At 40.5% G+C, this 248,587-nt stretch overlaps 2 protein-coding genes across 2 annotated transcripts; both read left to right on the top strand.

Annotated features, from left to right (window-relative positions):
* Positions 1-85,935: 85,935 nt before the first annotated feature.
* DNAJC6 (DnaJ heat shock protein family (Hsp40) member C6) lies at positions 85,936-193,543 on the top strand. Its single transcript, XM_068965856.1, has 19 exons — positions 85,936-86,131; positions 136,991-137,141; positions 138,362-138,411; positions 138,519-138,667; positions 149,069-149,191; positions 154,652-154,785; positions 155,432-155,626; positions 156,527-156,644; positions 160,180-160,259; positions 161,097-161,290; positions 161,391-161,471; positions 169,506-169,940; positions 172,827-172,961; positions 178,927-178,995; positions 180,007-180,126; positions 187,032-187,295; positions 189,500-189,642; positions 191,616-191,792; positions 193,442-193,543. Exons 1-19 carry the CDS (start codon positions 85,936-85,938, stop codon positions 193,541-193,543), a joined length of 2,916 nt encoding a protein of 971 aa, XP_068821957.1.
* A 5,908-nt stretch (positions 193,544-199,451) lies between these two features.
* Positions 199,452-210,925, top strand: LEPROT (leptin receptor overlapping transcript). Its single transcript, XM_068964471.1, has 4 exons — positions 199,452-199,527; positions 204,648-204,723; positions 206,020-206,206; positions 208,783-210,925. Exons 1-4 carry the CDS (start codon positions 199,512-199,514, stop codon positions 208,897-208,899), a joined length of 396 nt encoding a protein of 131 aa, XP_068820572.1. The 5' UTR covers positions 199,452-199,511; the 3' UTR covers positions 208,900-210,925.
* The last annotated feature ends 37,662 nt before the right edge of the window (positions 210,926-248,587 follow it).

The following is a 248,587-nucleotide window of genomic DNA, read 5'->3' as shown; positions in this document are numbered from 1 at the left end:
CATTATTTCCCCAACTATTTGCCATGAAGTGATGGTACTGGATGCCATGATCTTCATTTTTTGAATGTTGAGTTTTAAGCCAGCTTTTTCACTCTCCTCTTTCACTTTCTATCAAGAGGCTCTAATTTAGTTCTTCGCTTTCTGCCATAAAGGTTGTGTCATCTGCATATCTGAAGTGATTGATATTTCTCCCAACAGTCTTAATTCCAGCTTGTGCTTCATCCAGCCTGGCATTTTGCATGATGTACTCTAATATAAGTTAAATAAACAGGGTGACAATATACAGCCTTGATGTACTCCTTTCCCAATTTAGAACCAGTCTATTGTTCCATGTCCAGTTCTAACTGTTGCTTCATGACCTGAATACAGATTTCTCAGAAGGCAGGTAAGGTGCTCTGGTATTACCGTCTCTTTCAGAATTTTCCACAGTTTGTTGTGATCCACACAGTCAAAGGCTTTGGCTTAGTCAATAAAGCAGAAGTAGATGTTTTCTGGAACTCTCTTGCTTTTCGATGCCAGTGGATGTTGGCAATTTGATCTCTGGTTCCTCTGCTTCTTCTAAAGACAGCTTGACCTGCCTTTTCTAAGACAGCTTGAACATCTGGAAATTCACAGTTCACATGCTGTTGAAGCCGGCTTGGAGAATTTTAAGCTTTACTTTATTAGTGTGTGAGATGATTGCAATTGTGCAGTAGTTTGAATATTCTTTGGCATTGCCTTCCTTTGGGATTGGGAGGAAAACTGATCTTTTCCAGTCCTGTGGCCACTGCTGAGTTTTAAATTTGCTGGCATATTGAGTGCAGCACTTTCACAGCATCATCTTTAGGATTTAGAAATAGCTCAACTGGAATTCCATCACCTCCACTAGTTTTATTCATAGTGATGCTTCCTAAGTTCCACTTGACTTCACATTCCAGGATGACTGACCCGTGGTGAGTGATCACACCATCATGGTAATCTGGTTCATGAAGATCTGTTTTGTATTGTTTTTCTGTGTATTCTTGCCACCTCTTCTTAATATCTTCTGCTTCTGTTAGGTCCATACAATTTCTGTCCTTTATTGTGCCCATCTTTGCATGAAATGTTCCCTTGGTATCTCTAATTTTCTTGAAGAGATCTTTAGTCTTTCCCATTCTCTTATTTTCTTCTATTTATTTGAATTTATTACTTATCTCTCCTTGCTATTCTTTGGAACTCTGCATTCAAATGGGTATATCTTTCCTTTTCTCTTTTGCCTTTAGCTTCTCTTTATTTCTCAACTATTTGTAAGGTCTCCTCAGACAACCATATTGCCTTTTTGCATTTCTTTTTCTTGGGGATGTTCTTTATCACTGCCTCTTATACAGTGTCACAAACCTCCATCCATAGTTCTTCAGGCACTCTGTCTATCCGGTCTAAGCCCTTGAATCTATTTGTCATGTCCACTGTATAATCGTAAGGGTTGATTTAGGTCATACTTGAATGATCTAGTGGTTTTCCCTACTTTATTCAATTGAAGTCTGAATTTAGTAATAAGAAGTTCATGGTCTGAGCTATAGTCAGCTCCTGGTCTTGTTTTCACTGACTGTATACAGCTTCTCTTTTTTTGGTTGCGAAGAATATGATCAGTCTGATTTTGGTATTGACCATCTGGTGAAGTCTATGTGTAGAGTCTTCTCTTGTGTTGTTGGAAGAGTGTTTGCTGTGACCAGTGTGTTCTTTTGGCAAAACACTGTTAGACTTTCCCCTACTTCATTTTGTACTCCAAGGCCAAATTTGCCTATCACTCCCGGTATCTCTTGACTTCCTACTTTTTTATTCCAGTCCTCTATAAAGAAAATGACATCTTTTTTCGGGTGTGAGTTCTAGAAGGTCTTGTAGGTCTTCATAGAACCATTCAATGTCAGCTTCTTCAGCATTACTGGTCAGAGGATAGACCTGGATTACTGAGATATTGAATGGTTTGCCTTGGAAAGGAACAGAGATCATTCTGCCATTTTTGAGATTGCATCCAGGTACTGCATTTTGGACTCTTCTGTTTACTGTGATGGCTACTCCATTTCTTCTAAAGAAGAAGAAATTATATCTACTGCCCACAGTAGTAGATATAACGATCATCTGAGTTAAAACCCATTCCAGTCCATTTTATTTCGCTGATTCCTAAATTGTCAATGTTCACTCTTGCCATCTCCTGTTTGACCACTTCCAATTTGCCTTGATTCATGGACCTGACATTCCAGGTTCCTATGCAACATTGCTCTTACAGCATCAGACTTTACTTCCATCACCAGTCACATCCACAACTGGGTGTTGTTTTTGCTTTGGGTCCATCTTTTTATACTTTCTGGAGTTAGTTCTCCACTGATCTCCAGTAGCATATTGGGCACCTACCGACCTGGGGAGTTCATCTTTCAGTGTCCTATCTTTTTGCCTTTTCATGCTATGCATGGGGTTCTCAAGGGAAGAATACTGAAATGTTTTGCCATTCCCTTCTCCAGTGGACCAGGTTTTGTCAGAATTCTCCACCATGACCCATCCATCTTGGGTGGCCCTCCATGCATGGCTCATAGTTTCATGGAGTTAGACAAGGCTGTATGATCAGTTTGGTTAGTTTTCTGTGATTATTGTTTTCATTCTGTCTGCCATTTGATGGATAAGGATAAGAGGCTTGTGGAAGCTTCTTGTTGGGAGACACTGACTGAGGGGGATACTGGGTCTTGTTCTGATGGGCCATGCTCAGTAAATCTTCAGTCCAATTTTCTGTTGATGGCTGGGGCTGTGTTCCCACCCTGTTGTTTGACCTGAGGCCAGACTATGGTGGAGGTAATGAAGATAATGAGGACCTCCTTCAAAAGGTCCCATGCAGACACTGCCACACCCAGAGCATCTCCCCCTGCAGCAGGTCACTGCTGGATGCATAAATAGAGGTAGATGAAGAAGATTTATATACATTAACAATTAACTGCAAGGGGAAAAGAACAGTAGGAAAAGCAAACAAAGGAGTAAATGTAGAGAAAATAACAATGTTTTAAAAATTAAGAAAAGAAAAGAAAAAGGAAAACTGCACAGAACTGCAAAAGCCCAACATAGAGGCAGAGGTTTATAAGAACAATAAAAATGTGACTGAGGGGAAAAAAAAGCTCAAAAGCTCAATTAGATTTCATAGTGCCAATAAAATCAAGAACTACAACAAAGCGGGGAAAAAAGGAAAAGAAAATCCAAAAGAGTGTACAGAACAAGTCAAAACAGAAGAATAATGAATGTTTTTCTTGAGTCACTGCTGTCAGAGTCCCTCTCCTCACTGGGAGTCACAGTCCACTTCATCACCCTAGGATGCTCTTCAACACTGTGCTGATCTCTGGACCTGCTATGAGGGCAGCTCAGATTCTAATCTGGTCCTGCTCCTGTGTGTTCTTGCCTCCAGTGTCCACAGCTATCAGAACTAGTGTGTTTTCTTTTATGGGAGCTCTCAATTATCATTTATATATTCCATAGACGCAGGGTCTGCCTAGTTGATCATGTGGATTTATTCTGCAGCTTGTACAGCTGGTGGGAAGATTTTGAGTCTTCTGCCTTACCCACACTGCCCCTGGGTTTCCATTGTGGTTTTATTTCCACCTCTGCATGTGGGTCGTCCACTGGGGTTTGCTCCTGAGGCCTCCTTAGGGGACTTGGGTTTGCCCCTGTGAGGGCCAGTGTGGAGGTGGTGCAGCTGCTTGGATTGCAGGGTTCTGGCAGCACCAGGTACTGAGGGGAGATGGCAGCTAGGGCAGCAGGAAATATAGTGCTCTAGAAGGGTATGGCAACCAGTATTGGCCAATATGCTCCAGTATTCTTGCCTGGAGAACCCCCCCCCCCACCTCCCTGACAGAGAAGCCTGGCAGGCCACAGTCTACAAGGTCGCAAAGAAAAGTGACCCTGCAAGTATAGAAGCAAGATTTTTTTGCCTGTGGGAGCTCTGCCCCAGTGAGAGTTGAGTGTGAAGGTGATGCCGCTGCTTGGCTTGCAGGGACCTTGGCGGCACCAAATGTTCAGGGAGAGGGACTGTCTCTACCACAGGAGTTATGGCTCTTAGCAGCGTCTTTTTCGAGCCTCTGGTAGCTGGCAATCAGAAGGCCTCTTTGGCCAGTCTTTCTCCATAGCTCTGCCCATTCAGGCACTTAGAGGGCTCCCTTGCCTGGGGTCCTTCTCTGTTCCGTGCAACAGGCACATAGAGGGGCCCCCCTGACTGGGGTCCTACTCTGTAGATCAGCGTGTCCGGCACTTAAAGGAGCACTCTGGGTGGGGTCCTACTCTAGTTCCCTAGGTCGGGCATTTGATGGCCCAGCCTCTCTATTGTTCAGCTGCCGATGCTGGCATGTGGGGAGAGGGAGGCTATGGGGATGGCTCCACCCCCTACACATGACTCAGCAGTATCACCTTGCTTCCATGGCTGCCCTGCTCTCCTCCACCGGCATTTCCCACCACGATCTCCTCCCTCACATTCCCTTGATCCATCTCTCCTCAGTCAACAGCAGCCCTCACTCTGGGATTGCTCCACAATCCCTAAACTCCAGCTCCTAGCTGCTTTGCCTTCCAGGGAACCTGCGTCCCTGTCTGGAGTATGTATGACTGTGGCAAGGACTGTCTGATTCTCATTCCACTTAGGCTGCCACAAATCAGCTGTTTCACTCTCAGCCTTAAATGTTTCTCCTCTGACTCAGACAATTGCCCCAACATGGGGATTGGACCCCTGCTTCAGTTCCCCCACCACTAAGGGCAGGTGCAGTCCTACTAACACTCCTCTTTTTCCCCCTAGTTCCTTCATCCTACCGAGTTTTGCGTGGTTCTATATATTCTTTTCCACTGGTCAGGTACTCCTGTCCGCTCTCAGCTGGTGTTCTGCATGCACTTCTGTGTCTGAAGATGTATTCCTGATGTATCCGTGGAGAGAGATGTACTCCACGTCCACCTACTCCTCCACCATCTTGTTCTCCCAAGTCCTATTGTGTCTTTTTGATTATATCTATTCTTACGGATGTGAAGTGGAATGTTATTGTGACTTTGATTTACATCTCCCTAATAAAGTCAACCATCTTTCATATTTCATTACTGGCCATTTGTACATCTTCTTTGGAAAAATGTCTATTTATCTATGTGTACCATTTTTCCACTTTAAAACTGGGTTATTTGTCTTATTGTTGAGTTGTAAGAGTACTTTTAATATTGCACACCAGACTTTAATCAGATATAAGATTTGTAAAATTTTCTCCCATTATATGGGTTGGTTTTTCCACTTTCTTTGATAATGTCCTTTGAAGCACAACAGTTTTTTATTTATTTTTTTAGTGTTTACTTTTTTGGCTGTGCTGGATCTTAGCTGTGGCACACAGGATCTTTTAGTTGTGGCACAGATCTTTTAGTTTCCTAACCAGGAATTGAACCCCAGGACCCCTGTGAAGTTTTAGCCACTGGACCACCAGGAATGTCCCAACAGTTTTTAATTTTGATGAAGTACAACCCTGAATATTTATTTGAAGAACTGATGCTGAAGCTGAAGCTCCAATACTTTGGCCACCAGATGTGAAGAGCCAACACATTGGAAAAGACCCAGATGCTGGGAAAGATTGAAGGTAAGGAGAAGAGGACAGCAGAGGATGAGATGGTTAAATAGCATCACCAGCTCAATAGATATGAATCTGAGCAAACTCCAGGAGATAATGAAGGACAGGCAAGCCTGGAGTGCTGCAGTTCATGGGGTCACAAAGAGTTGGACACGACTGAACGACTGAACAACAGTAACACTGAAGTACAATTTACCATTTTTTTTCTTGTGTTGTTTGTATTTTGGTGTCATATCTAAGAAACAATTACCTAATCCACAGTCGCAAAGATTTACCCCTATGCTTTCTTCTAAGGATTTTATAATCCTTCTTAGGTCTTTGGTCTATTTTGAGTTAATTTTTGTGTATGGCATAAGGTGGGGCTCCAACAATTCTTTTGCATGTGGACATGCAGTTGTGCAGCAACTTTTGTTAGAGTGGCTATTCTTTCTTAATTGAATTGTCTTGGTATTTTTGTGAAAATCAACTAAAAATAGACAAATGGTTTTATCCCTGGATTCTCAATTCTCTCCTATTGATCTATGTATCTCTCCTTATGTAGTGATCTATCCCATCACTACAATCTTGATTACACTGTCATGTAGTACATTTTGAAATAGAAAACACAAGTCTCCAAATTTGATCTTCTCTTTCAAGAAGAGACCTTTCTTAGATGCCTTTAATTTCCATATGAATTTTAAGGTCAACTGGTTAGTTTTGCAAAAAATGATGGCTGGGATTTTTTGCTAGAGATTGCATTTAATCTGTAGGTCAATTTTGGGTATATTGCCATTTTAACAATATTAAGTCTTCCCTCCTATGATCATGTGATGCCTTTCTATTTATTTAATTCTTTTCCAATTTCTCTCAATAAAGTTTTGTAGTTTATTGTGTACATATCTTTTGCTATGGTTTTTAGAAAATACTGTTGCTAAGTATTATATTCTTTTGATGTTATTGTAAATGAAATTTTTAAAATTTCATTTTCATATTGCATATTGCTAGTACAGATATGTAATTGATTTTTGTGTACAGATCTTGTAACCTCATGTCTTGCTAACTGCCTTTTTAGCTCTAACAATTATTTTCCCATTTTCAAATTGTCCCAAATTTGGCAAGTAGGATCCTCTTCAAGTTGTTCTTGTTTCTTTTTAATGAGGCTCCATCAGTGTTTGAATACTTACTTGATTGTTGCACAAGATTTCACCGTGTCATCTCAACTTCCCCTTCCCAAGACCTGGAATTAGTCAATTCTCCACAGAGTTCTGGTCTCTTTTAGTGGGATAATGGAGTATTTAGAAACCACCAGAATCCTGGCACCAAGTATGCTCACTGTCATTGTGGTGACATTAGATAGAATTAAGAAATGTACATATTTTAAGTTATAAGTTCATACTAATGTTTCTAGTTCAAATTTAAATATTGCAAGATTTTTCCATACCCTCTTTTATTTTATATTTTCTTCCCAAACTGAAAATCTTATTTCCTATTCACATTGATATATTTATCTGCTTTGTCCCAGTGCTACTCTCTGTATTATGTAAATCAATTCATTGTGTTCTTCAGGTACTAGGAAGTTTTTCTTCGTAAAAAATTGCCAGTCTAGTTCAGTAGTGTATTTAGTGGCCTAGCTGATTTACATCTGGTACTAGCTCCTTATTTTCTTGAAGACCAGTGGCAAGCAGTTGACTGACAGACAGTTGACTGTTAATTTCATTTGTCAGTTTTACATTCAGCTATATTAGGGAATTCTTTTATTATTTCTGTGTTGTAATACTGATTCTGTTCGTTCTTCCATGTTTAATATCTGTACATAGGAATAGTTTCACCTATTTTCCGCTTTCTTAGTTCTGATTGGTTTCTCTTTTGTTTCTAATTGTTTCTCTTTCTGCACTGGTTAATACTTCCAACAGTGTTACGTAGTAGTGGAGACAATAGCATCCTTTATCTTGTTTCTGGCCTTAGAAGGAATCTGTCTCATGTTTCTCCATAAATAAGACTTCTTTTTTTTTTTTAATTTTTTTTTAAAAATAAGACTTCTTAAATTCCCTCCATTTCAAAAGGTAGCTATGTTCCTTTCACTGATTCTTTCCTAAGATATTTTAATTATGTGTCTATGTCATATTCCATTGATTTATATTTTTCTCCTTATTATCTCCTTCCTTGGAATTCTTGATTCAGTTTGTTGATTTTTTCCCTAGCTGTTTAAGTTGAAAATTTAATTCATTTATGTTCATTTTATCATTTTTATGCATGTTTAAGAGTGTGAGTTTTCCTCCGATTATTTTTATAGCAGCATCTCACAAATTCTGACATGCAATGCTTTCATTATAGTACTTATAGAAATTTTTTGATTTTGTTTGTATATTCTCTTTATACAAAGGCTGTTTAATAGTTTTTCTTTCAAATTCTATGCAGAAGGGTTTTTGATTTTTTAATTTTGATATTAATTTGTAATATTATTGCATTGTGGTCAAAATTTTTTTAGTATGGGACTTCCCTGTTGGTCCAGTGGTTAAGATTCTGTGCTCTCAATGCAGGAGACATGGGTTCCATCCCTGGTCGGGGAACTAATCTCACATGCTGCACGATGGGGCCTAAAGTAAAGAAAAAAAATTTGGGGAGTATGATTTCTACCTTACTGTACTTTTGAATATTCTTTTGTCAAGCTTTGTGACTCTCCCTGAATGCTTGAAAAGAAGCTAAATTCTCTATTATTCCATATCTGCATTATTTATTAATAAGTTATGGACAACTATAAAAGAGTTTCATCATTAAATTTATTAAGTGTTGTATCTGAGAAAAATGAGATTGTTAATCAGGATTACATTATGATATATTTAAGTAAGATTCTACTAGAAATCTGGTTTGGTTAATCACTTGTTTCTTTTAGAAGTCTGTACTTTTTTTGGCCACACAGTGCAGGATATGGGATCTTAGTACCCCAACTGGAACCTGCACCTCCTGCATTGGAAGCATGGAGTCTTAACTGTTGAGCCACTGGGGAGATCCAAGAAATCCCTGCTTCTTAGTCTCTTAAAATGGGATATGCCAGTTGGCCAAAGCTGGAAAGAGGAGGAAAATTTCTTACTTTTCAATTACCCTGAAGTGAACAATGAAAAATACTTTTAACTATCAAACTCAAAAATTTAAAATACTAACAATATTCAAGACTGTGAGGTTATAACATAAAGGGAAATTTATACACTGTCACAGGATATACAAAGCAGTACAGTCACTATGGAAGGCAAATTGCTAGTATATATCTTATCAATATTAAAAATTCACATGTCTTTTGATCCTATATTCTATTTATTTCAAGGACTCCTTTCTACAGAAATACATATGTGCACAAAGTTATGTAGAATATATGTTGAAGTCTTGTTTGAAACAGCAAACACTTGAAACAACCTGAATATCTTACAGTAAGGGTATGGTTAAGTAGTAAATAATAAATCATAGTCTATCCATATATGGACCATTGTGCACTGGGTAATTTTCCAGATATATTGTTTGTTTGCGTATGTTTGGCTGCACTGAGTCTTTGCTGTTGCACGCGGGCTTTCTCTGGTTTCGGTGATCAGGGGCTCCTCTCTAGTTGTGGTGAGTGGGCTTCTTATCGTGGTGCTCCTCTTGTTGCGGGGCACAGGCTCCAGGGTGCGTGGGCTTCAGGGCTTGTGGCGTGTGGGCTCAGTTGCCCTGTGGCATGTGGAATCTTCTTATACCAAGAATCAAACTGTGTCCCCTGCATTGGCAGGGAGATTCCTAACCACTGGACCCCTAGGGAAGTCCATTAATAAAAAACATAAACTATTGTAGATTATACCGTTAATATAAAGAGTAGTATGTGTCTGTTTGTGTGTGTGATGGATAGTAAGTCCATTACTCAGGTATACAAGAAAAAGAACTTCTTTTATTTTTATAATTTGGTCTAATTTCTCTTTTGAGTCCTCACCATATCAACTCTGCAGATATACTCTCAATGAATTTGAAGTTTATCATTCCTTTTCTCCAGGGGTGCATCTGAGTTTCCAGGAACTGGGAGATGGCGGGGGCGCGATTGGTCCCTCTGATACTCAAGGTCCTCTGTCAACACAGGCACCTGCCAAGATATCCATCCTCCTGATGTGTGGTCATCAGTCCCCTAGGTGTTTGCATCCTGTCAGCCCAAGAATTTCTCCCTGCTGCTGCTCCATCTTGTTCCTGGGCACAGAAGTCATTTGTCAGGCCCAGGACTTGTTTTGCTGTTTCTATTCCCTGCCAGGGTACTGGACAGTCGATGAGCAACATCTCAGAATGCTGCCTCAGAGGCAATCTACCAAGACTGTCACTCCAGAACTGTCTGAAATCTATGTCCTCACTACTTTCTTTCAGACTCTCTGCTCCCCTCCTCCCAGGGAAATATCCAAGGGAGAAGAAATGATGAGTGAGCAACCCCTCTCTCCTTAATTTTCTTACTTAGCACTATAGAAACTAAGATTCATCCTCATTCCAAGGGTTTTAGACTTTGGAAAACCAAAGCCAAGGAAAGACCCTCACAAACCCCATACTTGTCTTTTATCATCCTCCCTCAATGAGCACAAAAAAGCCAAGCTGTTTAACTGGAGAGTTACAGCAAGAAAGGAAGAAGTAAACCAGAAAGAGAAAAATATTGTATATTCATGCATAGATGTGGAATCTAAAAAAAATTGGTATGACAATCTTATTTACAAAGCAGAAATAGAGACAGATGTAGAGAACAAACATGGATACCAAAGGGGAAAAGAGGTGATAGGATGAACTGGGAGATTGGAATTGACATATATAACTATTGATACTATTGTATCAATAGTATAAACTATTGATACTATGTATAAAATAGATAACTAATGAGAACCTATTGCAAAGCACAGGGAACTCTATCTGATGCTCTGTGGTGACCTAAAGGGGAAGGAAATCCAAAAAAGAGGGGATATATGTATACATTTAGCTGATCTACTTTAATGTACAGTAGAAACAAACACAACCTTGTAAAGCAACTGCTGCTGCTGCTGCTAAGTCACTTCAGTCGTGTCCGACTCTGTGCGACCCTATAGACGGCAGCCCACCAGGCTCCCCCATCTCTGGGATTCTCCAGGCAAGAACACTGGAGTGGGTTGCCATTTCCTTTTTCAATGCATGAAAGTGAAAAGTGAAAGTAAAGTCACTCAGTCGTGTCCGACTGTTTGCGACCCTATGGACTGCAGCCTACCAGGCTCCCCCGTCCATGGGATTTTCCAGGCAAGAGTACTGGAGTGGGGTGCCATTGCGTTCTCCGTGTAAAGCAACTATGCTCCAATAAAAAAAAATTATTTAAACCTTATCAGTTTTGAAAATAAGAAATAAAAAGAAAGGAATGTGATCGATATTTCTAAATATCTTATAGTGATATTTTTTACTCATATTTATTCATATGTGGAAATGTAGAAGAAATATCTTGAAAGGTATATGTCAAACAATTAAGAGTGACTGCCTCTGGGGAAGGCTGTGAAAAGTGGGGAGCTGCAACCCTGCTGTGTGCCTGGAAGGTGACAGAGAATGAAATTTGTGAACCCACTAATGACTCCACACACTCCAAACTAGAGGTTCAGAAAAAGTGATGTGTATGAAATACTCCTTTTAATCCCTCCTTGTTGGCTGACTTTTTACAAGCAGATCGGATGTCACCTCTCATTTATCCCCTCCTAATGGATACGATTAATAAATAAGGGTTCATCAAATGAGTTTCTGATCTATATTTAATTTACAATTGGAATCTTCGGAGAATCCTGAAACTCTATTTTATCTCTGCTGTTTCAAATTCTTGTGACAAATTTTGTTTTTGTCACCAAATCTGTTAAGGAGTAGTAAATGAATCACTTGCTGATTTATCATGCTTGATAGTCTTTTGGTTCAAATATAAAGAGGAAAACCTAGGGGACTTTCTTGGTGGTCCAGCGTGTAAGAATCTCCTTTCCAATGCAGGGTAGTGGGTTCGATCCCTGGTCAGGGAACTAAGATCCCGCACGCCACAGGGCAGCTAAGCCAGTGTACCACAACTACTGAGCTCACGTGCCACAACTAAAGAGAAGTCCACACACAATGAAAGATCCCACATGCCACAACTAAGGCCCGATGCAGCCAAATAAATAAACATTAAAAAAAAAAAAAAAGGAGACCCAGAATGGAGGAAGGGTGAAAGCGACAGGTTAAACACACAGTCCCAGGACAAGTCACCTGCAAAGATCAGTGGAAGCAGATCCCTGTGTCTGAAGCAAGGTCACATCTGTTTTATAGGCCTCTGCTTTTGGCCTTGATGCTGCAGTGATTTAGTGGAAGTAAAATTATATTTATTAGATTTATAGCTGGGAGGGATTGCCTTTTGGATAAAGCACTCAAGATTTTGAAAGACCTTGAAGTTAGGTCAAAACAACAAAATGCAGTTTAATGGAAATGAATGCCAAGTCCTACATTTAGGCTTAAAATATTCAGCAGTTGCAGAAGTATAGAATGGGAGGAACTTGGCTTAATAATTTTATGAAAAAAATTCTGAGATTTTAGGTAACTATACACTAGCCTAATCTACTGTTTAAAAAATCTTCCACCCTCTAAAAAGACAACTAACAGGATCTTCACTCATAATAGAAATATAGTTTTGTGTTCAGATTAATGGCGGCATCATATTGTACTTAGCATTGGAGATATTTCCAGATTTCTTGTTGATGAAAAATATGAACAAAACATAGACTATGATACCACTCATATAAAAAATGTGTGTGTGCATGTGTGTAGTGGATATGAACTGAGTCTTGTATTTAACTTTCAAAATTCAGTTATAGGAGTAAACCTTCATAAAGGATTTTTAAATGAATTTTTTAAATGTTAAAAAATTGTTAAATGAATTCCTCCTCATGGCACATATTTTGGTAGTCACTGAATATATAGTATTTGGGCAATACTTGAAGTACCTGGAGAGGTTCTGAGTTCTACTTTTTAGAAAAGCATTGTGAAAGAAGAAAATATTCAGAAATAAATGGCAAGAAGGAGTTGCAGAAGTGGGGTAGGTAGGTGAAGGACCCAGGGCTGAGTGTAGGGAGGGGATAAGCAGGCACAGTCTTCAGATATCTAATGAATAGTCCACAGCAGAGCTAAGTCTCATAAAGAGGGTAATCTGTGATCAATACAAAGAAGACCTATAACATTTATTACTATCCCAAATTGAATAAGGCTGAATTCCCTTCCCACTGTGTTGCCTGTCAACTTGGAAGAAGATGATGATGTGAACAATAACAGTTATTATTTACTGAATGTTTACTAAGTGTTTTTCATATATTTAATACCTTCATTTAATACCCGCAACAGTGCTATGAGGCTCAGAGAGCTTAAGTACTTTCCCAAGGGTTTGATTATCTACCTACAACCCCCTCCCCCCTGCCAAAATTGGGATAGTCCAGTGCATCCATATTTCAAACCCTTTTTGCTCTAGTCATCTAAGACTTTTTAACAGTGTGATAGTTCAGCCTTTTTCAGTATACAGTATAGAATCTGATAGCCGTAGATGTTCAGTCTACATTAGTGTGCATTAGTTGAATGAGGATGAATAATCTATGAATATGAATAAGGTATCATGTATTATGAATGGATTCTGGAATAAAATGCACTCTGCTATGGTTACAGATCTTAGGATGAACCCAAGAAGCATAAAGCATGTTTCTATATTGTCTAATAGAACTTTCCGCAACAGTAGAAACTTTAACTATGTTCTTTAACTATGCTGTCAATATAGTAGCCACAAGACACTTGTTATGACTGAATATTTTTAATCTGACAAGTTTGGACTTTCTTGGTGATCTTATGGTTAAAACTCCCTGCTTCCAATGCAGGTGGCATGGGTTCTATCCCTGGTCTGGGATCTAAGACCCCATATGCTGCATGGTGCAGCCAAAACTAAATGTAGCTAGTTCAACTGAGGAATTTTTAAATTATTCAATAATAGCTACATGTGTCTAGTGGATGCTGTAATGAACAACATAACTCTAGAAGCTTTGTTGTTGTTGTTTGCATTTCCTGTCTTGACTGCAAGAGGGGTGAATTGTGTGAGGAGGGTATACAAGGGTAATGATTGTACTGAGTTACATGAAGTCAGCTTGTCCTGGGCTCACCTGGGAGGTGTATCAGGCTGGCTGAGAAGTCACAGGCATCATGAGCAAAACACTAATTAAAGAACAGGTACATTGAACCCATGGGTAGGATGTCCTCATGGCCCCCAAGCCTATTATCCAGAAGAAAGAACTAAACTCCATAGGGAAGAATCATGGCTAATAGGATGTGCAAGCTGCTAATGGGGCAGGACCACCTCTCTGTACCCCAGGGTCATGACCGCCAAAGTTCATGGGTCACCAAGTTCACATGGACAAAATAAAGATCAAGATTGCTCAGAATTTTAGGGGACTTTATTGACCTCTTAGTGTATGCCAGGGAGGTGATTTAGTCATTAAATCATGTCTGACTCTTGCAACCCCATGGACTGTAGCCCACCCAGGCTCCTCTGTTTATGGATTTTCCCAGGCAAGGATACTGGATTGGGTTGCCATTTTCTTCTCCAGGGGATCTTCCCGACCCAGGGATCGAACCCACGTCTCCTGCATTGCAGGCAGATTCTTTATTGACTGAGCCACCAGGGAAGCCCTACCCTGAAATAATTCCCAAGTCCATCTCACTGTTTCACTTGTGCCATCTTCTCCTTTGCTCACCAAGTTTCAGTTATGCCCGTCTTCTCCGTTCCTGCCCAGAATCTACCAAATCTCAGCAGACTACTGTGACTAAGAGTACAAAATTCTGGAGCCAGTTAGTTGGAGTGAAAATTCTTCCCTTGCTGTTTATTAGCAACTTATTAACATTTCTATGCCTCAGTTTTTTCATTTGCAAAATGAAAATAATAATAGTACTTACCTTATAGGATTGCTGAAAGGATTAAATGTATGAACATATGTAAAGAACTTAGAGTATTACCTGAGCCATAATAAGTAGTATGAAACCATTAGTTAATATTATTAGTAATATTAATGTTAATTATATTAATGTAATTCTCCTACATTAAGATCTGCTTCCCATACCTTATATATTTTTCCCCTGGACAACTGGTCATCCTGCAGGTCTCAAAGTTCACATCATTTTCTCAGGGAGCTGTTTCCCTTTCAGTGAATTTAGCCACCACACACCCACCCCCACCATAATATGTTCTAATACTACTGGTACACTGGGCTTTTCCTTCATAGCACCTATTCCACTTGTGTGATTATCTGTTTGGGTAATTGGTTATTTAATGTCTTTCTTCTCCATTAGACCATAAGCTCCTTGAGTAAAAGAACCACAGTCGTTCAGTTTCTCAGAGTTATATCCCACTGTATCAGGGACTAGTGGGATATTTGTTCAGAGTAATCGTTTAATGAAAGAAAGAATTAATGGATGCCTGTTAGTATCACAGGATAAGGCAATGAAACATTTCAAGCCAAGCTCACAGAAGCACCCTCTGAAATATTCAAAAACCTTCTCCATTTTGTAACATCTTTTACTATCCACCCCGTTTAGGTCCCTCCATCATCATTAACAACCCACAGTTGAAAATAAGAAGCCGAGGTAATTATTCATGAAAGAGGAAAACATAAACCAGCAAATGTAACTGAGAGAAAATTATCCTTAGAGGTTACATCCAATGATCTGATTTGCTTTTTGTGGCCCCTTGGGAGATGGTGATATGCAGCTCCAGCTAATCTTCCTTGGAAGTGTCCATCTGGCACCATGTTGCCAGGGACACCACTCAGAGTTAGATATTTCTCCCCCGGTATGCCTCCTCTGTAGGGGTATTTATAAGAGTACTCTGCTGCTGTAACAAACAACTGCAGAATCTCAGTGCCAGACATAGCTAAGGTGTTCCTTGCTCACACTGCAGTTCAATGTGATTGAGAAAGAGCAGAAGGAATTTATTTCACGCAATCATTCAGGGACCCAGCTCCCTCCTTCTGAAAGCTCCACCATCCCTCTGGGCTTCAAAACTCAGTCAGTGGATCTTCAGCTTCCAGTCAGCTGATCTGTGAAGAAGAGCGTGGAGGGTTATGTGAGAACGGTCAGAGGCCAGGCTTCTGAGTGATGTACATCATTATTCCCTATTCCTTTGGCCAGACTTAGTCACTCGGCCATGACCGACTGCAAGTTAGGCTGGGAAAGTAGTCTAGCTGGGGCCCAGAAAGAAGAGGATATTGGTGAGCACCACCCATCTCTGTCACAAAAGCAAACTGATACTTTGATAACCAAGATTAACAGCAAGTAGAAGAGAAGTTAAGAACTCCAATTTTAACTATAATTATACATCAAACAAACAAAAAAAGGAGTATCTTCACATTCTAAGATTTAAAAGCATGCAGGCCTTCCCTGAGGGCATTATGCCACAATTCTAAGTATTGCAAAAGAACTCTCCAGGAGAACAAAAGATGTCAGGATTGCAGACCCAGCTGGTGAGACTGGTTTGAAACAGCCAGCACCATCCCATGTGGATAGAGCTGAATCCTCAATGGAACCCACCTTATTTCCATTTTCCTATTACCATGCATTTTTATTATTTATTTATTTAGGGCTTCTCTGGTGGCTCAGTGGTGAGGAATCCATCTGCCAATGCAGGAAACATGTGTTCGATCCCTAGATTGGGAAGATCCCCTTGAGAAGGAAATGACAACCCACCCCAATATTGTTGCCTGGAAAATCCCATGGACAGAGGACCCTGGCAGGTTACATACAGTTCATGGGGTGGCAAGAGAGTTAAACATGACTGAGCAACTAACCAGCAACTACAACACTTATTTATTTGGCCACATCATCTGGCATATGGGATCTTCTTTCCCCGACCAAGGATCAAATCTGTGTCCCCTGCAGTAGAAGCTCTGAGTCTTAACCACTGGACTGCCGGGGAAGTCCCCCATTCATTTTAAAGACTTGCCAATAGAGTCAGCTTGGTTAGTTGACCTAAAAATTGGTGCTTAATTTTTCTTTCTTATTATACAAGTAAGATCCACGCATAGAAAACTTGAAAAAAGAAAAATAGAAAGACGCGAGGAAAAAATAATTTACACAATTGGACTGTCATTTTCACCAAAGTCTCTGACAAGGAGATTGGAGAAAGAAGAGGAGGGACCCTCAAGTCACCCTCCCTCAACCCGTCAGCCATTCCCATGGCCCTTCCCTTCTCTACCTGGAAGGCTTTCCAACTACGCATCTATAGATAACCACTCACCCTATATTACCTATCCACCAAGGCATACAGTTACTCTGAGCCATGGCCAACATTCCAGAAAGATCCCTTGCCCTTTGACAGATTTTCTAGTCTCCACACAAAAGTTCTCTAATAGAAAGGGGTGGAATACAAAAGCCTTTTGTTATAGCATGTTCTGTGTCATTTAAAAAGGGAGGGTGAGGATTAGCATAATTTGAATGTTTGCTTTGTGCCAGACAAGCTTAGATGCTTTGTAAATGTAATCTCACATTTCTTCTTCAGCTTTTACCCCTTGAGATATGTATGAATTTCCCAATGTTACAGAGGAGAAAGCAAAGGCACACAGAAACTAGTTACCCAGAAGTGATCAATTCTGTGATTTTAATCACTCTTCTCCACTGCTCTGAAATCCCACATATCATAAGGGAGACAGAGAAGGAGGATTTCTGGAAAAACTCCTTGGAGGTGTGGGATGTCTGGGTTATGTGGGGCTGCACATTGTGTTATAGGTCAGGAAACATTTTCCTGAAATCTCTGCTGAGGCTGTTTCTTCTGGGCATCTCCTTGGTTCCAGTCTCTAGTGACTCCACCCCTGGGCTGCTGTAATGCCTTCTCCTTCTGTCAGTCCAGCCTAGAGTGGTAATGACTTTTTACTATGCCTGTTTTCTGGACTGTGTTCTTCCCTGGGCCTCAGCGGCAAAGAATCCACCTGTCATTGTAGGAGACCCAGTTTTGATCCCTGGTTGGGAAGATTCCCTGGAGAAGGAAATGGCAACCCACTTCAGTATTCTTGCCTGGGAAATCCTATGGACAGAGGAGCCTGGCAGGCAACGTTCCATGGGTTCACAAAGAGTCAGACACAACTTGGCAACTAAACAACAACATTCTCTGGACTACTTCAAGATCACTATTCCCCTGCAATAAAGTCGTTTGGTTCTGATGTAAACCAGGAACAGAATGAGTATACATTTGATGAGAACTTCTACTTTACCAAGTCTATGCTGGGGGCAGAGAATCTTGTGATTAATAAGTCAGGAGTCAGATGCAAAAATGAGAGCGCTAGTCTGTGGAGTGAGAAAGACTTTTAAGCATCTATTTTCAATATAATATGAACTTCAGAACTTCAAATTGAAAAATAAGTGTAAAGTGGAGACTGCTCTGAATTGTTTCCTGGGCTAATATCGGTCCTATTGGCATTGCCACTGGGGTGATGTGAAACAGTGCCCAGTGGTTCCAAAGGCACCTGAGGTGTATTTAGGTTATACAGTTTAGTTTACATTCTGGAACTTTCTGTAAGGAAGGGTAACAGGACACTTCAGACATAAAAGAAGATAGACATAGGGTTAAATTATGAAGTCTGAAGGATGTGATCCTCACCAAGAATCAACCTTTTTATTTCTCTCTTGAGACTCATGCACACAGACACAGACACAGACACACACACACACTTATTAATTGTGAAAGAAGATGTTATTCTTTTTAATCTGTTGTATCTCTAAATGGACATAGTATTATAATAAGCTCCTTTCTTGTCATTGAGCCTATTCAATTTTTTATATATGATAATAAAACATATCACAACCCTGTGAGTTGTGATATGGTACTATTTACTAAATCCATTTTACAGGTGGGGAAACTGAGACTTAGAGAAGTTAGACAATTTGGAGAAGGTGACATATATAGTAAGTGGCAGAGCCAGGATTCACACAGCTCTGCCTAGCTGGGAAGTGTAGGTCCTTTCTGTTAGCCCCATCTCCACACATACACACCTAGAATCTTGTTTCCTATCAACACTGAGCATTGCTGTTTTTAAATCTCTGGACTTAGCTTTGTAAATCCAATGACATGAGTGAAATTCAGGGTTTGGGGGGGTTCTTTTCTTTTTGTCCTATGCCCAACATTTGTTTCACACTTTTGAAAAGAATTTGAAAAGAAATTCTATGTTGCTAGTGCTCATGAATGTGCTCAGGGCGCTTGAGTGTTTCTAGTAGAGTGGAAGATCTTCTCTCAGACTAAATTCTTTCCCCATGGGCTCCAGGGACTGCAGATAAGGCTTCCCACTGGATTTGCCTGGAGCAGTCTGTGACTGTGGGAGCCAGGGACTTCTGACCTGGTTCCAGCTCCAAGCTGGAGGGGTGTCATGAAATCACATGGCATTTGGACTAAAAGGGCAAGCTGAAGAATGTCTCTCTCATGCTGTCCTGACCTGTGAATCTAAGCAGTGAGCAAACGTAGCCCTCCAAGGAGCAACTGTAATCCACTGGATATGCCAAAGAACAGAAGAAAAGGTAAGTCTCTAGGCCAGGCCAACTTGGGTTACTGATGCTTAGCAGTATTCCAAGACCAGTGGGACACGATGCAGGGAAGGATGGTGGGAAACCCTGGAAGGAAACTTCTAGGTTGTCTGGTTAAATTCCATTAATGAATGGGAGTGGATGTGGTGGTGGTGATTAAAATAGTAAGCCATGAGTGGTAGGACATAACTAGTATTTTGCAGATGGTTCGAGTATCCAGGATTAGATTTAAGTTTCCTTACCCCAAGTCCCAGGAGCAGAGGTAACCCTTCTCTAGGGTGTGAGTTGCTGGCACATGTCTGCTATTTCTAGGTAGCTTTGTTCATTGGATCGTTTCTTCTAAGGAATTATTTCTTTAGACTTTAAGTGCTATGAAGAATGAAGGCTGATGTACAAGAAAATGCAGCTCATTGCTAAGACAGAGGACACCTCTTGATTTCTACCCTCTTCCTGGTCTCTCCCACTCCCCTTCTTTATTTCATATTTATATCTTCCTACTCTTTTTGGATTCAAGAAAGAAGAGAATAGATCTGGCCCATAATTACTTTCACAGTGTCACTTACTTCCAATGGATTCATTTCAAAGAGGAGAGCAGGGACTTCCCTGGTGGTCCAGTGGTTAAGAATCTGCCTTCCAGTGATTCCAGGTCAGGGAAACTAAACCTATGCACCACAGCTACTGAGCCTGTGCTCTGGAGCCAGCGTGCCACAACTAGGAAGTAGCCTGAGCACCACCAGGAAAGATTCTGAGTTAACACAAGGAAGATCCCATGTGTCACAGCTAAGACTTGGCATAGCCAAATGAATATGCTAAAGAAAAACAAACCCAAGAGAGTAGTTCAGCACTCCCTGACTCACCTGGGTCTCCAGGCTCCTGTGACCTTTCCGAGTCCTCCTTCCCTCCTCCCTGGAACCTAGCAGTGGATCCTTGGCCTTTCGCAGTGAGCCAGCAGTCAAGAGAAAGCCTAGTGTGGCCACGAAGGTGTGGACCTTGGTGGAATCTTGGTTCAATCACGATTTAGACATTAGAGTGAACTATATGAATTGCAGACCTGTCATTTTTTAAAAAATGAAACTTTTAAGTTAAAAATAGTGTAGATTCACATGCACTTGTAAAAAATAATACAGAGATTCTATGTACAGCTTTATGCATTGCCCCTAGTGGGAACATTGTGCAAAACTGTGGTCTAATATCACAGCCAGTATAGACACTGATACAGACAAGATACAGAACAGTTCCATCACCACAGGTCTCTCTCTCCTGCTGTACTTAAAAAAAATTTTTTTTTAAATTTATTTAGCTGTGCTGGGTCTTAGTTGCAACACGCAAACTCTGAGTTGCAGCATGTGGGATCTAGCTCCCTGACCAGGGATTGAACTCAGGGTCCCTGCATTGGGAACCTGGAGTCTTAGCCACTGGACCACCAGGAAAGTCCCTCTTGTACTTTCATAGCCATACTCATCTCCCTCATCCCTGGCAACCATGATCTGTCTTTGATTTACATAATTTTTGCCATTTCAAGAATACTAAATAAATAGAATCATATAGTATGTCACTTTGGGGATTGGTTTTATCCACTCAGCATAATTCCCTGGAGATTAATTCAGTTTATTGCCTGTAGCAATAGCTTTGTTACTTTTTATTGCTTAGTATTCCATGGCAGGGGTATACCACAGTTTGTTTAACCATTTACCCATCAAAGGATATCTGATATCTGGGTTGTTTCTAGTTTGGGGCTATTACAAATAAAGCTACTATAAACATGGTTGTATGTTTTTGTGTGAACATAAGTTTTCACTTTTTTCGGGGATAAGTACCCAAGAGTGTAATTGTTGGGTCTTATGATAGTTTAGTTTTATTTGTTGCTGTTGTTCAGTTGCCAAGTCATGTCTCACGTTTTGCAACCACATGAACTGCAGTATGCCAGACTTCTCTGTCCTTCACTATTTCCCTGAGTTTGCTCAAACTCAAGTCCATTGAGTTGGTGATGCCATCCAACCATTTCATCCTCTGTTGCCTTCTTCTCCTCTTGCTCTCAATCTTTCCAAGCATCATGATCTTTTCCAATGAGTTGGCTCTTCACATCATGTGGCCAAAGTATTAGTCCTTCAGGATTAACTGGTTTGATCTCCTTGTTGTACAAGGAACTCTCAAGACTTGAATCTTCTTCAGCACACAGTTTGAAAGCATCAGTTCTTTGGTGCTTGGCCTTCTTTACAGTTCACCTCTCACATCTGTACATGACTTCTGGAAAAACCATAGCTTTGACTATGTGGACCTTTGTTGGCAAAGTGATGTCTCTGCTTTTTAATATGCTGTCCAGGTTTGTCGACTGAACTGAACTGAACTGAGGTTTGTCATAGTTTATCTTCCAAGGAGCAAGTGTCTTTTAACTTCATGGCTGCAGTCACTGTCTGCAGTGATTTTAGAGCCCAAGTTTAGTTTTATAAGAACTGCCAAATTCTTTCCTAAAGTGGCTGTGCCATTTATATTCCTACCAGCAATGTATATATGATCCAGTTTCTCCCTCTGCATCCTCACCAGCATTTGACGTTATCATTATTTTTCATTTTAGCCATTCTAATAGGTATGCACTAATATATCATTGTGGTTTTAATCTGTATTTCCTTAATAGCTAATGGTGCTGGGTAGCTTTTCATGTGCTTATTTGACATTTGTATGTCCATCCTCTCTACTGAAATATCTGCTCAAGTCTTTTGCACATTTCCAATTAAAATTTTTTAAAAATTTATTTATATTTGACTGTGCTGGATCTTCAGTGTTGCCCGGCCTTTCTGTAGTTGTAGCCAGCAGGGGTGTTTCTCAATGTGGTATGCAGGCTTCTCATTGTGGTGGCTTCTCCTGTTGCAGAGCATGGGCTCTAGAGTGCAAGTTCAGTAGTTATAGAACATGGACTTTGTTGCCCCATGACATGTGGGATCTTCCTGGACCGAGTATTAAACTGTGTCCCTGCTTTGGGAGGTGGATTGTTAACCTCTGAACCATGAGGGAAGTAAGTCCCTTTGCACGTTTTCTAATTGGATTTTTTTAATGCTGAGTTTTAAGATTCTTTATATATTATAAATACTAGTCCTTTGTTGGATAAGGATTTTTTTGTCCATTTTGTAGCTTATATTTTTATCCTCTTAAAAGGGTCTTTCACAGAGCAAAAGTATTTAATTTTTATAGAGTCCAATTTATCAGCCTTTTCTTGTATGGATCATGCATTTGGTGATACCTCTCTGTTGTATTCCAGATCACAGATGATTTATTCTTATTTTTCCCTAGAAGTTTTATAATTCTACATTTAAGTCTATAATCCATTTTCTAGACTTTCATATAAGGTGTGAGGTTACGTCAAGGTAATTTTTTTTTTTTTTTTGCCAACGCATGTCCATTTGCTTCAGCATTATTTGTTGAAACAGCTGTTTGTCCTCCACTGAACTGCTTTTGCATCCTTGTCAAAAATCTGTTGGGTATACATGTATAGCCCTGTTTTTCGAGTTATTTACTGATCTATGCATCTATCCCTCTGGCAAGACCACATTGTTCTGATAAACATAGCCTTATCGTAGGCCTTAATATCAGGTACAGTGAGTCTTCCCACTTTATTTTCTTTTTCTAGGAAACAAAGGTTGTTTTACCCTTTCACTCGGGAATAAATTGAAATTTTACAGAAAATTTGCAAGAATGAAGAGTAGTACAAAGCACACCCATATACTCTTTATACAGATTCATCTATTATTATGATTTTGCTGTATTTACCTTATCATTTGCTTCTCCCCTCTCTGTAAACATATATATGAAACTTCTTTGGTAAAGCACTTGAAGGAAAATTAAATGCATCATGACCATTTACTCCTAAATATCTTAGTATGTATTTTCTAAAACTTGGATATTTTCTTACCAATATAATGATCAACTTCAACAGTTTATCACTGACAAAGACTCTTAAACATATATGAAAAAAAAATGAAAGCGTTAGTTGCTTAGTCGTGTCTTACTCTTTGCAATCCCCATGGACTGTAGCCCATTAAGCCCCTTTGTCCATGGAATTCTCCAGGCAAGAATACTGGAGTAGGTTGCCATGCCCTTCTCCAGGGGATCCTCCCAACTCAGGGATCAAAGGTGGCCACCAGGAAGTCCTGAAACATATATATATATGTTATATATATATATACATTATATATATAAACATATAAATATATATATATTTCTCTGTGTATCATCTAGATGCATTATCAGTTACCTCCTTTGGTTATTTAAATTTTGATCATTTGGTGAAACTGTCCTATAATAAATTGGGCTTTTTGTTTGAACCTACAAAAATGGCAAGATTCAACCTAACTTAGAAACTTTATTAAGGCTTTATATATGTAACCTGGCCTCTCTGATGCTCAGTTTCCCCCATCAGTTAAGTGTATATATGGATATATGTGCTCATTCCTGTCCAGTTGTTTGCTACCGCATGGACTGTAGCCTGCCAGGCTCTTCTGCCCATGGAATTTTTGAGGCAAGAATACTGGTGTAGGTTGCCATTCCCTACTCCAGAGGATCTTCCCCACCCAGGGATCAAACACTGACTCTTGTGTCTCCAGCACTGGCAGGTGGATTCTTTACTGCTAGCTCCACCTGGGAAGCCCTCTGTTAAGCATGCTGCTGCTGCTGCTAAGTCGCTTCAGTCGTGTCCGACTCTGTGCGACCCCATAGACGGCAGCCCACCAGGCTCCGCCGTCCCTGGAATTCTCCAGGTAAGAACACTGGAGTGGGGTGACATTTCCTTCTCCAATGCATGAAAGTGAAAAGTGAAAATGAAGTCGCTCAGTCGTGTCCTACTCTTAGCGACCCCACAGACTGCAGCCCACCAGGCTCCTCCGTCCATGGGATTCTCCAGGCAAGAGTACCGGAGTGGGGTGAAATTGCCTTCTCCGCTGTTAAGCATAGATATTAATAATTTCTCTCCCATGAGTAACATTGGGAGAGTTGAATAATGTATGTAAAACCCGACACATGAAAGGCATTCTATACACATGAGCTGTTATTATTGCAGCTAGGCCCTGTTAAGGAGTCTTGGTTTTGCTCTTCTTCTCTTGGACTCTCCCAGCTACAAGCAAAATCGCTACAGAGACGAAGTGGTGAGAAGGCTGGGCTCCCTCAGCTCTGACATCTCAGTTTCCTCATCTGGCAAATGGGGAAATGCTTTCTACCCCACAGCGGTAGTATGAGGTTTAATGGCATATGTGTAAAAGTCCCTGGACATAGACTAGGTTCTTAAAAAAAGAGAAAAACAGGTGATTCTTAATCTGTTATATGAAGAAAACAGGAATATCTGTCACACTTAAAAAAATTCGAACATAACGTGGAATCATCCTGAGGAAGTAGAAGGGAATGAACAAATGCAGTTAGAGGCGAGGACTTAGGAATCTGCATGGTTTAGAGACTGTGATCTCCCGGTCAATTACCTGACCTTTCGGAGCTTCAATTTTCTCTTTTGTAATTTGGGGATAAAAATCAGCGCATATCCCAGGAGTTTTTGTGTTAATTAATGATGCCGAGCTGTAGTCGGGCAATCTGTCGACACCTCCGGAATCAAGGACGAATGACTAAAGCATTGAGCCGTGAGCTGCTGAGCGCTTCCCCCGGGCTGGCGCATCCCGGCAGCGCCCCCAGGCTCGGCGCGAGCGCGGTACCCACCCCCCCATCCCCCGCCCCGCACCCGACCGCAAGCTCCTCCCCCCGCGGCCGCGTCCTCCCCCGCGACGGCCGGGCACCTGGCAGACGCGCGGCGGCCGGGGAAGCTGGAGGCGACCCTCGGGCGGCGGCGGGCGGCGGGGGAGGGGTGCGGGCGCACAGATGGGAGCAACTGAGAAGAGCGGCAAGAAGAGCCGGAGGCTGTTTTCTTCGCTGCGGCCGTGGAAGGCGACCCGGCGGCTCTGGCGGACGCGCTCGGCTTCCAAGGCTGCGCAGGGTGAGTGTGGGCGCGGCCGCGGGACCTGTTACTGCGCGCCGCGGGCGCCGGCCTTCGACTGCTGGGGGCTGCGGTGGCCCCGAAGGCCGGAGGTGGCATCTCCCGCTGGGTTCTCGGCTCCCAACCCACCCCCGCAACTCCCCGGGACCCACGGGGGGGGGGCGGGGAGCGACGCCTCCTGGATGTCTGGCCCTGCCTGGGCGACCCTCCATCCTGACCCTTGGCCGCAGGGACTAGACCAGTACCGGAGCTCCCCCGGGGTCGCTCAAAGACAGTCCTCTTCCCGCCCCTCCATCCGCCTCCACCCTTGAGCATCTCCCCTTGGCCCGGGTGGTTGCAGCTTGTTTATTTCCCGGAGAAGTCCCAGTGTGTCCGTTTGGCTCTTAGCAGAGAGAATCCGGGGTGCCTCGGAGAAACAGTTTGCATCCCCCATCCCCAAACACCTGGCCGGCACCTGCAATGCAGTACCCGTTGGGGGAATTAATCCGATCCAGGTCTGCCTTTTGGGTCCTCCCGATCTGGACCCACCCCCTTTCCAACCTGTTATCATGTATGCTCTAGTCTCGATTACCTATTTCCCAAACACATTCCACCTTGTCCTCAGCTAGGCCTTCACTCACATGTATTCAATCACTGACTTACTGCTTTCATTCATTCCAAAATGTTTATTGAGCTCCCCAGTGTGTCAGGGTCGGGAGAGAGCCAAATAGACAAGGCCACAGCTCATGGAACTACTTCCAGGAGGGGAAACTACATTACACACGTCAGACCGATAAAAATCCCCATTACAAATTGCCGTGCGTATTTGGCAGGAATCAGATCATCTGCTGGGAGAGGCAAAAAGGTAGAGGGGCCCTGGCTCACGTGGAAGGTGGCCAGGGAGGGTCTCTGAGGTGATGCCATTGCAGTGGAGCCTGAAGACTGATCCGGAGTTACTCCAGCATGGAGCCAGGGTTAGAGCATCCTGCCAGAGGCAATAACAGGTGGATAGCATCCCAGTGCCTGAGCTTAGCAAGGGGAAAGTAAGGGAGACAGGGCCTGCTCAGGGTCTGAGTAGGGTGTAACAAGGAGTTGGGATTTTATTCCAAGTGAGCTGGGAAGACACTGCATGTTCCCGGCATGTTCTGAGCACAGGGCCTGATCCGATATGCTGGCTCACTGCTTTCTCTCTATCTGCAGTGGCCATGCGTTGGTCTCTCAGCCTGGCCAATTCCTACCCATCCCTCAGGACTAGCACAAATGCCGTCTCCTCTGTGAAGCCTTTCCGGGGCTTCATGCCACCTGTAGCCTCTCGGTATTCCGTCGTCCATAGGACGTTTGTCACTGTTCATCTGCTGTTACAGGTTCCATGTAGGCAAGTTCTCATCCACTTCATCTTTGCATCCCCCATCCAGCTAAGTCAGGATTTTGTACTTTTAAGATACCTGTTTGCCTGTGTGTGTGTGTGTGTGTGTGTGTGTCTCCTGTCTTGTCCTTTTCATCTGTTTCCATCATGTGAGCATTCTTATTCCGAGGCTAACATGCCTTGAGCTCTAAAATGGCCGACCGGGGCCAAAGGGAGACTGCACCAGGGCCCTGTCATTGGTGTTGGCGTCATCCCCACCTCCACCCCAGGGTTGTTTGGAAGACTAAATGAATTAATGAGTTAATAATTGTAAAGTGCTGGCACATAGTAAGCATTCTAAAGAGAAATTTGACAAAGGGCAAAAACAATTTTCAAATATTTATTGTGTTAGAAATAAGCTTTTCAATTATGGATAGTTAGGGAGACTCTGTGGCTTGGCACTGTCATCTTGCGAGCTTTCAAAGGATGTATTCTTACTTTTAGTCAGTGTGCCAATTAAATTCCTTTCTCCTTGCATCAAATGGTTGCTGAAACTTAGTAGGTCTGAAGGCTGACCACCCCCCCTTTTCTTTTCAGCTTGCCTGAGTAGTTGAATAGATTGGGAATTGCAACAAGTATTGCTTTAGTGATACTTACATGCATAATGTTACTCCGGGTGTTGTGTGAATGTTTTACAAAAGAGGAATAAATGGATATTCCTACTGCAGTGAATTGGGTTAGGATAAGTTTTCTAGTTTTACTGTTTTTAAACCCAGGTGTATACTGTGTACACAGCCATCCTCTCCTCTTCTCCGTTCCCATCCTAGACTTCACCCATGGATTCCCAGGGCCCACTGCCACGCCACACCTCTCTTTTCTTCAGTAGGATATTGGCTGATCACTATATTTCCCTATTTTCCCCCCACCCCCAACCTGGAGATGAGGCCCTTAAAATGTCTTATGTTATATGACACTTTACAGTTTACAGAATAGCTCAACTATGAGGTTTTCTTTAGATGTTAACAAACCTTGGAAAGAAGGATGACAGATGGTATTTATTTCCCGCATTTTAGAGATGAGGAAAGTGAAGCAAGAGATAGGTAGCTTGCCGAAGTTCACAGGACTGGTGTGTGGCTGATTTAGGCCTGGTTATCCACACAGCTTCCTTTCTTCCACGTCAGACAAAATAAACATGTTCCAATATCTATACTCATAGAAGGAAGAAGTAAAATGAGTGAATATTATGCAATGAGTGAAATCCATATTCCAAATTTTATTTAATTTTTCTTAAAGGTGGCCTGAATTTCTCATGATGTCAACATCACTTAGGGCATCTATAATTGTATGGTTTGGTGCCAGACAGACTGTGATTTAAAGCTGCCACTGATGAGTGGCACACTAATAAATGGTGTGATCTTGGGCAGGGTGCTGAATCTTTCTAAAACTCGTTTATCTATTATATGTAAGATAGGAATGATATTCCTCTCTTAGGTTACTGTGATGATTAAATGGGTTAATGTATATAAAGTGCTTGGTACATAGTAGCTCACAGGTGGTGGTTATTTTTATTAATTTTAGTCCAGATATTCAACCATATGATCACACCAGAAATATGGGAAGTTCAGTGGGTGGTGGGGTGAAACATGACTGGAAGCTCCTTAGGGGCAGCAGTCCCTTCTGGACCAACTGGAAGGCCTTCCATGTCTGTATCCTCTCCCCTTCCCCATCTTTTTTTCCACCAGGAGACTACAGGTGAGAAGTAGCATAGCTTCTGGGAATCCCTGGCATCTTTTCAGCTTAACATTGTATCCTGAATGTAGAAGATGAATGTAAATATGTTTATGTATTTATTGGATGATAATACATGAATGGACAAGTAATAATTGAATCCTCTAGGATATATATATTGATTCCTTACTTCCTTGCTAACACTCAGTGGTGTCTGCCTTTTTGAAGGGTATGAAGTGGTACTGCCTGGTTGTTTTATATTGAATTTCCCTGACAAATAATGAAGCTGAGGATTTTTTCATATGAATATTGACCATATGTGACGAAGACATGTGTGAATGCCTGTTTATGTCTTTTCCCATTTTTTTCTTGGGGGTTTGTTTTTTTCTTATCTACTTATAGGAGTTCTTGAAATATTCTAGATACTAATGAGTTAGTGGCTTATATGTCCAAGCAACTTTAAAAACTACAGTAACCATGCAAGCTGTTCTAAATGAACAAGCTGTGCTCCAGTAGAAATAACCCCCCCAAGTTGCGTTCATCTTTTATAGAGAATCACATTTTAGTCAAATATCAAAGCTTTTAGGTTATTGAGCAGGGAGCAAATAGTATGGTGGAAGTATTTTGTGAGCAGTAGCCTTTCCTAGTCCTTGAAATGATGGTAGAAAGTGGGTCATATGCTCTTCCCACCAGAAATTACCTCCCACAAACTGTGGTGGGCCGAAGTGCCCTTGCCTGAATTGAAGTTATTCTTTGTAAAGTCACAGGTTGGAAGTGGAGTCAGTCTCCCTCAGCAGGTAGTGCTTCCAGGACTAGTTACTTGGAGGAAAGAACAGAATACTTGTCAGGTAACCTGTGGTTTATGCTCTCACTGCCATTTTCTTAACCATATTTTCCTACAAACAAATCACAATGAATGGGGAGAATGATCACTACCTAGGGACGCTGGAAAGATCAGATGAGATCATAACTATCAAAGGACCATGTAAATGCAAAGTATGTTTGCTAGGCCCAGGGGAGTAATCAAGCCTTTGCCAGGGTGGGACCCATACCTTTGGGCCCCATCCCTTCTACTCTCTGTTCTGCATACAGGTGCCTGATTGTAGGCAATGCGGGCTCCAGACCAGCAGCAACAGTGTCTCCAGAACTTGTCAGAAATGCTAATCCCTGCCCCCCCACCACAGAGCTACCCAATCAGAAACTCTGGAGATAGGGCCCAGCAGCCTATGCTTAACCAAGCCCTGCAGTCATTCTGATGTACTCTAAAGCTTGAGAATAGGCCTAGTGGGATGTGCAAAGGCTTTAAAGACAGCGAATGTGGGATTTTCAATCTGAACTCTCCCGTTTGCCAGCTTGTGTGATGAGCAGGTTACTAAGCTCTCTGCCTTCCAGGCTCTCACTGATAGAAGAAAGAGGATGTCACTTCCTACCCAGGGTTTGTGAGAAGTCAATGACAGGCAGTATCCAGGTTCTGCCACCATGAAGCTGTGTGTCCTTCAGCAAATCTCCTTTCTTCTTTCTGCCTCAGTTTTCTCATCTGAAAAGATGGGCTGGGACTTCCCTGGTGGTCCCTTGGTTAAGGCTCCTTGCTTCCACTGCAGGAGGCACAGGTTCAATTCCTGGTCTGGGAACGAAAGTCCTGCAAGCCTTGCAGCATGGCCAGAAAAAAAAATATTAAAAAGATGGACCAGCAAGTGTTAACATGCATGCTGCACAGCTTATTGTGTGCCAGCCATTGTCCTAAACATGTGAATATTTTAATTTTGTTTAGTTCTTACAGTAACCCTGTTTTACAGTCTCTATTTTATGAGTGAGAAACCTGCAGCACAAAACGGGTAAGTAACGTTTTCAAAGTTACACAACTAGTAAGCTTGGATTCAAACCTAGGCAGTGTGCTGTGAAAGTCCTTGCTTTGAAGGCCATGCTTGGCAAATAAGTTCTCTTTAAATGTATGGTGCTGCTGATGAGAAGAGTGCCTGGCACAGAGTAGGCACTGCATGTGTGAATTCTCTTCCCCTTGCCTTGTGGCTTGGCTTCATCAGAGCCTACCCAGCTCTTCTGATAGTCATGCTGCCTTCCTCTGCGGTGCCCCTAATCACAAACCCCCCTCCCCCTGCCCACCCCCAGGCAGCAGTTTTCTCACTCCAGACAGCTCTCTCAAGGCTGAGCAAACCAAACAGAGGCTTGGCTGGGGGAGGACCAAATGTGGTGGTGCAGGTGAAGTCACCCTCCTGTCACCCTACCCTGGCATGTTTCGAAAATGAATGACTAAGCCAGAAGAGGGTCCAGGCAAGTTACCCAAAGATCATTGGGTTTGCCTCATTTGAGACAGAGCCTCCAAGTCTGTTTTGCTCTCAGATTTCCAAGGGAATGTGAAAGCTTTTTTTTTGTTGAGTTTTTCTTCTCAGTAAAATTTACAGCTGGGCAGTTGAACCCACAGTGTTAACAGCAGCGTGTTTTTTTTTTTTTTTTTTTCATTGTTATTTTGCTAGGACAATGAAAAGCCTTATTCTCTTTCAATTCAGGGTGTCGCTCATTGTTCTTGAAAATTCTTTTTGGTTTTGCTCTCAAGATGGCCTCCCTCGCTGGGCATGACTCACCAGTCTAATGACTCAGAAATGGCATCTGAGAAGACAAGGACTGGGCAGAGCTGTGAAGGGACTTGTGGCCAGTGGAGCCTGCCTGACGTGTTCCCTAAACTTGGTTATTGAGATGGAACATCATTTCCATTAATGGTTGTTGGTACCAGTTTAATAGGAGCGTAGGGTCTGCCAGAGACACTGCCTTGTTCTGGAAAGCTTCAAGGCTTGAGTTCATCCTTGTTCCTCAACGGGGTGTGGCCTTGATGTGGCCACATCCTTGTTTACTGCGGGCCAGACAAGACTTCTGAGAATTACCAAACACTGCTTAGAATGGCCACAGAATCAGACAATCTAAGGCTTATGTAAAATCTGTATCATGAGGGAAAGCATGTTCTTGGAAAATCTGCTTGATTAAAAGGGGCCTGGAGTGAGCCTGGCAGGGCTTAAGCTGATCCTGTGTGCCAGGGCTATATAGTTTTCCTGATATGTAATTCTCACAGTAGCCATATTATCTGTTTATTATTTTCTGTATTTTCTGAGGAAACTGAGGTGCAGAGGGGCATGCTTGATCCAGATCAGTAGGTGATAATACTAGTCTTAACAGCATTTATGGAGCCCTCCCTTTATGCGTCATGTTTTGGGCTGTGTACTTGACATGCACTTGAGCCTCATCCTGCCCTAGGAGGCAGGTGCCTTATTGTCTGCATCTTACAGATCAGGCAATAGAGACTAAGAAAGGCGCAGGAACATATCCCAGCTACCTCAGGAGCCAGGAAATGGCAGAGCTTATGTTTGGACCTGGCCTCTTCTGCTCTCCTATTCAAACGCAAGCCTTTCCTCAGCAGACCTTGTGGAAAGCTCTTGTTCTGAGACCACAGGCTCTTTAAGAACAGAATGTTCTGTTCAACACTGTGTTATTCTTTGTGTTCAGAGCAGTGTCTGGCATAATGAATATTTATTGGATGAAAGAGTACCTGGATGGTGGCTCTTAGCACTTCCTTCTTCACCCTATCTGCCCCTAAAGGAGCTCTGAACTGGGCACTTTTTGGCTGCCCTGGCCTTGGTCCTTGGAGATGGAGATGCCTTTTTCTTTGAAGTGATTTATGGGCCAGCCTGGCCCATTTGGTGGCCAGTGAGGAGTTCCAGTGAAGGCAGATTTTTCTCATTGGCCTTTTTTTCAAAGATGAGCATAAAGTTATTATGCACTGTCAAGGAAAGATGGAAAAATAGATAAAATTACCCCATACTTTGGAGGAGTCTTTCAATTGTGGCAGCTAGCAGTCAACTCCAGGACCCCTAGTGGCCGTGACATGCTTATGCTCCATAGCTGTGTTTAACTTGGGCTGCAGTAATGAGCAGGTAAACACTAGCAATTAGTTCTCTTAATGTGCCCAAGTATGTTGATAATTATACTTTACATTTATATAGAACTTGGTTTATAAAGTGGCATGTCTATTCTCTCTTTTGACCTCCTGAACAGCCTAGAATATACACAGGGCAGGAATGCTTAGCCCCACTTTACAAATGAGGAAACTGGTGACAGAGAGGTTAAATCACCTGCCCTACACAACTCAGGTAATAGTGGTAGAGAGAGGTCTTCACCTTTTTACCTCTCCTTCCTCCAGCAAAACTTCCATGTCAGTATTGTACTGGGGATGAAAGTAATAGGTTGGTTTATTTTTTTTAATACTTTTTTTATTGGGATATAGTTGATATACAGTGATGTGTTAGTTTCCGCTGTATGGCAAAGGATGTATTTCTTTTTGTTGTTCTTCTTCCAACTTAGTGTGGGCCTGGATTGGGTCAGTTAATCTTTCTGAATATCAGTTTACCAATCTGTATAATGGGGAACAAACACTGCCCATTAGTGAGTGCACTTGGAGCTAAGGAGGTTGTGAGAGTTCAGAACTTTTAAAACAGCTTCTGAGAGAAGATTTTTAGAAGGGACTGTGATAACTCTGATCCATTTCCCACAAAAGTATGCTAAATGGTACCGCCCCGGCCACGCTATCTAAAATAGCACCTCTTTTACGTTATTGTCATGCTTCAGTTTTATTCACAGCATTCACTGCCATTAATTATATGTTTGTATTTATTTGTTTATGGCCTGTGTGAAGCCTCCCACCCAGATGTGACAGCCACAAGAGCAGGTATTTGGTCTGTTTTCCTGCCCTCCTGAGTCACTAGCAGGTGGAGTTGTGCCTGGCACAGATAACCACTTGTTGAGTGAATGAATGAAGGAATGGATTGGAGCTATGCAATGATTGAAAGTAAGCTGGAACTGGATAATTGAAAGGTTTGCTTGAGTATTCCTGGCTGTCTAACAGAGGGGTCTTGGTCTGGCTTTCCACAGATCATTTCTGTCTCAGCCATCTAGGCTTTAAAGCCTTGAGTACCAACTTACGCCTGGGTGAAATGGGTTCAATAATCTAGGTCCATACAGCAGATACAGGTCATTGTATGGCACTGTATGATGCATTGTAACAGCTGGTGAGTGGCCTGAAGGCTGGGGCTGGTTCTGTCACTGTTTTATCCCAGTACTTAGCACAGAGCCTGGTTCACAGAAAGGTAAAGGAAATGTTTCCTGAATGAATGAAGATGTAAGAAGAAATGGCACAGGGCTCTTAGTCCACCTCCAAAATGAAGGTCTCCATTTGAGGATAAGCTTGGTGCACGGCACACACGTTCCCCTTTCAATTTGAATCAAATCTCTCTGGAGAGAAGGAGGCACTAAACAGTGCCCTAACCTACTGCAAGGAATGGCAAGCCTAGGCTCCAGATCCAGTTCCATGCCATGTTTTGGAATTTGTGTTTACGTCTGCCTTCATCTCCATCCTTTCCGCTTCAGCATAAGCAAAATTATAACCCAACACACTGACTTGCATGCAATTATCAGAGCCCTGGTGCTCCTCCGTTGAGGGACTTTGTCCCCGAGACTGCTGACTGTCTGAATGACAGATCTAAAGTCAGAGTTGCAGAATCAGCCGGACTTTCCTGCTCCTTTGCAGCAGAGGCAGGAGGGAGAGAATGAAAGATTCTGAAAATAAAGGTAAGAGGCTGACTGCAGAGGGAAGGCTAAAAGATGCTAGGGTTAAGATGTCACTCCATGGACATGCTGAGTGTATATTAAATGGCTGGTTTAAAGTTAGTGTGCATATATTATTTTAAAAGTCTAGTTATATAATAAACATGACTTTTAAAATTAACTGGTTTCTGGTTTCCAAATACTGTGTCATTCAGTTTTCCATTTTTGTGCTACTAAATATAACAACATTTTTGCATTCTTCATTTAATCCTGGCTGAGAACCACATATTTACATTTCAAAAATTTCCTAGTAATAGCTTGCTTTTATTTCAAGAGTGTTCACATTACTTAATATATAGGTCTTCAGTGCATTATTGGAATTGCAATATCTGAAATACTTCAGACTTTTTACAGTCTGGGTTCTTAAGAAAAATGTGGACCAAGAATCGTTTAATGAAGATTCACCTTTTCAGGAGGATCCAACAGGGAGCTGTCACTGACCTTCAGAAGTGTTTATCTTGCAGAGAAATTTTCAGATGCAAACTCTCCCCCCGCCCTAACCCTAGCCTCCCTCCCTAGATCCCTGGGCCCTCCCCCAGCACCTTCCCCCCACGTCCCCCAATTCTGTTGAGGCATGGGGGAAGACAGAACAGATTTAAAGGAAAATTCAGTAAAGCACAGAGGTCTCTAAAGGGAGCCAGACAAATATTTTAAGCTCAACAACGATTCTGGACCATACTGAGGTTTTGAATTCCGAGGCTCCGTACATTTTCTTCCGCAAACGGGAGGAGCTCTAGATCTCTAGGCTTGGGAGGCTACAGGGCGTACCCCAATCCTGTTCCCGGGAAGGAGCCCGTCCTTGGTGCTGCGTAGGTGCTGCTCCGGGTCGGATGCAGGAGGAAGGTGCAGGGTATTCAGGCAGCAAAGCTCCCGGGGAAAGCTCCTGGGCAGCTGCCATTCCATCATCGCACCACCTGGGCCAGCCCCAGCCCCCATAGCGCTAGTTTTAGGGTTTGCCTGCTGCATCGCGCTCCGCCCCCCAGCAGGCATTCGCTGATCTCACCCCAAGCCTCTGCGCCGCAATTTGCACTCCACTCTCTCCTCCCAGAGCGCTCTGCTTTAAGGACACTGCAGCACTTTGCCCCTGGGGACAGGGCTTGGATGCCCAGCTGATGCGTGACACGCAACTCCGGGCGGGTTACTTGTAACCATAGACCCTTCCCAACGCCCGAGACGAGATGTCGGCGTGATCAGTGAGACCCGCACAGGCCCCAAGCCTGCTGACTCTACTGTGCGCAGGACTGCTTGCTTGGCCTTCTTCAGCCCAGTCCTCGGCCACACTTTGTGGCGTGCAGTCTTACTTTAATGGACAGTGATGCTTGTTCCATATTAAAAATAAACAAAAACCGACTAACCAAACAAATCAAAAACACACAGCCTGATGCTGGTAGGGAGGCTGGTATTTTAATCTATCACGCTGTTTGTAAGGAAGGCTCTTAAACCATCTCTCTTTCTATAATTGAGGCTTTAAAAGGAGCCGGGATAGCTGGTGTTTGTAGATTTAGGTCTAATAGGCTCTGGATCATTCATGTCCACATATTGATCTCTGTGGTTTTGATGTTTAAACTTTAATTAAACAGCCTGAGCGGGGAGATTTGCATGGCCCTGGTAAATCAAAGAGGACCTGTCCACTGCTATTTGTAAGCCAGGCTCTCATGGACAAATAAAACATATGCATGTTTGTTTAAAATATTTTAAATGAACTCGGGGAGAATGTTGGCCTTTCTTGTGTTGTTTTCAGTAGCTGGAGAAAGGGTTTCTGGAAAGAAAAAAAATATGCTTATATGCCCTGTCATGCTAGGCCAGAGGCATGGTTTAGAAGAAATTGAGACTGAGCTGGAGGCTCAGGTTAGGTTAATATTCACCATCATTTGGAATGGAAACACTCTCACTTTCTCAAGTGTATCAGGATGATACAGTATGATATAGTATGTACAGGATGATACAGGATGATAAAGTGATCAATATTCAACCCCCCAGCTGCCTTTTTGAGGGGAGTTGGTATTTAGAATTTTGTTCCACTTCATTTTGGAAGGAGCCTTGGTCGGAAGTGAGAATGGTTAGGTTCCTTCTTGTTTTGTCACTTAACTCATTACTGACCTAGCACAAAACCCTTTGGATCTGTTTTCTTATATCGAAAATGGAGTAATCTTAGACCAGAGCACTGTGCTTAAGGTTGTGGGTCATAAGAAAGCAATTTAGTGAATCTCAAGCAACCTTGTAGAAAAATGAAATAGGATAGAAAATATCAGAAACCATTGTGTATGCTCAGTGTAAATAATTGTTTGCTGTAACTTCTGTTTTAGGTATTTATGTCTATTTATGTAGATATGGGCTGCGTCAATGTCAGATCTGTTTCTTATTGCAAATCCTACTCAAAAGAGTTTGAGAAACACGGCAATCAACCATAGCTTCCTGGTTTGTCAAGGAGTCTATGAAATGTGGTTTTATATGCATGTCCACTTTTGTTTGTGTATGCTGAGAATGTCAGTAGTTTTTCCTCAAAATTTTGAAGGGGTTTGAGATCCCAAATAGGTTATGAATCATTCTGTTTCTACTAAGGCCCTCACAAGCTAACTTCTTAGAGATCAAAGAATCCTTTCAGGGCTGGGAGATGGGTGTGTGTTGACAGGACCAGTTAAGTGTGAGATGTGAGATGGAGTGTGTGAGCATGTTAAAGAGAAAGTGTGCCCATGGTAACCAGACCATGAGAGCTATTTGTAGATTCCAAAGTGCCAGTTGGTGACCTAAATATGAAACATAAATATCTAAAAATTAGTCTTTGTGCTGAAAAGTACCACAGGAAACCCACCAAAATGTTGTGCTTTGTTTGGAAGTTACCTCTGCTTGAAAAGATTGAAAACAAGAACCAGGTAAAATCTCAAGAGACTGACAGGGACAAATAAATCATCAGAATGTTGGTGGGCAGAAACAGAATTTTTATAAGCTACCATCATATGACTAGTGTTCTCTAAAGAGCTGTGGTTTAATAAATGCCTTTCTTTTTCCTCTTTTCAGTACATCTTAAGACAATCTGATGAGGCTTTTAAACACAAACGGCATTGTATAGCATTTACCCAACATCTCAAAATGCTCTGCAAGCCAGAAAAAAACTTTGTATGGGGCAACTCAGGAGAAAATAGTTGAATGAGTTAATGACTAGGTATTGGCAAACATGACAGCTAATTATACTAATAACAACCATAGCTCCTATTTAATGATCGAGTAATATGTGAAAAGCTCTCTGCAAGGTGCTTTACACATTGTCACAACACTGCAAGGCTGGAGGTATTTTACGTGTAAAGAACTGAATTAAGAATTTGTACGGGGACACATAGCTAGTAAGTGGCAGACCCGGGGTTCAAACCTGGGTCATTTTATCTTCAAAACCATTCACATGGTGTGCAAGGGCTTGAGAGTAAGTAGCATGGGAAAACAGCAGTTTTTAAATAAAATTTTCAGCATTATTTATTGTTGGATTAATTTACTTATTATAAAAAGGGAAATGTGAACTGTAGAAAATGCTGGCTTTTGCATAATTTTCTAGACTGTGTTTATTTGGAAAACAGGCATTTTAATGATTAAGTTCAGCTGCAAATTTTTCTTTTGTTTTTAAGTTCTCTGAGTATTTTGTACAACAAGATTTTAGAAACAGAAATAAAAAAGAATAGTGCAGAGTTTGAAAATTTGAGTGGAAACTTTTTTTTCCTACAACAGTTTAGGGCAAATAGTTCTTCTTTCAATTTTTTCCTATGTTTTATTTCGAAATAACAAGCATGACATTTTGTGAGCAAATAAAATTATGTGTGACATTGTAACACAGTAAAACTAGGATTAGAGCACACTCTTTCCTGACAGATTTTGATTTTTTACTGAAAGTTATTACAGAATCTGATTGGGAGTTTGAATATTGTCAGATCCAGACTTCTAAACCCTAAATATTTAAAAGACTATGGTGCACACTCCCCAATCAGCAGTTCAAAATGAAATCAGTGCTGTGCTTGGTTGCTCAGTCGTGTCCGACTCTTTGTGACCCCATAGAAGGTAGCTCGCCAGGCTCCTCTGTCCATAGGGATTCTCCAGGCAAGAATACTGCAGTGGGTTGCCATGCCCTCCTCCAGGGGATCTTCCCAACCCAGGGACTGAACCCAGGTCTCCCACATTGTGGGCAGATTCTTTACCATCTGAGCCACCAGGAATGCCCAAGAATATTGGAGTGGGTGGCCTATCTCTTCTCCAGGGGAACTTCCTGACCCAGTAATCGAACCAGGATCTCCTACACTGCAGGTAGATTCTTTACCAGCTGAACTACCAGGGAAACCCCCTTAATGTGTGTGTGTGTGTGTTTTAACAACCATGACTACTTTTAGAAAAAGTGATACTTTTAGAGAAAACTCAATTCTTTCAAGACTTTTGTCCTTGCTGCTTGGGACTGTGTAGGTTAGGCAAGTGATGTATGTTGGTTGGGGTGATCTATACATGGTTGAGTGAGTTTTCAGCTTCCATGGTTAGCATGAGATAAAGCTGGGTTTAGAGCCTGAACTATGTCAGTGGTTTCTCAAATGCACATGATACTGCTTCCTGTTGCTATGTGCTTCCTGTGGAACATATTAGAAATATGCAAGGGGCTCTAACAGCGTTCACTGGGCAGAAACTGGAAATGCTTGATGGCCGGCAATGTTCCTGATTGTTCCATTTAATGATGAATTATTCCTGGGTCCTGTGCAATTTTCAGATGTTTTGCTGAAGAGGTAAGTTGAAAAACTCTCTATACTTTTCTGAGCCTAGAACATATTTATTGGTTTTATATATGCACTGAAATTTCCAGGATTAAAAATGCTGTGTAAAGCAAGGAAAGATTTTATTTAATACTTAATTGTGTTTAGGAAAATCACTTGCCCAAAGCACCAATTGGTTTGAGACATCAATACAACATACCTGTCTCATTCAGTGTATGTACCTGTACATGTATGAATATTATATCTTGCTTGAGTATTTGTATATTGAAATCCATATTGTTTTGGTATTTACTTCTCTTTTATGTTATTGTTGATATATACATATAGTTATTGTTTAATTGTGTTATGTAGATTATTTTATCTTTAAATTTCATCTTGAGATGCTAAACGAGGAAATACAGGATATTTTTATATTTGTATATATGTATGTTAGAGTGTAGGGCTTCCCTGGTGGCTCAGATGGTAAAGGATCTGCCTGCAATTCAGGAGACCCGGGTCTGATCCCTGGGTTAGGAGGATACCCTGGAAAAAGGGAATGGCTACTCACTCCAGTATTCTTGCCTGGAGAATCCCATGGACAGAGCAGCCTGGAGGACTCTAGTCCATGGGGTTGCAAAGAGTCGGACATGATTGAGCGACTGACACACACACACATGTTAGAGTACACAAATGACTTTATTTTTACCTCTTTAATAATTTAAAAGAATTTCAACAAACATTAAAACTTTTGGAGACTGTATATTCAATTTTACTTTTCTTATTCTTTAAAAAAAAGTTAGAGCAGTCTACAACGAGTTTGAGCTGAGCATTAACTGACCTCTTTAAGGGCAGAAATACTGAGATATAGGCATTATAAATCTTCCAAAAAATAATGCCACTGGTAATATATAGTTGTGTTACTGTAACTGGAATTTTAAATTTTTACTTTATAATTATTTGCTGTTAGGATGTAAAAATATAGTTGATTTTTATTTGTTGACTTTATTTCATTGACCATGCTAAATTCATTTATTAAATAGTTTTTAGATTTTTGTAGATAGTAGGTTTTCTATGAATAAAGACACTGTATTTCTTACTTTCCAGTCTTTATACTTTTTATCCCTTTAATAGCCAGTATTATTGCACTGGCTATACTCTCTCAAAATGTTTAATAGAAGTGGTGATGGTGAGCATCCTTATGTTGTTCCTATCTCAGAGAAAAAGCTGTCTTTTACCATTAAGTACATTATTTGATGTAGGATTTACATAGACATTTTTATATCAGATTAAGAAAGTTAACTTCTATTCTTAGTGTGCCAGGTTTTATCATGAATTGGTGCTGAGTTTTATCAAATGCTTTCCTGTTTTGAGGAGCCCAGCCTGGTGCTCTATGATGACCTAGAGGGGTGGGATGGGAGGAAGGAGGGAGACTTCAGAGGGAGGGGAAATTATATATATATATAAACTGATGACTGATTCCTGTTGTTGAACAGCAGAAACCAACACAACATTGTAAAGAAATTATCCTCCAATTTAAAAAAAAGGATAAAAATGCTTTCCTGTTTTGTGATGATCATATGACTGTTCTATATTTATTCTGTTAATATGATGAATTACATTGATTTTTTCTTTTTGAATGATCTTTTTAAAGTTTGAAGTATAGCTGGTTTACAGTATTATATGATAAAGATGTATAGCGTAGTGTTTCAAAATTTTTGTAGGGTATAGATTATACGCCATTTATAGTTGTTATAAAATGTTGGCTATATTCCCAGTGCTGTACAATGTAATACTTAGAGCTTATTTGGGAGAAGGCAGTGGCACCCTACTCCAGTACTCTTGCCTGGAAAATCCCATGGACAGAGGAGCCTGGTGGGCTGCAGTCCATGGGGTCGCTAAGAGTCTGGCACGACTGAGTGACTTCACTTTCACTTTTCACTTTCATGCATTGAAAAAGGAAATGGCAACCCACTCCAGTATTCTTGGCCTGAGAATCCCAGGGACGGGGGAGACTGGTGGGCTGCCGTCTACGGGGTTGCACAGAGTCGGACATGACTGAAGCGACTTAGCAGCAGCAGAGCTTATTTATTTTATACATAGTAGTTTGCACCTCTTCATTGGAAAAGACTCTGATGCTGGGAGGGATTGGGGGCAGGAGGAGAAGGGGACGACAGAGGATGAGATGGCTGGATGGCATCACTGACTGGATGGTCGTGAGTCTGAGTGAACTCCGAGAGTTGGTGATGGACAGGGAGGCCTGGCATGCTGCGATTCATGGGGTCACAAAGAGTCGGACACGACTGAGCGACTGAACTGAACTGAACTGAATTCCCCTACTCCTATCTTCATCCTCTCTTCTTCCCTCTCCCCACTGGTAACCGCTAGTTTGTTCTCTGTATCTGTGAATCTGTTTCTGTTTTGTTATATTTATTTGTTTTATTTTTACATTTATGTTTTGAGTGTTAAACTAACTTTGCATTACTTAATAAACTCACCTTAGTTGTGGCATATTATCCTTTGCATACATTTGCTGGATTTCACTTGCTAATGTTTTGTGGTGGAGTGTTTTCGTTCACAAGACAGATTAACCTGTAATTTTCTATTGTGGTGGTGTCCTTCCCTGGTTTGGACATGAAGGTTTTACTGAATTTATAAAACAATTCTTCAATCTGTTCTCCTGAAGAGTTCTGTGAGATTGCAGTTATTCTCTAAAAATTCACTGGTGGAAACTATTTGTGTCTGGAAATTTTGTTGTGGGAAAGTTTTAAAATATGGATTCATTTATTGTAATAGGTATAGAATAGATTTATTTAGATTTCTTATTTCTTTTTGTGTTTTAGTAAGTTTTTTTTAGTGTTTTTTTAGTAAGTATTTTTCTAAGAATTTGTCCATTTTACCTGAACTTTCAAATTTATTGGCATAAGGTTTTCTTTACATCCTTTTATGATCTTTCTAATATCTGTAGGTTGCCTGGTATTTTCCCTACTTTTATTCCTGGTATAGATTTTCTATTTTTTATACTGGTAGTTCTCAGTTTTTGCATGCATATTGCAAAGATTTTATAAATTGAATTAATCTTCGCAAAGAGCTAGCTGTTTTGGATGGGCCCCATGGCTTGCAGGATCTTAGTTTCCTGAGCAGGGATCGGACACTCTCCCCCTGCAGTGGAAGCAGGGAGTCCTAAACACTGGACTGCCAGGAAGGTCCCTTGCTCTTTGTTTCTAACTTACTTTTACTGTGGTCAGAGAATGCACTTTGCTAATTTATTATATTTTTATTATTTAAAAATTATAAATTTTATATTGGAGTATATTTGACTAACAGTGTTGTGTTAGCTGTACAGTGGAGTGATTGTTATACGTATTATGCATCTGTTCTTTTAAAAATTCTTTTTGCATTTAGGTTGTTACAGAGTATTGACCAGAGTGCCATGTGCTATACAGTAGGTCCATGTTGGTTTTCTATTTCAATTGTAACAGTGTGTACATGTTTGTCCCAAACTCCTAATCTATCCCTACCCCCACTCCTGCCCCGCCCCCATAATCATAAATTTCTTCTCTAAGTCTGTGAGTCTATTTCTGTTTTATAATAAGTTCATTTGTATCTCTTTTCTTTGATTCCGCATATAAGTGATATCATATGATATTTGTCTCTCTCAATCTGATTTTTGTCATTTACTATGATAATTCATGTTGCTGCATGGTCCATTCATGTTGCTGCAGTTGGCATTATTTCATTCTTTTTAATGACTGAGTACTATTTCATTGTGTATATGTAACACAGCTTCTTTGTCCACTCATCTGTCTGTGGACATTCAGGTTGCTTCTGGTTCTTGGCTATTGTGAATAGTGCTGCAGTGAACACTGGGGTGCATGTATTCTTTTGAACCACGTTTTTCTCTGACTGTATGCCCAGGAGTGGGATTGCTGAATCATACCTGTGTTCTGGTTTAGTTTCTTAAGGAACCTCCACACTGTTCTCTATAGTGGCTGTACCAACTTACATTCCCACCAACAGTGTAGAAGGGTTCCCTTTTCTCCACTTGCTTGCCAACATTTATTGTTTGTAGACTTTTGATGATGGCCACTCTGGTGTGAGGTGATATCTGATTGTACATTTGATTTGCATTTCCCTAATAATTAGTGACAATATACAGGCTTGACATACTCCTTTTCCTATTTGGAACCAGTCTGTTGTTCCATGTCCAGTTCTAACTGTTGCTTCCTGACCTGCATATAGGTTTCTCAAGAGGCAGGTCAGGTGGTCTGGTATTCCCATCTCTTTGGGAATTTTCCACAGTTTATTGTGATCCACACAGTCAAAGGCTTTGGCATAGTCAATAAAGCAGAAATAGATGTTTTTCTGGAACTCTCTTGCTTTTTCCATGATCCAGCGGATGTTGGCAATTTGATCTCTGGTTCCTCTGCCTTTTCTAAAACCAGCTTGAACATCAGGAAGTTCACGGTTCCTGTATTGCTGAAGCCTGGCTTGGAGAATTTTGAGCATTACTTTACTAGCATGTGAGATGAGTGCAGTTGTGCGGTAGTTGAAGCATTCTTTGGCATTGCCTTTCTTTGGGATTGGAATGAAAACTGACCTTTTCCAGTCCTGTGGCCACTGCTGAGTTTTCCACATTTGCTGGCATATTGAGTGCAGCACTTTCACAGCATCATCTTTCAGGATTTGAAATAGCTCAGCTGGAATTCCTTCACCTCCACTAGCTTTGTTTGTAGTGATGCTTTCTAAGGCCCACTTGACTTCACATTCCAGGATGTCTGGCTCTACGTGAGTGATCACACCATTGTGATCCTCTTGGTCATGAAGATCTTTTTTTGTACAGTTCTTCTGTGTATTCTTGCCACCTCTTCTTAATATCTTCTGCTTCTGTTAGGTCCATACCATTTCTGTCCTTTATCGAGCCCATCTTTGCATGAAATGTTCCCTTGGTGTCTCTAATTTTCTTGAAGAGATCTCTAGTCTTTCCCATTCTGTTCTTTTCCTCTATTTCTTTGCATTGATCACTGAGGAAGGCTTTCTTATCTCTTCTTGCTATTCTTTGGAACTCTGCATTCAGATGCTTATATCTTTCTTTTTCTCCTTTGCTTTTTGCTTCTCTTCTTTTCACAGCTATTTGTAAGGCCTCCCCAGACAGCCATTTTGCTTTTTTGCATTTCTTTTCCATGGGGATGGTCTTGATCCCTGTCTCCTGTACAATGTCATGAACCTCATTCCATAGTTCATCAGGCACTCTATCTATCAGATCTAGTCCCTTAAATCTATTTCTCACTTCCACTGTATAATCACAAGGGATTTGATTTAGACTGAATGGTCTAGTGGTTTTCCCTACTTTCTTCAATTTCAGTCTGAATTTGGCAATAAGGAGTTCATGATCTGAGCCACAGTCAGCTCCCGGCCTTGTTTTTGTTGACTGTATAGAGCTTCTCCATCTTTGGCTGTAAAGAATATAATCAATCTGATTTCGGTGTTGACCATCTGGTGATGTCCATGTGTAGAGTCTTCTCTTGTGTTGTTGGAAAAGAAGTGCCTTAAGGCAGAAAGTGAAGAGGAACTAAAAAGCCTCTTGATGAAAGTGAAAGTGGAGAGTGTAAAAGTTGGCCTAAAGCTCAACATTCACAAAACGAAGATCATGGTATCTGGTCCCATCACTTCATGGGAAATAGATGGGGAAACAGCGGAAACAGTGTCAGACTTTATTTTTTGGGGGCTCCAAAATCACTGCAGATAGTTGGCTGCAGCCAAGAAATTCAAAGATGCTTACTCCTTGGAAGAAAAGTTATGGCCAACCTAGATAGCATATTGAAAAGCAGAGACATTACTTTGCCAACAAAGGTCCGTCTCGTCAAGGCTGTGGTTTTTCCAGTGGTCATGTATGGATGTGAAAGTTGGACTGTGAAGAAAGCTGAGTGCCAAAGAATTGATGCTTTTGAACTGTGGTGTTGGAGAAGACTCTTGAGAGTCCCTTGGACTGCAAGGAGATTCATCCAGTCCATTCTGAAGGAGATCAGCCCTGGGATTTCTTTGGAAGAAATGATGCTAAAGCTGAAACTCCAGTACTTTGGCCACCTCATGCGAAGAGTTGACTCATTGGAAAAGACTCTGATGCTGGGAGGGATTGGGGGCAGAAGGAGAAGGGGACAACAGAGGACGAGATGGCTGCATGGCATCACTGACTTGATGGATGTGAGTCTGAGTAAACTCCGGGAGTTGGTGATGGACAGGGGGGCCTGGCATGCTGCAATTCATGGGGTCACAGAGTCAGACACGACTGAACTGAACTGAATAATTAGTGATGTTGAGCATCTTTTCATGTGCCTCTTGGCTGAAGAAATGTCTATTTAGGTCTTCTGCCCATTTTTTGTTTGGGTTGTTTGTTTTGATATTGAGCCACGTGAGCTGTTTGTAAATTTTGGAGATGAATGTGTTGTCGGTTGCATCGTTTGCAAATATTTTTTCCCGCTCTGAGTTGTCTTTTGTTTGTTTATGGTTTCCTTTGCTGTGAAAAACTTTTGAGCTTAATTAGGTCCCATTTGTTCATTTTTGTTTTTATTTCCATTATGCTAGGAGACATTAAAAAAGATATTGCTGAGATTTATGTTGAGTATTCTGCCTATGTTTTCCTCTAAGATCTTTGAATATCTGGTCTTACATTTAATTCTTTAATCCATTTTGAGTTAATTTTTGTGTATGGTGTTAAAGGGGGCTTCCCTGGTAGCTCCAATAGTAAAGAATCTGCCTGCAACCTGGGTTCGACCCCTGGGTGGGGAAGATCCCCTGAAGGAGGAAATGGTAACCTATTCCAGTATTCTTGCCTAGAGAATTCCATGGAGAGAGGAGCCTGGCAGGCTACAGTCTGTGGGGTCGCAAAAAGTTGGACACAACTGAGAAACTAACACACATACATGGTGTGTGTTACACATAACACCCCTTATGTGTGATATATATGATGTTACATACGATACATATAATGTCACATTATATGATCATATGATGTGATACATATGTGTGATATTATGTGTGATATACATAACATCCCTTAAAGAGTGTTCTAATTTTTTTTCACATGTAAATGTCCAGTTTTCCCAGTACCACTTGTTGAAGAGACTGTCTTTTCTCTATTGTATAGTCTTGCCTCCTCTTTCATAGATTAATTCACCATAAGTGTGTGTGTTTATTTCTGGGCTTTCCATCATGTTCTGTGGATTTAAATGTCTGTTTTTGTGCCAGTATCCTACATTTTTGATGACTGTATCTTTGTAGTATAGCCTAAAATCAGGGAGCCTGATTCCTCCAGCTCCATTTTTCTTTTTCAAATTTGCTTTGGATCTTCAGGATCTTTTGTGTCTCTATAGAAATTTTAAGATTTTTTTGTTTTAGTTCTGTGAAAAATGCCATTTTGCATTGAATCTGTAGATTGTTTTGGATGGTATAGTTATTTTAACAATATCAGTTCTTCAAATCCAAGAACATGGTATATCTTCCCATCTGTTTGTGTCATTTTTGATTTATTTCATCAGCATCTTATAGTTTTTGTAGTTCAGGTCTTTTGTCTCCTTAGGTAAGTTTATTCCTAGGTATTTTATTCTTTTTAATGTGATGGTAAATGGGATTGTCACATGGTCCACAGCCTCGTCTAACTCAACGAAACTGTGAGCCATGCTGTGTAGGGTCACCCAAGACAGACAGGTCATGGTGGAGAGTTCTGACAAAATGTGGTCCACTGGAGGAGGGAATGGCAAACCACTTCAGTGTTCTTGCCTAGAGAACCCCGTGAACAGTAAGAAAAGGCAAAAAGATAGGACACTGAAAGATGAACTCCCCAGGTTGGTAGGTGACCAATATGCTACTGGAGATCAGTAGAGAACTAACTCCAGAAAGAATGAAGAGATGGAGCCAAAGCAAAAACAACCCCCAGTTGTGGATGTGACTGGTGATGAAAGTAAAGTCCGATGCTGTAAAGAACAATATTGCATAGGAACCTGGAATGTTAGGTCCATGAATCAAGGCAAATTGGAAGTGGTCAAACAGGAGATGGCAAGAGTGAACATCGACAATTTAGGAATCAGTGAAATGGACTGGAATGGGTTTTCACTCAGAGGGCCATTATATCGATTACTGTGAGCAAGAATCCCTTAGAAGAAATGGAGTAGCCAGCATGGTCAACAAAGGAGTCCAAAATGCAGTACTTGGATGCAATCTCAAAAACGACAGAATGATCTCTGTTTGTTTCCAAGGCAAACCATTCAATATCACAGTAATCCAAGTCTATGCCCCAACCAGTACTGCTGAGGAAGCTGAAGTTGAACGGTTCTATGAAGACCTACAAGACCTTCTAGAACTCACACCCCAAAAAGATGTCCTTTTCATTATAGGGGATTCGAATGAAAAAGTAGGAACTCAAGAAATACCGGGAGTAAAAGGAAAAATAGGCCTTTGAATACAGAAAGAAGCAGGGCAAAGGCTAATTGAGCTTTGCCAAGAGAATACACTGGTCATAACAAACACCCTCTTCCAACAACACAAAAGAAGACTCTACACATGGACATCACCAGTTGGTCAACACCGAAATCAGATTGATTATATTGTTTGCAGCCAAAGAAGGAGAAGCTGTATACAGTCAGTGAAAACAAGACCAGGAGCTGACTGTGGCTCAGATCATGAACTCCTTATTGCCAAATTCAGACTTAAATTGAAGAAGTAGGGAAAACCACTAGGCCATTCAGGTATGACCTAAATCAAATCCCTTATGATTATACAGTGGAAGTGAAATAGATTTAAGGGATTAGATCTGATAGAGTGCCTGATGAACTATTGATGGAGATTTGTGACATTGTACAGGAGTCAGTGATCAAGACCATCCCAAAGAAAAAGAAATGCAAAAAGGCAAAATGGTTGTCTGAAGAGGTCTTAAAAACAGCTATGAAAGAAGCAAAAGACAAAGGAGAAAAGGAAAGATATATGGAGCATTCCAAAGAATGGCAAGGAGAGATAAGAAAGCCTTTCTCAGTGATCAATGCAAAGAAATAGAGGAAAACAATAGAATGGGAAAGACTAGAGATCTCTTCAAGAAAATTAGAGATACCGAGGGAAATTTTCATCCAAAGATGGGCTCAATAAAGGACAGAAATGGTATGAACCTAACAAAAGCACAGATATTAAGAAGAGGTGGCAAGAATACACAGAAGAACTATACAAAAAACATCTTCACAACCCTGATAATCACGATGGTGTGATGATTCACCTAGAGCCAGACATCCTGGAATGTGAAGTCAAGTGGGCCTTAGGAAGCATCACTACAAACAAAGCTAGTGGAGGTGATAGAATTCTACTTGAGCTAAATTCTAATTAGCTACTTGAGCTAATTCTACTTGAGCTATCTCAAATCCTAAAAGATGATGCTGTGAAAGTGCTGCACTCAATATGCCAGCAAATTTGGAAAACTCAGCAGTGGCCACAGGACTGGAAAAGGTCAGTATTCGTTCCTATCCCAAAGAAAGGCAATGCCAAAGAATGCTCAAACTACTGCACAATTGCACTCATCTCACAGACTAGAAAAGTAATGCTCAAAATTCTCCAAGCCAGGTTTCAAGTGAACTGCATGAGCCGTGAACTTCCAGATGTTCAGGCTGCATTTAGAGAAGGCAGAGGAACCAGAGATCAAATTGCCAGCATCTATTGGATCATCGAAAAAGCAAGAGAGTTCCAGAAAAACATCTACTTCTGCTTTATTGACTATGCCAAAGCCTTTGACTGTGTGGATCACAACAAACTGTGGAAAATTCTGAAAGAGATGGGAATACCAGATCACCTGACCTTCCTCCTGAGAAATCTGTATGCAGGTTAAGAAGCAACAGTTAGAACTGGATGTGGAACAACAGACTGGTTCCAAATTGGGAAAGGAGTATGTCAAGGCTATATATTTTCATCGTGCTTATTTAACATGTATGCAGAATACATCATGAGAAATGCTGGACTGGATGAAGCACAAGCTGGAATCAAGATTTCTGGGAAAAATATCAATAACCTCAGATATGCAGATGACACCACCTTTATGGCAGAAAGTGAAGAGGAACTGAAGAGCCTCTTGATGAAGGTGAAAGAGGAGAGTGAAAAAGCTGGCTTAAAACTCAACATTCAAAAAATGAAGATCATGGCATCCAGTCCCATCACTTCATGGCAAATAGATGGGGAAACAATGGAAACCATGAGAGATTTTATTTTGGGGGGCTCCAAAATCACTGCAGATGGTGACTGCAACCATGAAATTAAAAGACACTTCCTCCTTGGCAGAAGAGTTATGACCAACCTAGATGCTATTAAAAAGCAGAGACATTGTTGACAAAGGTCTGTCTAGTCAAGGCTATGGTTTTTGTAGTAGTCATGTATGGATGTGAGAGTTGGACTGTAAAGAAAGCTGAGCGCTGAAGAACTGATACTTTTGAACTGTGCTGTTGGAGAAGACTCTTGAATCCCTTGGAGTGCAAGGAGATCCAACCAGTTCATCCTAAAGGAAATCAGTCCTGAATATTCATTGAAAGGACTGATGTTGAAGCGGAAATTCCAATACTTTGGCCACCTGATGCAAAGCACTGACGTATTTGAATAACCCTGATGCTGGGAAAGATTGAGGGTGGGAGAAGGGGACGACAGAGGATGAGATGGTTGGATGGCATCACTGACTCAACATACATGAGTTTGAGTAAATTTTGGGAGTTGGTGATGGACAGGGAAGCCTGGCGTGCTGTAGTCCATGTGGTCACAAAGAGTGGGACACGACTGAGCGACTGAACTGAACTGAACTGAAAATGGGATTGGTTTTTCAATGTGTCTTTCTGATCTTTCACTGTAAGTGTGTAAAAATACAGCAGATTTTTGTGTATTTATTTTGTATCCTTCAACTTTACTGAATTTGTTGATGAATTCTTTAGTACTTTTCCGGTAGCATCTTTTCTGGTAGGATTTTCTATGTATAGTATCATATCATGTGCAAACAGTGACAGTTTTACTACTTTTCTAATTTGGATTCCCCTTATTTCTTTTTCCAGAGAATATACTTTGGATGATTTTAGTTCTTTAAAATGTGTTGCTAACTTACTTTAGGGTCCTGCATATTGTCAATTTATATGTTAAGACATGTGTGTTTTATGTATACTTTCAAAGAATGCACATTCTGAGGTTGTTTGGTTCCACATTCTATATATATGCCATCATGTCAGTTTTTAAAATCTTATACTGCAAGTCTTCTGTATCCCCACTTTTTTCTCATCTATTAGTTACTGAGAGAGGATTAAGCTTCCATTATGACTTTAGATTTCCTGTTTCTCTTTTTATATTTGCTAAGTTTTGCTTTTATTAACTTTGAGGCTGTTTTTAGGTGCCTGCCATATAAATTTAGAATTGATATATCTGTTCTGTGAAATGTTTCTTATTTTCTCAAGTAATGCTTCGTACTTAAAAGTCTACCTTTCTTATATGAATGGAACCATATCAGCTTTCTTTGGGCTAATATGTACATGGAATATCTTTTTTCATATTTATATTTAAGTTTTTCTATGCCCTTATGTTTTAATATGAATCTTCTTGAGAAACATATAAAGTTTTTAAAAATCCAGTCTGACAATTCTGGTCTTTAGTTTGAGTATTTAAAGCTTTTATTATAATCATTCACATTTGTTTCCTGTTTGTGTTGTTTTTTGTACCACTTTGTTCTTTTTTGCTGTTTTTTGGACTAATCAAGCATTATTTTTAACTTTCCCTTTTTTTCTCTACTAGCATGTTGCATATTTGTTCTCATTTTACTTTTCATTTTCTGTATATGTGATTACCCCAGTTATACTTATCACATTCAGACAACATTAGACTCTGGCAACACTTTTACTTTTTCCTGTGTCCTCCCCTTACCCATCCTCCCTCCCCCACCTTCTGCCTCTTGAGTCATTATTATTATTCATTTAAATTTTATTTGAGCCCCCATGAGATACTAGCATCATTGTTTCATTAAAGTTTTTTAAACTGGAGTATAAATACTTTCCAACGTTGTGTTGGTTTCTGCTTATAACAGCGTGAACCAGCTATAAATATCCACATATCCTCTCCCTCTTGAGCCTCCCTGTCACCACCACCCTCTCCCCCATGCAGCATCATTGTTTTTTACAATCAATTTTCACTTAGATGTACTCACATATTTTCCCTATCCATTGCTTTTTGCTATTTTCTGAATTTATATGTTTTTCCCTAGGGATCTTTCCTTTCTGAATTAAAAAAAAAGAAAAGACTTCCTTTGTATTACTCGTAATACATATTTTCTATGAAACAATATTCTGGTGTTTTTTTGGGGGGGGGCGATCTGGAAATGAATTATCTTTACCTTTGCTTTTGAAGATAATTTCATTGGATGAATGGAGGATGCAGTACACCCCCTTTCACCCCCCAACACACACTTTAAAGATGCCATTCCATTGTCTTTGGCTTTTATCTTTTATTGGCAATGTTGGCTGTCAGTCTTATTGCTATTTGATGTGATTTTTTTTTTTCTCTGCCTACTTTTAAGAGTTTACTTTATATATTTGATTTGTGGTAGCTTTTTTAGGCATGATTTTTTCCCTTCTGTTTATCCTGCTTGGGATTTTCAACCTTTCTTTAATTTGTGAAATGATGTTTTTTGTAATTCTCTGCCATTATATTTTCAAATATTATTTTTGTTCCTTTTTTTTTTCTCTCTTTTGGGTTCTTTTATGTTAGAAATTTTTACTCTCTTCAATGTATTCCTTACTTTATTATCTATATTCTTACTCTTTCTCTTTTTCAGTTTGATTATATTTTGCTGTTTTAAGGTTCACTAACTAGCTCTCTTTGTTGTGTCTAATGTATTATTATGCAATCTATTAATTTAATTTCATTTTATATTTTTCAGTTTTAGAGTTTTTGTTATTGAAAAGTAGGTTCACCATCTTGTAATCTATTTTCTCAAATATATAATCACAGTCATCTTAAAGACCATGTTTAATACAACTTTATTAAAGACCATCTTTAATACAACTCCAGTGTATGGGTCACTTGTATGTTTACCTTTTCTGTTTTTCCTTCTTGACTTCTTTCTTCATATGCCTGACAATGTTTTATTGAATGTTGAGCATTATGTATAAAGATGATCTGAATGATGTCTTCTGTTTTATGAGAGTATTTCTGCTACCCTTTTGTGGCTCAGATGGTAACGAATATGCCTACAATGCCGGAGACCTGGGTTTGATCCCTGGGTCGGAGGATCCCCTGGAGAAGGAAATGGCAACCCACTCCAATATTCTTATCTGACAGGATACAGTTCATGGGGTTGCAAAGTGTCAGACACCACTGGGTGACTAACACACTCGCATGCCCACAGTAGAAAGGAGATTGCCTCAGTCCAGTCAGGCACTCAGTTCAGTTAAGGATGTTTTGCAGACATTCAAAATTTGGTCTGTTTTGGGTTTACCCAGTTCTAGATCCCCAGGAATGCTGACTGAGAACCTGAGATGAGAAACTCAGCAGGTCCTAAACTCCAGTTTTTGTGTTCCTATACTGTGAGTCCATTGGAAACTCTACTCTGCAAAAATGTTCATTCTGCTTTTCATTTCCTTTCTCCTTGGCTCTGAGCCCCTAGCCTTTTACAGCTGAGTTGGCAATACTCCTGGGAAAAAGTTTATATCAGACTCACTTCTCTGGGCCCCTGCAGGATGTGCCTTTTCAGTTCTGAACTCCACTTGCTTTTTTACAGCCCCACAAGACTGGCTAAAATCCTGCAGCCTTCTCTGTCTCTTAGCATCTGCTCTCTTCCTGGCTTCTCAACTTCTTTCCCATGCCAAGAATCAGCAAATAACCCCTGAGGGAAAAATGAGCTTTCAGAAAGTTGGACTTACCTCAGTGAGCTTTCTATTTCTCCAGGATCTGGCTCCTCAAATCCTGACTACTCAGCAACTCTCCAGTTACGTTGACAGATGTTTTTGGATTTTATCTGGCTTTTCTAATTGCCCTCAGCAGACATATTGGTCTTCTACATTCTACTCTATTTTAGCTAGAAGTTGAACCAGATCTTTTCTTTTTTCTTTTTAGTGTAGATGATATTAAACATCTTATACAAAGTATAAAAGATATGTGCAGTTGATTTCTAGTTACTGTTTTTTATTCTAGTTATTCTGTTTCTTGCTTATTAAAAGCTTGTGTCTTCTTTCCTCATATTTCTCTGGAATGCTTACACATTTTTTGTTGTTGCTTGTTCCAGAGAAAATGTATTACTAAATGACTTTTTAATTTTCCTGGGTCTGGCCCTCCATCCAATTGTTTACTACTTTTGTGATTTTATGACTTGAAATTGTCAACTCTCACTTTCTAAGTTCAGATATGATTCTGAAATTTACAAAATAATTTGAATTATTGAGTTACAATAAATTTTAGAACACTTGATTCAAACCTTTATACTGTAGATGAGTACTTTTTTTCCCCCAACATTCTTCCCAGGATGCAGGTTACTTATAGTGTAGCTGCACCCATGATTTCATTTTGCTGTGTCCTTAGTCTCTCAAGGACAGTTCAGTTCATTTACTTGATAATCTCATACTTTTTGAGCACTTATGTGCTAGACTTTCCTATAGTTTTAGAAGTTAAGTAGGGCAATAAACTTTTTGGCTCTCCTCTTTCACTTTCATCAAGAGGCTTTTTAGCTCCTCTTCACTTTCTGCCATAAGGGTGGTGTCATCTGCATATCGGAGGTTATTGATATTTCTCCCAGCACACCACCCTTATGGCAGAAAGTGAAGAGGAGCTAAAAAGCCTCTTGATGAAAGTGAAAGAGGAGAGTGAAAAAGTTGGCTTAAAGCTCAACATTCAGAAAACGAAGATCATGGCATCCGGTCCCATCACTTCATGAGAAATAGAGGGGGAAACAGTAGAAACAGTGTCAGACTTTATTTTTTGGGGGCTCCAAACTCACTGCAGATGGTGACTGCAGCCATGAAATTAAAAGATGCTTACTCCTTGGAAGAAGAGTTATGACCAGCCTAGATAGTATATTCAAAAGCAGAGACATTACTTTGCTGACTAAGGTCCATCTAGTCAAGGCTATGGTTTTTCCTGTGGTCATGTATGGATGTGAGAGTTGGACTGTGAAGAAGGCTGAGCACTGAGGAGTTGATGCTTTTGAACTGTGGTGTTGGAGAAGACTCTTGAGAGTCCCTTGGACTGCAAGGAGATCCAACCAGTCCATTCTGAAGAAGACCAACCCTGGGATTTCTTTGGAAGGAATGATGCTAAAGCTGAAACTCCAGTACTTTGGCCACCTCATGCGAAGAGTTGACTCATTGGAAAAGACTCTGATGCTGGGAGGGATTGGGGGCAGGAGCAGAAGGGGACGACCGAGGATGAGTTGGCTGGATTGCATCATGGACTCGATGGACGTGAGTCTGAGTGAACTCCGGGAGTTGGTGATGGACAGGGAGGCCTGGCGTGCTGCAATTCCTGGGGTCGCAAAGAGTCGGACACGACTGAGCAACTGAACTGAACTGAGGGCAATAAATAATTCTACTCACATGTGACATAAAAGGAAAAGGTGACCAGATGATTGGTGCATTACTCACTTGTGGAAATGTTTTCTATGTGTTTTCAAATTTTCTTTTAAAATGAAACAAAATAGTGCTTATTTTCCTACTCAATTGCTGGTAGTGTTCTGTTACTAAATCTGGCTGCTGGTTTTTTAGATATATTCAGTTTGTAAAAATTCACTGGGCTCGACACATAATTTGATCAGTTTTTAGTATTATCATTTTTGTACTTCTGTAAAAATTTTAAAAAGAACTAACTGTGAAAGTGCTGCACTCAATATGTCAGCAAATCTGGAAAACTCAGCAGTGGCCACAGGACAGGAAAAGGTCAGTTTTCATTCCAATCCCAAAGAAAGGCAATGCCAAAGAACGCTCAAACTACTGCACAATTGAACTCATCTCACACGCTAATAATACTCAAAATTCTCCAAGCCAGGCTTCGGCAATATGTGAACCGTGAACTTCCAGATGTTCAAGCTGGTTTTAGAAAAGGCAGAGGAACCAGAAATAAAATTACCAACATCCATTGGATCATCAAAAAAACAAGAGAGTTCCAGAAAAACATCTATTTCTGCTTTATTGTTTATGCCAAAGCCTTTGACTGTGTGGATCACAATAAACTGTGGAAAATTCTGAAAGCAATAGGAATACCAGACCACCTGACCAGTCTCTTGAGAACTTGTATGCAGGTCAAGAATCAACAGTTAGAACTGGACATGGAACAATAGACTGGTTCCAAATAGGAAAAGGGGTACGTCAAGGCTATATATTGTCACCCTGCTTATTAACTTATATGCAGAGTACATCATGAGAAACGCTGGGCTGGAAGAAGCACAAGCTGGAATCAAGATTTCTGGGAGAAATATCAATAATGCAGATATGCAGATGACACCACCACCTCAGATATGTAGATGACACCACCCTTCTGGCAGAGAGTGAGGAAGAACTAAAGAGCCTCTTGATGAAAGTGAAAGAGGAGAGTGAAAAAGTTGGCTTAAAGCTCAACATTCAGGAAACTAAGATCATGGCATCTGGTCCCATCACTTCATGGGAAATAGATGGGGAAACAGTGGAAACAGTGGCTGACTTTCTTTTTGGGGGCTCCAAAATCATTGCAGATGGTGATTGCAGCCATGAAATTAAAAGACACTTACTCCTTGGAAGGAAAGTTATGACAACCCTAGAAAGCATATTAAAAAGCAGAGACATTACTTTGTCAACCAAGGTCCATCTAGTCAAGGCTATGGTTTTTCCAGTGGTCATGTATAGATGTGAGTTGGACTGTAAAGAAAGCTGAGTGCCGAAGATTTGATGCTTTTGAACTGTGATATTGGAGAAGACTCTTGAGAGTTCCTTGGACTGCAAGGAGATCCAACCAGTCCACGCTAAAGGAGATCAGTCCTGGAAGTTCATTGGAAGGACTGATGCTGAAGCTGAAACTCCAATACTGTGGCCACCCAATGAGAAGAACTGACTCATTTGAAAAGACTGTGATGCTGGGAAAGATTGAGGGCAGGAGAAGGGGACGACAGAGGATGAGATGGTTGGATGGCATCACTGACCCAATGGACATGAGTTTAGGTAAACTCCGGGAGTTAGTGATGGATGGGGAGGCCTGGCGTGCTGCTATTCATGGGGTCACATAGAGTTGGACGTGGCTGAGTGACTGAACTGAATACTATAATGTCAAATCTAAAGAAAGTGCCAAAGACAAGAAAGCTTGAAAACCATTGATCTAGTGTATCCTCCAATCCCTAGGGTGATCAGGGAAGAGAAGGCTGAAACTCAGCAAAGGGAGTGTCTCATGGAACAACGATGGACCCTCAGGCTCTCTGACTCCTAGTTCTGTCTTACTTTTCTAACTGGTTGGTTCAGGAAAAGCAGAAGGAGGAGAAACTCAGCATGCAGCAACACTGGAGCTTGAGGATGTTCTCAGAACCCAAAATGCAGCTTATGTGAGTCAGCACTTCCTACTCTTTTTCTACCCTCTTCTGCCTCTTCTCTGGTCATTTAAAAACAGATCTTTTTATCTCGGGCAAACTTGGAGATGGTTATTTTATCACCTAAAAATCATTTGACTATGTATGCTTAGGAAAGAGGGTAATTTGTGCCTGTGAAACCTAACAAGGGCCCAGCACAAGGTACATCTGTTCCCATTTCTAAGCCATTTTTAGTCTGGTGCTGTATAGTTTAAATTTAGAATACTTTTTTTTTTTTCAAACTGGGGGTGATGGTGCAGAGATTGAACCCAGCTGTGAGTTCTGCTGCTGTGAAATGAATGGGGGAAAATCTGGGAACTCGTGTTTAAAAAAGAGGACTCAAGAAAGAGGGTGGCAGGGCAGGGTACTTGCCTTAATTGGGGTTGGGTGGGCCGGTAAGAAGAAAGAAACAGTGGGAGATATCTCCATTTCCCCTTCTGCTTCTGTGAGACTTGGCCTACTGAGGATGTAGTGAGGGTATTTTATGTATAAACACACACACACAGGCATACATTCAGACACACACAGACACATACACCTTGGACTTGGTAGTGAATCATTAAGTCACGTTGGATGCATTTTACTTTCTTAAAGGCTAAATTTTGAGTTCCCAAAATGCTGTTCCTTCTTCTTGGAATCTACTTACCTTCCTCTTGCCCAGCCGTCAGTTCTTCTGCTCCTCTTTTAAGTAGTAGCTTCCTCAGGAAGAGTTTCTCTTACCCTAGGCCCCTCCCCATGCCCTGGCTTATAACATGCCCTCAGAGCGCCTGTTTTCCCTGTCATGTCACTTCCAATACTTTAAATTACTAGATTAAATTCAGGCAGATCACAGACCTTCAAAATATACTGTTAAAAGGAGCAAAGGAGAAGAAAAAAGGAAAGAAGAGAAGAAAGGAGGGACAGAGGTGAAAGAGAAGACAGCCATGTTTGGATCCCTCCTCTCAGAGACGGACAAGATGGGCAGTTGGGGTGTCTGAGTCTCAGTTTTCTCATTTTCAAAACTGAAAGAGTAATTCAGGTATGCTTCGTTTTATTGCACTTTGCAGATACTGTGTATTTTTTTTTTTTTTACAAGTTGAAATTTGGCAGCAACCCTGGGTTGAGCAGCATTTTCCCAGAAGCATTTGCTCACTTCCTGTTTTTGTGTCACATTTTGCAATATTTTGAACTCTTTTCATTTTTGTTATATTTGCTATGGTAATATGTGATCAATGATCTTTTATGTTGCTCTTGCAAAAGTATTACAACATGGTTAAGGCTCAGATGGTGGTTAACATTTTTTGTTTTAGCAATAAAGTACATTGTTTTTTAAGACCTACTGTTATTGTATACTTAATAGATTATGGAATAGTGCAAATATAACTTTTATGTGAAATTTGTATGACTTGCTTTATTTTGATATTCGTTTTATTGGAGTCATCCTGGAGCCACACCTGTGACATCTCTGAGGTGTGCGTATAGTCAACTCAAAGGGTTATTGTGAGATTAGAAATAGTGTGTACAAAGCACCTAGTATTGTGCCTGACACATAGAGGTACTCAGTACTGTGTAACTAAAAAGAATATATGCTCCCCCAAAGAAGTTAGGGAAAGCACAGTGGAAGCCTGTAAAATGTTCATTAACCCATGCTTTAGAGATACTTTTTCTTAAAATAATTGTATCCCCATAGAAAGTGGTATACACTTTCTATGTATGTATGTAGAGTGGTATGGGGATACCACTGTAATGGCAGAAAGAGAAGAAGAACTAAAGAGTCTCTTGATGAGGGTGAGGGAGGAGAGTGAAAGAGCTGGCTTGAAACTAAATATTAGAAAAACTAAGATCATGGCTTCTGGCCCCATTGAAAGTGAAGTGAAAGTGAAGTCGCTCAGTCATGTCCAACTCTTAGCGACCTCATGGACTGCAGCCTACCAGGCTCCTCTGCCCATGGGGTTCTCCAGGCAAGAGTACTGGAGTGGGGTGCCATTTCCTTCTCCATCTGTCCCCATTTCTTAATGGCAAATAGAAGGGGAAAAGGTGGAAGTAGTGACAGAGTTCCTCTTCTTGGGTTCTAAAATCACTGCAGATGGTGACTGCAGGCACGAAATCAGAAGACAATTGCTTCTTGGCAGGAAAGCTATGACAAACCTAGACAGTGTGTTGAAAAGCAGAGACATGTCTCTGCCAACAAAGGTCCATATAGTCAAGGCTTGGTCTTCCCTGTGATCATGTACAGTTATGAGAGCTGGACCATGAAGAAGGCAGAGCACCAAACAATTGATGCCTTCCAACTGTGGTGCTGGAGAAGACTCCTGAGAGTCCATTGGACAGTATGGAAAATTGTACTTTTCTAAGAATTTGTCCATTTCTTCCACGTTGTCCATTTTATTGGCATACAACTGCTGATAGTAGTCTCTTATGATCCTTTGTATTTCTGTGTTATCTGCTGTGATCTCTCCATTTTCATTTCTAATTTTATTGATTTGATTTTTCTCTCTTCGCTTCTTGATGAGTCTGGCTAGTGGTTTGTCAATTTTATTTATCCTTTCAAAGAACCAGCTTTTGGCTTTGTTGATTTTTGCTATGGTCTCTTTTGTTTCTTTAGCATTTATTTCTGCCCTAATTTTTAAGATTTCTTTCCTTCTACTAACTCTGGGGTTCTCCAATTCTTCCTTTTCTAGTTGCTTTAGTTGTAGAGTTAGGTTATTTATTTGACTTTTTTCTTGTTTCTTGAGGTATGCCTGTATTGCTATGAACTTTCCTCTTAGCACTGCTCTTATAGTGTCCCACAGGTTTTGGGTTGTTGTGTTTTCATTTTCATTAGTTTCTATGCATATTTTGATTTCTTTTTTGATTTCTTCTGTGATTTGTTGGTTATTCAGAAGTGTGTTGTTCAACCTCCATATGTTGGAATTTTTAGTAGTATGGAGATCAAACCAGTCAATCTTAAGGGAAATCAACCCTGAATATTCATTGGAAGGACTGAGGCTGAAGCTGAAGCTCCAGTATTTTGGTCATCTGATTCAAACAGACGACTCATTGGAAAAGTCCCTGATGCTGGGAAAGAGTGAGAGCAGAAGGAGAAGAGGGTGTCAGAGGATGAGATGGCTGGATGGCATCACCAATGCAATGGGCATGAACTTGGGTAAACTTCAGGAGATGGTGAGGGAGGGAGGCCTGATGTGCTGCTGTCCAGGGGGTCGCACTAAACGACTGGCTGGGCGACTAAATGACAATGACAACAGAAAGTATATTCCTTTTTTGTGTGTATCTTTATATTTCCATATATGTGCTTTACCTTGCTGAGATCATGTTTTCTTTTTCACATGTGACTGCCCACTTTCCATATTTTTTAGTGTTTGTGAAATACTGTTATAGTCATAATATTTCATAACAATAACCAGGCCTTCAGCTATTAAAAGATCTAGGGGAGTTCCCTGGTGATCTGGTAGTTAGGATACTGTGCTTTCACTGCTGTGATCTCGGTTCAGTCCCTGTTTGGGGGACTGAGATCTCACAAACCATGTGGTACAGCCCAAAAAAAAAAAAAAAAAAAGATCTAGAAACTGACACTTTAACAATTCCAACTTTACCTTTAACTGGGCAGTGTTTATGATTTAGGACAATAATTCAAATCCGAAGAAAATGAATAATATAGCGGCTAGGGTATAAACTGACTTTGTTTTTTAAAAACACCAAAATCCATCTGAGTAAATTTGAAGCTCTATTTGGCTTCATTCAGTGACTCATGAATCGGGCAGTACTCCATCTAACAATTGGAAAGGAGCTCGGAGGAGCTGTACAAAATGAAAGGCTTTTATAGGCAGAAGGGAATGGAAAAAGGAAGTTTCTAAAGAGCAGGTTATTTCAGGCAAGGTCACCTTTCTTTGGGGAAAAGTGGGGTCTGTCTGGCAGATTACCTCCCTAGTGCCAACCAGGTAATCCCAGATTGACTGGTTAAAGGTCACATTCCTGGGAGAGGCCGAAGCTGCCATTAGGTTAGATATTATCTTAGTTTGTTGACATGGGGCTTAGCATAAGTGATTCCATTTTGGGCATGATGTTTCTTTTTAACGATCTCATCTTTTTGTTCAGACTCTCAGCCTGAAAGATGGGATCAAAATTCAAAGCACCACTCTTAGTCACTGCTCTGTGGTTCTCATAGCTTTTATTGATCCTCTGGGTGATATTCACAGGTCATGCCTGTTTTTTGCTGAATTTCTGTGGTGGTCACAGGTCATGATTTCAGGTTTACATTTTTAAAGTCAGTCATTTTCTTTGTTCCTTTTCTGATGTTCTAGTCTTATGAAGACCATGTGCTTGGTGGTCAGCAACTCCTCGAGTGGTGGTGGTGGTACTCAGTCGTGTCTAACTCTTTGCGGCCCCATGGACTGTAGTCTGCCAGGCTCCTCTGCCTGTTGATCTTCCAGGCAAGAATACTGATCAGGTGGCCATTTCCTACTTGGAGTAGTCCGAGGGATCTTCCTGACCTGGGGATTGAACCAGTGTCTTATGCGCCTCCTGTATCGGCAGGTGGATTCTTTACCACTAGTGCCAGGCTGCAAACATGCCTTTAAAGCTTTTGAAAGAATACAACATACCAGGGGGACTGATACCACTATTATAAGCGGGGTACTTCCCAATGTCTGGATGCCCTTTGGAGCCATGGTCCCCAAGACATAAATCAATCAAAATTAAATAAGTTCTCATTAAAAAAGATCTCATCGGAGAAGTTACCTTTCTAAGCCAGATGGCTTGCTCAATGATCCTAAGTAATTGAGTTTCAGTTTCCACAGAAGTGTTAATCCAGGTACAACAGGTGGTGTTGACCATAGCACAGATCTCTCTTTGCTCAGCTAATATTCCCTTGTGTATATGTACCACAGCTTCTTTATCTGTTCGTCTGTTGATGGACATCGAGGTTGCTTCCATGTCCTAGCTGTTGTAAATAGAGCTACAACAAATGTTGTGGTACATGTGTCTTTTTCAATTTTGGTTTCCTTAGGGTATATGCCTAGTAGTGGGATTGTTGGATCATATGGTGGCTTTATTCCTAGTTTTTAAAGGAATCTCTACTGTTTTCCATAGTGGCTGTATTAATTTACATTCCCACCAACAGTACAAGAGGGTACCCTTTTCTCCATACCCTCTCCAGCATTTATTGTTTGTAGATTTTTTGATGATAGTCATTCTGACCAGTGTGAGGTGATATCTACTTGTAGTTTTGATTTGCATTTCTCTAATAATGAGTGATGTTGAGCATTAACCTGCATTGTTTTTAATGCTGATAATTCTGAATATATACTTATTTTAATTAATGCAACAGACAAACTAGTTTTTATTTAACCAAGATTATTCCAGATCATATGAACTTGAAAAACATTTTGGTTTGTTTCTGTATTTCTGAGAGTTTTGTAGTATTCAGTCCTTAAAAGTGCTTGACCTTCAATCCAATTAAGTAGAGCTCTTTAGCAGATCAATTTTGGTAATACCATTCAGAGGTAGAAAAATATCACACATCTATAAACATATTAACATATAGACCCAAATGCAAATAGTGACCATATAGCCTTTGTTTTAAAATTTTAGATATAAGACAGGTATGATAATACAAAACTTACAAAACAGTTTATAAAAGAATAGTTGGATCCAAATTATGTTTTGGCAGTTGGAATAAGTTAAGTTCACTTGCTCAGCGCTACAGCTTTCTACTAATATTTGTGGAGTAGAAATTAAAGATTTTTCTTTTGCCCAAATTCTAAATAACCTTCCCTCCTTTTTGTTTTTCTTCTGATAAGAATTACCTCCTTGAAGTTTGCATTTTAAACAAATGACAGATAGGAATATAAGAGTTTTCTGAGAATACCAAGTAGAACATTTGTATCTCAAAAGCTCAGGGAAAGAAAGCAGACTCTTTCAAGAAGGACTTTTATTCACTAAGACCAGAATTTTAACAATACTTACCACAATAACCTTTTGAGATATACAGGGGAAGGTTGAAGATTTTTCAGTTGTTTCTGGAATTCCATCTTGGGTCTTATAAAGACTTGATTCATAAGACAAGGATAGTTGCTTTTAATTTCTTAAAGAGATCTTTTGCAACTTGAAAGACATCATAGGTTGGTTCAGTCTTAAATCTTTTCACAAGGGCTTCAGAAAAAAAAAATTCCTCTCTGGGTACATAGTTTTATTTTAGCTTAAGGGAGAAGGCCTCATTTTTTTTTTTTAATATCAGACTCTGAATATAATCCATTTACAAAAACTTTTGAGTGTCCTCCTTGGGTTTTGGAAATTCTTTAACTATAGCCCTGAGTTTGGTCTTTGACTAAGGATTAAAAAGTAACTGTTTTACAGTCTCTTTAAAGTGAAAACACAATTCAGATAAAGGATTACTAGAATGAGTACTCAAAAAAGGATAGAGGGGAGCAGGAGGAGTTTATCTCAGTATTAGATTCTTTTACTTTGGGTATCTTTTATATCTTTAATTTTTCATTACCTTTTTGCAATGGACCTTTCAATGGGCTTCCCTTGTAGCTCACTCAGTGAAGAATCTGCCTGCAGTGCAGGAGACCAAGGTTCAATCTCTGGGTTGGGAAGATCCCCTGGAGAAGGAAATGGCAACCCACTCCAGTATCCTTACCTGGAAAATTTCACGGACAGAGGAGCCTGGTGGCCTGCAGTCCATGGGGTCTCAAAGAGTTGTGCACGACTGACTGACTAACACTTTCAATGAAGCTATTTTGAATTTTGGAGCGTTTTAGAATTTTTTACATACCAGATTAAACTAGGGATTCCATTCTTCTTGCTTGATATGGAAATCCTTACTGTCAAGTGCATATCGTGAATGAATGATCTTGTCTAAATGTAACAGTCCTCATAGTGGCTATTGTAATTCTAGGTTGTTTTAAGTAAGATTTTGCCATTTTTGTAGATATCCACAGTTTCTGAGACCATATAATTCTTAGAAATAAAATAAGCAGTTGTGCTGAAAGTTGGTATATTTAACTCTTTGGATTTTTAAGGATCCCTTATCTTTTAGCCAAATTTGGGTCTTTTGGAGCCAAATTAATATGTTAGAGGGATATGCCATGTGGTTGGGGCTTGTGTGGTATTTTACAGTGTACCTCATTGCACAGAAATCTCAAGTTGGAGGGTGACCTAGTGTCAGTCTAACCCATTCCATGACCAACTTATTCTAGAATGGGAGTCTTTGGGTTAGAGGGTGAGTGCCCTAACAGCTTCTAAATGCTCAATCTGTGCCCACCAATATTACAGCTTTTTGACCTGTGAGATCCCCATTAGCAATATCCTTTACCTCTTGGGCACATTAATATACTAGCAGTAATCAACAAACTAGGGTCTGCAAACTGATTTTCAAACAGAAAGGGAACAGCCACTGCAGAAATGGGAAGATAAGCAGCCTATCTGATAAAGAGTTCAAAATGATGATTATAACGATGCTCACCAACTTTGGGAGACAAATGGTTGAACACAGTGAGAACTTCAACGAAGAGATGGAAAATATAAGGAAGTATCAAACAGAAGTCATAACTGAACTAAAAAATACACTTTAAGTGTTGAACAGCAGACTGGATGAAGTGGAAGAAAGAATCAGTGAGACAAGTCAATGGAAATCACTCAGACAGAGCTGCAAAGTGAAAAAACAATTTAAAAAGGTGAAGACGCCTTAGGAGACCTCTGGAACAACATCAAGCAGAATAACATTTACATTATGGGAGTCCCAGAAGGAGAAGACAGAAAAAGGGAGAAAAATTAATTGAAGAAATAATGACTGTAAACTTCCTTAATTTGAGGAAAGAAACAGACATCCAGGTCCAGGAAACCCAGAAAGTTCCAAATAAGATGAACCCAAAGAGAACCACATCAAGACACTTTATAATTACAGTGATAAAAATTAAGGGTAAAGAGAAAAATTTAAAAACAGCAAGAGAAAAACAACGTATATACAAGGGAAACTCCATAAGGCTTATCAGATATTTTAGCAGAATCTTTGCAGGTCAGAAGGGAGTAGCATAACATATTCAAAGGGAAGAAAGGAAAAAAATTCCAACCAAGAATTTTTTACCTGGAAGGATTATCATTCAGAATTGAAGGAAAGATGAGTTACAGATAAGCAAAAGCCGAAGGAGTTCATTACCAATAAATTGGTCTTACATGACATTCCAGCTTCTCTAAGCTGAAAGAAAAAAAGGCACTAATAAGAAAACATAGAAAAGTAAAAATCTCATTAGAAAGGTAAATATAGAATAAAGGTATTGGATCAATCACTTATAAAGCAGGTATGAACATTAAAAGACAAAGTAGTAAGATTAACTAAAATTACAATATTAGGGGGCTCAGCAAGATGTACCATATATAAAAATATATGTACCCTACACAGAAGGACCAAAATATATAAAGCAAACATTAATGGACTTAAAGGGAGAAATTGAAAATAGCATAATATTGGTAGGGGAGTTTAAAACCTACTTACAGTAATGGATAGATCATCCTGACAGAAAATCAGTAAAGAAACATCAGCCTTAAATGTCACATTAGACTAGATTGACTTAATAGATATGAATAGAACCCTTCATCCAAAAGCATCAGAATACACATTCTTCTCAAGTGCACCTAGAATGTTCTCCAGGATAGATCACAGTTTCACCCAAAGAACAAATGACAATACATTCAAGAAAACTGAAGTCATTTCAAACATTTTTTCCTTCCAAAGTGGTATGAAACTAAAAATGAAATACCAGAAGAAAACTGGAAAACTCACAAAAATATGGAGATTAAAAGAGAAAAAATATCTAGGCATAGTGACAAATGACAACAGAAATATGACATACTCAAATATATAGGACACAGCAAGAGCAGTTCTGAGAGAGAAGTTCACAGCAATAAAGGCTTACCTCAAGGAACAAGAAAAATTTCAAATAAACAATTTGTACACCTGAAGGACCTAGAAGAACAAATGAAGCCCAAAGTTACTAATAGTAGAAGGGGGGATCCGAGTGGAAATAAAAGTCAGAGCAGAAATAAAATGGAGGCTAGAAAGACAATAGAAAAGATCAATGAACCTTAGAGCTGGTTCTTTGAAAAGAAAAGCAAAATAGACAAGGCTTTACCTAGGCTAACCAAGAAAAAAAAAAGAGAGAGTGCTCAGATAATAAAGTCGAAATGAAAGAGTGTAAGTTACAGCTGATACCACAGAAATATAAAGGATCATAAGAGTACTGTGAACAATTACACACCAACAAATTGGACAAAAAGAAATGAACAAATTCCTAGAAACTTGTAGTCTACCAAAACTGAAATAAGGAAATAGAAAACCTGAATAGACCAATTACTAGTAAGGAGTAAGGAATTTGAATCAGTAATCAAAAACCTCCCCAAAAGCAGAAATCTGTCACCAGACAGCTTCAGCAGTAATTCTTTGAAACATTCAAAGAATTTAACAACTATCCTTCTCAAACTCTGAAAAAAAATTGGAGAGAAGGGAATGCTTCAAAACACATTTTACGAGGCCAGCATTATCCTGATATCAAAACTGGACCAAGGACACCACAAAAGAAAATTACAGGTCAATATTCTTGATGAACATAGATATAAAAGTCTTCAACAAAATATTAGAAAACCAATTTCAACAATACATTGGAAGTGTCATATACTGCACTTCAGTTCAGTTCAGTTCAGTCGCTCAGTTGTGTCCGACTCTTTGCGACCCCATGAATCGCAGCACGCCAGGCCTCCCTGTCCATCACCATCTCCCGGAGTTCACTCAGACTCATGTCCATCAAGTCCATGATACCATCCAGCCATCTCATCCTCTGTCGTCCCCTTCTGCTCCTGCCCCCAATCCCTCCCAGCATCAAAGTCTTTTCCAATGAGTCAACTCTTCACATGAGGTGGCCAAAGTACTGGAGTTTCAGCTTTAGCATCATTCCTTCCAAAGAAATCCCAGGGTTGATCTCCTTCAGAATGGACTAGTTGGATCTCCTTGCAGTCCAAGGGACTCTCAAGAGTCTTCTCCAACACCACAGTTCAGAAGCATCAATTCTTCGGTGCTCAGCCTTCTTCACAGTCCAACTCTCACATCCATGCATGACCACAGGAAAAACCATAGCCTTGACTAGACGGACCTTAGTCGGCAAAGTAATATCTCTGCTTTTGAATATGCTATCTAGGTTGGTAATAACTTTTCTTCCAAGGAGTAAGCGTCTTTTAATTTCATGGCTGCAATCACCATCTGCAGTGATTTTGGAGCCCAAAAAAATAAAGTCTGACACTGTTTCCGCTGTTTCCCCATCTATTTCCCATGAAGTGATGGGACTGGATGCCATGATCTTCGTTTTCTGAATGTTGAGCTTTAAGCCAACTTTTTCACTCTCCTCTTTCACTTTCATCAAGAGGCTTTTTAGCTCCTCTTCACTTTCTGCCATAAGGGTGGTGTCATCTGCATATCTGAGGTTATTGATATTTCTCCCAGCAATCTTGATTCCAGCTTGTGTTTCTTCCAGTCCAGCGTTTCTCATGATGTACTCTGCATATAAGTTAAATAAGCAGGGTGACAATATACAGCTTTGACGTACTCCTTTTCCTATTTGGAACCAGTCTGTTGTTCCATGTCCAGTTCTAACTGTTGCTTCCTGACCTGCATACAGATTTCTCAAGAGGCAGGTCAGGTGGTCTGGTATTCCCATCTCTTTCAGAATTTTCCACAGTTTATTGTGATTCACACAGTCAAAGACTTTGGCATAGTCAATAAAGCAGAAATAGATGTTTTTCTGGAACTCTCTTGCTTTTTCCATGATCCAGCAGATGTTGGCAATTTGATACTTAAATGGAACTTATTCTAGGAGTGCAGGGATGGTTCAACATTTGCAAATCAATATGAAACACTACATTTAAAAAATGAAAGATAAAAATCATATGAAATTCAACCATTAATTATAAAAATTCTCAACAAAGTAGGCGTAGAGGAAATGTTCCTCAACATAATAAAAGCCATATATAAAAAGAGACAGCTAACATCATAGTCAACAGTGAAAAGCTGAAAGCATTTTCTCTAAAATCAGGAACAAGGCAAATATGCCCACTCTCATCGCTTTTATTCAACATAGTTTTGGAAGACCTAGTTACAGCAGTTAGGCAAGAAAAAGAAATAGAAGGCATGCAAATCAGAAAAGAAGTAAGCTATCACTATTTGTAGATTACATGATACTATACATTAAAGACTCCACCAAAGAGCTATTAGAACTAATGAATCAGTAAAGTTGCAGGATACAAAGTTAATATGCAGAAATGTGTGACATTTCTATATGCCAATAATATACTATCAGAAAGAAAAATTAAGAATTTACATTTACAATTGAATTGACAGGAATAAAACAGTTGGATATAAATCTAACCACGGAGGTGGAAAACTTGTACATTGGTGAAAGGAATAGAAGAAGACACAAATAAATGGAAAGATATTTTGTCTTCATGGATTGGAAGAATTAATGCTGTTAAAATGTCCATACTACCCAAAACAATCCACAGGATGAAAGAAATCCTTATCAGAATTCCATGGCATATTTCACAAAACTGTATAGAACCATAAAAGATCCCAAATAGTCAAAGCAATCTTGAGAAAAAAAGAAACAAACCTGGAGATATCATACTCCCTGATTTCAAACTGTATTACAAAGCTATAGTACTCAAAACAGTATAGGTTTGACACAAAAAATGGACTCACAGATCAATGGAACCAAGTTGAGAGCCCAGAAATAAAGCCATATGTATACTGACAATTATTTTACAAAAGAACCAAGAATATAAAGCGGAGAAAGGGAAGTCTCTTCAATAAATGGTGTGAAAAGTGGACAGCCACATGCAAAAGACTGAAACTATATCACACAAAAAATAATTCAGAATGGATTGACTCAAATAAGACCTGAAATCATAAAACTGATGGAAGGAAACATAGGTAGTAACCTCATTGACATTAGTCTTAGTGATGTTTCTGTGGATCTGCCTCTAAAGGCAAGGGAACCAAGGGCAAAAATAAACAAATGAGAGTACATCAAAGTATAAAAAGCTCCTGCACAGCAAAAGCAACCATCATCAAAATGAGAAGGCAACCTACTCAATGAGAGAATATATTTTCAAATCATATGCCTGATTTGTACATAATATCTAATGTAAAGAACTCATACACCTCAACAACAAAAAACCAAACAACCTGATTAAAAAATTAGTGGAGGCTCTGTATAGACATTTTTCCAAAGAAGACATAAAGTTCAACATCACTAAATATTAATGAAGTTCTAGTAAAACCACAAGAGTATATCACCTTACACCCGTTAGAATGGCTATTATCAAAAAGACAATAAATAACAAATATTGGAGATGTAGAGAAAAGGGAACTCGTATACTGTTTGTGGGATTTTAAATTGGTGCAGCCACTATGTAAAACATTATGGAGAGACCTTGAAAAATCAAGAATAGAATTATCATATGATCCAGCAAATCTACTTTGGGGTATTTCTTCAAAGAGTAGGAAAATACTAACTCAATAAGATTCTTCTATCCCTATGTACATAGCAGCATTATTTACTATAGCCACAATATGAAAATAACCTAAGTTTTCATTCATGGATAAATGGATAAGGAAAATATGGTGTGTGTACACACACACACTCTCACACACGCACATACACAGGAATACTACTCAGTTATAAAAACAATAAAATCTTTGGCATTTGTGACAGGAAGGATGTACTTATGGGTATTTTGCTAAGTGAAATCAGCCAGAAAGAAAAAGACAAATATGATTTCACTCATGTGGAACAAAAAGCAAAAAGATGTACGAATAAAACAAAGCAAAAACAAAGATAAATACAGAGAACTGATGGGTGGGTGAAAGGGGTGCAGAGAGTTAACTGTATGGTAATGGATGGGAACTAGATTTTTGGGAGTTATTCCTATGTAGTGTGTATAGATATCAAATTATAGTGTTATACAACTGAAACATATCATTTTTTAAAAAGCTTAACTCCAACATGAGAAATTTATAACTAATGACAACATTGGGAAAAGGCCAAATTGGCAATATATAAAAGTAGGAACATTACATGAATAGGAAATTTAGAGTGTTCTCAGGAGATGAACTGGTAAACTTTGGCGTCAGAATTCTTCATATTGATTTGTGAGTATGATAATGCCCTAAAAAAATTGAATTTTTAAGCTTTTAAGTATATTGAAAAGTATACACAATTTCTAAGTATACAGTTGATGAATTTTTATAAAGTTAACACATTCTTGAAACTAGTATCCAAATCAAGTATGCTACCCTGCCCCACCCCCATGATTTGACATCTCTGATCTGTGGACCTCCAGTGTACCCAAAAGATACTCCATCAGAGTATTGATCCACTCTTTTGTTCTTAGACTGTAAGCTCTCCCTGTTAATGACTATGATTGATTTTTCAAAAAAGGTTGCTTTTTGTCCTTTAAATGAATGTTATGCTTTTAGTTGTAGAAACTCTGAAAAATATATATTTATCAATTAGGTTTGCTACGTAGTAAACCAACCGCAGACTTAGTGGCTTAAGACAGTATGCGTTTATTCAGCTCACAATTATTTTGGTTAGTGAGTGGGCTCAGCTGGGCAGTTCTGATCTGGGCCGAAAAATCTGCTGTTGTCTGTGAAGTTTGCTCACATATCTAGAGTGACTGAACCAGTTTCTCCCTGTGGTCTCCCATCCTGTGGCAGGCTAACCTAGGGAAGGAAAAGGAAGCCAAGAGAGCAAGCAGAATTCCACAAAGTCTGGGCCTATGCTCGGAGCTGGTACAGTGCCACTTTCCCTCCGTCTTAGTCCAGCCATAGATTGGGTGGCTTTAATAACAGACATGTATTTCTCACGGTTTGGGAGACTGAGAATTTTAAGAACAAGGTGCCTGTTGATGCCATTCCTGGTGAGGGCCCCCTTCCTGGCTTGCAGATGGCTACCATCTTGCTGCATCTTCACATGACACAGAGAGAGAGATGTCCTTATCTTCTTATAAGGACATTAGTCCCATCATGGGGGCCTCACCCTCCTAATTTCATTTGCAAATCCCCCATCTCCAAAAACTGTAACATTAGGGTTTAGGGCTACAAATATGAATTGGGGGGAGGGACACATTCAGTCCATAACACCCTCTGTTGTTCAAAGCAAGTTACAAGACCAGCCCAGGTTCTAGGAATGTGGAAGTAAACTATTTCTTGATGAGAGCAAATGTGAAGTAATATTACAAAGTAATGTGGATGGCAAGGGGTGGGAGGTGGGGGAGGTGAATGACTGGAGCCATTTTTATAAACAGTCTTCCAGAACATGCAAAGCTTTAAATCATTCCTAATGTCACCATCAAGAGATAGCCATTGTTAATATGTTAATTTCCTCCATCATTTTGTCTATGCACATATAGAGGTAGACTTTTTCTTTTTTTTTAAGAATGTGATTCACATTTTAGAATCAGGTTTGTATTTGTTCATTCCTCTTAACATTATATTGTAGGTATTTTCTCAGACATTAAGTATTCGTTGACAGTGTCATTTACGCTGTGATGTAGAGGAAACCAACATAAATTGCTATGTTCCAGGCACAATATTGAACATTTTCACACAGTTATCTTCACTGTAAAATAAGTTTCTTGTTAATTTGCAGGATTGACATTCTACTACCAAACAAATAATTCGTTACTGCCAAAAAAAAAAGGCAATAGGTTTTGTGTGAAAAGATCCAGAGAAAATTATAATGGTTAAGATAGATCAACAAATGCCTCTTTTTGTCTTGAAAGCCTGACCTGTCAGCTCTAGCTGTTTAGGAAAGAGCTGTCTCCCTGTTGTCAATGATGGGAGGGTTGGGCCATTGGCAGTAGATGAGGCTGTGTGCATTCTGTTTCTCCCTGTTGCTTAAAGAAATGGTTTTGCTGGACTAGCTCCCATGTTAAAGCTCCACTGAAGGCTGTTAAACAGCTGTTTCAGTGAACAGTTTTATTTGCAATGATTTTGATTTTGATTTTGTGAATAGAGTAATAGCTTGCTAGAGAAGAAGGCGTGACGGAGGAAACTCAGTGATTTGTGACAGTAAGAATCTTATGAACCAGTTGATATAGAGAACAGTGGATTTGGGGCGATTCCTCCCGTTTGAGCTCCTCTGTCCCCTTGGTAGGCTCTCTGTCCTAGTGGTGAATCACCAAATATTACCCTTATATGTAGAGACCACCTGTCCAAACCTTCCATTTTATAGGTGAAGCCACATCACTCTTAATTTATTTGATTGATCTGTCTGTATTTGAAAAATGCGATTGTGTTCTTATTGTATGGTCAGCATAATGTGATAAAGAGAATAAAATTGGGAGGCCAGAGTTCAAGATTTGTGTCTGGTTTTGCACTGTCTAGCTGTTGAATACGAACAAATTACAGTTGGCCCTTCAACAACGTGGGTGAGAACTGGGCAGGTCCACTTATCCCGAGATTTTAATAAATAAATACGCGCTGCAGTACTACAGGATTTGTGGTTGGCTGAACCCACAGATGTGCAGGACCTGCCTCTGTGGAGGGCTCACTGTAAAGTTATATGTGGCTTCTCAACTGTGTTGGGGATTATTGTTCTAGGGTGAACTGTACTTGATTTCTTTGCATTTCAATGACAGAAGCCTTAATCTTTTTAGAGTTGTTGTAAAGATTGAGACTTTTTTTCATCTGCACTGTCTAATATAGTCACCACTACTGTAAGTAGCCTTTGAGTACTTAAAATGTGCCTAATCCAAAATAACATGTGCTGTAAGTGTAAATTACACACTGGATTTTGAAGATTTAGTTTGAAAAGTATAAAATAGCTCATTGATTACTTTTTTTTTCCATTGACTGCATGTTGAAACGGCAGTATTTTGTATTCACTGAATTAAACAAAATATATTATTAAAGTTAATTTACTTATTTCTTATTAGTTTTTAAAAACGTGGCTACTAGAAAATTTAAAATTACATATGTTACTCATATTTGTGGCTTGCATTATGTTTTTGTTGGACAATGCTACACTACATGGCTGTTCCTTGCAGAACATAGCGTACATGTAGAGTAAATGTTAGTTACAGCCAGAAAATGTAGAAGGGTTAATTGAATGGATAATGATTCTAAGTAATAGCAGGAAGCTTATTATTTTTACTAGGTTTCCAAGCAAGCTTTTGTTTAGACATATTAATATTTCCTCTGTAAGTGTAGTAGGGGAGTAGACGAGAATTGTTAGAATCCAGTTATGTAAGCAAATAATTTCAGTGCATTGAGTTAAGGTGACGCAGGAGTTGTGCTAGGTACTGCAGTAGGCAGGATTCCTTTGGTTACAAATGACAGGAACCAGTTTGAATTAACTGGATTTAAAAAGGGGGGATCTTGTCACCATGGAAAGGGGAGAAGCACATCTGAGCTTCCTGAATTCCTAGGATGTAAATGCTATTTTCTCTTGCTCTCTGTCTTCCTCTCCCGTACGTACTTCTCTCTCCTTGGCAACACTTTCCTCTTAGATCATGTATCTCCCCTTGTCAGAAAGCAGGCCTTCTACAGCTCCCCTTGCTCCGGGGATGGACTCAGACTTGCTCTGTCTCTGGTTTTAAACAGAAACATCCTGTGAAAAGGCCATGGCTGACCCAGCGTGGTTTTAGGTACCCACCCCTGGGCCATGGCAGCTCTAATGTCAACCACAGAGAGGATATCTCAGGAAAAGGAAGTGCTGCTCTTGTCTGATAAGAGAATAAATATACACCATACCTACCCTAACTATTTTAGTAAGTACAGCCATTCTGTGGTGGGTAATACCCCAATTTAACTAAAAAGAAGTTACATATTTTGTCCAAGTACAAACATCCAGCTGGGAGCACAGACCTATCTCTAAAGCCCAGGTTCTGAAAACAGAGAGTTCTAGTAAATTCGATTGTGTTGACTTAAGTTTTCCCGAATTATACAATTTGCTGTTTTTTTACCCTGTTCCAATTGCTTCCCTTTGAAACTTATGATGGGAATAAGTGTAACGAAACTGGTCCCATGGTAACACCCACTCAGTAAATCTTTCTTGAATTGAAAACCAATATATTTATGCTTTTTGATCTTTCAGCCAAAACTTTAACGGTGATAGAAAAACTTTACCATAATTATCTTTGCAGTAATAAGCTTAAAACATACTTACCACCAGTTGGGCATTTTGTTTTTGTAATTTATGATCATACCTTCTTTTAAAAACTCCATCTCGTTTGTCATCAACATATGGTTCCATTTTTTTAATGCCACATGGGCATAGTGATTTCAGAGGCAAAGATGAAAGAGTTGTTTTCTATGATTCATAAACAGTATCTGTCCCAAAGGAAATATTCTTTAGAAATAATGATCTATAAGTCTTTCAGAAAAAGATTATCCAGAGTGTATTAATCTCTTCCTTAGGTCAAAAAGTAAATACTTTCAAACAAAAATGACTTCAAAAGGCTACAAGTCTAAGTGTGTTTTTCTTAATCCAGTAGATATGGTTTCATTTACATAGGAAAAGAGAAATAAGTGACAGTGTTAATGGCTGAATTCATATTAGTGCAGTGATGGAATACTAAGATCTCTTCCCTGGACTGGTCAGTAAACCAGTTTCTTATATGTAGCTGCATGGCCTTACGCAGCAATAAATGTAATGGCGAATCTTTGTTGGGTGCTAAACAGTATATGGAACCCTCTTCCCTTAAGTCTTCTGGGGACTCTTCCAGTGCCAGTAGTCATTCAGTATTTCCCAGGGGTCTGCATTGTGTCAGGCACAGAGTTAGGTACCAAACATGATCCTGCCATCATGGAGTTTACAATCTGATATGAGAAATCGTGCATGTAACAGGAAATTTCAATGAAGTGTGTCGCAAGTGTTATGTTAGAAGACATATGATGTTCTGTGGGACTACATGGGATTATATCTAACTTGGTTTTCTGGGGGAAGTGCTTTCTATGTAGGGGGTCTGAAGGACCAGCAAGGTTGTTCAGGCAGGGTTTTTTTCTTTTTTCTTGTTGACTGTTTTTGAGAAGCTATTTCCTTTATTTTGCTCTTTAAACAGTATATTTCCAGTGAGACAAGAAATATAGGAATATGCTCATGTGATATATCTCCACATTTGAATGCAATCCTCCACTGATGTTTTATCATGCACATGTGTGAATTTTAAGTGATGTTGTCATTTGGGAGCCACTAGTCAGTCAATGGCACCCCACTCCAGCACTCTTGACTGGAAAATCCCATGGACGGAGGAGCCTGGTGGGCTGCAGTCCATGGGGTCGCACAGAGTCGGACACGACTGAAGCGACTTAGCAGCAGCAGCAGCAGCAGTCAGTCACATGTGTGCTTAGTCACTCAGTCGTGTCCGACTCTTTGCTACCCCATAGACTGTAGCCTGCCAGACTCCTCTGTCCATGGGGATTCGTTGCCATGCCCTTATCCAGGGGGTTTTCCAACCCAGGGATTGATCCCAGGTCTCCTGCATTGCAGGTGGATGCTTTACTGTCTGAGGCACCAGGAAAGCCCTAGTCAATACAGATTTTTAAATGTAAATGATTTTAAATTAAATTTGAAACTTAGCTCCTTAGTCATAATTGCCATATTTCACATGCTCCAAGCCACATGTAGCTGGTGACTCAGGCAGGTTTTCTTAAAGAAGCTCAGTGTCTGGACTTAGAGGATGGAGAAAGTGGAAATGGTGATGCTTATCTCCAGAGGGAAGTAGCTGGTATTGGAATGGGGAGGTTCCATTGTGCTGAATACCTTAGACTGAGGACAGTGGGAAATCCTTGGATAGTTTTTAAGCATCTGAGTCACATAATTGGATCTGCATTTTAGAAAGCTCTAATATGAATCAGTTCACTCCTCTTTCTCAGTTTTCTTATCTCTAAATTGAAATAGATAGTCTCCCCTTTACAGCTCCTTCTAGGTTTAATATTATAAAAATTTCAGCTGTTATGAAAAAACTTAATTCCGTGCTGACTTTTAGAATTCTTGGGTAGTGAGATTACAACTAGTGCTTAAAGGGGTGATTTTGTGGGAATAGGGGTGGGTGAGAGGGCAGGCAGAAAGCTGAATGAATAATACATCATTACCACTGAGAAATAAGGAAACGGAAAGGTTATGCAGATTCCTCTGTCAGTCTCCTGAGAGGAAACTAGTGGACTTTAGCCTCTCAGCAGACAGATGGAATGGCACCTTGCCCTACTTCTACTACAGATGAAATCTGATAGTTGTTCTCCAAAAATCAAAGTACTACATACTGAGATATCTACTGATAAAATGATATTTGCTGATGAAATCTGGAATTTGCTTAAATTAGGGGTTTATACATTTATTTATTTATTTATTTTAATTTAATTAATTTTTTTAATTTAATTTTAAAATCTTTAATTCTTACATGTGTTCCCAAACATGAAACCCCCTCCCACCTCCCTCCCCATAACATCTCTGTGGGTCATCCCCATGCACCAGCCCCAAGCATGCTGTATCCTGCGTCAGACATAGACTGGCGATTCAATTCTTACATGATAGTATACATGATAGAATGCCATTCTCCCAAATCATCCCACCCTCTCCCTCTCTCTCTGAGTCCATACATTTAAAACATGGTTGGCTGTGACTTAGTTATTGTAAATGCTGAATGGTGAGTATCAAAGGTCCATTATATAATTTAATTTTGTGTATGTTTGAAAAATTTTATAACAGGAAATTAAAGATACAATAATAATATAAAAGTGCTCCAATTTATTACTTAAGTTCTTTATTTACTTTTAGCACAAATGGAGAAAGAGTCAGACTCTCATTTTGCCCATATTGAAATAAATAGACTCAGAACTGCTGTGTCATAAACGCTGACAATTTGCTTTAAGTTTTGTATCAACTTCGGTGGCTTAAAATATTCCAGACTGCATTGAGTTTGTGTAGGCGATCAAAGCAAGAGAATTATACTCTAAGGACAGGGGTGACTCTTTTAGGGATTTTGTTGATGACATAGGCAAGGGCTCTGCTGCTCTGGGCTTGATCTACCCAGGAAGGCAGTCTCTGGATAGCAGGGTGAGGTGGAGAGGTTACTCATTTTGAAGTCAGGCGTAATAGACTCCACTCTCCAATACTTTGGCCACCTGATGTGAAGAGCCAACTCATTGAAAACGACCCTGATGCTGGGAAAGACTGAGGGCTGGAGGAGAAGGGGGTGACAGAGGATGAGATGGCTGGATGGCATCACCGACTCAATGGACATGACTTACAGCAAACTCCAGGTGATAGTGAAAGGCAGGGAAGCCTGGAGTGCTGCAGTTCATGGGGTTGCAAAGAGTTGGACATGACTTAGCAACTGAACAGCAACAATAACATAATAGACTCAGTGAAATTATCACTTGAAGGACAATGACAAAAAATAAAATAGATAATTATGTTCATTGAACTCTCACTATATGCTAGGCACTGTATCAAGCTCTGTGTGTTTTTTATATCATAGAATTTTAATAGCTATCCTGTTAGTTCAGTGCCACTATTATGCAGACTAGGAATTGAGGCATAAAGAGGTTATATGATTTGTCCATGATCACACCAATTTTATGTAATTCCCAGTAAATGTTATGATAAATAAAAATTGAAATCCAGTGGTTAGGTTGTAGTTGGTATCCCAGTGAGGATTAGGTTTGGATGCACATAACAGAAAAAAAACAAAATATCAATGACTTAAAGTAGTTTCTTTCTCACCTTGAAGAAGTCTAGAGAAAATCGCTCCAGGCTACCATGGTTCTCTGGGGATCACAGTCCTTCTATCCTGTTGTTTCCCTGTGAAAGTCTTCCATCCTTAAGGTCACTTCATGGTCCAAGATACCTACTGGAACACCATATTCCATCCAGAAGAGAGGGAAAAGGAATGGAAGAAGGGCATACCATCAATCTTCCTTTTTAAGGATAAATACCAGAAATTACACACATCATTTCTGCCTATATTATAATGACCTTTACTTAGTCCCATGTACATACCTAGTAGATTATAGAAAACTTGCATGTGGCAGGCCCAAGACATGAAAGAAGACTGAGAAACATATTCTTTATAAAACTGTGTAACCCTGTGACCAGCTGAAGCTCAGGGGTTCTGTTAGCATAGAAGAGGATATGAATATTGAGGACTACTCGCAATCACTGCTTAGCTCTTACTCAGCTGCATTTCAGAGCTCTGGTCTCCTTGAGTATTAAATGGACATGGTAATTCTCATCAAAAGACCTTTCACATTTAAATGGGTAAATAAATGAAGAAACCCAGGCGCTTAATTTAGAGCTTAGGAGATGCTAGTTCTTTCCCTCCAGGTAGATTTGGTCAAGTGGGCAGCAGTGGTTGGGTGCCCAGGGGACCCTGCCTGGAGACTCAGCACCCCGAGGATGGGCTTTCCCTGCATCTTCTATGGTCACTGCCTTCCGCTTCACCACCACAGAGGATTTGCCACACACTCTAGGGCCAAGAACCTTTAGGCACAATGGGATTACAAAGAATAAGTCTCCATATTTCAATGATCTTGAGCATAAAATCATATATAATGAGCTCAGAGCCAAATATGGGGATATCTAGGATTTAAGGAAACTTTTACTTCAGTGTAGCTTCCCTGGTAGTTCAGATGGTAAAGCCTCTGCCTGCAGTGCAGGAGACCTGGGTTCGATCCCTGGGTTGGGAAGATCCCTTGGAGAAGGAAATGGCAACCCACTCCAGTATTCTTGCCTGGAAAATTCCGTGGATGGAGGAGCCTGGTAGGCTACAGTCCATGGGATCATGAAGAATCGGACACAACTAAGCAACTTCACTAGTTCACTGGTTTACTTCAGTGTAGATTTTCACCTGACTTTGGGGACCTCTTTACAACACAGAATTTTTCAGTCTGTTTTCCCCAAGAATGAGAGTAACTGATCACAGGGCCAGCTCTTGGTAGTCTGTCAGGGTCTGTCCAGGAAGCTGAAGTTTTCCAGCTTGTAAAGTGACAGATGAAAGGGGCTGGTGCTTCCATGAATTACTCTTGAAATGGTAATGAATGTGTAACATTATTAAACCATGACCATGACCAAAGTCAAGGGTAAGTTGAATGTTAGCTAGTGGAACTATATTTTCAGTGAGCTTACTAAAGGAGAACCTTTGGTGAATTTTCCTATAAGTTAAAGATGGCCTTCCAAACCATTTTTTGCATTTTCTTTCATTCAGTTAGCAAATTCTTATTAAGCATGTACTACTTGGTAGGCACTGTGCTAGACCTGGCAAAACATGGTGAATATTGCCTTTACCTACCAGAGTTGCTCAATTATAAATTGACAAATAGTATTCTTAGACTAACTTATAGTCAAATAATAGTATTTATTTCATCAATTCTAAAACTGTTTAAAAATACATTTATAAAACCTCAAAGCATCCTAAATTGATAGTATATTGTGTGTCATACTTCATCAGTGATAAATATATTTTAATGCTGCAACTTAAGCTGGATGATTTCATAGATTTGATAAGTAGGGCTTTTGTGTTTATTGTATGCTTTTATGTGCCTTATTTCATTTTATTTTTTTTCCTGTGAGAAAGGGTGAGTGGTCCACTTCATAGAAAGGGAGTATGGCTGAGTGGTCAGCAGACTGAGGAAAACTTGTTGTGGCAACTCTAGGACTCAAACATAGTTTATATTTCCCTATAGTATTTCCCCAGAGTATTTTTTTCTCCCAAAGCTAGTGGTTTTCAACCATACGTGATGTCTCTTTAATGTGCATACACATATACGTATACACATACATATGTGTGAACACAATGAAAGTCAAGCTTCTTTTAAAGCAAGGAGCTTGCTTTTAATGAAAACAAAGCATTTTCTTTTTCCTTCTAGTGGTTTAAGACTAGGCCAAACAATAGCCACATATCAATTTTCAGGAACACAACATAAAATGTCTTCTAACTCAGATGGTTACAAAACAAGCTTGCTTGTTGTGAAGACACATTAATTAAAACCTTTCAGGTTTCATTGAGCAGAACCTGCTATGGGGGTCATAAAGCAGGAGTAACTCGATAAGGAACCCAAACCATTTTCACTGACCACACTTTGTAAGGCAGGTCAGAGCCAAGAAATGACCTAAATGTTTTCCAGCTTTCACTTTGACCTCTAAAATTACCTCTTCTGACTGGTTGTTGTTGTTCAGTTGCCCAGGCTTGTCCGACTCTTTGTGAACCCACGGACTGCAGCATGCCAGGCCTCTCTATCCCTCACCATCTCCCGAAATTTGCCCAAGTTCATGTCCACTGCATCAGTGATGCCATCCAGCCATCTCATCCTCTGATGCCCTCTTCTCCTGCCCTCAATCTTTCCCAGCATCAGGGACTTTTCCAATGAGTCAGCTGTGACTAGAGCAGGGGCCAAAGCATGATTCTTCTTGATGAATTTTAATCTCAATCAATAGCTAGCTGTGTGAGTTTTGGCAAGTTATTTACCATTGCCAGGCTTTCCTGAAAATAAGGATAACACCTTTGCAGGGATGTTGGGAAGGTGAGAGTTAAGGTGGGTTAGATAAATGGCAAATGGTAAGTAATCAACGGAGCTTCCTGGTGGCTCAATGGTAATGAATCTGCCTGCCAGTGCGAGACGGAAGAGAGAGGAAATGCAGGTTAGATTCCTGGGTTGGGAAGACCCCCTGGAGGAGAAGATGGCAACCCACTCAGGATTCTTGCCTGGAAAATCCCCTGGACTCAGGAGCCTGGTGGGCTGCAGAACATAGGGTCTCAAAGAGTCAGATATGACTGAGTGACTGAGCACAGCACAGCAGCACAGGTAATCAATGGCGGTTATTTTTATTAGGACTAGACTTCAAGAAGGCACAGATTGAGTTATCTTTAAAAATATGCCCTGCCTAGAAAAATTGTCGTATTTTCTAGGAGCTCCAGCACTCCACCAAGCACCAAGAACAGACCACCTCATTCCTGAAGAATTTCACGGGGATAATTGAGATTTTCTTCTCAGCATACTTTTTTTTCCCCAGCATCTCTTTTCTCTTGTGTATTGCTCTAAGTGTAGCTCTTGACAGCTGCCACTATTTATGGATGCATTCTATGGTAAAACCTTAATTAAATGGGACTTGGCAACTGGAACATTTCAATGGCCATGGTTTTTCCCTCTGGGCTTCATTTGGAGGAGAAAGAAGGAAAGGACAACCCAAGTGTTGAGAAAAATAGGAACATTTAAGAACTAGAGAGAGTCTTTTGAAATTCAGCACCTTCATTTTACTGCTGAGAGAAGGTGAAGCAACCAAGGCCTCTCTTCTGACTCACAATTCGTTGTTGTTGTTCAGTCCCTAAGTCGTGTCTGATTCTGTGACCCCATGGATGCAGCATGCCAGGTTCCTCTGTCCTCCACTATCTCCCGGGGTTTTCTCAAATTCATGTCCATTGAGTTGGTGATGCTACCGATTCATTACAGAGTCAGATAGTTACAGAGTTGGAAGAGAATTCCCAGTCTGTTGCTTTTTATTCTGGACTGTGGCTTGAAGATGTGACCTTAGCATCCCTCTTAATGTTAATCTTCCAGGTGTGCTGCTACATGACAGGTCTCAAATATATCTGCCCACAGGGCTGTCAGTGGGGCAGAGCTGGGCAGGCTGGGGTTCATATACTGGGAGGTGGTGGTCAACGGCCGCACTCCACCTGGAGCCTGTGTATCTTTTGTAAAGGTGTCTAAGCTGAATTTTTCTTTAAACGACAGGACAAACAAAACATCTGGGGCTAAATGTGGCCTCCTGGTCCCCAGTTTGAATGCCTTGCACTGTTTGTATCTGTAGGCCATATATGTAGCTGAGGCATGCTGCCAAAGAAAGTTTTAGTGCTGTTCATTGATTTATGTTAGTTGAATCGAATATTGAAGAAGTTTATTTCAGAAACCAAACCATAATACATCTTTAAACAGAAGGCAGAAGCTCTGCCCTCAGATACAGTTTGGTTAGCTAGAATTCTTTGTTGTCTGATTATCCAGGTGAATTCAGATATCACAGTGTGTAGGACAGTCACAGTTGGGAATTCACCAGTCTCGATACCAGAGGTTTTCCCCTATAAGCCCCAAACAATATTTCAAAAAAGTAACATCTTACCATGTGCTAAAAACTGATGTTTTCCAACCTATTTCACTTTTATGAAAATAATAGTCGTGAATTGCTTAGTTTATTTCATAGTCCACTGCTGCTGCTGCTGCTAAGTCACTTCAGTCACGTCCGACTCCTAGCGACCCCATGGACTGCAGCCCACCAGGCTCCTCCATCCATGGGATTTTCCAGGCAAGAGTACTGGAGTGGGGTGCCATTGCCTTCTCCGTCATAGTCCACTAGTAGGCCACAATATATAGTTTAAAAAATCACTAGGCTCGGTGATAATAAGACATTTTTATTTATTCACTAGTTTTAAAATTCAGCAGATACTTTATTAATATCTAATGAGTATGAAATTCCCTTTGGTGTCATGGGGGTATAGACATGAGCAGAATATGGATGTTTGTGTTTAAGGAGTCCAAAATCTAACAGGATAGACATGCATTAACTTATCTAAAGACTCAAGGCAGAAGAATCACTTCACATGATACATAATGCTTTTATATTATCATCAATCATAATGGCAATAAATCTGTCAAGTCTGCAAGACCTATTTTAACTTAATTTTACAGATAGGAAGTTACGTTTTTGAAAAAAGTGACTTATAAATATAAAAATACATTGATGATACTGATAATGGTATTTGCTAAGCTCTTACTATGTGTTATGTACTAATTTACTTCTCACTACCATTGTATGATGATGACACTATTATTCTCATTTTATAGGTGAGAAAAGTGAGGCAGAGAGAATAAGTAACTTGCTCGAGGTTATAGAGCTAAGAGTCCATGGAACTAGGATTCAGTCCTGGGAAATATGGTGCTAGAATCTCAGTCATAACCAGTGTTTTCTAGTTCCTGGAAACAGATTTTCTAGTTCTTGGTATAGATCATAATCCCAGATAGGTTGTGTCACACAAAAGTTGTGTGACATCTGCTGTGTTAGGAGAGCATTTGGGGGATGGAGGGGATGATGAAGAATAGAGCCTGCCTCTCAGACATTCCTCAGTGTGGATAATCTTCATCGAGTTAATAAAACTGACTGAAGTCAGCAACAGAAAAGGCAAAGAGAACTCTCTCCCAAAGAGGGCATCTAATCCTTTGGCTCTGCCCCATGTGGGATGTGATATTCTTTTCTTCTTTTTCAAATGTATTTTTTATTGAAGAATAGTTGATTTACAGTATTATGCCAGTCTCTGCTGTACAGCAAAGTGACTCAATTATGTACATATAAACATTCTTTTTTATCTTCTTTTCCATTATGACTTATCACATGATACTGAATCTAGTTCCCTGTGGCATACATTAGGACCCTGTAGTTTATCCATTCTAAATGTAATAGTATGCAGTTGCCAACCCCAGACTCCCAGTCCATCCCTCTCCTTCCCCCGTTCCCGTCTGTTCTCCACTTCTGTGAGTCTGTTTGTTTTGTAGCTAGGTTCATTTGTGCCATATTTTAGATTGTACATGCAAGTGATGTTGTATAGTATCTGTTTTTCCTTTCTGACTTAGTATAATAATCTTTAGTTGCCCCTCTGTTGCTGCAAATGGCATTGTTTTGTTATTTTCTTATGGCTGAGTAATATTCCATTGTATATATGTACTACATCTTTATCCACTCATCTGCTGATGGACATTTAGGTTGTTTCCATGTTTTGGCTATTGTGAATAGTGTGATATTCTTGAGATAAAATAAATTATGAAACAATCCTCATCTTGGAAAAACAGAGTTTGACTGTAAATGTTCACCTTGGATTTTACCAGTACCACCTTTCTTCCTTAAGCCCAAGCCTGCATTCAAAATCACATAGACAAGTTTCCATGAATATAGTCCTGGGGAAAATAATACTTAGCCTTCACTGAGCTCCTATCGTGAGAGGAAGTTAGACTATTAGCACTAAGGATAGAATTGTGTCCAAGCCATATCACTAAGAGCAATAATAGAGAACATTTGTTAAGAATTTTCTCTATATGTGTTAGGTACTAATTTAATTCTTAATTCAACTGTATAACGATGGTACTTTTATTATGCTTTATTTTATAGAATACAAAAGTGGTATCTTTATGCATTTGTGAACTCTTTGTGAATTTGATCCTTAGGATAGTAAAGAAAATTTTAGTGATGAAATTTGTGTATATTCCAATTTAAGCCCTAAACTAACTTTTAGGCTGTTGTAAATTAATCTAGTTACTGTATTTTCCTGCCTTATTATGTTCTTTATATTCTGAATTTTGTAGGGCTATTTATTAATAACTATTCTGATTGGTTGTAATTATGTTAAATTAAGTGTAAATATAAAAATAAAATGGCCCCTGTATCCCATTCATGTTTTTCTTTAAATTTACAAAGTGATGAAATAGATATCACAAAATACAAGGCATGTGTTTATAATTTATTCCAGCAGTATATCTGCAACTTTGAAAAGTTGAGTGAAAATAACTAGTGCTTTTTTATGAAAATAATAATTCTCACTTTTCAAAATGGTATTTTCTAAATTCTCTTAATCCAGGGTATAAATCCAGAATTTGTCAAGGCACATGACAGATACTAAGTATTTTCTTCTCCCTGTGGGTCAGTAATAAATTAAAAGACGAGGAAGCGTGCAGAAAAAGATGATCTAAAATGTTATTGGGAAAGATTTACTTCCTAGACTTTAGGGAGTACTAGTCAAGTATCTAAAGTAATGTCAAACTGACAGATTGGGAAAATTGAAAGTATAAAATTTGTGTTTAAATTTTATTACAGTTTTAACTGCCACCACTCAAATTGTTTGATCCTGTAAATGAGCATTAACTGTGATTTGTGATTTGGGTAAGAACACATGTTCATCAGATAATGCAGTTAGGAAAGCAACTGGGCAGATAATTTACCTTTTCCCAGAGGGACTGGAAGGATCTAGAAGACAGCAAAGGCTCTTGGCTTTTACTGATTTATCCCCTTCCTACAAGAATTTGCATTTGTGTAATCCTTGAAGACGGAGATTTGTTTCAATCCAATTAATTTATTTTATGTAGACGTGCAGAGCTAGAGCTCCCAGGAAACTCCTTGGATCCCAAATAATTTAGACTGAAGTCTCTTAGATGCTAGAGTTTAACTTTGTGTTCTTAAAAGATATCAAAATAATAACACCAAGAGAAAGTCATGAAAAGTGAGATGGCAAATTTAGGTTTGTGTATGGGATTAAGCAAATTTTACACGCATGTACTTTTTTCTTGTTGTTTTGGTGATGAAAGTCCATCAGATGACTTGGAAACACCTCAGGAATCCCAAATCTTAATAGGGAAAAATAATTTTAAGCCAAGATTTTCACCTGGTCTTCACCTGAACTGAAGGGGCTACTTCTGCAATCTTATTTCAGGTGAAAGTGAGCATTTGGTAATTGCATTTTGGGACTTAACAGAGTTAAGCCTTGGTTTCATTAGGCTTGAAACATATAATGTTGAGGCCCTGTTTAAGAATAAGAAAACAAAATCACAGATATAAAATTAGGTGCATTAGTCTTGAAAGGGTCTTCAAAAATTGAGCCCTGACTCTTAGGCTTCATTAGCTTCTTGATAATTTCTCCTCTGGTTAATTCGTGACTGCCCTTTGTGTTCAGCATTATGAGAGAAAAAAGGGGGAGGAGCTAGAGACTAGGAAGAAAATCCTTATCTAGCTCTCTTCCCACCCATCCTCTCAAGATAGCTGAGTGATACAGACCTTTCTCCAGGTCCCAAGGTAAATGATGTCAGAACTGAAACTGCACCTGATTGAACCTTGTCCCCTCTCCTCCTCACCCCGCCAATATTTTCGTTCAACAAAGAGTTACTAAACAGTCACATCTCCTCCCTAGGTGGAATAGGCTGTAACTGCCTCCTAGCGTTAGAATAGCCAGGTCTTCGCTGTCTCACTTAGGGATTTTACCCATTCCGGGGAATGTGCAAAATACTGCTGTTTCTTTCTTTCCTGGCATAACATGCGTTCTTTTTCTGTTCAGTTGAGTTAAAGTCAGTCCTCCCGGAGGGCAACTGTTGGGGTGGCTTTGACTCGCCGAATCTTCCAGCAAATATAGGTTAAGTTATACAAAATGGGCGTGTCTGGATCTTACCAAAAGAACCTCTCGTCCCCAAAGCTTACCGGGCAGAGACACCCAGCCCCTTTCTTCACCTCACGTGCGCGAAAACACCCTCCTCTCTAGTCGTAGTAGTCCCTTCCCCCTCCCACCCCGCCCCATTTTCCGCCTTCAACACCCCCATCCCCGAGAATCTCCTCTCCCTTACTCTCTCTTTCCTTCCCTCCCCGCAGGCCAGGCGCGCTTGGAGTTGCCCTGCCGCGCGGCGCGGGGCGACGCGGCGACACCTATAGGACTGCTTCCGGGCACTCCCCAGACAGAGGGTGGCTGCCCCGGGTCGGGAGCTCGGCAGGGCCGGCGGCTCCACCGCGGCTGCACCAGGGACGCGCGCACCCGCCTGCCCGCCCGCGTCCCCCCTCCCCTGCGCCCTCGCGCCCGGCGCCCAGAGCCGCGCTCTGCCCAGGGCGGTGGCTTCGCCGGGCCCCGCAAAGCTCCTCTCCGCCGGCCGCTCCCCCTTTCCCTCCTATTTGCGTCATGTGGGGCACTTGATTTTTTTTCCCCCCTTAAAAAAAAAATTCCTCCTTTAGCCCTTTCCACCTTCCACCTCCCCCTTCGTCTCCTCAGGTTGATTTTCCCCCCCTTCTTCTCTGGGCTTGCTCATGAGCCTCCTCGGGAGCTACCGGAAAAAGACCAGCAACGATGGTTATGAATCCTTGCAGCTGGTGGACAGTAACGGGGACCTAAGTGCGGGGAGCGGCGGGGGAGGCGGCAAACAGAGAGTGAACGCCGGGGCGGCAGCGGCGCGGAGTCCCGCCCGACAGCCTCAGGACCGCGCCAGCACCATGGACAGCTCAGGTAGCGCCGCGGGAGGGAGCGCCCCGCTGAACTCTGCAGGCTCCTCCAGTTGCTCTCCGGTTCACTGGCTCTCAACCCTGTCCGGGCTTGGGAGAGGACAGGATGAAGGCGAAGGCACCTAATACCACTAGGGTGTTGCGTCTCTAATTTCTCTAGGCCAGGGAGCTAGGAAACGTTAGATCAGTCCGGAGGCCCGGTGACCGTAGCGAGCGCCTCTTAATCTCTCTAGGCTGCTGGATACACCAGCTAGGGGAGAGAAGGGGAAAGGGGAGGGTAAGGGTGGACAGGATTGGGAAGGGGGTGGCGCGAGGAGCGGTTGGGAAGAAGGCGGGGAGCGGCAGCGGCTTTCACTCCCCAGCTGGGTGAGGGGGAGAGGTGAAGGACCGAGTGTGTTGATTGCTTTTGCAGCCTGCTGAAGGTATTTATTCCAATTATTATTCTTGCTATGCTGATCTTATTTACAATTCTGTAAAGCTCTGTCTCTTCTCTACTCTGCTGTGTGCCAAGGTTAATGCTGTTACCTTTCTTGAGCAAATTTTACCTGGGATCTAGAGCCCTTTTGCACAGCTTATATATTTTGCACATTGAAAATGTTTTCATCTGTTGTTGGCTTTGATCTTGTTTATCTTTATACTTTTGCAGTGAGTGTATTAATATTTCATGAACCTCTACATGTAAAGAAAATGGAAATGCCTCTAAACTTTGCATCTGGACTTGCAGCCGTCTTTTAGAAAGCGTTTTAGCAAGTTGGATTTTCTCTTGGAGATGCTCTTTTAGCGATTTCCATAGTAGAACAATTATTTAATATATCAACATTTGACCTGGACTGTTATTATAGCGGTTTGCTTACCTTTTCAAGGAGCCAAAATAGGACGATTGTGTACGTAAAGATAATTTATAATTGAGGTGCTCTTTGGTTTGTTCTGTATTGGTAACTTTAATACTGGACAACTGAGAACTCTGGGAGGAAAGATTTGTGTTGAGTTGTTTGGGAGGTAATGAAACCAAACTGAATTTAATTCCAGCACTTTGGAAAAAAAAAAAGCTTCTTTTCTTTTAAATATGTAATGACTCTTCTTGGGCTACCATTTTCTATTTCCCTCATCCTATTAGTGTGATGAAATATTGTCCACAGGTGTTCAGGTGTCCAGGCTGAGAACTAATTTTATCCATATAAGTTCTTATTGACGTTAAATTAGGTATTGATGGGATGTTGTCTCAGGACAATTTTAAATTAAAGCTTGGGGATCACCCACAGAGATGTTATGGGGAGGGAGGTGGGAGGGGGTTTCATGTTTGGGAACACATGTAAGAATTAAAGATTTTAAAATTTAATAAAAAAAATAATAAATTAAAGCTAAAATTATCCCTAAGGGACTGATGGTTTCAAGGGCTTTGGTATGATGTTTTACATGTTTATTTGATTTATGTTTTTCCAAAGCTGTGTTATATCAAGGTACAAACCATCTTTTGACAGGATGTAGTCTCTTTTAAATCTTAAAAAAAGATTCATACTCTAAATGATGCTACTATAATTCTTTTGGAACATAATGCACATATAACAGATAAATGCAATGAAAATGAACATTTCCAAATGCGTACAGAGGCGCCTCACTTCAAGGAAATGAAATATGAAATTCCAAGCAATTTAATTTTTATAGAGATTTTCATTTTAAAGTTGGAATTTGTTTTTTAAAGTATATTACCTACTAGAATAAATTCTACATGTATTTTCTGAGCCTGGTTGTATATCTGCTAGGCACTGTGCTAAGTAAGCACTGTAGGGAAAAGGAAAGTGAAAGTGAAGTCACTCATCTTTGTGGCCCATGGACTGTAGCCTACCAGGCTCCTCTGTCCATGGGATTTTCCAGGCAAGAGTACTGGAGTGGATTGCCATTGCCTTCTCCAGGGGATCTTCCCGACCCAGGGATCGAATCCAGCTCTCCCGCGTTGTAATAGACGCTTTACCACTTGAGCCACCAGGGAAGCACTGTAGGGAATGCAGTAGTAAATAAGACACCTCCGACTCTAGGGGGCTATCCTACGATAGGGACAGTAACTTGGACACAGTTACTAAATTCTGCTAAATTCTGGATTTTTGAGGATTTTTTTCTCCCTATCATTATGAAATCAGACTTTTTCAATAGCTTAAGAGAAAAATAATGAATTGCTTTGATAAATTTTTGTAATGAAAAACCATTTTTATTAAGAATACTGTGATTTCTAAAGTGCTATTGCTAGGAGTTGATTGTTCAACTTGATCAAACTAGCACTATATGAAGAGGTTGCTAGGTTTCCACCCACCCACTTTAGGCTAGGAGACTATTGTGGCTTTTTTTCAGCATTCATTTCAGGAGAATGCTGTTTGGGCGAGGGACTGGTCTCTGAGAATGGGCTTTCCTGTAGTGGGTAGGAAGTTTCATTTACTAGGGACACTATACCTGTCTATCTAATTATAGTCCTAGCTTCTAAGATTTTCAAAGAGTGGCCTTGTGCAGTGTAAATATATCCATTTGTTTAAGGTATTTAATTAAACTTATGGATCACTTCTAAACTAGCAATAGTTTGCCCATTTATTCAACTGATTGTACTGACATGCTGAATAGGATAGGTGGTTCATGGGGCTTTTGCTTTAAGGAAAATGTTTAAGAATGAAAAAAATTTGTCAAGATCCCTTAGAGAATGTAAAGCTTAGTCTTAATAATATCTTACAGTTTTATAGCTATTTATAATAGAACACTTGGACACTTATTTTATTTCCCCAGAATAAGCAGCGTGTGTCCATGCCTAGAGACTTGGGATCAAACCTCTGCACTATTGTTACTAGATGGAAAACCTAGAAATGCTTTAAACTTGTTCTCCATTTACAGAAGGAGAATAATCATAGTTGTTCTGACCATGGAGCTTAAGTCTGAGACTTGAAACAGCCTAAGAGTACTTTTTCAGTTTTTCTTCTTTTTGCTATCTGTGCCCTTCCAATTTATGAGATGAGGAAACACTCTTACAGATGGCAGGAGACTTGCTCAAGGTAAAATAGCAAGTTAGTGACAGCTAGATTCACGTCTTCTGACTCTAAGGTCTAAGTGTTTCCCCACTGAACCAAGCTGTCTTTCTGTGTAGGCGTAATATCATTGTTAAAATGGAAGCAATCTTGTCTACTTTGATTTTCCCCTCTGTTCTTAGATGAAAGACTGATAGATGTTCAGAGAAGTGTAATGACTTTCTAAGTTGACAGACTCCAGGTAGATTCCAGAGCAGTCTCCTTGCTGGGTTTGTTCTGCAGAGCTCTCTGTCTGTCCTGGCTCACTTTCTCTTCATTTAAATTATTCTCTAGAAGATGGTCATTCGAAGGTCATCATCCTCTCATATCCCAAATGGCATCTCAGCTATCCCAATTCATTATGTCTGAAACTCCATATTTCTCTTATGTGTATTTTACCTTCCATGGAAAGTAGAATCCACAAAAATGTTCCAACATTAGGCTTTACTTAAAAAATTCATAATGATAAGTCATAAAACAGACCAATTAAAATCCAGATTTTAATGGGATTTAAAAGTATAAGGATAATGAGAATTGCTACAATGATTTAATGAAGTATAAGGATAATGAAGAATGCTAAAATGCTTTCTTGCTTTGTATGAATCTGACTTGAAAATAGAAGTTATTTTCAACAAATACTGTTTTAGGTAGTGTTTAAACCCAGCATTCACAATTTGAATCTGGCTTTAACTTTATGAAATATGTACTTGGATAACTTCATAATTCATTACTGAAATGTCATCAACATATAGGTACTGATAGTACTTACTTAGGAATACCTGCCCATTTAAGGGTTTTGAAGGTCGAAGGGAAAATTGATTCATCCAACTTATTTAGTTGTGGCTAAAGTATGAGTGACCCTGGATAGCCATTTAATGATGCATCTGTGTCAAATTTCAAATGCTTGGAGACTGCTATGTTTCATAGACTTAGAAGGGGAATCCACATAACCTATGATGTACGCCTTCTGTGAGGAAGCGTTCACTGCCTCCTGAGGCAGTACGTTTGGATGGTTCTCCTTGGTACAGAGTCCTTTCTCTTATCTAGGCAAAACTCAGCCTTTCTGCCTTCTACATTTCAAAATAAATCCAATCTCCTTCCAAAGATTTTTTTCATCTGTTTTTATTATACAAGTTTTCCATGCCCTTGACTAAAAAAGAATTTCATAAAGGAGCAAAAATGAAAAATGTAGAAATATACCATCTCCCCTCTCGGATAGGCCTTTGCTCCAGAGATAATCCCTATTGAAAGTTTATGTAAACAAATATATATTGTGTATATATATGTGTGCATATTGGAGAAGGAGATGGCAACCTACTTCATTATTCTTATTTGGGAAATCCCATGGACAGGGAAGCCTGGTGGGTACAGTCCAGGGGTCACAAGAATTAGACATGACTCAGCAACTAAACCACCACCACCACAATGCGTGCATATATATATAAGATTAAAATTATAATAATTTGTAATACAAATTCAAAGTTGTAACCATATACTTTATATACAATTGTTTAATAACTCTAAATGATAAAAATAGCTACAATTTAGCAATTATAATCCAGGCATTGTGCTAAGCATTGTGCATATGATATCTTGTTTAACGCTCATAAGAATTCTTTAAGGTGGATGATAGTTATTTTCCTCTTATAGTTGGTTAAACTGAGGCACAGAGAGCTTAAGAAAGTTACCTGAGGTTATACAAGCTCTCCTCATAGTATATTGTGTAAAATTCCATGGAGGAATGCCTATAACACTGGAAATGAAGAATTTATTACTAAATGTTTCTGTCTGCTTCTTTTCCTGAGGTAAGAAGGTATAAAAGTATCTGAGAGAGCTAAAATGAGTGGGTTTTTTTTTCACATTGAACCTTGTGAAACAAGACAAATGTCTCCTTTTGTATTAAATATAAGGAATTTTTAAATGCTGGAAACAAAGGAGATAGAACAAAAGGAGTACTGGAGAAGGGTTATTAAATCCTGATATAACACTGAAAAAGAGTGTAATTGGTAGAGCTTCATAAATTTATGGAACAATATCTTGTCAATTGAAGCCCCAATACTTTGGCCACTTGATGCAAAGAGTCAACTCATTGGAAAAGACTCTGATGCTGGGAAAGATTGAGGGCAGGAGGAGAAGGGGGCAACAGAGGACAAGATGGTTGGATGGCATCACCAACTCGGTGGACATGAGTTTGAGCAAACTATGGGAGATGGTGAAGGACAGGGAAGCCTGGCATGCTGCAGTCCATGGGGTCTCAAAGAGTTGGCCACGGCTGAGTGACTGAACAGCAAAATCTTGTCAATGGAGATGAGTCTTTACTGCTCTGGGAATTAGGTCCAACATGTTCTCAACTGGACATCAGAAGCCCATTGTAGTACGTCAGAAAGCCAGCCCAGTAGAACTTTGTTTCCTTTCTCTACTGGTAGGTCCTCTGCCTCCCACCTCCATCTCTGTTTCTGCATATACTGTTCACTCAGCTTTGGCTAGCTTCTCCCATAGCCATCTAGATATCTGCTTTTCCATTTTGTCTTCTACTCATTCTTCAAGACATGGCTTCCATATTTTTAAACCTTATAGGCTGCATGGTTCCAAATTGGGAAAGGAGTACATCAAGGCTGTACATCGTCACCCTGCTTATTTAACTTATATGCAAAGTACATCATATGAAATGCTGGGCTGGATAAAGCACAAGCTGGAATCAAGATTGCTGGGAGAAATATCAGTAATCTCAGATATGCAGATGATACCACCCTTATGGCAGAAAGTGAAGAGAAACTAAAGATCCTCTTGAAGAAGGTAAAAGAGGAGAGTGAAAAAGCTGGCTTAAAACTCAACATTCAGAAAATGAAGATCATGGCATCCAGTTCCATCACTTCATGACAAATAGGTGGGGAAATAATGGAAACAGTGACAGACTTTATTTTCTTGGGCTCCAAAATCACTGCAGATGGTGACTGCAGCCATGAAATTAAAAGACACTTACTCCTTGGTAGAAAAGCTATGACAAACCTAGATAGCATATTAAAAAACAGAGACATTACTTTGCCAGCAATGGTTCATCTAGTCAAAGCTGTGGTTTTTCCAGTAGTCATGTATGGATATGAGAGTTGAACCATAAAGAAAGCTGAGCACGAAAGAACTGATGCCTTTGAACTGTGGTGTTGGAAAAGACTCTTGAGAGTCCGTTGGACTACAAGGAGATCAAAGCAGTCAATCCTAGAGGAGATCAGTCCTGACTATTCATTGGAAGGACTGATGCTGAAGCTGAAGTTCCAAGACTTTGGCCACCTGTTGCAAAAAACTGACCAATTAGAAAAGATGCTGATGCTGGGAAAGATTAAAGACAGAGGAGAAGGGGATCACAGAGAATGAAATAGTTGGATGGTATCACTGAGTCGATGGACATGAGTTTGAGCAAGCTTCGGGAGTTGGTGATGGATAGGGAAGACTGGCGTGCTGCAGTCCATGGGGTCGCAGTGAGTCAGATACGACTGATCAAGTAAACTGAACTGATAGGCTACACGAGTTGAAGCAGTCTCCATGCTCCTCCAGTGGCTTGCACATCCCTGTCATAGCTCTCATCACATTGAATTGTGATATGTTGCTTAGGCTGTCTGTCCCTCTAGACATTAGTAAAGTTCAGAACAAGCCTGTGTCTTATTCACCTTTGTACTCTTGTCACTGCTTGGCATTTATTAGGAGCTTGATAGATATTCTTTGAATGACTGAAAGCATGAACGGATTTGAATTTTTAAAACGGGCATTTATAATGAAATATGCTCATCTAAACCTAAAAATAAGCAAACAGCTAGATTTTCACAGAAATGAGGCCAGACTTGAGAAAAATTAAACTGTTGGCAAAAAGCTAGACCAGTTCAATAATGAGCATTTTTCATATGCAAGGAAACCAGACCAGGGAGAAAGATGATTAATACGTTTCTCAGACTCCCAAGAATTTTCTAATGTGGAGATTAATAGCTTTACAAAAGACTGCTTTCTTGACCAAAAAATATAATTTATTGTATGATTCTTCAAGGTATCTTTTTCAGCAGAAAAACAGAAACACTAAACATATATAATTAAAAAAAATAGACTAACACTAGATAACTTTTTTCTGTAGACCTACATGTTTCTTCATCAGTATCCCAAGGTTTGAATATTTGCCATTTTCAGGTTTAGTGTTAAACACATTTTTGGTATCACCTTTGGCCATGTGTGTTAATAGTAATATACAAATTTTATGGTGACTTACTGCTTTTTATAACTTGTATTCATCACCTTGAACTCCTTTTGGAAAGATTCTATAATTTTGAGGTGACTTGAAGAATCCTGTAGTTTAGATTGTACATTTTCTTGTTGGCAAAACTTGTAACTCAGGAAAAATCTAAATTACAGTTAGTGTATATTAAATAATTTCTCTTAAAATCTACTTGGAAGCTTTCGACAGAACAGCTCAGTGTATAAGAATTAGTCCCTCACAGTCAAAGGAATTAGGAAATTTCATGACATGTGAAGAGATCTGGCAGTCTCTATTACCTTTAATTACTTTGCCTGACATGTCACAAGCTATAGTCTAGATCCAGATATCTTCTTATTTCATTAATGCATCAAAGCAAAATATTTTAGGTGCTGGGGATAGATATTAAAATTCAACTGTATGAGCTGTTAACAATGCAGATAACCCCACCATGGAAGCAATCAGATGACCCAGTATCTTCTGTGTAGTGTTGGGTTAGCATTTGTGGAGAATGACTGTTGGCATGTTACAACTAGAGTACTGTACCTGGTGGCTTGCAGGTTTGTTTGGCATATGTTGTTAGTCCTTTCATGATTTTACAGATATTATGCTGTGAAAGATGTGCATGTTGGAACCAGGCATATAGGTGGTATAATAAGAGATGGAGAAAGTGTGAAGGGGGTGCAGAAGAAGGAGCCATAATTTGAACCCGGAGGACTAAGAAAGGCCACAGTGGAAAGTGATGTTTGAGCCTGAAGTCAGTAGGTGGAGAAGGAAAGGAAAATTGGTTGGAGCTGAGGGCCAAGACACAGTGGTATCATCATGCATGGTATGTTGAGAGACCTACATTTAGACCTGGAAGCTGAAGCCCAAGTGGGTGGGAGGTGCTCTAGTGGATGGTGCTGGAAGAGAGATCCAAGTGAGCTTGCTGAGGAGGTTGGACTTCACTCTGTAGGCTGTGAGAGGGTGCTGAAGATTTGGGAATCTGGCTGAGGCAAGCCTGACTTATCCAACAGGCATTGTGCCTGGAGACTACAATAATTTGAAGGCCCATAAAAATATCTTGGTTTCAATTTCTTTTAAAAACCTAGCATAAAATAAATGAGTATATAAGTAAGCAGTTCATCTTGGTATCAGTGCAGTTAAAAAATACATAAACTTTTTTAAAAATGGAGGAGTGGGTGCAGAAAGGCAAAGGGCCCACAGAGTCTCCTGCAGCTCCAGAGAGGAGTGTAATGTGTGGAAGCTGGGAGAATTTGCAGCTGTGTACAGGGTGAAGTCCATCTATGGTTCCTACCTGTGTCCTGGCTGCCTCAGATGTTCCTGGAGTGCTGATTGAAAGCACTGGTTCCTAGGCTCCAGGAATTCCTGATTTAGTAAGGAGGGAGGGGGTTCACTGAGAGGGAGCATACACCTGGAGGACTGGGAGAACAGTTACGGGGCAATTTAGTTGATGACCTGAGAAATAGCTAAGGCCCAAGTCAGGGCTGTGCCAATGAGACCGGAAGGAAGAGGCCACTCCCAACAGTATTACACAGAAAAATGGACAGGGACTTTCCTGGTGGTCCCTGTGGTTAAGAATTTGCCTTGCAATGCAAGGAACTCAGGTTTGATCTCTGGTTGGGGAACTAAATCCCACATGCCGTGGAGTAGCTAAGCCTGAGTGCCACAACTAGGGAAGTCCATGTGCTGGAATGAAAGATCCTGCCTGCTGTAACTAAGACCTGATGGAGCCAAATTAAAAAAAAAAAAAAGAAAAAAAATGGACAGCTGATTAAATGTGGGGTTGGAGGCATAGGAACGCTAGAGAGGATTAGCTTAGATGGCAGGAGGAGAGGAGGTAGTACTTCTGGTCTTGGGCAAAAGTGGCAAATATGATCAACTGGTTTTCCCTGCTATCGATGCCCCATGGGTATGCTTGTGGAAGGGCTGAATCTACTGTCAGCTTGGCACAAGCTTTCACCAGGCTCTCAGCATTTCGGTAGGCTGCCCATTGGGCTCTGCAGATCTCCAGGGGAGTGCTGTGGAGGGGAGAGGACAGGAGGCAGGAGCAGAACCCATGTTTACCTGGAGGAGGAGTAAGGTGCTCATTAGAAATGCTAGACCTGTAGCTCTGTGCCACTGGGCAGAGTCCAGGACCCAGGCTGGAGGCCAGGATGGTGTAGGGTAGCTAGCCTGCCCTTATGCCCCTTCTCACCTGCAGAGCCCTCAACTCTGGTTCATTGCTGTGTGACGGAGGCCCAGGAAGAAAGTTCAGATACCAGAGAAGCTTGGAAGATGTTACTGCAGCAGGAACTCTTGGTCTCTATGGAAATAGACAAGGGCCTGAAAAAAAACCTGACCCTAGTAGTTCTCCAGGCCTGCTGTGTACCAGCACTGGGCCACTTGAGCATTGCAGCACGAGTTCTCGCAGGACAGAACCCGCCGTTTCTCCTCCCCTGTCCTCCTCTGCAGTCCTCCTTCCCTCTTTTTGCTTCTTTCTTTCTCGTTCTCCTTTCCTTCCATCTTCAACTCCTTCTCCCTCTTTCCTCCTTTGCCTCTGCTACTCTTCTGTTCCATTCTCTCTCCTGTCCCCTTTACTGTCTGCGTCTCCTCCCTTCTTCCCAGCCAGGGAGTCAGCAAGGTCAGGAGACTTGGAGCCCCATGCCATAGGAAGTGTGTGGATGGCTGTAGTTTTGGGGTGTGTGTGTGTGTGAGACTTAGATCCAGCCTGCTGCATGTTGTCCAATAGGTGTGAACAGTGGTGTCACTTTCCAGTTTGGGTAATTGCATCTGACCTACCTAAAATTTCATTTGCTGTTTCAATTAGCAGAGTATTCCATGCTGTGACTTGGTGATGAGAGGTTTCATAAGCCTCCATCCCAAAGGTAACTTTATTTCATTCAGATGAAGGAACGAATTTTACTTACTAATTCGCAGTGAGGGAGTACAAGATCATACCTTGCCGTTTCCCCCTCCCTCTCTCTCCTGCTTCAGTCCTTCAGGAAAGCAGGTCTCTCTCTTCCCTTCTCCTGATGCTGAAGCCGAGATAAATTGCTCTGTTTTCATTATTTTCAAGTCCAGTTTGTCGGTGCTGTTGGGCAGTGGGGGTATTAGGGAGTTATGACGCAGAAACCCCAGATTTATGCTCTGACTCTGTCATTTACAAGCTGTGACCTTGGGCAGGTAATCCAAGTGAGAAAAGTCATACTGACCTTGCCTGTTTCGCAGGCACAGTGGCATGTAGATGAAAGCCCCATGCTGTGAATAACCCTTCATTTATTCACTCCACCAGTGTCTCCAGACTGCCTGCTATGTGCTGGCACTATTCTAGGCATAGGATGAGACAGCTAAGACCTCGACGCTTATAAGCTTATATTATATTGCAGAAGTTATACCACCAGCCAGTAAGCAAAGAGAAAGGATTATATGGTGTGTCAAATGCCGTGGAAGGACCAGAGTGAGAAGAGATAACTTCGGGTGGTGGAGGCCTGTCTTACAGAGCATGACCAGGAACGCCTTTCTGAGGAGATGACATTTGAGCTGACACCTGAAGAAACAGAAGCAAACAGGAAAAAAATAAGAACTGGGACTTCCCTGGCAGTCTAGTGGTTAAGACCCTCTGTTTCCAATGTAGGGAATGTGGGTTCAGTCCGTGGGTGGGGAACTGAGATCCCACATGCCTCGTGACGTGGCCAAAAAAAAAAAAAAAACAGGAGAGCTGGATAAAGAGTTTTCAGTACAGCATACAGCAAATGCAAAAGATGTGGAAGGGGGGGAAAGCTCTGCAGAGAGGAGTGGTGGTGTGACTGGTACTTAGGGAGCCAGGAGGGAGAGAATGAAGTCTGAGTTGTGTTTCTGAGAAACTGTCTGCTTGTGTTGAGAAAGAATTTCAGGTGGCTTCACAGGTGTTCCGGATTGTAAGCCCAGCTTAGTCACCATAGGTGAGGTCAGTAACTATCTGTTCAACATTAATAGCCAGCCGTTTTTTCTTTTCCAGGTTCAAGTGACATGTTCACAGCATCCTATTGTTGACCACATGTTTTTTAAAAATACCTTCTCATACTTATTTTTATATTTATAATTTATAATTATCCACTGGAGTAGGTGGCATTTATAAAATGTTTTAGAGATGAGGAGCTCTGCTAAGTTCAGTGAGCTGATACACAGCCAAGCCAGCAGCAGGGTCCAGGTCTTCTGACATATCGGAGTGTGACCAAGATTGCATAGGGGGAGGGCTGTGAGGGCCAAGATGTATCAGCTACTTTACATCCTAGACAGGCTGGAGACAAGCTGGAGGGAGAGAAGAGGAAAAATTGGATTTTAGCTGTTAGGTAAATTGGCTTAGGTTGCCTCAAAAAAGTGTATAGCAGGATTTCATTTTAATTTTTGGTCTTAAAATCCAGCCATTAAATCCCCTCCCACGGTAGGAGGCTGGCTTTGTCTCTCAGTGTGCCAGGAGAGAACTGTCTCCATTATGCCTCTCACTGGCACACAGAGCCTGGCAGGCTTTCACACTGTCTTGTTTTGTGAGCATTTGCAGTCGTAACAGAAGACAGTTCTATTTCATATGTTGCTTTGTTTTCAAGCCTTTGCATGAGAGCTGTGCTTCTTGTCTCTTCAAAACCAAACCAAAATAAAAGCCCCTGTTCTTGTGTATAGCAGTGATACAATTCAGAGGGTGGTAGAAAAATGAAAACAAAAGTCCATTTTCTTTCAGCCTGTAGTCTTACTTTCCAGGTATAATGAATATTTAATAATTTCCTGCATATACTTATAGAAGATTCAAGCATATGCAAGTGTGTATACAACCACATAAACACATGCAGATTCCTACATACCCACACACACATATACACACATTCATATACAATGTACACCTGTATATTCTGGAATCCTATTCCTGCTGTTATGAAACTTGATTTTTACTTAATACTATGTCTTGAATAACTTTCGACACTCGTGCTTAGAGATGTAACTCATTTTCTGTAATGACAGCTTTGAATTCCACTGTGCAAGTTCCTCAAGTGATAGGTTGTAAATATCTTTGAATATATTTTTGTGTACGTGTGGTATACTTAGGGGATAAATTCTTTGAAATGGCAATACCAGCAGAAAGAGCATATTCATTTCACATTGTGGTAGATCTTGCCAGAGTGCTTTCTAAGAACCTTGTACCAACTTAGATTTCTACCAACAATGTGTGAGATTGCTTTTCCCCCCACATCCTTGTCAAGTCTAAGTATTATCAAACATCTTAATTTTTGACAGTCTCATAAATGAGAAATAGTGATAGTTGTTTGTTTAAAACTAGCATTGCATCTTGATACTTCCATAAGTTATTTTTGTTTTTTGAAATGGGATATGATTACTATTTTATTTCATAGGTAATACATTCTCTGCGGCGCTGTGCTTAGTCGTGCAGCCACGTCTCTTTCTTTTCTAACCCCATGTACTGTAGCTCGCCAGGCCCCTCTGTCCATGGGATTCTCCAGGCCAGAATATTGGAGTGGGTTGCCATGCCCTACTCTAAGGGATCTTCCCAATCCAGGGGTCAAACCCAGGTCTCCCCTTTGCAGGAGGATTCTTTACTGTCTGAGCCACCAGGGAAGCCCAAGAATACTGGAGTGGGTAGCCTATCCTTTCTCCAGGGGATCTTTCTGACCCAGGAATTGAGCCAGGGTCTCCTTCATTGTGGGTGGATTCTTTACCAGCTGAGCTACCAGGGAAGCCCAGATAACATATTTAGGGCAAAACAGTTTAGAAAATGCAGAAAAGTGCATGCACACAGACACACACAGAGAATAGCTGATAAGTTTATTTTCCATGGATGGCCATTGTTAGCATTTTTGAATTTGTCCTTTTGTCTCTTATGTGAAAATATGAATGACGAGTTACCTTCTTGGCTCTCCATCAATTGTGGCTTCTAGGTTTCTTGTAGATACTCCAGTGCATCAGTGGAGAGAGCTCTGATGTTGGGGCTAGTGGTTGTTCTAGAGTCAAGTTTTGAAATCACTGACTATCTTTGGGACTTCAGACAGTGCTTTTCTCATCCAATTGTTAGGAAAGCCAAATGGCATACTGTATATAAAAGTGCCTAGTGCATTCCTAGCCTGATAGTAGATTCTTTCTAAGTATTGGCTACATTAAGAGGTTTAAGTTAAGTGAGTCCATGTTGGGAATGTTTTATTATCTTGAGTTTTTTCTTTTTACGATGTTCTGAGCATTTTTTTAAAGACAATGTGTGGTTAGCATGTAGTACTTATAAATATGTGGGGTTATCAGCAGAACTCTCAGACGAGGCTATCAGCAGGCTTGATACATTATCCGGTGCTCAGGACAGCCTAGTTTAAGGAAAATCTTCAGAGTGAAGGATGAAACCCAGGAACTTTCCAAGGATGAAAGGGATCTACTATTTAAGTTCTAATCATGATTAGTCAATGCTTATTTTTGTTTATTTTTTTCCTGTGTTGCTATCGAAGCTAGTTCATGTAAATCTGGTTCTCAGTGAGTCTGTGTCCCACTGCCCCTGCCCCTGACACTTGGCAATGTTTGGAGACATTTTTGGTTGTCGCATTCTGGGGGAGGGGTTGTTCCTGGCCTCAAGTGGATAGAGGCCAGGATACTGCTTAACATCTTACAATGCACCAGACAGCTTTACACAATGAAGAATTATCTGACCCAAAATGTCAATAGTTTGAAAGCTGAGAAGCTCTGATGTTAATGGGATGAATATATTTGTTTATGAGTTAAAGTTAGTGAATGTGGTGAGGTATGCATTCATGGATTTATCAAACTGATCAGTGCTAGGCTACAGATGAAGCTGTACCTGAAAGGAATTTCTTCCTGGCTGCAAAAGGGTCTTTTGCTTTTCAGGAAGATGTTGTGGGAAAGGCCTAAGTTATAAAATGGTTCTCTTTGGCTAGCGTTATTACCTGGAGGGCTGTCCCTGTTGCCTCAGATGGTAAAGAATCCACCTGTGATGTAGGAGACTCGGGTTCAATCCCTGGGTTGGGAAGATCTCCTGGAGAAGGGAATGGCAATCCAAACACTCGAATATTCTTGCCTGAAGAATCCAATGGACAGAGGAGCTTGGTGATCTACGGTCCATGAGGTCACAAAGAGAGACATGACTGAGCTACTTAACACACACATACACATTACCTAGAGGCAGCTGAAGTCCTAGAAAGCTCAAGTTTGTGTCTCAGTTTCCATGGAATCCACGAGAGACTTCCTTTGTTCATTCAAGCATTTATTCATTCAGCAAACACCATTAAATGACTACCAGCCAAGTAACTGGTGTGAAATCAAAGAGAGAAAGGAACAAAAGTCACAGTGTCTGCCCTGGGGGAGCATAGAAGACAGATTGTGGTTCAGAACTCAGGTCTGGGTCTGGATTGTGTTCTGGGCTCAAATCCTGCCTCTGCCACTGTAATTTATGTGGCTCTGGTCATCATTTTTGGATGGAGTGAGTGAATAATATGGACCTCACATGACTATTGTGGTGATCAAAATGTTGACAAACATAGGATGTTTAGAACAGTGTCTAACTCAACATTTTCTTTTTCTTTCACTATTATTAGAATTTTGGAGCCCTATGGGTTATGTTTAGGCTTTTCAAATTTTATTGGCACTACATTCCTCCTTGGAAGGAAAGTTATGACCAACCTAGATAACATGTTAAAAAGCAGAGACATTACTTTCCCAACAAAGGTCCGTCTAGTCAAGGCTATGGTTTTTCCAGTGGTCATGTATGGATGTGAGAGTTGGACTGTGAAGAAACCTGAGTGCTGAAGAATTGATGCTTTTGAACTGTGGTGTTAGAGAAGACTCTTGAGAGTCCCTTGGACTGCAAGGAGATCCAACCAGTCCATTCTAAAGGAGATCAGTCCTGGGTGTTCATTGGAAGGAATGATGCTAAAGCTGAAACTCCAATACTTTGGCCACCTGACGCAAAGAGTTGACTCATTGGAAAAGACCCTGATTCTGGGAGGGATAGGGGGCAGGAGGAAAAGGGGACGACAGAGGATGAGATGGCTGGATGGCATCACCAACTCGATGGACATGAGTTTGGGTGAACTCCGGGAGCTGGCGATAGATAGGGAGGCCTGGCGTGCTGCAATTCATGGGGTTGCAAAGAGTCGGACAAGACTGAGTGACTGAACTGAACTGAACTGATGTTCCTTTTTAAATAAAGCCTTACCCAGAATCCTACTATATAAAATACACGAGAACAGAGCAACTCTGGTTCAAGTAAGGATGGGAGGCTGGCACATTGCTTCCTTGGGACCACTTGCCTCTCCTGCCCAGAAGTGGTTTCTTGTGTGTAACTGAAGAACCTGTGGCTGAGTAGAATTCAGTTTGACAACCACTAAGCTCATCTAGCCCACTCCTTTGAAGAGTGAGGAAACTGAGACCTGGAGAGAGGAAGTGACTTAACGAGGGGATAAGGCAAGTACAGGCATCACTGTGATGTGCCTGTGCCAAGCCTAGCAACAGTGCTCTAGGAGGGGATTCAGAGAAGGCAGAGACAGACTTCTCTGGTTAGGTTGTACTTAGGGCTTGAAGGATGGGTAGACTTTGAACGTTTCAGATCAAGTTGGAAAGAATATTTTCAGAGGAAGAAGTAGGTGATAAAGGGAAGGAGGAAAAATCATTATTAGAGTCTTTAGTGAAGGCTCCATGTCTTACTGAATTATCTTTGGTTGCAAGTAATTAAAACCAAAGGGAAGGGAGTTGTTATAAAGTCACAGGCTACCTCCTGGGTCCCAGGGTCAGAATGGAGCCCTGCTTCATTTGTGCCTGGAACTCCAGAGCGGAGGGATTCCTGGCAGCCACTCTGTCTAGTGCCTCGTGGTTCTTGTTTTGCTTCCTTTTGTGCCTTTGCTTTCCCTCCATTCTCTCTGTAGATCAGATTTCTTGCTTCTCTGTGTGTGTGGCTTCCCCAGAGTTCCCAATGTACGTGTTGCTGATTCAAGCATTCAGTCTGTGCTGATCATCTGTCTCTGAATCCCAAATCCTAAGTTTCAGAAGGAGAGGATCCAGCTGGCTTAATAGGTGTTACCCGTGTGCCTCTCATCCAGTAGCTATGACCGAGGTAGGAGATGTGATGAGCCTGTTTTATGTCAACACTTCTGGCAAAGCCCTGCTCAAACTTGAAAAAGAAACAGCTTGACCCACAAGTTGCTCCTTTACATCACTGTGGACAGACGTCTGTGTATCTATAACAAAGTATGAGGTAAAGAATATGGGCACAAAGTAAGTTGGCGGGGTTGAAGGCTTTTCTGAGGAGGGACCATAGTGCTGGCTCTGAAGTGTTGGCGAGAAGGAGCTGAGGAAGACATTCCGCATAGGAGCTGCCTGGAAAGGTAGAAGAATATGGAGTATTTGAGGAATAGTGAGTGTTGAGTAACTATATGCATCAGTAAGTTCAGTCATTCACTTACATGGCAGATATTTACTGAGGACTTGCTAGAAGGAGTTTATGTCAATGGATGAAGAAACAAAATTAAAATACTTAAATTCCTTCGCCTGTGTCATAGAGAATGAGAATATGAACCATATCTAGAATATTTTAATTTTAAACATTTTTTTCTCTATAGTTTTCTTCATTTATAATTTTTCTACTTATTTCTACAAGGTCAAAAATGACTTGGAGCAAGTTTGGCTGCTCATGCTTTTTTTAAAGAAGGATAGCTGTTGAAATTGTGCATTGTCCTTACTTCTTAAAGTGGGGATAGGCACATAATTTCCATAACTATGAAATGATTTGTATGTGGGTATATGTTTGTTTCAGGGGGATTGTTTGGGCATATAATTTCTGAGATCTTTTCTAACTCTAATATTTCAGTATTCAGGTGCTGGCTCTCCTTCATCTCAGTAATGTTGGCAACCAGTTAGACTTAATTTATTGCAGAATTACTTATAATAGAAAAAAATTTAAAGCTACTTAAAATGTTCCATTAAGAAGATTGGTTCAGATTGTTATGATGTGACGATATGGTATTTCTAAATAGCCATTAAAATAATTGTTCAAAGAATTTTAATGCAATGAGAAGATCTTTAAAATATAAAATTCATGAAATAAGTAAAACTATATTCTGAATTAAACTATATAAAAACACAAATATATATTTATATACACACAGAAAGATCATTATAAGTTTATGTAATAGGCTAAAAATGAAGGAACTAGATTTAAATATTATAAAAGGATATTTGGATAGCAGGGTACTAGTAATTTTAACATATCATTTTTAAGGGTTTTGCTATAGTTTTAACAATGAATTTGCATTTCATAACTACAATTTTATATAACTATATTCTTTTTCTGTAGCTAATTTTGTAGCTAAATTTTTATTTGAGTAATTATAGATTCACATGCAGTTGTAAGAAACAGTAGAGAGAGATCTTTGTAAACTTTGCCTATTTCTCCCAATATTTTGCAATACTGTAGTATTTTATCACAGCCAAGATACTGACATAATTTCCTGGTATTATCTGTACATTGTGTGTGTGTGTGTGTGTGTGTGTGTGTGTGTGTGTGTATGGGGGGGTTATAAGTTCTATACTGTTTGTCACCGAAGTGGGTTTGTGAATCAACCACCACAGTCAAGATACTGAACGGTTACAACATACCACCAGAAGCCCTCATGTTGTCCTTTTATAATCATATCCACACCCACCACTATTTTAAAAATGTAGTCAGCTCTGATGTGTAGGGAAATTTATTTAATTTTGCTTCTTCATTATAGAACTTTAGGATTGAAAGCGACTTGGCCATCTGATTGGTTACTCAGCATGCAACAATCTTAGAGGGATGGTGAAGAGGTTTATGATCCTCTGGCCTCCTTCAAACACGTTATGAGCTTGAGCTCTCTCCCCACCCTTCACTCTAGACACCTTTGCCTCAGAAGTGTAAGTCTTAGGTTGTCTCTCATTTTCTCTGGAAACCCTCGTCTGACCCTCTAACTCTGGGTCAGATGCTTCTCCTCTGTGCCCTGATTATTCTCTGTATTTTCCTCATTGGAGCACTTTTCTCACATTATAATTGCTCATAGATAATCAATAAATGTTGGATAAGTACATGATGTCTGGATAAGAGTCCTTCCCCAGTTTCTGATGAGACTCTATCTGCCAGCTCTCCTTCCTCTCCTACCCTTTCAGTGATGTTTGATCCTGCTGCACTTTGCAGCATTTATACGGCAAGCCCTAGTTTATTTTGGCCGTGCAACCACTTGCCCAGTCCACAAATTCCAGGCTTCTACCTGCCGATGCTGTCACCAGGATAAATAACTCTCATCTTCTAAGCTCCTCCCAAAAGGAGGAACTTTTCTCTTTTCCTTCTCCGTATCTACAGTTAATATGACATTGATGACCTCTGTAAGCATCTATGAGTCTAGCACTGTGCTCCATGCTTGATATGTATCATTCTCTTTTAGTACAGTGTGTTAAGGCAGTTAAGGCAGAGTGTGATGGAGTGTTACAACCTGCCCCTGGCACATAGTAGGCTCTAATATTTACTTGCGGAATTAACCACCCTCTCTGCAAGAGTGGAGCCCTGCTCAACTCCTACTCTCAAGTTGCTTGAAGCCTAATCCTAATGCTCTGGTGTATTTTTTTTTCTTCTATCTCTTATAGTCTTTCCTTGTAGTTCTTTCAGCCTTCCGTTGCCCTAGTCATTCTGCCGTGAACACTTTTCAGCTGGCCACTGTCCCTCTTGTTTTTGGAACTGATCTCAATATTCCAAATTTGATTTGATTGCCTGGAGTTCTGGAGAAGGTGTTTAGTTCTGCAAGTAAATATGACAGCCTGCTATATGGCAGGGCATGTTATAAGCCTCCATCACGTTCTGCCTTCTTTATTCCTTTCTTCATATTGTCTACAATATTTGTGGGAGTATAGGTTTGGGTGCAGGTAACAAAGGCCGTTATAACTATGGCTTCAATAGATGGAAGCTTATCACTTGCTCATATAAAGCCTGATCTGCAATGACAGCTTTACTCTTTGGAATAACTAGGGTCTCAGGCCCCTTCTATCTGGCTGCTTTATGCTTCTAGGGTTTTGCCCTCTTCCTCATTGCCTAAGATGACCTACTAACACTGTTGTTTTCCAGCATACCTCTTCTCTCCAAGAAATACCCTGGAAACTGCACTCACTGCCACTCACATCTCATTGGTCAGAACTTAGTCACATGGTCACGACTTGCTGAAGGGGAGCCTGGGAATGTAATCTTTTTTTCTGGGAGGCCATGTGACCAGATAAAAAGTATTCCCAAGGCAGAAGGGGATAACTGATATTAGTGTGACAAACAGCAGTCTCTGTCACATCCCTCTTTGTATTTCAGCTCCAAAAAAAGAAGTCCCAGGTTGGTACTCTATAGCGACTGTCTTCCCAGGCTTATGAAGTTCCATTTCTAGGAAACATGGCAAAGCAGGACCTCCTAGTGTGGACAGGAGACGTTTCAGAATTTCATGAAAGACAAGTTCAGAATCCTTGATGAGAAGGTCACACTAGTATAAATAGCTGTCATTGTTTACAACTTAGTATTTATCTGCCATGCAGGTTTTAAATATTTAATATTAATTGTATCATTTAATGTTGAGACGATTTCTAGGAGGCAAGTACTATTATTAATCCTCAATCACTGATCAAAATTTCCAGAGAGATGAAGTCACTTTCCTAAGGTCACACGTAATGAAACTGCCACCTGTTTATCTTAGTTTGCTGGTGGCCTGAAGTCATTGTCCCTTCACTCTTATGGCAGACAAATCAAAGATGCTCATTAACACTTTATGAAGTTCTCTCATGTTCCTCATAATAGTCAGACATTCCTAATTATAACCTGAGCAGGAAGATCTGTTGTGAGTCGGTTAGGAGCCCCAAGTTGACAGGACAGGTTCTACATCTTGCTGGCTGAGTATGAGCTTGGGTCACAGAGAAATGTTTGGTCACCACATTGGCACAAGCTGTTGTCCTTGATGCCACCTTGCCGTCATCAGTGCTCCTTAGGACATTTTCTCTTGCCTGAGGAAACAGATGCTCAGAAGTATCACAGAGCTTACGACATGTGGGAGAGTTGGGATTTGGCTCCCTGTGGGTCTGATGCCAAGCAGGAACTCTGACTTTGTCCGCTTCCTCATGTTCATTGCTTTGGTGGGCATGAACCCTGCTTCCTTATGTTCTGGAGTCTCTCAGTGTATCTTAGGACCTGGTACCAAGCCTCAGTTTGCTAGCTTTGTTGTGCTTGGTTAGAGATTGTAGGCTCTGATTTAACACAGATGTTTCTAGGTCTTTATTGGGGATAGTCTTGCCTTTTATCATTTATTTTTTTCCTCTTAACAGTATTGCAGATGGGTTATATGTGCACATATTAACAATGGGGCACTCCGTGAGGAATCCATGTGTCTGTGGTTAAACTTCTTTTCCACCCTCAAATCAGCATATGTAGACAACAGGAGGGGGGCATTTGTAACCTGGATATTTCAGAATCGCAAATATTTGGTGATTTGTGGGCTAGTGATAGGGGCTGCTTTAGAACTGATGGGAGAGGACACCTTTCTGAATGGGTAGCATTTGTAGTAGGATCTCCTGGAGAATGAGAAGGAATCAACCATGCAAAGAGCCAGGAAGAGCTTCCAAGTGGAAGGAATAGTAAAGGCAAATGCCCTGAGTGGGGAAATGGAAAAGAGGCAAGAAATAAAGTAATATGTTTGAGCCTTGTATACTTTATATATATTTTGTAACTTTTTATTTTGTATTGGAGTGTAGCTGATTAACAATGTTGGGATAATTTTAGGTAGGCAGAAAAGGGACTCAGCCATACACATCTATGTGTCCATTCTCCTCCAAACTCCCCTTCCATTCAGAGCCTTGTATACTTTAGAGTTTGTTACCAAAGGGGAGTCAGAAGCTCATTGTCAGTGTTGCCCATCCCACCCCATCATGGGAAATCAATGGCTTATTTTTGGACAGTCTTCAATGATGCTGGGGCAAACACCTTCATGCTTGTCAGATCTTACCTTGCCTAGGTACCTTTGGAAGAGAGATCAACAGCTTCCTTGATGAAGTGTTTTTTTGACTTCATTAAACTAACTGTTAGAAGTGGTTACACTGACAGTGTTCCTTCAGAAATCTTTTGAGATCTCCCAGGGGCTTTGAACATAAGAAAGCACTGATGTTTTTGATGTTAGCAGTGATTTATAAAAATATTTAGATGACTCTTTCCTCTTAAAACCCATTCAAGCACTTAAATGGTTGGAAATCAGATGATTACATCAGAACCTGAAACCTGGAATTTATAGAAACTTGGAGGGTACTCAAAGGGTATTCTGTTGGCAGAGGGACTGAGCTGCTCTGGAAACAATGGCAGATTCTTTTATTTACAGTGACTCACAGATGTGCGTCCACTGGCAGCAGTCCATCCATCACTGACAGAACTAGCAGATTTGCACATGGTTCCAGTTTGGGCACTTGGGTCTTAATCTAATGCTAATTCATCTATTCATATTAAGGTTTGTAATATACTGAGAGGTTCTTTAAAGAAAGAAAAAGAATACAAGCTCAGTAATTAATTGTGGGAACTTAATAGTACATTCTGGACTTGTTTGGTATTTGCCCAGGCTTAGAAGAGAACCTTTTGATGTACTTCCAATAACAATAAAAATAATAGCTTGGAGAAATAAGCAGCAGACTATTAGGTGGAGAACGAAGCTCTTGGAAGAGCATTATCTTTTAATCACATCACTCTTCGGCACTGGCCATCAGTACACACCATCAGTGCCTTACTTTTAGTTTACAAAGCGCTTCCACAGGCATAATTTTACTCCTTTTTTACAACTGTCTTTGAGCTGAGTTTAATTATCTTGGTTTTATAGCTGAAGAGTCTGAGGCTCAAAAGGGGTAACTTGCCCAAGATCACAGCATAGCTGGCAGGTGACAGAACCAGGATTCCAACCCAAATATTGTTGTATGTATAGTCAGAGTTCCTGAAAAACACAGTAGCTTTAAAATCTTAAAAAGCATTGGTGCCATCTGTAGGATAATGACTTAGGCATTTTTCCTCCTTGAATATTATTATAAATACTTTCAGGAAATAACTGCAAATTCTGTTTTATACTAACCCTAATGATGCATTCTATAACATCCTTGAGTCTGGAATTCTTCAGGACTATTTTTTTTCCCCCAAGCTTCAGTGTTTACTATCACCTTGTGTTTGATTATGTCATATTGAAGGCAGAGCCTGGAGAATCATCAAGGATTTGTAGGTTGTTTAAGGGACTTTAAAAAAAAAAACAGAAAAAACACAAAGAAACATAGTTATGAATATAAATAAAAATTATTTTACAAAGTAATCAAGGCTTTAGCCATGTTCATATCTGATCTATTTATTATAAGAAATTCCTCTGAAGATATATTTTGAATCTCTTGGACTAGATAATTGAAAGAAAGGTGGCAGTTTTGTTACTTTAACTATCCCTGCTTTAGGAGAGGGCAATAACAAAACATAATAGCAAATGAAAAAGAGGGCTCCCAGTTGAGATTATACTTGCAAAATTTTCTAGGCTGACATGAAAACTGCAAGTATAAGATGCACTCATGTTTAACACAAGAACTAGGAGAACATAGACTTCAAACGCTGAAGCCTGACAGCCTCTGGCAAGGTGGTAAATAATATGAGGTCTTTTAGAGTAGTTTCTTGGGGGGATATAGCACACCAAATGTAGTACATCTAACACATGCAGAATTGTTGCTGGAGAGGAGATAGCAAAAATACTCTTGAGACAGCAAAGGATACCTAGGAAAGCTTGTGCAAAGTTCTGGAGAGTGAGAGCATAGGCTGTTGGGAGAACTGCAGGTGGTTCCCTGGGGCTGGAACAAAGAGCCAGAGAATCCAGGATGAATGAGGGAATGTGGGAGATGAGACTGTAGAGGCAAGTAGCTCCCGTCATTCAAGGCTTGTAAACCCTGTTACCTGAAGCACCTAAATGTTCTTTAGAAGTGGAGTGATAAGATTAAATTTGCATATTATTAATAACAACATCCCTCTGGAGGGGAGCAAAGAGATTCAAGGCTGGTGGTAGGAAGATCAGTTAGCAGGAAATCAGGAGACTAGAGATGAAATGGACCTGAACCAAGGTACTAGCTAGTAGTGGATACTTAGAAAGGATGGATGGGTTTGGTGCTTGCCTGTGGGAACAAGGGTCGGGGGCAGGAGGAGGCAAGGTGACTCCCAGATTTCTTTGTATCTGCTCTTTCTTACCTTATAACTTTCTATGCTATAAAGTCATGGTGGGTGCAAGGGCTTTTGTGTCCCATCAAGGCTTCCTTGGTGGCCCAGATAGTAAAGAATCTGCCTGCAGTGTGGGAGACCTGGGTTCGATCCCTGGGTCAGGAAGATCCCCTGGAGAAGGGAATGGTAACCCACTCCAGTATTCTTGCCTGGAAAATTCCATGAACACAGGAGCCTGGTGGGCTATAATCTGTGGGGTCACAAAGAGACACATCTGAGTGACTAACACACACACACACACATACAATGAGAGTTTTGTTTCTTAAACAGTTTGTTCCCTAATAACCCCTTACACCCTAAGTTGCTAATGTCCTTGGGGCCTTTTTATTCAAAAGATCTTGCAGGCAAATGATTGTCTCTTTTTTACATGCCCGTATCTCTTTGTTTGGGGACATTTATTTCTAATTCAAGAGGATCCAGTTGTTTTAAGTAGCTAACCAGAAGTATGGTGATTCAACTTCTTTAACTGGAAGATGATAAACCTTGTAATGTATAAACCATATAAATACCCAAAACATTTGTTTCCTTTAATGTAATAATGATGGTGGCAAGAATGACTATAATTAAAAATTTTTTTAAATTATATATTTTTGGCTGTGCTGGGTCTTCATTGCTGCATGTGGAATTTCTCTAGGTGCCGGGAGTGCTGTGGCATGTGGGTGCGTCTCATTTCGGTGGAGCACAGGCTCTCGGCATGCAGGTTTCAGTGGTTGTGGTGTGTGGGCTCACTAGTTGCAGTTCCTAGGCTGCAGGGCTCGGGCTTATTAGTTGTGGCCCATGGCCTCAGTTGTCTTGTGGCCCAGGGGAATGTTCCCAGACTAGGGATTGAACAGATGTCCCTTGAATCACAAGGCATATTTTTAACCACTAGATCACCAGGGGAAGCCCTGTAATTAAAATTTGAGGGCCTGTTGTTTATGGTTTGAGACTCCCCATCACCTGTATGCAGGTCAAGAGGCACCAGTTAAAATTGAACATGGAACAGACTGGTTCCAAATTGGGAACGGAGTACATCAAGGCTGTTATATTGTCACCCTGCTTATTTAACTTCTATGCAGAGTACATCGTGTGAAATGCTGCACTGGATGAAGCACAAGCTGGAATCTAGATTGCCAGGAGAAATATCAATCACCTCAGATATGCAGATGACACCACCCTTATGGCAGGAAGTGAAAAGGAACTAAAGAGACTCTTTATGAAGATGAAAGACAAGAGTGAAAAAGCTGGCTTAAAACTCAACATGCAGAAAACTAAAATCATGACATCCAGTCCCATCACTTCATGGCAAATAGATGGGGAAACAGTGGAAGCAGCAACAGACTTTATTTTCTTGGGTTCCCAAATCACTGCAGATGGTGACTGCAGCCATGAAATTAAAACACACTTACTCCTTGGAAGAAAAGCTATGACAAACCTAGACAGTGTATTAAAAAGCAGAGACATTACTTTGCTGACAAAGGTCCATATAGTCAAAGCTATGGTTTTTCCAGCAGTCATGTATGGATGTGAGAGTTGAACCATAAGGAAAGCTGCTGCTGCTGCTACTGCTGCTAAGTCACTTCAGTCGTGTCTGACTCTGTGTGACCCCATAGATGGCAGCCCACCAGGCTCCCCCGTCCCTGGGATTCTCCAGGCAAGAACACTGGAGTGGGTTGGCATTTCCTTCTCCAATGCATGAAAGTGAAAAGTGAAAGGGAAGTCGCTCAGTCGTGTCCGACTCTTCGCGACCCCATGGACCGCAGCCTACCAGGCTCCTCCGTCCATGGGATTTTCCAGGCAAGAGTACTGGAGTGAGGTGAGTGTCGAAGAATTTATGCTCTTGAACTGTGGTGTTGAAGACTCTTGAGAATCCCTTGGACTACAAAGAGATCAAACCAGTCAATCTTAAAGGAAATCAGTCCTGAATATTCATTAGAAGGTTGTTGTTGTTGCTGCTGCTGCTAAGTTTCATCAGTCGTGTCCAACTCTGTGTAACCCCATAAATGGCAGCCCACCAGGCTCCCCCATCCCTGGTATTCTCTGAAGGACTGATGCTGAAATTGAAGCTCCAATACTTTGGCGACCTGATGCGAAGAGCCAACTATTAGAAAAGACACTGATGCTGGGAAAGATTGAAGGAAGAAGGAGAATGGGATGACAGAGGATGTGATGGTTGGATGGTGTCTCTGATTCAATGGACCTGAGTCTGAGCAAGCTCCAGGAGATGGTGATGGGAAGCCTGTCGTGTTGTAGTCCGTGGGGTTGCAAAGAGTTGGACATGACTGAGCAACTGAACAACAACAACAATCACCTGCAAGATAAAACTCGGTGTCTTAAAAGGGCTCACAGCCTTTCAAGCTGCGGTTCCTACCACCTGCACAACTCCTTGCTCCTTGCAACACTCCCTGTACAGTGTTGTTGGCGAGTTTATAGTTCAGAATTTTGTTTTGTTTTGCTTTTGGTTATACTTAGTGGCTTGTGGGATTTTAGTTCCCCGGCTAGGGATTGAACCCAGGCCCTTGGCAGCAAGAGCACTGAATCCTAACCTCCGGGTCTCCAGGTAATTCCCTTCAGTTCAGAATTTAAGGTCAAAGTCAGCAATATGTATTGAGACAGACGCTATGGGAAATCACAGCGCCCAAGACAAAGTATATACATCCTTTTATAGAGCTTCCTTTTTAGTAGGTGGAAGAAAAAAATCAAGGTAAGAGTACCATGAAGACAAATAAACTAAAATAAAAGGACTGGGGATGCCACTTTATATAGGGTGATCTGGAAAACTCTCTGAAAGAGAAGTATTTAAGCAGAGACCTGTAGGAAGTGAGGAAGTACGCCATGTGGCTATCTGGGGGGGACAGTGGGATAGTAAATGTCAAGGCCCTGAGGCAAGTATATGTTGAATAGAAGAATGAATGGTTTGTCTACAGCAAAGAGATGGGGAAAGAGAGGTGTGAGATATAAACCAGAGATGAGTACAGAGGTCAGCTCCTATAGAGCCTTTAGGCCAGCGGTCCCCAGCCTTTTTGGCACCAGGGACTGGTTTCTTGGATCACATTTTTTTCCATGAACCAGTGGTGGGGGGATGGTTTCAGGATGGTTCAAGCACATAACGCTTACTGTGCACTTTATTTCTGTTATTGTTATAGTGTGATAATGTGAATGATGAGGAATGGCTGGAAATACAGATGAATCTTTACTTGCTTGCCTGCTACTCATCTCTTGCTGTGTGTTCTGTGTGTCCAGGACCCAGACTGCTCTGTGGCCCTATTTTAGGCCATAGTGAGAACTTTGCTTTTTACTCTAGGCAGGATGGGAATCCATTGGAAGATTTTAAGCAGAAGAGTAACACGACCTGCCTTATTTCTTAAAAGAACGCTTTTATTGCTTTTTTTTTTTTTACCAGACTACAGGGACGTAAGAGTGGAGGCAAAAGCACCAGTTAAGAGGCTGTTGCCATAATTTAGGTGAGAAATGGTGATGACTTAGATTCACGGCTGGTTTTACCACAGGTAGTGAGGAAAGGTGGGTTACATCTAAATGTGTGTATATAAAAAATATACATAAATATATTTATATATATTTATAAACTATAAATATATATATTGTGGCATATAATGTGTATAATATATAAAAATACATGATTTTAAATTTCAAATATATATAAAGGTAGAAAGGGGAGACAACGTAATTAGAGAGTAGAAACCCATGACCTTGTCACTTAACTTCAGCAATTATCTGCTCATAAACAGTCGCATTTCTTTTGTATCTACCTGCCCCTCTGGATTATTATGAAGTAAATCTCAACCATAATAATCAGTTCATCCAAGGTGTCTCTAAGATAGAAGGGCTGCTTTTAAAAACGTGATCACAATACCTCATTTTATCTAAAATATTAATAATTACTTAATATTATCAAATATCGAGTCTGTTTAAAATTTTCCAGTTTTTAAAGTGAGGGTCTTATTTTTTTTTTCCTTTCTACAGTTTGCTTGAAGAAAGATCCATTTTAATATATATTTATACATTGAAGTTGGCTGACATGTCTCTTAATTCTCTTTATTTTTCAGAGTTTTCTCTCCATCTGTTTTTTTGACCCCTTGCATATCTATGTTGACATAAATCAGGTAATTTGCACTGTATGTTTTCCCTGAAGTCTGGATTTTGCTGACTGCAGCGCCGTGGTGGCACTTAATCCATTCCCATGTCCCCTATGTTCCCTGATACTTAGATGTAGAAGCTTGATCAGATTTGGATTCAGATTAGATTTTGTCTTATATTTCCATTAGGGGTACATAATGCATGGTTGCTTCTGTTTTTATGATCACTACCTTGTTACATTATGCTATCAGGACTTGCAAAGGGTAAATTTCATTCTTTTCATTCTTTCTTTGTTAGCTTGAAATACTTCCATGAAGAGATAAATCCCTGTCTTGAAGTATAGTTCATATAGCTAAGTCAGGAAAAAAGCTGATTCTTCTCTTCTGTGAGTTTTCAAAAATAAAAGATTGGTTCCCTATCCTTCTCCAAAGGTGACTAATGAACTTTTTCTCTCTTTTCTTTATTATCTTATTATTATAAACTCATGTTTGTAAACATATATTTGTGTTTCAATCCATTGCAGTTATTATATTTTTCTTACTGATGTTCAAATGGACCCATCTTTGGCCTGTGGGAGCCTCTTCAGTTGGCATCTGAGTCCTTTGCACACATCTCAATATTCATTTTCTCTTTCCTTGGTTTCTGGTATCACAAACTGGGCTCATCCTGTATATTTTCTGCCTCAGTCTTAGAATCAGCCACTTTTCAAAGGGCCCTAATTGTTTTCAGCAGGCAGTGTTGTGTCAAGTCCATAATCTTGGTGTGATAGGTTCTCTTTGCTACCAGGTTGGTCTCTGTCTAGCTCTTTTCAGTAGCCAGAGCTAGAAACAATTGAAAAATAGAATATAACATGGATTCATAATGCTAATTTAAACGCAGATTCAGGGACATGGGTTTCTTTTTTAAACTTCATTTGATTAATTTTTAAATATCAGTACCTCTTATGTCTGTTTTTCCTTTTCTCCCATGCCCAAAACCCTGCTTCTCAATTATACAAATATAATTTCTTATTTGCTTTATGCCATAATAAATAATCACAGAACAATAATACCAGCACTACCACCAAAACCAGTTTAAGGATGTAAAGTTGTTGGGTTTTAAAGTTTTTGGCAAGCAAGGGGAGGGTTTGGATAGATTTCATGTTAAGACAATTACTTTGTGTTTTAAGGTCACTTTAATATGTGGTTATCTCATCAGTGTGGTACTTAGTTGGGTTAGTTTGCTTCATTTTGCTTTCCTCACTTTTTACAGGTTACTTTTATGTTTCCAATTATGTAGAATATTTACATAGTTTCAAACTCAAATCTATAAAACAAGTTGTATTAAAAAAAATTCAACTTCTATCCCTGCCCCTATATCCCATTTCCTGCCTCATAGGTGGCTTTGGGTTTATCTTTTCACTTTGTATATATAAGTGTGAGTATGTGTATATAATAAAATATATGCCCACTGCCAAGTCTCCTCCATTTTCTCTTAGATAAGTGGAAGCTCTGCACACGGTTTGGATTCTAGAAGAATTTGAAGGCACACAGAGAGTGTTTTCTGAAAGACTGAATGTGAGATGTGAGAACAGGGTCAAGGTCAGTACCCTCATCAGCTGGGCATGAAATCATCTATCCAAGTGTGCCTGGCTAGCCTCACTCATCCTTGCAGATTCCGGTCAGCTCTCCTTGCCCTCAGGCGCTTTCCACTGTTTACAGTGAGATCCAGTGCATAGCACCATCTTTCCCTCATGTTGTATACTTTTTTGTGTATGTTTGCCTGAGCAGCTTGAGGTCAGGGATCGTGGTTTCTTCTGTTTTCCTACCACCTGCCACAGAGCCTTTTACACAGTAGGAGCTTAGTACATATATGAGTAAATGAGTAGGCCAGGGTCATACTAGATTCTTTTATAGGAATTTACCTCTGATCTTCAGAATAACCCCATAAAGTAGATACTCTTATCCCATTTTACAGATGAAGATACTGAGGTTCAGAAAGGTTTAAGCGGCTTATCCAAAGAAATAGCCAATAAATGGCTGAGCTAGAGTTTGGACCCAGGTCTGTCTGATGCCAAAGGAACACAGTCCCAATTGTGGTCTGTGTAATTTCATTCAACAGATGGCTGTGGGAGGCCGTCCACATTTGGCTTTTATTAACTCTGTGACCTCAGCAAGTAAGGTAGGTTCTATCTGTTTCCACACAAATAAAATATAGGATAGCGGTAATATCTCATAGAGTTGTAAAGCATTTAGAACGATGCCTGGTACAGAATAGGTTCTCCGATATTAGCCTACTTTAGTTACTGTCTGTTATTTTTAGGAGTGGAATACTAGAATCCTCTTACTACCACTGTGTCCACAGCTCTGTGCTCTGCACTGCATATTCAATCTCATCTAACCCACCCAACTTGCCTTCCAGGAGCTTACAGTTGTCAAGGTAAGATGCAGTTGTTTAAAGGTTACAAAGAAGGGCACCCTGGCAGAGATCAGTCCCTTTGAGATTAATGCCAAGGCAGAGAAAAAAAGGACAGAAGGAGCTTGCAGCTGGCCAGCCTATTACATAACAGCCCACTCCAGGTCTTCCTGAGCAGAAATAGAAAACGGAAGGCATGGTGGAGGTAGGGATGTTTTTTGTTTGACCAGTGCTGCGAAGTAGGAAATGGGAACTCACTCCAGTATTCTTGCCTGGAAAATTCCACAGACAGAGGAGCCTGATGGGCTACAGTCCATGGGATTGCAAAGAGTCAGACATGACTGAGCACCACCCCCTGCACACCCCCTCCCAAGAACATGCGCTTTAGTGGCAGTTAAGACTTCAGCTCCATGTCCAGTTTGGTGGGGCTCCTACCAGTGCCTTGTCTTACAGCAGTTTGCATAAATGACAGTTTAACACTCATGTTTTAGAGTTTGTGAATCATGGAGTCCTCTGTGTCTTGGAAGCTTAGGGAGCAGCATTTTACAGAGGAAGTGGCTTTGCCTGGGGAGGGAAAGCCGTCTGCTTCAGGACACACTGGTGTTTGAAACTGAACTCCTTTGGTTACTCTCATGAGTCAGATAATACAGATTCCAGACTGCCTGGACTCACGTGCAGAAGTGGGCTCAAATGTGTAGGTGTGTGGGGGAGGAGAGCCACTGGTGGTACTCATGTGGTGCCCCCACTGTCCTCAGTGAGTCCAGGCACCTGCTCTCATGGGAGGTGCAGTGACAGCGGCTGCTAGGGGAAGAGTTGGGCATCTTGGTCCTAGGCAGTTCTTATGTCTGGTTTATATTGGGCACGGTCATCTTGGGGCTTTTTCAGAGGTACATCCACCCATGCCCGGTTGGCAATTATACTGAGACCCCTGCTCTTCTCTCTAGTGGGAAATGAAGAATGTGATGGTGAGAGGCCATGAAGTTTAGAACCAGGCAGATCCGCTTCATGTTTCTTCCTGCTGTTTGTTACATATGTGACCTCTGCTGCCATTGCTGGGGACACTTGGACACATGACTAGTGAACGGGAGGATCAAAATCTGAGCAGCTGCTGACCCTAAAGAATGCCTGTGCCTGTAGGGTGGGTGAGATTGGGCAGCATGAAGAGCCCAATTTAGGAAAGAGTGTCTTTTTAAAATTGAAATATATTTAACATATAACATTATATAACTTTAAAGTGTACAACATTTTAATTAGATATGTTTCTATGCTGTCATTTATAGCATTAACACCTCTATCACATCACATAATTATTATTTCTTTTTTTGTTGTTAAAATAATGAAGATATAGTCTCTTAGCAGGTTTGACAATTATGTTGTTTGTGTTCACTCTTTTGTGCCTTAGATCAGTTCACTTCAGTTGAGTCGCTCAGTCATGTTGGACTCTTTGCGACCCCTTGAACCACAGCACGCCAGGCCTCCCTGTCCATCACCAACTCCCGGAGTCCACCCAAACCCATGTCCATCGAGTCAGTGATGCCATCCAGCCATCTCATCCTTTGTTATCCCCTTCTCCTCCTGCCCTCAATCTTTCCCAGCATCAGGGTCTTTTCAAATGAGTCAGCTCTTCTCATCAGGTGGCCAAAGTATTGGAGTTTCAGCTTCAGCATCAGTCCCTCCAATGAACACCCAGGACTGATCTGCTTGGAGGTTGGACTGGTTGGATATCCTTGTAGTCCCAGGGACTCTCAAGAGTCTTCTCCAACACCACAGTTCAAAAGCATCAGTTCTTCAGCGCTCAGCCTTCTTTATAGTCTGACTCTCACATCCATACATGACCACTGGAAAAACCATAGCCTTGACTAGACGGACCTTTGTTGGCAAAGTAATGTCTCTGCTTTAGAATATGCTATCTCAGCTGGTCATAACTTTCCTTCTAAGGAGTAAGCATCTTTTGATTTCATGGCTGCAATCACCATCTGCAGTGATTTTGGAGTCCAGAAAAATAAAATCAGCCACTGTGTCCACTGTTTCCCCATCTATTTCCCATGAAGTGATGGGACCAGATGCCGTGATCTTAGTTTTCTGAATGTTGAGCTTTAAGCCAACTTTTTCACTCTCCTCTTTCATTTTCATAAAGAGGCTCTTTAGTTCTTCTTCACTTTCTGCCATAAGGGTGAAATCTGTGTATCTGAGGTTATTGATATTTCTCCCAGCAATCTTGATTCTAGCTTGTGTTTCTTCCAGTCCAGCGTTTCTCATGATGTACTCTGCATATAAGTTAAATAAGCAGGGTGACAATATACAGCCTTGATGTACTCCTTTTCCTATTTGGAACCAGTCTGTTGTTCCATGTCCAGTTCTAACTGTTGCTTCCTGACCTGCATACAGGTTTCTCAAGAGGCAGGTCAGGTGGTCTGGTATTCCCATCTCTTTCAGAATTTTCCACAGTTTATTGTGACCCACACTGTCAAAGGCTTTGGCATAGTCAATAAAGCAGAAATAGATGTTTTTCTGGAACTCTCTTGCTTTTTCCATGATCCAGCAGATGTTGGCAATTTTATTTCTGGTTCCTCTGCCTTTTCTAAAACCAGCTTGAACATCTGGAAGTTCACAGTTCATGTATTGCTGAAGCCTGGCTTGGAGAATTTTGAGCATTACTTTACTAGCATGTGAGATGAGTGCAATTGTGCAGTAGTTTGAGCATTTTTAGATTGCCTTTCTTTGGGATTGGAATGAAAACTGACCTTTTCCAGTCCTGTGGCCACTGCTGAGTTTTCCAAATTTGCTGGTATATTAAGTGTAGCACTTTCACAGCGTCATCTTTCAGGATTTAAAAAAGCTCAACTGGAATTCCATCACCTCCACTAGCTTTTTTCGTATTAGATCACTAGGACTTACTTTTGGCTGTTGACAAGTTTGTACCCTTAAACCTCAGTCCTATCTCTCCACCTTCCAGACCCTGGTAACCACCATTTCACTCAATTTTTTTACAAGTTTGACTCTTTTTGAGTCTGTATATAGAGAGCCTCTGAAGGCACTGCTCCCACCCCGGTGTGTGATCACTCACTCTGCACGAAGGACCATGAGCTGAGCTGGGCCTCAGCTTTCCTCTCCTGCCTGCTAAAGACTCAGCATGTAGTTTTCATTCATTTGTGCCTTCCCAGCACGTGATGTTTAGAGGTTTCCCCTCCTTAACATCTGGTCTTAAGAATATCCTTAGATCATCTACAGAGCTGACATCACAGGACCTGGCTTCTCCGCTCCTGCAATGCTTGCTGGTTTGAATGTTTCCCTTTATGTTTTAAGCTTTTAACTAATATATAAAATGTCATGAGAAGAACATGGGCTTTGGAAGGAGACACATCTAGGGAAGAACCCTGGCTGTGTGACTGTATCTATGTCTTGGGTCCTCACTTTGCCCATCTGAAAAAGGGGGATGATAGAGCTAACTTGGCAACGTCATTGTGAGGATTAAATGAGATAATGGATATAAAGCCTGGAGTCCCAGTTCCCAGCCATCAGAAGGTGAGTGATAAATAATGACCCCTGCCATTATCACCATGTAGCACTTCAAAGCAATTTGCAGTTGGTATAAGAGCGAAGCGGCACTCTTGGTTTCTTGACAGATTTGATTCTGTTAGATTCAGCGTCCTATTCTGGACTGTTTACCTCGGTAGGCCTCCTGCTGGGTATTTCCTACAGACACAAATGAAGCACCGTCTCTGTTATCACTAAGCTTTTCTTGCACATTAATTTGTCTGTTTGCAGCTTCCAACAAAAGCATTCCCACCTCCCTCCCAGTAACTCTAAATCACTCTGTTCTGTGGAAGGTTAGTTTGACCCTCAGGCCTTTTGGAATTCGAGGACCATTTACTTTCTTCATCTTGTCTTCCACCTTCTGTAACACATTGTCTACATCCTCACAATTCCCTGAGGAAACAGCATGGTTTCTGGTTCCAGAATGTTCTATAGGCAAGCCTTAGACACGTTACCCAGCATCTCAAGAGTTCCCTCCTTCCTTCTCTGTAGCGGAGAGTGTGATACCCATCTCAGTGTTGGGTGGGGATTCAAGCCTGTAATCTTTGTCCCGAGAGCAGGTAGCATCACACAGACTAGACTGCAGGAAGTAGAAGAGACATGCTGGAATCTGCTGTGTCAGATGCCAAGGAGAGGTAGAAGCTGCCTCAAGCGCAGGGAGGCTCTGAATGTTCAGTGATTCGTCTGGTCATTTGTGGTTCCACTTCTGCAACCTGAGAAGAAAAGCCACACAGCTCTTTCCTGTTCCCTTCTGCACCTCCAAGCTCCTTATTAGAGTTGTTTAGTTGCTAATTCGTGTCCAACTCTTTTAGGACACCATGGACTGTAGCCTGCCCGGCTCCTCTATCCATGGAATTTCCCAGGCAAGAATACTGGAGTGCGGTGCCATTTCCTTCTCCAGGGTCTCTTCCTGACCCAGGGATCAAACCTGTGTCTCCTGCATTGGCAGGTGGATTCTTTACCACTGAGCCACCTGGGAAGCCACCCCCCCTTATAATAGCAGATGATGATAAATATGGGGTGATGATAATGACTACTTCTTATTGAGCACTGTGTGTGTACATTAACAGTGATCACAAAACAGAGACTCAAAGAGGTTACATAGCACTCTTAAGCATGTAGAAGACAGGGAGGTGGCTGAAATGGCGGTGATGGTTCCTTCAAAGCATGACAGAATTGGGAGCTCATATGCAGAGAAATAATCAACTTCTCCTCAGCAACACCCGATGTTTGACTTTGTTATCATTGGTGCATTTCAGTTATCTTCATGTGCATGAAGAAACAGGTCTCAGAAAATTTGATCCAGCTGGCTGTGCTATGCCAGAATTCAATTAAGTCCATGATTTCCAATTAATGGGCCCTCATGCTAAGATTGAGGTCATATCATTAATCTTGCTTTTATTTTAGAATTTCCACCGTCGTGATTTACAATGCAGCCCCGCCAGTCTTGTCAGGATTATTGGTGCATAATTAAGCCTGAAAGACGGCCAGAGCAACTAGTTAACGTGGGAGCCAGGGAGGGACCCCTTTCCTTTGCTTGGTAAGCCTGCCTCAGGCAGCATGGGGCCACATGTGAGGATTTTATCTGAGGACAGTTCTCCTGCATGTCTGATCTCTGCAGTTCAAATCCTCATACAATAAGAAAAAACTCCAGACAAAGGATTTTAGAGCCCCCATTGGTGACCCACTGTGAACAGTGTTCTAGTTAATTCAGTACCACCATATGCACCTCCACCTTAAGTTACCATTTGCTAAGCTGTAAATGTAACAGTGTGTTTTTTATAGATGAAGGATTTAATCTTTGTAGTCATTCTATGAAGAAGGTGTCATAGGCTTTCTCTTTGCATGAGATCGTACAAGGCAAAGGTCACTGAATGGATAGAAGAATGTGGCAGTTCCTAGATACAGACCATTTCTAAGTCCTGTTTCCTTCCCTTTCTCATGGTGGTCCTGCTCAGGAGGATCTCTTCCAGTTTCCCACAGGGGATAAGAAGAGAGGCATGCATAGGAAAATACTGGTTATGATTGCCTTCCCAGTGACAGATGTTTATCTGTCATTATGTTGTTTAAACTCCATTACATTCATGGGAGGAAGATATTCTCTGTCCCCATTTTACAGTTGAGGAAACCGAGGCTTAGATTAATTAGCCTGCCTGTTGTTACACAGGTGATAAAGAAGCAAGGTCAGTGTCACGAAGACAGGTCTGCGTATTTGCAAAGCCTTGGTCCTTTCAATTACATTATGCTGGTACCAAATGCTTCTCTTTTCCGGATTTTCTGGGAGTGCTTATTGTTGAGTTGAGACTCTCTGGACAAGTAAGATGTGGATGGGCATTTTTTGAGATGGGGAGGGGTCTGAAGAAATGCTGGAAAACAAACTATACTCATCAGGTAAAGGTGTCCTTGAGCTCCAGCTCACATCTGCTGCATGCTGAGGCCAGATCTAGCTATCTCCCATCATTACCTTTGATTGAATTTGCTCAGCGTTTGGTTTTCCCAAAGGAGACGGTAGTGGTGAGGCCTTTCTGAGAATGTCTCCCAGACAAGTCCATGCCAGGTTTGTCCTGGGACCAGTGAAATGAGGAGTCATTGGTTCTCTTTGCACTTAAGTGGCAGATTTTCCGCCGATAGCTTGCTGTGGGGTTTTGTTTTGCTGTCTTTTTGTCCCAGGATTCACTTTCAGAGCATTTCCACATTCCCTGTTGAGTTAGCATTTAGATGTATCCTCACTGAGTTCACTGAGCCTCACTGAGCATTTTTATGCTTGGCACGGCTTATTCCAGAGGCTGCCCATCAGAGATGCCTGCTAATACATTTATCTGATGATTAGATGCTGAAGGTACTGCCTTGAAATTTCCTTCAGGTGCCCTCAGATGGAATTCTGGCTTTTGAAATGTGTCCTAAAGTATGTGTGCTAGCCCTGGGGAATTCCACTGGTCTGAGGCAGCAGTAATCTGCTCTGCAGATTTTTTTTTCTAAGAAGTCATTAGAAATCTGCTTCTTAGAAATCTGCTGATAACTGTTTTTTGGTCATTTGTTATGTCAGTGTGAGGACCAAATCCCACAGGCAGTTATATAGAGAACAGGCAAAAGTTCTTGCTCTTTCGCTTGACCTTCAGTCCTTCTGGGTTCTGAGGCCCGCTCACCTTCCTGAGCTCACCTCCCTCCTTTCTGTAACACACCCTCCGCTGCTCTGTGCGGCCCTATGAACTGTAGCCCACCAGGCTCCTCTGTCCATGGAATTCTCCAGACAAGAATGTTGGAGTGGGTGTCAATACCCTCCTCCAGGGGATCTTCCCAATGCAGGGACTGAACCTGAGTCTCCAGCATTGTAGGCGGATTCTTTACCACTGAGCTACCAGGGAAGTCCCACCTCCTCCCAGTTCCCTGAGGAAACAGCATGATACTCTGGTGCAGTGTGCACTATAGTTGGTCCCTTCGACAAATGACTTACCATCTCAACATCCCCCTCCTCCCTCTCCATTTAGTGAAGACTCTAAAAACTGTGAAATTTCTTGAAAGTCTCTTGAACAGCAAGGAAATCAAACCAGTCAATCCTAAGGGAAGTCTACCCTGAATATTCATTAGAAGGACTGATGCTGAAGCTGAAGCTCCAGTACTTTGGCCATTAAGAGCTGACTCATTGGAAAAGACCTTGATGCTGGGAAAGATTGAGGGCAGGAGGAGAAGGGGACGACAGAGGATGAGATGGTTGGATGGCATCACAGACTCAGTGGACATGAGTTTGAGCAAACTCTGGGAGATAGTGAAGGACAGGGAGGCCTGGAGTGCTGCAGTCCCTGGGCGGCAAAGAGTCAGACCCAACTTAGCGACTGAACAGCAGCAACAGCAACTAAAAACCCATCTCTCAGTGTTCTTAGTATGGAATATGGTCCCCAGTACAGTTGTAACTGGTACTCAGGTATGGTTCTTTCTCTTCTTGTGTATACCCTTCACTTGGTGTTCTCTTGGTCTGAGCTTTCTCTCCTCCCTCAGCCTGAAATGTCCATTTCTACCAAGCTGCAATTCAAATACTACTTCTTCCATAAACCCATCTTCTTTCCTGCTTCCAGCAACCTGCATCCCTCTCCTGAAGCTGGAAGTAAGCTCTTCTGAACTCCTGTTTACTCTGTATCACCAGGATGGAAGATGAAAGGAGAAAGAAAGAAAATCGAGGATAAAACCAGAGAGGGGCCTGTGTAGTGTAGTATGATTGTTACTTCTCTATATCTGAGGTCCTCTAAAACCAAAGAAAATGGAGTTAAAACAGAGAATAAACTAAACAAGAAAACAAACAAGGGTGACCACTGTTTACATTTTTGGAGAAATGTACAGCTTTGCATTTTTTAGTTCTGTGTTTTTGTGGGCATGCATGCATATATAGTATGTGTTCTATGTACAGTTACACAGAAAAAGGGTCATCCTATGAAATAGTTTGGATTTGCCATTTTTTTCCAATTTACACTGAAAAGTAGTCTTCAAAGTCATGGCTATTTTTTTCTCCAACATCCCTCATAGAACCGCACCATTTATATTATATACTATATATATGTAATAGTGGGCAAGTCTGAGCAAAAGAAAAAGCAGTTAACAATGGTGCATCCGTTGGCTAATGCCTCCCTTGAGCTCTGAGATACATACATGGCTGTGCATGGCCTTTTCTTTGAATTGTCCTAAGCAGTTGATCTAGGCTCCTAGTTCTTAGCACAGCACAGAGGTTTAGCAGAGAACGGCCATGACAATGGGGACAACTGCGCGGGACCAAGGATGGTAATTTGTGGTGATTCATGTGTTGTCTCATCTTCTCTCCAGTCAGTCTGGACTCTGTTGGAAGGTATTGAAAGAGAGAGACCCAGGCTTTGGAGTTCGTACTGTGTGTGTATGTATGGTTATGTGTGTGTCCATACGTATATATGTGAATACTTACTGAATGTTTACATTTTAAATATGTGTAGTTTATTGTATGTCAGTTTTAGATGTGTCAATAGAGTTGTTCTTTTTAAAGTTAATCATATTAATGCTTTGTGGAGAATAATTTTGTCTTTGTGGTTGTATCCGTATGAAGCATAGGAATATGTTACTGATATCCTGTTGAGTTCTGAAATGTTATGAATCTACACTGCCTCCTCTCATGGTTCAAGTGAAACTTCCATCCCTGTGGTTGAATGTACTGACGTGACTGATGAGATGAAGAAAGCATGGGTCTTGGCATCACATAGGCATTATGTATTTCCTGTGAAACCTTGCATGAATGAATCTGCCTCCTTGAGACCCACTTGCCTCATCTGAAAAATAAGAGCAGCAATACTTGTCAGTTTATTGTGTGGGGTCCTGCATGTTCCTCGCATGATGCTTTGCATGTAGTGAGGCTCCTTTGGTGTATGTGCAGCATCTGTGTTGTGTGTAGTATGTATGCATCTGCTCCGAGTTTGTAAACAGCAAATAAGATCTGTCCACGATAGTGCTGCCCCCTTGGAGAGCAGTGGTGGGAGCATTCTCAGAAGTCTGCTTACAGTGATAGTTCTAGAATTTCCATCTATGAGAAGCTAACAGAGGACAGTCTTATTGGAAGGAGGGGGGTTGAGAGAGTCCTCTTAGAACTTCATCTGCATAACAGACATAATCTTAGATACACCTAAGATTCTTGGTGTATCTGGGAAAATGGCTTAGCTGAGAAAGAATCATCTGCAGTGCTGGAGATGCAGGAGATGTGAGTTTGATCCCTGGGTCGGGAAGATCTCCTGGAGGAGGAAATGACAACCCACTCCAGTATTCTTGCCTGGAGAATCCCATGGACAGAGGAGCCTGGTGGGCTGCAGTCCATAGGGTCACAAAGAGTTGGACATGACTGAATGACTCAACACAGGAGTTGTTTGGGAGGACAGTTGGGTTCTTAGTCACCCTTTGAGGCCTCTATTGCCTCCCCTTTCCACATTAAATGGAACCCATGTGATAAAAAGAAGATTTTGCTTGATTTTTTTCTTGGCAGTATTCTTTCAGCAGGCCAGCACTTTTGCTTTCTCTGTACTCCATCATGGACAGTATTGTTTTCTCTGTTCCAGGCAACAAGACTAGTCATTAGAAGGGAAATGTCATAGTCCATTTAATGCAATTTAAGCCTTGACCTTTTGTTAAAGAGGGAAACAACGTGATGGTCCCTCACTTCCTGGAGTTGAGAGGCCTTGTGGTGGGCAGAACATTTTCTGTTTCTTCAGAATTCCATTGAGGGTTCTGATCTCGTTAGATTTGATCATTATTGTTTCATAAAGGGGAACCTCTTTATTTGGCCCAAGTTTTGGAGAGTAAAGATCTCCTAGACAGATCTGTTCCCCTGGTATACCATGAGTGCTTAGAATATTTGTTGAAGCAGAGTAAGCCATATACATGCATTGTTTTTATGAGGATTTACTGTGTAGAATTTGGATTGACAAATGTAGCCTGACTCTGACAATCAATCCCTGAATGAACAAAATGTTACATCCATTTTACTCGGTTTTCCTAGCATTACCAGCCTGTCTGTGATCACTGTGCTTTGCCTTTTTCTACAGCAGAGTCAATTTCAGTCTCACTGTGGTCTTCACTTTGACTCTATTTCTCATTCATTCCACTCTTCTCATCCTTTTTTTAAATATCTTGGATCCTTTCAGGAAAGAGGAGCTAGAGATGGTTACTTAATTACCTTATCTTATCTGTCTGAATATAAAAACTGTAGGCAGGAAATACAACCAGCTTTTTTTAAGTTTCATGAAATCTTCATCAAAGGGCAAGCATGCTGAGTGGGTGCTGGATGATACAGTGCTCCAATCAGAAATTCAGAGAAATACGAGGAGACAGTGAAAGCATCTGGTTATATTTGCGGCATACAATAATAATGCCAACGCAAAGTCTTTCCCAAGGTTGATCTGTTTGGTCCTCCTTGCCACCTCTGCCATCTTCTTTCTGATTCTTGCTTTCTGCAGCAGCCCAGTTTCATGTCTATTTATTGAGTGTTTACTGTGTGCCAGGTATCGTGCTAGGATTTTAGGAAGGTATGAGGAAGTATGGAACATTTTCCCTGTTGCTGAAGACCCAAAGTGCTGGGATTAAGGCGCATGGGTCAGACTCATTCATGAATAATTTTGTGTTGTTCAAACTACTCCACATCCTAGGATGGAGGTGCAAAGTGAGGGGCAAGAGTTGGCACAGAGTCCTTGTGCAAGACTTCAGAATGGGAAGGGGGTAAGGGCAGAGGCTTTGGGGACTTCAGAATGGGAAGGGGGTAAGGGCAGAGGCTTTGGGGACTTCTGTAGTGGCCTAGTGGCTAAGACTCTGGGGTCCCAATGCAGAGGGCCCAGATTCAAGCCCTGGTCAGGAAACTAGATCCTGAATAATTCAACTAGAACTGTGGTGTGGGAGAAGACTCTTGAGAGTCCCTTGGACTGCAAGGAGATCCAACCAGTCCATTCTGAAGGAGATCAACCCTGGGATTTCTTCGGAAAGAATGATGCTAAAGCTGAAGCTCCAGTACTTTGGCCACCTCATGCAAAGAGTTGACTCATTGGAAAAGACTTTGATGCTGGGAGGGATTGGGGGCAGGAGGAAAAGGGGACGACCGAGGATGAGATGGCTGGATGGCATCACTGACTCAATGGACGCGAGTCTGAGTGAACTCCGGGAGTTGGTGATGGACAGGGAGGCCTGGCGTGCTGCGATTCATGGGGTCGCAAAGAGTCGGACACGACTGAGTGACTGAACTGAACTGAACAGCAACTATATATATATATAAATTTAAAAATTTTGTTTAAACCTATATGCTGCCACAAAGACCAGTGCAGCCAAATAAATAAATAAGCAGAGGCTTTGAATCCGCTAAACCTAGATTCACTTTCGTTCTGCCACCATGGTTACTAAACTTTACCAAAGCCTCAGTTTCCTCAGTGGGACTCCCGAGGACCACCAGGCTTACTGTGAAAGCCTGATTTAGCAGTGTATGGAAACTGCCTAGCAGGGTGCCTAAGGGCATGCACTTCACAGATGACCTTTTTACAATGATGATAATCTCCAAGAACTTTACAACTGAAAGAGACTCAACAAATCATCCATTTCTGTCTTCTTTGACACCTTGAGTCTATGATTCTGTTATGGCCTCATAGCTCCGTGAGGAGCTGGGATTGCCTCTCCTATCAAACTCCTGAAAGTGGGTGCAGAAATATTGTATATACTGGTTTGATGGTATCAGAAGTGATAATAAAATCTTTAATAATTATCATGATGAGATAAGTTAATATATAAATATATATATTATATATTCTCTAAAATATAAAGTATGAAATATATATAAATATAAAATGTAAATATATAGTATAAAGTATATTCTCTAAACAAGTAAATATACATATGCACATATAACTGTTTACTATGTGATAGTGATTATAGCACACATTATTTATCATTTAAATGTCCATCTTTTGTGTTGATTTGGGACATTCTCTGGAGTATCTTTTTCACTAGCTAAATGATCCCCATTTACAAGTGTTGGCTTGATGTAGGGAATGGTGTCGGGTCCTTTCTGCAACATCCCTGATAAATTGACTGTCAAAGAGGCACATTATTTCAGTACAAGAAGGCCTGAGTGTGCTGTTGACATGTCAGGACTGTGCTGCACTTTGAGGGTCCTTCCTGGTTCAGATGCTGAAAGCCAGCATCACTGACTTCACCTGCTTTGTGACCTGTGCCTGCCAGTGCCGAGTTCCTTTAGAACTGCTGGTAGATGCTGCACACACTGAGGCTTCTGCCCCTTGGTCTGTTGAGCAGCTGCCAGACTGGTCCATGTCTAGGGCCACTGCTGTGCAATGTCACCAAGTGACTTATAGTTCGCAGCTCATGTTATGTGCCAAATAGTACAGAAGTATTTCAGTATTTCAAAAGCCAGTATCTTTGATTCTGTGTGAACCTGAAACAGCATATAATTGTTCCCCATATTTCATACCAGATTACCTCAAGGTGGGAAGAGGAAACCCCAGGACTATGAAGAGGTTCACCTCTGTTAAACACTGATGATTCTGGACTATCAAATGTGAAGAATTAACATGTGCTGTAGCGGAAGCTTTAGAAAGAGACCCTGTCCTTGTCGCACATGTCCGTGCTGTCTGTCTTCATCAAACCTGAAACTGAACAGCATGGCCTTTTTTTTTTAATTGCGGAGGCTGCTTAACTCTGCTGGAGACAGCATTTTCATGGCTTTATTCTTTTCATTCCCCAGAGCCACCTTGTAGCTATCATTTAATAAGTGTGCACAACACTCCAGGCACTGTGCTGAGAGTTTGTAGAATTTCTTCTTATATAATCCTCACTGAGATCCTGTGTGAGATTCTATTAAAGCTTCTAGTTTGCAGATAAGGATATCAAGATCCTGATAAATTGTTTAATTTTGGTAGGCCATATATCCAGCTAGTAGACGAAGTTGACTCCTATCCCTGTTTTGACTTAAGCACCATATTTTGAGTGTGGTGGGTTTGACTCTTAAACCTTTGTTTGGCATAGGGTGTGTCAGTTTTTTCACTTACTTTTTTTCTGTGAAATTTGTTATCTCTCCTTTTTGCCTTTTCATACTGTTCATGTGGCTCTCAAAGCAAGAATACTGAAGTGGTTTGCCATTCCCTTCTCCACTGGACCATGTTTTGTCAGAACTCTCCACCATGACCCATCCATCTTGGGTGGCCCTACACGGCATGGCTCATAGTTTCACTGAGTTACAAGGCTGTGGTCCGTGTGGTCATGTTGGTTAGTTTTCTGTGATTGTGGTTTTCATTTTGTCTAAGGGCTTCTCTGGTGGCTCAGACAGTAAAGTGTCTGCTTGTAGTGCGGGAGACCCGGGTTCGATCCCTGGGTCAGGAAGATCCTCTGGAGAAGGAAATGGCAACCCACTCCAGTATTCTTGCCTGGAAAATCTCATGGATGGAGCCTGGTAGGCTACAGTCCATGGGGTCGCAAAGAGTCGGACATGACTGAGCGACTTCATTCTGTCTGCCCTCTGATGGAGAAGGATAAGAGGCTTATGGAAGCTTCCTGATGGGAGAGACTGACTGTGGGTGAAACTGGGTCTTGTTCTGATGGGCGGGGCCATGCTCAGTAAATCTTTAATCCAATTTTATGTTGATGAGTGGGGCTGTGTTCCCTCCCTGTGTTTGACCTGAGGCCAAATTATGGTGGCTGTAATGAAGATAATGGTGACCTCCTTCAAAAGGTCCTATGCATACACTGCTTCTTTCAGTGGCCCCAACCTTGCAGCAGGCCACCACCAACCCACGCCTCCGCTGGAGACTCCTGGACACTCATGGGCAAGTCTGGATCAGTCTCTTGTGGGGTCACTGCTCCTTTCTCCTGGATCCTGGCACACACGAGGCTTTGTCTGTGTCCTCCGCAGTCTGTTTCCCCAGTCCTGTGTAAGTTCTGGTGGCTCTATGGTGTGCTTAATGGTGACCTCCTCCAAGATGGCTTATGCCATACCCCGGTCTACTGCACCCAGAGCCCCTGCCCCTGCAGCAGTCTACTCCTGACCCATACCTCTGCAGGAGACACTCAAACACAGTTCTGTCTCAGTCTCTGTGGGGTCTCTGGGTCCTGGTGTGCAAAAGGTTTGTCTGAGCCCTCTGGTTACTGCAGCCATGAAATTAAAAGATGCTTGCTCCTTGGAAAAAAAGTTATAAATAACCTAGACAGCATATTAGAAAGCAGTGACATTACTTTTCCAACAATGGTCTGTCTAGTCAAAGCTTTGGGTTTTCCAGGAGTCATGTATGGATATGAGAGTTGGACTATAAAGAAAGCTGAGCACTGAAGAATTGACGCCTTTGAACTGTGGTGTTGGAGAAGACTCTTGAAAGTCCCTTGGACTGCAAGGAGATCCAACCAGTCCATCCTAAAGGAAATCAGTCCTGATTATTCATTGGAAGAACTGATGGTGAAGCTGAAACTCCAGTACTTTGGCCGCCTGATGCAGAGAATGACTCATTTGAAAAGACCCTGATGCTGGAAGATTGAAGGCGGGAGAAGAAGGGGATGACAGAGGATGAGATGGCTAGATGGCATCACTGACTCAATGGACCTGAGTCTGAGTAAACTCCGGGAGTTGGTGATGGACAGGGAAGCCTGGCGTGCTGCAGTCCATGGGGTTGCAAAGAGTTGGACACAACTGAGCAACTAAGCAGAGCACAGTATAAAGAATTTGAGCTTCCCAGGTGGCACAGTGGTAAAGAATCTGTCTGCCAGTGCAGGAGACGCAAGAGACTTGGGTTCAATCCCTGGGTCAGGAAGATCCCCTGGAGTAGGAAATAGCAACCCACTTCAGTCTTCGTGCCTGGCAAATCCCATGGACAGAAGAGCCTGGCCGACCACAGTCCATGGGGTCACGAAGAGACAGACACGACTGAGCACACACTGCATAAAGAGGTTAGATTGGTGCCAGCGATTCAGAAAGTTTGAATTTTTATTTTATGTTTATTATTTATGTTTGTGCTTATTAAATCATCTGAATTCTTTCTCTAAACTCAAATATTTTTCCTTTGCAAAAATTAGATTGTACTGTGCATTTTTGTATCCTCTTTATCTCTCACTTAGCCTTTTGTCGTGAGCATCTGTACTCTTCTACAAAGTGATGTTAATAGCTAATTTAATAACTAGGAGCTAGTTACATTCTTAGAGGTACTCAATCAATCTGTTACTGTGGGACAATACATCCTTTATTGTCTCCTGCCATTGCAAGCAATGCCTCAGTGAACATCTTTTTTTGGCTGCACCGGGTCTTCATTGCAGCCTGCAGCTTGCAGGCTGCTCTAGTTGCAGAACTCAGGCTGTCTTGCAGCAGGTGGGCTTAGTTGCCCCATGGCTTGTGGGATCTTAGTTCCCTCACCAGGGATCAAACCAACGTCCCCTGCGTGGGAAGGCAGATTTTTAACCATTGAAGTCTCAGTGAACATCTTTATGCATAAATATTTGCATACCTTCTTTTTCTTTATGGAGGAACATCCTTTCTTAGGGGTTACCAAGTGAAGTTATATGCAGCCTAGAGTGTCATAAGCATATATATATATTGCATTAGCAGTGAAAGCATATATGGGGAATGCCTACTGTGCATTATGGACTTTCCAAGATAAGGCCTCTGTCAACATCTGCTTTCTTATTTCACAGTGTTTCTCAGGGTGTTTTGTCCACAGCTAACAAATCAATTGGATGTTTATGAAAAATACCCACACTTACTTATCTTTTATTTCTAGCTACATTAAGGCAGTTAAGACCAGCCTTAACATTTTTCTGGTCTCCTTAGTAGTCATGTATGGATGTGAGAGTTGGACTATAAAGAAAGCAGAGTGCAGAAGAATTGATGCTTTTGAACTGTGGTGTTGGAGAAGACTCTTGAGAGTCCCTTGGACTGCAAGAAGATCCAGCCAGTCCATCCTAAAGGAGATCAGTCCTGGGTGTTCATTGGAAGGACTGATGTTAAAGCTGAAACTCCAATACTTTGGCCACCTCATGCAAAGAGTTGACTCATTGGAAAAGACTCTGATGCTGGGAGGGAGTGGGGGCAGGAGGAGAAGGGGATGACAGAGGATGTGATGGTTGGATGGCATCACCGACTCAATGGACATGAGTTTGGGCTCCAGGAGTTGGTGATGGACAAGGAGGCCTGGTGTGCTGCGGTTCATGGGATTGCAGAGTCAGACATGACTGAGCGACTGAACTGAACTGAAAAATACATTTATTTTCAAAATTCTAAATAATTATCAGATCATCTCAAATCTTTTTTGGACTGATACTTAGTATAAGTAAATGAGCAAACAGCTGACTAATAGACCCATGGGAAGAGACTGTCTTCCAGGAGAGATAAATTTGATGTCACTCTGTGAGTAAGAACAGGTCAAATCATAGCCATGGTGAGTTCTTATGACTTGGGAGAGATAGGATGGTGTTTCTAGTTTCCTAAACATTAGGAATCCCAAGAAAAACTTGTTTATCACATCCTTAGAAATGACACAGGGGGCAAAGTGCGGTTCTCTTCTGCTTATCTTGGGTGGGATTAGATTTTAAAATGAAAAGACATCACAAAACAGAATTCTACCTGGAGCCTTAGGGGCACAGACCTGGACTCTTTCTCCTGGGGTGGCATTCTCAAGCTCTCTCAACTCTGACATCCCTGCTCCCACCCTCTTAGACCTTCAAATCTCCAAAGACTCTTTCTAAGCCCAGGGTGTATGTTCTTCGCATGAAGCATTTAGAAAAGTGTCAGAGGTGGCAAGATCTGGATTCCTAAGAATGCAGGATCTTTCAACCATTTAGTTCAAGGATTAAAAAACTTTTTCTATAAAGGACCAGATAGTAAGTACCTTAGATTTTATGAGCCATAAGGTCTCCATCACAACTCTTCATCTTGGCCATCGTAGCATGAAAGAAGCCATAGGCAGTGTGTAAATAAATGAGTATAGTTGTATTCTACTAAGACTATACTTATAAACATTGAAATTTGACCTTCATGTAGTTTTAAACTGTGTTTAACATTATTCTTCTTTTGACTTTTTCCCCAATCATTTAAAAGTGGTAACATTCTTATTTCACGGACTGTAAAAACAGACAGCAGGCAGGGTTTGCCCCGTGGGCTGTGGTTTGTCAACCCCTATTAGTCACTGTCTTCCTCCTGCATGTCACGGTTTCTCTCTTCGTTATGTCGCTTTTTGAAGACTTTCTGCTTTTCCTCTTAACAAGCTGAGCCTCCAAAATTCTTTTTAGATTCTGTGCTTCTGACACTCATATAGCTCATTAGAGAAAGCCAAAATACCCTCCTCAAAGCCCTGTAACGTCATATAGTGTCTTTCTTTTCTTTTTTGTGTCCTGGTTAGTTTGACATATAACTTGGGTATATAGAGGTTACAGACGTTGTAGCTCTGCCAGATGGTTCTGGTTTCTGCAGGGTTCCAAGGCTCTAATGAACAGAGCATGGAGCCTGAGTGATGATAAGAGCCTGATTTTTAGATAATCAAGGATATTTATATCTTTTAATAGGTTGGTGTCTTGGAGTTCTATTCCAGCATGAAATTGAGAGAGAGAGGTCTGAATAATCAATTTGGTGTCATCTCTTAGAACAATCATATATGAGAAGGGTGTTCAGGCTAGAATGGTAACTTGGGCTGGAAATGAGCATTTATAAGCATATGTTGCTCTATCCTTGCTGTATTTAAAATGAAAATACGATACAGACTTTTATGTGTGAATGTGTTTAAAGGGAAATAATATGCCCTTTTTCTTACAGAAGCCGAACACACGAGAGCGTGCTTAGATCTGTGGCCCTAGCCCTCGCCTAGAGGAGCTGCTCATCGAGCTGGCTCCGGGCAATTATGCAGGGCTGTGAAGCAGTGTGGGCGACAGAGGCTCAGCTGCCGGAGTAATGAGATTGGTTTGGTTGGTCTGACAGGTGCAGTGATTTGTGAGAGGGCTTGTTGGGAGGACAGCTGCTGCTGAGAGCAGCCAGATGAGAGGCAGACATGCGGGGGTGGGGAGGAGCGGGGATTTGGAGAGGGACGGCTGTGTGTGAGGCAGGTGAGGGTCCTCCTGAATACAGCTGCTGAAACTGTGGACTGGAATGGAGCTGTGGAGGAGTGTGAGATGGTGGAGGTGGCATAGACTTTGGAATGGTACAGACTTGCGCTTGAATCCCTGGCTCTATTGCTCATTAGCTGAGATCTTAGGTGAGTTGCTACCCCTGTTGGAGCCTCTGTTTCTTCGCCTTTAAAATGGGGATAATAAACACCCTCCTCATCTCCCACAACATGAAACTGTACTAACATAAAAGTCCAAGTGGAGTTTCTGGTGCTTGAGAGAACTCGGTTAGTGGTAGACGTTACAAGTGTTTATTCATGCGTCTGTTCACTGACTGTGCTTTGCAATTTCTAATAGAGCCTTGTTTTCAAATAGATGGCTAATGGTGACTTGGCCATCAAAAGCTCTTGTGATCAAGAGATAAGCACATTACAGTCAGCATGTATTTATAGGTATGTATTTGAACTCCTACAGCTCGAAGGAGTTTAGTAGATATAGTGAAGTGTGGTTTAAAGAACAACTACCTGGCCAGTAAACACAACAAAAGATACCTCCTCTTCTGATAATTAGGGAAAGCACAAATAAGACCAAAAGGAGATGTGTCTCATTCACCAGGTTGGTAAAAATGTTAAAGTCTGACCATACTAAGTGTTAAGGAGAATGCAGTTTGGAAAAATGAAAATTAATATTAATGTATTACTTATGGATACCTACATATGTAAGAAAAGTTTAAAGAAATTATTTGGAATGATAAATATTAAATTCGAGATAGTATTAGGAGAAGAAAGAGGGATACTTTTGTCCAGGTTGCATAGGGCTCGAATCCCAAACTCTGCCCAAGACTTATTAGCCGATGAGCCATATATGCTTAGACAAGTGGCTTAACCTCTGTGCCTTGGTTTTTTTGATGTATGAAATGGAAAAATAATATTATAATAATAATATCTACCTCATAAGTATGCTGTTGGGATGAGTGAGCATAGGTAAGATGTTTAAAATAATACCTAGCAAATAGTGCTGTATATGTTAACAATTCAGGGTTTTATTACATGAATATTTTATTTTTCTCTATTTGGTTTTTAAAATATAAAGCACTGCAATTTTAAATTTATAAATATTTCAGTGTTCTAGAAGATAAGGACTACATGTAATATAACTACAATATCATTATCCTACCTAAAAATTAACAATAAATCCTTAATGTTGAATACCCAGTTAATTGTTCAAATCCTTATTGCCCATAAATGTCATTAACTTTTTATTTATGTATGTAATTTTTTTGGCTCTGCTGAGGGCTCCAACCCGTGTCCGCTTCAGTGGAAGCTCAAGAGTCCCAACCACTGGACCAGTAGAGAATTGTCATTAACTTTTTATGGTTTGTTTGGATTAAGTTCCATGCATTGTACGTGGTTGATTGGTCTTTTAAGACATTTTCATTTATAAATTCCTCCTCCAGCTTTCCTTTTTCTGGCAGTTAATTTTTAAGGTTTATTGAGGCATCATTGATATATAAAACATCACCATATTTAATGTATGCATCTTGATGAGTTTAGATATATGCATTTAGTCATGATACTATTACCACAACCTCCAAAAACTTTCCCGTGTTCTTTTGTGTGACTTGCTTTTTGTTTTGTTTTGTAACATGAGATCCGTCTTCTTTTGTTTGTTTGTTTTGAAATTTTCTCTGCAGACTTTGCACAGACACATTTAACCACTGTCCACACGCATGTATCTACCTGTCACTTAAAATAACTGATCAGGTTGGAACACAGATGTGCCTCCATCCCCCTGTCCTGAGGGAGGTATGAAGGGAAACTTAGCAACAGAGTCAGAGTTACAGAGGTTCGCTCCTGTAAGCTAAGTGAGGTCCTGTGTTCTACTATACCTGAGATCCAGAGATCTATCCTCTTAACATATTTTGAAGTATACAACAAATACTGCATTTAAAAAAAAAAAATAAGAGATGCCATTCTTGCCCTTTGTCATCATAGAGTTGAAAAGTGAACAAAGATGAAAAAATATCAACATAGGAATTTCAGGGTGCAGCATAAAAATAGTATAGCTGCAATCTGTTGACTCCTTAATATAGTAGGTACTATGCTAATAGCTTAAGATACACTCATTTAATGTTTTCTGGTGAAGTAGGCATTATTTTTATCCCAATTTTATAGACAGCAAGAAAGAGGCTTAGAAAGGCTCCCTAAGTTCTTACAGTTAGGAATAGCAGCAGGGCTGGGCCAGAACCCAGGTGAGAGGGACTCAGGCTCATACCTGCTGGTCTGTACAACCTGCCTGGCTGTTGTTTATATTAGCTTCCTCTGCACAGATTCCTACTTCCTTCATGTATCAATCTTGATAAGCTAAGTTACGCTATGTTAAGAAACATTCCCCAAATGGGAACAGGGTAGCTTCTAATAATAAAGGGATATTCCTCATTCATGCCACATATTCATCACGCTTAGTTGCTAAGTCGTGTCCAACTCTTTGTAACCCCGTGGACTGTAGGCTACCAGGCTCCTCCATCCATGGGATTCTCCAGGGAAGAGTACTGGAATGGGTTGCCATTTCCTTCTCCAGGGTATCTTCCAGACCCAGAGGTTGAGCCTGCATTCTTCTGCATTTCTTGCATTGGCATGCAGACTTTTTTTTTTTTTTTTTTTTACCATCGAGCCACCTGGGAAACCCATTACCTCTTTTTCTGCTATTACCTCTTTTTCTGATTTCCGTTGGCAGGTGCCTCGTCTCCAGACATGGAGCCCAGCTATGGCGGAGGTCTTTTTGACATGGTGAAAGGAGGGGCAGGGAGGCTCTTTAGCAACCTAAAGGACAACTTGAAAGACACTCTCAAAGACACGTCTTCCAGAGTTATACAATCTGTTACCAGGTATGTGCTTTCTTCCCTTTACGTTAATGGACCTTGTGCCCCCAGAGGATCTGGTTACCTGCCAACGGCTTATCTGGCTCAAAGACTTATCAATTTTGCGATGCAGCTGCATGGGGTCTGATTGAGGAATGCCATTGAAGTCATCCGACTGAGACTTTGAGAAAAGCACAGGCTAGGAGGACTTGGCTTACTGGTACATTAGAGGATAGTGGTTGCCATCCCTGGCTTTCAAATCCATCATCCTGGATTCTAACGCAGTACCTGCCCTTGTTAACCTGAGGCACATCAACTAACCTCTCAGAGCTCTACTTTTATACTCTGCTAAGATTTATGTCTTTAGTGGTTCAAGAATTAGGTGAGATAATCACATGCAATCCAAGTAAGCAGTCCTTAAGGATTGTATTCAAAACAGAAGTTTGTTTTTATATTTTAATAGCCCTTTAAAATTTATTTACTGGGAGAAGTTTCCTCCCCTTCTCCTGTATGAAACTTTTACAAGCGGGCCATATGAATTCTTTTTTAGTATTAGGAATTATAAAGTTCTAGGGTCCTTTTACATTACAGTGTGCTGTGCTATGCTAAATCGCTTCAGTTGTGTCTGATTCTTTGTGACCCTATGGACTGAAGCCCGCCAGGCTCCTCTGTCCATGGGATTTTCCAGGCAAGAATACTGGAGTGGGTTGCCATTTAGTTACAAAATGTGGTTTTAAAGCAGAAATCCATGTGTGTAGTCCGGTATATTAATCAGCATTTTAATTTTTGTTCAAATATAATTTTATACTTTACCTTCAGTCTCCAACCAGCACCTTGTAGGCCTCAAAAAAGGGTCCTTTGTTTTCCCTCCATCACTTCCTCTTCTACCCCCTTGCTGCTGACGCTTAGGGGAACTGTTTTCCTGTAGGTGAAGAGGCTGAGACAATCAGTGTTAATGAATTAGCAGTGTTTTCTCTTCTGAGATGGATTCTATTCATGAAGTGGCATCTACAGAGGATTTTGGGGTGCCCTGTTTGGAGGGGTAGATGTGTGCTTCTGAGGGTGTGGGTTGTCTTCTGTCAACAATGCTTCCTTGGTAGAGAGAAGATGGCCTTGAGGGAAATCAAAATGCGGCTACTGGATGGAAATGTCCTGGGATATGATGCACGGGTGACTGAGAGAGAGAGGAAGCAATCTTGGGATATTTGGATCATTTTAATGAATGCCCTTTCCTGTCTTGCTTTTAGCTACACAAAGGGAGATTTAGACTTCACTTATGTTACCTCCAGAATTATTGGTAAGTCCCTCACGTTTATTAACGGCTCGGTGGCTCAGCTGTCAGCTGCTGCCCATTGTGACAGCAGGCCTGTTTAACCTATTTTCTCTCTATGTTAACCTTCCCAGTGATGTCCTTTCCTCTGGACAGTGTTGACATAGGATTCAGGAATCAAGTTGATGATATTCGAAGCTTTCTGGATTCCAGACATCTTGACCACTACACGGTGTACAATCTGTCGCCCAAGTCTTATCGAACTGCCAAGTTTCACAGCAGGGTAAGGAATTTTAGACCTGATCACAAGGTTAAAGACGTAACAGGGTATTTTACCCTTGAAGAGCTGTTCTCAAAGCCTTTGCCCCTAGGCACATGGAGCTGAAAAATTATGTACTATCTATACTTCTCTATCTGTAAAGTTCTTATTAGGCTACTATAAGATATTCTGAAGCTTTTCCTTGGGTGAGGATGTTTGCAGGAAAGTTTCTCTGTCAGTGAGGTACCCGCTATTTGGGGGCCTCAAATCAGCTGTGACTGGTTGCTCAGTTGTTAGGCACGTTGCTGTGTGGCTCAGTGAAGACTGGACTGCTCCACGGGGCAGTTGGAGACCCTTATATTGGAGCACTAATGATGCCTTTCACCCTTCCTTATTGCTTGTTGAAGCAGTGTGGTGGGACCAGGAGAGACACGCCAGTTTGAATGGAAATGGCTTTCTGACTTTTGGTAGAGGTACATTTTTCCTAAGTGAGGTATAGCACGTAAACAGTCCACACTGTGGGTTTGGTGATGCGATTGCTCATATTTATAGTGGTGACACTGGCAGCAACGTTTTTAGAGCATTTGCAGTGTTCCAGGAACTTTACATGCAATCTATTATTAATTCCCTCAACAGTCCTCTGAAGTAGATGGAGAAACTGAGGTACAGAGAAGTGGGGTAACAGCCATTACTCTGGGCTGAGAGTGTTACCTGGAAAACTGATTTATCCTCTCAAGGAGCTTTTGGGACTGGGCAGAGAAAGAGTTCTAGTTTCAGGCTGGTTAAGGAGTGATGAGAGCTGGCTTTGGCTTGAATCTAATGCCAAGTCTAATATTTCTGGCCACTGAATTTGGTTTACTCAGTAAAATAATACGGCTTTTTCTCTCTCAGGAACACTTTCAAATATCTCAACTTAGCCTTTAGCTATGATTGGTTCTGCAGCTGCATCTGGATTTCTGAATAAACAGAAAGGGTTTTTTACACATTGTACCCTGTAAAAGTGAAGTGTTAGTCACTCGGTCATGTCCGACTCTTTGTGACACCACGGACTATAGCTCACCAGGCTCCTCTCCATGGATTTCTCCAGGCAAGAATACTGGAGTGGGTTGCCATTTCCTTCTCCAGGGGATCTTCCCAATCCAAGGATCGAACCCATGTCTCCTGCATTGCAGATGGATTCTTTACTGTCTGAGCCACCAGGGAAGTCCTGTAAAAGTGAAACTTGATTTCAAATATGCAAAATAATACCTGGCTGTGTTTACTCTGCATCAAGGATCTCAGTTTTGATGCCAGAAAGCATTTTGCTGCGAATTTTAGTTGCCATTAATAATCTCTGGGCCTCAGTTTCCTGATCTGTAAAATCTGGAAATTATTCTGTATGCTCTTTTAGACCACTTCCTAGCCTAATGTTCAATAAAATAAGGGAGAATTTTGTGAAGGATTCTCTTTTCTCAGATCCAAATAAAGCAAGAGGTCACCCAGTGGTTCTCAAGATTTAATGTACATCAGAATCTCTTAGAGGGCTTTTAAACATTCAGCAGAGGGGTGTGATGAGAAGTTGCTATGCTCACAACTTTCTGGATACTCCTTCTGCTGTTGCCCTGGGGACCACTCTCTAAGAAGCATTGACAGAACTGTTCTCAAGTGGTTTGCTCTAAATTCCTATTCTATAACAGATTTTAAATGCAGCTCTTTAAAATTTCACTATAATTAACTGCCCTTCCAACTCTCATTCTATCTATTACCTTATTGAGAGCAAGTAAATTAGCATCCACAAAAATGTGGGTAGATATTTTATTTCTAATTCAACAAATCTTTTGAATTGATCTTTTCGGTTTAAAAACTCAGTGCCATCATTTTCTTTCTTCTTTATTTTTATTGAAGTATAGTTGATTTTCAGTGTTGTGCCAGTCTCTGCTTTATAGCAAAGTGACTCAGTTATACACAAAATGCTATTATTTTAATAATTGAAGGACCATGAAACATCCTGCATAATATTCCTTAGAAATTTTATTTCATCTTGAAATATTTGTGATAGTCTGGAAAATTTTCCCTCTGGAAGTAAATAAAGATATAATATCACTATAGAAGTATTCATGCACATTAATATATGCATATATGATTATGCATATATACATATATGATTTATAAAAGCAATCTCTATAAAGATATTTAAAGAAAGGCATCAATTAGTATAAGCACATATTTTGTGACCAGACTTAGCAGTCTTACCAAAGGAACCAGAAACTGAACGTGGAACACCTGCCTTGGGCTGTTCTCACTTGCCCTCAGAGAGCAGTTCAGTTCAGTCGCTCAGTCATGTCCTACTCTTTGCAACCCCATGGACTGCAGCATGCCAGGCCTCCCTGTCCATCACCAACTCCCAGAGCCTGCTCAAACTCATGTCCATCGAGTCAGTGATGCCATCCAACCATCTCATCCTCTGTCATCCCCTTCTCCCTCTGCCTTCAATCTTCCAGCATCAGGGTCTTTTCCAATGAGTCAGTTCTTCGCATCAGGTGGCCAAAGTATTGGAGTTTCAGCTTCAACATCAGTCCTTCCAATGAATGTTTAGGACTGATTTCCTTTAGGATGGACTGGTTGGATCTCCTTGCAGTCCAAGGGACTCTCAAGAGTCTTTTCCAACACCACAGTTCAAGAGCATCAATTCTTTTGCACTCAGCTTTCTTTATAGTCCAGCTTTCACATCCATACATGACTACTGGAAAAACCATAGCTTTGACTAGATGGACCTTTGTTAGCAAGGTAATGTCTTTGCTTTTTAATATGCTGTCTAAGTTTGTCATAGCTTTTCTTCCAAGGAGAAAGCGTCTTTTAATTTCATGGCTGCAGTCACCATCTGCAGTGATTTTAGAGCCCCCCCAAAATAAAGTCTCTCACTGTTTCCACTGTTTCCTCATCTATTTGCCATGAAGTGATGGGACCAGATGCCATGATCTTCGTTTTCTGAATGTTGAGTTTTAAGCCAGCTTTCACTTTCCTCTTTCACTTTCATCAAGAGGCTTCTCAGTTCCTCTTCACTTTCTGCCATAAAGGTGGTATCATCTGCGTATCTGAGGTTATTGATATTTCCCCCAGCCATCCTGATTCCATCTTGTGCTTCATCCAGCCCAGCATTTCACATGATGTATTCTGCATATAAGTTAAATAAGCAGGATGACAATATACAGCCTTGACATACTCCTTTCCCAATTTGGAACCAGTCTGTTGTTCCGTGTCTGGTTCTAATTGCTGCCTCTTGACCTGCATACAGATTTCTCAGAAGGAAGGTAGGTAAGGTGGTTTAGTATTCCCATCTCTAAGAATTTTCCACAGTTTGTTGTGGTCTACACAGTCAAAGGCTTTGGCATAGTCAGTAACTCAGAAGTAGATGGTTTTCTGGAACTCTCTTGCTTTTTTGATGATCCAGCAGACGTTGGCAATTTGATCTCTGGCTCCTATGCCTTTTCTAAATCCAGCTTGTACATCCAGAAGTTCTCGGTTCATGCCTCGCTTGGAGAATTTTGAGCATTACTTTGCTAGTCTGTGAGATGAGTGCAATTGTGCAGTAGTTTGAACATTCTTTGGCATTGCCTTTCTTTGGGATTGGAATGAAAACTGACCTTTTCCAGTCCTGTGGCCGCTGCTGAGTTTTCCAAATTTGCTGGCGTATTGAGTGCAGCACTTTAACAGTATCATCTTTTAGGACTTGAAATAGCTCAGCTGGAATTCCACCACCTCCACTAAGCTTTGTTCGTAGTGATGCTTCCTAAGGCCCACTTGACTTCAGACTCCAGGAGGTCTGGCTCTAGGTGAGTGATCACACCATTGTGGTTATCCGGGTCAAAGAGCAGAGAGCACGTTTTTTTATTTGCTGCCTAGAGTGATGGCTGGCCTGGCTAGGAAAGGTTTCTCAGATGATCAAATGTGCCAAGTATTGTTGAATACGTAGATATCGAATAAAAATTTGATTCTTGTTCTCAAGGCACCTCAGCCTAGTTGGAGAAAGAAGCCAGGATGTTCTCAAGACAAATGGAAATAATATTTACAATACATACTGAGGAAGTTTAGTGAAGGAAGATAGTAGTGAGAGCTGGACCCCAAAGCATGAGTAAATCTCATCTAGGTGAAAGGAGTGGGGTTATTTCGTCTCCATGCAAACTGTAGAGAGTGTCTTACCCGTCTCTTCATGATCTGGCCTCTGTGCTCTCTAGCTCATCTTTCACTGTTCTTCATGTCCTGAGAACCCATGCTCCCACCAGGGGAGACACACTGTCTCATCCACGAGCTGCTCCCACTCCCTGACAGGCCACCCATTCCACAGCCCCACTCTTCGGAGGATTTCTCCATGCCAATTCCAATTCTTTCCCCTAAAAAACAGAACTGCACTACGTCGTTACCCTCTTTACAGATGGTCCCAGAACTCCACCGAATGGAACTAGACCCTCTGACTTCACTCAACCCTCAGGTGCATCTCAGGAAGACAGTCCCACAGCCTTAGAATTTTCAGCATAGCTCTGTTTTTGATAGGTCTGTATCTCTTTCTAATTCCCTAATCCTTTCTCTTGCCAACACTAACACTACAAGCTGATTTGCATCACATTGTTGCATGACTTAGAAATGTGTTCTTGGTTCTCCTCTTCCTATCCTCAAGGACTGAAGTCATTTTCTTCTCCTTCCCGACCAGTGGAGGGCTAGGTCTGCAAATAAGTCTTATTTCAATAAATGTAGATGGCCAAGGCTTCCTTGGATACCACTGTTGGAAGAGACCAAACACAAGACCACTTTTGTGTAGGGGCCCACATGAATGGAGCTCTGTCTATGTCTCTGTACCTTGAATCCTGAACTCAGCCGTTTTACCTTTTTATTATGTGATGTGTGTTTGGAGATCAAGATGGTGATGACAGAGACAGGCTGTTTCTAGGATGACTTTATTTTGCTGAGGGGCATCATTGTTTATTTTGATTAACTTTGATGCTTAGAAACCACATGGGTTGACAGGAATCATATGAAATAATTAAATAGCAGTTTCTTAGTATTTGCATATGTAGATATGTATGAAAGTGTTAGTTGCTCAGCTGTGTCCGACTCTTTGTGACCCCATCCACAGAATATTAAAATAGGACTCTGTGTTTAGTTTCCGTTTTAGCAGAGGATTTGACTCAAAACAAAGCATAGCTGATAGCCCTGCATTCATAGTGTTAGAATTCCTATTCAGGACTGCAGAAGAGGTGTTGAATGTCAATTTTTTGCCTTTTCTTAGCCAGTATCCACCTTGAGGAAATAAAAGTCATGCTTTTGACAGTGGAGTCTTGGAGACCAGTGAGATGCATCATCTAAACCAGATGTTCTGAATCTAAGTTAAATAGACAAGAATCCATTGTATATTTTGATTCATGCATGGACTTCAGAGTTTTAACTATGTATTTTTCACTCCTATTTTTTCTTTGTTATGATAGAAGACATATAACATAAACATACCATTTTAGACATTTGTAAGGGTACAATTCAGCAGCATTAAACACACTCATAATAGTGTATAATCATCACCAGTATCTATACCCAAACCTTTTTCATCATCCCCCAAATATACACTGTACTCATTCACTCTGAGTGAGTGTATGTGTACGTGCACTGGTTCCATTTCTGCACAGAAGTTTTGTAACTATGTCCTAGAGTTTCAGGAACCACTGCTTTACACATTTCTTGGTGTTATTGTTGGCAATAAATGGAAAAGTGGATGAATGGCCAGCAAATCTAGGCTGCCCTAAAGTTCTTACATCCTGATAATGCGAATGTAAGTGCCACTTTGAGCCTCCTTCTCCATCTGTGCAACCAGGAAGGAGTAAGCTGAAGGAGCCCAGCTAGTAACATAGAAAAGATAAACCCAGCTGGTTCTTTTAGAATCTTATTTTATTTCCACTATTTCTAAATGGTATAATCTTATAGAATTTCTTCCTCTTTGCAAATAATTTAATTTTAGGAAAATATATGATCAAGTTGGGTTTCTTAAAAGGTTTGTGATTTTTTCTGAAGGTCACCTATTTTTCCTTTCTCCTTCCAGAACTCACTAAAGAGGTCACCATAGCTCCTAGTTGTTTCTCTCCTGGTTTTCTGGATGGTGAGGGGAGCTGGCCACAGAGGAGTGACTTTATATTCATCTCTCCTCTGTCGCTGTACATCAGTGTAAGGGTAGGAAATAATGGGGCAGAAAAATGCCCCTGGCCTAGGAGCCGGAGAACCTGAAAGTCCAACATTCTAGTTCTGCAGCCCTCAGTGACTTGACTGTCTTATTAACCTTGGTAAAAAAAAAAAAAAAAAAATAGCCCCCATGTGGTGCCATAACTGCCTCAGAAATGTATGGAACTGTAGTTGATAATCATCAGACAGTGTACACATTTTTATTATTTTTTACTGAGGTGAAATTCATATGATGTGCACAAAAATTATCCTAGAGTCACATCTCAACTCTTCTTGGGTAAGTCACTTCATGTCATCTAAAAATCATCCTCCTGTAGTAAGTAGAGATGACAATAGGATTTCCATCTCAAATACTTAGAATATTTTTCTGTAGGTGTGCTATAAGGAATACATTTGAAGCAGTGTCTGGCTTAGAGTAAGCCTTCAGTAAGGGGAAGCTATAATCACCATTACTAATAATAAAATGCCAAATAAGCAATTGCCTGAAGTACCTCTGTCCTCCAAAAATGGAATCAGGTTCTTAAAACACTGGATATGACTCTTCAGTCTGATTCTCTATAGCATCTTTTGCTCTTATGCTCAGCAAATGGGATGCTTCTGTCATCTCCTCTCTTGCCTGGGGAGACAGAAAGATGAAAACCGAATAGCATTCAGCCCTGTGCTGCTCTGGCCTCCTTTCCCTCCAGGTGGTATCATGGAGCCTGTAATCCATATGGCATTCTCTGCTGTCTGCTACTCCGGGAGGGGTTCAGAGAGACTGGAGGCAGCATAATGAAGTGTCACCTGCCCAAGGATTGTGCTTATTGTACAAAGCTGTGAACCTCACAAAGCTACGAAAACCTCTTGCAGTGATTGATTTTGTTTAAAAAGAAAAAATTTTTTTTTCGCCTTAATGTTTTTCCCCTTTAGACAGAGCACATGCTTTTAAAAAATTCTAATTGTATGTTTGTCTAATGGTGTATAATTATATATCAAGTAAATATGTAATTATGGAGTACTTTAAATTAATATTATTTACTTGATTGATTTAATGATTCTGAACAATTGGTGTATTGTGCTAAGAACAATTTAGCCAGCTTTTAGCTGAGGCTCATTATAGATACTGACATTTAGTATTTGTAGGGGTGACATATAATTTCTAAGAGGTTTAAAAAGGCTGCCTGAATACTGTTTGAGAAAATAAATTTTCTACATTTTTACATAGTCATAATCTAAAAATACAACAAAATTGATTCAACATTGCTTCTTCAAGATCTTTTACATACAGACAAAGATAAATCATGTTATAAGAAGTGATTACCATATGGGGTTCCTTCCTTGGTTCTTTCATTCATTTGTTCACTCAGCAAATGCCTACTGAGTGCCTACCATTGGGCTAGCATGTGGACTCTGTACTTGGGTTACAAAAACAAGAAATGGTCTATCTTCTCCTGGAGCTTAGTGTCTAAATGGGGAGATAGATGTAAATAGTTAATTTGAATATGGCTTGTCAGTTAGCTGGCACTTACTGTGTTTATGTCATGCTCTTTAGGTCTTACAACTGACCTGTAATGCCCATTTTTACTTCACACACAAGAGACTTGAGTCTTGGAGAGGTTAGCAACTTGCCAAAGGTTAATTAGGTAGTAAGTTGTAAAGCTAAGGTGAAAACCAACCTGAGGGCTTCACCATGTTGCTCTGCTGATCAGGATGACTAAGTATTTCTGCCTGTGAGTGTTAAGAGAAACTGTCAGAGACAGGAGAACGCTGGAACTTGGGCTTTGTATTCTGAATAGAAATTTTCCAAGGGAAGGAAAAACATTGCAGACAGATAGGAAGCAGCTTGTATAAATATACATTTTGCAATTCCTCTGATGGCAAATCTTTTCTTCCCAATTATTCTATTTTTAATCATTATTTCCATACCTTGAGAACACATCAATGGGGAATCTCTTTGAGAATAAAGAATGGGCCAGAAACAGCCCCAAATCATATTAGGTGAAAGGGGCAAGCTTTATGGAGTTTAAATTGACAGAGGCTCAACACTGGCTACCCTGGGTTGTTTGGTAGCTTTGTTAGGTGTTTCATCTATTTTGTTTAATGCATTGCACCTGTCTTTCCCAAAGGTCTAGGATAATTAACCACCTGGCAGGTCCCCCGATGCCACCTGCAATCATTTTACAGGGAAAAAAGTTACAAAATAACCAAAAAGAATGGGCTTTTGGCATCCACAGAGAGAGAAACTCTGTTTGGTTTCGGGTGTCAACTCTAGACAGCACAGATAATTTCCCACCTATATTTTGACTAGTTACTATATGGTTACTAGAAAAGCGTGAACCAAACAGATTATTCCTGCCTCTCCTTCCCTACCGTTAAATGTAAAGAATTTGGGACGTTTGGGTTTTCTTAGACCAGTGTTGTTAGTGTTGCAGAGCACTTTTTGATGACACGACTGTAAAAGCCCGTTCCTTTGACCAGAATTCCCTGTCTTAATAATGGCACCTCCCATCCTTTTATCCAGCCATTCAGGCTGGAAATCTGGCAGTCATTTTTATCTCCTCCCCCTGCACATCACTGTCTACACTCATGCACTGCCACCCTCTGATCGATCGCTAAGTCTTATATACAGGCATTCCACTTCCTGTCTATTTTTTGAATTCCTCAAGTCTTTGTGTGTCCCACTACCACTCATCTAGCTTAAGCCACTATCGTTTCTTACTTAGATTCCACTTACTGCCATCTGACTGTTCTCTCTGACTGTGTCTTTTGTCATCTATATCCTTTCTTCATACTGAAATCTAATAAGAGTTACTTTCCTTCTTAAATATTTCTCTCAGTTCTTAACAAGGCCTTGTATGATCTGACCCTTCAGTCTAAACTTTTGCCCAAAAGGGTTTTATTGATTTTTTTCAAACATAGTTTGCTCTATCTGACCTTAAGGATTTGCACTACAATTACCTGATAAAATAATAATAATAATAGTGATAGCCAGTATTTGTTGATCATTTTGTGTGTGTCAAATACTGAGCTAAGCCTTTGAAATACAATCTTATGTAGTAGCCACAATCCTATGAGGTAGATAGGTGATTAGCATTCACAGTATTTTATGGAGAAAGGCTTAGAGAGGTTATTAAAGAAAAGTGAAGGTGTTAGTCATTGAGTCATGTCCGACTCTCCTCAGTCCATAGAGTTCTCCACAGGTAAGAATACTGGAGTGGGTTGCCGTGCCCTCCTCCAGGGGATCTTCCTGACCCGGGGATCGAACCCAGGTCTCCTGCATTACATGCCGATCCTTTACCATCTGAGCCACCAGAAAAGCCCAGAGAGGTCATTGAGACGAAAAGTGAAAGTGAAAGTAGCTCGGTCATGTCCAACTCTTTGCCACCCCATGAACTGGAGCCCTCCAGGCTTCTCTGTTTTCATGAGTTTGCCTAAATCTAAGTTTTTCCCTACCGAGACTCATGCCTAGAATTCTGAGGCAAATAACAATTTCAGCCAGTATACTGTTGCAGCAGAGTGACTTACATTCAGAAGACCTTGGTTGCAATCCTGGTGCTAACCAGTGGTATGAGTTTAGATAAGACAACCTCTGAGAGTCAGTCTTCTCTTTTGCAAAATGGGAATCGTATTAGTACCCATCTTACATGATTTTTCAGATCAGAGCCAAGCAGAATTCTACAAATGTAGTCAGTGTTCTATAATGTGTTGAATGATTGCATGTGTTAAATGAATGAAAATGCCAGATATCATCCCCATTAAGTTGTGAGTTCCTTCATTAAAAGAGAAAGAAATAAGACCCCTGAAAAAGCCTATCTTTGGCTTACTCAGCAGCACTTTTTCATGTTTTCACTTTTATCCGCTTGGATAAAATTAAGGGTAGTGCAGGATTTATAATGTAACCCTATGATTAAGCATCTAGTAGGCAGATCAAAATGTTTTATACTAAATAAAAGTTAAATTCAGTGTAACCCCACAGAAGTTTTAAAAATCCAAATAGGTAGTTTAAATCATCCAGTTTAATTTAAAATGTATTTCAAACTGTGTTTTCTTACCAATTACTGAAACAGTATTTTTAAAGTAAAAAAGTTACAGGATTAAACTCTTCTGTGTTTGGACCCTGTTCCCAACTCTTCCTGCTGTGTTGAAAGAGGATGTAGTGTCATTTCCAGAAGTTGTTTGGTGTGATACCTGCTCCTGGAGAGGGAGTTGCTTGGGAATTCATTCCTTTCTGCTGTGTTCCTTTAGGTCTCAGAATGCAGTTGGCCCATCAGGCAGGCCCCCAGCCTGCACAACCTCTTTGCTGTGTGTCGGAATATGTATAACTGGCTACTGCAGAATCCCAAAAACGTCTGTGTTGTCCACTGCTTGGTGAGTAACCTTTTCATGTTGCTGATGTGGCTGTCGTTTGTGCTGGTTTGGTTTGGTCAAATACAAATGGCCTTATATAGACTAGTGAACAGGTAATGCTTATATTGAATACACATTTATTAAGAACCTCCTTAGGGAGTACATGATATAAGCGTTATAAACGAGGGGAACACATTGTTCTTGCCTTAAAACTCGAATGCCAGTGAGAGAGGTAGATATGTATACAACCTCCATAACACAGAGCCTCTGAAATATGCTATTACTAATATAAAAAAGGTCGAAACAAGAGCTATGGATGCCCAGGCAAAAATGCCAGAGTTTTGGGTGAATAGAATTGACATAAGCATATTGGAATATTTTATTCTCTTACCTTTATGTTTGAATAAAAACAAAATTAAAAGACATCTATGCCCTTGTATGCAGTCACATAGATTGACGATATTTTATAGCAGTTCTAGTGGGACTGATGATTTTTCTGACCACTGACCTCCTAGAATCCCTTTACTCAACCTTTCCTCTGGAGGTCTTTTGGGTATTGCTTTAAACTCAACTTTAGGTAAGATCTTTTTTCACAATATGGACATTTGATTATATATCTAAATATCTTTGGTGGCATTTAATGTACTGCATCATCAGGACCTGGTGACCTGCCTGTTTTCCCACTAGACTATAAGCATCTTGTGGGCAAGAACTGTGCCTTTTTTACCTTTGTATCCCAGGTACGAAAGATATGAATAAGTGATGGACTATGTGAAGAAAGGAGCACAAAGATGAAATCTGAGCATAAATATTAGAACTATTCATTATGTTGATGAACTTCAGGGTATATATTTTGCTATAATCTTAGTTGATGATTTTTCCCCTCTTTCTTTAGAGTCAGTTGGCTAAAAAAGGGATGAAAGCTGAGAACATTTTTTTTTCTTTCCATTTCACATCCCCAAAGTCTTGGAATAAAGGAAAAACACTTGGTGTTCATAGCAGTTTAATGTGAAAGGCCGAAGGGTTTCCTTTTAGAGGCAGAACAGATTGTTTAAAAGACAGATTGTTTTAGAGACTAAGCAGCCTTTAGGTACTTTGGTGATATTTCTCTTCACTTAGAAACTTTCTAAAAGTTCAACAAGCCTAGGTCTGGTGGCTTTGTAAGGGGAGATGGCTAGAGAGAGACCAGAGGCTCCCAGTTCTGATGATACTATCATGACAAATAAAAACCCAATGAAAGAAGAAAAAAAAAAGAGGCAGACAAAAGTTAAGACCCTATAGTTTGCTCTCTAGGCTTTCATGTGTTGGACATGCATGAGTTAGAAATCTTCACTGAGTCTTCGGAAATGGAATTGAAGCTGGAGGTGGGAACACTAATTTTTATTCTATATACTCCTTTTTTTATTATTATTAAAAATAAACACATGGATTTCCTTGGTGACACAGTGGATAAGAATCTGCCTGCCAATGCAGAGGACATGGGTTCCATCCCCAGCCCAGGAAGGTCTCACGTGCCGCAGAACTTAGTTGGTTCAGCCAAGCCCGTGAACCAAAACTACTAAGCCTGCACTTCACAAAGGAAGCCACTGCAATGAGAAACCCACTTGCCACAACTAGAGGAAACCTGAGCAAAGCAACGAGGATCCGGCACAGTCAAAAATAAATAAATAATTAAAATTTAAAAGCATGTGTTCGTCTTTTAATTAAAAAAAAAAAAAACCTAATAAAACTTTTAAAAAGACCTGCATAGCAGATAAAGGGAGTGAACACGTGTCTAAGAGCCATGAACCTGTTAAAAGAGTGTCAGTTCAGTTCAGTCGCTCAGTTGTGTCCGACTCTTTGCGACCCCAGGAATCGCAGCACACCAGGCCTCCCTGTCGATCACCAACTCCCGGAGTTCACTCAGACTCACTTCCATCAAGTCCATGATGCCATCCAGCCATCTCATCCTGGGTCGTCCCCTTCTTCTCCTGCCCCCAATCCCTCCCAGCATCAGAGTCTTTTCCAATGAGTCAACTCTTCGCATGAGGTGTCCAAAGTACTGGAGCTTCAGCTTTAGCATCATTCCTTCCAAAGAAATCCCAGGGTTGATCTCCTTGAGAATGGACTGGTTGGATCTCCTTGCAGTCCAAGGGACTCTCAAGAGTCTGCTCAAACACCACAGTTCAAACGCATCAGTTCTTCAGCACTCAGCTTTCTTCACAGACTAACTCTCACATCCATACATGACCACAGGGAAAACCATGGCCTTGACTAGGTGGACCTTAGTCGGCAAAATAGTGTCTCTGCTTTTGAATATGCTCTCTAGGTTGGTCATAACTTTTCTTCCAAGGAGTAAGCGTCTTTTAATTTCATGGCTGCAGTCACCATCTGCAGTGATTTAGGAGCCCAAAAAAATAAAGTCTGACACTGTTTCCACTGTTTCCCCATCTATTTCCCATGAAGTGATGGGACCAGATGCCATGATCTTCGTTTTCTGAATGTTGAGCTTTAAGCCAACTTTTTCACTCTCCTCTTTCACTTTCATCAAGAGGCTTTTTAGCTCCTCTTCACTTTCTGCCATAAGGGTGGTGTCATCTGCATATCTGAGGTTATTGATATTTCTCCCAGCAATCTTGATTCCAGCTTGTGCTTCCTCCAGCCCAGCGTTTCTCATGATGTACTCTGCATAGAAGTTAAATAAGCAGGGTGACAGTATACAGCCTTGACATACTCCTTTTCCTATTTGGAACCAGTCTGTTGTTCCATGTCCAGTTCTAACTGTTGCTTCCTGACCTGCATGCAGATTTCTCAAGAAGCAGATTAGGTGGTCTGGTATTCCCATCTCTTTCAGAATTTTCCACAGTTTCTTGTGATCCACACAGTCAAAGGCTTTGACATAGTCAATAAAGCAGAAATAGATGCTTTTCTGGAACTCTCTTGCTTTTTCCATGATCCAGCGGATGTTGGCAATTTGATCTCTGGTTCCTCTGCCTTTTCTAAAACCAGCTTGAACATCCGGGAGTTCACGGTTCACGTATTGCTGAAGTCTGGCTTGGAGAATTTTGAGCATTACTTTACTAGCATGTGAGATGAGTGCAATTGTACGGTAGTTTGAGCATTCTTTTGCATTGCCTTTCTTTGGGATGGGAATGAAAACTGACCTTTTCCAGTCCTGTGGCCACTGCTGAGTTTTCCAAACTTGCTGGCATATTGAGTGCAGCACTTTCACAGCATCATCTTCCAGGATTTGAAACAGCTCAACTGGAATTCTATCACCTCCACTAGCTTTGTTCATAGTGATGCTTTCTAAGGCCCACTTGACTTCACATTCCAAGATGTCTGGCTCTAGATTAGTGATCACATCATCATGATTATCTGGGTCGTGAAGATCTTTGTTGTACAGTTCTTTTCAGGAAAGCTAAATTCTAAAATTCTAGAATTAAGATTGAGAAATATGTCTTTTACTGTCCTTGAAGTAAGGACAGCAGCAAATACTTGAGGCACACAGTGAAACTGTCAGTCCTTCATTCTGTTCCTCCATCAGGGGAGCAGATGTCAAAGCTAGAAAGGGACGGACGATGATAATTAAGACGAAGCCGAGAGGCAGTGGGAGAGTAAAATTGCGTCACAGTACTTAAAAATAATCCTCTCTCTAGACGTAAATCATGTGACAGAATGCTAAAAGCACTTGGAAAAGCAAATATGAGTTCCTTATATGTTATCAGGAAACAGGAAAAAGAGTGCCAGGCAGGCAAGGCAAGGAGGTTTTTTCCCTAAAAGGTGGAGGAGTTGAGCTTGAAAAGTTACAGACTGGTGAGCCTGATGGTGATTCAAGGTGAAATTCTAATACAATTTTTGCATAGATAATTTTAAACTCTTCGAGTAAAGAAGTCTACGTTGATTCATTATAAACATATATGTCAAAGCAACTGAACTTTTGGAATAAGACTAATAGATTAGTAGAGATATTTTCCTATTTCTTATATTCAAGATGGAAAAATTGGGGCTAAATTGTTATACACTTAGTAAAAAATTGGCTGAATATTGCTTCCAAAGAAAGGTGATTAATGGATCAGCATCTTCCCAGGAAAAGGTTGCATTTGGTTGTCCTTTTAATTAACAACTTTGAAAATGTGGAGAAAAGCTTATCAGCTTTCTCAGGCTGGGAAGGTCACATAATGAATCTGGATCTTGGAAGTTTTTGCAGGTTAATAGAAACCACTAATGTGAAATTAAATACAGGATAAATGTAAAGCCCTGGATTTTGATTCTTAAAGATTAAGTGTATTTATTTATTATCACATCATCTGAAAAAGGGCTCACAGTTCTACTGGATGGAAAGATCAATAAGAGCTTATGGGATGATTTAGCTTGCATTTAGTTTAGTGTGGGGCTATGTTAATAAAAGCATAGTGTTTTTACCACATGAAGGAAGATGGTATTTCCTCTGTAGTTTGGTCAGAACACATCTTAAATCTTGCATTTCACATCTGGGCAGCACATTTAAGGCTGTTGTTTTTAAACTGGAGTCTGTTCAGAGGAAGTCCATCAAATGATGATATCTCTTAAAACGGAACATCAAATGAGGAAGAATTGTAGGGATGGTGTGGTAGTCAGGACACACACAGAAATAATGTCTTAGCAGTTCTCTGGGCACCTCTTAGCCTGATCAAGTTGACACGTAAAATTAACCATCACAGATCAAGCGTGTTTTCAACCTGGAAAATAGAAAAGTTGATTGAGAGTATTTCAAGTATGTGAAGGGTTGTCCTGAGGAGAAAGGAGTAGGTTTCCTCTTTGTCCTGACAGAAGGAAGAACGAGGAATGTATCTTCCATCATTGAGTGGAATACATTGCAATTTCAACATGCTCAGTATAAGGAAGAACTTTGAATTCTTCCTGAAACAGGATGATCCCTGTCACTTAAAGTATTCTAGAAGAAGCTGGCCTACCATCTGTCAGGAATGTTACTGCATGCATTCCTTTACCGAACATGGTTGAATCACGTGAAGCTTCTTTATTTTATATCAATCTGGGAACATACTTTGGATAAAATGTACACAAGGCATAGTCCAAAAAGAAGTATTTGCCTAACCTGAGAACTCTTTACCTTCACCCTAAACTGAGAGACCTTAACTGTTAGTTCTCATCCTTCCAGTCCAAAGTTACTTTGAAGACTAGATAATTTTTCAGTAAGTAAGTACAAATAAAATTTATGTTGCTGGGTTTCTTAGGTTAGCAGAGTCAATCATATCCTAAGAACAAGCCTTCCCTTGCTGCTTTGTGATTTAAATAATTGGAACAGATTTTGGTTTTCAAGTGAACAATTTTGAATGGATGAGTACCTCCAATTAAGTTTTCTCTCCTCCACATCCACCCCCCCACCCCCCACCAGGCTTCCCACCCTGACGTGTCTCTTTTAATTGCACTGCAGCCTCTCAGTGCTGAGTTGCCTGACTGGCCCATATTTGTGACAAGTTTATACATTTTCTTTGATAGGATGGACGGGCAGCATCATCGATTCTGGTTGGTGCTATGTTCATTTTCTGTAATCTCTACTCTACGCCTGGCCCAGCTGTTCGATTGCTCTATGCAAAGCGACCAGGAATTGGACTTTCACCATCCCACAGGAGGTAAAGTCAGCTCTATGCAGGGTTGGCGCAGGCATGGTCTAACTAGTATCATGTCTGTAAAAGAGATAAAGATCTTTAAATAACTGACATATTATCTTCTCTTTAGTCTGAGTGTCTTGTTTCTCTTATTTACATTGTATCTTCTTGCTTCCTTTTGGATTAAAAATTGCTTCTGGAGACTTCCCTGGTGGTTCACTGGTTAAGAATCCCTGCCTCCATTGCAGGAGGCATAGCTTCGATCCCTGGTAGGGGAATAAGATCCCACATGTCATGCAGTATGGCCAAAAGACTAAAAAAATTGCTTCTGATGATAAATTCTGACTTTTCCCCCAAAGCCTGCCTTCAGCTGATAATAAATTTAATCTGCTAGATCAAATATTGCGCTAGTGTAAAGCTCCCATAAACTTTTTTCATTTAATAAATATCCCACTATGAGATCTTTGGAGGGAAGTGCAGCAGTGTCATTAGATAAAAGCTTTCCTAAATTATTGGCAGCATTTCTCTTTTGCCAGTTAACGTTTAAGGGCTAACACAGTAAATTTTTTACTGTAGGTTAATCATGTATGAGAATAAACTTTATAGCAAATTGATTGCTTATTTCTTCTGGTGTTGTCGGCACCAACAGAATGTCAGTCTTGTGTTTTAGGTACCTGGGCTACATGTGTGACCTCTTAGCAGACAAACCCTACCGCCCTCACTTCAAGCCTCTCACAATTAAGTCGATCACTGTCAGTCCAGTTCCTTTTTTCAACAAACAAAGAAATGGATGTCGCCCTTACTGTGATGTACTGATTGGAGAAACCAAAATATATACAACCTGTGCAGATTTTGAACGAATGAAGTAAGTCGTGATGCCTTTCTTCATTTCTCCTTGTGAACTGCTCCATTCCTGTGTAAGTTGGATCCTATTCTTCCTTTGAGGACTGTATCATTGTGAAATGGCTGGTAATTTAAAAAAATGTTCAACATAGGTGGTAATCATGGAAAAGCACAGTTAAATCAAGGGATGCTGTAGCCCCCTTCAGGTGGTGATACAAGCTAAGGGACTCACATGAGTTATAATGAGGGTTAAGAAAGTGGTGTGGGCAGAAGGCCTGGATGTTTAAGAAGGAGATGACCTTGATAATAATTGGTGAGGATAATGGAGGAATTGGGAATGAATGAGGTTTCTATGTGAGCAACTGGATGGTGATGTAACTAAAATGTTTCAGAACCTATAATAAAGAGCAGGTGCCAATGGGAGGTGGTAGGGGATGTGGAGAAAAGGGACTGTATGATAACAGGAAGTGAAGTTAATTTGAAATAGATTGAATTTCAAGATTGCTATTCAGGACCTTCACAGAGTATTTCACTGCTATTTCTATATTGATCTCCGTTGAAGTTTTTGTTCTCTCTCTCTGTTCTTACCATAAATTTACAATTAGGGAAAGGTAAATACATTAAGACTACCCATATTTGAAGAGAGTGATTTCTGCTAATGGGCAATTGATTGATCTAGAAATCAGGATGGGATGGAGAGAGAAGACCTGGCAGAAGACCAGTGGCATCTCATGGCAGAACCAGTTTGCATCCAGTTGGCATAGACTGTGCTCCTAACTTTGCTTAAGTGAGGAAATAGTTCCTGGGTTCAGGCCTGCACAAACAGATGCTTTGACCAGAATCACAGAGGACTGTACCTGTAAATCTGTGTTATTGTGCCAAATTAGACTCTCTTTCAGTATGTTTTTGTCTCTGTTTAAAGGGAGTACCGTGTCCAAGATGGAAAAATCTTCATTCCTTTGAGCATCACTGTGCAAGGAGATGTGGTTGTTTCCATGTATCACTTGAGGTCAACAATTGGAAGCCGGCTACAGGCTAAGGTATGGTTTCAGAAAGAATCATGACTTAAGTTCAGCTGACCCTTTAATAGGAGCATTTCAGGATTTTTTCTATATCACTTTGGGCTTGAATAACTTCTGGTTTTAGAATTAGAAAAAACATTTAAAGATTACTTACGGAAATGATGTATATATCCATCAATAGATGAATGGATGAAGAAAATGTTGTTTGTGCATATATACATACAATACAATGGAGTATTATTCAGATAAAAACCATCAAGTAATGCCATTTGCAGCAACATGGATGGAATTAGAGATTATCATACTAAAGTAAGTCAGAAAGAGGAAGACAAATACCATGTGCTATCACTTATTTGGGCTTCCCAGGTGCCACTCGTGGTAAAGAACCCACCTGCCAATGCAGGAGACATAAGAGACTTGGGTTAAATCCCTGGGTCAGGAAGAGCCCCTGAAGGAGGGCATGGCAACCCATTCCAGTATTCTTGCCTGGAGAATCCCATGGACAGAGAGGATCCTCGAGGGCTACAGTTGATAGGGTTGCAGAGGGCTACAGTTGATAGGGTTGCAAAGAGTCAGGCATGACTGAAGCGACTTAGCATGCACACATCACTTATATATGGAATCTAAAATATGATACAAATGAGCTTATCCACAAAACACAGACAGGCTCATGGAGAGAACAGACTCATGGTTGTCAAGGGAGAGAGAGAGATGGATTAGGAGTTTGTGGTTAACAGAGGCAAACTATTGTATATAGAATAGATAAACAGTGTCCTACTGAATACCACAGGGAACTATATTCAATACCCTGTGATAAACCATGATGGGAAAGAATATAAAAAAGAATGTGTGTGTGTGTGTGTATATATCTATATCTCTCTCTCTGTATCTATATCTGAATCACTTTGCTATGCAGCAGAAATTAACACAACATTCTAAATCAACTATACTTCAATAAAAAAAAAAGAAAACAACAACAACAAAAATACTTATGCCCATTGCCCTCATTCTACAGGGGAGAAAACTAAGACTTGGAAGTGGCGACTAGCCCAGATGGTGTTGCCCTGAAACTGAAGAGCAAATCTTGCTCTGTAGCAACCTGTGCTTCTTTACAGTGCCCTATTTGGATCACTGTGAGAGGAGATATCTCTGTTAAGAACGTGGGATTAAGTAGCTACATTTGTTCAATTGAAATAAATTTAATATAAAATTCACCCTTTTGAAGTATGCAGTGCTCTTATTTTTAGTATTGTCAAAGAGTTGTGCAGCACTGCTGTCTGATTCCCAAACGTTTTCATCACCCACAAAGGAAACTCTATGTATATTAGCAGACACTAATTAGCAGCAGTCCATTCCTCCTCTCCCATCCCCTAGGCAACCAGGAATCTACTTTCTATTTCTATGGATTTGCCTATATTAGACATTTCATATAAATGGAGCCATTCAATGTATGCTCTTTTGTGACTGGCTTCTTTCACTTAGCCTAATGTTTTCAAGGTTCATCCTTGCTATATCAGTACTTTACATAGCTAGACAATATTCCGTTTTATGGTTATATAGCTTTTATTCATCCCTTCATCATTTGGTGACCATTTGAGTTATTGCCACTGTTGGGATATCACAAATGACACAACAATTAATTGCATTAAAAATTATGTATTGAAGTACAGTTGACTTAAAATGTTACATTATTTCAAGTGTCCAGCATAGTGATTTGTTATTTTTATAGATTATACACCATACAGAGTTATTATAAAATATTGACTATGCTCCCTAGTGTGCCATATACTACATTCTTGTGACTTTATTTTATAACTGGCAATTTGTATCTCTTAATCTCCTTCACCTATTTCACCTTTCTCCCCTGTGACACCCACTGGTTTGTTCCATGTGTGTGTGAGTCTGTTTTATTTGTTCATTTGTTTTGTTTTCTATGGTCCACATATGAGGGAAAGCATACAGTATTTATCTTTCTCTCTCTGACTTACCTCACTAAGCATAATACCCTTCAGGTCCATGCACGGTGCTACAAATGGCAAGATTTTATTCTTTTTTATGGCTGAGTAATCATATATGTTGTATATATATGCTATATAAATATATATATGTGTATGTGTGTATATATATAAACATATATATATGTATATGGTTAACATATTATCACATTATTCATTCATCTGTCAATGGGCACTCAGATTGCTTCCATATCTATTGTGAATAATACTGCTATGAACTCAATATTAAGAAAACAAACAATCCAATTAAAAAATGGGCACAAGACCTAAACAGACATTTTTTTCCCCTCAAAGAAACATACAGATGGCCAACAGACTCATGAAAAGATGCTCAACATCACTAATCATCAGGGAAATGCAAATCAAAACCACGCTGAGATATCACCTCACACCCATCAGAATAGAATGGCTATTGTCAAAAAGACAAGAAATAACAAGTGTTACTGTGGCAATGATGTGGAGAAAAGGGAACCCTAGGGTTGTGAAGAGTTGGACACGACTGAGCGACTTCCCTTTCACTTTTCACTTTCATGTATTGGAGAAGAAAATGGCAACCCACTCCAGTGTTCTTGCCTGGAGAATGTCAGGGACGGGGGAGCCTGGTGGGCTGCGTCTATGGGGTCACACACAGTCAGACACGACTGAAGTGGCTTAGCAGCAGCAATACACAGTTGGTGGGGATGTAAGTTGCTACAGCAATATGGAAAGCAATATAGCGTTTCCCTCCCCCTCAAGTGAAGAGTAGAGCTACCATGTTGTTGTTGTTGTTCAGTCACTAAGTTGTGTCTGACTCTTTGTGACCCCATGGACTGCAGCACGTCAGGCTTCCTTGTCCTTCACTATCTCTTGGAGTTTGCTCAAACTCATGTTCATTGAGTCAGTGATACTATCCAACTGATCCTGCAATTTCACACCTGGGTATCTGTCTGAAGAAAATGAAAACACTAATTTGAAAATATATATGCACCCTAATGTTCATAGCAAATGTTCGTATTTTAATTCATCAAGTATTTGCTAAGTACATGTTCTATGCCAGTCATTGCCTAGGGGCTTAGGACTGACAAAAGTAAGACTGCCTTTTAGGAGTTCAGGGGAAATTCACACGTGTATGAGTATCCACTATCATTACAGAGGATAAAGGTAGCAGTTTATTCTATCCAGTGGTGGCTCAGAAAGGCTACAGAAGATGTGAAGATGGATCTTGAAGGATTAGTTCATCAGGTTGGAACAGGGGCATCCTGGACAGAAGGAATGAGATGAGTCAAAGTATGGCAAGGTGTAGGAACGTAGGGTCTCAGAGATGAGGGAATGGCTTGCCACAAAAGAATTCACGGAGAGGAGAGGTTGAAAGTGAAGCTGGGCTAGAGCCAAATGAGGTTGTTTAATATTCATAGTAAACTTCAAAGTAACTAGTAAACTAAAAATTCAAAGTGCAGATAGAGAAGCAGTTGATGATGTATGACTCCCCCAAATATAATCATTTGATCTGGTTCCCTTTTCACTGATTGATTGTAATGTGCTGCTTTTGTATTTTTTAGGTGACCAACACTCAAATATTTCAGCTTCAGTTTCATACTGGATTCATTCCACTGGACACAACAGTTTTAAAGTTCACCAAGTGAGTGCTACTTGGGCCAAACTGCCTTTTCAATCCAAGGAGCTGTGAAATGCTGGCAGTTAGTGCCAGCAATTAGTGCCCATGTGACAGCTTCCCCCTCACCCCAAATCCTGTGCCTGTGGCTTAGCAACATACCGGAGGCTGGTTGTATTTTACAACTCTCAGTTGGATGTAATTTGTCATAAACACAAATGGGTCAGACTTAAAAAGATCTGAAATACCTTGTCGGGGAGCAGAAGTGAGCAGAGAAGGAACAGAGTTTCAGTATGGTCATCCTTTGCATCTGTGTATCTGTTTGTGTTTTGCAACAGGGAAGGAAATGGAACCAACAAAGACCCATCAGAATGGATGCCTGGTTGTAGCACTGAAGCAGGGTCCCCCAGGACCTCTGCATCAGATATTAGTTGCTGTATTATAGTGTAGTCTAGGGGACCCATGAGAGCGGCTGAAACTGGGGTGATAGGTGGGAGTTGCTAGAGCCAGGTTAGGAGTAGACATTCAAGAGCTCAGGATGGTGGCTGTGAGCCTTTTTCACTATTTCAACAACTGATTTGGACATGCCAGTGTACACTGTCAGGGTATATCCGCCCTGCTATCTAGATTGCTTTCACAAGCAGTAGTATCTAAATTCTATAAGTAGACATTCTTCTCCTCTTTTATCTCGATGAGGGAACCGAGGCTCAGAACAGTAAAGTCTCTTATGTGCTAATGGTCGATTTTTCGTTAGAAATGAGTCTCAGAGTGAACCTCAGAATCCATCTACAATGGTTTCTGCACTGAACATCATACTGGTTCCATTGTTTTTCACTGACCTTATTCTTCTAAATTCCTATTTAGGCCTGAGTTGGATGCATGTGATGTACCAGAAAAATATCCTCAGCTATTTCAGGTAACTCTGGATGTAGAACTACAGCCACACGACAAAGTGATGGAGCTAACCCCACCATGGGAACATTACTGCACAAAAGATGTCAACCCCAGCATCCTCTTCTCTTCTCACCAGGAGCATCAAGATACTCTGGTCTTAGGAGGTATGAGTCATCCGGTGGTTTAGTTTTCAGAATGAAGCCTCTGTGTTATTTATCTCACTGATTTATTTCCTTTGTTTCCTTGATGTCTTTTGTCTTGCAGGACAGGCTCCGATAGATATCCCTCCAGATAATCCCAGACATTTTGGGCAAGGTGGCTTCTTTTCCACTCTCTGCTGGCAAGGTATTTATTTCCAAGCATTTCTTTAAGTTACATGGTTAGGTGGTTAAATCACATGGTTCTTCTATAAAAATGATTAGTCCTTGAAACAGTCTAAAGTAAAAACAACACTTAGAAGTCATCTGTCTAACATGTTATTTCACATTCTTCCCACTCATTCCTTTTCCATATGAGGCAGCTTTCCTACTCTGAACTCCATGGATGCTATTAGACTGATGCAAAAGGCCATTTTAAGCTGAATTCTACCTTTTCTATTATGCATTGTTTTAGATCACAGCACTGGGCTTATGAATAATCATGGTATTTTCTAGGATCTCCATTTACACTGCTGACACACATGCAAAATTAGCAAAGATCTCTATCTCACGCCCTTAACTAAATTCTCCAAAAATACAAAATCTGGCAACACCCACCTCCACGCTGCCCAGGCTTTGACCACTAGCAGAGCAGAGCTGAGCTTCCCTAGTGCAGGGAAGGCAAACACTACCTATATATCTCTGCTACTTGCTTTAAAAACCTTGACAGAGGTTGGACTTGATCACAATATCCTTTTTTGCAGAACCTGGAGATATATTTAGAATTTTTCCCAGCATGAAACTTTGGGCAGCTCCCAGTAGATTAGCATTGGTATTCTGATTGATAGCCCTTTGCTTTAGAGTTTGCTGAAGTTAACTGCAAGATTGAATGTGGAATTCCATGGTAAGGATTTTCTTAAGGAAGGGGTAGGAAACTGCCTCTGGTGATAGTGTACTTAAAATCTTCTTGGTTGTCTGTCCTTTCCGTGTCAATGTAACACACTATTCCCATTGCCTACACAGAGTTTTCAATGTGTGATGAAAAAGTTATTTATAGAATTCCTTTGAATTGAAAGGTTTACTTTCAGAATTTTCTTTTTTTTAAATTTTTATTGGGAAATAGTTGATTTACAATGTTGTGTTGTTTTCAGGTATACAATAAAGTGAATCTGTTGTACATATATCCACACTTTTTAGATTCTTTCAGAATTTTCTACTGAGAATTGGGACTAAAAACATTTTAAAAATGGGAAAACCCAATGAAATCTAGATAGCAGGTAGATTTCCCAGTCCCCTTTTGGTTTCTCCTTCGTCTTGCTTCTTCACATAAGAACTTTTAATAAACTTCACTTTTACTTTCCTCTGCTATTTTAGTAAGTGCTTGAGAAATCTTCTTGTCAGGCTATAAAATAGGTTTAGCACAAATGCACAGTCTTTTAACTGAACTGCACAGAGCCAGATTTAGGAATGCAGAATTTTTTGCACGTTAGAAAGGCAGTATGATACATAAACTACATATTACTTAACACCCCTGAGTGTATCTCAGACAACAGCATGTCATTAAACATGTTAAAATGTCTGCAGTGGGGAGCTGGAAAAAGTTGCTGCTGTAGGTGTCCTAGCTTTAGGCAGACCAGATCACACATTGAGCTTTTGCAATGGACCAAACATTGTAATAGGTGCTAGAGAAACAAGGATATCCCCAGTGCTCAAGGATCTTCCCTTCTGGTTTGCAAGGAAATGGCTATATTGTGAAATTCGGGGAGGTGAAACATTAGAAAAGTAGAAAAGTCAAACACTGAGATCCTGGTACTCTCTGTTGGCCCCACTGCCCCTGATAAAGTTTCTGACATTGGAGATCAAGCCCTGAGCATTTGGAGTGGGAGCACTGACTCCAAGACCCTAGAGTACCAGAGAACTAACCCTAGGGAGTGTCAAATAGGGAGAAGTCACCCAAGGGAAACTACTTGAATACGAGGCCTGGCATCACCCAACCACCAGTAGCACCCTGTGCAGGATGCCTCACCTAAACAACAAAAAAACAAAAATACAAACCCAATCATCAGCAGACAGAATTACCACCTCACTCAGCCTTGCCCATCAGAGGAAAAACAAACAAACAAAAACTCAGCACAAATCTCTCCCTATATAAAGCTTACACAGACCACTGGACCAACCTTAGGAGGGCAGAAACAAAAAGGAAGAAAGAATTCAACCTTCTACAAGGAAAGAATTCAACTTTCCTTCAAGCCTGGGAAAAGGAGACCTCAAACACAATAAGTTAAAAAAAATAATAATGAGAAGGGAGAGAAATACTATGCAAAGGAAGGAACAAACTAGAAACACAGAAGTCCAAATAAATGAAGAGGAAATAAGCAAACTATGTGAAAAAGAATTCATAGTAATGATAGTAAAAATGATCAAAAACTTGAAAACAGAATGGATAAAATGCAAGAGTCAATTAATAAAGACCTAGGAGAATTAAAGAATAAACATACAGAGACAGACAACGCAATTACTGACATTTAAGAAGCTCTAGAAGGAATCAATAGCAGAGTATCTGAAGCAGAAGAACGAATCAGTGAGCTGGAAGATAAAATGGTGGAAATAACTTCTGAAGAGCAGAATAAGGTAAAAATTTTGAAGAGATTATAGTTGAAAATTTCCCCAACATGGAAAAGGAAATAGTCAATCAAGTCTGAGGCACAAAGAGTCCCATACAGGATAAACCCAAGAAGAAGCATGCCAAGACACATACTAATCAAACTAGCAGAGACTAAACACAAAGAATATTAAAATCAGCAAGGGAGAAGCGACAACTAACATACAGGGGAAACCCCACACACTTAACAGTTGATCTTTCAGCAGAAACTCTGCAGGCCAGAAGGGAATGGCAGGATATATTTAAAGTACTGAAAGGGAAAAATCTACAGTCAAGATTACTGTACCCAGAAAGGATCTCATTCCAAATTGATGGAAAAATAAAAAGCTTTTCAGACAAGCCAAAGTTAAGAGAATACAGTACCACCAAACCAACTTTACAACAAATGTTAAAGGGACTTACATAGTCAAGAAATACAAGAGAAGAAAAAGGATCTACAAATCAACCCCAAACAATCAAGAAAATGACAATAGGAACATGATAATTACTTTAAATGTAAATGGATTAAATGCTCCAACAAAAAGACACAGACTGGTTGAATGGATACAAAAACAAGACCCATAAATAGTCTACAAGAAACCTACTTCAGACCTAAAGACATATATAGACTGAAAGTGAGAGGAAGGAAAAATATATTCCATGCAAATGGAAAGCAAAAGAAAGCTGGAGTAGCAATCCTCCTATCTGAAAAAATAGACCTTAACATAAGGAATATTACAAGAGATAAGGAAGGACACTCTGTAATGATCAAGGGATCAATGCAAGAGGAAGACACAACAATTGTAAATATTTATGCACCCAACATAAGAGCACCTCCATATATAAGACAAATAGTAACAGACATAAAGGAGAAATTGACAGTAACAATAATAGCGGGAGACTTTAACACTCCACTCACACCAATGGACAGATCATCAAAACAGAAAATTAATAAGGAAACATAAGTCTTAAATGACACATTAGATGAGATGGATCTCATTAATATCTTCAGGACAGTTCCATCCAAATGCAGAAGAATACACCTTCTTCTCAAGTGCACATGGAACATTCTCCAGGATAGACCACATTTTGGGTCCCAAATCAAACCTCAATTAATTTAAGAAAATTGAAATCATAGCAAGCATCTTCTCCAATCACAGAGTATGAGACTAGATATCAATTATAAGAAAAAAAGCTGTAAGAAACACAAACACATGGAAATTAAACAACACATTTCTAAATAACCAACAGGTTACTGAAGAAATCAAAAAGGAAATGAAAAAATTTCAAGAGACAAATACAATGAAAACACAACAACTCAAAACCTATGGGAGGCAGCAAAACCAGTTCTAAGAGGGAAGTTTATAGCAATACAATCCTACCTCAAGAAATAAGAAGCACATCAAATAGACAACCTAACTTTACACCTAAAACAGCTGGAAAAGAAAGAACAAAACCCCCCAAAAATTAGAAGGAAAGAAATCATAAAGATCTAAGCAGAAATAAATGAAGAAGAAATGAAAGAAACAATAGTAAAAATTAATAAAACCAAAAGCTAGTTCTTTGAGAAGATAAACAAAATTGGCAAACCTTTAGCCAGAGTCATCAAAAAAAAAAAAAGAATCAAATCAACAAAATTAGAAATGAAAAAGGAGAGGTTGCAATAGACAATGCAGAAATACAAAGGATTAGAAGAGACTATTATCAACAACTCTATGGCAATAAAATGGATAATGTGGAAGAAATGGACAGATTATTAGAAAAGTTCAATCTTCCAAGACTGAACCAGGAAGAAATAGAAATTATGAACAACCCAATTATAAGCACAGAAATTGAAGCTGTGATCAAATATCTCCCCAAAAACAAGAGCCCAGGGCCAGATGGCTTCACAGGAAAATTCTGTCAAACATTTAGAGAAGAGCTAATGCCTATCCTTCTAAAACTCTTACAAAAAATTGCAGAGGAAAGAACACTTCCAACCTCATTCTATAAGGCTGCCATCACCCTGATACCAAAACCAGATGAAACAACACAAAAAATGAAAACTACAGGCCAATATCACTGAAGAACATAGATGCAAAAATCCTCAACAAAATTTTAGCAAACAGAATTCAGTAACACATCAAAAAGCTCATATACATACTGTGATCAAGTTGAGTTATTCCAAGAATGCAAAGACTCTACACCATATTAACAAACTGAAAGATAAAAGTCATGTGATAATCTCAATAAATGCAGAAAAAGCCTTTGACAAAATTCAACACCCATTTATGGTTTAAACTCTTCAAAAAATGGACATAGAAGGAACCTACCTCAACATAGTAAAGGACATATATGATAAACCTACAGCAAATATTATTCTCAATGTTGAGAAACTGAAAGCATTCCCCCTAAGATCAGAAACAAGACAAGGGTGTCCACTTTCACCACTATTATTCAACATAGTTCTGAAAGTCCTAGCTACCGCAATCAGAGAAGAAAAAGAAATAAAAAGAATCCAGATCAGAAAAGAAGTGGTGAAATCTCACTGTTTGCAGATGACATGATACTGTACATAGGAAACCTTAAAGATAGTATCAGAAAATTACTAGAGCTAATCAGTGAATTTAGCAAAGTTTCAGGATATAAAGTCAATACACAGAAATCACTTGTATTTCTATATACTAACAATGAAAAATCAGAAAGAGTAAATTAAGGAATCAATCCCATTTACCATTACAACAAAAAGAATTAAATGTCTAGGACTAAACTTACCTAAAGAGACAAAAGAACTATACACAGAAAATTATAAGACACTAATGAAAGAAATCAAAGATGATATAAACAGATGGAGAGATATTCCATGTTCCTGGGTAGGAAGAATCAATATTGTCAAAATGACTATACTACCAAATGCAATCCACAGATTCAATGTGATCCCTATCAAATTACCAATGGAATTTTTCACAGAATTAGAACAAAAAATTTCACAATTCATATGGAAACACAAAAGACCCCAAATAGCCAAAGTTGTCTTGAGAAAGAAGAATAGAGCTGGAGGAATCAACCATCCTGACTTCAGATTATACTACAAACTTACAGTCATCAAGACAGTATGGTACTGGCACAAAAACAGAAATATAGACCAATGGAATAAGATAGAAAGCCCAGAAGTAAACCCATGCACCTATGGGTACCTTATTTTTGGCAAAGGAGGTAGGAATATACAATGGGGCAAAGACAGCCTCTTCAATAAATGGTGCTGGGGAAACTGGACAGCTACATGTAAAAGAATGAAATTAGAACACTTCCTAACACCATACACAAAAATAAACTCAAAAAAGATTAAAGACCTAAATGTAAGACCAGAAACTATAAAACTCTTAAGAGGAAAACATAGGCAGAACACTGGATAATATAAAGCAAGATCCTCTATGACCCACCTCCTAGAGTAATGGAAATAAAAACAAAAGTAAATAAGTGGGACCTGATTAAACTTAAAAGCTTTTGCACAGCAAAGGAAACTATAAGCAAGGTGAAAAGACAACCCTCAGAATGGGAGAAAATAACAGCAAATGAAACAACTGACAAAGGATTAATTTCCAAAATATACAAGCAGTTCATGCCAGAAAAACAACCCAATTAAAAAGTGGGAAAAAGATCTAAACAGACATTTCTCCAAAGAAGACATACAGATGGCTAACAAACATGAAAAGATGCTCAACACCACTCATTATTAGAGAAATGCAAATCAAAACTACAATGAAATATCACCTCACACCAGTCAGAATGGCTATCATCAAAAAGTCTACAAACATAGATGCTGGAGAGGGTGTGGAGAAGGAATGCTCTTGCACTGTTGGTGGGAATGTAAATTGATACAGCTACTTTGGAAGATGGTATGGAGATTCCTTAAAAAACTAGGAATAAAACCACCATGTTACCCAGAAATTCCACTCCTAGGCATATACCCTGAGGAAACCAAAATTGAAAAAGACGCATGTATCCTAATGTTCATTGCAGCACTATTTACAATAGCTAGAACATGGAAGCAACCTAGATGCCCATCGACAGATGAATGGATAAAGAATTTGTGGTACATATACACAATGGAATATTACTCAGGCCATAAAAAGGAACCCATTTGAGTCAGTTCCGATGAGGTGGTTGGAACCTATCATACAGAGTGAAGTGAGTCGGAAAGATAAATATCATATTCTAATGCACATATACAGAATCTAGAAAAATGGTCCTGAAGAATTTATTTATAGGGCAGCAGTGGAGAAACAGACATAGAGAATAGACTTATGGACATGGGGACAGAGGAGGAGAGGGCGAGATATATGGAAAGAGTAACAGGGAAACTTGGATTACCATATGTAAAATAGATAGCCAATGGGAATTTGCTGTGTGGCTCAGGAAACTCAAACAGGGGCTCTGTATCAACCTAGAGGGGTGGGATGAGGAGGGAGATGGGAGAGAGGTTCAAAAGGCAGGGGATATATGTATACCTATGGCTGATACATGTTGAAGTTTGACAGAAAACAACAGAATTCTGTAAAGCAATTTTCCTTCAATAAAAAAAGAAAAAGAAAAAAAATGTCTGCAGTGAAACATAACTCATAGCCCTGAGTGAAATCAATGAAGACATTTATAAGTAACTTTCACGTCAGTTCCAGTCAGATTTTTCCACAAACGCAGGGAAACCTTTAGTTTTTCACAGCTTTTTGCATTTCAGAACCAGGGAAGGAGGGATGTGAATCTGCACTTGGTTTGGAACAGGGTCAACCTGGCAGTAGACGAAGTTCCATAGGGCCATCTACCCCACGGAGGGCCTGGGATGTCACTCACCAGCCTCTTCATTCCTTCCTCAGAAGAAAGGACTTTCCTGCTGGACATCTTTCCTGCTGCCCATTTTATGCTGAAAGTAGCTCCTCCCAGTTGGTGTAAGGGCCATCCTTATGCCAGAGCCATTCCCTCTGGTCACTTACTAGGCATGGGGTTCACTTCTGCTCCAGACTGTGGGAGAAAGGCCCTGCTTTTGGCTGCAGGTCATTGGAAGAAGAAAAAGACCATGAGAGGGGGCAGCAAGGACCAGGAAACAATGTTTTGTTTTTTTTTCAAAGCACCTAGCATAGTGCTGGGAAGAAAAAGAGGGTGGTGAGAGTAGTAATTTTAAAAATAAGAAAAACCACTTAAGTACTACTTACTATTGATCTGAGCACTTTCCATATCGAATCTCATGTAATTTTCACAACACTCAATGGGAGCTAGGTTCTATTTACTACTCCCATTTTGCAGAGGGAAAAACCAAGGCACAGAGAAGTAAAGCCACGTTTTCAGTGTCACAGAGCCAGTAGGTAGCAGAGATGAGATTCAAACTTGGGCTGATTCTAAAGTTTTTGGTCTTCACGCCTATGCTATATTCCTCTCAAATGCTCATCAGATAGTAATTGAATGTTATGTGAAATACATCAAGTTTGCCATCAGTAAGAGTCTAAAAGCATTGTTTTTTTCAGGCTGCTCTTTCTCTCTTTCTGAAGTTAAGTGTGTAGACTCTAACCAAAAGCAGTAATTCTGTGGCTGGTGACTGACTGTTTCTGGCATACTGGCCTTCCTTAGATCAGAAATCAGAGAAGTCATTCTGCGAGGAGGACCACGCCGCCCTAGTGAATCAGGAGAGTGAGCAGTCAGATGATGAACTTCTGACGCTGTCCAGCCCACATGGCAACGCCAATGGTGACAAACCTCACGCAGCCAGAAAGCCCAGCAAAAAGCAGCAGGAGCCAGCTGCCCCTGCACCCCCTGAGGATGTGGATCTTCTGGGTCTAGAAGGGTCTGCAGTGAGTAAGAACTTCTCTTCGCCGGCAGCTCCTCCCTCCAATTCCGAACTTCTGAGTGACCTGTTTGGAGGCGGAGGTGCAGCCGGTCCCGTCCAGTCTGGACAGTCAGGGGTGGATGATGTGTTTCACCCGAGTGGGCCTGCATCCACCCAGTCCACACCACGCCGATCTGCCACCTCCACCTCTGCATCGCCAACACTGAGAGCAGGAGAAGGTAATTGTTTCCATATTGTGCTGTACCTCTCAGGACTGAATTATAACTTTTGGGCCAAGCAGGTGGAATCGAACTTTCCTCATAGTCTAGACTTCTCTGATCTCCCTGAAAGTCTCCAGAAGGTCTGTATCTTCATGTCAGTGGGAACCACAAGAGGAAATAGAAATACTGTCCATTTTGGTAGGACAGTCTAAGAAAGAATATTTGAGTTCATCACCCTTACTGTTTTTTTTAAGGCTTCAATCCCTCAGCTGCTTTACTTATTTCTGCTTGGAGGTGTAGATTGATGAATTGTTATTAATAATAACAGCAATATTTGTGGGGTACTCACTATTTGCCCGGAGAAGGCAATGGCACCCCACTCCAGTACTCTTGCCTGGAAAATCCCATGGACGGAGGAGCCTGGTAGGCTGCAGTCCATGGGGTCGCGAAGAGTCGGACATGGTTGAGCGACTTCACTTTCACTTTTCACTTTCATGAATTGGAGAAGGAAATGGCAACCCACTCCAGTGTTCTTGCCTGGAGAATCCCAGGGATGGGGGAGCCTGGTGGGCTGCCGTCTATGGGGTCGCACAGAGTCGGACACGACTGAAGCGACTTAGCAGCAGTAGCAGCAGCACTATTTGCCAAACATGTAATTTAACACCAGCCATGAATTCAGTCTTTATAAAAACACAGTAAATAAGGTGCTATTGTTATCTCCATTTTCTAGTTGAGGAAACAGAGGCTTAGAGTCAAATTAGTAATGTACTTTTATATAGCGAGTCCCCAGGTCCAAAACTAGGTCATTTGACTCCCGAGCTTTCCCTGTTTTCCTGTAATGCCTTCTTGGAACTGTAGTTTTCTGAATACATTTTTCCTGTGCAGAGAAGCACCTAATTAATTTAAGATATATCTAACGGGCTCCTGCCAGCAGCACAGCTGATGAAGTGGAGCAGTTGGTGCCAGATATAGAGTTTGAGCCCCATGAGGCTCAGTCCGCTTCACTCCGCTCATTGCCAGACTCAACCCTTCTTGTGGCTGGCCATCCACAACTTTTTGACTTTTGCAGGCAGACTCTTTTAACATCTGAGCCACCAGGGAAGCCTAATTTAACATAGGTTGGTATTAAAAGGGTACCAAGTAATAGTGAGAAGATTTTAGCATTCTCTACTGGTGGACGTCAAAGTTAGGTGTCCGCTTGCAGATATTCTATAAATCTCAGTATTCTCATTTTATAGAAGGGATAACGTTTGGTTAGTGTCAAATGAGCTAAATGATACACATCATGTAACAGAGTGCCTGATGTATAGTTGATTCATTGCTGCCATGTAAGGCTGATCTACTGCCCAGCAGACATTAGGAGAGCATTATGCCAATGAAGTTGTAGGTGAACACATATTGATCATATCCCTCCCTGGGTTTTGAGAATGGGGTTTATTCATTAACTTGTTTGACTGTAGTTATCTATTCCTAGAATAGGTCACTCCTACTCCAGGAAGCAGTCAGCCCATTAGCTTGATACCTACAAATTAGGAAGTGATGCCTCATTATAGGGAGCTAATTCCCTTGCCCATTAATGCAAAATTAAACCCAGTCATTTATATGCCACTCTGTGTCATTTTCATCACATTTATCTCACGTCTGTGAACAATGTGAGATGCCTTTGGGAAATTCCTGGAATTTGAATTCTGAAAACTTGAACAAGTCCAGTCTTATCATTTACTTGATAATGGGCAAGAAACTCGGCTCTCTGAACCTCAGTTTTATTGTCTGTAGAATGAAAATGATATCACTTCTGTCTGACAGCTGACAGGATCAGCTGATGTACTCTTTATGAAAGGCAACATAAACCCTAAAGAAATGATGCAATATTAAGTTACTGCATTGTTGGGCTTCCCTGATGGCCCAGTGGTTAAGATTTCTCCTGCCAGTGAAGAAGACATGGATTTGATCCCTGGTCTGGGAAGATCCCACATGCCAAAAGCAGCTAAGCCCGTGTGTCACAGCTGTTGAGCCTGTGCTCTAGAGCCCAGGAATCGCAACTACTGAGCCCACACGTGGCAACTGTCGAAGCCCACGTGCCCTCCACAAGTGCAGCTGCTGTAATGAGGAGCCCAGGCACCATAATGAGAGAAAAGCCTGCACAGCAATGAACAGCCAACATACTCAACATAAATAAACAAAATTTAAAAATACTATTATTGTGTTGTTGCTGGAAACCTCAGCTGCCACTTTGTTGTAGTTTTCTTGGTTCATTCACAAACTTTTTCGCATTTTACTACATCTGCACCGAGTTGTAAGCAAGCAATGTTTTGAAAGCATTTCGTTTCATAGAACATAGCTCAGTTTTTGTCACACTCATTTTCTTTTTAACTTTCAACATGCCAGGACCACTAAAAACACAAAACTAAACAAAACCTGGTCAGTGAGGTTTTCTACTGTTCACCTTAATAGCAAAGCTCCTCGTGCCTGGCATTTGTTCACTAATTCACTGAATATGATCATAGTTCATTCATTGATCATCTCTCGTGATCCAGGCCATGGTTTCACCACTTATCTATTAATCTGTAAGCTTGCTTGATTTATTTCATGTTACTAAGACGCCCAAGGCCCACAGGGCCTTGTTTATAGAGTGTATGGTTCATCCTACAGGTAAATCAGGAGTTCTCCTTTGTCCTCAAAGAAGGGGTTATTCACATGTAGTCAGAAATCCTTGGGCTTCATTGTTAACCCTGAATGAAGTTTTAAGGATAGGATGGGCCTGTGGAGCAGCCCATGAGGCAGGCATCATCCTGACTTTTCAAGTATTTGGCTTAGAGCCTTGTAAGAGTGACAGCTGTCCAATATTTATTGAATGAGTGAACCCATAGGACAAAGACACACCTTTTTCCTGTTGTTTTCTAGGTGCCACCTTTGACCCATTTGGAGCACCTTCTAAACCATCAGGTCAAGATTTGCTGGGTTCTTTTTTGAACACAGCCAGTGCTTCCAGTGACCCCTTTCTTCAGCCTACGAGGAGTCCTTCTCCTACAGTGCATGGTAAGGAAGTACTTATGCTGTGTTTAGTGGAACAGGGTTCCCTACTAGACATCAGTAGGTGTTCAGATATAAAAACATCTTGTAGGCAGGGTTTTGTTTTGGCTTTTGTTTTTGAAAAGCTACATATCTCTTGAAAATTAACAATTCATGTTAACATATTAAAAGCTCTGCAGTGTTTTGCAGTAAAGAAGCCTGCTTAACTTTTACTCAGCTTCCATAAAATTTAATTTGGAAATTTTTTTCTTTTTGCATTAGAGCTATATGCACAAAATGTATAGGGCACCATCAATTGTAGGACATATGTTTATTTTACGTACTGTCACTTTTAGTTGATTCGAAGATACTTACTAGTTGAAGTCTTTGAACTATGAAAAAATATGTCTTGAGTTAATAAAATGTAATATGACAAGCATTCCACAAAATTAGTATTCCACAGAACAGTTTAGAATACAATATCCTGATATATTAAACTAGTTCTAAGATGAAGCCACAACACACTCGACTGTTGAGGACTTAAAATGTGCCAGTCTGATTTGAAACATACTCTAAGTGTAAAGTGCATACCAGAATTCAAAACTTAGTACATAAAAGCAATGTAACATGTCTTATTAATATTTTTCTATTAGTCATTTAATATATTTTGAATATACTAGGTTAAGTAAAGTATTAATATTAATTTTACCAGTGTCTTTTTACCTTTTTTAATGTGACTACTAGAAAAATTTTAAATTATACAAGGCCCACATTATATTTCTAAGTTAGAGACAAACTTTGTGGAAAGAATCATAATCACATCTGTTTGTAAGAGCAAAAAAGTATCACCTAGGTAACACTGATTAAAACTGAAGGTCTTCAGTGAAGGATATATGGCTTTGAGCTGGAGAAATGAAGCTCCTTCTTGATGCTGAAGGATGATGAACATCGATGGCCTAGACTTAGAGGGCGATGTGTTTATTGTTGAAGGCCCCCTGAGCCCCTCTGGGGAACACAGTTTAGTGATCAGCTTGACTTTATGGGAGCTATGCAAATGCAAAAGGAAATTGAGTTGTGCAACACTGATCAAACGGTAATGACCAAAAATGAGAAAGCAGTCCAGGAACAAACTTTATGGGTAATTTCCTATTGCTCTTAAATCTCAAACTATTTGAAGTGGGTGCACAGGACGATATGCAGAAATTCAACTCTGACCCTTGTGCAGTGCCCACTTAAAAGAATCTCTGGATTGGAAGTTGGCTACCCCAAGAGGAAAGATGCAGGGTGATAGGTTAAAGCTGTTGTTTTTGTTCACTTATTTAAAATGTAGGTTATGTCATTGCTGTCCCCACAGTGGCTCCCTGCTTCACTCAGCATGGAAGCCAAAGTCATCGAGATGGCCTTGGTCGGCCCTCTGTGCTCTTAACACCCAGGGCTGTGACCTCCTTCCCCACTTGCTCCCTCTGCTCGTTCCGTTCCAGTCACATGGCCTCTCCACCATTGCAGTGGCTGTCCTCTCTTCCTCAGACCAGGGCATGGCTAATTCCTTCACCTCTTTCATCTTTGCTCAGCAATCACCTTCTCAGTGGGGTCTCCTCTGACTGCTCTATTCCACATGGAAACTTCTCCTCCTGTCTATCTTTCCCCACTAGAATCTGAGTTCAGAGGCAGAGACTTCTGTTAGTTTTGTTTATGGATGCTTTCCTAGTGCCTAGAAGATCTATGTGATGTGTTGTATTATCTACCTGTCTTTCCACATAAAATGAATTATCATTTTTCCCTATATAAATCTCTTTGATGCATACTGATAATATTAATACGGTTATCTATTTTCCTGACTTTAATACTTTGAATTTACTGTTTTCATATGAGTACCACCTTTTATGTCCCATGGGTATGGATGTTCATACTTCTGCATGGCAGTACTGGACTTGGTTCTCTGTTGTGAGCTGGCTAGAAGATGTTTATCCCTCAGTTTCAGCCAGTCAGAAGAACTCTTTTGTTTTGTGGCTGTGCTGCTTATTTTGATCTGTGTGATGCTAGTGTGTGAAAGAATGTTCCACTATCCTTGCTGAGAAGGGAATCGTTCCATAGTTAGTGGGTCAGTTGCATCCTCTTCATATATAGATGAGACTCAGGTGTCAGTTTGGGAGGTCAGATTGCCCACCTCCAGTTTCTACAAGGCACTATCCATCTCTTCTGAAAATCAAGAAATGTTGCCTTCAAGTTCTACGAATATTTATTGAACATTTTCTCAGAAGAGAATAATTATTTGGGACTTAATCTGAGAAGAAAAACTGAACAAGTAACCACAATGAAAAGCTAAGTAGAAGTTTAAAATACTGGGTATTATCTTTTCATTTATTTATTCCTTTCTCTCCAGCAGATTTTAAATTTTTTGAGAATAGGCACTGTGTCCTTTAGCTTTCTGTTTCCTGATGGTGCCTTGTGTGTGGTAGGTTTGTGGGTTTGATTAGTAATAATGTTGAAGTACCACTTCCTAGTTCTGCATCCTAGTTGGGTGTAAGACTAAGGTCAGAGTTTAAAGGAAGTCAAGCAGCAAAAGTTAGCAAAATTATCTAGTTTCCACCTCAATTTTCATGGATTACTGTGGAAAAAGAGAAGGGAAAACTGAAAAGAAAGAGCTGTTATTTCTGATAATGGAATATTCTATTTAACTCCATGATGGGAAGGTACAGTGTCTTGGTTCGTACTAAGGAAATGAAACAGGTAAATATAAGGCTTGGTATAAGGCTTGGTGCCTTGATCCTTCTGGTGGTGATATGTGTACTGTGTCTTAAATCCTACTTGCAGTGTTATTTTAGTGTTCGCATTGTATTCTTTGATTTAATGAACAGAACCTAGAAGAGTCTTAGAAGTTCTTTCTTACGGCATCCAGTTTCTTTTTTGGATTTTACAGATGCAGAAAACGTTTACTCTACCAATGTGTACTCTGATATACCTGATTATATTTAACTGAACATTTCCTTTCAGTTCTCCACTTGAAACTTTGACAAGGGTCAGTCAGTTCAGTCACTCAGTTGTGTCCGACTCTTTCTTACCCCATGGACTGCAGCATGCCAGGCTTCCCTGTCTTTCACCAACTCCTGGAACTTGTTCAAATACATGTCCATCAAGTCGGTGATGCGATCCAACCATCTCATCCTTTGTCATTGCCTTCTCTGCCTGCCTTCAACCTTTCCCAGCATCAGGGTCTTTTCCAATCAGTCAGTTCTTTGCGTCAGATGGCCAAAGTTTTGGAGTTTCAGCTTCAGCATTAGTCCTTCCAATGAATATTGGACTTCCCTGGTGGCTCAGATGGTAAAGCGACAGTCTACAATGCGGGAGACCCGGGTTTGATCCCTGGGTTGGGAAGATCCCCTGGAGAAGGAAATGGCAATCCACTCCAGGACTATTGCCTGGAAAATCCCATGGACAGGGGAGCCTGGTAGGCTACAGCCCATGGGGTCGCAAAGATTCGGACACGACTGAGCGACTTCACTTTCACTTTCAATGAATATTCAGGACTGATTTCCTTTAGGATGGACTGGTTGGATCTCCTTGCAGTCCAAGGGATTCTCAAGAGTCTTCTCCAACACCAGTTCAAAAGCATCAATTCTTTGGCACTCAGCTTTCTTTACAGTCCAACTCTCACATCCATACATGACCACTGGAAAAACCATACCTTTGACTAGACAGACCTTTGTTGGTGAGGTAGTGTCTCTCCTTTTTAATATGCTGTCTAGGTTTGTCATATCTTTTCTTCCAAAGAGTAAGAATCTTTTAATTTCATGGCTGCAGTCACTATCTACAGTGATTTTGGAGCCCAAGAAGATAAAGTCTGTCACTGAATCCACTGTTTCCCCATCTATTTGCCATGAAGTGATGGGACCAGATGCTATGATCTTAGTTTTTTGAATGTTGAGTTTTGAGCCAGCTTTTTCACTCTCCTCTTTCAGTTTATCGCTTTCTGCCATAAGAGTGGTGTCATCTGCATATCTGAGGTTATTGATATTTTTCCTGGCAATCTTGATTCTAACTCGTGCTTCATCCAGCCCAACATTTTGCATGATGTGCTCTGCATATAAGTTAAAGAAGCAGGGTGACAACATACAGCCTTGACGTACTCCTTTCCCAATTCTGAACCAGTCTGTCATTCCATGTCCAGTTCTAACTGTTGCTTCTTGACCTGCATGCAGATTTCTCAGGAGACAGGTAAGGTGATCTGGTATTCCCATCTGTTTAAGAATTTTCCAGTTTTTTTGTGATCCACACTGTCAAGAGGTTTTGGCGTAGTCAATAAAGCAGAAGTAGATGTGTTTTTGGAACTCTTGCTTTTTCAATGATACAGTGGATGTTGGCAGTTTTATCTCTGGTTCCTCTGCCTAAATGCAGCTTGAACATCTGGAAGGTCACAGGTCACATACTGTTGAAGCCTGGCTTGGAGAATTTTGAGCATAACTTTGCTAGCATGTGAGATAAGTGCAATTCTGCAGTAGTTTGAACATTCTTTGACATTGCCTTCTTTGGGATTGGAATGAAAACTGACCTTTTCCAGTCTTGCGGCCACTGATGAGTTTTCCAAACTTGCTGGCATATTGAGTGCAGTACTTTCACATCACATCTTTTAGGATTTGAAATAGCTCAACTGGAATTTCATCACCTCCACTAGCTTTGTTCATAGCGATGTTTCCTAAGGCCCACTTCACATTCCAGAATGTCTGGCTCTAGGTGGGTGATCACACCATCATGGTTATCTGGGTCATGAAGATCTTTTTTGTATAGTTCTTCTGTGTATTCTTGTCATCTCTTCTTAGTATCTTCTGCTTCTGTTAGGTCCATACCATTTTCTGTCCTTTATTGAGCCATCTTTGCATGAAATGTTCCCTTAGTATCTCTAATTTTCTTGAAGATACCTCGAGTCTTCCCCATTCTGTTGTTTCCCTCTATTTCTTTGCACTGATCACTGGATGGATTTCTTATCTCTCCTTGCTGTTGTTTGGAACTCTGCATTCAACTGGGTATATCTTTCTTTTTCTCCTTTGCCTTTCGCTTCTCTTCTTTTCTCAGCTAGCTGTTTGTAATGCCTTCTCAGACAACCATTTTGCCTTTTTGCATTTCTTTTTCTTGGGAATAGTCTTGATCACTGCCTCCTGTACAATGTCATGAACCTCCGTCCATAGTTCTTCAGGCACTCTATCAGATGTAATCCCTTGACCTCCCTTGAGAGGGGTCAGAATGACCTATTTTGAAGCTGTAGAGAGTTCGTTGTTTTAGTGACAGTAGATACATCCCTGACACCAGCATGGTAGGTGGATGGTATCTAGTCAGTTCCTAGTAAGTATTCTGATTGACTCATATTTTCTGTTAATGTCCCAGCAGAGGACACAAAAAAATTTTTTTTTAATTTTTATTCATTTTTTTAATGCAAAATACATTTGTTATTGGGGTATAACAATGTTGTGATAATTTCAGGTGAACAGTGAAGGGACTCAGCCACACATATACATGTATCCATTCTCCCCCAAATGAGAAAACAAAATTTTTGTTCTCAGTTGCTCATGCAGTTTATGCCAGCTTAAGGCAAATTGGATTTGAGTTTCATTTCACCTTTTTTTATTGCCTACTGACTTCATGTTAAGGATAGAGGTGGGACCCATGCAGATGAATAAGATAATTCTTGCTTTCACAGTGTACTCGAGACAGATACATGCACAGTTACAATTCAAAGTGTACCTTTGGAGGTAAAATAAAGGTGAACAAGGAAGTAACAGAGACAAACAGTATATGGCTTCCACCAGTGCTCATATAAGTAAGTACAGATGAAGGCAGAAAAGATCAATGTTGCAGAATGTGGAGAGAGCTCAGAGGGAGAGTAGAATCACATGAGACAATGGCATATCACGAGAGGGAGAGCATTTTCTTTTGTGAACTCAGAAAAGTGGATTCTGAGCTATTTTGTCCTGATTCTTTTTCTTCTCCTCGTTTGCAGCTTCTAGTACCCCTGCTGTGAACATTCAGCCAGATGTTTCAGGAGGCTGGGACTGGCATACCAAACCAGGTAAAGACCAGCAGATGGATTTTGTGCCACATAATTGGTTGCTGAAGCATAATCCTTCACCCAAGGTGAAGTGAGTACTTGCAGAATGTTAGCCCCATTTATGGAAGTTCCTAAAGGTCCCCAGTCTGAGAAAGCTTTTCACATTGCCCTTGATGACATGGTAGTTCTGCATGTCAAATGATACTTAATTTCTCTAAGTGTCAGTTTGCTAAGTGTTTGCCTTGACAATAGTGTTAGACAGATCTGGGTATACATCTAACTCAACCATTTAGAAGCTCTTGAATTTTTTTTTACCAGTCTGAACTTCAGTTTTCTTATCTGTAAAATGGAATTCATAATTCTTGTCCCACACAGTTTAAGTGAAATTACTTACATGAAATTTTCTGGCATAGAGTAGGTGCTGCATAATCTGAATGGTTTTCTCTCTTACAGAGAACTTGTTTTAGATCTGAATTTGTCTGTAGTAAATAAATTCTCTTTCTTATAGCTACTGTTGTATTTTCTTGAGAGCCATCTTGTGTGATAATCTTTCTGACACTGTGCAAGTTACACACACACACACACACACGCTATATGTCTATCACAGCAGCTTTCTAAAGCAGTTGCTGTTTCCTTATGTAACTAATGAGAAAGTATCGACACTCAGAGAAGTTAAGCAACATGTCAAAGGTCACTCAGCTAGGAAGTGGCAGAACCAGAATTCAGCTCTGACTCGTCTCATAGGAAATCCCATGGGAAAGAACGGAGTCAGGTGACATGAGGTAAGAACTAGACGTAATGGTTTAGAGGAGTGGCTAGGAAATGACTTATACCTTTTCGGTTCCCTGTCCTTGCTCCAGGTCACTACTCACTTGAATTAGGGAAATGGGGTCTAGCAACTTCTAACATATTTGCAAACCTTGTCCTAATTTGCCCTTAGAGACGAGGTGAGCAGTAGCTCTAGATTTCTGAACTTCAGAATTCAGCCTCAGACAACTAACTCATTTGCAATGCCCTTCTTATTTTTTTCAGGAGGTTTTGGAATGGGAAGCAAATCAGCTGCCACCAGCCCAACAGGCTCCTCGCATGGTACTCCCACCCATCAAAACAAACCCCAGACTCTGGACCCGTTTGCTGACCTTGGCACATTAGGTATACATATAACAAATGAAGATACAGACTTACTTTTGGCTACAAAGTCTCAAATCTACATCTTCGGTGTTAAAAATAAGCTGTAGTGTTTACCTGGGATCTAAAATAATCTGTATTTTTAAGCTGTATTCTAAAACCTAAAGCTGTCTTTTTAGAAAAGGAAACAGGCTTCAGATACTGGGTTGGAGCTAACCCCTATTAATGTATTTCTCCAATCCCTGAGTTTGGAGTAGTAGTGCCAATAAAGTTAGAACTCCTGGGAGCATCTGAAAATAGAGTTTGCACCGAATTAGTGACTGTGTAGGGAAACGGTGAGAGGCAGGGGTGGGCAGATCGAGCCATGCTGCGAGGGCCGGCTGTGTGCAGGTCTCACTCTGAAGTTGCCGGTGAGGCCCTCACGCGGTGCTCCTCGTCTCTCCGTGGACCGCAGTCCTCTCTGGTCAGGTGTAAACTTCCAACAGAAAACAGACCTCTGGAGAATATTTCTAAAGAGTTTTCTCATCAGATGTTACTTATTATTATTATTATAGGATAAGTGTTTTATGAGCAAGTAATTTTGGAAACACTGGGTTCAGTGGACTTCAGTTAAGTGTTTTATGAGCGAGTAGTTTTGGAAACACCAGCTTCAGTGGACTTTGATCATTGCAGAAACTTCTGAGGATCGGGGATCATGGTGACGCTCCCCAGTGAGGGGTACAGTGTGCAGGGTTATCTTTTTACCAAGAAATCTCTCTTCAAGGTGTAGTTGATTGGACTGCTGTGTTTTGAAACTTTTTTCTCCTCCTTGAAGTGCAAAGTTGTTAAATAAGGGTGAGGTAGCTCTGACACAAAGGTTTAAATAAGCCAACTTGATAGTTCAGTTTCCCCAAAAGGCCTCCGGAAGCATTTAGAGCTGAATTATCTGCAGGGAATGAGAACATGCTATACCGTTTTACTTTTTGCTAGTAGTTATGTTAGAATCCTGACCTTTCCTTTTATGTCATTTAGATCTTTTTTCCTTTTAAGAATTTCTCAAATTATTTTCCCTTTTTTTGTATCTGAAAGTCCAAATTTTAGAATAATAACATTCTATAAAACAGGCAAAGTTCTATTTCAAGTGAAATCTTTTCAGTGTTCATTTTTTACCCATTTATTCGTCCCACAATTATTTATTAAGTGCCTTCTGTGTTCTAACATTGTTTTAGTGAAAACCAACCAGCCAAACTAACAAAACCAAAACAAAATAATTCCTTCTTCTTAAAGTTGATATTCTAGAAGGGGAAATAAACATTAAATGAATAAATATACAATATAATGTCAACTAATAAAAACAACTAATGTTTAGTTGGATCTTTTACTCTGTGCCAGGCTCTATTTTAAGTGCTTTACATATTTCATTTCATTTAATCTTCCCAATATTTTTTGAAGTAGAAACTATTATAATCCTCATTTTACAGATGAAGAAACGGACACAGAAGTTTCAGGAACATGCCCAAATCACAAGGTTTCAACACCAAGAAGTCTAGGTCTGTGGCTTGCACTATAACCCCATGAAGAGTCCTGTGAAAAAAATAAGGCAGAAAGTGATGGTGCGTGGGGGATGGTCCAGGGTGTTATTTTAAATATCAAGTGGTTAGGGAAGGGCCTTACTGAATAGGTGACCTTTGTAAGAAGTTCTTTTAAAAGCTTCAGCATCATGTCTTGCATCTAGTTGTCATGTCCTTTTAGACACCTTTAACCTGGAATCATTCCTCAATCTTTCATGACATTGATATTTGAAGGGTACAGGCCAGTTGCCAAAGTCTTGATTTGTTAACTTTGATCACTTGGTTAAGGTGATGTCTGCCAGGTTTCCTTCACCATGAAGTTACCATTTTTCCCTTCAGTAATTAATGAGTAATCTGGAGAGATAATTTGAGCTTATCCAATTCTCCATCTGACTTTTACCCACTGGTTTTAGCATTCATTGGTGGTTCTTGCCTAAAGCAGTTATTACCATGATATCTGCAAAATTGTGATTTTCTGATTCCCTTCTTCTTTCTATATGTATTAATTGACATTTCATTCTAAGGAAGAATGTCCTGTCTTTCCCTCTCCCATGCCCTTCCTTCCTTTCTGACTCCCTCCATCTCTCACATCATAATGGACTAATGGATTCTTTTTTGACTCAGTTGGTTATCATCTATTACTGTTATTATTTAATGTTCACATGGTCCCACATTTGATTTGTGAAAGCTCCTTTCTTCTGACTTCTATATCGTTTTCACTTGATTCCATCATTTTTGAGAACTTTCTTTATGGCACAAGGTGTCCTAGGCTTCTCTTGACCTTTTTACATGCCTGTCCTATAATCAGGTATTTCTGAGAAATCTCATTCCTTTTTGTGGGGAATGGTATTTAGAAACCAAAATCTCTGCTATAAGTATGTTTTTTTTTTGCTCTGGGGTGGGTGTCACTGCTCTGCCTTCCAGGAGATGGAGATAGGTGATCAGTGGATATTAACACATAATTTAATCCCATCCACTGCCACAGGGTCTTCCTTGCCTTCCCCTGTTCCACATCTGTGTCTTCCACTTCCTTGGATCTCAACAACATTAATAGACAACAAAAATAGTTTTAGAATAGCTGCATCTTTATTACTACAACAACATACCTACTTGGAGGAGTTCAAGAGTGGTGGTTATTTTTGTTATCTTTGCCTTGCCTCATAGCTTGCAGGACTTTTCCCAACCAGGGATTGAATCCGGGCCACCACAGTGAAAGCCCAAGAATCCTAACCACTAGGCACCAGGGAAATTCAAAAATATTTTTTTGAAGAGTTACTTGTTTTTGAAATGCAATAATTCTTAAAAACTGCTGGGGAAACTAGTTTCCTAAATTGCCTCATTTTCAAGTCACATAATTTAGGAAACGTAAGTGATTTTCCTGAAACTGTATAGTGAATGAGTATATAAGCAAGGGCTGCTGCTGCTGCTGCTGCTGCTAAGTCGCTTCAGTCGTGTCCGACTCTGTGCGACCCCATAGACGGCAGCCCACTAGGCTCCCCTGTCCCTGAGATTCTCCAGGCAAGAACACTGGAGTGGGTTGCCATTTTCTTCTCCAATGCATGAAAGTGAAAAGTGAAAGTGAAGTCGCTCAGTTGTGTCTGACCCTTAGCGTCTCCAGGGACTGCAGCCTACCAGGCTCATGTGTCCATGGGATTTTCCAGGTAAGAGTACTGGAGTGGGGTGCCATTGCCTTCTCACACACTAAAATTTTTGACTCCTAGGCAATTGCTTTAGAGTAAAAATTAAACTTCTAAGTTATATAGCTACATTTAAAAAAAGATAGCATGCTTCTCCTTTAGGTATTTTCACACTGAACAATTCTGATACAAACACCACAGTTCTTCCCATGGATATTCCGATTTAATTAGTTTGGTTGTGGCTTGGGTATAGAAAATTTTTAAAGCTCCCCAAGTGAGCCTAATGCACAGCCAAGTTTGACAACCGCTGCTTTTGCTTTTAATGAGAATAGCTGTGGGCCCTGGGTTTAGCTACTACTTTATCTTTCTGTCAGTTCTCTGCTTCAGTGGCTTTAAAAATTAGAATTGCTAACCAGTCTAAAAAATATTTAGAAAAGTATTCTGAAAGGGTAGACATCAGAAAGCCCTGCAATGTTGATGAGCAGCTTGAGATCAGAGGCAGCATCTGCCATTTCACCTCTGTATCTGCAGCCTCATGTGGAGAAGATGCTCAATAGTGTACTAGTGAAAAAGTGGTGGGAAATGGAAGAATTTTTTAAGTTTTTCAGGTCTTTCTGTGGTTACTGAATTTGTAAATAATAAACATAATATATTCAGAAAGAAGATTGTAAGCATCCTTAAAATAAAAGATGAAATTCCAGTGTGGAATGTCTACCCAACCTAAGGTATGTTGATGTGCTGTTGGCAGAGGGGCCCAGAGGCTCACAAAGAAGGGCTTCATAACAGGGGTGATGCCAGCCTGTAGTATGCAACAGTGTCATTCCCTTTTTCTTTTACCAAGTATTTATTGAGCCTTTATGGTGTATGGGTACATGCTAGGAATATGAATTTGCATTATTTTAAAATAATGCCTCTTATTTACTTAGTTCAGGAATTGTGAAGAGCTTTCACATAGTCATTATGCCTTTATGGTTTTTCTGCGATGTAGACATAGTTCTGATTTTATAGGTGATAACACTGAGGTCAAGGAGATAAGTTTTTCACTGAACTTCAGAAGAGTGAGGATTCTCCATAGACTGTTTTCAGCTATATTCCCGGGGCACTGTATCTGGTACCTAGTTGTTGTTTAGTTGCTAAGTTGTGTCTGACTCTTTGCGACCTCAGGGACTGCAGCATGCCAGGCTCCCCTGTCCTTCACTGTCTCCCAGAGTTTGCTCAAACTCATGTCCATTGAGACAATGATGCCATCCAACCAGCTCACCCTCTGTCGTCCCCTTCTCCTCCTGCCCTCAATCTTTCCCAGCATCTGGTCTTTTCCAGTGAATTGGCTCTTTGCATCAGGTACCCAAAGTGTTAAAGCTTCAGTTTCAGCATCCGTCCTTCCAATGAATATTCAGGGTTGATTTCTTTTAGGATTGACTGGTTTGATCTCCTTGCAGTCCAAGAGACTCTTAAGAGCCTTCTCTAGCACCACAAAAGCATCAATTCTTTGGCACTCAGCCTTCCTTATAGTTCAACTGTCACATCTGTACATGACTACTGGAAAGAAAAACATAGCTTTGACTATATGGACCTTTGCTGGCAAACTGATGTCCTTGCTTTTTAAATATACTATCTAGGTTTGTCATAGCTCTTCTTCCAAGGAGCAAGTGTCTTTTAATTTCTTTATAATTTCTTAGCTGTACTCCTCATCCTCAGTGATTTTGGAACCTAAGAAAATCTTTTTACTTTCTGGTACTTACTAATGCTCAAGAAATATTGGATGAATGAATATATGAATGAATGAGTAAATAAAGGAATGAAAGACTGAATGCATGAATGTGTGGTGGCGCAGAGACAGACTGATTCCAAGCCTGCTGGCCATAAGACAGCAGTCTCAGTGGGGATGGGAAGAGGAACCCCGATCAGACCAGAGGAACAATGTCGATAGAAAGAAGAGACAGTAAGTGAGGGATGAGCTGTAGTAAAAGACTCAGAGACTTGGGGAGGAATTTGAGATTATGGATGCAGGAAATGAACATGACATGGGGAGACAGGAAGCTCATAGTCAAGTCCCAGCTACATTAACTAGATGTGTGACCATAAGCCTATAAGTATACCAAGTATACCTCCTTTATTTCCTTATCTTTAAAGTGGGGCCAGACTGTGGAAAATGGTATGGACATTTCTCAAAAAACTGAAAATAGAACTACCATATGACCTAGCAATTCCACTCTTGGGTATACATCTGGAAAAAAGCCCCACTAATTTGAAAAAATATGTGCACCCCAATGTTCACAGCAACATTATTTACAATTGCCAGGATATGGAAGTGACCAGGTGTCCGACAGTAGAGGAGTGGTTAAAGAGGATATGGTATATATTAATATACACAGTGGAATACTACTCAGTCATAAAAAGAACAAAACTTTTTGCCATTAATAGCAACATGGATGGATTTGGAGGGCATTGTGCTAAGCGATGTATGTCAGAGAGAGAAAGGCAAATACTGTATAATATCATTTATATGTGGAACCTGAAAAATACAAGACATATAGCAGATAAGAAGCAGACTCACAGATAAAGAGAACAAGTTAGAGCTTACCAGTGGGGAGTAGGGGGAGGGCAATAGAGGGGTGAGGAAATGGGAGGTACAAATTATTGGGTATAAGATAGGCTCAGGGATGTACTATAAAACATTGGGAATATAGCCAAGATTTTGCAATAACTAATAATTGTATAAAATTGTAATTTAAAAATTATATAAAAATGAAAAAATAAATGGTAATTTTGACAAAGAAAAATAAATAAAGTGAAACCAGTAATACTACCTGTTTCCTAAGGGTGTTGTATAGATTAAAGGTAGTAAGAGTCATAAACATATTTTGTAAATTCTAAAAGAGTTATATAAATGTTATTTTATTATCACTGTTGCTTTGGTATTGGTGCCTGAAAAGGTTCCTGGAGATCACCTCTTCAAACATGAGTCACAGCTGGTCTTCATATTTTGGGAAAAGCCCAGCATTTTTGCAGTGAGTACTTAAAAGTTAGGAGTTACAGACTCAGGATTCTACTTAAATTCCCAGGACAGAGTAATATCATTTTTTAAAGCTTGAATAAGATTCTTTACCCTATTCAGAGTTGTCACAGTGTTAGCTGTGTTTACTCTCCTGCAATGAAGTGCAAGTAGTGTGAAATTGAAACCTATTTATGAAATTTTAGAACACCATTTTTACTCGTGGGCACTAACCATGCTGGTTTTTATAACAGACAGTGAATAATCCTGATCACTGACGTTTAAATAGCGGCTTCACAAGTGAACGTGGTTTTGTTTTATTCCCTGTTCTTGTCATTTGATAGCTTTTAGGAATGGAATCTTCTGAGAGGGTGGGAGGGAGAGCTGCAATGGCATGGTGGAGGAGCCAGGGCTCTTCTGGCTTGGAGTCAGACTTGGACGCAGGTCCCAGTCCTGCCGCTTTCTGGCTGTGTAACTTTCAGAAAATCGCTTAACTGTTCTGAGCTACAGGTTGTTTATCAGAAGGAAAAATGGAACTGTTAATACATACCTAAAAATGTCATTGTGAGGATTAAAGGAAAATATATGAATGCGATTTATTTAGCTATTAGGAAGGCTAATTATGCCACTAGTCAAGGGAGGTTCCACTAAAGTCATTGTAAGCAGTGACTTGGGACACAGGAGTTAGAGGCTACTCACAACAGCATTACCTTCTTTCTCTCTTTCTCTTTCTGTTTTTTCCTGTAGGTGGTTCTTCATTTGCCAGCAAACCTTCCACACCAACTGGATTGGGTGGTGGATTTCCACCTCTCAGCTCGCCACAGAAAGCATCTCCCCAGCCCATGGGTGGGGGGTGGCAGCAGGGAGGGGGCTACAACTGGCAGCAGACACAGTCCAAGCCACAGTCCAGCATGCCCCACTCCTCTCCCCAGAATCGGCCCAACTACAACGTGAGCTTCGCATCCATGCCTGGGGGCCAGAACGAACGTGGGAAAGCGGCAGCTCATTTGGGTAAGGATGATGGTATGGGGCCTGGCTAGAGGGTACCCAGAGGTATGCATGTCTGAAGAAGGAGACAGGAAATTTGGCAGTTTCTGAGGCGGTCTTTGAATTGCAACAACACAGCATGATCCCTCCCAGTGTTGTGCCTGGAGCTCCTAGGTTTACCATTCTCCCAACACACCGTGGTTTTGTGAGTGCTGGCTCACCTGTCTGCCTCTCACCATGCTGAGAGCAAACGGTGGGCAGGGACTGGGTCTTTTTTTCCTCGTTAGCATTAGCACCTAGCAGAACATTGGACAGGTAGGAGGCACTAAAGGAGTACTGAATGGAAGCGAGTGGAGGGGTGGGTGGATCTTGAAACTGTCATCCCTTTGGAAGAGGGGGTGGAAGATGAAAGTTGGAAACATTTCAAGCACTGTGTTCACATTTTCCCTTGGATCCCAGTTAGAGGAGTAGACATGTCTTGGACATTTGGTCTTGATTATGCTCTGGCTGGGGGATGTTCCTGAGATCATTGGGTTTCCTGTGATGGTTTTTCCCTCTCTTCTGAGAAGAAAGTTAAAAGAACACAAAGTGGCCTAAAAGCTAAGGCTGGAGGATAACTCTGGATGGGATTCTTTCTTTTTTCAAATGGGGTTCTTGATAGCAAGTGAAAAATAATATATTTTTCATAGAAGGGATGGTTACATTTGAATTTTCTAAAAGGCCTGTAATGATATGTTTTACATCTCAGTTGATTTCATTATACCCAAGAATGGAATGTATAGGGGCATGATGAGGAAACAGGCTTTTCTATGGAACATGGGAAAGGCACTTCCTCTACTTTTCCTAGTAGCTTTAGCTGACATCTTTTGAGGGCTTATTATATGTCAGGTGCTATTCTAAGCAGTTTTTGCATACTATTTCATATAATCTTCAAACCCTTGTTGTAGACAGATCAATAATTTTCTTAGTCCATACAGCTTGCAAGTGACAGAGCCAAGATCTACCAGGGCAATGTGACTCTAGAGCCCCTACCATTCACCCCCACACTCTGCTTCTCATGATACGTACATGACAAGGAGTTTTTTTTAGGTCTTTGTAACATCGTGTTTGTTCTTTGGTTAGCAGTGGATATTCTCTGATAATTCCATAGTCATTTGGCTTCCCCTCCGTTTTTATTTTGAGTAGATGTGGGGTGAGTGTTGTCAATCAGTAAATATTTATGGAGTATCATCAGTGTAGAAAATATTGGGGATATGGCTGCAAATAAGACAGACAAAATCCTTTATCTCAGAGCACCCACATTTGAGTGTGTGTGTGTGTGTGTGTGTGTGTGTGTGTGACAGTATGTTCAGAATGCCTGACAGTATAGGGATGGCAGGTGGGTTTCAGGTGAGACAACAGCTTTGGTTTAAGGCATGGACTGAATGGACTCTTGTAGTTCTGTTTTAACAGCAAACATTTAATAGCCAGGTACTGTTTTGAGCACTTAAAAATATTTAACTCACCCATTTTCACAACAACCTTATGAGATAAGTCATGTTATTAACACCATGCCTGGTTGACAGATGAGGACACTGAGGCAGGAAGATGGTAAGGAATGGTAATGTCCCAAGGTCACATTGCTGATAAAGGCAGAGCTGGAATTCAAACCCGGGGGTCTGTCTCCAGAGCCCTTGCCGTTTGCTACTACCATGCTAGGCTGCTTTTTCAAGCAGATTGATAAGGACTGTGAGGCCAAAACCAGACTTAGGGGAAAAGAGCTCTGTGATGGACTAAAAGCGTCAGCTGAGTGTGGGCAGGAAAGCAGCAGTGTGCTTGCATTTCAAGTACCAAAACCCAGGTCATAGGCCCATCACTGCTGCTACCTAGTTGTATGACTGGGGCCTGAGGTGGGGAAAGAGTAGTGGGTAGACTCGTGACTCTCCTCATCTGTGAAAGGATGGAACGGTGCACATGGAATTATGGAATTAGGTTAGTGCAACAGCCCAACCTCGAGTCTGAGCTTTGCCGTGGACACTGCATGTGATCCTGAACAGATCTCTTAAGTTTTCCAGACTTCACTTTCCTCATCTATAAAATGGACATGACAGTCTCATACCCTACTCACAGGCTAAGTGAGAGGATTAAGGGGCATAGTGCCTGTGAAAGCACTATGCAGTATGCCTAAGTGTTATGATATTATGTATATGAGTAAACACTATAATAATTTTAAAAATATTATGTTGCAGAGGGGAAACAAAAAGCAGCTGACTTTGAAGACCTGCTGTCTGGTCAAGGTTTTAATGCTCACAAAGACAAAAAGGGACCCCGAACAATAGCTGAGATGAGAAAGGAGGAAATGGCTAAGGAGATGGATCCTGAGAAATTAAAGGTGAGTGAGCCCCTGGCCCACAGTGATTATTGTGTTGTGTGGAACTGTCAGTGTGGGACTAACCTATAGAAGGTGCCATGTTAAGTTTCTAGCATCCACTATATTTCATTTGGTTCTTGTAGTTGTGATTTGAGTATAGCTGTGTCCTTTAATAAAAAATACTTTCAGGGAGTGCTGTATATGTTGTTTCATTTCTTTAATATAATACACTTATTCCATAATACATAGTGTAGATTTTCTTCATTTATACTTTCAAATAAGCAATGGCACTCTTTAAGATGTAATCTTATTATTCAGATGGCATTGCAATCTACAGGTAAGTCATTATGATTTGGTGGTAAGAAGAATGCATTATTTATGTTCTCTGTTTCTGCTTTGGTAGCTTTATATAAGACTAGATTGACTGAAGCCCTCAGAATCTCTTTGCCGATAGAGAGGGAGCTATTGATTGATATGCCTGGGAATTACTCACTCCTATAATGTTAGACCTGGAGGTTTGGGAAGGTGAAAGGGAGGGAGGCTAAGGGAAGTGGGGTCTCTGGCTTCTACCCTGCTTCACTTCACTTTTAACCAGAGCATTTCTACTTTTATCTGTTTCCGATTCTTGGATGTCTAGGTAAGATTTTATTTGGGGAAAGACAACGTTTTCATATTCTTTTCTTCTAAGGTTTGCAAACCAGTGACTATAACTTCATTGTTTCATAGATGAGAAAACAGAGATGTTACTTCATAGCTGAAGATATTATCTGGACAATGGTTAATTGGGGGACAAAAGGATGGTTATGTTGATGAATGGTGTGAGGTAGTGAAAAAGTTTGTGAAGATCAAGAGAACTGGAAAGCTTGTCACAGACAGGCTCAAGTCCCACGTGACAAAGCACACTGACACTGTTACAGCCTGTAAGATGAGAGTCTAATCTGGTACTCCAAAACCAGAATGGCACAACCACTCAATGTTACGCATGTTGAAAAATATACCACTGTTGTTTTCCATAATGTGTTGAAGATGTAGAGATACAATTTGCAGTACAATATATGACACTCTGTTTACATTTGCTATTCACTTCATGCAGTGTTATAGAGGTTTTATGTTCCTGCCACAAACACTGTGCTCCATCTCAAGAGCCTTTGTGTATTAGGTAAACTCTGACAGTTTTCTGTAAAAGAAAGTGGTTTATGTCTTTTAAACCGTGCTTGGTTATTTAGTTGGTATGGAGTATTTAATTGTTTGGGAGAGTAGTCATCATTCACTTTGAGCTTCTGTTACGTGCTAACTGCTGATTCATTGTTACAAACCTTTTGATTTAGTGACTTCATTTGTTATAACTATGATTATTCGAACTATGAATGGTCACAGTTGGAATGAATGACTAAATGTATTAATTCATTTAACAGACCTTTTCAAGCTGTTGTCCTGCCAGCATACTGTTTCTGAGTTAGAGTGATATGTAAGAAACAGTATCCTTCTTCAGACAGGTCTGCCTAATGGCAGGGGAAAAACAAGTGCACAGTTACAGTGAAATGTAGCACATTTTATGATAAAAATATGTTTAAAAGGTAGCCTGGAGAAATTTGTTTTTGTTTTTCCAAGGAATTTGTGTGTGTGTGTACATGTCAGACACTCTACTAGACATAGCAGATAGCAGGGACCCAGACAGACATGATGTGTGCCCTCATGGAGTTCATACTTCAGGCATAAGTCATTAACTCAGGGGGACCAGAGAGGAAGGAAGGTATTTAGACTTTCCAAGGTGGAACAGCATGAAGTTCCTGAGCAGGCTTTTGAAGGCTGATAAGGAGTTAACCAGAAAGAAGAGGTGTAGGGGGTGGAGGAAGAAGAGCCGTCCAGGTAGTGGGAAGGATGACCTAGGCAGGTACCTGATGTTGCTGGAGCTGGAGGGGTTTCCAGAGTCACAGTGGAGATGCTCTGGACTCAGAAGCATTTGAATTTCTTAACTGCCCCTGTGTTTACAGATTCTAGAATGGATTGAAGGCAAAGAGAGGAATATCAGAGCCCTTCTGTCCACAATGCACACTGTGCTGTGGGCTGGGGAGACTAAGTGGAAGCCAGTTGGCATGGCAGACCTGGTCACCCCGGAGCAGGTGAAGAAGGTGTACAGGAAGGCCGTGCTAGTGGTGCACCCGGATAAAGTGAGTACAGCCTGTCCTCCTGCACCCCTGGAGGTGTCTCCTGTCCTTGGTTTATAGCGTGTGTCAAGGAGTCATACTTTCAACTTGCTTCTTATTAGGCCGTTTATATGATAAAATAAATTTCATAGGCTCAAAAATGTACTTAAACAAACAGTTATACTTTATGACACAGAAGCCAAGAAATCAAGCTATACATTACAAATAATGGAATGAGGGCTTTACTTAGGTATGAGATTCATTACTGACTAATTTTCAGGAATCAGATAGAAGTTGTGCCTGACTTAAGGATGAACTCAGAGTTGGATAGAGGAAAATTTTCTCCTATAGTAATATGGCAGTATATCCAGCCAGGATTATACAATGAAAAAACTTTAGAATGTAGTTGGCAAAATTGGTGCGAATCAACCAAATATTGAAAATGGAGCTAAATTCATTACTATATTGATTATGCCAGTTTATATTTTCACTGAAGTACACACACACACATACACACACACACACACACACACACACACACACACACACTCTGCACTGTCAGAGACTTCAACCAGTGGATGGCCTTGTTGAGATCACCATAACACACAGAAACCTCCTTGACAGAATTGGGTCACTTGCCATCATATGGACTTTGTTATTGTTGTCTAGTCACTAAGCTGGTTCTGACTCTTTGCGACCCCATGGACTGTAGCCCACAAGCCTCCTCTATCCATGGGATTTCCTAGGCAAGGATAGAATGGGTTGCCATTCCCTTCTCCAGGGGTTCATCCCTACCCAGGGAGCGAATACGCATCTCCTGCATTGTGGGCGGATTCTTTACTGCTGAGCCACCAGGGAAGCCCCATCATATGGACCATGTCAGTCCTACAGTATGAGGCTGTGACTGAATCCTACTTGGGAACACACACTTGAATTTGATGTCTTAGATTTTCATCTCTCTAAACTTTTGGTGACAATCCAGATAGTATTAAAGAAACAGTGTATTTCAGTGACTCGAAGAGAAAGGGAAAGAGCCCAGAAAAGCCCACAAACTGTATGCCTGTGTTATGGGTCTCCAAGAAAATTTTTTTAAGAAATGGAATAAAGAGTGTTTCAAAATGCAGTCCATCAATCAGAGCTACGCAGTCATGAACCTTTGTCATTTGATAGGTAACTCTGGAGAATGGAGATATATCTTGTGCTGACCAATAAATTCTCTGTTACCTACTCAGTGACTGATCACTATTAGCATATGTGAATTCCTGGGGGAGGGCTTTGTGGAGAGGTCATAGTAATTAGGGTCATGTAGATGGGGCTATGGGCTTCCCTGGTGTCTCAAGCGGTATAGAATCTGCCTGCCCATGCAGGAGATGCAGGTTTAATCCCTGGGTCAGGAAGATCCCCTGAAGAAAGAAATGGCAACCCAATCCAGTATTCTTAACTGGGAAATCCCACGGACAGATGAGCCTGGTGGGCTCTGTGGAGTCACAAAGAATTGGACATGACTTAGTGACCAAGCAACAACGGCAGCAAGATGGGGCTGTAAAAAGAGAAATGGTCTAACAGAAAAAGATTTCAGTTACTCAGAGTCCACATATTAGCAACGAAAATTTTAATATAAATAAAATTTTGGTCTGTGTTATCTAATGTGTATTTTTTTTTTTTTTCTGTAGGCTACTGGGCAACCCTATGAACAATATGCAAAGATGATTTTCATGGAGCTCAATGATGCCTGGTCAGAATTTGAAAATCAAGGCCAAAAGCCCTTGTATTAACTTATGAGCTTTTCCATTTCTGCTGCAGACCCGTGCTAATGCTTAGTGTGTGTCACAGTTCTGAGGTTTTTGCAGGTGAACCAAAAACTCCAGCAATGTGTATCCAGTACTTACCTGTTAAGTTACTTGTGAATTAATTCCTCTTTAATAAGGAATGTGGATGTTTGTTTCCTCAAGTCCCCACCATAAAAAGTCCAAACCAGGAAAGGAACTTTTAGTCAGATGATCTTGCAGAGTTTTTTTTACAACATTCCAGCCTGCCCTGTGGGGAGCCTACTCAGCAATTTGTGGGGAAATTGAAAATACAGTCTACCAAGGGCATAGCACCCATCTCATTGTCTGAGGATAGGATAATGAGCCAAAGTTATAATAATAGGATTACACGATGGATTTTAACTAACAGTTTTGAGATTTTCTTGGAAAGATAAAATTTGAGCCATGGCTTTACGTAGACTTCAGGAACATGACCATTAAGTTTTTTTGTTTTTTTTTTTAACAGAAATTTACTATGGTCTATAGTATAATACTGTACACTTCTTTTGGTCAAGAGAGCTAACAGATGTAAAAGAACCTGAACTGTGGGAAGTAATTATATTATAATCCAGTGATTACTACCAACACTTCCTTCCTGGATAAGCTAAAATTTAGTGAAAATGCTGACTGAAGAAAAATAGGGACGCTAAAGCTGTAGAAATCTGTATTCCTGGTCAGAGAGTTGGGCTACTATCTTCTTTTCCCTTTAGAAAGATGTGGTAGCTTGAAGAATGTCTTAATGCCATAACAACAACCTGATTTGATGAAACTTCTAATTTTTGCTGTAAGGCTTAATGCTCCTCCTTTTGCTTAGCAGAGAAAATGCTCTTAGCTGGGAACAGATGGTAAGACAGTTTGGCGTGTACACAGTTGATCAGGAAGACTGTCTGGTATGGATCCCCTGTCCTCCAGGTTTGTGATTGGCTGTGGGAAGGAAATCGATGACCACAGTGACAGGGGCAATCGCAGCGAGAGACAGAGAGAGGCCACTTCAGATCAAGTCACATGGCCTATCAAGACTGCTTCTTTGAGGAACCAGGTTCCTCTTCCCACCTGATGAAATAGGACCTCTTGGATTCTTACAGTGGGGTTTATTATTCTAAAAGTCGTTGGGGGTCCACAGGAATAACAGTTGCACAGGAGCGTCTGTGAAAGTAAAGCAGGAGTGAAACCTTGGCAGACTTCAGACTGGTTGGATTTCAGTTCAGTGTTTTGGCTGTCTCTCACTTTGAGGGGCGAGTGGTTGTTTTCCATGACTTTGGTAGATCTCTCTGGGTGTGCAGGTACACGGTGTGCAGAGGATATTCATACAGAGCAGATGGGCAGAAAGATCTTGATCTAATCTTTAAAAGGTTTGTGCTCAGTATTGTGAAAAGCTTTCAAAAATTGTTTTTAAAAGACAATCTTTTTTTTGTTGTTTCTGTTTTTCATTTTCTTGTGGCAAACTGTACTGGAAAAGCAGCATGTCAAAAATACTTTATGTTCTATATACAACTCTCTTCTTTCTTTCTCTCTTTCTTCCTTTCTTTCCTTCGTTCTTTTTTTGTTGTTGTTATAAAGGTTCATTATTTATTTTACCTTTTGCTGACAATGTGAAACTCGCCTCAAATATTCTCTTTTTAAATATACAGCTGTAAACTGTTCAAAGTAACCATAAAAAACTAGGTGTTATTTATTAACATATTATAAAATAATGTTTGCAGTATGTGCTTGTCTTATTTAAAATTGGAATGTGAGACATGTTGCTGTGACTTTTTTTCTCATTCACATCTGTAGATATTGTGTGAACTACAGTATATAATAATAATTAAAAGGATACTATGTGAATGTCACGTACATTTTGAAATGATAGAACTATATTAGCTTGGTATCATGTTGGATAATTCATCCATGTTCACAGTTTAAAACATCATTAAACATTATGTAATTAGCACTGAGAAAGAATCTTATCTAACTTAAATTTGGGATGCTCCCTATCTCTTTTCCAGATACATTATAATTCTGGACCCCTATTTATCTCAAAACTCTTAACATAAGCAGACCAACAGGTTTTCGCATTCCTTTTAAATATCTGGTTGTGACAAAGCTCGTTGTTGATTGGATTCACTGTTTCATTCATATTTATTGTAATATATTTTTTTGTTTTGTAAATATGTTACAGTCAACAAAATGTGATTGGTCTAAAATATTTGTAATGTATATTAAAAGGCTCAAAAATATTTGTAGAAACATAAGTTATTTTTTTTCACTCATAGGAATGCAACAACAAGCTTGAATTATACCTTCTGACACGGTTCACTTTTAAGAAAAGTTATGGGGAAAGAATATGCTGCTGCTGCTGCACATGTAATACATTTGTACAAAACATAATCTGATAGAATTAATCGATTTATACTTTAACCACCCCCCTTACCACCCTTGCCTCCATATACAGACACACTTTTGATCATGCTACATGAATGCTGTGTTCCTAAAAGAATCAGCACAGAAATCCTGGCTCTAGCTAGGATATTAATACATTTTTGTGCTGAGGCAAAGGGTTGGATCCTGGGAGTCTGAGACTTTGTTGCAGAAAACAGATCATTTATCTCTTTAAGAAGAGAAGCAGCATGTTTACTTGGAAACAAATGTTGCAAATCAAAAGTATTTGAATTATCATTGCTGTGTCCCTGTCTGAAAGAATCTTCAAGTTGGACCCTAGGTGGTGCTAGTGGTAAATAACTCTCCTGTCAATGCATGAAATGTAAGCGAGGTGGGTTCCATCCCTGGGTGGAGTTCCCCTGGAGTAGGAAATGGCAAACCACTCCAGTATTCTTGCCACGGAAAATCCCGTGGACAGAGGAGCCTGGTGGACTATAGTCCATGGGGTTACAGAGTCAGACACAACTGAAGCCACTTAGCCTGCTACTGATGAAACACTGTGTAAGGAATGAACATGCAAGTTGAATTCCAGAGCCAGTTATCACAGCAACAGGACAGTTTCCCTGCTGACAGCATCTACTGGGGGATTTAGGAATGGGGAACAATTCAAGCGTTGATTTTCTGACTTCAGATTTAAACTGTTTAAGGTTTGATCTCAGCTTTCCTACTCAGTAGGTACCATCTGAGCCTCAGTTTTCTCATCTGTAAAGTGAAGATAATAAAACCTAGTTCATAGTGTGAGAATTGAATGCAAGGAGAGAATATAAAAAATTTATCCTAAGAGGTCCTGTTTAGTCCTAGCCAGTTTTTGACAGTGGACATGGATCTTATATTTCCAAGTAACACACTGACAGCAAGTTGGGAAAGGGTTCAGCTTCTAAGGTTTTTACTTTCTGTTTTTGATTGAAAGTCTTCTTTATTCTTGACGAAATACAGAATGGGATAGTAGAACAGTTTTTCAGTGAACCTCTGGTAAGAGGAAAGCAGATTTTCTCAGAAGATGGTTAAAGCCTCTGGTAAGATGGCTAAGTTCCTCTTTAAAGTGTTTCATAAACTGGGAAGAACAGCTGGTGTGGGCAGGAAAGTTACTGGAGACAAATACTGTCTCTGCATTTTTCTGATTCTAGACATCACCCTGGGGCAAACTCCTCATCTTTTTGCCTCTCACCATCTTCCAGTTTCTTACTGCTAAGCCCAAGGCACTCAAACCAAGCTTTGCCTGTGAGGTGTCACTTTTCTCCAAATCGTTTCTCTCCCGTGGGACTGGCCTTAGGGTGACAGGGGAGGCTGCAGCAAGCCCTTACCTATGGTTTTCTACACACCTGGCGCTGTGCGCAGTCTCTCAGTCATGTCCAACTCTGCAGCCCCATGGACTGCATAGCCTGCCACATTCCTCTATCTATGGGATTCTCCAGGCAAGAATATAGAAGTGGGTTGCCATTTCCACCCCCAGGAGATCTTCCCAACTCAGGGATCGAACCCAGGTCTCCTGGATTGCAGGCGGACTTTTATCGTCTACCAGGGAAATCACACACACCTGGTATGTGGTTGGGAATCAAAGGGAAAATGTGAGATTTGACCCCATAGAAAATCCTCATCAGTTAAGGAGAATTTTCCTCATGAGTGCAGCTTTGCACTTCGGTAAGGGAGCTAAAAAGGGGGCTTCCCTGGTAGCTCAGTGGTAAAGAATCTGTCTGCAATGCAGGAGACGTGTATTCGATCCCTGGGTAGAGAAGATCCCCCGGAGAAGGAAATGCCAACCCACTGTAGTATTCTTGCCTGAGAAATCCCATGGACAGAGGAGCCTGGCTACAGTTCCATGGGGTCTCAAGAGCCAGACACGACTTAATGGCTGAACCACCATCACCACCAAGCGAGCTAAAAACCCAGGCTGCCAGAGTTTGGGTGGTGGGCAGTTTTCCCTGCCACCCAATATAGGGAACTCAGCATAGGGAAAGAGAAGTTCTCAGTGATCTTGGATAGATCACAGGCTACAAAGTAAATAATGCAGTGTTCACTCTGGATCTGCAAATTGTGCAGTGAGCTAGGGACTAGCAACAAAGTTTTTAATAAGTGTACCTTCTATCTAGGAGGAGAGATGGGAGGAGCTAGAAACATAAACTCACAAGTAATTAAACGTCTTGAGACGATAATATGCTCAATGTACAATTTAAAAAAGGAAACCAAGCAGGGGTCCTGAAAGGTGGTGGTAGTGAGAATTTGTATTTCTATAGTCAGGGAAACCCGGATTTCCCAGAACTCCTTCAGCTTTCAGTGCTGTTGAAAAATTTTAAAAAGTGAAAGAAAAGGAGCAGCATCATAAGGTGTGGGGATTCTCAGCTAGAAAGCGGGATAAGTGACCCATAGTCCAATCTTCTCCAAAGAATTGTGTGAGCAGGGAAGTCCTAGCCTTTCTGGGCCTCTTTCTGTAGAGATAAAATGAAGCCTTTGGACCAGATGGTTTTTAATATCTCTTCCAGATTGTACCCATGAAGCCAAAACTCTCTGTCCTGTGAGCAGAGTACAAAGTGGTCCTGTGAAGTCTAAACTGGCTTTGCTTACCTGCAGACCTTGAGGCCCAGGATATAGAAATAATAGCTGTTTATTTAAATATTCATGAAAGCCTCAAGCACAAAATAGCTTGTTTTTTGTTTCTATAGATACACCTGAGCGTAAAGGAGAAAACGCTAGTGCCCGAAAAGTGCTCAAGTTGGTATTAAGCAAGGCCAGGCCAGGTACACAACAGGATCCTTGGGGCCTCTTCTCTGGTGTCCCCATCCCTTCCTCCGCCACAGCTACGTAAACGCAGACAGGCACACAAACGCAGTCTAGGCCTTGGAGAAAGTAATGCCAGAGAAAGCGGGTATCCCTGCTCTACCGACTGTTATTTCCCCCCTCCCCTCTCTATTTTCGCCATCCTCACGAAGAAATTCCTTGCAGCCAGGAATCGCGGTTCCCGCCCTTCCGTGCTATGGTGGACGCGTCCCTAGTGGGCTGTGGGGGAGCTCTCGGCCCGCGGACCCAAAGATTAGGCGGAGCCGGGATTCCGGCCAACCGGTGGAAAGGAGGAGCGTGGGGCAATTTCGGGGTTTATGCAGAAGCTCGGGACCTAAGGGAGCATCGTCGCCGCTATCCTGAGAAAGCGGGTTTGCGGTGCACTCCCATCAGCGTGACGTGTGGGTAGGAACTGGGATCTCCTTGGATGAGCGGGAGGAGATGCGGTCTGGTCTTGGGAGGGTTCTGAGTGGCGGGGACAGGGGCGGGGCTCTGAGTGCAGAGGGCAGAGACGGGCAGGGGCGTGGCTCGGCGTGGCGGGGGCGGGGCCAAACAGGGGCGGGGACTGGCAGGGGCGGGGCCCTGAGTGGCTAGGCCCGGGGAGATTGGAAACGTCAGGGGCGGGGCTCTGCGAGGCGGGGCGGGCTCGCGAGCCTAGGTACGGCCCTGGGCCTGGCCTCGGGCGGGGCTGGGGCCGTGGCAGGAAGCCGGAAGCAGCCGCGGCCCCAGCTCGGGAGACATGGCTGGCGTTAAAGGTACATCCTAGGTTCCTAGCTCGCTAGTCCTGCGGTGGGGTCGCCGCCTTGGCTCTGGGCTATTCCTGGAGCCGCGCCTTCAGCGCGTGGGCTGGAAACGGCCTCCCCAGATGTGCCATCGTTCCCTCCTTTCCCGGTGGGAAGGAGTTCGCCTGCTCTCTTCGCTCCTTGGGGTGCGGGTGGAGGCGTGTTTTGGGGAACCTCAACCTTTTTCTGCAAAGCTATTAGTCTTCACTCTTTCACCCAGCGTGTCCGGGTCGCTGCAGGCGAAGCCCTTTCCGGGAGCATTCCTTCCCTGGGAATCACCGGCTAGCCCGGGTTGGGCATCACCTCCCGGATTGCTTCCCAGTTCCTCGGGAAGCGGTTCCCACCCCCTCCTCTGCCTAGTTTTAAACTGGGCTTTCACTTCCGGTCATGTTCACCCTAATGCCTCTCCCCGCTTTTCCTGCCACTTTGCCGAGTTTCCCACTTTATCCAGACGAGCCATTGTCTCCAGTGTTCTCGGCATTAGAACATTTACATCTGTCGTGTCTTGTAAATTAATTTTTACAATTGGGCAGAGTTGGCTGCAGGCGGGTGTCAGCGAAGAGCACCCTGAAATGCTGTATTTGTCTTAATTGTAGAGAGTAGATTAGGTGGGATTTTCTCATTACTTTCATCAGTGTTTATTCATTTATGGACCGACAGGAAGGTGGTATAGTACTTTAAAAAATACAGTTTATTTACAATATCGTGTTAATTTCAGGTGTACTGCCCAATTATTCAGATACACACACACGTATATACTTCAGATTCTCTTCCCTTACATACAAAATACTGAGTATAGTTCCCTATGCTATACAGTAGGTCTCTGTGCAGTGGGTCTTCCCTGGTGGCTCAGACGGTAAACTGTCTGCTGCAGTGTGTGAGACCTGGGTTCGTCCCCTGGGTCGGGAAGATCCTCTGGAGATGGAAATGGCAACCCACTCCAGTACTCTTGTCTGGAAAATTCTTGGACCGAGAAGCCTGGTAGGCCTCAGTCCATGGGATCCCAAAGAGTCGGAGACGACTGAGTAACTTCACTTTGTGCAGTGAGTGTTTTTGCATGGGACAGTTGATTTTTAAAAGGGGCGTACCAAGAACACCAGTTCCCTCATCTGTGCTCCTTCAGAGTGAAGGGGAATGCCAGCAGCGGGAGAGGTTATTGGAAGGCTTCCTGTTGGTTTGGTAGGACCCACCCCATTAGATGTCTAATCTTTTGAATAGAGTAGGATAACTTGTTTCCATGTTGGAGCGCCTATGCTTGAAATTTGTACACAAAGATCTTAACCTCTCTAGTTAATCAACGTATGCTGTAAACATGCATACGGTTATATTTGAACACATGTATGTGTTCGCTATGAAATTTATCTGAGTGTGTAAACTGTTAGCAGACATATTTTAAAATTATTTCTGGCGGACTTTTATGATTGGCATTAATTTAGTAAACATGATTTACTTGGACAGTGTACATTTTGTAATATTCCATTTGAAGCCAGTGCAGAAAACCAGTTGTTTAGTCGTGTCTGGAAACTATCAAATAATAATGTTTATGTGTGAATGTGTTAGAAATTGCATTGTAGTAAAAAAAAAAGATCGATTATGAAATGGAAAAGGACTAAGGAAGCTTTTTGCAGATAATTTAACTTTTGAAGAAGGACTGCCGTTAGATGAGCAGTTATTGTGTGACACGGCTGGAAATAATTGTGTTACTGTTTAAATGTCTAAGGTGTGCTCAGATACAGTGTGAGGACCAAGATGGTATTGCAGGCTGACTCTATCGCCCAAATAAATACATTCAAGTTCCAGCTCCCCAGTGTCTGTGAATTTGACCTTATTTGGAAATATGGTCTTTGCAGATATAATGAAGTTAGGATGGTATCGGGTTAGTTGTACTCTAACCCAATGACTAGTGTCCTTGTATGAAAAGGGAAATTTAGGCATGGATAAATATAGGGAGAACACCATAGGAAGACAGGCAGAGCTTGGAATGATGCAGCTGTGAGCTGGAGAGGATCAGAGATGGCAGGCGACTGCCAGTAGTTAAAAAGAGGCAAGGAAGGAGTCTTCCCTTAGAGTCTTCTGCTAAGTCACTTCAGTCGTGTCCGACTCTGTGTGACCCCATAGACGGCAGCCCATCAGGCTCCCCCGTCCCTGGGATTCTCCAGGCAAGAACACTGGAGTGGGTTGCCATTTCCTTCTCCAATGCATGAAAGTGAAAAGTGAAAGTGAAGTCGCTCAGTCGTGTCTGACTCTTTGCGAGTCTACCAGGCTTCTCTGTCCATGGGATTTTCCAGGCAAGAGTACTGGAGTGGGGTGCCGTGGGAGCAAATGTCCTTTCTAGATATGAGATAGTAAATTTCTGTTCTTCTAAGCCACCCAGTTTGTGATGCATTTTTAATAGCAGGCCTAGGAAACTAATACAGATGCCATTACCAAACCCTGTGCCAGGGAATAGGACCAGTCTCCCAAAAGAGGCATTGCTTGCTCTGAATCTAAAAGGATCAATAAGACTTCACCTGGCAAAGGACTGGGGTGAGGGCAGAGTTTATTCTAATGGAGAGAACATGTGACACGAGGCAGAGGTGCGCCTCCAGTGCTAGAACAGCTCATAGGCTGTGAAAGCAACTGTGAAGGTGATACCAGCTTTGTGTATTCGAGAGGTCACTGTCTGCTATGTGGAGGGTAGATTGAAAGAGTCATGAGGTGAAGGCAGGCCTCAGATGCTAAGGGTCTGAACACAGATGATAAGTAGCGGAGGGCACAAGAGAAGAGATGGTTGTCTTAATCCTTTAAGGCTGCTAGGACAAAAATACCATAAGCTGGGTGGCTTAAATAACATTTATTTCTTAGTTTGAGAGGCTGGATCTGCACAATCAAGGTGCCAGCAGATTTGTTGTCTGGTGAAGGCTTGCTTCCTGGTTCCTGGACAGATATCTTTTTGCTGTATCCCCACACAACAGAAGGGGTTAGGAAGCTCTGTGGAGTCCCTTTATAAGGGTCCTAATCCTGTCGTGATCTGATCACCTCCTACCACCATCTCACTGGATGTTAAAATTTAATATATGAATTTGGGGAGTGGGGACATAATCAGTTAATCTTTTTCAGTGGGTTTGAGTGAGGTCTGGGAGATTGAGTCACCCTGACTTACTGATTTTCTAGAAAATGGAGTGTAGGCCTGGTGTTAGTCTTTCAAGATAGAACCTTGGAAAGGAAGAAGTGTGTGTTTGGGAGGAGAAGGGGAGATGTTTCAGTTTTACACATGTTGAAGTTGAGTTGTATGTTGACTACCCAGAGAAGTCCACATTGGAGTTGGAGGTGCAGGCTGAGTTCTTGGGAGTTACTTCAAACTGCAGCGTTAGATGTAGCTGGGTCCTGTGGTACCAGGGAGCTTTGTGTTGAATGCAGTGTCCCAGCAAGAGTGTGGAGTGATAGGTGAATTTGGATTTCTGGTTAGCTCCAAGTTTAAGAGATGGCCTAGGATGTAATTCCTGAAAAAGAAAAAGGAGGTAAGGAGCATCAATTGGAGATACAGTTTTGAACTTTGAGTGATTGGTGTCCCAGAATAGAAGAAAAAGGTCTATACTTCATAGCTCTGAATGGTCTCCTGTAGGACAAAGTGGTGCAGGTGGTTAGGCCGGTGCAGGTTCTGTCCACCCCCCCCCCCACCCCCCAACAGAACCAATGAGGAAAAGATCATCTATAGTGAAACAATATGGGAAAAGTTACTTTTGTCCACCCCTCCCCCCTGCCCAAAGTGACATGTACTAAATGGAAAAATATATAAGACTGACAGTCCTTCCTTGTCCTCTAACATCTGTATACTCCCAGATGTTTTTAAAAATCTCCTAGGTATCTTCCTATAAAAGTCTCTCCAGATTGCCTCTTAAAGTAAAAGGAAGCAATCAAAATGTTAATTGGCTTACCTAATGATTAATTTTGAGTATTATGGATTTTTTTCAGAGGAATACTTGGATAATTCAGTATCCTCTGCTTGTGATTGCTGCCTTTACCAAAGACCGTTGCTAAAATGAGCATATACTTACATCAGTATTTGTTTATTGAGCGCCTGCCTTTAGTCATGATCAAAGGGTTTATATTACAGGGAGACAGTTTGGGGTTCAGTTTAAGGAAAGAGGGTTTTCAGCATCTGAAATCACTTTATATAGATTATCTCATTTGAGTCCCATAAACTCCCTAATAAGTTGGCATCATTATTTCCATTTTACAGCTGAATAATCTGGTTTAAGGAGGTTCAGCTTCTACCATGGTCACACAGTCAGTGGCAGAGTTACCAACATGAGCCCATGTTGGTGGCCCAGAGCAGTGCAAGATTTTTTTAAATAACTCTGTTATTCTCTCACTCAGCAGTGGACAAAGCAAACACATTTCTACCTCCTCAAAGATTAGTGTCCAACAGATGCAGGGAATCGATATTCAGGGGATACTAGTTGGGAAGAATTTGCTATGAAGACATGAAAGTAATCTTCAAATACTTGAAGCCCTGTGGTATGGGGAGGCACAGTGATCAAAGGGTTTATATTACAGGGAGACAGTTTGGGGTACAGTTTAAGGAAAGAGGGTTTTCAGCATCTGAAATCTGTCAGAATGAAATAATCTGCCTCAGGAGATAGTGAGTTTCCTTTCACTGGTATTGTATCAACTGGCTGTCTGGCCTCTTAGTGTGGGTGTTAAGGAATTCATACATTAGACAGGCTGAGTACTGGAAAGGCTTGAGCTCATTCTCCACCTGAAGATTTAAGAGTAACAGACATAGGCTGTCATTTGCTAGTCAAATGTAACATCAACCAATGAAATAAGTAAATCTCTTTCAATGAAATAAGCAGTTTTTTTTGTTAAAAAATGTAAAATTAAGGTATAATTCACATATCAAAAATTAGGCTTTTTAAAGTGTAAAATTCTTTACACTCTAAAAATTACTAAAGTGGTCTTTAATATATACACAAGGTTGTACAACCATTACTACTTTGTAATTCCAGGACATTTCATCCATCCCAGAAGAATCCTTCTCCATTTCTCTCCCCCTCCCCCAGTCCCTGATAACCATTGGAACCTATAACTCTTGATTTTATTTTTCCCAGCTCTTGTGGCATTATCTTTCAGTGGGGCTATTGGGCTGACTTTTCTGATGCTGGGATGTGCCTTAGAGGATTATGGGTAAGTTATTTCAGAAAGAACTATTTTTATGTCTTTGTCAGTATTAGTATGGGTGTTAGAGAGTTTGGTCAATTTAGCACCAAGCTCTAATGAATGAATTGCTGCTGCTGCTGCTAAGTCGCTCCAGTCATGTCCGACTCTGTGCGACCCCATAGATGGCAGCCCATCAGGCTCCCCCATCCCTGGGATTCTCCAGGCAAGAACCCTGGAGCAGGTTGTCATTTCCTTCTCCAATGCATGAAAGTGAAGTCGCTCAGTCATGTTCGACTCTTAGCGACCCCATGGACTGCAGCCTACCAGGCTCTTCCGTCCATGGGATTTTCCAGGCAAGAGTACTGGAGTGGGGTGCTATTGCCTTCTCCAAATGAAGCCCAAATTACAAACCCAGTGCCTTAGTTAGTTGTATTTGTGCAGAGAAAAGCTCTTTTCAAAATTGATGTGTTCATTTAATGAGAGTTTATTGAAGACTTCCTCTGGACCAGCTGGGGATACAAGAATGAAGAGATGCAGTCCTGTCCTCAGGGAGCTTGCAGTTGTAGTTACAAGTGAGAGACAGGCAGACAGTCCAGTCAGAAGAGATGTGTACAAAGTACAGTGAGAGCTTCGAGAAAGAGAACCTGAGTTTCCCTGGTAAAGTCAGGGAGGACTGCATAGAAGAGGTTGTCCCTAACCTGAGACTTTGTGGATAAATAAGTTTATCAGGTCGATGAGTCAGGAGAGGGCATTCCAGGCAGAGGGAGTATTTAAGAAATAGAAAAGCTAATGTGGTTACAGATGAAGCGAATGAGGGAAGATGGTACGGAATGAATGGAAGAAGTTGGGCAGATCATGTGAGGCTTTGTAGGCCAGGGCAAGGAATCTTGAGTTTTACTCCAAGAAATTGAAAGGTTTCCAACCTGCACACACTCAGATAATTTCTACTGAATGAACATGTGCAAGGCACTGTGCTATGTCCTATATGGAAAGCAAAGATGACTAAGTTAGGATTCTGACCCTAAAGAAACTACAGCTCAGTAATACAGAAAACCATAAACATTCTAGATTTTACATTGTGTCATTGTTTCTTAACACAGTATAAGCTTGTCTGCATCTTAATGTACTAGGAAATTTTAATCATCACTACTTAATCATCAGCTGTTCCTGGAAAATAATCATCTCATGCACTGATGTTGACAACTGAATAAATAATTGTTGACCTAGACATTTAAAATAATATAAACTTTGAAACAGTAGTGTGTCTTTAATTACAATGTAACTAACTTTTCATTTTGGATTTCTCCTGGGTCCAACCAACAGCGTTTACTGGCCCTTGTTTGTCCTGATTTTCTACGCCATCTCTCCCATCCCCCATTTCATTGCCAAACGAGCAACATATGACTCCGATGCAACAAGTAGTGCCTGTCGGGAACTGGCTTATTTTTTCACTACAGGAATTGTTGTTTCTGCCTTTGGATTTCCTGTTATTCTTGCTCGTGTGTCTGTGGTAAGTCTTGTTGTCTATTGTTTTGACCAGCTATCGCCGAGGTTACTTCACAGGCCTGTGTCTGGAACCACAGTTTCATTTCCACTGCTTAGACTTAATACTCAAAGCCAGACATATTTTTAGTTTCTGTATTCCCCTATCAATATCTTGTGATTTAGATCTACCTATCAATATCTTGTGCATGCTTTCAAAATGCTTTCTTTGTTCCTCTTTTGACTTTTAACCAGACCAAGTGATTTCTTGCTTTTTCTGTTGTAAGTTATTTTCTGGAATTATTCTGAAATCCTTGCCTCGTATTGTAGGGCAATCCAGAGACTCATGTAGCAATACTTTTCTAGTTCCAAAATAAACATCAAAAGGGGTCCTGGTCACCTAATTCCAGTGTGTGTATGTGTGTGTGGTGGCGAGGGGTGGGGGTAGGGTTGTTTGCTACACCGTTAAGGAGCAATCCTTCCACACCAGGTGAGTATCCTACAATTCAGCTCAAGTCTGAGTCCATCTACCTGGAGACAGCAACAGATTCTGCTGGTTCAGGGCTCTGTCCCACAAGACTACCTCCCTCTTCAGATGCCAATCACAAGTCCAGGTAGTTACCCATGCTTCTGACTGACTGGCTATAAATCAGAGGTTTCCACCATAAAAATAGTCACTCTTATCACGAAGTTTCAAAGGATTTTAGAAGCTCTGTGCAGAATATGGGGACTGATCACATAAATATATATTTCTTAATATAAGTCACAATATCATACCCAATTCTTCTCCTGCAAATAGCATCATGGACATAATTCTCAACACAATAGTTACATATTGAGGGAAAACTATATAGCTACTGAAAGATACACTGAGTAATATGACATCTTCATATTATCAATGAGAAAATTAATGACTCACTCACTCACTCAATCAATCGATGGAAAATTTTGTTTACCTCGACCTGAGGATCATACCCCAGGAGATGACTGTTCCTCCTGCAAGAGATCAAACCACAGTTACATAAGTTTTAGAGACAAATGGTTATATGTCAAATGACATACTATTTACCATTTACACAATCCAGATTGGCATGTATAAAGTGAGCAGTGGGTCATAGGTCATCGTGGCCCCCTACATCATTAAGAAGGAAGATTATCTCCTAAGCAGTTATGACCCTTTATGGGATTAGGAAGGAATGTTAAGAAGCAATGTTATCTCCTAAGGAGGTCTGGTTAATACAGATGCACAGTACACAAAGGGGAGGGAGGAGGCCTGAACAAGAGAAAATTTTATGTTTTATTTTTTCTTGTCTTGCCATAAATATGCATTTTATTTAATCAGTATCCAATATAAAGTTTTTATCTCCAATGTAGTTTTTATATACATTATGAGTATAATTTATTCAGTTCTTTGACATTCACTGTCTTCCATACTATTTGCTTTTATTTCCCCCAATTACATACTGTTTCAATTTCATGAGACTCTTATTTGGGACATTGAATAGCAGACCTACACAAGTGCTATTTATTCATGTAGTATACAGAGCATATACTTTTTATAGGACACTCGGAATAAGAACCAGGTACTGTCTCTGTTCTCAAAAGAGAGCAGATACTAGCCTGATGGGTAAGTATAGTATAAGTGACTATATGTGGTCGTTAAAGCATGGTCAGAATGGCATAGGTGCACCAAGAAGAGAGAAATTACGTCTGGTATTTGATGTGGCTTCTGTGGATAAATACTATTTTGATTAAAGTAGAAAAGACAATCGTGGAATGGTTCTCAAATGCAGAAATGAAATGTATGGACTAAGGAGTAGTCCAATATGATGGAGCAAAAAGGGAGAGGTTGAGATTGAGGCTAGAAAGGCTGGGGAAGCCTGACTGGGGAAGGTCTGGAATGCCTGGCCAGTTTGAACTCTGTCTAGATAACAGAAGCACGGAAGGCTTTTCAATGTAAGATGGGCATGATCTTATCCCTCTTGTGCCTTAGACTAGCACTTCTTAAATTTTTCTCTAAGGATTTCTATTTTTATCTTTCAAATACTGCGTCATGTTTTATGAAAAAATTTTTACTGATGTTCTCCGCTTGTTGAAACAAAGTATGCCCACTAGAGGGTACTCTCATCCCCAACTGTGCCTCTGGAAAACCATCTGCCATGCTGGAAAGCTCTTTTTAGTTGCATCCAGAGTATTATTTAAAATCTTTTGCCTGGAAAAGAAACAAATCAATCTGCAACTCTCCAATTCCTATCCTCATGAGAAAAGGCAATATATCCAGGACTTCTAGTAACCAATATTGTAATTGGACCCTTTCTAATCTTGCTTTGTGTATTTTACTGAAGGCAGTCATTGTCTCATGAAAACAAGTAGAGAAGTATGTCTAATGGGGAAAATGTTAAGGATGATACCAGACTTAATTAACAAGCATCACGAAATGATTAGACTAATTACTGAACTGTTCACCATCTCCTGCCTATTACATTGTTAAGCCTTTTAGCAATTTTATTTAGTATTTCATTGGCTGTTTCTGATGCAGAAAATACATTTGCAAAGAGTACAATATAAATATTTAATCCTCTTTTTAATCCTCTTGTGTTTCAGATCAAATGGGGAGCCTGTGGCCTGGTGCTGGCAGGCAATGCAGTGATTTTCCTTACAATTCAAGGTTTCTTCCTTGTATTTGGAAGAGGAGATGATTTTAGCTGGGAGCAGTGGTAGCCCATGCTTTATCCTGACAAAATGCATTTAATTTCTTAGAATCCATGCTGTTTGTATATGTGTGCACATGTGGCCTTTTACTATGAAATTTAATACGCTGGTTTTTTATACCTTTGTAATCATGTAATCACTTTAAGGAGGACTACATGGGGAAAAGTTTAATTTTATTCCCAACTAGTAGACTTCTCCATTCACTCAAGTTGAGTCATGTTCAGCTGTTCATATAGTCATGGTATGGTGCTGTCAGAAAATACGTTAACATACGTTTGCCCACTCTGCGTGCCACATCTCCACCTGCAGCCCAGGGATCTGCTTGGGTGCGTCCATAACACTGGGGTTATCTCAGCTCTCCTCAGGACTTCCAACATATACTTGTGGCTCAGAGAGAAGGAGGTGGCCCCCTCTTTGTGTTGCAGACTCTTGCTTCTCCAAGTATGGTCCATAGGCTAGGAGCATCAGCATCTCAAAGTGTGGTCCATAGGAGCTTAACTACAAACGCAGAACCTGTGGCCCCACCCACAACCCAGCTCACTTTGGTGAGATCTCAAGTGAATCCTATGCACATGAAAGTTTGAGAAGCATGTTCATGAAGAAATAAGTATTGCCGTCCCCTTGGCTGAACCACTTAGCTTGTGTGGGCATTAGCAGCTTGTAAAAGCTGTTTCCCCTTCCCCTCATGTTGAGGCCTAGTTCAGATTCTCCTTGATGTTTGTGCAGTGTCCAAACCTATAATTTATAGGCTGTTCCTCAGATTTGTAAAATGTTCTCAATAGCGAACAGCCATGGCTTCACATTTTCTGAAAAGCAAATGCTGTCTTCACAGTGGAGGGGAACAGAGCCCCTGCTGGGAGACAGTGGATGGAGGCTGGACTAGAACTGTCCCCTGCTTCAGCAGGATGGGGAGGAGTGGACAAGTAATACTGTTTAATTTCCCTTTATAGTCTGACATTTCTCCCCAGTTATTTCCCTGTGCTGTCCCCCACAACCTTCACCAGCACCCCTAAGGCCCCCAAAACACACTCCCAGCAGTTCTGATTGGCCTGCACTTCTTTATGGCTCAGCTTCTCCTTTCTATAGACACATGGAGCCAAGTAAGCAAGCAGAGGGTGAGCTGCTTAATTTTATTTACATGTGATGTACTTATTGTCTTCCATGTCCTATAGGATTTTTAATAACACTTTATGCTAGTTTTAAATGAATCATTGAGAATTAATGTGATGCTAGGTTCTGTAATCACAGTTTTTCTAGCTCAACTTTTTGTCCAAGACTTACCAAGAAAAAGAATTTTTGGAACTAGAACCGCTTGATTAGAATATAAGCAATGATTTTAAAGCATTATTAATGTATGATAACTGACATACATTCAAAACTCTGAAACCTTGATGTTTGTAACCCCTTTGTATTCTGGAATGATGTTGGGATCAGAAGAGTGATACCTAAAATGATAATGTGCAGTGATATTTAGCCCTGTGCGTGATTTTATGTTTTCAATGTACTGTGTACTTATAGAATTGTTAAAGTTGTTATTTCCAATATTTATACTAGGAAAATTATATAGACACTTTATGATTTTAACCAGCATTTTTAATAACATTTGCACTTACTCTATTGTAATAAACTCCACTTTTAACACAAAAGTTTAACTAAAAGTCTTTATTCTGATGTTGATTTGCATAAATGGTAACCAAAAAAATGAAAATTTCTTGGTGTTCTGAAATGTGCAGTTTTAAGCAATAATCTGTCCTGCATTAGAATAATAGCAATAAGTTGTAAGGTACCATTTTGGATGTGTAGTTGGCTTGTAATAGCTTTTCTTTTCCTAAGATGGAGATAACTGATAGTACTACGTTTTGCAAAAGTTCCTTTGTTGCTTATATACATTTTAAATAGCCAGTGTGGCTTTAATGTGTAGTCTTCCAGTGTTGCTTCTTGATTATATTTCCGGGATGATATAAAGTCCTTCATGTAGAGTATTTGTGGGATGGAAATACTTATGTGTTGGAAACACTAATGTGGCTACTAATGAAATGGTTTATCGAAGTGATAGGTTATTGGATTTGCTAAGTGTCTGAAACAGGCATTTATTCTGCAACACATAAGTGTCATTTACGTAATAAACCAGTATTATTTAAGAAATAAATGTTGGTAAGAAGCATTGCTTGATATGAACGTATAGTGCAAAAGTTTCATCTTGGTAACCCAAATCTTCGGCACTTATTTCATCCTTATAAAAAGTTCATTTTTCCCCCTTTATATATTACAATATATTTTGGAAATTCAAAGCACATTAATAATATTCTAAAACTAAGAATGCACACAAAGAATTGCCCAGAAGTGAGTAGTCTTATGAAGAAATTTTCTATCATATTCCAAACAACTGGCTTACATTTTGAAATGCTTTTCCCACAGAAACAGTATTAGGAATGCCAAACCCTAGCATAGCTGACCTTTAATACTCTAGGTACCTGCCTGAGACTGGGGTCTTGGCAGTGGGGTCGTGCTGAGCTCGAGTGGCCTTGGTCTGCAGCAGCCTGAAGCAGGGCTTTGGTTCCTGGCTAGAGAGTGAGGTCAGGTTGTGGAGGTTGAGAACACAGAATCCTAGTCACTAGTGCTCAGTGACAAGGCCTTGGCGCTTTGGCTTTTAGAAAAATAATTCCCACAAAGATAGAAAGTAGTGAAACAAAGTGTTTATTAGGAAAAAGAGTCCAGTACGTGTGGATAGACACACAGGTGGGCTCAGAGAGTCATGCCTTTGTGGTGGTTGGAATCACTTTTATGGGGCATTTCTGCCAGTTTTCCTGTGGCAAATCATTTTGATTTGCCTGGTTCTTTAGTCCATGTTTGATATGTCTCAGGGTCCTCTCATGTGTGTGTGCTCATCTCTTAGTCAAGATGGATTCTAGTGAAGAGGCCTATGGGTAGTCAGCATCACTTACTATGAGGTGATGCCCTTTCCCTTTTTGACCTCCAAAGAGCCTTGTGTAGTCAGGGATGTGTCCTTCGCTTCAAGAATATATGTGGTTATTTTATCTCTTGTCTGGGCAGGGCTCAGCCTCCTTCATCATCCTGCTTTCACAGAGCTTCTGCTATTACGGAGTTTCGTCCACAGGGGAGAGATTGTTCAGTCAGGGCCCATCTATCTGCTGCCTCAGTGTGAGCAGTTTAAAGGAAAGGCAGTGTGAATTTCCACCTCCTTTCCCAAGAACAAGGTCTTTCTCACTTTGATTTTTGCAGCCTTCTCCATCCCCTACTGCCCTTGGGGTCCATTAAATCTGTGATGTTTGCTGGCCTCCTCTCCTGGCTCAGAGGCAACCTCCTAGTCGGCCCCATATCCTGAGGTTCTTCATATTCCAAAGTCACTCACTGTTCTACACCTACCGATCAGTTTTCTTAGTAGTGCTGATATCTTGGAATGTGTAAAGAGAAAGTAGCCTGCTCATGCTCTTCCCTGGAAAGAATGAAGGATGGTGATTATTTTCCCGACATCTTGAACACATCCATGCCTGCCCAGTGCAGTTACCATGTAAGGCTGCAGCTGCGTTTTTACAAGGGTATGCTAATGTTTAACAGATGCTAATGTTTCAAAGTAAACTGAAGAAAGTACTCCAGCAGTTTACAGAAGCATGTAATATTTTGAGCCACCCCATCACACATCATCCCTTCCTCAGGGTGAGTTCTCAGTTGGTCCCACATTTCATAGTTGTTTCTTTTCCTCCACTTACGAACCCACAGATTTTTCTTATCAGTTCTTTCAGTCGCTCAGTCATGTCAGACTCTTTGCGACGCCATGAATTGCAGCACGCCAGGCCTCCCTGTCCATCACCAACTCCCGGAGTTCACTCAGACTCACATCCATCGAGTCAGTGATGCATCCAGCCATCTCATCCTCGGTCGTCCCCTTCTTCTCCTGCCCCCAATCCCTCCCAGCATCAGAGACTTTTCCAATGAGTCAGCTCTTTGCATGAGGTGGCCAAAGTACTGGAGTTTCAGCTTTAGCATCATTCCTTCCAAAGAACACCCAGGACTGATCTCCTTTAGGATGGACTGGTTGGACCCAGTCCAAGGGATTCTCAAGAGTCTTCTCCAACACCACAGTCCAAAAGCATCAATTCTTCAGCGCTCAGCTTTCTTCACAGTCCAACTCTCACATCCATGCATGACCACAGGAAAAACCATGGCCTTGACTAGATGGACCTTTGTTGGCAAACTAATGTCTCTGCTTTTGAATATGCTCTCTAGGTTGGTCATAACTTTCCTTCAAGGAGTAAGCATCTTTTAATTTCATGGCTGCAGTCACCATCTGCAGTGATTTTGGAGCCGCCCAAAATAAAGTCTGACACTGTTTCCACTGTTTCCCCATCTATTTCCCATGAAGTGATGGGACCAGATGCCATGATCTTTGTTTTCTGAATGTTGAGCTTTAAGCCAACTTTTTCACTCTCCTCTTTCATTTTCATCAAGAGGCTCTTTAGTTCCTCTTCACTTTCTGCCATAAAGGTGGTGTTATCTGCATATCTGATGCTATTGCTATTTCTCCCAGCAATCTTGATTCCAGCTTGTGCTTCCTCCAGCCCAGCGTTTCTCATGATGTACTCTGCATGGAAGTTAAATAAGCAGGGTGACAGTATACAGCCTTGAAATACTCCTTTTCCTATTTGGAACCAGTCTGTTGTTCCATGTCCAGTTCTAACTGTTGCTTCCTGACCTGCATACAGATTTCTCAAGAGGCAGGTCAGGTGATCTGGTATTCCCATCTCTTTCAGAATTTTCCACAGTTTATTGTGATCCGCAGAGTCAAAGGCTTTGGCATAGTCAGTAAAGCAGAAATAGATGTTTTTCTGGAACTCTCTTGCTTTTTCCATGATCCAGCGGTTGTTAGCAATTTGATCTCTGGTTCCTTTGCCTTTTCTAAAACCAGCTTGAACATCAGGGAGTTCACGGTTCACGTATTGCTGAAGCCTGGCTTGGAGAATTTTGAGCATTACTTTAAACTTATTTGAGAAATAGATTTGAGAAATAGATTTTTCTTATGGTCCCCCAGAAATCTACCTCTGAGGTATCTTCTTGATGAAGAGTCTTCTAGAGGTTGAAAAGTTTTCATGAAGTTAATAGCTTTAGGCTCTCAGAAATGCTTGGGAGATGTCGTGAAAATGTGCCTTTTCAAAGTTTACAAAATTCAGATTTTGCACTATAATTTACCCAAAATATTTATGAGGATTTTAGCATTTTCCAAGTATTGTAATTAACTCACAACTGGGAAATCATTATTTCTGTAGATGAATATAAGTTGTTAAAATGTTCTTTTGACATTCTTCCTCATGAAGTACCTTATTTGCAAAAATCTCAGTGTATAATGACTCATGCGTTGCAATCTGCTTTCATGTGGCCACGCTCCTGGAGTAGAGCAGTGACATGTGACCTGAAACTTGATGTGAAAAATCCCCAAGACTGCTTTAGAATGCAGTTATATACATATGATGAGGATGAATCTCTTTTTCTCTTTTTTTCTTTCCTCCAGCAGAGTTGCCAGAGGATGATTTCCTTTAAAATAAAGCTTGTCATTTACTGTTGAACAAACACTTTTATGTACATTATTAAACTAAAATTCTTATATTGTATTACTACCGTGGGATGCATTATATTTGGACAGGAGACCAGCAGATTTCTTTTCCAAGATTTTGTTTGGATTCAGTTCAGTTCAGTTCAGTTCAGTTCAGTCGCTCAGTCGTGTCCGACTCTTTGAGACCCCAGGAATCGCAGCACGCCAGGCCTCCCTGTCCATCACCAACTCCCGGAGTTCACTCAGACTCACATCCATCGAGTCAGTGATGCCATCCAGCCATCTCATCCTCTGTTGTCCCCTTCTTCTCCTGCCCCCAATCCCTCCCAGCATCAGAGTCTTTTCCAATGAGTCAACTCTTTGCATGAGGTGGCCAAAGTACTGGAGTTTCAGCTTTAGCATCATTCCTTCCAAAGAAATCCCAGGGCTGATCTCCTTGAGAATGGACTGGTTGGATCTCCTTGCAGTCCAAGGGACTCTCAAGAGTCTTCTCCAACACCACAGTTCAAAAGCATCAATTCTTCGGTGCTCAGCCTTCTGCACAGTCCAACTCTCACATCCATACATGACCACAGGAAAAACCACAGCCTTGACTAAACGGACCTTAGTCGGCAAAGTAATGTCTCTGCTTTTGAATATGCTCTCTAGGTTGGTCATAACTTTTCTTCCAAGGAGTAACCGTCTTTTAATTTCATGGCTGCAATCACCATAATCTTAGTCAAATGTGGAGAATTTGACTAGTTTTGAGACTATATTTATTGTAGTTCCTATATTTATTCAGGAACGTGTGTAACTGGGAGAACTCCAGTTCCTAGTTACAGTTTTGCTAACATTCCAGGGCTGGAGCTGGGTGTGGGGGGCATGGTTCATCAAGAATTTGCTGTATTGAAAAAGAGAAAAAGTCAACACTTGAAAATAGTACATATTCTATAGAGTTGTTTTGTGCAGTGCATAAAAGAATGCACACATTCTTAAGTACCGCTTAAGGAGTAATGTGTCCCCCTTATACTCAAAGCGTTTGGGGATGATCTGATGTTTTCAAGGTGGATTGAAGCAGTTAGATGATAAAGAAACTGAGCTAGCTATTTCATTACATTGTCAAACTAAGCATAAAATTAAATTCTTAATAGAAATTGGGTAATACCAACATAACTGTAAAATGCCCGTAAGAGAAAAACAGTTCCCAAGGAAGCCTTTCCGGTTCAAGGGGTTGAACACATGCATCTTCATTCAAAAAAACATGCTGGGTGCATTGAGAGACCTTCTCTGGGACTGAGAATTGATGTGTCTGGAGAAATCGTGTACCTGCTATTTAAACATAGTATCTTCTATCTTAAGACTTTTTTTTTTTAATGCCCGCCTATTATTTTTGTCAGTTAAATGTAAATAAAAATGTTTTGTCCAGTATCCAGTAATTATAATTTGTAAGTTATTTTCTTTTCTTCCTACAATGGCTCTCAAAAATCTCTATTTAGGTTATCAGTCAAGTTTCATCTTTTCTTTGCTTTTGCAGAAGTAGAAAACACCTCTTTGTTTTTTAAAACAAATGAAAGTTACAAAGAGTTTAAATTGCAAGCATTTCCCTACATTTTAAAAATGTGTAACTTGGTAGAAAATAAATTTCAATTCATTTCCCTGTAGTTATGAAGCACAGTGCAAAATTAATATATGACCACTTCCCTGGTAGCTCAGCTGTAAAGAATCTGCCTCCAATGTGGGAGACCTGGGTTCAATACCTGGATTGGGAAGATCCCCTGGAGAAGGGAAAGGCTACCCACTGCAGTATTCTGGCCTGGAGAATTCCATGGAGTCCATGTAGTTGCAAAGAGTCAGACAGGACAGAGCGGCTTTCACTTTCACTTTGGAATAAGGATTCATCTTCAATACTGAGCATATAGGCAAAGTGGTCTTAATCTTTGAAATTACTCACTTGGAAAAGGACACACTTGAAGACTTGGCATAAATAAGTCAATAGTGATGAGCTACTGTTGACTTATCTATTAAAAGTGAATAGTTACAGCTGTTTTGTATACTTCCAAATTAATTACTAGATATTATTAAATTAAAAGTTGCTCATTCCCTTTCTGTCCTCAGAATAATCAAATAATAAGACTATCAATTCAATCTTAGCTGGATAATTATTTCATTTAATAATTTAAAGCATAAATGTACATCTAAGCTTCTGTCTCAATACTTTAGTGTCATCTGCAGTTGAAAAACAAATTTTGTTACCACATTCTGTAAAATTTCATGATTTTTACTGCCCTGCCCCCAAAACTATGCTTGTTCTGCTGACAAATCCAGAATTCTCCAGTACTTCTAACTATCATTGCTGCAGCCTAACCATTTGAGGTTTCTTGGTGATGCTCTTGCTAAAATCCACTTGCAGCTAATGAAAATGAGTCTAATGAATGTAATCTACACCTTAGATTACACCTCTGTAATCTGCTCACATTGCTTGTGCCTGTGTCCCTTTTTATAGATGTTTTCTGTCATTCTGAGGCCATTTAGTTAGAAGCTCTGAAACCAAGGGTCCCCCTAAACAACTAACATCAATATTTATCTCCTCTTTTTCTGTAGCTTATCAATAAGGGGAAATTGAGATTATAGGACAGGTACACAGGCTGTGTGAAGATGAGACTATTTGGACCCATCTTTGACAGATGAATGTGAGTTGTCACATAAAACATATTTATGAAAGCTAATTAGAGGCATACGTAGCTACAGGGTTAATAACTTCCCTCAAATCTAATGTGAAGTTTATGTTGCCTTTATCATTTAGTCGCTAAGTCATGTCTGACTCTTTGCAACCTCAGAGACTATAGCCGACCAGTCTCCTCTGTCCATGGGATTTCCCAGGCAAGAATACTAGAGTAGATTGCTAGTGCTAGGTGCTTCAATAACACCTATATATGTAAATCATAGATAAATAGTAAACATCATTTGTTCAACAAAAATCTTTTCTATTCTGTATCAGACTTGATGATCTCATGCTATTTCCTGGCTTTAGTTACCTTTCTAAGCAGCTGACTCACGTGTGTATCTCTAGCCCAGACTTCACTAACTCCCAGAACTGTGCATCTGACTGCCAATATCATATCTCTACTTGGATGCTTAACAGGCATCTCAAACTTAGCATGTCCAGAATCAAAGCTCCTGACACTTCCTATTATTCCTGTTTCTCCAGAACAAAAGACCTGGAGTATTTCAAAACATCTCTTTATTCCCAGGTACTCCATCAGGGAATCAGGTTGCTCCTATCTTCAAAATGTATCCTGCATCAAAACATGTCTTATATTCTTGCTACTACCAATGGTTCAAGTCACTATGGTCTTATTTGGGTTATTGCTCTGGCCTCCTAACTGGTCTCCCTGCTTTTGCCCTTCCCCACCCTGCTTCAGACTAGTTTCAACAGAGCCGTAAGAGTCAACCTGTAAAATGTAAATCAGATCAAGTTATCCCTCTGCTCCACTGACTCCTCATCCCACTTCAATAGTAAAATGACAATCCAGTTGAGAAATGGACAAAGCTTCTGAATAGGTATTTCTCCAAAGATGTGCAAATGGCCAATAAGCACATGAAAAGATCACTAGACATCAGGGAAATGGAAATCAAAAACCAGTATGAGCTTTCATTTCACACCCACTAGAATGGCTAGAAACAAAAAGACAGGCAGTAACTAGTGTTGACAAGGATAAGATACAGTCAGAGCCCTTGTAAATTGCTGGTGGGAATGTAAAATGGTGTAGCCACTATAGAAAATTTTGAAAGTTCCTCAAGGTGTTAAACATTGCGTTACCATCTGACCCAGCAAATCCATTACTAGGCATATATCAAGACAGATGAAAACATATATCACACAAAAACTTGTATACAAATGCTCATAGCAGCATTATTCATAACAGCCCCAAAGTGGAAACAATCCAAATGTCTATTAACTGATGAATGGACAAAGTGGTCTATCCATAAAATGGAATATTTTTCAACCATAAAAAGAGAGGAAATATCAATAAATGTTACAACATGGATAAAACTTGAAAGCATCATGTTAAGTGGGGAAAAAAGTCACGAAAGCCCATATATAATATAATTCTATCTGTATGAAATATCCAGAATAAACAAAGCCGTAGAAACAGTGTAGATATGTAGTTGCCAGGGGCTGAAGGAAGAAGAAACGAGGCATGACTGCTCATGGGTATGGGCTTGTTTTTTGGGGTGATGAAAATGGTTGGGAATTAGTTGCGATAGTTGCACAGCTTTTGAATATACTAGAAACCAGTGGACTGCACACTTTGAAAAGGTGAATTGTGCAGAAGGTAAATTTCGTCTCAATAAGAAAACACAAAAAACAAAAAGTCAAACAAACAAATGAAAAGAGGAAACAACCTCAATATCTATCACCTGAAAAGTATGGTGCAGACTTACCTTCGGTGATGAAAATATTCTAGATTGATTGTGGTGATGTTTGAACACCTTGACTGTGCTATCAACCACTGAACTGCACTCTTGAAATGCATATTATGGTATGTGAACTGCATTTTAGTAATCCGCAAAACATAACGAATGAGTGGACGAACTTTTTGAACTATGGAAAAAGTAAAGGTGCATCAGTTATTCCCAAGCTTACCTTTAGGAATACCTTTAGAAACCCAGCCAATAATAAAACAATTCAAATGCTGAGCTTCAATTTACCAGCATTATCATTTTTCTAGATTTTATAGTATTTATTTTATTTATCAGATTCTTAACATTTGATGTTTTTTGGAAAACACTTTTTTTTAAAAAAGGAGAACCCTCAAATCATGTGTCAGGAGCCATAAAATGTAAGATTGTCTCTGGCCATACATAAAGCTCACATTTCAGTGGGAAAAGAAAATTAAAAGCTAGATAAAAACTAAGTACATGATATGACAGGTGCCATGGGGGAAAATGCAGAAGGGGAGGGGTATAAGTAGTATGTGGGTCCTTGCAATGTTAGATTGGGTGACATAGCCCTCACTGTGAAAAAGGCATCTGAGTTCAGACCTAAAGGAGACGAGAAGGGGGGCTGTGTGGATGTGAGGGAGGAGTCAATCTTTGTGCAGATCCTTAATTAGCTCTTTAAGATGCTTTCTAGAAGAGCAAAGCTGGGTTGAAGAGTAAATACATGTTTAATGGTGCCAAAGCATCTTCCTGCTCAGCAGCTCTTGAGAATGCTCTGCCCCCTGCCTAAAAGTATGCTTTTATATTTTAACAGAATTGCTAATTTGTTCAGGAAAAAAACCACTCCAACTTCATTGTTATTTTTAATTGAATTTTTAATATACAATAAAAGTGTATATTTATAAACTGGTAAATATTTAGAAACTTTTTCATACTTTTTTTCTAAAACCTTGCTCTCTCTTTTATGAATTGCCTACATGTCTTTTAGGACATTTATCTTTTTTATTGGTTTGTAAGAGTTCTTTACATACTAAGATTCTAAACACTGTCTTTTATATTACATATGTATATTTTTAATCAGATGGTATCATATAAATGACTAGCAAGAGATAGTCCTGTGAATTTCCTACCTGTAGAATTTTCTGAATTTTGTGTAGCCAAAGATATTAATTTTTCCTAAAAATTTGAATTTGTATGTATTCCTAGAAATGTCTTCTCTAGCCTAAGAGAAGAAAAATATTCCCTCCTAGAGCTATCATATCTTCATTCATTCACTTAGAATTTACTTTGGTAAATGATATCAACCAAGAGTATTTCTCCTGATATTTTTAGCTAGGTAGCTCCGCTGGCTAGTAAGTTGGTTAAATTACTTAATTTCAAATATCACTATTAACATATAGTAAAGCTTTATATCCACCTAGCTTATTTCTGGGGCTTCCCAGGTGACTCAGTGGTAAAGAATACACCTGCCAATGGTGTATGTGCCAGGAGATGTGAGTTTGATCCCTAGGCCAGCAAGATCCCCTGGAGAAGGAAATGGCAACCCTCTCCAGCATTCTTGCCTGGGAAACCCTATGCAAAGAGGAGCATACATTCCACAGGGTCACAAAAAGTTGGACACAACTTAGCAACTGAACAACAAAAGTTTGTGTCTAGAATTTTCTCTTTTGTTCCTTTCGATTTGGGCTTCCCTCATAGAACAGTTGGTAAAGAATCCGCCTGTAATGCAGGAGACCCCAGATTGATTTCTGGGTCAGGAAGATCCCCTGGCTACCCACTCCAGTATTCTTGGGCTTCCCTTGTGGCTCAGCTGGTAAAGAATCCACCTGCAATGCTGGAGACCTGTGTTTGATCCCTGGGTTGGGAAGATCCCTTGGGGAAGGAAAAGGCTTCCCACTCCAGTATTCTGGCCTGGAAAACTCCATTGACTGTATGTATAGTTCATGGGGTCACAAAGAGTCGGACGCAACTTTCACTTTTTCTTTTTGACTTATCTCTTCCTGAACTGGTGTGCATGCATGCTGTTGCTTCAGTACTTCCCAGCTCTTTGCGACCCTATGGATTATAGCTTGACATGCTCTTTTGTCCATGGGATTTCCCAGGCAAGAATACTGGAGTGGGTTGCCATTTCTTTCTCCAGGGGATCGTCCCAATTCAGGGACTGAACCTCTATCTTCTGCACTGGCAGGCTGATTCTTTACCACTGAGCCACCCGGATCTGGTACTGCATTTTAAAAATGTGTAGCTTTATAATAAGAACACTTTTGGGATTTCCCTGGTGATCCAGTGGCTACGGCTCTGTGCTTGCTAATGCAAGGGACCTGGGCTGGATTTCTGGTCAAGGAATTAGATCCCATATGCTGCAATGAAGACTGAAGATCCTGTGTGCCACAGCTAAGATCCAGCCCAGGCAAAAACATATATAGTAAAAAAAAAAATTTTTTTTTAAAGAGCACATTTAAATTTGATAAAATAAATTTGCATAAAGAACTTGCCTACAATGCAGAAGATACGTGTTTGATCTCTGGGTTGGGAAGATTCCATGGAGAAGAAAATGGCGACATTTTTTTCTGGGAAATCCCATGGATAGAGGAGCCTGGTGGACTATGTAATCTACAAGATCACAAAGAGTCAAATATGACTTAGCAACTAAACAACAACAACAATTTTTCTTTTTTTTAATTAAAAAAAAACAATATTAGGGTTTTCTTAGAGAAGGGTTAGTGGAGTTAGATTAAGTAGCTTTAGCTAAAAATAGATTTATTTTGTTTCAAGAGATTGGATTGTGACCTATATTTGAGCCTCCGCTTTTCAGTCCTTGGCAATTTAGAACTGTAGTTTCTCATTAAAAGTATTTTTAATTGATTTTCAAGTTTGCCTCTTTCACCCCAATGAGAAATTCTCAAGTTCTTTCTTCTAGCTTGTTTGGGTTTGACACACTCTTTGTAATATGGGAATAAACAGAGTCTGAGATGATAACTGAATTAAATTAACTCCCAGTTAGACTGGTTTGCATATATGATTTGTTGTACTGTCTTTTTAATTTTCTTAAATGAAAGTTTTATTGAGACATAATTCACTTATCATACAATTTGCCTATTTAGAGTGTGTAATTCAGCGGTTTTTAATCTATTCACAGAGTTGTACAGCCATCACTGCAGTCAATTTTAGAACATTTTCATCACCCCAAAAGAAATCCTGTACACAGTAACAGTCACCCATCCCACACCCGCCCCCACCACACCACTGACCCCTAAGAAACCAGGAATCCACCTTCTGTCTTTATGGATTTGCCTCTTCTGGATATTTCACATAGATGGAATCATACAGTTCATCATCTTTGTGACTGGCTTCTTGCACTTAGCAAAATGGTTTCTTTCATTTAAAAAATTTGTGTTGACAAATAAAACTTGCATATATTTAAAGGTGTATTATATGATGTCTTTTTAAATTTAAGGTTTTTATTTTGTATTTGGTTAACAACATAGTTTCAGATGAGCAGTGAAGGGATTCAGCCATACATATACATGTTATCAATTCTTCCCCAAACTCTCCTTCCAAAAAGGCTGCCACATAACATTGAACAGAGATCCATGTGCTATACAGTAGGTCCTTGTTGGTTATCCATTTTAAATGTAGCCGTGGGGACGTGACCATCCCAAACTTCCTAACTATCCCTTCTCCCTATCCTTCCCCTCAATAGTCATAAGTTTGTTCTCCAAGTTTGCGAGTCTCTTTCTAGTTTGTAAGTTCATTTGTATAATTTCTTTTTAGATTTCACGTAGAAGGAATGTCATACAATATTTCCTCTCTGTCTGACTTGCTTCACTCAGTATGGTAATCTCTAGGTCCACCCATGTTGCTACAAATGGCATTATTTCATTCTTTTTAATGGCTGAGTATTATCCCATTGTATATATGTACCACATCTTCCTGGTCCATTCCTTTGTTGATGGACATTTAAGTTGCTTCCATTTCTTGGCTATAAAATATGATGTTTTGATACTTGTATGTATTATGCAATGATGATGACCACAATCAATTTAATTAACATATTCACCACCTCACATAGCTAACCATTTGTGTGTGTGTGTGCATACTGAGAACAGTTGAGACTACTTTATTACTGAATTCCAAATATGTGATACAGTGTGTGTGCTCTCAGTTGCTCAGTTGTGTCCAGCTCTTTGTGACCCCATGGACTGTAACCAGCCAGGATCCTCTGCACAAGGAATTTTCCAGGCAAGAATACTGGAGTGGGTTGCCATTTACTACACTGGGGGATCTTCCCAACCCAAGGATCAAACCTGCTTGTCTTGCATGTCTGCATTGGCAGGTGGCTTCTTTACCACTGTGTCACCTGGGAAGCCCTGCACAGTGCAGCAGTGTTAACTATAGTCACTATGCTATACCCTCAGTCTTTGGAAACTCTTCATATTATAACTGAAGGCATGTACCCTTTTATCAACGTATCTCAACTTCTTCACCACACTCCCTCCCCTGCCCCACCCCCAGGTCCTGGTTACTACCATTCTACTTTCTGCTCTTGTGAGCATGACTTTTTTTAATAAAAAATTCCATGTGTAAGTGATGGCATTCAGTATTTGTCTTTCTCTGTCTGGCTGATTTCACTCATATCATGTCCTTCAGGTTCATCCATGCTGTTGCAAATGTCAGGACTTCCTTTTTTTTCTCCTGGCTGAATAATATTCCACTGTATATTTATCACGTCTTTATCCATTCACCCATTAATGGATATGTAGCATGTTTTCATATATTAGCTACTGTAAATAATGCCACAATGAACATGGATGTGCAGATAGCTCTTTGGGATTTTGATCTCATTTACTTTGGATATGCATCCAGGAATGGGATTGCCGAGTCATCTGGTAGTTCACATAATTTTTTCAGGAACCACATGCTATTTTCCACTATTTCTGTACATTCCAACCAACAATGGATAAGGGTCCCCTTTCCTCCTCATCCTCACCAACATTTTTTATCTCTTGTCTTTTTGAAAACAGCCATCCTAACAGGTGTTCAGTGATATCTCACGGTGGCTTTATTTTTAATCTATCTATCATTTATCTACTTATTATGTTTTATTTGGCCTCACTACCCTGCATGTGGGATCTCAGTTCCCTGACCAGGGACTGAACATGTGCCCCCCTGCAGTGGAAGTACAGCGTCTTAACCTCTGGACCACCAGGGAAGTCCTTCATGGTGATTTTAATTTGCATTTCCCTCATTAATGAAGTTGATTACCTATTGGCCATTCAGATGTCTTCTTTGGAAAAAAATGTCTATTTTCCCTCTTCCATTTAAAAAATCAGATTATTTGGCTTTTTGCTATTGAGTTGTATTGAGTTCTTTATATATTTTGGATATTAACCCCTTATCAAATATATAGTGTTAATCTAAAACAAAAAATGCCCAGTTATTTTTCAGCAAAACTGGTTTATTTGGGAGCAATAGAGAATTGCAAATTGGGACATACAGCTGTGGCAAACCTCATGCAAATCCTATAAAGCGAAAGAGAGAAAACTCCTTTATAGAGGAGTATGGAAAATTGGGAGGGGCTATTATAAACTAAAAGTCCATGGGAGGAAGCTGAGAGTTCATTGGCTGAGGTGTGACCATTTCTCATTGGCAAAACTGTTGCCAGGCTGAGAAAAGCTCTTTCTCCTGCTAGCTATAGTAAAGGACTGTCACTTCCTGCCAGAGGTGCAAGGTACATCTCTTCCTGTTGGGCTCTGGATTGACTCGTGTGGTACATACACGAGAGCTGCTGCTTCTGGCCTCCTGACCCTGTTTTACTCAGGTTTCCCTCTGTTAATTTTCATGATGGTCTGCAATTATTTCCTCCCATTCTGTAGGTTGCCTTTTCAATTTATTGCCCTCCTGATGTTTAATATAAATTATTTATTTAAAGTAAACAAATATTTGAGGAATAAAATTTGGCAATAGTGAAGGCTAAGAAGAATAAATCAGGAAAAAGGCTTAGGGAATGACTTCCAATGAGGGCTGCTTAGTGTGGAGAGAGATGATTATTGAGTAGAGATGTGGCTGATGAGAAGGAACAGACAAGATGGCTGAAGTAAGCACTTCTGGTTTTTCATTGTTAATTTGTTTCTTCATCCTTTCAATAAACTTTTGTTGAGTTCCTACTGTGTGTGACATATTATTCTAGGAGTTGGAAATATAGCATTGAAGAAGCTATATTTAAAAAGCCTACCGCTAGTGTTCTTGCCTGGAGAATCCCAGGGACGGGGGAGCCTGGTGGGCTGCCATCTATGGGGTCGCACAGAGTCGGACACGACTGAAGTGACTTAGCAGCAGCAGCAGCAGCAGGCAGCTTACAATTTTTTTGTAAAGTAACAAGAAATAAAGTACATAAATAATTAAAGGGCATGGAATGTTAGTGGAAATGCTAAAGTAAAAAACATAAAGAAAGGAAAAGGATAAAGAGAGTGAATGTGCATGTAGGTATGGGTGAGTGATGGTTTTCATTTAAGGTACAGTGGCCAGGAAAGACTTACTTAGAAGATGACGTTTGAAGGAAGTGAAGGGAGGCTTACATAGTTATGCAGGTGGCCGTGAGAAAAGACGATCCAAGAAAAATAGCAAGCAGGTACAAACATCCTGAGGCAGGGCATGCATACTGGCTAGCAAGGAGCATGGCTGGGGGAGAGTGGAAAGACTAAGACAGCGTGTATGCGGGCTAGACAGAGCCTATGGGCCTTATGTATGTAAGGAAATGACTTTTGCTTAGAGAGGAGAAGCCACTAGAGGGATCTGAGCAGAAGTAACAGATGACTTAGCTCTTAATGGGGTTGCTTTCATTGTAATTTAAGCCTTTTTTTTTTTTTAAAGAAAGAGGAATAAACAGCTTTGCTTTTCCAACAACTGTGTCACCTTTGAAAGAAGAAAAACAAGAGAGATCAAAAACTTCGGAAAGCATAAATAAATGCATTTTATTCAGGGACAGATGTCTAAAACAACAAGGGTGACTCACAGTCACAAAATCAGTTAAGTGCTCAGGAAATGGCTTGGTCCCTAATTAATCACTCTGTGTTGTTAAACTCTGTGGAGATAAATTTAGCTGGCAGTAGGTGGAATAAGATTGGTTCTCCTGAAAACATGTTTTCAATAAAGTTGGCAAAAAGTGCTGTGTAAAACTCAAATAACCCAAACCATGTTCTAATAATGTTGCATTTGGTGTTTCACGTTCCCAGCAGCGACCACTTGAAGCAGGAAGACTGAGGATAACATTTGCTTTAGCAGAAGGGGCTAGGTTACTGTGGCGGGTGAGGGAAGGAGATAGTCCTGCAATATACGATTGCTTTGGTGTTACCGCCCTCTGGTGGCGATTCTGTAAGTTGACTTCCATGGGATTCGGGCCTATTTGCTGTCTAGGCTCACACTTGGTCAAATTCAAGCTATCAATAAAAGGAAAGTGATTTCTTAGTATTAGTCCTTGGATTGCATTTATTTAATGCGCTTAATAAGTAGGTGGAAAGTCTCTATTTTAATTACCTGGCAGGACTATTTTTTTCTGAGGAAAAATGATTTTTCGTTTATTTAAACTCAGAGGAGCCTTTTAAGTGTCAAGGGTAGGGACCCCGGACAAGGGGAGGGGTTTGAGGCTTTTTGCATAATAAAGTTTTGAGAGAAAGCTGGGCTTTCTGGAAGAAAGAGGAAGGAGGTGCAGTTGTGGGGTTGGGGGTGTGGTGGGGAATACATCTGAGGAGAAGGAGTCCTGGGGAAGAAGACAAATCCTGCCTGGAAGAGCTGGAGCTTAAGATTAAAACAGTGCCTGTGAGACCCTCCTTTAAAGATGACAGTCAAAGGATTTTTAGCACAAAGGTATTGAATAAGGTGAAACCCTCTAACTTCCACACTGCCTCTTCCTCCTTTGCCTAGACTCACAGTCAAGCCTATGGTATACATTGTCAGTGGACTTGTGTTCAGGTACATCCAAGGAGTGGGGGGTTGAAGAAAAAGAGAATGATTGCATGCTGGAGTAAATGTGGGCCAAGTGAGAGCGAGAGTTGTGAGTCACAGGGTAAAGATAAAGAATTCAGAGTAGAGGTAGGGGATATTCGTATACTAATGACTGGTTCACACTATTGTACAGTAGAAGCCAACACAACGTTGTAAAGCAATTATCCTCTGATTAAAAAAATTTTTTTTAAAGAATTCAGAGTAAAATGGACACAATGAAGCCAGTGGAAGAAGTGTTCAGTCGCTCAGTCATGTCTGACTCTTTGTGACCCCATGGACTGCAGCATATCAAGGCTTCCCTGATCTTCACCATCTCCTGAGCTTCCTCAAACTCATGTCGATTGACTTGATGATGCCCTCCGATCATCTCATCCTTTGTCCTCCTCTTCTCCTCCTGCCTTCAATCTTTTCCAGCATCAGAGTCTCTTCTAATGAATACGTTCTTTGCATCATGTTGCCAAGGTACTGGAGTTCCAGCTTCAGCACCAGTCCTTCCAATGAGTATTCAGGGTTGATTTTCTTTAGGATTGATTGGTTTGATCTCCTTGCAGTTCAAGGGACTGTCAAGAGTCTTTTCTAGCACCGCAGTTCAAAAGCATCAATTCTTTGGCACTCAGCCTTCTTTATGGTCCAACTCTCACATCCATACATGACTACTGGAACAACCATAGCTTTGACTAGATGGACCTTTCAACAGTATGAAAAGGAAAAAGTGTAAGCAACCCCAAATACCTTAGAAATACTTGTTAGAGAAAACTCTGCTATATGTGGTTGTGAAATAGAATTTGTATTTTGTAGAAAGGCAAGAAAAATTGGGGGCTTCTCAAGTGGCACTAATGATAAAGAATTTGCCTGCCAACTCAGGAGACATAAGAGACGTAGGTTCAGTCCCTGGGTTAGGAAGATCCCCTGGAGTTGGAAATGGCAACCCACTCCAGTTTTCTTGCCTGGAAAATTTCATGGACAAAGGAGCTCCATTGGCTACAATGCAAGGGGTCACAGATAAAAACTTTTCTCTGCCCTCTGGCCTCTTCTCTCCAGTCTACTGTGCATTGTTTATCTGCATTATGCATTGACCAGACCTTCTCATTGGCAGAAATGCCTGCTCAATCATAAAGAGCAATATTCTCCTAGCATCAATAAGACAACTCTTCAAAGATAACATTCCTTCTTGATAAGGGGTCACAGGGAGCTTAGATCTGGATTAGATGGTTGACTTAAAAAAATGCACAATGTGAGAACTGTGAATTATGTTTTATTTGAGGCAAAATGAGGACCACAGCCTGGGAGACAGCACCTCAGATAGCTCTGTGAAACTGTTCCAAAGAGGTAGGAGGGAAGGACTGTATATATATGTGACTTTGGTGAAGGGGGAGTTCATGCAATCAAGCATATATTTTTCCAAAAGGTTTCTGCTGTTTGTGAAGCTTCTTCCAGTCACGAGAAATAGTCATCACCATGAAGGATTTTAGATTTACTCGTTATAGAAGTAGATGGCAAGTACCAACAGCAAGTGCTAATTTATAGTTGACGGAACTGTATAGTCTTCAGTTTAGCAGATATTAATGGACAGTGGCCAGTCCATTCTAAAGGAGATCAGTCCTGGGTGTTCTTTGGAAGGAATGATGCTCCAGTGGAAACTCCAGTACTTTGGCCACCTCATGCGAAGAGTTGGCTCATTGGAAAAGACTCTGACGCTGGGATGGATTAGGGGCAGGAGGAGAAGGGGATGACAGAGGATGAGATGGCTGCATAGCATCACTGACTCGATGGACATGAATTTGGGTGAACTCTGGGAGTTGGTGATAGACAGGGAGGCCTGGCGTGCTGTGATTCATGGGGTCGCAAAGAGTCGGACACGACTGAGCGACTGAACTGAACTGAACTGAACTGATCTGAAGTCAAGGCTATGGTTTTTCCAGTGGTCATGTAGGGATGTGAGAGTTGGACTATAAAAAAAGCTGAGTGCAGAAGAATTGATGCTTTTGAACTGTGGTGTTGGAGAAGACTCTTGAGAAGCCCTTGGACTGCAAGGAGATCCAACCAGTCCATCCTAAAGGAGATCAGTTCTGGGTGTTCATTGGAAGGACTGATGTTGAAGCTGAAACTCCAATACTTTGGCCACCTGATGTGAAGAGCTGTCTCATTGGAAAAGACCCTGATGCTGGGAAAGATTGAGGGCAGGAGGAGAAGGGGACGACAGAGGATGAGATGGTTGGATGGCATCACCGACTCAATGGACATGGGTTTGGGTGGACTCTGGGAGTTGTTGATGGACAGGGAGGCCTGGCATGCTGCGGTTCATGGGGTTGCAGAGAGTCGGACACAACTGAGCAATTGAACTGAACTGAACTGAACTGAATGGACAATGGCAGGTTACTTCTTTCTTAGCACCATTACCAACTCACGCAGTTTAATTTCATTTGCCTCTCAAATAAGACAAACAAAATCATTAAAGAAATTGAACATCAAGTTCCAAACAGATGATAGAGTTCATAGGGAAAAGCAAAAAGGACACAAGAGTTGAGCATACTTGGGATGAAACTTCAAGATTTCATTGCAGGACGTATAAGTACGAAAGCAATAAAAATATATGCTATAAGTATTAAGAATATAATAGTAAGTACTCAATGAACACAGAATAAATGATTGAATGGGTTAATTGATGTGAGAAAGGGTGCATCTTATTTTTTGGTTTTGGTATCCTTTCTTCATAGAACAACTCTAGTACTTGATCCATAGTAGGGACTCAAAAATATTGTAAGGAAGAAAACAAAGGAAGGAGGGGAGAGGAGGAAAGGATGAGTCACTTTAAGTAAGAAGTGTGGCGTTCTAAGTCTCTTCAGTCATGTCCAATTCTTTGGGACCCTATGAACTGTAGCCTGCCAGGCTCCTCTGTCCATGGGGTTCTCTAGGCAAGAATACTGGAGTGGGTTGCCATTTCCTTTTCAAGGAGACCTTCCGGACCCAGTGATCGAACCCAGGTCTCCTGTATTGCAGATGGGTTCTTTACCTTCTGAGCCACCAGAGAAGCCCCTGGCTTTGGGGAAGAAGTGTGGCATTGGGTCAAAAAACTATTAAACATTTTAAATTCTTTCATTCCATTGCAGTTTTCACTTTTGCTACCATCCACTTGCTTCATTGTTGTAATACTGTGTTTGTTTCATCCTTTATGGTTTACAAAGTTCTTGCATTTCCATGTTTTCACATAGTCCATGTAATGCTATGTGAAAAAGCAGCAGCATCCTTGGGAAAACTCTGGGCTCTCCAGCTTTAGATAAGAAATAACCTAACTGTTTTTCAGACTCAAGTTTTCTAAGTTCAAGAGTAGTGATTTTCCACTCTACAAATGCCAACATATATGGACAGTAAGCTAGAAGTGTGGGTTATCTTGCCCTCCCAACTGGTATAGTTTTGATAGTGGAAATAGGCGCCATTCATTATGCTTGGACAGCAAGTGTTGAGACTGTCCAAATTACTCTATCTGAAATATAGTAACTCTATGTGTTGTTGTTCAGTCGCTAAGTCATGTCCGACTCTTTGTGACCCCATGGGCTATACCAGACTTCCCTGTCCTTCACTATCTCCTGGAGTTTGGTCAAACTCATGTCCATTGAGTCAGTGATGCCGTCCAGCCACCTCATTCTCTGTCGCCCCTTTCTTGCCCTGCCCTCAGTCTTTCCCAGCATCAGGGTCTTTTCCAATAAGTCGGCTCTTTGCATCAGGTGGCCAAAGTATTGCAGCTTCAGCTTCAGCATCAGTCCTTCCACTGAGTATTCAGGACTGATTTCCTTTAGGATTGACTGGTTTGATCTTGCAGTCCAGGGGACTCTCAAGAGTCTTTTTAAGCACCACAATTCAAAAATATTAATTCTTTGATGCTCAGCCTTCTTTATGGTCCAACTCTCATATCCATACATGACTACTGGAAAAAACATACCTTTGAGTATGTGGACCTTTGTTGGAAAAGTGATGCCTCTGCTTTTTAATATGCTGTCTAGGTTTGTCATAGCTTTCCTTTCAAGGAGCAAGCATGTTTTAATTTCAAGGCTGCAGTCACTGTCTCCAGTGATTTTGGAGCCAAGAAAATAAAATCTGTAACTGTTTCTACTTTTTACCCCTTCTATTTGCTAGGAAATATGGGGACCAGATGCCATGATCTTAGTTTTTTGAATGCTGAGTTTTAAGCCAGCTTTTTCACTCTCCTCTTTCATCTTCATCAAGAGACTATTTAGTTCCTCTTTACTTTCTGCCATTAGAGTGGTATCATTTGCATATCTGAGGTTGTTGATATTTCTGCCACAATCTTGATTCCAGCTTGTGATTCATCTAGCCCAGGATTTCCCCCATGATGTACTCTGCATAGAAATTAAATAAGCAGGGTGGCAATATACAGCCTTGATGTACTTCTTTCCCAACTTGGAACCAGTTCATTGTTTCACATCTGGTTCTAACTGTTGCTTCTTGACCATATACCGGTTTTTCAGGAAGCAAGTAAGGTGGTTTGCATTCCCATTTCTTTAAGAATTTCCCACAGTTTGTTGTAATGCACACAGTCAAAGTCTTTAGCATAGTCAATGAAACAGAAGTAGATGTTTTTCTGGAATTCCCTTGCTTTTTCTAGATACGACGAATGTTGACAATTTGATTTCTGGTTACTCTGCCTTTTTAAAACCCAGCTTATACATCTGGGAGTTCTCTGTTCACATACCGTTGAAGCCTAGCTTGAAGAATTTTGAGCCTTACCTTGCTAGCATGTGAAATGAGTGCAATTACATGGTAGTCTGAACATTCTTTGGCATTGTCCTTCTTTGGGATTGGAATGAAAACTGACCTTTTCCAATCCTGTGGCTACTGCTGAGTTTTCCAAATTTGTTGATATATTGAGTGCAGCACTTTAACAGAATCATCTTTTAAGATTTGAAATAGATCTGCTGGAATTCCATCATCTCCACTACCTTTTTTCATAGTAATGCTTGCTAAGGCCCACTTGACTTCAGATTTCCAAGATCTTGGCTCTAGGTGAGTGACCACACCATTGTGGTTATCCAGGTCATTAAGACCTTTTTGAACAGTTCTGTGTTTTCTTGCCACCTCTTTCTCATCTCCTCTGCTTCTGCTAGGTCCTTAACTCTACATAACTCTATAGACAAATTAACTCTCCTTAAAGGCAGCACAGGTCAGAAGCCCTTTATCAAGATACAGAAATTCTAAATGCTGTCCCTGGCTATGTTTACCGTGTTTCTGAGGAATGCCAATAATAAATAGCTTAATAAAGTTTAGTTAAGATTGAAATTTGCTTGGTTTTTTGGTAGAAGAAATGCCACTTGCTTGGAGAGATTAAGTTGCTGCATGTAGGGCCAAGTTGCTGCTGAGTATTATTCTTCCTGTTGTCCTAATAACCCCAAATGGCATTTCTCTTTTGTGTGTCTAACGCAGTGTGGGTTAAGATAACGTGGGGAGCTGGCTGTAATTTTAGTCTTTCTTGAAGTCTTTTATAATGTGAAGATACTAGGTAGATCTGTGGCTGAACTCATTACTAGGAACAGTTCATACTTGTCTTCCTGTGGTGCTTTTGGTGATTACATTAACCTGATAGAGAATTTTCTTTAACTGTGCCATCTTTACATATTAGCAATATTAGCAATTTTAAGGTTGGCAGTATCTAACCTGAAAAAGCTTCCCTGGTGGTTCAGTGGTAAAGAACTCACCTGCAATGTAAAAGATGTGGGTTTGATCCCTGGGTCAGGAAGATCCCTGGAGGAAGAAATGGCAACCCACTCTAGTATTCTTCCCTGGGAAACCCCATGGACAGAGGAGTCTGGTGGGCTACAATCCATGGCGTCACAAAAGAGATACGATTTAGCAACTGAACAAGAACAACCTGTCAAGATGTTGACAAGATGTTTTTCTAAAACACATGTTCCATTTCTACAAATAAACAAGAAATGTCAACTTAAGATGGAAGACTAATTGCTTAATGACATATGTCATATTAACCTCCTAAGAAGTGAAACTCTTTTAACACTCTAAGTACATAAAGTCTCCAATATGAAGACTTAATACAAAAATATTAATATTGAGGAGTTGATTCTCTTCAACATTTCAATGCTTAACTAAATCTTCTGAGGATAAGTTGTTTTCCAGTTAAGAAAAAAATTATGTCATCTCAAGTAATTTGGGGAGAAACTATTTAGCCAAATGAGATTGCATAATGACCAGAGGTGTTAGCTGAGGTGCTGGCTGTATTCCTGTCTGGGATACCACTTAGGGCAGGGGGATGGGGGAGGAGGCATTTTCTGCATTGAATAGTATGTGTTTAATTTTGTAATAAAATGCCATTTTGTTTGCCAAAGTGGCTGTACCAGTTTGCATCCCTGTCAACAATGTATGAGAGTCCCAGTTCTACATCACCATCGGTACAAGGAATTGACAATAAATAAAAATGTATAATATGGATGATAGGCAGCCAAATCTCATTTTCCGATACTATTCTCCAATAAAAAGAATCGGATCTTCTAGGACAAATGGTTGATTTTAGCATCATGGAAAGAAATAAAAGGTAATCCTGCTATATCTGAAGATGTGCCTGAAGTGTCAGAAAGTAAAGAAGTGCTCAAAAAACAGAAAAATCCCACAATAATGCTGATGTGTCAAAGTGAAGCCGGAGCTAAGAGAAAGAGTTCCCAATGTCCAATTTTGAGTAACAACAACAAAAATAAAGTAAAATAATAAAAATAATAAGATATTAGATTATAATCCAAAGGATAAAATAAGTATCCACTGATATACATAATTGATTAAATAAGCAAACAAGCAAATAAAGGGAGAATAGACAAATCTCCTGTACGGAACTCCAAATTATTTGTCTTTAGGTTTTTTGTCCTCAAGGAGGTGGGAGCATAACACCTACTCCTGATGCATGAATTGTACATCAGTCAGCCAGTCAGTTCAGTTGCTCAGTCGTGTCCGATTCTTTGCGACCCCATGAATCTCAGCACGCCAGGCCTCCCTGTCCATCACCAACTCCCGGAGTTCACTCAGACTCACGTCCATCGAGTCAGTGATGCCATCCAGCCATCTCATCCTCTGTTGTCCCCTTCTCCTCCTGCCCCCAATCCCTCCCAGCATCAGTCTTTTCCAGTGAGTCAACTCTTTGCATGAGGTGGCCAAAGTACTGGAGCTTCAGCTTTAGCATCATTCCTTCCAAAGAAATCCCAGGACTGATCTTCAGAATGGACTGGTTGGATCTCCTTGCAGTCCAAGGGACTCTCAAGAGTCTTCTCCAACACCTCAGTTCAAAAGCATCAATTCTTTGGCGTTCAGCTTATTTCACAGTCCAACTCTCACTGTACATAGTGACTTCCAAAAAGTACAGTATGGAAAGGAGAGAAAAAGAGAAATGGCACAGTGCCGAAATCAGATAACTACACCCTCCACCAGGAGGTCGAAGTTCACATTCTCAATAGTTCATACTCTGAACACGATGCAGTGAGGATGAAACTTGCCACTCTGGTCCTCCTCACTGAAACCCACAACCCTAGTCTAGTCATGATCAGAGCCTCAGTCATCTTCCAGTCTAGGGACATTCTACAATGTACCTGGCCTGCACTTCTCAGATCTATCAAAGTCATAGAAAACAACGAAAAGTCTGAGAAGTTCTGAGCCAAGAGAAGATTAAGGACACGAGAACTAAATGTCACGTGGCTAGAATCTTGAGAACTTCTAGAAAACGGGCACTAGTTTAAAAACTAGGGAAATCTGAATCAAGTATGGACTTTAGTTCATAAATATGTATTAGTATTGATTTACTAGTTGTCACAAATGACCCATACTAAGCTATTAATAACAGTGAAAACTTGGTCTGGGGAACAACCTGTGTTATCTCAGCAACTTTTCTGTGAATCTAAAACGATTCTAAAATAGAAAGTTTACAGTAATAATGGATACTAGAAGAGGAGTGATAGTTTTGTCTCACAATCTTGGAAAAAAGAGAGTTGGAACACAGTTCACATTGGGCTGGTACCTATATTTCTCTCTGGTGTGGGAGGAAGGAGATAACCTTTGCTGGGAGAAGGACTGAACCAAAATAGGATGTGCAGCTTGTTTTGTTTTGCTGTCTCATTGCTCTTCCTGGGAAGGGCTATAGCTCTACAGAGTAGAGTGTTTTGGAGGATGACATTTAACAGTTCCTTGGTGCAAAAGGTGGTGATGTTCAAACTCAAATACCTGTAACATCCAGTTAGGTGGACTAAATGAGTAAAGAAAGTTGGTTATAAGAAATTTTTGCTAGGACTTGCCTGGTGGTCCAGTGGTTAGGAATCTCCCTTGCAAAGCAGGGGACATGGGTTTGACCCTTGGTCAGGAAACTAAGATCAGACATGCTGTGAAGCAGCTTGGTCCACATGTCACAGCGACTGAAGCTTGCGTGCTCCAACTAGAGAGTCTGTTCGCCACAAAAATCCCGTGTGATGCAATGAAGGTCTTGCATGCTGCAACTAAGATCTGACATGGGCAAATAAATATATAAAACAAGAAATGTGGGAGCACGAGGAGCTGTAGCAAATAAAAGAAATGAACCTCAGATGAGAAGACAGTGGCTACTCGATCAGTGCTGGCTGATTTTTGCTATTCAGGAAGGTAAGCTAAGATGCCTTATTTCCTGATATTTTGAAAGAAGCTGTAAATTCAGGTTTTAAAAAATAATAATGTGGCATGGTCTACCTTTTTAACATTGGCAACTAATTTAGAAAGTTTTTGTTAAATATCATGCATACCCAAACTGTGCCAAAAGAAGTAATTCTGTAAATATGGTTGTCACACTGCCAGTTTGCAACCACTCTTTATACACCTGGGCTCTACTGAGCCAGGTAGGTTAATCTCAAGTAACCAGAGCTTTGTGTATAAAATGTGGATTTAGTCTACGTCCTGGCTATGACAAGACCAATCTGTGGGAATACATGCCTAAGCTTCTTAAAAGTTTCAAACAATGTTGAAGGTAGTTGGGTGGCACTGATGGCTAGTAGAGTAAGCAAAGGTCAAGAGCTATAACATCACAGGGTGTGTTTAGGGGACTGGATGATTGAGATTCATCAAGAGAAGTTACTGCGCTAGAGAGTTATGTTGGTGCTAGATTATGTTGGGACTAGGCATTTGGACTTGAAGCTGCTGGCAACAGATGACTATCTCTAGGTCATCTCGAGAAACCACAGAGCAGAAACCAGGCACTATATGGAGAAATGTGACATTAACACCTGGAATTTCTAGGCACAAAGAGAAAGCAGAGCATATTAATATATTGAGTCTAGTTTGAATAATTGGGTTTAGATGAGAGTGTTCATTATTGCAGTCAGCCAAATTGTGTGTGTATGTGTGCACGTGCGCCCATTTGTAGTTACTAGATTTGTGCACAACCTTTCTAACTGGGCTGTGCTGGCCCATGTGGGCCCTGTCAGATCAGCTCCTGTGGGCAACCCCAGCTTTATAACAGTAAGCAAACTATACATTCATTCTCATTCTCACTCCTCTCTTGGTACCTCTTGAACCCCTCCAAGGATTACTGCCCTGATCCAGAGCTGCCAAAAGGGAGAAACCCATGCCTGACCTGTGCACTCAGCACACAGCAGTGATATTTGATGTAAGATTAGGTCAGACTCAGCCAGGAGCCTTTTGAAATCCAGCACACAGCTAACAAAATGAAAAAAGTTTGTTTAGGGGCAAAACATTTTCCTCTCTTCCTGGCTGTCCCTTCTCACCCTCCCTCAGGCGTCCTTTCCCCTAAATTCTAGTTCATAATTTTTATTTGAAGCTCTTCACATTCTACTGGGCCATTAGACGAGCACTAACGGCTCCTCGAGCACTAATGATGAGCATTATTTCTCCCTAAACAAAAGGATTATATTTCAAACTCTTATTGTTCTAAGGCTTGCTTTTTAATAGCCCACAGGAGGCTGAAATAACTACCCTCACCTTACCACCACCATTAAGGAGATAATATATCATTTCTAGGATTTATGGTAAGCTCCTTCCATTGTGATTAAAGCACAAAAGCTAGAGGCCAGGAAACTGGCAGCTACGTATTTTAAGTAGAATTTTGCTAATGGTTGGCTGGTCTTTTCCAACAATTAATTAAAGTAGGTGTTTTCCACTCTTTGGTTCTAGTTCTATCCAGTAAGGCAACTCAGAGCAGCTCTAATTTCATTTCCACCCTACAAAAGAGCACTTATTAATAACAGCAACCATTAGCAACTTCATAAAGTTCTAAAGGAATAGAGTAAGTCCCTGGTGGGGCTCTCTCTAATCCCTAGGTTCCTTAGCAAACAAGCCAACAGAGAAAAACATCTGATTTTAGTTGTGGTGATTTACTACTGATAATCCAAAATTGCTTATGATTTATAATGAAGATTAAAATTTATAATGAAAACTTTTGTATATAATAGGAATTAAACTTTACATGAAAACTTTAATGATGATCATCCTTGATATCCAAATGAGTGCTTTCTATATTCAAACAACGGCATGAGGAATGGGTCCCACTCTTACTACAAAAATGTCCGAAGTATTTTGTAATAATTGAATAATTGGGAACATTATCAAGGACTATTTGAAGTCAACTATGATGACGAAAGTGGATAATTGAGACATCTGATAATCATTTGGGGCGGTAAACGGGATACAAGTGACGCTCAAGACAGTCTTTCCAAAATGAGGTTTAGAAACAGCTCTTGAAGACAATTCACATAGTGTTCTTTGTAAGTGGTGATAAAGAAAGACAATACGTGTGATGATTGGTAATCAAGTAATGTTGGGTTAAAGAGCTACCATTTTACAACCAAACTGCCCACTGATATAAAGGTTTCTATTTATTTATTTATTGCTTTTTTAGAATTATTATTTTTTATTGCAGTCTAGTTAATTTGCAACATTACATAAGTTTCAGGTGTTCAACATAGTGACTGACAACTTTTAAAGTTATACTTGATTTATAGTTATTATAAAATATTACCTATATTCCCTGTGCTGTATAATATATCCTTGTAGCCTATGTATTTTATACATAGTAGTTTGTAGCTCTTAATTTCCTACCCTTACTTGCTCCTTCTCACTTCCTTCTCCCCACTGGTAACTACTAGTTTGTGTTCTATATCTGTGAGTCTGTTTCTTTTTTGTTATATTCACTAGTTTGTTTTAATTTTTTGATTCCACATATAAGTGATAACATATAGCATTTACCTTTCTCTATCTGACTTATTTCACTAGCGTAGTACCATCCAAATTCATTCATGCTGTTGCAAATGGCAAAGTTCCTTTCTTTTTTATGGCTCAGTGATATTGCACTGTAAATATATGTACCACATCTTTTTTGTCCATTCATCTGTTGAAGGATACTCAGGTTGCTTCCATATCTTGGCTATTGTAATTAATGGTGCTGTGAACCTTGGGGTACATGTGTCTTTTCAAGTTTGTGTTTTTGTTTTTCTTCAGATATGTACCCAAGAATGGAATTACTGGTTCACTTATTGCTTTGATTATACTTACTTTGCTTCTGTGCAAAGAGAATTATACTTATGGTAGGATCCATTCATTTATTCAGTGATTGCTTATTGGGGCTTCCCTGGTGGCTCAGAGGGTAAAGCGTCTGCCTGCAATGCGGGAGACCTGGGTTTGATCCCTGGGTCAGGAAGATCCCCTGGAGAAGGAAGTGGCAACCCACTCCAGTACTCTTGCCTGGAAAATCCCATGGACAGAGAAGCCTGGTAGACTATAGTCCATGGGATCGCAAAGAGTCGGACACGACTGAGCGACTTCACTTTCACTTTCTGTGCTAGGAAAAAAATGTAAGATGAAGAACATTGTGGACTTGGTCCCTGACTTCAAAAATCTATAGTAAGAATAGGATTACAGGGTCAGGGTATGAAAAAACCAAAAAGCAAAATAGAGACTCAGACACAGAGAACAGACGTGTGGACACGGGATGGATAGGGAGGGTAGGATGAACTGGAAAATTGGGTTGACTTATACACACTACTATGTGTGAAATAGAAGGCTAGTGGGAACCTGCTGTACAGTGCAGGAAGCTCAGCTCAGTGCTCTGTGAAGACCTAGATGGGTAGGGTGTGGGAGGAGGTAGGAGGGAGACCCAAGAGGGAGGGACATTTGTATAAGTATAGCTGACTCCCTTTGTTGTACAGCAGAAATTAACACAACATTGTAAAGCAATTATACGCCAATAAAACAAATGAACAAAAAACCAAAAAGCTAATCTTTGAGGTGAACTGGAAACCACTTCTATTGGTTCAATATGCCCACAGTCTGGTTTAAAATTTCACTTTTCCCCAAACCATTATCTTGACAATACAGCAGAGGAAGTATTAGGGAAAGCAGTAACGAAATTGTGGCTGGTCTTGTGCCTTTATAATGTTTGCCTTGCTTGTGACCTTTGTGCATGATTGCTTTTGCCCACGTGGCTAGTAAAAAATGATCTGGTTGACTTGTTTTTCTGAAAGACCTTTGTCCAAATCTTTGATGGGCAAACAGAGAATCATGTTTTCAAACAGAAACTGTTTACAAATAAAATTCCATATTGTCTCACTTTTTCAGTAAGATATAGACCAAAGTTGAAACAAGCAAAAGGCAGTAGTGAGGAGCTAAGTTGGACTTTTAACATTTAGAGGAGACGTACCTTATTAGAAATTTAACATTGAGTTATTTTTCTTTGATTTAATGTCATGACAATTTAGCATGCACGCAGTCATTCAACATATATTTATCAAGCACGTACCATATGCCAAACACTGCTTATTCTTTATTAACATAACTATAACTATTGAGGAGACAGAGAAGAATAATGGAAGAGTACTACGAAGGTCTGGGACACAGAGCTTTAATGCAAGATATACAGGGAAGGCTGTATGAGGAAGTAATATCTTTAAGCAAAGACTTGAAGGCTAAATAGAAAATGGGCTTGCCAAGAGTGAAGAGAAGACATTTCCAGGCAGGAGGAGCAGCATGGGACAGAGTATATTTTGACTTTAATAAATTTCATACTGTGAAAAATTCCCAAGCACCCTGTGATATGAGAAAAATCTCATCATTTTACCTTAGGCTGGCTAGAAATGTGTCAGGCAGAAAACATCAAAGAGGTAGATTTCATTTCTCTGACTGGTAAACAAAATGCTTGGAACTCGTCCCCAGCACTTGAGGTCAGTTTGCAATTACTGTTTTTCGTCATCCCAGATGAATTCCCAGACTTTAGTAATCTAGTAAAACTTTTTTTCTGCCTTTGTAAATAGAGACGCTACTATGAAATCTGGCTCAGAAGATAAAGCAAAGAGCAACTAAGGTCTTCAAAACATGGTGTAAATATGAGGATCTCCCAAACAGTCATCAAAAACAAAAGGGATAAAATCAGTTCACCAATGGTGTGTTAGTGTGAGGTAGTAAAATGAAGCAACTCAGATCAGATGCTGTGATTTATAAACAGGGCTGCCATCTAGGAGAAGGTTAAGGGGGCAGAAGCCAAAGAAGTTAACGTGAGGTCATGCCTTCTGTCCTTGCCTTTTCTGTTTTCACACTATTCAACTATATTTCTCTGGGTCATTTAGCTGTGGATATTGTATCATCTATCTATCACCTATATACACACACACACACATATATATATTTGTTGTTGTTTAGTTGCTAAGTCATATCTGACTCTTTTGCAACATCATGGACTGTAGCCCGCCTGGCTCCTCTGTCCATGGACTTCTCCAGGCAAGAAAACTGGAGTGGGTTGCCACTTTTTTCTCCAGGGGATCTTTCCAATCAGGGGTCGAACCTGCATCTCTTGCATCTCCTGCATTGTTGGCAGGCAGATTCTTTTCCAATGTGCCACCAGGGAAGCCCATATTTTATTTATATATATCAAACCATCATTGATGCTTAATGATACAAAGATTTCTTGCTAACCCGGAATTACAAATAGCCCTTTAGTTTGCCAGACTTCTGAAAAGAGTTCATCTTTGAGCCCATGGGGAGTGGGTAAGATGGTGACAAGAGTTTCTCCATGTGCTTCTCTCACCCCACTGCTGCAGCTTAAAGCATGGGTCCTACTGCTGGTTAGTCAGCACCTTTGGGAGATGGAAGAAAGTACATCTGTTCTTTTCTTTTTTAACTTTTCATTTTATGTTGGAGTATAGCTGATTAACAATGTTGTGAGAGTTTCAGATAGACAGCAGAGTGATTCAGCCATATATATACATGTATCCTTTCTCCCCCAGACTCCCCTCCCATTCAGCCTGCCATATAACATTGAGCAGGGTTCCCTAGCACATGTGTTCTTATTCATAATCTCAGCTTTATTTTTTTTATTTGTTTTTTTTTTAATTTTTATTTTTACTTTATTTTACTTTACAATACTGTATTGTTTTTGCCATACATTGACATGAATCCACCACGGGTGTACATGCGTTCCCAAACATGAACCCCCCTCCCACCTCCCTCCCCATAACATCTCTCTGGGTCATCACCGTGCACCAGCCCCAAGCATGCTGTATCCTGCGTCAGACATAGACTGGCAATTCGATTCTTACATGACAGTATACATGTTACAATGCCATTCTCCCAAATCATCCCACCCTCTCCCTCTCCTTCTGAGTCCAAAAGTCCGTTATACACATCTGTGTCTTTTTTGCTGTCTTGCATACAGGGTCGTCATTGCCATCTTTCTAAATTCCATATATATGTGTTAGTATACTGTATTGGTGTTTTTCTTTCTGGCTTACTTCACTCTGTATAATTGGCTCCAGTTTCATCCATCTCATCAGAACTGATTCAAATGTATTCTTTTTAACGGCTGAGTAATACTTCATTGTGTATATGTACCACAGCTTTCTTATCCATTCATCTGCTGATGGACATCTAGGTTGTTTCCATGTCCTGGCTATTTAAACAGTGCTGCGATGAACATTGGGGTACATGTGTCTCTTTCAATTCTGGTTTCCTCGGTGTAATCTCAGCTTTAAAAGGGGCCTCAGAGAACACCTCACCTGATGCAGTGCCTTATTTGCCTAAGCGTGTATGTATTAATAAATTGGCTAAGTGTCAGTTGCCCCTCCCCAGCCCAGAATAGCAGTTCACTATTTCTTGAAGTAGCTAATTATCTTTCTGACAGCTGCCATCTTTAAAGGTTCATCTTAGTATCAAAGTAAAGCCCATTTTCCTTTAACTTCTGCAAAGAGCAGAAATAATGCTATCTTCTACTTCTAGGGAGTAGAGCTGTACCAAGGATTTTCACACGCATCGTTTCCAGTGCCCCCAGTAGTAGTGGCAGAAAAGAATCAACATGCGTATTTTATAGACGGGGAAACTGGCGCAAGGTCACACAGTTAAGGGGGGTGGATCCAGTCTGGTTAAATCTAACACCTAGGCCTCTTCCTCAACACCAGGCATAAGTCTTGTTCCAAACTGGTGTATTTTAAAGCATCTCTTATGATTCATGGGGTCGCAGAGTCGGACACAACTGAGTGACTGAACTGAACTGAAGGCATCTTTTAAACTCTTCTTAGTTGCTTAGTTTGTATCTTATATGCATGCTTTCAAATGCTCTCAGGAGAAATTGTTACTGTATCTTTATAAAATGTATATATAGATCAAAATAAAAATTATTCATTCCCAGAAAAATGCACACAGTACTGCAATAGCAATGTGAGCATTGCAAAGAGCCTTCCTCGAGTCTTTTATTAATGGGATTTATTCTTAAACAATAATAGCAGCATACTGGTTAAGGCAAGGATTTAGGTAGGTTTAACTTCTGATTTCAACTCTGATAAGCTGTTGGACTCTGGACATTTTATTTCTCAAATTATTTAGTTTTCTCACGTATAACATGAGGACTACGATAATGATATTGTCGATGAATTGTTTTAAAACTGTTGTGAGAATTGTTTTAGAACTGTTGTGAGAATTAATATATGTAAAGAACTTACTATGATGCCTACCACTGTTTTCAATAAATGATAAACATATCATCTTTTTAAAAAACTTTTTATTTTGTATTGGGGTATAGCTGATGAACAATGTTATGATAGACTCAGGTGAACAGAGAAGGGACTTAGCTATACGTATGTATTTATCCATTCTCTCCCAAATTCCCTTCCCATTCAGGCTGCCACATAACATAGAACAGAGTTCCGTGTGTTATACAATAGGTCCTTGCTGGTTATCCATTTTAAATAGAGCGGTGTGTACATGTCTATCCCAGACTCCTAATTATCCCCCCGCCCCCATCCTTCCCCCAGCAACCGTAAGTTCTTTCTCTAAGTCTGTGAGTCTCTATTTTGTAATAAGTTCATTTGTATCATTTCTCTTTAGATTCCGCATGTAAGGGTTGTCATATGTTTCTCCTCCTCTGTCTGACTTACTTCACTCAGTATGACAATCTCTAGGTCCATTCATGTTGCTGCAAATGGCATTATTCATTCTTTTTAATGACTGAGTAGTATTTCATAGTATATATATACCCCATCTTTTTATCCTTTCCTCTGTCAGTGGACATTTAGGCTGCTTCCATGTCTTGGCTACTATAAACAGTGCTGCAATGAACATTGGGGTATATATATCCTTTTGGAAAATATCAACATTATTATTTCTTTATTTGCAGTAATCCAAAATCCCTATGACTGTTGTCAAGCCAGGCTTACCCTGTACTGTGTCTGTAAATATAAATTTTAGACATACATAAAAGAAAAAAATTTAATCTGTGTTAAATTTCATCTAGCCAACAGTTCCATCTGGAATCTTGTTTCTGTCAATTAATAACTTAGTAATCATTAGTAATACTTTCCTGGAGAAGGCAATGGCACCCCACTCCAGTACTCTAGCCTGGAAAATCCCATGGGTGGAGGAGCCTGGTAGGCTGCAGTGCATGGGGTCGCTAAGAGTCGGACACAACTGAGCGACTTCACTTTCACTTTTCACTTTCATGTATTGGAGAAGGAAATGGCAACCCATTCAGTATTCTTGCCTGGAGAATCCCAGGGACAGAGGAGTCTAGTGGGCTGCCGTCTATGGGGTCTCACAGAGTCGGACACAACTGAAGTGACTTAGCAGCAGCAGCAGTAATACATTCCAGTTTTATGTCACCTGAAAATTGTTAAATGTATTTTCAGTGTTTCATCTGAGTTGTTGCTAAAAGCCATTACACAATGAAATCTACGTTTATTTCCATTTAGTTGAGTTATGCTGTTCTGTATTTGTCCCCATTAACTTACATGGGTCTCAGGATTTTGAGCTTGTTCTACAGCTAGGTATGGGATTTTCTCTGTGCTTTTCTGTCTATATCACACACTTGTTCTATCCCTTACTGACCCCTTGAGTTTTAGGCTGCCTTTGACCTACAATTCTGTAGATCTCCTGATATTGACATAGCTGAATCTATTAACTAAATTCTGGAAGGGATATCAGGACACTTGGGGCTGAGCACTCACTTTCCCATCCATGTACTTTAAACTCTCTGCAGCTCCCATCTGTATGGTTGTCAAACTCAGAAAATATTTGCCCTTTCCTTTCTTTCAGTGTTACTGTGAAGATGAAATAAAAAATGATGAAAGGTTAAAGAACACTGTGTCCTTTAAAAAAATGGCAACATACCATTTATAGAGAATTTCTCATCTAGTAATTATCAAATCAGCTAAACAACTAAACATTAGCAAAATAAATGTTTGAGCAGGGGTGCAGAGATGCAGATGACACCGAGTCTGTGTTTATCACCCGTGTTTTACTCATAGACCTATACTCACTTGCAGCCTCATTAAACAGATATCTAACAGGCTTGGTTCTTTCATTTCCTAGCCCATAGCCAGGTATAGGAGCCAAGTAAATTAAAAGTAGTGAGGTAGGTAAATTGGAAGTACCCAAATCAGGCAAACTGAAAGGAGCAAGAAACAAATAATCATTTCAAAAGAAAAAGAGAGATAAAAGAATTATAAAAATTAGAGCCCCCAGAAATACCAAAGTCTGGGACCATTAAGTAAAGGGAAAAAGTAGTCTTGAATAGATGACTAGGTTTCAAGAACATCATTGGGTTATAATCTAGTACTGCAATGGATGTACAGAACGATCATTAACTCTTGTGTTGGACCTATGTGTGTTTACCTGTCTAGTTTTATTGCGATTTTCCTTTGGAAATCTATCATTCCCAAGTTGTACTCAGTTCCAGTGGAACCATCACTGAAGTGTCCTCTCCTCTCCTGGATAAGACTGAGCATATGTTCCAAGCCAGGTCAGTTGAATTGTTTTCTTGCAGGAATTTGGGGGTTGAGCAGAGTGATTCAAAGTTAGGAGAACTGTTTTATCCAGTGGTGGTACCCTGAATAGATGGTCCATTCATCCATTCCACGTGGACCCCAGCTTCCTTTGAATTGCAGAGTCCCTAACTCTTCAAGGTTGGTCTTCCAGTTTCCCTTTAACATGGGGTACTAACCTAAAACACTCCAATAAAGTACTTTTCTTGCTTAAGTTAGCCAAAGGTATTTTGTTTGCTGCTCACAATGTGTGATCTGTTACTGACTCAGATTCATTAAAGGAAAAGCTCAATTTTGTTCTATATGCCATAGTATTTGTAATAAAAATTTAATAATTTCCATATAACTTTGTTAAAATAAAATTTAAACATTTTAGCATTAAAGGAATATTTTAATTCTAAAGAATTTACTAATTTCCTAACCATGTCAGATAAATGAGTTTTTATTTCAGACAGATCTAACGAATGATTACATTTTATTTTGATAGCTTGAGTGTATCTTGGTTAATGTCTTTTCTTAGCATGGCTCTGGTTAGCACCTTGTTTAAATGATGACTGATGTCATAGAATGATTTGAGGACACAACTAAATTGGACACCTTTTAGTTGTGGTCAAAATACTTTGAACACTCTACAAATAATCTGCGTCTCTTTTGTGTCCTGTGCTAAATTCTAGGATAAAGCAGCCAACAAGGTGATGCACTCCCAGCACTTGAAGAAACTTGTGGCCTAATAGCCTCTTTTTTTTTTCTTTACTTTACAATATTGTATTGGTTTTGCCACACATCAACATGAATCTGCCACGAGTGTACATGTGTTCCCAATCCCGAACACCCCTCCCACCTCCCCACCTCCACACCATCCCTCCAGGTCATCCCAGTGCACCAGCCCCAAGCATCCTGCACCCTGCATCGAATCTAGACTGGTGATTCGTTTCTTATATGATATTATACATATTTCAACACCATTCTCCCAAATCATCCCACCCTCTCCCTCTCCTCTATACAAAATGAAAGGAACAGCTGCCTTTGCTCACGATCAGCTCATTGTCCATGTCTTTGGCTGGGCATTTCTCCCACCTAAAAGTCCAATATCTGACCTTTAATCACATCATTTGGTTTGATCCCTAGGTTGGGAAGATTCCCTGAAGAAGGGAAAGGTTATCCACTCCTGTATTCTGGCCTGGAGAATTCCATGGACTGTATAGTCCCTGGGGTCACAAAAGTCAGACACAACTGGACAACTTTCACAAATACCCATCCTTATCCCATTCTTTTTTCAAAGTCTGGGTCAAATAGCTTATTCTCCATTAAGAGTCATACACTAATAACAACTAAACACTTATTGAGGAGGCTGTCAACCTCTTCATATCATTTATTTGTCACAATGCACTATGAGATATTTATATGACTCTTTAGAACACTATTTTATGGAAATATTGGAAAGAATTAAAGTATATAAAATTTAATTTAAAAATATCGAATTCAGTATGCTCAGAATTATTGATATCTTTACTTAGAATTTTCTAGAATCTAAAATGTAAAGTGAGAAAGAAACAATTTTCTATCTGTGCATCAGAATTGTCTTGGAGGGCTTTTAAAAAAGAGAGTTATCTGACATTCTCAAAAATTCGAGTTAAAAAACACACAAGCACACAGACATAGAATACAGCACACAAAAAAATTTACCCCAAATCCCACCTTCTTTTAAAAAAAGCATTTATCTATCTATTTATTTGATTGCTTTGGGTCTCAGTTGCAGCATGCAGGATCTATGTTGCATAGTGAGGGATCTTTCGTTGGGGGTTTCAGAAGTTGCAGAACATGAGCTCTGGAGTGTTTGGGCTTAGTTGCTCTGAGGCATGTGGGATCTTAGTTCCTGCACTAAGGATTAAACCAAAGTTCCCTGAATTGCAAGGTGGATCCTTAACCACTGAACCACCAAGAAAGTCCTCCATCTTCTATTCCCCTCCCCCTCATCTTAATGATAATCATGAAGAGCACTTGTGTTTCCATTAGGTCTTTCTTTCTTTTTGTAACTATAACCGTTTAAACATGATTTTGGGATAAATGTTACCTTATCCTTGAGATCTCCCCTGACTTCCTTATTTAAAACTATAACCTACTTTCATTCCTTCTCCATGATGCTTGTTATTTTTTCTATAGAATTTCTCACCTTCTACTTAATGACAATTTAATTCATTTGTTTTTCTCCCCCAAAGTGTCTCATTTCCCACTGTCCCTCTTATCCCTGCCACTAGAATGTCATCTCCAACAGGGCAGAGAGTTTTGTCTGATTCGTTCATTGCAGTATCTTCAGCCCCTAGAAGAGTGGCTGGCATGGAGACAGGGCTTAATAGTCTTTGTCGGATGATAAATAGATGAATGAATGAAGTCGCCAAATTGTTCTTCAGAAATGCCACGCTATTTCCACTCCTGCAAGAAGAACAAGGCAGTGTCCACAGTAGATATTTTTGTTGGGTAGGACCTTGAGGCCTTGCTGGAATCCTTCCTAGGATCTCTGTGAAGGGTATTAGGAGTCAGGAGCCTTGCAATCCTGAAGCAGCTTGCAGCGCCTGGGAACACTTGGCCAACAGCAGGTGAGGGCAATGCCCTGCAGGAGACTACCTGCCCTCAAACAAGTTCAATAGGAATGTTTTAAAAACATGCCCAGCCAGTTATTGGTTTCCGCATTTGGGCACATAACTTGTCCACGTCAGTTTGGGAGCTTGTTTAGGACTATGTTCTGGTTCCTTTCATTTACTTCTTTCTACCACCACCCAGACTGACCAATTTTTGAACGTTGATGAGTTAGAGTACTGCTTTCAGTGCTATTTAGTCATTTCCCACAGCTCTCTATCCCTTTAGAATAGCTTTTAGAGTAACTTGGACCATTTTGGGTAGAGTACATTGGATGACTATTTTCGTGCAACTAAATAAATGGACGGCTCCTTGGTATTAGTAATGTTCAAAACATGCAATCCACATTCATATTATTCAACTGCAGGTTGTTTTGAAGTCATTCTTTAATTACAGAATTTCCAAATCAGGACCTATATCTGAAAATAGATATTTGGAACTCATTACACAAAAGATCATGAAGGGCTTTTTATAAAAATGAAGAGGGGAAGCAAAGTTGAGTGGAAAAGCACCAAGGCTAGGATTCAGGAGATCTGAGTCCCGCAGGCATCCTTACTCATTATTAGCCCTGCAGATCCCCCTATTTGGTTGGGAAATGAGGTTCATTCTAATTCACAAGCTTTGTTGTGAGGAACTTTACAGTTTCCCAAATCACAATGAAAAGTGTAAAATTATATTGCATCTAACAGGCTGTACAAATTTTCTTAAATACTGGAGAATGATGGTAGCCCAGTAGAGAAAGAGAATTTGAAGGGTGTTAGAGCTCATTTTCTCAAACTGT

This window comes from Capricornis sumatraensis, chromosome 2 (genome assembly GCF_032405125.1).
Source record: "Capricornis sumatraensis isolate serow.1 chromosome 2, serow.2, whole genome shotgun sequence".
Classification (NCBI taxonomy): domain Eukaryota; kingdom Metazoa; phylum Chordata; class Mammalia; order Artiodactyla; family Bovidae; genus Capricornis; species Capricornis sumatraensis.
Note: the sequence above shows the minus strand (reverse complement) of the source record. Positions and strands in the feature narration are given on the sequence as shown.

Bases quoted from the DNA above. Each gene is read 5' to 3' on its own strand.
- DNAJC6 (XM_068965856.1), top strand. From the start codon at position 85,936: ATGAGCCTCCTCGGGAGCTACCGGAAAAAGACCAGCAACGATGGTTAT. The intron at 137,142-138,361 runs GTATGTGCTTTC...TCTTGCTTTTAG, and splicing joins GTTATACAATCTGTTACCAG to CTACACAAAGGGAGATTTAG. The intron at 149,192-154,651 runs GTGAGTAACCTT...TTTCTTTGATAG, and splicing joins TCTGTGTTGTCCACTGCTTG to GATGGACGGGCAGCATCATC.
- LEPROT (XM_068964471.1), top strand. The intron at 204,724-206,019 runs GTAAGTTATTTC...TCCAACCAACAG, and splicing joins TGTGCCTTAGAGGATTATGG to CGTTTACTGGCCCTTGTTTG. The intron at 206,207-208,782 runs GTAAGTCTTGTT...CTTGTGTTTCAG, and splicing joins TTCTTGCTCGTGTGTCTGTG to ATCAAATGGGGAGCCTGTGG.